We start from the raw sequence: 288,358 nt of genomic DNA, 5'->3' as shown, positions 1-288,358 counted from the left end.
AGGGTAAGAACCTCCTGGTCAGCCATGTTGGATGTGGAGTGGCGCCCCTCAAGCTATAAGCCTCTGATGACTGGTTAGCAACCTGTTCCAGGACAAAAACTGCTGTGGGTATCAGATGAAAGTCCACCTTGTGCACCACCAGATACGGGAAAGGAAGCAAAGGCTGAGATGAGGAGAAATTATTCACTCAAAGGGTTGTGATCCTTTGAAATTAGCTATTCATCAGAACCGTGCATGTTCAATTGTTGAACATGAAGTCTCCCGAACCCCAGCCAATGGGTTCAATGGTGGGTGTGGAGTGCGAATAATGCAGGGGAGACCAGAAATTGGTTCAATGTGGCATGAGTTTCCCACCGGATCTTCCGCTGGTGCTACCATGATGGTCGGAAAGCTGATCGCAGGCTGCGTGAAACACATTTGCATCCCACTAATGAGATGCAGATAAAGACTGAGTGGAATCTTCCCCCACACCCCGGTTCCACGTGACGCCAACAGGAAGACATGTTGGTGTGAACAAGGTGGCGTGCAGATGTCAGGACTCACCTGAACAATGCCTGGAGCTGCCTCTGGAGTTTGGGAGGGAGGCTGCCAGTGACCTCAGAGTCCAGAACATCAGAGCAGTGGGTAGGAAGCATCTGCAGGTGGATCTTCCAGATTAGTTGCCCTGGAAGGTGTCCATCTTCCAGACTCAGGGGGCAGGGTTTTACAGCCTTGATTGACCCGTGACTGAAAAATCCCACCCGAGGTAAACGGACATTTGTCCGCCTCTCATCCACTCCGATTCCGTGACAGACAGGGTGATAGAATTCCGGCGATGATGTTCCTGTCAATCCATCTTCTTTCTCGGGGTTTCTCTCTTCCAGTCTCTAGCACGCCCAGGAATTTTTCATCTTCAGGAAGTCCACCATCTTTCTTCCATAGTGGGTCAGCGATGCTGGGTGCCTTTTCAATATGGTGCCTGGACATGGTAGCAGACCAGGCACCATCAGGCCTGCCCCACATTGAAATACAGCACAAAACTCCTGGCTGCATAATTAATAAAGCTGGGGATGAAGAGTGTGGTGTGTTTTCACGCTGGCTTCCGCAGTAGGAAACACTCCACTTCTCCACCCTGCCCGGGGACACGGTCCCAGAACGGGAGAATTCTGCCTCGTGATTATATTGGACAGTGGAACAGTATCAAAGGGCCAAATGGCCTATTCCTCCTCCCAGTCCTGCAGCTTTTTATGTTGAATACAAGTGAGACAGAGATGATTACTTATGTGCTTAACATTAAGCCGATTGGACATCTGGAAGTTTAGTACCATCTACCTTTTTCCTGAGGGTCTTGTTCAGAATAAAACTCGTAATCCCTTAACAGTTCATTGGAGATAGTGGTTGTGACTAAAGACCAATAGAGAACTCATGCTTTGATTCAGAATTTGCAGTAAGGGTCAGGAATGAAAGGATCAGTGAAGGTTACCTCTCCACCGAGCCAGGAAGAAAGGTTCTATTGTTTATTTCTGTCGATCTATTGCTTACAAAAACATGGGGAGGAATTGGAATCTCCACAATCGAGTGAGTTTGAAGTTAAAATGTAAAACAGCTTAAACCTGACACCAACCAGCCTCCAACCAGCCCACTCTGGTTTAGATAGAGGTGGGACTGAGGGGAAGGGGGCAGAGGGGAAGGGGGCAGAGGGGGAGGGGACAGAGGGGGAGGGGACAGAGGGGGAGGGGCAGAGGAAGAGGGGGCAGGGGGGACGGGGCAGAGGGGGAGGGGACAGAGGGGGAGGGGACAGAGGGAGAGGGGGTGGAGGGGGAGGGGGCAGAGGGGGAGGGTACAGAGTGGGAGGAGGAGGGGACAGAGCGAGAGGGGGTGGAGGGGGAGGGGGCAGAGGGGGAGGGGCTGTGGGGAGGGGCAGAGGGGAAGGGGCAGTGGAGGAGGGGACAGAGGGGGGCGGGGGGGGTGGAGGGGGAGGGGGAAGAGGGGGAGGGGACAGAGAGGGAGGGGGCAGAGGGGGAGGGGGCAGAGGGGCATGGGACTGTGGGGGGGGGGCAGAGGGGAAGGGGACAGACGGGGAGGGGGCAGAGGGGAAGGGGGAAGAGGGGAGAGGCAGAGGGGAAGGGGGCAGAGGGGGAGGGGCAGAGGGGGAGGGGCAGAGGGGAAGGGGCAGAGGGGGAGGGGGCAGAGGGGGAGGGGGCAGAGGATAAGGGGACAGAGAGGGAGGGGCAGAGGGGAAAGGGACAGAGGGGGAGGGGGCAGACGGGGAGGGGACAGAGGGGAAGGTGCAGGTTGGCTGCGGGGTTGGCGTGCAATCACCATATACCCAGAAGACAACTTGTGCACTTACATATTCTAATGTGACCATGTGGTACAGACGTTAAGGCTATTTGAAATTTAATCTCGCCTGCCTCCAATCTCCTACTCCAGCCTCACCACACCAGTCACCCAATTCTGGCCTCCCCTCTACTCCTGTGGCTTTGCATTGACCCATTACCAGCCCCCAAGCTACCAACACCCCCGGCAACCAATCTCACTGAACCAACCCTTCTGATTCCACCACCCCAACCCTTAGAATCATCCCAACCGCCCCCTCACCTCCACGTGGCCACCAACCTCCCTCTCCTTCGCCTTTTCAAACTCTGGTCTGGGAAATGTTGATAAAAATTGTTAAGCGCTTCATTGGAGCTCTTTTGAATGCAAAGGTGTATCCTCATCTCCCACTCCTTACTTGCCTCCCCAAATTAACAAATAAAATGGATTAAGTTGCAAACCACGTGTGGCGTCCGATTCAGATTTCCTTCCATCAGTTTATGGGCGGAATTTTCTGGCTGTGTTCGCCCCGACACTGGAAAATCCCGTCCAAGGTCAACAGGCCTTTGCATGGTCCGTGTCCGGCCCACTACGATTCCCGTGGCGGGCGGGCCGGGAAATTTCTGCCCTATGTGTTTTGTTGGGTGGGATTTTCCTCAACTCCCATGCTGTGTTTTGCATAGGTGGCCCACCAATGGCCGATGACGGGATCTTCTGGTCCCACTGTTATCAATGGAGTTTCCCATTGTTTGGACCCTACACTGCCAGGGAACCCATGCGATGGGGGTGGGGGACTGGAAGATCCTGCTGAAGAAGCAGCTGGAGAATCCCGCCTGTTGCCTGGGAGATAGATATTGACCTGGCCACGGAAGGGTATACTCCCCCGCTCATCTGTGCATTAGGACAATGGGTTTTTTAATATTTGCCAGAGAGGACAGGCAGGTCTTGGGTTAACATCCAATCTGAAAGATGATTGCATTAAGATGGCGACCATGGAAGCTAAGACTGCAGTTATACCATCATCCTGGCCTGTGTAAAATGGTTTCAGACATGGCTCAGTGTGAAACTAGCTGTGCAGTTTGCACGTTGGATCTTGATCTGATGCACCCCCCTTCCTCCCCGCCCCCATCCCACCCCTGCCTCCCATCCTGGCCAGAAAGCTATGGTTGGTTAATTCCAGACTCTTACAAAATTGAATGCCAGGACACCAGTGACAGACTGGGAAGCAGATACAAGACAATTTCCTGCTTGTGCTAACATTGAGAAATAACAGCCTGGGGAGAGGAACTGTCTAAATGTGACAAAACACACATGAGCAGAGCTTAACTGATCTGATGGAAACTTGGACAGATGCACAGTAAAGCTCCCATTTCCTGGCTGCATATCATCCATCAAAGTCACCAACCTGAAAGCAATAGCTGGAGTCATAACTGACGTTCCGAGTTGAATTGCTGAGGTTCCCAAGGTTAACCGTTGTATTCTGACCGCCATCAAATCAATTCATTCACAATGTGAGAATTCTGTGGCCCCCCCTCCAGCCCAGTTCCCATAAAGTCATTTGAGTTGAAGGAAAAAAACAACAATTTAAAAAGAGTCTAAAAGTAATTCTGATTCTTATTAGTAATTTTATATGATCTCATTTTTTATATCACTCTTTGGGGCATAGATCAGCTAGGTAGTCAATATCTTTCCCCAGAGGTAGGGGAGTCTAAAACTAGAGGGCACAGGTTTAAGGTGAGAGGGGAATGATACAAAAGGGTCCAGAGAGGCAATTTTTTCACACAGAGGGTGGTGAGTGTCTAGAACAAGCTGCCAGAGGTAGTAGTAGAGGCGGATACAATTTTGTCTCTTAAAAAGCATTTAGACAGTTACATGGATACGATGGGTATAGAGGGATAGGGGCCAAATGCGGGCAATTGGGACTAGCTTCAGGGTTTTTTAAAAAAGGGCGGCATGGACAAGTTGGGCCGAAGGGCCTGTTCCATGCTGTAAACCTCTATCACTCTATGACTCTAGCGAGAGACTCTCTTACAGAAAGAAAATATTGAAAAAAGGAAATTGCCAGCTGGCAATCGCTACTTCTCCACTCTTAGTGCATGCTGGGAGTTTAGGTCAGGAAATGTTCTGACCGTTACTTTTAATGGGTGAGAGTGAAGTTCTGCCCTTGGGGTTGATCCCATTTTGACCGCCTGCAGGATCGGGGTGGCACTTTACAACCCGACGTCTCCGCTGTGGAAGCCACCCAGTTAAGAATGACAACCCAACCTCAATCAGAAGGGCGCCAGCTCAGATGTGCCCCCATTGCCAGTGGCCAGTGCTGAGGCTGTATGATCAGGGGGAAAGCACATTACTGAAGCACCGCACTTGAAGAAAGCTCAGTCTGCTGAGATTACAGAACTCACTGGCAGGGCAAAGTGATGATGTGGAGATGCCAGCGTTGGACTGGGGTAAGCACAGTAAGAAGTCTCACAACACCAGGTTAAAGTCCAACAGGTGTATTTGGTAGCACAAGTTTTCGGAGTCTCGCTCCTTCTTCAGGTGAGTGAGGACTTGTGTTCACAAACAGGGCATATAAAGACACAAACTCAATTTACAAGATAATGGTTGGAATGCAAGTCTTTACAGGTAATCAAGTCTTAAAGGTACAGACAATGTGAGTGGAGAGAGGGTTAAGCACAGGTTAAAGAGATGTGTATTGTCTCCAACCAGGACAGTTAGCGAGATTTTGCAAGCCCAGGCAAGTTGTGGGGGTTACAAATAGTGTGACATGAACCCAAGATCCCGGTTGAGGCCATCCTCATGTGTGTGGAACTTGGCTATCAGTTTCTGTTCAGCGATTCTTCGTTGTCGTGTGTCATAAAGGCCGCCTTGGAGAACGCTTACCCGAAGATCAGAGGCTGAATGCCCGTGACTGCTGAAGTGTTCCCCAACAGGAAAAGAACACTCCTGCCTGGTGATTGTCGAGTGGTGTTCATTCATCCGTTGTGGTAGCGTCTTCATGGTTTCCCCAATGTACCATGCCTCGGGACATCCTTTCCTGCAGGAATACGTCAGCAGTCATGGGCATTCAGCCTCTGATCTTCGGGTAAGCATTCTCCAAGGCAGCCTTCACAACACACGATAACGCAGAATCGCTGAGCAGAAATTGATAGCCAAGTTCCGCACACATGAGGATGGCCTCAACCGGGATCTTGGGTTCATGTCACACTATCTGTAACCCCCACGACTTGCCTGGGCTTGCAAAATCTCACTAACTGTCCTGTCTGGAGACAATACACATCTCTTTAACCTGTGCTGAACTCTCTCTCCACTCACATTGTCTGTACCTTTAAGACTTGATTACCTGTAAAGACTCGCATTCCAACCATTATCTTGTAAATTGAGTTTGTGTCTGTATATGCCCTGTTTGTGAACACAACTCCTCACTCACCTGAAGAAGGAGCGACACTCCAGAAGCTTGTGCTACCAAATAAACTTGTTGGACTTTAACCTGGTGTTGTGAGACTTCTTACAGAGCAAAGTGAGTCAGGCTCTTTGATTAAAGCAACTCAGTCAATGTCACAGTCCCATTAAGTGGAGATGAGTGTCAAAGTTAAGATTTGCCACATTTGGAAAGTGGGTGGCACGGTGGCACAGTGGTTAGCACTGCTGCCTCATAGCTCCAGGGGCCCAGGTTCAATTCAAGCCTCGGGTGATTGTCTGTGTGCAGTTTGCACGTTCTCCCCGTGTCTGTGTGGGTCCCCTCTGGGTGCTCTGGTTTCCTCCCACAATCCAAAGATGTGCAGGTTAGGTGGATTGGCCATGCTGAAATTGGCCCTTGGTGTCCCAAGATGTGTAGGTGGTGATGGAGTAGACCTGGATAAGATGCACTGTTGAAGAGTTGGTACAGACTTGATGGGCTGAATGGCCTCTTTCTGGACTGTTATAATTCTGATATTGAGAAGATAGAGTCAAGCTAATTAAAATGGAAGACAATCCCAAAGAGAAAAAAAACAGATAGGTTAAGTCAATGTATCTGAGAATAAATAAATTATTCTTTTCACTACTTCTTTTCAAATAATAACATTTTTATACACACATGCTGGTGTTAAGGAAAGAAGATTACATGTAACTTTCTCTGGGAATATTGGTCATGTATGTTTTGGTTGTGGTTACAATAAGTATCAGGTATCATTGATGTTGGTTTAGTCATATTGTACTCTGGGTAGCTATGCACAGGCACCACTTTACATTTCAAGATGTAAATGCCATTTTTGAAGGGGGGAGGAAATGTGCTATATTGTAATAAGAACATAACATAAGACCATCTGGCCCCTCGAGCCTGCTCCGGCATTCAATAAGATCATGGCTGATCTTTTCGTGGACTCAGCTCCACTTACCCGCCCGCTCACCACAACCCTTAATTCCTTTACTGTTCAAAAATTTATCTATCCTTGCCTTAAAAACATTCAATGAGAGAGCCTCAACTGCTTCACTGGGCAGGGAATTCCACAGATTCACGACCCTTTGTGTGAAGAAGTTCCTCCTCAACTCATTCCTAAATCTGCTTCCCCATATTTTGACATTATGCCCCCTCATTCTAGTTTCACCCGCCAGTGGAAACAACTTCCCTGCTTCTATCTTATCTATTCTCTTCATAATCTTATATGTTTCTATAAGATCTCCCCTCATTCTTCTGAATTCCAATGAGTATAGCCCCAGTCTACTCAGTCTCTCCTCATAAGCCAACCCTCTCAACTCCGGAATCAACCTAGTGAATCTCCTCTACACCCGCTTCAGTGCCAGTATATCCTTTCTCAAGTATGGAGACCAGAACTGTACACAGTACTCCAGGTGTGGCCTCACCAGCACCTTATACAGCTGCAACATAACCTCCCTCTTTTTAAACTCCATCCCTCTAGCAATGAAGGACAAAATTCCATTTGCCTTCTTAATTACCTGCTACACCTGCAAACCAACTCCTTGAGATTCCTGCACAAGGACACCCAGGTCCCTCTGCACAGCAGCATGCTGCAATTTTTTACCATTTAAATAATAGTCAATTTTGCTGTTATTCCTACCAAAATGGATGACCTCACATTTTCCAACATTGTACTCCATCTGCCAGACCCTCGCCCACTCACGTAGACTATCTATATCCCTTTGCAGACTTTCAGCGTCCTCTGCACACTTTGCTCTGCCACCCATCTTAGTGTCATCTGTGAATTTTGACACACTACACCTGGTCCTCAACTCCGAATCATCGATGTAAATCGTAAACAATTGCGGTCCCAACACTGATCTCTGAGGCACACCACTAGTCACTGATCGCCAACCAGAAAAACACCCATTTACCCCCACTCTTTGCTTTTTGTTAGTTAACCAATCCTCTATCCATGCTAATACATTACCCGTAATACTGTGCACCTTTATCTTACGTCTTTGGTGCGGCATCTTGTCAAATCCTTCTGGAAATCCAGATACACCACATCCACAGATTCCCCATTGTCCACTGCACATGTAATGTTCTTAAAGAATTCCACCAAATTCGTCAAACATGACCTGCCCTTCATGAACCCATGCTGCGTCTTCCCAGTGGGACAATTTATATCCAGATGTCTCGCTATTTCTTCTTTGATGATAGATTCAAACATTTTCCCTACTACAGAAGTTAAACTAACCGGCCTATAGTTACCTGCCTTTTTCTAGCTCCTCTTTTAAACAGTGGCGTCACATTTGCTGTTTTCCAATCTACGGGAACAACCCCAGAATCCAGCGAATTTTGGTAAATTACTGCTAGTGCATTTGCTATTTCCCCCGCCATCTCTTTTAGTCCCTGGGATGCATTCCATCAGGACCAGGAGACCTGTCTACCTTTAGCCCCATTAACTTGCCCAACACTCCCTCTTTCGTGATAATGATAGTTTCTAGGTCCTCACCTGCCATAGCCTTCCTGTCATCAATTTTTGGCATGTTATTTGTGTCTTCCACTGTGAAGACCGACACAAAATACCTGTTCAGTGCCTCAGCCATTTTCTCATTTCCAGTTATTACATCCCCCTTCTCGTCCTCTAAAGGACCAATGTTTACTTTAGCCACTCTTTTTTGGTTTATATATTTGTAATAACTGAGCATTTGATCATGTTGCCCTCCCTGCTGCAAATAAATTTGTTCAATAATGGCGGCTTGCAGTTCGTCTTACTCAATGCAATATCCAACAGTGGAGGAACAGGCCTGAGGGCAGATTGGAAACCCGGAGAGTGAACTGGTAAACAGGGACCTCCTGAACACATTGCACTGACTGAGTCTCAGAATAATGGATCCCCTCGGGTCACAGTGGAATCGGTGGGAATGCTTCATTTTCAGAATTGGCAGTTGATTGACTGTGTGGTGCTCTCTCTTGCCAATAGACTTTAGGATACGATGGAGTATAAAAACTGTGACAGTCAGTGTGATGGACACCCGCGGCTGGAATTTGTCAGACATAAATATCAGGTGTTACGGTAATTATTCTTTTATCTTTAACCATTAGCTGTTTCCTAACAGTCGCTGATGGCATCATGTTTTTTGCCCTGGGGGAAGCAGGCTCTGGAAACCAGGTGGTGAGTTGGCTACAGACCAGGTCTTGGGGAGGTAGGTGTGGGGGTGGCTGTTGACTTTGGCCTGGGTTGGACAGAAGCTGGGAGCAGTGCAAACAAGGCCAAAGGCTTCCTGCAGGGGCCTGTGGGGGGCATTTGTACTCTTTCTGCTTCAGAGTGAGTGCTCGAATGGGGCTAACCGCTCCCACCATCATTTTACCATTGGTTTTTTTTGGCGAACTCACCCAGCAAGATTTGAATTTAAATCAATCTCCCAATCACACTGTGGGAGCTGATTTAAATACAATAATGAAATATCCCATTGCTCCTGGTCGGGATACTTGCACAGCATGCTATATAATCGCTACAGAAATAGAAGGAAAGCGTGCTTGCATTGAGCTGGGATTGCAGTTCCCGTTTATTAAGATTCAGCCTCCCCTCTCGTGTCCTCCTGCCCATTGTGACGGGGTTGATATTGAGCCTATTGTCGATGTGCATGCCCCGTCCTTTCCTAACCATCCAACCAGACTGAATCTACTGCCCTCATCAGTTTAAAAATCTCGATCGTATCTCCACTTAGTCAACAATTCCCTCATGAAAATAATCCCAAATTATCCATCCCATCCCAATGCCAAAGACTGGATTTATTATTGTGCTCATCCTCCTCTGAACACCATTCAGGGCCTCAATATCCTTACCAGGGTTAAAGATCAAACATGGGGACAATATTCCAGCTCTACCAAGGCCTTGTGCCGTTATGAGGTGCGATTATCTCTGCCCGCTGTGCTGCTCGGGAAACGTCACGGGGAGGCTGAAAATAAAGATCGAGACCAGCTTCTGGTTGATCGTGATCTTCCTGGGCCATTTTTGTGGACGTAATCAGCCTCGCATCGGGGAACAGCATGAGGCTGATTACAATATGGAAATCATCATTTGCAGCTATTTAGTGAGCCCGGGACGGGTATTGTCCGAGTTCGCAAAACTTTCTGACCCCACCGATCGAGGTCCACCTCAGTGGGGTTCAGGTATGATCCCCAGTGATGGGGACCAGGAATGATGGCATCGCTGGTGGAATCAGAGGCCATTGAGCCTCCACGGGAGGTAGAAGGGATGCCCCTTGGGCAGTGGCACTGCCAGCCTGGTGCACTGGCACTGCCAAACTGGCAGTGCCAAGTGGGTGGGCCCTCGGGGGGGGGTGCAGATGGGGTGGAGCTAGACCATGGGATGTTGGAGGTAGGAATGGGGATAATGGAGAGAACTCTGCATTGAGGGGGGTAAAGACATTTGTGGATCCGATGATCAGAGACTGAGTCCGGCCAACAAGGTGCCAGCCATCGGGGGCAGGAGGATGCCTGGCAGAGCAGTGTGGGTGGGGCTCGGGGCTCACCATCAGGGGGAGTTCAGCACCTGCGATTGGGGGTGAAGGGGGTTTGGGCCCTGCAATTGGGATGGTATCTTGGCCGGTGAAGTCGGTGGGAGAGGAGGGGCATGTCATCCGATCTCCCAGTGTACTTGGAGATTGGCATGTGTGCATTGGCCTTCTGAGCAGTCTGATGCTGGCCTCTCGGGCGGGATTAGGCTCCACCCCCCATCCCCCACTGTTGTAAATCCCCTGATGGACTCTGCGATGCACAAAGTGCCAGAAATTCATTTTACTAAACTTGCCAAAAGAACGGGTGGGAAAACTCCTATTTTCCTGCTCGTTGGGCACTTAGTTTTTTTCGGGGACAATCACGTGCATGGTGTTAATGATGCTTTCATAATGGATCTGCAAAGTGAGATGGTTAAGCTTCACATTGATCCTAGGTAATACATTAGCGCAAGGCAAAGATGATACTCTTCACCCTGTTGCTATAAAAGCCATGATGTGGAGATGCCGCCTTTAGACTGGGGTAAACACAGTAAGAAGTCTCACAACACCAGGTTAAAGTCCAACAGGTTTATTTGGTAGCACAAGCCACGAGCTTTCGGAGCGCTGCTCCTTCATCAAGTGAGTGGGAGTTCTATTCACAAACAGGGCATATAAAGACACACACTCAATTTACAAAATAATGATTGGAATGCGAGTCTTTACAGGTAATCAAGTCTTAAAGGTACAGACAATGTGAGTGGAGAGAGGGTTAAGCACAGGTTAAAGAGATGTGTATTGTCTCCAGACAGGACAGTTAGTGAGATTTTGCAAGTCCAGGCAAGTCGTGGGGGCTACAGATCGTGTGACATGAACCCAAGATCCCGGTTGAGGCCGTCCTCATGTGTGCGCAACTTGGCTATCAGTCTCTGCTCAGCGGCTCTGCACTGTCGTGTGTCATGAAGGCCACCTTGGAGAACGTTTACCCGAGGATCAGAGTGAATGCCCGTAACCGCTGAAGTGTTCCCCAACAGGAAGAGAACAGTCTTGCCTGGTGATTGTCGAGCGGTGTTCATTCATCCATTGTCGTAGCGTCTGCATAGTTTCCCCAATGTACCATGCCTCGCGACATCTTTTCCTGCAGCGTATCAAGTAGATAACGTTGGCCGAGTTGCAAGTGTATGTACCGTGTACCTGGTAGATGGTGTTCTCACGTGAGATGATGGCATCCGTGTCGATGATCCGGCACGTCTTGCAGAGGTTGCTGTGGCAGGGTTGTGTGGTGCCGTGGTCACTGTTCTCCTGAAGGCTGGGTCGTTTGCTGCGGACAATGGTCTGTTTGAGGTTGTGCGGTTGTTTGAAGGCAAGAAGTGGGGGTGTGGGGATGGCCTTCGCGAGATCTTCATCTTCATCGACGACATGTTGAAGCCTCAGGAGAAGGTGTCGTATCTTCTCCGCTCTGGGGAAGTACTGAACGATGAAGGGTACTCTGTCCGCCGTGTCCCGTGTTTGTCTTCTGAGGAGGTCGGTGCGGTTTTTCGCTGTGGCGCGTCGGAACTGTCGATCGATGAGTCGAGTGCCATATCCTGTTCTTATGAGGTCATCTTTCAGCGTCTGGAGGTGCCTGTTGCGATCCTCCTCATTAGCAACCTCTGCAAGACGTGTCGGATCATCGACACGGATGCCATCATCTCACGTGAGAACACCATCTACCAGGTACACGGTACCTACTCTTGCAACTCGGCCAACGTTGTCTACCTGATACGCTGCAGGAAAGGATGTCCCGAGGCATGGTACATTGGGGAAACCATGCAGACGCTACAACAATGGATGAATGAACACCGCTCGACAATCACCAGGCAAGAGTATTCTCTTCCTGTTGGGGAGCACTTCAGCGGTCACGGGCATTCGGCCTCTGATGTTTGGGTAAGCGTTCTCCAAGGCGGCCTTCACGACACACGACAGCGCAGAGTCGCTGAGCAGAGACTGATAGCCAAGTTGCGCACACATGAGGACAGCCTCAACCGGGATCTTGGGTTCATGTCACACTATCTGTAACCCCCATGACTTGCCTGGGCTTGCAAAATCTCACTAACTGTCCTGGCTGGAGACAATACACATCTCTTTAACCTGTGCTTAACACTCTCTCCACTCACATTGTCTGTACCTTTAAGACTTGATTACCTGTGAAGACCCGCACTCCAACCATTATTTTGTAAATTGAGTTTGTGTCTTTATATGCCCTGTTTGTGAACAGAATTCCCACTCACCTGATGAAGGGGCAGCGCTCCGAAAGCTTTTGCTTGCAAATAAACCTGTTGGACTTTAACCTGGATTGTTAGACTTTTTAGTGTGTTTACCCCAGTCCAACGCCGGCATCTCCACATCATGACTCCCATCGACACCGCAAACTGCCGGCTCCAAGTGGAGAGGATCTCCAAGAAGATCGCGCATATCGACACAGACATCAAGTTTCTACAAAGATGCAAGAAAGCAGACAAGATACCGAAAGGACTACAGATCACGAACCCACTCAGGTCAACCTATAACACAGACTACGCTGAGAGACTTTGCCGTCGCACCTCTCTCACACTCCTCAAACACCTCATACACCAGTTCTACAGCAAACACCGCAGCCTGGAAATCAAGATAGAGTCCATATCCTCAACATCCAGGACGCAGACCAGCTGCAAAACTCTGCCAAGCAGACGAGACAAAGGAACTACGCCATCGACATGCACACCAAGAACAGGAAACTTGAGAAACTCGGCATCACCACCAGCAGCAACCAAGCCTCCCCCGATACCACAGTGGAAAACAATACCACTGCAGGGAAGTCCATTGTCAACTTGTCGGACTGCACACTTCAACCAGATGAAATCGAAGTTCTCAGCCGAGGGCTCAATTTCTGCCCCACCACCAAAATAGACCCCATCAGTCTCGCAGCAGACACAGAGGAATTCATCAGGCGAATGAGGCTGCGGGAGTTCTTCCACAAACTCCAAGAGGCCAACAGCAAACACAATGAGACAGCCAATGAACCGGAACAGCCGACAGAAAGATCCGCGGTGCAGGAACCGAAGAGGAAAGAGTCGAATTGGACTCCTCTGGAAGGCCGCTGCCCTCGACTTGTCATGTATGCCCAAGCCGTCAGGAGGTGCGTCAATGCCAGATTCATCAGCCGCGCTCACAAGACAGCCCCGAACATCACCCAAGCTCAACGCAACACCATCCGCGCTCTCAAGACCAACCACAACATTGTCATCAAACCAGCAGACAAAGGAGGGGCCATCGTCATACTGAACAGACCGGATTACTGCAAAGAAGTGTACGGACAACTGAACCACGAGGAACACTACAGACAGTTACCCGCAGATCCAACCAAAGAACACACCCGTCAACTCAACAGACTGATCAAGACCTTTGATCCGGACCTTCAGAGCACCCTCCGTGCTCTCATCCCATGTACTCCCTGCGATGGAGATCTCTACTGCCTCCCGAAGATACTCATGGCAAACACACCCGGCCGTCCCATCGTATCGGGCAATGGGACCCTGTGTGAGAACCTCTCCGGCTACGTCGAAGGCGTCCTGAAAGCCATTGTACAAAGAACCCCCAGCTTTTGTCGTGACACTCTGGACTTTCCTACAGAAACTCAGCACACATGGAGAAGTTGAACCAGGAGCACTCCTCGTCACAATGGATGTCTCGGCACTCTACACCAGCATCCTCCACGATGATGGCATTGCTGCAACTGCCTCAGTACTCAACGTCAACAACTGCCAATCTCCAGATGCAATTTTACAACTCATCTACTTCATCCTGGACCACAATGTCTTCACCTTCAACAACCAGTTCTTCATCCAGACACACGGAACAGCCGTGGGGACCAAATTTGCACCTCAATATGCCAACATCTTCATGCACAGGTTCGAACAAGACCTCTTCACTGCACAGGACCTTCAACCGATGCTATACACCAGATACATCGATGACATTTTCTTCCTTTGGACTCATGGTGAACAATCACTGAAACAACTATATGATGACATCAACAAGTTCCATCCCACCATCAGACTCACCATGGACTACTCTCCAGAATCGGTTGCATTTTTGGACACACGCATCTCCATCAAGGACGGTCACCTCAGCACTTCACTGTACCGCAAGCCCACGGATAACCTCATGATGCTCCACTTCCCCAGCTTCCACCCTAAACCCGTTAAAGAAGCCATCCCCAACGGACAGGATCTGCTCAGATGAGGAGGAACGCAACAGACACCCCCAGACGCTGAAAGATGCCCTCAGAAGAACAGGATATGGCACTCGACTCATCGATCAACGGTTCTGTCGCGCCACAGCGAAAAACCGCACCGACCTCCTCAGAAGACAAACATGGGACACAGTGGACAGAGTAAACTTCGTCGTCCAGTACCTTCCCGGAGCAGAGAAGCTACGACATCTCCTCTGGAGCCTTCAACATGTCATTGATGAAGATGAACATCTCGCCAAGGCCATCCCCATCCCCCACTTCTTGCCTTCAAACAACTGCACAACCTCAAACAGACCATTGTCCGCAGCAAACTACCCAGCCTTCAGGAGAACAGTGACCACGACACCACACAACCCTGCCACAGCAACCTCTGCAAGACGTGCCAGATCATTGACACGGATGCCATCATCTCACGTGAGAACACCATCTACCAGGTACACAGTACATACACTTGCAACTCGGCCAACGTTGTCTACCTGATACGCTGCAGGAAAGGATGACCCAAGGCATGGTACATTTGGGAGACCATGCAGACATTACGACAACGGATGAATGAACACCGCTCGACAATCACCAGGCAAGAGTATTCTCCTCCCATTGGGGAACACTTCAACGGTCACGGGCATTTGGCCTCTGATCTTCGGGTAAGCGTTCTCCAAGGCATGACACACGACAGCGCAGAGTCGCTGAGCAGAGACTGTTAGCCAAGTTCTGCACACATGAGGACGGCCTCAACCGAGATCTTGGGTTCATGTCACGCTATCTGTAACCCCCACGACTTGCCTGGGCTTGCAAAATCTCACTAACTGTCCCGGCTGGAGACAATACACGTCGCTTTAACCTGTGCTTAACCCCCTCTCCACTCACATTGTCTGTACCTTTAAGACTTGATTACCTGTAAAGACTCGCATTCCAATCATTATTTTGTAAATTGAGTTTGTGTCTTTATATGCCCTGTTTGTGAACAGAACTCCCACTCACCTGATGAAGGGGCAGCGCTCCGAAAGCTGTTGGCTTTTGCTACCAAATAAACCTGCTGGACTTTAACCCGGTGTTGTTAGACTATAAAAGCTACCCAGGGCCTGCCTTTGTGTCAGTGACTAATGAGAATGTCAATAGCAGCTGTGTGCGTGACTTCTCGCTGCACAGAAACAATAGTTAGTTTGAGTGAACCTGTCAGATAGTCCCCAGTCAGTTGCTAACTATGCTTCGACATTTTATGTTTCACTGACAATCCCTTTTACAAAAAGAAAGAGTGCTTGCGGTACAATATTTTCACTGAACTCCACCGAAATTGCTGGTATTTTGCCAGAACTGGAATGATCTCTAATCTCAGGGAGTCATTACTTGAAGCATAACTAACGATAGAAGGGCAAGTCATGCAAGGAATAAATTCTGCTGCAAATTCCCATAAATTGCCTGGGTCGAGATGAAGCAGCCGGACCCTAAATATTGATCATTCTTAGCTTCAGGGCTTGGTTCATTGGCTGTGCATTTTCAACACTTTGTTTCTTTTGGTGACACATTCTGATGGCCCTCTGTATCAATTTGAAGATTTCGGAGTCTGACCTTCAGTTAGGGATCTCTGCTGCTGCTGTCACCTGCACCATTCTCTATCCATTCACTTTGTTGAGCCACTGAGAGCAGCAGCAACAATTGTTGGTCAGGGCTGTTCCATTTGCCCACAAGAGGTCTTTACAGCTGCAAAGTGTATTTCCCACACTTCAGCCATGTACCGCCAGCCTGCGAATGTTGGCTGCACAGTGCAATTCCAGATGTGCAGCACCTGAGTTGTGCTGCACTCTGTGATCTTCATTCTAATGGTCAACCGAGCGTTTGGTGCAAAGCTCGGAGCCCAGCCAGTGGATTATAGATGTCATAGAATCATAGGATTGCTACAGTGCGGGAGGAGGCCATTTGGCCCATCGAGCCTGCACCGACAACAATCCCACCCAGGCCCTATGCTCGTCACCCCACGTAGTTACCCGGCTAATCCCCCTGACTAAAGGACAATTTAGCATGGCCAATCAACCTAGCCCACACATCTCATCAGGGAACAGACTGCATGGGGCCCCACAATAAAACCAAATGCAAAGGAAGGGCAGGATTTTCTGGCAGTGCTTGCCTCGAGGTCGGAAAATTCGACCAGAGGTCAATAGACCTTTGTATAGTTCGTGTCCCACCCACTGCGATTCCCATGGCAGGCAGGGCAGGATGGGAAAATTCCGCTTGTTGTTTACGTTTTCACAGTGCCCAGAATGCCTGAGAGAGAATTTGAGTGTTTTGATATACCCACTTTGAACTGGATATTTTGCAGCAGTGATTAAGTCTCCCACATGTTCTACAGTCAGGGCCTGAAGTTAATGTTCCATTTAAACATTCTGCTGATCTGGTGCCCCCAGCCACCAGCGAGATACACTGAGAAATCATGGCTGCATTCCCCAACCCTTTTGTGTGGGACTATAGAATTCTGATGTGCAGAGGAACCTAGGTGTTCTCGTGCAGGAATCACAAAAGGTTCGTATGCAGGTACAGTATGTAATCAAGAAGGCTAATGGAATGCTAATCTTTATTGTGGGAGGAATAAAACATAAAGTAAGGATGTTATGTTTGAGTTATACAGGACATTGTTGGGACCGCATCTTGAATGCTGTGTGCAGTTTGGTTCCCCTTATTTATACAAGGATGCAAATGCATTGGAGGCGGTTCAGAGGTTTACTCAATTGATGACTAGAAAGACTGGGCCGGAGGGTGAGGCTGGGCTTGTTTCCAATGGTGATTCAAAGAGTGAGGCGTGACTAAATGAAGAATTTAAGATTCCAAATGGTCTCGACAAGATAGATGTGGAAAGGGTGTTTCCCTCTGAGGGTGAATTCCAAACTATAGAAACATAGAAACATAGAAAAACAACAGCACAGAACAGGCCCTTCAGCCCCACAAGTTGTGCCAAACATATCCCTACCTTTTAGGCCTACCTATAACCCTCCATCTTATTAAGTCCCATGTACTCATCCAGGAGTCTCTCAAAAGACCCTATTGAGTTTGCCTCCACCACCACTGACGGCAGCCGATTCCACTCGCCCACCACCCTCAGTGTGAAAAACTTCCCCCTAACATTTCCCCTGTACCTACCCCCCAGCACCTTAAACCTGTGTCCTCTCGTAGCAGCCATTTCCACCCTGGGAAAAAGCCTCTGAGAGTCCACCCGATCTATGCCTCTCAACATCTTATATACCTCTATTAGGTCTCCGCTCATCCTACGTCTCTCCAAGGAGAAAAGACCGAGCTCCCTCAGCCTATCCTCATAAGGCATGCCACTCAATCCAGGCAACATCCTTGTAAATCTCCTCTGCATCCTTTCAATCTTTTCCACATCCTTCCTGTAATGAGGCGACCAGAACTGAGCACAGTACTCCAAGTGGGGTCTGACGAGGGTCTTATACAGCAACATCATTATCTCGGGACTCCTAAACTCAATCCATCGATTGATAAAGGCCAGCACACCATACACCTTCTTAACCAACTCCTCCACCTGCGGGGTCGATTTTAAAGTCCTATGGACCCGGACCCCAAGGTCCTTCTGATCCTCGACAGTACTAAGAGTCTTTCCCTTTATATTTGACAAAGTCCCACATGGCAGGTTGGTTAAGAAGGTTAAGGCTCATGGGATACAAGGAGAAGTGGCTAGATGGGTGGAGAACTGGCTTGGCCATAGGAGACAGAGGGTAGTAGTCGAAGGGTCTTTTTCCGGCTGGACGTCTGTGACCAGTGGTGTTCCGCAGGGCTCTGTACTGGGACCTCTGCTATTTGTGATATATATAAATGATTTGGAAGAAGGTGTAACTGGTGTAATCAGCAAGTTTGCGGATGACACGAAGATGGCTGGACTTGCGGATAGCGAAGAGCATTGTCGGGCAATACAGCAGGATATAGATAGGCTGGAAAATTGGGCGGAGAGGTGGCAGATGGAGTTTAATCCGGATAAATGCGAAGTGATGCATTTTGGAAGAAATAATGTAGGGAGGACTTATACAATAAATGGCAGAGTCATCAGGAGTATAGAAACACAGAGGGACCTAGGTGTGCAAGTCCACAAATCCTTGAAGGTGGCAACACAGGTGGAGAAGGTGGTGAAGAAGGCATATGGTATGCTTGCCTTTATAGGACGGGGTATAGAGTATAAAAGCTGGAGACTGATGATGCAGCTGTATAGAACGCTGGTTAGGCCACATTTGGAGTACTGCGTCCAGTTCTGGTCGCCGCACTACCAGAAGGACGTGGAGGCGTTAGAGAGAGTGCAGAGAAGGTTTATCAGGATGTTGCCTGGTATGGAGGGTCTTAGCTATGAGGAGAGATTGGGTAGACTGAAGTTGTTCTCCTTGGAAAGACGGAGAATGAGGGGAGATCTAATAGAGGTGTACAAGATTATGAAGGGTATAGATAGGGTGAACAGTGGGAAGCTTTTTCCCAGGTCGGAGGTGACGATCACGAGAGGTCACGGGCTCAAGGTGAGAGGGGCGAAGTATAACTCAGATATCAGAGGGACGTTTTTTACACAGAGGGTGGTGGGGGCCTGGAATGCGCTGCCAAGTAGGGTGGTGGAGGCAGGCACGCTGACATCGTTTAAGACTTACCTGGATAGTCACATGAGCAGCCTGGGAATGGAGGGATACAAATGATTGGTCTAGTTGGACCAAGGAGCGGCACAGGCTTGGAGGGCCGAAGGGCCTGTTTCCTGTGCTGTACTGTTCTTTGTTCTTTGTTCTTTGTACTCGTTCATCCCATTTGACCTGCCAAAATGGACCACTACGCATTTATCTGGGTTGAAGTCCATCTGCCACTTCTCCGCCCAGTCTTGCATCCTATCTATGTCCCTCTGTAACTTCTGACATCCCTCCAGACTATCCACAACCCCAACCTTTGTGTCGTCAGCAAACTTACCAACCCATCCCTCCACTTCCTCATCCAGGTCAGTTATGAAAATGACAAACAGCAAGGGTCCCAGAACAGATCCCTGGGGCACACCACTGGTGACCGACCTCCATTTAGAAAAAGACCCATCCATACCCACTCTCTGCCTCCTTTGGGCAAGCCAGTTCTGGATCCACAGGGCAGCAGCTCCTTGGATCCCACGCCCTCTCACTTTTTCTAGAACCCTTGCATGGGGGACCTTATCAAATGCCTTGCTAAAATCCATATAAACCACATCTACCGCTTTCCCTTTGTCAATGTGTTTAGTCACATTTTCGAAGAACTCCACCAGACTCGTAAGGCATGATCTGCCTTTGACAAAGCCATGCTGAGTATTCTTGAGCATACTAAACCTCTCTAAATGCTCATAAATCTTGTCCCTCAGGATCTTCTCCATCAGCTTACCAACCACTGAGGTTAGACTCACCGGTCAGTAATTTCCTGGGCTATCCCTATTCTCCTTCTTGAAAATAGGAACCACATCCGCAATCCTCCAATCCTCCGGCACCTCTCCCGTCTCCATCGACGACGCAAAGATCATCGCCAGAGGCTCCGCAATCTCTTCTCTCGCCTCCCACAGTAACCTGGGGTACATCCCATCCGGACCCGGCGACTTATCTATCTTGATGCCATTCAAAGATTCCAGCACAACCCCTTTGTTAAAGTCCACATACTCAATCTTTTCAGTCCACCGCAAGCCCGCAGTACATCCACCCATGTCCTTCTCCTCTGTGAAAACCGAGGCAAAATACTCATGAAGCACCTCTGCCATTTCTACTGGTTCCGTACAGACTTTCCCGCCTTCACCTTTTATAGGCCCTATTCCTTCACGTCTCATTATTTTACTCTTCACATATTTATAGAACGCCTTAGGGTTTTCCTTAATCCTACCTGCCAAGGCCTTCTCGTGACCCCTTCTGGCTCTCCTAATTTCCTTCTTTAGTCCCTTCCTACAAGCCGTATACTCATCTAGATCCCTATCTTCACCAAGCTCTCTGAACCTTTTGTACGCTTTCCTTTTCTTCTCGACTAGGTCCCGCACAGCTTTCGTGCACCACGGTTCCTTTAACCTACCAACTCCTCCCTGTCTGCTCGGAACGTTGTCCTGTAGAACTCTAGACAGACATTCATTGAAAAACTGCCACCTCTCTTCAGTACATTTCCCCGAGAACACCTCCTTCCAATTTACTCCTCTAATTTGCTGCCTTATGTCTTCATATTTCCCCTTACTCCATATAAACGCTTTCCTCGCTTGCCTGATCCTCTCTTTTCCCAATGCAAGCATAAAGGAGATAGAGTTCTGATCGCTATCCCCAAGATGCTCTCCCACTGAGAGATAGGGGGCAGTGTTTTAAAATTAGGGGTTGCTCTTTTAGGACAGAGATGAGGAGAATTTTTTTCTCTGAGGGTTGTGCGTTGTTTGGAACCCTCGACCTCAGAAGGCAGTGGGAATGGGATCACACTGAATATTTTCAGAAGGCAGTGGGAATGGGATCACACTGAATATTTTTAAGGCAGAGATAGATGGATTCTTTTGGGCAAAGGCATCAAAGTTTATCAGGGAACGTGGAACGCAAAACACTGAGAATTCTCAGGTCTGAGTGCAAGAGACGGTAAGAAGTCTCACAACAGCAGGTTAAAGTCCAACAGGGTTATTTGGAATCACGAACTTTCGGAGCGCTGCTCCTTCATCAGGCAGCGCTCCGAAAGCTCATGATTCCAAATAACCCTGTGGGGCTTTAACCTGGTGCTGCGGGACTTCTTACTGTGCCCACCCCAGTCCAACACCGGCAACTCCACATCATGAGTGCAAGAGAAACACTAAATCTGCTCCTTTGCTCTGCTGAGGCTGAACGGAATCTTCTCTGCCACAGAGGTTGCTTCTATCTTCATTTAATTCAAATTCCAGCCACATGGAAACTGTGTAAAGCTGACAATTTAAAGTTGAATTATAAGCAGATTTATCCCACGGATCCATGCCCAGTAAAAATCTCATGTTACAGTCAAGCAGCAGTGGGGATGATGATGTGATCAGAATGAGCCATCATGAACTCAGGAGCCACAGATCACCCCACACTTTCCATCTATTAAAATTCTGCAGACAGAATAATGAACCAATGTAACCTTGTTTCACAATTTATTGTTAAAGTCCTCACCCACTAACTTGAACACGCTTCCCTCATCCAGAAAATCACAGGCCTGTGGCGAACACACAGCTGTGGCATAAACAGGTTTGGAGAATTTGAATATGGGTCACACATCTTTCAGTTTCAGTTTCTCTGAACTCTGACACCTTTCCACACTTGCGTACACACTACACCAATTCATGAAAACATCATAGTTCTGAATACTCTCATGACTCAGGTCAGAAGCTCCAAAGTGTTTTATGAAGCCGGCCTGGATCATCTTGAATTTGGCTAGGATAAGCATGCTATGTTTCACTTCAGGTATTATCCAAATGACCCACTAGCGAGCTTTTAACAAACAAAGTTTATTTAAGAATATAGTTAACATGCATAGTAAGAAAATTAGCAAGAACTTTTATTAATTACAAACAAGAAACGAAACAATCAGTATAATGTATAATCCTTAACAAATATATCTAATGTGTTAAATCAAACAAATCCCAAAGACAAAAGACTCTTTTCACAGGTTTAACACAGCAAATTCATGTAATACTGGACTTGGGTCCTTTGGATGAAGTCTTCAGTTCTCTGGATAGACTCAGAACAGTTTGAAAGTCAGAATAGTTTCCCAAAACACCAGGGATTCTAGGCAAGCCACCAAGAGTGATATCCCCCCCGTCAGAAAGGCAAGACCTGGCTTTCAGCTAACCAGCAGAATTTCCAAAACCAGGGAGAGAGAGAGACATTTATTTCAGTCTAATGTCCACTCCCTTCTAAAACTAAAACTCAAACTGCAGCTCCAAACTGAAAATGAAAAAAACTGCTTTCACCTGACCTGCCAACCAGTTTTTCTCCCAACAATGCAAAGTCATAAATAATGCAGTAGAAATAAAGAAAGCTGAAAGGTGTTTTTCTCTGCTACGTACCTAGCTCCTCCCATTAACCACATTATCACATCACCAGGGGAATCTTCATCTATAAACAAAAATCTATTCGCTCTCTCCTGAGTGAACACCACAGAGCTACAATGAGTAATTATCGTGCGCCCCCAGCAACTAAGCTGCATTCCATCCAAACATACCAACTGCCTGTAGGAACAAACTGAACTTTAAAACTTTAAAAGTAGTCCCCTTAAATATAAATGTAAATATACGTATATATCTATAGCGGCATGCTGGCACAGTGGTTAGCACTGCTGCTTCACAGCACCAGGGACCCGGATTCGATTCCCAGCTTGGGTCACTGTCTGTGTGAAGTTTGCACGTTCTCCCCATGTCTGCATGGGTTTCCTCCGGGTGCACCGGTTTCCTCCCAGCCTGAAAGACATGCTGGTTAGGTGCATTGAACTGAACAGGAGTGTGGCGACGAGGGGTATTTCACAGTAACTTCATTGCAGTGTTAATGTAAGTCTTACTTGCGACTAATATATAAATAAACTAAACTAAGCGATAGCAAACTATCATCACAAAGGTCATAAGGTCCCTAGTTGTAAAGCTAATTAGCACCAGTTGAACTGAATTCAGATTCGACAATCTCCATTGAAGGCCATTGTGAGCTTCGATTCTTCTGGTAATTGTTTTGGTAAATGAACTGGATTAAAGAGAAGCCTTGGGAGGATGCAGTTTTATCATTCAGATATAGATACACCCCAAAACTGCACACTTCAGTAAATATTGATTTGCACATTCAGTAAAAGGTTTACTTGGGCTTGTCTTATGGTGGCCCAGGGCTTTGGAACAATGAGGTTCTCCATCATTGCAAAATTAGTGGAATGCCTGAAAATCGGAAGTCTGTCCAACCCCTTCCATTTTCACGGAGTTGGGGTGGGATGGGGTGGGGGGGGGTGGGTTGAGGGGGTGGGATGGGGTGGCGGGGTGGGTTGAGGGGGTGGGTTGAGGGGGTGGGGGGGTGGGTTGAGGGGGTGGGGGGGTGGGTTGAGGGGGTGGGATGGGGTGGCGGGGTGGGTTGAGGGGGTGGGTTGAGGGGGTGGGGGGGTGGGTTGAGGGGGTGGGGGGGTGGGTTGAGGGGGTGGGGGGGTGGGTTGAGGGGGTGGCGGGGTGGGTTGAGGGAGTGGGGGGGTGGGTTGAGGGGGTGGGGGGGTGGGTTGAGGGGGTGGGGGGGTGGGTTGAGGGGGTGGCGGGGTGGGTTGAGGGAGTGGGGGGGTGGGTTGAGGGGGTGGGGGGGTGGGTTGAGGGGGTGGCGGGATGGGTTGAGGGGGTGGCGGGGTGGGTTGAGGGAGTGGGAGGGTGGGTTGAGGGGGTGGCGGGGTGGGTTGAGGGAGTGGGGGGGTGGGTTGAGGGGGTGGGGGGGTGGGTTGAGGGGGTGGGGGGGTGCGTTGGTTGAGTGGGACATCTGTGTGCTTTACAGAGCTGACCATTTACATCAGCAGCTGCATTCACTGAGTGGGATTTTTGGAGGCACTGAGTGTGAAAGTCAGAGTGTGCAGACTAGACCGGGTAAGAGCATGGCTGAACTTTGTGGATTAATTTGGGTAGCCAGGGGATCCCTTTGGATCTGGTCCTGGGACATCTTTGGGGGCGGTAAAATGCCCTTTGGGGTAGGTCCTTTTGATGTGTTAGAGGTAGGTATGAATGTGTATAAAAAGCACAATTCCACATCGCTGCCAATATGCTTGCCAAAATCAATTAAGAATGTCAAAAGCACTATTCTTTACTTGGCAATAAAGCCTTTGTTGATTGAAGCCACATCGAATCACCCTCAATCTATTCTAGTACAGGATTCGTGGTGCCTTGGATTGGCAAGGATAGGGTGTGGGGAGTGTGGGCAGGGTGAAGGGTGAGGGCTGGAGGGAGGTTTCATGTTTTAATACTTATTTTTATTTTTCAGCACAGAGCCCGAATCCCGAGCCAAGCCTTGACTCAGCAACCTTCTCGCTAAATCTCAGCTCATCCACCCCGACTTGCATTCTAGTCTGGCACCGCTCACTGAAAATCTGACATTCAGACAGCAATTTTTAAAGGGTCACAGGGTTGAGAATTCTCCCATCTCTGAACCAACTGTGGAGCAAATAATCTGGGTCGACTGGAAATTACTGTTGAAGAGCGGGAATTATGATAGCCTCAGCCTCTCAGTGGAACTCATAAGCTACCCGTCTGCCAGTATAACTCTGACTTCTCCATATCTCTCGAACTCTTTCTAATCACACTTTCTTTTGCAATGTCTCAGGTAAAACTTTCCACTGAATCATTTACAACTGGACTTTCAAACTCCTAAATACCTGAACTATGACCTTCCATTCACCACATTCCTTCTGCAGCTGTCAATTTGCTTAATCACTTCTTCATCTCCATGATCGATGACCCTTTTCCTCAGTAAAATCTTTACTCTGTCCCATCTTGGTTCTTTCACTGCCATGTTTGACTGTGCCAAGGCAGCACAGTGCACAGTAGCACCATTGCCTCACAGCACCAGGGACCCAGGTCCGATTCTGGCCTTGGGTGACTGTCAGTGCGGAGTCCACACGTTTTCCCTGTGTCTGCGTGAGTTTCCTGTGGGTGCTCAGGTTTCCTCCCACACTCCAAAGATGTGCAAGTTCGATGGATTGGCCATGATAAATTACCCCTTAGTGCCTAAAGATGTGTAGGTTAGGTGGATTAGATGTAGCAGATGCAGGGGTTATGGGGATAGGGCATGGGTTGGGCCTGGGTGGAATGCTCCTTCAGAGAGTCAGTGCAAGCTAGATGGGCTGGATGGCTTCTTTCTGCACTGTAGGGATTTTATGGTTCTCTGAACCCCATCTTTGCTCCCTCAATGCAATATATAGAGAGAGTTTGGACTGTTGTCATGCCTGACTATCTTCGGCCAAAATTCTCCCTATTCCAAGATCACCCTGAAGACCAAAGTGAACCTCGGATTGTTTTCTCCATGACTAAACTCTCCTGCAACTCCTTCTTCCCAACAAGACCCCTTTCTAGCTTAACTTTCAACAGGTCCAATAGCTGATGGATATTTTTGCCATGAAAGTCCTGAGTATCTCTTTAGCCACCTTTGCCACGTGTTCCCTACACCCACCTCACCCCATTCTCCATTCGTCTTGCTCACAAATTAAATCCTCACCCCAGATTATCCTTCCTACCCGGTGCATAGCCTACATCTCATTCAGTATTACTTCCATCTCTGCGAATTCTCCCTCCAAGCTTACCTTTTCCATCAGTTCCATCACCGGCTGTCTTGATTATATTCCCGACTTCTTTACCTGACCTTTAGCCGACAATGCTAATGGTTTGCTTGCCTCACATTCTGTTCCCTAGATCTCAACACTAACTTTGTCTCCTCCCCTCTCAAACAAACCCCTGACCGACCCTCTGCCATTTTAACAGCATCACCACTGCACCCCCAGTTCCTCCCCTGCCAAATCCATGGCCACTTTCCCTCCTATTTCCTGTTTGAAACTTTCTAGTCAGGTTTCAGCCCTAACCAGCGAGCAGGTCCGAACCAAAATTCTCAGCAGACACCCTCTGTTGCTGCGACCACAGTGCATTATCTTGGCTGATCCTCCTCGATCTCCATCCAGCCCTTGACACAGTTGACCACACCGTCTTCCTGCAACACCTCTCCTCTGTTGCTGGACTGAGCGAGATTGGTCTCACTTGGTTCCACTTTGAACCAAATATATCCAAGTCTCCCAGCAGTGAGGTGTGGAGTAGATATTTGTCTCAGGCATTGACAGTGAATGAGTGATATTGGATCATTGCCCATTGTACACTGCATCTAACAACAAGTCCCATTGCACTTAATGATTTTTGTGATTTTTATTAATGACTTAGAGGAGGGGGCTGAAGGGTGGATCAGTAAGTTTGCTGATGACACCAAGATTGGTGGAGTAGTGGATGAGGTGGAGGGCTGTTGTAGGCTGCAAAGAGACATAGATAGGATGCAAAGCTGGGCTGAAAAATGGCAAATGGAGTTTAACCCTGATAAATGTGAGGTGATTCATTTTGGTAGGACTAATTTAAATGTGGATTACAGGGTCAAAGGTAGCGTTCTGAAGACTGTGGAGGAACAGAGAGATCTTGGGGTCCATATCCACAGACCTCTAAAGGTTGCCACTCAAGTGGATAGAACTGTGAAGAAGGCCTATAGTGTGTTAGCTTTTATTAACAGGGGGTTGGAGTTTAAGAGCCGTGGGGTTATGCTGCAACTGTACAGGACCTTGGTGAGACGACATTTGGAATATTGTGTGCAGTTCTGGTCACCTCACTATGAGAAGGATGTGGAAGCGCTGGAAAGAGTGCAGAGGAGATTTACCAGGATGCTGCCTGGTTTGGAGGGTAAGTCTTATGAGGAAAGGTTGAGGGAGCTAGGGCTGTTATCTCTGGAGCGGAGGAGGCTGAGGGGAGACTTAATAGAGGTTTATAAAATGATGAAGGGGATAGATAGAGTGAACGTTCAAAGACTATTTCCTCGGGTGGATGGAGCTATTACAAGGGAGCATAACTATAGGGTTCGTGGTGGGAGATATAGGAAGGATATCAGAGGTAGGTTCTTTACGCAGAGAGTGGTTGGGGTGTGAAATGGACTGCCTGCAGTGATAGTGGAGTCAGACACTTTAGGAACATTTAAGCGGTTATTGGATAGGCACATGGAGCACACCAGGATGATAGGGAGTGGGATAGCTTGATCTTGGTTTCAGATAAAACTCGGCACAACATCGTGGGCCGAAGGGCCTGTTCTGTGCTGTACTGTTCTATGTTCTATGTTCTATGTTAATGGATTCGAATATCAGGCGCTGCATAAAGCAGGAGAATCCAATCTGATCACACCCATTTTGTCTCTCCACCCACTTCCATTTCTACCCTTTACCTCTTGAATCCCCAAAGATTTCTTCCTCACCTGTGTACAGTTCCTTAACAACATTATCTGTTGATAATTAAAAGGAGAGTAGTGGAAGCAAATTAACTCTGCAGGAACTTTCGGAAGGTGATTGGCTATGTACCAGAAGAAGACCAATTTGCAGAGTTATGGAGAAAGTGCCGTGGTGTGAAACTAAACTGAGCAGTTCTTTCAAAGACCTAGCTCAGGCGTACTGGACTGAATGGTATTCTTCAGTGCTGCAAGGTTCTATATAGGGTTAGCATCTACATTTTGTTGCAGTTCTTCATCTCTTGACCTTTGCCTTGCCTGTATTTTGTCCTTCGTCTTGTCAAAATCCAAATCGGCTGAGACACAAACTCTTCTTGCTGAACATTAATCACCCTCAAAGCGTCATCAGCCTCTGTTCCTTTGTGATTGACTCCATTCTCCTGGCTGGTTCACTATCACAGACTGAACCAGACTGTTCACAACTTCAGCAACCTCAGTCCGCAGCTAAATTTCCATCCTCATACACTCTCCATCACAAGGAACATTTGTTTCCACTTCTGTAACGTCATTTGTCTCTCTACTTGCCTCAAAAAAATCTGTTCCTAAAACCATCAAATACGCCGTTGTCACCTCTGGACTCAACCATTCCAGTGCTCTTCGTACTGTCCTTCCAACTTTCATCCTCGGTGGACCTCAGTTCACACAAAGCTGTGCTGCTCACTCACATCCTGCAACGGCTCCTGCTCACCTATCAACCCTGTCCCACTGACTGACATGATTCTCAGTCCCCACTGATTCAAGTGTAAACTCTCATCCACATGTTTAAATTTCTTCATGGTCTTGCAATCTTTCATATCTGTAATGTCATTCAGTGTAAAATCCTACCATTGAACTCCTTGTTCCTGTCCCTCTGACTTCTGTGCATTCCTTAACTTCAACACTACCACTGGTGAGCATGACCAGAATTCTCTGATATCGGTCCCTGCTGCCAGCGAGAATGGAGAATTTGGCGCTCAGCCAAATCTCCATCCACAGCAGCGGGGCTGGTGATCCCCAGACACAGGAAAGATCAGAGAACTCCAGCCTTGGTCGTGAATGAAGCCCAATCCATCACGCAAACCAGCCTCCCATCCATTGACTCTGTCTACACTTCCAGCTGCCTCGGCAAAGCAGCCAGCATAATTAAAGACCCCACGCACCCCGGACATTCTCTCTTCCATCTTCTTCCTTCGGGAAAAAGATACAAAAGTCTGAGATCACATACCAACCGACTCAAGAACAGCTTCTTCCCTGCTGCTGTCAGACCTTTGAGTGGACTTACCTTGCATTAAGTTGATCTTTCTCTACACCCTAGCTATGACTGTAACACTACATTCTGCAATCTCTTATTTCCTTCTCTATGAATGGTATGCTTTGACTGTAAAGTGCGCAAGAAATAATACTTTTCACTATATGTTAGTACATGTAACAATAATAAATCAAATCAAATCCTGGGCCCTACGTCCTCTTTCCAAATTCCACCATTTCTCTGCCAACCTCTCTTCCTTTTAAGACCATCCTTAAAATCTTCCATTTGAACCAATCTGATTCACTGTGTTATTGATAAATGACACTGCTGTTGGTGTGGCAAAGGCTGATACAGAACAATAGTATTGGTGCTGCAGCAGACCATGTATAGTATTACAGATATACTACAGCTGATGCTCAGTCTTAGCAAGGTGCTACAGCTGCTTTTGATCTATTTTTTAAACAAGCACAGTAAATGTTTGGGTAAGTTTATGGTGATAACTCACTGGCCTTACTCAGAATGAACATTCATCAGATCCAGGTTGCAAATCATAATCTAACCAAGCAGACCAGCATGGCTTCATGACAGGCAAATTGTGTCCAACTAATTTATTAGAGTTTTTCAAGGAAGTCTTAACCAGAGTCGATAAGAGGGGAACTAGTAGATGTGTTGTATTTGGATTTTCAGAAAGTGTTCAACAAGAGATGGGATTTTCTGGTCACGCTTACCCCAAGATTGGAAAATCCCTCCCAAGGTCAAAGGATCTTTGCATGGCCTGCATCCCACCCGCTATGATTCCCATGGTGGGCAGGGCAGGAAAACTCCTCCCAAGGTACCTCACAAAAGGTTAAGTCATAAGATGGTGTTGGAGGTAGTATATTGGGATGGATAGAGAATTGGTTAATGGGCAGGAAACAGTGAGTGGGGATAATGGGTTCTCTGTCAGGTTGGCGACCTATAACCAGTGGGGTTACAGGTCGTCAATGTAGAAGAACCAGAGGTGATCTCATTGAAACATGTAAGACTCTTAAGGGGCTTGAGAGGGTAAATGCTGAGAGGATGTTTCCCCCTCATGGCAGAGTCTAGGACCAGAGGGCATAATCTCAGAATAAAGGGGTGCCAATTTAAGACTGTGATGAGGAGGAATTTCTTCTCTCAGTGGGTTGTGAAACTCCTTGTCACAGAAAGCTGTGAGGACAGATTCCACAGGGATCAGTGCTGGGACCACAACTGTTTAGAATCTATATTAATGACTTGGAGGAAGCAAGTGAATATATTGTAGCCAAATTTACACACAACACACAAGTAGCTGGAAAGGCAAGTTCCAAGTGGAGTATAAACAGTTTACAAAGAGATAGTAATAGGCTAAGCAAGTGGGCAAGAAATTGGCAAATGGAAGATAATGTGGGAAAATGTGAATTGTTCATTTTGGAAGGGAGAAGAAAAGAACAGAATATTATTTAAATGGAGAAAAACTGCAGAAAGCTGCAACACAAAGGAACTTGGGATCCTTGTGCATGAACCACAGTAAGCTAGCTCATAAGTGCATCAGGTAATCAGGAAGGCTCATGGAATGTTGGCCTTTATTTCAAGGGGGTTGGAGTAGAGGAGTGGGGAAGTCTTGCTGCAACTGTAGAAGTTGCTGGTGAAACCACATCTGGAACATTGTGAGTGGCTCTGGTCCCCTTATTTAAGGAAAGATAGTGGAGGCAGCTCAGAGAAGGTTCAATGAGATGATCCCTGGGTATGGAGGGATTGTCTTATGTGGAAAGGTTAAGCAGGTTGGGACTCTACTCATTGGAATTTAGAAGAACGAGAGGTGATCTCATTGAAACATGTAAGACCCTTAAGGGGCTTGAGAGGGTAAATGCTGAGAGGATGTTTTTCCCTCATGGGAGAGTCTGGGGGCACAGTCTCAGAATAAAGGGGTGCCAATTTCAGACTGAGATGAGGAGGAATTTCTTCCCTCAGGGGGTTGTGAGTCTTTGAACTCCTTGCCACAGGGAGCTGTGGGGGCAGAGATATTGGGCAGGATTTTCCAGACATGCCCGTCCTGAAACCATAAAATCCTACCCGAGGTCAACGGACCTTTCCATGGTCCGCCCCTCGCCCGCTCCGATTCCCGTGGCGGGAGAGGTGGTAAAATTCCAGCTATTGTGCATTAAGGCTGCGATAGATAGTTTTTTGATCAGTAAGGGAATCAAGGGTTACGGGGAAAGGGCAGGAAAGTGGACTTGAGGAATGTCGGATCAGCCATAATCCTTTTAAATGGCGGGGAAGGCTCGAGGGGCTGAACAGCCTACTCCTATTCCTATTTCTTATGGTTTCATGGGGAGGCTTTAGGGCCTGGCAAGGTTTGGCAATATCATCAAATATTTCTCCACTTGTGATGCAGACAATATAAATCATGGCAGGAGCCAGCTTCCCCATTGCTTTGGCATATTTCTTCAGAAAGTAAAAGGAACAAATGTGTCCTGATGCAAGAAATGGTCACTGGAAAATTTCAAAACCAGCAGAACGGAGACAGTGTCCTTGATATTTTATCTCCTGCAGCATACTGTCACATTGGAATTAATTAACCTGAAGGTTATACTCCTTGAGCCTTATCACTATTTTGAAAGGGTGAGGGAGGCCATATTAATATTCAAAGTTTTTTTTTACTGACCTACCTGGAGCAAACTAGCCCTGATAGATTCCACCTGAATTATTTCTTTTCCATTTCAACTTATGGCTCAGTGTGATAGAACTTGACCAGCATAAGCTTAATCTTACGGCTTCAGATTCTATTAGGGTGAGACATGGAGCTCTGTGTATTTTTATTCTGGGGTCACTGGGATGTTTGAGCGTTTATTTTGCGCTACTGTAAACAGTGCCACTTTTTTCCCCAGGATTCCACAATTGATACATTTATAATTGAAAGAAAATGATGTTGATTCTGGAGTCAGAATTTAGAATGGAGGTCAGATGGCTCGTTGCCACTTGACACGAGTGCATTGATCGGAGCTCAGCAGAGTGAACAGCCCAGAGTTTTTACTTTAGAAATGGTGCCATGGTGCACAACATGGCTCTGATTTTACCATTTTCATTCTAAGTGCTGAATCTGGGCGTAATTCAGATCCGAATTGGAAATCTGCTTTCAGGTGCCCCCCATACGCACCCGGCCTGGAAAAACAAATCTCCAGTCCCATTCGCACTGTGGGCGGGGCTTAGCACGGCCGAAACGATTGGAGTTCTGAACTGCGCACGCGCAGTTAGAAAAAAATTCAAAAAAGCGCGCCCATGTCAGATCGCTCCCGGGCCGCAGAGAGCGGAGAAAGCGGCTCGGGAGTGAAAAGTGAGAGCGATGATCCCCACATACATCACAGTCCCCCTTATCCACCCCCCCACTACCCACACACATCACTGTCCCCCTTATCCACCCCCCCACTACCTACACACATCACTGTCCCCCTTATCCACCCCCCCACTACCCACACACATCACAGTCCCCCTTATCCACCCCCCCACTACCCACACACATCACTGTCCCCCTTATCCACACCCCCACTACCCACACACATCACTGTCCCCCTTATCCACCCCCCCACTACCCACACACATCACTGTCCCCCTTATCCACACCCCCACTACCCACACACATCACTGTCCCCCTTATCCACCCCCCCACTACCCACACACATCACTGTCCCCCTTATCCACACCCCCACTACCCACACACATCACTGTCCCCCTTATCCACCCCCCCTACCCACACACATCACTGTCCCCCTTATCCACCCCCCCACTACCCACACACATCACTGTCCCCCTTATCCACCCCCCCTACCCACACACATCACTGTCCCCCTTATCCACCCCCCCACTACCCACACACATCACTGTCCCCCTTATCCACCCCCCCTACCCACACACATCACTGTCCCCCTTATCCACACCCCCACTACCCACACACATCGCTGTCCCCCTTTTCAACCCCCCCCCCACTACCCACACACATCACTGTCCCCCTTATCCACCCCCCCACTACCTACATACATCACAGTCCCCCTTATCCACCCCCCCACTACCCACACACATCACTGTCCCCCTTATCCACACCCCCACTACCCACACACATCACTGTCCCCCTTATCCACCCCCCCACTACCTACACACATCACTGTCCCCCTTATCCACCCCCCCTACCCACACACATCACTGTCCCCCTTATCCACACCCCCACTACCCACACACATCGCTGTCCCCCTTTTCAACCCCCCCCCCACTACCCACACACATCACTGTCCCCCTTATCCACCCCCCCCCACTACCCACACACATCACTGTTCCCCTTATCCACCCCACCCCGCTACCCAGACCGATCGTGACTCCCTGCCCACTTCCTCCCCCAACCCTCCCCACCGATCACCCGCAGAGTGGCAGCGGACCCCCTGCACCTCCCCCCCACCAGAGATCCATCTGCCCCCCCACCCCACCCAGTGAGTGATTGGGCCTCCCCTCCCCCCCAATCAGAGATACATTGTACCTACCTCCCTCCTCCCCTCCCCCCCTCCCCCTCCCCAGAGAATGGTCTGGCCTCACTCACCTCCTCCCCTCCGAAGAGAACGATCTGGCCTCACTCCCCCCCCCCCCCCAGAGGAACATCTGACCTGCCTCCTCCTCCCTCCCCACCAGACAACAATCGGCCTTCCCCCCCCCCCCCCCCCACCCTCCCCACCACCAAACAACGATCGGACCTCCCTCCCGCCCGTCTCCCCACCAGAAATACATCTGACCCGCCTCCTCCTCTTCCCTCCCCCAACCAGACAACGCTCTGGCCTCTCTCCCTTCCCTCCCTCCCAACCAGAGAATGACTGGACCCGCCTCCCTCCTCTTCCCCACCACCGATCAGAGTCAGGGAGCCGTTGGAAGCTCGGAACACGCTCTTCAGCAGCTGGAGCGCCCGATTCAGACTTTTATTCAGCAGGTTCATTTTGGCGCAGTTCCGGATTGGCAAACGCAGTGGTAAAGGGGAAAATGCTGATAAAGTTGGGCAGGCAGTTCATTAATTCAATTGAAATACATGCAAATACATTTAAATCGCCGTTGCACCCGTTTCGGGCGCGAAGCAGATCGCGGCCATTCCTGGGTTTCGGTAAAGTGGCAATCTGCGTGGACGCGGGCGCGGATCACGGTTATGGCCTCACACCCGACTTTACCACATTTCCGCCCCCCCGAAAACGGGCAGGACGCAATGGTAAAATCGGGCCCTATGTTTGGGTTATAATATCTGAAGGAGTACAGCCAGTGAAAGGTGCTTACATGCAAATTCCTTTTGCAGTTCGCAGGGTTAAAACTGGTGTTTAATAGCTTCAATTTTTCCAAAGGCTGCACTGAGGGAAAGAAAACATCAGGCAAAAAGCAAGGGAAGGTAAAACTAATGTGAATACATTCACTGGAGACAGAGTGGCACAGGCGCCCACTGGTTCAGTGGATGAGCTGGGTGAGATTGGCCTGGCTGGCACCACGCCATCCTCTGTATAAGCTGATAGTTCACCATCCTCAACCAATGGAATCAGCCCGTTTTAATGTTGGGTCGACTAACTGCACAAACAGGTGCTTTCAGGAATCCAGCAGAGTAAAGTTAAAGTTTATTTATTAGTCACAAGTAAGGCTTACATTAACACTGCAATGAAGTTACTGTGAAATTCCCCTAGTCGCCACACTCCAGTGCCTGTTCGGGTCAATGCAGCCAACCAGCACGTTTTTCAGACTGTGGGAGGAAACCGGAGCACCCGGAGGAAACCCATGCAGACACGGGGAGAACGTGCAAGCTCCACACAGACAGTGACCCAAGCTGGGAATCGAACCTGGGTCACTGGCGCTGTGAGGCAGCAGCGCTAACCACTGAGCTGTAAGACTATCCAGTGTGTAATATATAACATAGTCGGCCGAAATTGCTGTTATGATCAATGTTTCTGTCAACTAGTTCTACATTTAGTGTTCATCGAAACCAATACCTCACACAAACTTGCTGATCTTCTATTGGGCTTCAGGGAAACCCACAACTAGCTATTGCACACATTTAAATTGCAACTTGTCACACTCATATTCTCCAAAGGCAACATCCATCGTAACACAAACTGAATATGCTGGTTGGGTTTTACTTTGAGCGTGTGCTAGCCACAATGTTTTCCAGCTTGTGGGTACTCTTACAACAGGAGGGGAATTAATTTAAACAGCCCCGACTTCTCTCTTTATCTGCCCATAAACAGAAAGTTGTTTTTGGTTTTTGATTTCCTCTTTATAAGAGGCGGCGTACTTTCTCCAAACCTTCAGCGTGAAGTCTTCTTCGCCTTTATGAGTAAACCCACAGCAGACTCGAGATGAGCCAAAATAAAAGGCTTGCTTTAATTTACACAAAACACAGGAAAGGGGCTTTTGAAACATAAGCCCCTTTTACATTCATACAATAAAAGAGGGAGAGGGCAAGAACATGATTAAAGAAAAGAGTTATGGTTATTCGTAAGTCTAGAGTCCAGAATCAAAAGTCCAATGGCCTATTCCTTTCGGGATTAGCAAGCTGACTGTTTCAGGATGATCGGCCTTTCCAGAAGCGACAATTTCCATGATGGGAGAAGGGATGGAGATTATTCCTGAAGACACAAATATGGGAGTTTGAATGTTCCAGCCATTCACAGTGTAGATGAGGGCCAGGATAATTTTCCTGGACGGAGCTCTCTCTTCTGCTACTGACTCAATAGTAAAATGGTGGACAACCACAGGCTGCTTGCCTGGAGTCCTGTTTCTCTTCTGAGGTCAAACAGTTTAGTTCCAATTGGCAATATTACAGGTTTTAGCAGCTTGAGAGAAGTCATGTATACTGTCCAAGACCGTAAGAAACTACAAAGGGTTGTGAATGTAGCCCAGTCCATCACGCAAACCAGCCTCCCATCCATTGACTCTGTCTACACTTCCTGCTGACTGGGAAAATTAGCCAGCATAATCAAGGACCGCACGCACCCCAGACATTCTGTCTTCCACTTCCTTCCTATGGGAAAGAGATACAAAAATCTGAGGACACGTACCAACTGACTCAAGAACAGCTTCTTCTCTGCTGCCATCAAACTTTTGAAAGGTCCTACCTCGTATTAAGTTGATCTTTCTCTACACCCTAGCTATGACTGTAACACTACATTCTGCACTCTCTCGTTTCCTTCTCTATGAATGGTATGCTTTGTCTGTGTAGCGTGCAAGAAACAATACTTTTCACTGTATACTAATACATGTGACAATAATAAATCAAATCAAATTAAATACCTTTCAATTCTTCTCCTGGGTGTTGGGCAAAGAATGTACTTTCCTATGTCTGGGGTCTTGAGGTTAATATCGGGGTGGGGTATGGTTTGGTACGGTCCTGGATGAATAGTCTCGCAATAATAGCACTAGGCCATCACCTCCGCACTTTATCCTCTAGCTGACTTTGCTGTGCTAACTGGGAATTAACTGAAATTGAGGGCAGTGATGACCTTGCCAACTACAGGCAACTCTTTTTCTATGTCACAACTAGATTGTAGCTGTCTGTGCTGTTTATGGCAAAGTTTTACATCCCACTCCCTGATTTTAATTTGATTTGATTTAATTTATTATTGTCACATGTATTAACATACAGTGAAAAGTATTGTTTCTTGAACGCTATACAGACAGAGCATACCGTTCAAAGAGAAGGAAACGAGAGAGTGCAGAATGTAGTGTTACAGTCATAGCTAGGGTGTAGAGAAAGATCAACTTGGTGCAAGGTAAGTCCATTCAAAAGTCTGACAGCAGCAGGGAAGAAGCTGTTCTTGAGTCGGTTGGTACGTGACCTCAGACTTTTGTATCTTCTTCCCGAAGGAAGAAGGTGGAAGAGAGAATGTCTGGGGTGCGTGGGGTCCTTAATTATGCTGGCAGCTTTGCTGAGGTAGCGGGAAGTGTAGACAGAATCAATGGACGGGAGGCTGGTTTGCGTGATGGATTGGGCTACATTCATAACCTTTTGTAGTTTCTTGCGGTCTTGGGCAGAGCAGGAGCCATACCAAGCTGTGATACAACCAGAAAGAATGCTTTCTATGGTGCATCTGTAAAAGCTGGTGAGAGTCATAGCTGACATGCCAAATTTCCTTAGTGTTCTGAGAAAGTAGAGGCGTTGGTGAGCTTTCTTAACTATAGTGTTGGCATGGAGGGACCAGGACAGGTTGTTAGTGATCTGGACACCTAAAAACTTGAAGCTCTTGACCCTTTCTACTTCGTCCCCATTGATGTAGACAGGGGCATGTTCTCCTTTACGCTTCCTGAAGTCGATGACAATCTTCTTCATTTTGTTGACATTGAGGGAGAGATTATTGTTGCTGCACCAGTTCACCAGATTCTCTATCTCATTCCTGTACTCTGCCTCGACATTGTTTGAGAACCGACCCACTACGACGGTGTCGTCAGCAAACTTGAAAACCGGATTGGAGGGGAATTTGGCCGCACAGCCATCAGTGTATAAGGAGTGTAGTAGGGGGCTGAGAACACAGTCTTGTGGGGCACCGGTGTTGAGGATGATTGTGGAGGAGATGATGTTGCCGATCCTTACTGATTGTGGTCTGTGAGTTAGGAAGTTCAGGATCCAGTTGCAGAGGGAGGAGCCGAGCCCCAGGCCACGGAGTCTGGAGATGAGTTTCGTAACTGCTGACCCTTAAGGCAGTTAGTTGTGTTTGACAGGTGTGCAAGTATGGGCTGGTGCCTGCTGATTTCCCTCGCATACTTCCTTCCATCTTATATCAACTCTGCCATGAAGTATTGTATTTGAGACACTTGCAGTGCAAACTTATGATAATCCTTTTTGAAAAAAATGTTACTGAAAAATGAAAACAATTAGATAAGTTAAAAAATGTCTTTTAAACCAACTCATTAATAAAAAAAATCTGTAAATATTACGAAAAACAGACACATATATGATCTCCTTTAAGAACTCCAAAAGCCGTGACACCTCTTATGATTCCATTCCAAATGTGCATAGAAGAAGCAATGAGAAAATGGACCAAGTCCCACAAAGTTGTGCCTGGTTTTAAATAAATATTGCATTAAAAATTGCAGGGACAGAGGTTTAAGGTGCGTGGGGAAAAGTTTAGAGGAGATGTACGAGGCAAGTTTTTTACACAGAGGGTGGTGAATGTCTGGAACGCGCTGCCCGGGGAGGTGGTGGGAGCAGGTGCGATAGCGGCATTTAAGGGGCAACTAGACGAATACATGAATAGGATGGGAATGGAAGGATGCGGACTCTGTAAGTGCATACGGTTTTAGTTTAGACAGGCATCATGATTGGTGCAGGCTTAGAGGGCCGAAGGGCCTGTTCCTGTGCTGTACTGTTCTTTGTTCTTTGTTCTAGATTGGGGGCTTTAATCAAACTAAAGGATGATTGGGATAAAAGCACGCAACTTACAGTAACCTGCAGCATTACATCCCATTGGACGCAAGGTATATCCTCCCATCAATCCCTTGTATCTGTGCTGCTCCCCCTGCAGCTTAATGCTGCAGAATTGGCCTCCTAAGATTTTGTGTTATTATCCTGGTATAGACACTTAGCCCTGACTGAGAAAGAAACCAGATCTTCTGTCACTGAGGGCATTCTTGATTCATCTCCTGGGAGTTGCCGGGGTGTTACTCGTGACTGTTTTATTTCCCATTGCTACCATGTGCAAGAATTTCATTTCAACTTTTTATTCCCAATGCACACTATCCCAGGGTTACAGACTGTGAATAACCAGAGCTGAATATAGCAGTGGACCTATAACTCATTATCATGTGACACAGTGAAATGTGCTGTATAATGAGATGGATGAAAATGTTTCAGTTTAATGTGGGGCTTTACTGCAGTATAGGACTTGGATGAATTCGAGCAAAATCAGTGGTAAGTATATCTTCTGATGTAATTGGATATATAAGTTGCTATTGATCAATATGTGTTTTGTTGGAAAGGTCATGCACTCTGGCAATATATTCCAGTATTGAATTATTCTCATTCATATAAAAAAGGTCAAAATCAATCATTACACAATTTAATTGAGACTGTTTTACGACCTTTTCCAAGGCAATGATCGTTTATTGGAGACAAATTACATTTCCGTGGTCAAGCATCATTCCATTGGTACGTTCATTGAATTCAGTACTGAAATTCCTCATAAAACTCAGCCTAAACAGAGTAAACATTCTCGTAGAAATACAGTTAGTCGGCAGTTATAGTCGAGCCAGTATTGGAAGGTTCTTTCCAAATAGGTCAGGCTACACAACTTAATTTCACTGGAAACAACCACATGGCACAGAAAATGGCTGCCCCAGCATCAGATCAGAATAACATGCTGACTGACACTGGGCCTTGCCTGCTCCACATACATACAGTGCATTATCCCAATGCCCTCAACAAAATTGCTTCCTGCGTGAACTGTACCAGAGGTGTATGGGCAGATGGTACAGAACCAAGGGACAGGGATGTTTCACTGCAATTGTATAGGGCATTGGTGAGGCCACACCTGGAGCACTTTGGTGTCCTTATCTGAGAAGGATGTCCTTGCTATAGAGGGAGTACAGTGAAGGTTTACCAAGCTGATTCCTGGGATGGCAGGTTTGTCATAGGAGGAGAGACTAAATTGGTTAGGATTATATTCACCAGAGTTTAGAAGAGTGAGAGGGGATCTCATAGAAATTTATAAAATTCTAACAGGGTTACACAGGATAGATTGAGAAAGAATGTTCCCAATGGTGGGGGAGTCCAGAACGAAGGGTCATACTTTGAAGATAAGGGGTTGTGGTGAACCATTGTTGGTTACCACCAGGAGTGCTGAGCCATGGTCTGGCCAGTACTATGAGTCTGTAGATATGTTACTGTTGGGGTTAGGGTTGGGCTGTTCTACCTGTTAATATAATCCTATGGTACACCCCAGTTGGCTCCGCCTTCCGGGAGAGGTATAAAGGTCACTGCTCTGCCTGGTGACCCTTTAGTCTGGGATTGTATGTTGTATATAATAGCTCCGTTATTGTTGGCAATAAAAGCCTTTATTTCCCGGGTACTTCCAGCCTCCTGTGTGATTTATCGCGCATCAATTTTATTGCCAACAAGAAAATATTTTTTTTTGAACAAAAAAAACAAAAGAAAACCATGGAGCAAATGCTGAAACCCGAACGGCTTACATTGGATCCACGTGCGGCGGGAGCATCGAACACTTTCGACCACTGGTTGAAGTGTTTCCAAGATTATCTCGACGCCTCCACAGCGGTCCACAACGACGCCGACAGACTCCGGGTCCTCCACGCGAGGGTAAGCGACGCTGTATACTTAGCGATCCGTGAGGCCCCCGACTACAAAGGTGCCCTCGAGCTTCTCAAAAAGCGATACAACAAACCGCCGAATGAGATTCATGCTCGACACCTTCTAGCCACTCGACGGCGGCAGCCCGGCAAAACGACGGAACAGTACGCGTGCGAGCTTCAGCAGCTAGCCAGAGCCTGCAACTGCAAGCCAGTGTCGGCGGCCCAGTACATGAGCGACCTAGTTCGTGGTGGGAATCGGCTCGTCGTATATCTGCCTTCGGCTGCTGGAGCAAGGTAACCTCGACCTCACTAAAACCGTAGAGTTAGCTGACGCTCTAGAAACGGCCTCCAAAAGTCTGGAGATGTACCCCGACGACCGCGTGGGGACATTGTGACAGGTGCAGCCGCAGACTCCCCTTTATTCAGCGGGACCGAAAAACTGCGCGATTGCGTTTCCAGCCTCGGACCTGACGACGGCAGCAGCTCCAGGTGGCCCGCGGTGTTACTTCTGTGGGGGGGTGAAACACCCTCAGCAGCGATGTCCAGCAAAAGCGGTATTGTGCTCCGCCTGTGGCAAGAAGGGACATTATTCCAAAGTCTGCAGGACCAAACCACCCTCCAAACATAGCAGTGCGGCGTGTGATTCCCCGGAGCCGGCCTCCTTGTCTTCTGTGTCTTCGAGGTCTTCCACCACGTGCGATTCCAGAGCGTCGCCATTCCTAACGACGGAGTCGCAAGACATGTGCGACCTGCAGGGGCCGCCGGTTTTGGTGCCATTGACCACGTGCGACCTATGGGGGCTGCCATTTTGGTCGGCACCGACCGCAAATGACCAGCAGGGGCCGTCATCAACCATCTCAGCTGCCTGCAGTTGCACCCACGATCCAACGGTGGCGTCAATCATCCTGGACCAGGCCAAGCCTCATAGACCCGACAAGTCCATGATGGACATACAGGTAAACGGACTCCAGATTTATTGTTTGTTTGACAGCGGGAGCTCGGAAAGCTTCATTCACCCTGACACCGTGAAGCGGTGTGGTCTCCAGATTCGGACTGTCAAGCAGACAATTTCGATGGCGTCAAGGTCCCGGTCTGTCACCGTGCTAGGGAGTTGCGTGGTCAACCTGACGGTGCAGGGCACGGTTTACGAGAACTTCAGGCTCCTTGTATTACCGCACCTTTGCGCGCCGATACTCCTAGGACTAGATTTTATGGTCCACCTGAAGAGTGTAACCCTGCAGTACGATGGGCCACTCCCTCCGCTTTCAGTGGGAGCTCTGCAGCCTCTAAATGCCCAACGCGCTCCACATGTAGTCTCTCGACACTCAGGATTACCACACCCTCCCTATTCCAGAATCTCGTGCCAGGCTGCAAGCCCATCGCAACAAAGAGCAGGCGTTACAGCGCTGAGGATCGGATCTTCATTCGATCTGAAGTTCAGCGGCTCCTCAAGGAAGGGATCATCCAACCTAGCGCTAGTCCATGGAGAGCGCAAGTTGTGGTGGTTAAGAATGGGAACAAACCCCGGATGGTCATAGACTATAGTCAGACCATTAACAGATACACGCAGCTGGATGCGTATCCCCTCCCGCGCATATCTGACATGGTCAATCAGATTGCGCAGTACCGGGTGTTCTCCACCATCGACTTAAAGTCTGCTTACCACCAGCTCCCCATTGGCCCAGAGGACCGATAATACACGGCCTTTGAGGCGGATGGTCGCCTGTACCACTTTTTAAGGGTTCCCTTTGGTGTCACGAATGGGGTCTCGGTCTTCCAGCGTGCTATGGACCGAATGGTGGACCAGAACGGGCTGCGGGCTACCTTCCCGTACCTGGATAACGTCACCATCTGCGGCCATGACCAGCAGGACCACGATGCCAACCTTCTTAGATTCTTACGCACTGCATCTCGCCTGAATCTGACCTACAACAGGGAGAAGTGTGTATTTTGCACGCGCTGCCTAGCTATCCTCAGATACGTGGTGGAAAACGGGGTCCTTGGCCCTGATCCAGACCGTATGCGTCCCCTCCTCGAACTCCCCCTGCCCACTAGCATCAAAGCACTGAGAAGATGCTTAGGCTTCTTCTCATACTATGCACAGTGGGTTCCCAATTACGCGGACAAAGCCCGTCCGCTCATCAAGTCTACCTCCTTTCCCCTAACAACAGAGGCTCGCTTAGCCTTTGCAGGAATAAAAGCCGACATCACGAAAGCCACGATGCACGCTATTGATGAGTCCATCCCCTTCCAGGTGGAGAGTGATGCATCTGATTTCGCCCTGGCCGCCACACTCAACCAGGCGGGCAGGCCCGTCGCCTTTTTCTCTCGCACCCTCCAAGGCCCTGAAATTCGGCACTCTGCAGTGGAAAAGGAGGCCCAGGCCATTGTGGAGGCTGTTTGGCCTTGGCGCCATTACTTGGCGGGAAAATGGTTCACTCTGCTCACGGACCAGCGGTCCGTGGCGTTCATGTTCAACAACACGTTACGGGGTAAGATCAAGAATGATAAAATCTTGAGGTGGAGAATCGAACTCTCCACCTACAATTATGATATCATGTACCGTCCAGGGAAGCTCAACGAGCCCTCAGACGCCCTGTCGCGTGGAACATGCGCCAGTGTGCAGGAGAATCGATTACAGGCTCTCCACAATGACCTCTGCCATCCGGGGGTCACTCGGCTCTTCCACTTTATAAAGGCCCGGAATCTACCCTACTCAGTGGAGGATGTCAGGTCCATAACCAGAAGCTGCCAGGTATGCGCGGAATGCAAACCGCACTTCTACCGACCTGACAGAGCACACCTCATTAAGGCCACTCGTCCTTTTGAAAGACTGAGTGTAGACTTCAAGGGCCCCCTTCCCTCGACAGATCGGAACATGTACTTCCTCAATGTGATTGATGAGTACTCACGATTCCCTTTTGTCATTCCCTGTTCTGATATGACCGCTGCCATCAAGGCATTACGGGATCTTTTCACCCTGTTCGGTTACCCCTGTTATATCCACAGCGATAGGGGCTCGTCGTTCATGAGCGACAACTTGAGGCAATACCTGCTCTCATATGGGATTGCCTCTAGTAGAACCACGAGCTACAACCCAAGGGGTAACGGACAGGTTGAACGAGAGAATGCTACAGTCTGGAAGGCTGTCTTACTGGCGTTGAGGTCTAAAGGTCTTCCAGTCTCCCGTTGGCAAGAGGTACTCCCTGATGCGCTCCACTCCATACGCTCACTCCTGTGTACGGCAACCAACGCTACTCCTCATGAGAGAATGTTTTCATTCCCTAGGAAGTCTTCCTCTGGGACCTCATTACCGTCTTGGTTGACGTACTCAGGACCTGTCCTCCTGCGGCGACATGTTAGGACCCGCAAGTCCGACTCTTTGGTTGAACAGGTCCATCTCCTCCACGCCAACACTCAATATGCCTATGTGGCATATCCTGACGGGCGAGAGGACACGGTCTCGATTCGAGATCTGGCGCCAGCAGGGGGCTTGGAAACCCCAGTCGCTCCCACACCCCCAGTTAGGGACCCCCCGACCACTATCTCTTCTCCTGACACGGCGCGGGCAGTATCGGGACCACCACTTAACCCTCTTACTCCCGTGTACAGCTTGCCTGAGTCCAGGAGATTGTCGTCACCTCGAGGCGTGCTCGAGTCCAGTGGATTGTCACCACCTCGTGGTCTACCGGCCCGTGAGGAACTGGAGGAGTCACTGGACACCGCCTTGGAGAGAAGGTCACCGCGATTGCCTGAACCGGCGTCATCGCTGGTGTTGAGGAGGTCGCAGTGACGGTGCGGTCCCCCAAACCGTTTGAACTTATAGACAGATGAACAGTTGTTCTGTTTTTTTGTGCCCCGCCGGCCTTTGTTTTAAAAGGAGGGGTGAATGTGGTGAACCATTGTTGGTTACCACCAGGAGTGCTGAGCCATGGTTTGGTCAGCACTATGAGTCTGTAGATATGTTACTGTTGGGGTTAGGGTTGGGCTGTTCTACCTGTTAATATAGTCCTATGGTACACCCCAGTTGGCTCCGCCTTCCGGGAGAGGTATAAAGGTCACTGCTCTGCCTGGTGACCCTTTAGTCTGGTATTGTATATTGTATATAGTAGCTCCGTTATTGTTGGCAATAAAAGCCTTTATTTCCCGGGTAATTCCAGCCTCCCGTGTGATTTATCGCGCATCAGGGGTAAACCTTTTAGAACTGAGGTGAGGAGAAATTTCTTCACCCAGAGGATGGTGAATGTGTGGAGTTCACTACCACCGAATGTAGTTGAGGCCAAAAGATTGTCTGATTTCATGAAGAAATTAGATATACTTGGGGATAAAGGGATCAAGGGAAATGGGGGGAAGGGGGAATCAGGATATTGAATTTAATGATCAGCTATGATCATAATGAATGGTGGAGCAGGCTCGAAGGGCCGAATGGCCTCCTCCTGCTTTTAGTTCCTAGCCACATGTCTCAACATAAACTAAATTGGTGCTGTAACAGTCAGGTTACGCAGATCCAATTCAATCACACCTTCTCACACAGCAGCAAAGAACACAAGATTTAATCCAGATGGAATCAATCATGGTAATATCCTCCTGATTTGTCAGTAAAGAATTTGCAGCCTTGAATAATTGCCGGAGCAAATGACATTACGAATGTGTTATTCCTCGCTGCGTCAGAGATGTCACAGAGGCCCCGTATGGGAGGAGAGGAGAAATAATAACTGGAAAACCATTTGTAAATTGGCTAAGTTACTGGATCTGCCCAGTGCCTTCACAATGTGTCCTGACCTTACAATATAAATTTCATTTTAGTCTTTACCTAACAAGCAAATTCATTAAACAAAAGATGAACAAGTTAATATGTGACAGTAATGTATTTGCAATAGTTGTTACATGAATCAGTTCTTCAAATAAAATAAGTGAAGACCATGATCTATCTGCTGGGTTATTATTTTTGTCATTAACCTTTACTTTCCTTGTGATTTTTTTTCAAATGGACAAGCTTACTGGCCTGACCTATCTCTCTGAATTTATGCCATGATTTTTAAACTCCATTATCCTCTGACTGATTAAACAGGGCCTGTAGGTACCAGCTGCGTCTCAGCTAATCTTGCCTCGGTCTGCTGGGTTCAAGCCTCAGCTACAGCCCCAAGTACAGAATCCAGGCTGACACTCCAAGGCTGTAATGAGGGAGTACTGCACTGCTCAGGGTGCTGTCTCGAGGTGTTAAAGTGAGGTCCCATTTACCTGCTCAAGTGGACATAAATGATCCCAAAGTACTCTTTTGAAGAACAGCGAGTTCTCCTCAGACCCCAGTCACTATTTATCACTTAACGAATTTCAGTAAAAATCACAGAAACAGATTGCTGTGTGTAAAATTGAACACCGGCATTGAATCACCACCACACTTAAAAAAAAACACTTAATTGACTGTAAAACACCCTGGGACATTCCTGAGGCTTTGATGAATACTGTATAAATGCCAGTCTTTTTCTTTCAGTGCTAAGCTAAAAATACATGTTTCATTTTTGTCCGACGCATCTCATAGCTGAGTATCGGCCTGAAATTACACTCCATCTCTCGCTGCTAGCTCGGGAGCTAGCACTGAGACCAATTGAAACCCCAGCTTAAATCAGTCGGCTCAGCACTAAGAATAAACCTGAGACTTTCCTGGTCTGAATGGTTTTGTTACTTGGGGATAAAATTAATTAGCCATTACGGCAGCCCTTTGTGTTTCCACTTCAAATTTACATTTAAACTACTCTTCAAAAAGTTTTGCGCCTGTCACAATCTTGGCATTTTTGAGAGGAAGGTACTGGCCCCAAATCCCTGTTAATGGCTTATCTATTCATTGTCACTTCTGTACAAAATATCTATTTGCATTTGGCATCTAAAAACTTATCATCTAATTGATAATACTGGGGTAAACCCAAGATCTATTAAGTAATGTTCCACCCTTAATGCTTTATTTCTACCCAAGAGAGCATTTCCAATATCATTCAGAATTTTTTGAATTATTTATCATGAATGAATAACAGTTTTTACAGTCAGTGTTATACACTTTAGCCAATTCTAGCCTCTTTCCTGGTGTAAGCATAAATCTGAATGGTAATTCAATTTGAAAAACACAGCACTGTCCGAGGAACAAATATCAATTATTTCGCACGGGAAGTAGTCTCACAACGTCAGGTTAAAGTCCAACAGATTTATTTGGTAGCACGAGCTTTCGGAGCGTTGCCCCTTCATCACTCACCTGATGAAGGAGCAGCGCTCCGAAAGCTCATGCTACCAAATAAACCTGTTGGTCTTTAACCTGGTGTTGTGAGACTGCTTCCTGTGCCTACCCCAGTCCAACACCGGCATCTCCACATCAATTATTGCACCACTGAGTGAAAAAGCTTGTGTGAATATTTTGCTCCCTGACTTCATTCAAAAGTGAGAAAAAAAATTCTCATAAAATCTATCATTGGAAAGTGTTGAGAGGAAGAACCGCCCCTGACAGTAACAGCACTAAAACATCTCAAAATGGCCTATTCTGTTGTTGAAGAAGAGAAGTGCTTCCACGCAATTCCACTGCGTAATATGTCTGCGGAGAGGCGATTGGATCGCCTTATCAGATATCATATTTGTTGTGTCAGAAATTTTACTTTGTGCTCAAACTTTCAATTCTTAAATAAAATAACCGTGTGTGATTTATTAGCACTCTGAAGCTGAAGGTGATTTATTAATGTAGTTTTTTGTGGAAATGGAAACATGAATATGCTAATAAGGGAATTCAACTCATATTCAATTCATATCTGAGGAATCTTAAGCTAAATTAGACAATCTATTCAGATAGGGTTAGAAAAAAAGCGCCAGCAGTTGGCTGCTAATCCCAATGTTTTACCGCATGTAATAAAATTCACACATCACAACGCATGAAGAATACCTTTTCAATTAAATATTATAGACTGCACAAACCTAGTTTGTCAGTTTTCAGACATCCATGTAGCATCTTCCAGACCTTCTAGGTTTTATTATTCAGCCAATTATTTGTAGAGAGGGTTTGTGGCCGACACACAAACAGTAGCACAAAGGATGAAGGTTCACTTTCTCCACAGAGAATTCAAAGGATAAACAGCAGAGATTTCAAATGGGAAGGCTTTTTTTATAACCCTATCTGAATAGATTGTCTTATTTAGCTTAAGATTCCTCAGATATAAGTTGAATATGGGTTGAATTCTCTTATTAGCATATTCATGTCTCCATTTTCACTAAAAATTACATTAATAAATCACCTTCAGCTTCAGAATGCTATTAACTCACACACGGTTGTTTTATTTAAGAATTGAAGGGGTCAGTTTAGCTCAATTGGCTGGACAGGTGGTTCATGATGCAGAGCAATGCTAACAATTCCTGTATTGGCTGAGGTTATTCATGAAGGCCCTGCCTTCTCAACCTTGCCCCTCGCCTGAGATGACCCTCATCACCAGTCAGCTCTCCCCTCCCCATCTGGGACCATGGCAACTTTACCTTATTGAACTTTGAAGACATAACAGAAAACGCAGCCAAGGATACTGCAGAAAATCTTATATATTTAGATTTTCAAAAGCCAGTTCCTTAGGACTGAAGATGATTTGCTTCCACTCTGGTTTGCTGAATGCTAATGAGTTTAATGCAAGATATGCATACTCCGAGCATAGGGCGGGTGGTGCTTGACGGGCCAGGCAGATAAGGTTTGTGCCCTCTCTCCAATGCCTCGATCTCGTCACGAGGTGCTCTTATGAGGTCTCTCAATGTATTTGGTAACTTTCTGAATAAACTTGCTCCATTCTCCATTTGGGTGAATCAGTAGCTTTTTCCCAGGGTGGAAGAGTCAATTACTCGGGGGCACAGCTTTAAGGTGCAAGGGGCAAGGTTTAAAGGAGATGTACGAGGCAAGTTTTTTACACAGAGGGCAGTGGGTGCCTGGAACTCGTTGCCGGGGGGGGGCAGTGGAAGCAGATAAGATAGTGACTTTTAAGGGGCATCTTGACAAATACATGACTAGGATGGGAATAGAGGGATATGGTCCCCGGAAGAGCAGGGGGTTTTAATTATGTCCGGCAGCATGGTCGGTGCAGGCTTGGAGGGCCGAAGGGCCTGTTACTGTGCTGTAATTTTCTTTGTTCTTCTTTGTTCATTCTAGTCGGTCACAAGCCAAGTTCTTCCAGGAATTGGCAGGATGTTTCACCTTTTTGTAGTTGCTTTGACAGCATCTCTAAAGCATTTCTGTTGTCCTCCTGGGAGTATCCTGCTGCAAACGAGTTCTGAGTAAAACAGTTGCCTTGGTGTCAGGCACATGTGGGACGTACACCACGCAGCGGAGCTTGTTTTGAGTGATTAGGCCCTCAATGGTGGACATGTTGGCTTGTAAGAGGACGCTGGGACAGCCTTTCTTGCTGCCAATTTGCAGCATCTTATAAAGACACCACTGATGTTACTTCTCCAGTACTTTGAGGTGCCTGCTGTAGGTCCAAGTCTCAGAATCGTGGGTATGATTTTCCAGGCCTGCTGCATTGCTTGAGTAGCACATTGGGCTGAGAAATATCACCAGGAGGCCAAAAATGGGAATCGTGACCAGCGACTGGCCGCTCGTGTTCTTCCTGGGCCAGTTTTTGGATGTAATCAGCCTTGCACCTGGGTACAGCGTGAGGCTGATAACAATATGTAAATCAGCATTTGCATCTATTTAGCAAGCCCAAAACCGTATTGTCCGGGCTCACTAAAGTTTCTGACGCCACCAGTGGGGGTGCATGCCAGTGGGGGTCATGTATAGTCCCCAGCAACAGCGACCTAGTGTGATGGTCTCATTGGTGGAACCAGAGGCCATAAAGGCCCACTGGGAGGTTGGGGGCAGGGGGTGACCCTTGGGCACTGTCAGCTGGGCAACCTGGCACTGCCAGCTTGGCACCCAGGCACTGACCACTGTGGCGGGGCCTGACAGGGTAGGGCTGGACAGGGCGGACAGGGCGGACAGGGGAGGGAACTCTGCATTGGGGTGCAGGGGCTGATGTGGGGGCGGCAATCAGGGACTGGATCTGGCCATCAAGAGGCTGGTCACCAGGGGGTTGGAGTGTTGGGGCTGATGGTCATCAGGTTCAGGGTCAGCGATGTGGGGAGGGGGGTGGGGGTGGTGGTGTCGGGAGGGCAGAGGTCTGCAATCTCCGGGGATAGGAGCATGTCAACTGATCTCCCAGTATACTGGGATTCTGGTGCATGTGCCCTGGCCCTCTGAGCAGTCTGCTGTCTGCCTGTTTGGCAAGTTTAAGCTCCGCAACCCCCCTTACCAGTGTAAATTCCCTGATGGCCTCTGTAATGCACAGAGTGCCGTAAATTCATTTCACTGAGCTCACTGAGCACTGGGGCGGGGCCTCAGTGGGCCCTACCCTCTGAGGCCCCACCCCAGTGATAAGTGCCAGTGTGTCAAGCTGGCAGTGCCAGGGTGCCAGGCTGGCAGTGCCCAAGGAGCGCCCCCCCACCCCCACTAAAACGGCAGGAAAAATTCCCATTTTCCCACCCATTGGGCACTTAGTTTTTTGGGGAAATTGCACCCCATTCGGAGCACAGGGACCTCTTCTGCCCAGTAAACCATAACTGTAGACTCAGGTTTAAGATCTTGGTGCTCAAATCTTCTTTTCCTCCACTGAGCTGGCTCATTGGAGGCAATGATGAGTTTAGTTGTCTGCTTTCATCAAGAGAAGACTTTCAAAATACAGAAAGTAGTCCACATTTTGCAATTGATCTGAATCAATGGGAAGAAGTGCTGTGGGAGCTGGTTGAAAGAAACCCTTCTGGGTGTTTAGTGGCCTATTTTCTCATATTATGAGAAGGAGTCAAGAATAATTTGAAGCTCAGTTTCTACTTGAGCTCACTCTCAAATGTCATCTACTTGCTGAAGCATAATAAACTCACGACTGAGGCAACCTTGTGTGAGGTCAAGTTAGGTACTCTTCCTTGCTAATCTGGTTTTTGATTTGCTATAATGAATGGGTGACAGAGGTTGACTCTCAAGGCAGCAGGGTAGGTACCATTACATGCACACCATAATCTTCCCATTGCAAGAACACTGACACACCACAGACACATATGATATCAGGACAAATAAATGCATTTCACATCCTCAGGACAAGTGTCAGTGTAAGCAGAAAACACTCGGTTCAACAACAGAGGAAGTGGGAGGTTCACTTTGGAGAGAAGAAATTTCTGCTGATTTTTTTCTTACCTGGGAAGCTTCCCCTCTTTGGATTTAATGGCAATAGACAAGCAAAGAAGCCAAAGCAGGATAGGAGGAGGATTGTCCTCAGTGAGAGTTCCAGCCAAGAAGATCATCAAGAGAAGAGGATATGGTAGTTAGGGTTGCTACGGATGCAGCGATTGGAACTTCAATGGGGCTTTAGAAAACTGTCAAAATTATGCCAGAGGATAACTGATGGCTTACTCAAGAGAAACAACAGCCTAGAATGGTGGTAGGACAGTGGAAAGGCAGGGAGGCAGTCATGGCTATGGGTAGGGATTGGGGTCGGGAGAACATACCAAAAGTGGGAAGAAATGAAAGTTGAAATTGTTTCTAAAAAGTATAATGCAGCTGATTGAATGTTGGATATTTCCATATTTATGAACATCATCAACTTGCTCAGTGTAACTGCATCCCAGTCTCCATGTTTACACACCTTCTTTGTTGATGGCGAACTGTTGGGTTGGCTTCTCTTAGTGCAGCCACTGACACAGACACTGGCTGTCTCAGTCCAAACCAGACTTGGTGATGAGACGTCAAACAGGCATTAGGCATCTTATCTACAAACTCAAAGGTCCTAACACCCGCTTCTGACATGGGGGAAGTACTTCCCTCACTTATACTCATCCATTATGTCAGTTGCAAGAAGTCTCAAGTGACTCACCTGATGAAGGAACAGCGCCCCGAAAGCTTGTGATTCCAAATACACCTGTTGGACTTTAACCTGACGTTGTGAGACATCTTACTGTGCCTACCCCAGTCCAACACCGGCGTTTCCCCACCATTATGTCAGTTGATTCACTCCCAGTAAGAAGAGCATCTGTACTTCCTCCCAATATGTATTGTTGAGAAATGAGCACTGCATGATTTTTGTTCTAACACCTCAATCCAAGGATTTATTTTTGAGAGATCAACATTTTGGAAAGTGCGGATAAACTTTAGAAGTTGAAAAGCATCTCAATGTATTTTTGTAGAGCGAGATTTACTTTTCACAGCTCAAACATTCGAGGTGATGCCCAACTCTGTAAATCAGTTTTCCTTGTTGTTTTTCTGACAGTAATCTGGAAATACAATCTTCAGAGTTTGATTAGCCAGAGTTCCAAAACCCAATCGGGGATCCAAAGTTGAACAGGCTGAAGAGTACTCCGAGTGTGGTTTATTATCTATGGATATCTCTGCTGCTTCACCACCTGTACCTGTCAGCATGGGTGCTACTAGTTGCAGTAACTGGTATGCTTGATGCAGGGCCAATCACACTTTAGACAGGCTTTCTCTCCAACCTTGCAAACAGCGGAAAAGGAACAGATGTTCCAATTGTGGTTGTAAGATCTCCAAGTGTAATATCCAATGTGTGATTGACATACTCCTGTGCCTGCTCTGCAGATGACAGCTGTTAGGAACATTGCGATTTAAATTTGTATTCAATCACTGCTTTGGCTGAAATGGCTCCCCCCATCACATTCCCCCCTCCCCCCGCCCATCACAAAAGAATACAGCAGCGGCCAAGCCAGAGGCAGCCAAACATCCTTCTCCATCGCACCTCCAGCAGTACAGCTGCCTCTCAGCAATTTTGGCACCTTGAGTTAGGGCAGAGAAACTTCAGTGAAAAATTTCATAGAATCCTACAGTGCAGAAGGAGGCCATTCAGCCCATTGAGTCTGCATGGACCACAGTCCCACCCAGGCCCTATCCCCATAACCCCATGCATTTACCCTAGCTAGTCCCCCTTACACTAAGGGGCAAATTAGCATGGTCAATCCATCGAACCCACACATCTCTGGACTGTGAGAGGAAACCGGAGCACCCGGAAGAAACCCATGCAGACACGGGGAGAACATGCAGACTCTGCACAGACAGTGACCCGAGGCCGGGAATCAAACCCGGATCCCTGGCGCTGTGAGGCAGCAGCGCTAACCACTGTGCCACTGTGCCGCCCCAGGAAGGATAAAACTCCCATCTTTTACCTTTACTCCCCATTCCCAAAAATACCGTGCACTATTAAAGGAACAAATTCGTTCACATCATCTTACCCCCTTGCGGGCTTTTATAACTGCACAAAACATTGGGCAGAAATAAAACAGCTTGTCCATAATGCTGGTTCCTCCAAGTTCCCCACTGTCTCCTACTCCACCCCTCCAGCCTGGGAAAGGCAAAACAGCCCAGAAACAAAACAATGCAAATAAGGGAACAGGTACTCATTAAAATTCCTCTCTGCCTCTGTCAGGCAATCAGCATCAGTCCAGGAGCTCACACCCACTTAAAAAGACACTTGTTTCCCCAAGCTGATAGCTCCATTCATAGAAACCCTACAGTGCAGAAGGAGGCCACTCGGCCCATCCATTCTGCTGAGTGTAATGTCTGAACCATGTTAGGGGTTGTGAGTGTTAAACAAAGCAAAAAAGATGTGGTTTGCATGTGTGTATTCAAAGTTATACACATTAGGTTTATTGTCGGAGTTATTTCCTGTACAGAACAGAAGCTCAAACTAAAAGCAGCCTGTGAAACACCATAATTGATATCACCATGAAATCATGTGAGTGGATGAGGTTCTTTATGCCAGAAATCATTCCTTTATCGTTCCTCTGGACCTGATCCATTGTGTGTTGGACCTGTTGGACTTTAACCTGGTGTCCTGATCTATAGGCCAGACGCAATGTTTCTAGAATCACTCATTAAAAAATTTTTTAAATGTTAAAAAATACAAAACAGATCATAAGGGCACAAACAATTGGGTGAGGCCACACTGTCCTTAAGGCCTGCTCTGCCAGGCAATACACAATGGCTGATCTTTAACCTCAATTTCCCTATACCACCCAATCTTCAGATAGGAAGCATTCTTTCTGGTTGTGTCACAGCTTGGTGTGGCTCCTGCTCTGCCCAAGATCGCAAGGAACTACAAAAGGGTCGTGAATGTAGCCCAATCCATCACGCAAACCAGCCTCCCATCCATTGACTCTGTCTACACTTCCCGCTGCCTTGGCAAAGCAGCCAGCATAATTAAGGACCCCACACACCCCGGACATTCTCTCTTCCACCTACTTCCGTCGGGAAAAAGATACAAAAGTCTGAGGTCACGTACCAACCGACTCAAGGACAGCTTCTTCCCTGCTGCCATCAGACTTCTGAATAGACTTACCTTATATAAAGTTGATCTTTCGCCACATCCTAGCTATGACTGTAACACTACATTCTGCACTCTCTCCTTTCCTCCTCTATGAATGGTATGTTTTGTCTGCATAGTGCGCAAGAAACAATACTTCTCACTGTGACAATCATAAATCAAATCAAATCAGATAAAAATCTGAAAATCTGTCCATCTCAGCTTTGAATATCCTCAATGACTGAATCCAGAGCCCACAGGGATGGAAAATTCCAAAGGTTCACAAGCCTTTGTGTGAAGAGGTTTCTCCCCATCTCAGTCTTTAATGGGTCACCCCCTAACCCGAGTGTCGGGGCTGGATTTTGTTGCCCTGACATCAAACCACATCAGCCATCTGAACAGGCAGGTGGGAGGAATGTAAGTTTAAAGTTCCCAGCTGATTTCCACCAACTGCCATTTTGACCAGTGCAGGTCACAACCCAACATGCACGCAAATTGACGTTGGGTTCAACCTTTTAAATACGTGCCTTAATTTGAATTTTCCTAAGAAACAGGGTGGCGTGGTGACACAATGGTTAACATTGCTGCCTCACAGCGCCAGGGACCTGGGTTCAATTCCGGCTTTGGGAGACTGTCTGTGCAGAGTTTGCACATTCTCCCCATGTCAGCGTGGGTTTCCTCCGGGTGCTTCGGTTTCCTCCCACAGTCTAAAGGGTGCGGGTTAAGTTGATTGGTCATGCTACAATTGACCCTAGTGTCAGGGGGACGAGCTGGGTAAATATGTGGGGTTATGGGATTAGGACCTAGGTGGGATTGTGGTCGGTGCAGACTCGATGGGCCGAATGGCCTCCTTCTGCACTGTAGGGCTTCTATCATTCTAAGTTTGAGATTGTCCCATCCTAGGCCTGCTATGGTAAGCCCAACCCCAGCTCTCTGGGGGAAAATAATATCCGCCTGCCAGTTTATTACAGGAATTGGAATGTAACATCAGGGAATGGCCTGACTCATGATTCCCGATTTAAAAGGGGAAAATCTGGCCCCCTGCCTCCTGGTTCACCATTCCCCAGACAAGCCCCTTCAGGAAAATTTAATTTTCAATGCAATCACTTTTCATTCTTCTCAACTCCAGAGAAGTATAGGCCCATTCTACATAACCTGTCACTAATCAATCTGGCCTCAAGGCAAGCCATGTCCTTACTAAGATAAGGTGACAGAAATGATATCGGTGCTGTGAATCCACAGTGGCAGCTAATACTCTCTGTTAATAGTCTTATCAATGTGAAGGATAAACAGGTGAATGGCACTGACTGGTTACGTACCTTGAGTACATGTAAAGAGAGACCTCTGGGACACTGAGTGTTGGTTAGGGAGCAGCTATAGAGTCATAGAGGTTTACAGCATGGAAACAGGCCCTTTGGCCCAACTTATTCATGCCGCCCTTTTTTTTAAACCCCTTGGCTAGTCCCAATTGCCCGCACTTGGCCAATATCCCTCTATACCCATCTTACCCATGTAATTGTCTAATAGCTTTTTAAAAGACAAAATTATACCTGCCTCTACTACTACTTCTGGCAGCTTATTCCAGATGCTCATCACCCTTTGTGTGAAAAAATTGCCTCTCTGGACCCTTTTGTATCTGTCCCCTCTCACCTTAAACCTATGCCTTCTAGTTTTAGACTCCTCTACCTTTGGGAAAAGATATTGACTATCGAGCTGATCTATGCCCCTCATTATTTTGTAGACCTCTGTAAGATCACCCCTCAGCCTCCTACGGTCCAGAGTAAAAAGTCCCAGTCTATCCAGCCTCTCTTTATTACTCAAACCATCAAGTCCCGGGAACATCCTAGTAAGACATTTGTAATGTTGCAATCTGTAAATAAATCTAGTATTCAGTAAAAGATCGATGCCAGTTTTCTATTTCACCCTCTGAGTTTAGCGTTAATTAACTTACCCCAGGCTATCCCCGATGTAATCCATGGGTGAACACCATCAATGGGACAGCTGCAACTGGTAATCAAATAGATGGAAAACAGCAAGGCCTTTGACCCCAGTGGTATTGCAGCTGAGATCTTCAATGCCGGTGGACATTAGCTCACATCAAGAATCCATCTTATGGGCTGGAGGGGGAAACAAACTCTCCACTGACCTCAGGAATGTGATAATGGAAACTTTCTTCAAGAGGGGAGATAAATCATACTGTGGGAACTATTGAGGTACTTCACTCTCGCCCAGAGCAGATATGCATTGTCTTAAATCACCTACTTCCTGTGGCTGGGGAAATCCTTCCAGAGGCACAGTGTAACTTTGGACCTTTCAGAGAAACCTCTGGCCTGTTCTTTGGTGACACATGAATCCAAGTAAAATGTAAAGCACAAAGCAAGAACGCTTCTTTACATTTGTTCACCAAAATATTTGAGTCTGTGAATCACGCAGCTGTGTACATTGTGTCCCAAAGTCTTGAATAACCAACAAATGTCATCACAATCCTGCAATTGCTTCATCACAGTGCAACTGCAGCCATTTTGGATAGGAGAGCTGATGGCCTAGTGGTATTTACATTCGACTATTAATCCAGAAACTCAGCTCATGTTCTGGGGACCCTGGTTCAAATCTCATCCACGACAGATGGTGGAATTTGAATTCAATAAAAAATATCTAGAATTACAAAATCTACTGATGACCATGGAACCATTGTCAGAAAAACCCATCCGGTTCACTAATGTCCTTCAGGGAAGGAAATCTTTTGTCCTTACCTGGTCTGGCCTACATGTGACTCCAGAGCCACCGCAATGTGGTTGGCTCTCAACTGCCCTCCAAGGGAAAATAGGGACGGGCAATAAATGCTGGCCAGTCGGCGCCGCCCTTGTCCCACAAATGAATAAAAAAAAGAACAGAAACAGATGGCTCCAAAATCTGGAATGGGGTCAAGCAATGTGATAGCCCCACAGTATTTACAATCTACCTGACAATGGCTATTCACTCATCAAAGATAAAACTGCCCCCGATGTCAGTATTAAATATCATTTAAATTAAAAATTCTTTCATCTCATTTGCCTCTATGCTAAAACTGACCATCGTAGATTCACATTTGCAGATAGGTTGTTGCTCATTCTGTGCCAGATTTACAAGTAAGTCACTCCCAATCTCTTCGATTCTACATGAAAGAAACACAGCCTGTGCTTTAATGTTGCCAAAACAAAACTCCTATCCACCCACAGCTGGCCTTATAGGTGTTGAAGGGGAGGTTCTGAAATACATTGAACGTTGAATACATGGTTAGGTGCCAGAGTGTGGTGACTAGGGGAATTTCACAGTAACTTCATTGCAGTGTTAATGTGAGCCTTACTTGTGACTAATAAATAAACTTTAAAACATTGACACCTCTCTATAAAGGCCACAGTTGATGAGGAGATCCCAGCCTGGACCAGCTGTGCTGGGTCAGTCTTTTACAAACCACAGCAACAAGGACATGTTAACAAAATGTAAGCAAGATGTTAACAGAAGTTCTCGTGTCCAGTGTAAACCACACTCCTGTACTGCAGTGAAGCCTGGACTGTGGCTCTGGAGTCACATGTAGGCCAGACCAGGTAAGGACAAAAGATTTCCTTCCCTGAAGGACATTAGTGAACCGGATGGGTTTTTCTGACAATGGTTCCATGGTTATCAGTAGATTTTGTAATTCTAGATATTTTTTATTGAAGTAAGAGCACGAGAGAGATTCTGTCACCACATCCTGCAGATTCAAATGGAAAGGCCATTAAATAAATGCTAGTGTCTTTCTTAAAGTCAATTCACAAGGTCAACCCCAACAAAATCAACTTCAATGAACTGACATCCTCAACTGTCAAATGGTCATCATTCCAGAGAAGGGCAAAAAGCTTCAAAAACATACTAAAACTCTCCTTGAAGAAGTGTTGCAGCACTGACATAAATGACTGGGAGGCATTTGCTGCTAAATGTTCAGAATGGCAACAAATTGTCATTCAAGCTGCATCATGCTTTGAGTCACTTCAGCTTAATGTCATGGAGGATCCGAGGGCACAGACTCTTTAGGACCAAGATTTTTTGGTATTCATTCATGGGACATGGGCGTCGCTGGCTGGCCAGCATTTATTGCCCATCCCTAGTTGCCCGACTGCAGTTGAGAGTCAACCACATTGCTGTGGGTCTGGAGTCACATGAAGGCCAGACCAGGTAAGGATGGAAGATCTCCTTCCCTAAAGGGTGAAGGGGCACTCCTTTAAAACTGAGATGAGGAGGAATTTTTTCAGTCAGAGGATGGTGAATATATGGAATTCTTTGAACAAAGAACAAAGAACAGGACAGCACAGGAAACAGGCCCTTCGGCCCTCCAAACCAGTGCCGCTCATTGGTCCGACCAGTCCATTCATTTGTATCCCTCCATTCCCAGACTGCTCATGTGACTATCCAGGTAAGTCTTAAACGATGCCAGCGTGTCTGCCTCCACCAGCCTACTTGGCAGGGCATTCCAGGCCCCCACCACTCTCTGTGTAAAAAAGTCCCTCTGATGTCTGAGTTATACTTCGCCCCTCTCACCATGAGCCCGTGACCCCTCGTGATCGTCACCTCCGACCTGGGAAAAAGCTTCCCACTGTTCACCCTATCTGTCCCCTTCATAATTTTGTACACCTCTATTAGGTCTCCCCTCATTCTCCGTCTTTCCAGGGAGAACAAGCCCAGTTTACCCAATCTCTCCTCATAGCTAAGACCCTCCATACCAGGCAACATCCTGGTAAACCTTCTCTGCACTCTCTCTAAAAATGGGGAGACCGTGCAAACTCCACACAGACAGTCACCCAAGACCAGAATCGAACCCGGGTCCCTGGGTCCCTGTGAGGCAGCAGTGCTAACCACTGTGCCACCATGCTGCCACAGATGGGTATGCAGGCCGGGTCATTGAAAGTAGTTAAGACAGAGATAGATAGGTTCCTAATTGGTAAGGGGATCAATGTTAAGTGGAAAAGGCGGGAGAATGGGATTAAGAAACTTATCAGCCATGATCAAATGGCAGAGCAGACTCGATGGGCCGAATGGCCTAATTCCGCTCCTATATCTTGTCAGATGGTATTTTATCTTACAGTGGCAGCGAAGGAAAGAAAGCAAATTCTACACCCCAGATCCCACTCCCTCATGGGATGTGCTGCCTCTCATACTCAAAGAATTGCAAGTCGAGAATTGGCCTGTCCAGTCACATGAAGACAGATTGTAGGAATTAGACGTCATCTATGAATCTAGGAAAAACCAAAGAAGACAATGATGACTCCATGGACAGATACTTACAGGTGTGCCCCGCCCAGTACATTGCTCCATTGAGGGCTGTCCTCTAATCAGATTGGCTGGAAGCTGAGTAGTTCCAGAAGCTCCAGAATGTAGTCGTGACCACCACAGGGGCCACAAACAGTTCCGAGGTGGAAGACCACCATCACTACTGCAGTAAGACAAGTGCAGGAAGCTTGGTCAGCAACGGATCGGGACACTGGTGTTGCCAGAGGTGGGGGGAGTGAAAGTGGGGTTTGGAGTTTTCAGAGTTTGGAGGTCACAAAGTGGGGGTGGGGTACCCCCAATTCGCACAGGACACCCCCTCCAAAAGAAGTACACTGTTATTTCTGTATTTTCTGAGGTGATGAAGAAATAGACTGGTATCCCTCATTTCCCCTCCCCCAGCCACACCTAATATTGCTGTAGAGGCAGAAATAGATCCAGTTAACAAGCTCAATAGACCTAAGGATGGGCAGGCTGGCTGATGCTATGTTATGGGGGATAACTTGGGGCTGGATAGGAATGTTGTGAGCGATCCAACCATTCGATTTTACATGCTCTCCCTCCCTCAAATGTAGCAGCTTGGGGTGGGGGGGGGGGGGGTGGTCTGTAAGATTCACCTGGTGTGTGGTCTCACCAAAGCCTTGTACAATTATAGCCAGCACGGTGGTTAGAACTGCTGCCTCATAGCACCAGGGTAGCCGGTTCAATTCGGCATTGGGTAACTGTCTGTGTGGAGCTTACACATTCTTCCCATGTTTGTGGTGGTTTCCTCCGGGTACTTTGGTTTCCTCCGACACTCCAAAGATGTGCTGGTTAGGTGGATTAGCCATGCTAAATTGTCCCTTAGTCTCCCAGGTTGTGTAAGTAAGGTGGATTTTGGATAAGGTGGGTAGGATTTTGATTTGATTTGATTTATTATTGTCACATGTATTAGCATATAGTGAAAAGTATTGTTTCTTACGCTCTATACAGACTAAGCATACCATTCATAGAGAAGGAAAGGAGAGAGTGCAGAGTCTTACAGTCATAGCCTGGGTGTAGAGAAAGATCAACTTAATGCGAGGTAGGTCCATTCAAAAGTCCAATGGCAGTGGGAAGAAGCTGTTCTTGAGTTGGTTGGTACGTGATTTCAGACTTTTGTACCTTTTGCCCAACGGAAGAAGGTGGAAGAGGGAATGTCTGGGATGCAGATGCGGATTATGCTGGCTACTTTTCTGAGGCAGCGGGAAGTGTAGACAGAGTCAATGGATGGGAGGCTGGTTTGAGTGATGGATTGGGCTTTGTCCATGACCCTACTTAGTTTCTTGGAGCCATACCAAGCTGTTGGCCTTATTGCAAGTGGGCCAGAGTACAAGAATAAAGAAGTCATATAATCATAAAATCCCTACAGTGCAATCCCCTCCCCTGTCCTGGTCCCCCCATACCGATGCTATCGTTAAGGAAGCCCACCAATGTCTATACTTTCTCAGAAGACTAAGGAAATTTGGCACGTCGGCTACGACTCTCACCAACTTTTACAGATGCACCATAGAAAGCATTCTTTCTGGTTGTATCACAGTAAGAAAGGCTGACTGGTTTTTCTTTGATATTGGGATAATGGTCGTTTTCTTGAAGCAGATAGGGACCTCAGATGCTGATTTGGTGCAGACCTGATGGGCTGAATGACCTCCTTCTGCACTGTAGGGTTCTATGATGTAGGGTGGCACGGTAGCGCAGTGGTTAGCACTGCTGCTTCACAGCTCCAGGGTCCCGGGTTCGATTCCCAGCTCGGGTCACTGTCTGTGTGGAGTTTGCACATTCTTCTCGTGTCTGCATGGGTTTCCTCCGGGTGCTCCGGTTTCCTCCCACAGTCCAAAGATGTGTGGGTGAGGTTGATTGGCCAGGTTAGAAATTGCCCCTTAGAGTCCTGAGATGTGTAGGTTAGAGGGATTTGTGGGTAAATATGTGGGGGCAGGGCCTGGGTGGGATTGTGGTCGGTGCAGACTCGATGGGCCGAATGGCCTCCTTCTGCACTGTAGGGTTTCTATGACTTCTTTATTCTTGTACTCTGGCCCACTTGCAATAAGACCAACATGCCACTTGCCTTACTAATTTCTCCGTGTATCTGTAACATTCCAGGTTAAATTTTCAGTTTGTGGTGGGAAACAGGAGCTAGGACTGATTTTTAATTAATTATACTAATAAAACTAGTAGAATATCCAGCAACGTTCTGTGTAATTCAGAATGTGCTCTCTCTGAAGAGCCAGAGGGTCGGATTAAACATTTACAATTGACAAGTTGCTGCATGCTTGTAAACCACTTAAAAGCCGGAAATTGCGAAAACTGTTATGTTAAATATTTAAAAACCACACATTGATAGTTGGAGATTATGTAAGCGAATTAAGCCACTTTATTTTCTCCCCTTGCTAGTTATTTGCATTTGTGCCAAAACTGTTTTCATTCTGCATTATTAATAGGGAGCTTTCTGTATTACAGCTTCATGTGATTCAAGGTAAACATGGTGAATATGATTTAAAATCGACTTTGACTGAAAACTGAACCCTTTGGCTGCTTGTTCAGAGATTGGTCAAAACTCTCCGAATGCGCAGCCATAATTTCAAAAGAATGGCAGCGCCATTGTTCTGTTCGTATTGATGCCAGGACTAAGAAAAGAATGAGGTCAAAGCTTGTATTTTGGCTGGCATGACTTTCTTTGAAATGAGGATGCCCGAGAGCCCACAGGCTAGTGAGGTCAACAAAGATTCACTCCATCAGAGTAGTTATCTTCCAGAGGAGCCAGATGTTCAACGGCATTGATCGATTGGCAAGAACCGGACAAGAAAACATTTCAGTTAAAGTAAGAAGAGAATACGCTGGAAACACTCAGCTGGGCAAGCAACATCTGCAGAGAGAAGAAACAAGTTAATGGTTTGGATGTTTTCATCAAGATTGCCACGTTTTACAGACATTTGAAAAGAAGAACAAACGTCTAAACTGGGTCCTTGCATTATTTTGTCCCTTTTTCTGTTGCTCTATGGACTGCTTCACTGATGCAGACAATCCTCCAGGACCAGAACAAAATATCCATTGTTCATATTTGATCTAAGATGGTTAAGAGCTGTCCACCTACCCCCGTCATAGAAATCATCTCAGTTGAGCATTCCTTACCTGGATCTACACATGTTGATATCTGTATGGAGATTAATGGAGACCCAGAGGAATAGATTTTAAACCCCAAAAATAGGGCCAAATGTTGAATTTTTTAAAATCCTGACTTTCCTTTGCTCAGTTGCGGGTTGGATGGAAGTGGGATAAGAGGTTGGCACAAAATGCACTCCCAGAAAATGGGTTCGCAATTTATTTCTTTCACAGGGTGGCAGTCTTAAATGCAGGTTTAACAGTGAGTTTCCCAGGAAAACCTGGCCAATGGTAGGAAGGCAAGAATAGCTTCATGGGACAGTGTAAAAACCTTTGTACTGTATGTGGGACAGGCGAAGCCAGAATGTTTCCCTCCTGACCACCCCTTCCCAAAGATTCTACCCTGCATCCCCAACCCCCTCCACCTCACCCCATCAGGCACACTCGCCCAATACAAAGACCCTGTACGGTCAGGAATTAGGCCTGTTCCGTTGTTGGTGATTGTCCCCACACCCTGCCAAAGTTAGGTATTAGATTCCCCTCCTGGATCAGTCCCACCCTGTTGTCAGGGTTTGGACCTCATAGACTTATAAAATTCTAACAGGACTAGACAGGGTAGATGCAGGGAGGATGTTCCCACTGGTGGGGAGTCCAGAGCCAGGAGTCACAGTCTGAGGATTCGGGGTAGACCATTTAGGACGGAGGTGAGGAGACATCTCTTCACCCAAAGAGCGGTGAGCCTGTGGAATTCATTACCACAGGAAGTAGTTGTTGCCAAAACATTGAATGTATTCAAGAGGCAACACTTGGGGTGAATGGGATCAAATGCTGTGGGAGAAAGCAGGATTAGGCTATTGAGTTGGACGATCAGCCATGGTCTTGATAAATGGCGGAGCAAGCTTGAAGGGCTAAATGGCCTCCTCCTGCTGCTATCTTCTATGTTTCTATGACCTGTGGCCTACTCCGGAGTCTTCTCGGTCTGACTGGAGCCCTGGTTGTTAGGCTAATCTGAGCAGGAACCTGTTAAGGAGAGAAAAGGTGCACATTGTGGAGTTAGAACTTCACTGCATGGGGAACCCAGACTTCTCCCTCATCTGAAACACTGGTGTCCACCAACACCCCACACACCCCCTCCCCTCCCCTCCACTTATAGAACTCACTCCCGTTAATATCTCGGTCCATGGTTCTATTTTCCAACTGCTGTCCCAGTCAACATCAGCCGTCCCAGCAGAGTCTGAGGACTGCACTTGGCCCAAACCCATGTTGCTCAACAGTATTCTGGTGGCTGCCATTACCAAGTTTTTTAAAATTCATTTCACGGGATGCAAATGTGACTGGCTGGGTCAGCATTTATTGATTGTCCCTAACTCTGAGAGTCAACCACATCGCTGTGGCTCCAGAGTCACATGCAGGCCAGATCAGGTAAGGATGGCAGATTTCCTTCCCTAAAGCACATTGGTTATCCAGATGGGTTTTTCTGACAATCGGCAATGGTTTCATGGTCATCATTAGACTTTTAAGTCCTGATTTTTATTGAATTCAAATTTTGCCATCTGCCTTGGTGGGATTTGAACCAGGGTCCGCAGACCTTGCTCTCTGGATTACTAGTCCAGTGACAATACCACTGCGCTCTCTCCTCAATGATTGGGGGAAACTTGACCAGGACTTAAAGAAATGTGGCATTTCTCCATCGGAGCTCTCCGTGGTAGGTTTTTCACTGCTGCAGAAAGTCATTTATTCTGATTGTTAGTCATTTCGATGGATGATCAAGTTTGCAGACGGAGACAATTTCTGTGAGTCTGCAATTTCTTCCGATTGACTCAACAAATCATCAGTGCATCATAACATTTGCATTACTTGAACTAATTAGATCCTGGAGTCTGCTCTTACAGGCCGGTTTACCAAACCTCACCAAGGATTTCTGATGCTTTAATTCGAAGGGAGATAAAACTGCAGCAAGATTTTTAAAAGTCCTACTTGGTCGCATTTCGATTCATTTTTGGGAAAGCATTGTATGGGACAAGGCAGGATGGATTACAGCAGACTGTCTCAATGTAAGAACAATTTAATAAACTGTAATTATGTTTATTCTGAAGAACCTCAGGCCCAATATCAAATACTAAGATTACAGAATAGCATCAATGCACAGTTTTAGTAGCCGAGTGAATATTTAATCCAATTATCTTAAAGATTAGTCACGCAGATGCTCCAGTGTTCATTTTTTCCCTGGTTTTGTAGCTATTAATGCTATATTTCTTCAGGTTTCACTCAGAGCCATTCCCCAGCATAATAACAGCAACCAGATCTTAGCAAATGGAGATTAAAACTTGCTGGAGGAAAGTATGCAAAGTTTCTTCAAGATAATCCATTGATGTCTTTTCCTATTTGTGAGGCACTCCCCACCAACAGGGAAAAAAAAACCCAGGGACCTGTGAGCCGTTTTCCCTTTCTCTCAGCCCTGTTGGCTGGGCTGACGTTGAGGATTGTTGGGTGAATATTGTGGATGTAAATCCATAACCATAAGACCATAAGACATAGGAGCAGAATTAGGCCACTCGGCCCATCGAGTCTGCTCTGCCACTCAATCATGGCTGATATTTTTCTCATCCCCATTCTCCTGCCTTTTCCCCATAACCCCTGATCCCCTTATTAATCAAGAACCTATCTATCTCTGTCAAAGACACTCAATGACCTGGCCTCCACAGCCTTCTGCGGCAAAGAGTTCCACAGATTCACCACTCTCTGGCTGAAGAAATTCCTCCTCATCTCTGTTTTAAAGGATCGTTCCTTTAGCCTGAGGTTGTGCCCTCTGGTTCTAGTTTTTCCTACTAGTGGAAACATTCTCTCCACGTCCACTCTATCCAGGCCTCGCAATATCCTGTAAGTTTCAATAAGATCCCCCCTCATCCTTCTAAACTCCAACGAGTACAGACCCAGAGTCCTCAACCGTTCCTCATATGACAAGCTTTTCATTCCAGGGATCATTCTTGTGAAACCTCCTCTGGACCCTTTCCAAGGCCAGCACATCCTTCCTTAGATATAGGGCCCAAAATTTCTCACAATATTCCAAACGGGGTCTGACCGTGTTGAGAGAAAGCATGTCGATGTTTCGATGTAAGTTTTAATCTCCATTTGCTAAGATCTGGTTGCTGTTATTATGCTGGGGAATGGCTCTGAGTGAAACCTGAAGAAATATAGCATTAATAGCTACAAAACCAGGGAAAAAATGAACACTGGAGCATCTGCGCGACTAATCTTTAAGCTAATTGGATTAAATATTCACTCGGCCACTAAAACCGTGCATTGATGCCATTCTATAATCTTAGCATTTGATATTGGGTCTGAGGTTCTTCAGAATAAACATTAGGCACGAAGGCGTAAAATTGTAGGACTTTCACATCAACAGGAAAGAGAATTTCACCCTACTTCTGTGTCACAGAAGACCATATGAATGACTTTTGGCAATTATCATCAAGGGAACTGAAGTTTTTCACCTAACAAGTTTAAAAATGACATAATGAGAGTTCTTCAGCTCAGCTTGAAAACACTGCTGAAAGGTCTTTTGTTTCCACATATGTTTGAAAATAAAAACTTGCCCATTTGTGTTTGACAAACTTTCCAGGGGTCACTGCTGCATCAGTGAGAGTGGCACAGTGGTTAGTATTACCACCTCATAGCACCAGGGACCTGGGTTCGATTCCCGGCTTGGGTCACTGTCTGTGCAGAGTCTGCACATTCTCCCCATGTCTGCGTGGGTTTCCTCCAGGTGCTCCAGTTTCCTGCCACAGTCCGAAAGATGTGCTGGTTAGGTGGATTGGCCATGCTAAATTCTCCCTCAGTGTACCTGAACAGGCGCCAGAGTGTGGCGACTTGAGGATTTTCACAATAACTTCATTGCAGTGTTAATGTAAGCCTACTTGTGACACTAATAAATAAACTTTAAGCTTAAACTATCCCTGTAACAAACTGATATTTGTCTCCAGTACTGAAACTGGATATTTTAGTTATTAATAGCTCTGCAATGTTAAATTCAGCTGAACCTAAAGCCAGAAAGGAATTAAAACAGCTCGGCTGCAATGATAAAATCAAAAGGTCATAGGAGAAGGAGGAGGCCATTCAGCCCATTGAACCTACTCCACTCTTTGAAAAGATTGGAGCTGATTTGATTGTGGCTTTCGCTCCACTTTTCTGTCTGGCCTCCATAACCCTTGATGCCCTCAGAGTTCCCAATCTGTCTAACGCAGCCTTGAATATATCCAATGACCCAACCTCCGCTGCTCAGAGTGAAAAAGAATTACAAAGACGAATGAAAATAAATTTGCCCTCATCTTCATCTGAAGTGGGAGAGGGGCCTTTTTAAACCTCCTAGCTCTAGATTTCCCCGCAAGAGGAAACATCCTCTTAATGTCAACTCAAAACCCCTCATTACCTTATATGTTTCAATCAGGTCACCTCGCATTCTTCGTAACTCCAACGGTTTTAATGACATCAGTGAAACATTGAGCAGAAGGGATTTCGATGAGGCTTCACTTTGCTACCAATAGGCCCTCAATGTTGAGTTGGAAGATTCAGAGGACAGGCCCGACTATGTTCAACGTCACTCCCTTTGCTCCCTGTCCTGGCAAACATCACTCCTCCACATATCCACCGACTTGAAACAACACACAACATTATAGAAAACGTTTGCAATGTGTCCCCTGCCACCCCGTCACCACTCCCCACCTCACACCTGCCACTTCATGCTGATCTATTCAGTCCACCCAAACTATGACTCCCATCAGGAAGCCCGATCTGGCCAGGACTTCAACGCAAATTCCATCTGGACAAATGAATGTGAATCACTGGACACAATAAACAAGCCCTTGGTCTCAAACCCAACCCTATAGCTACCTTGTTTCAACCTTCCAAGGAAAGAATGGTTCACCCTCACCAGGTTCAGGACTGGCCACAGCTCCTACTTGGCCAACATCCACAGATGGGGCATTAGTGCCAGCTACCTATGTGTCTGTGGGAGAGAGCAAACTACGCACCACATCATAGAAAAGTGTCCAATCCACAGCCTCAGTGGAGACCTGTCCGCACTCAACACAACAGGATCAGAAGAAACAACTTGGCTTAGAGACTTTGCATTGGCTAAATAAAATGTAAAAATGGTTGTCGACCCAATCTGTTCAACATTTCCTCTCTGGACTTCTTACAATTCAAGTATCGTTTGAAGCGTTAATCACCCTCCCGACAAATTAAATAGAATTACATTGAATTTACAGCATAGAAACAGACCATTTAATCCAACCAATCTATGTATATGATCAACTTCTTCCACCCTAATTCATCAAATCCATCAGCATATTTTTCTATTGCTTTTTCATCATGGACTTGTCTAATTTTCCCCGAAGTTCATCGATACCAATCATCGCAACTAGACCGTGAAGTCGCAATGTTTCACATTTTAACCCGTCTCCTGGTAAGAAAGTTTCCCTGAATTCCCTATTGGATTTATTAGTGTCAATCTTATTCTTATCTCCCATAGTTTTGAACACTCTATCTTTGGAAACAAACTCCTCCTTAACTTTAAAAGCCTCAATGAGGTGACAATCCAGATTTTCTTCATTAGAGAAAAGAACATAAGCTTGTTCAGTTTTCCCAATACAAAAAAATCAAAACTGAAATATGTCAGCATCAATTTTACACAAAACCAACAACTTGCATTGTGCAGTACCTTTAGTGTAGGAATACGACCAAAGTATTTTACAGGAGCAATTTTAAGCAAATTTTGATACCAAGGGCCTGATTTTACCATTGAGAGACTGAGCGCTGGGTGTGGGCGCCAAACAGATCCGAGACCGGAGGCCGCGCTCCAGCGGCCCAGACACTTTTTTCCGGTGCCGGTCCAGTGGGCGGGGCTTAGCGCAGTTCGGAAAAAACCTGACAGAACGCGCCCAGGTGGGAAAAAAAAAGCAGAGAGCGGAGAGAGCCTCTCTGTCGTTCATCCTCTGGTCGGGGGGGGCGGGGGGGGCGGGGGGGGTGGTGGTGGTGGAGGGGATGGGGTGTGATTTATCATCCCCTGGGGGGGGTGGGGGGGGGTGTGTGACGTCTCATTCCCTGGGCGGGGGGGGGGGGAGAGGGGGTGTGACGTCTCATTCCCTGGGCGGGGGGGGGGAGAGGGGGTGTGACGTCTCATTCCCTGGGGGGGGGGGGGAGAGGGGGTGTGACGTATCATCCTCTGGTCGGGGGGGCGGGGGGGGGGGGGGGGGTTCTGCTGCGTGTCTGCGGCCGATCCCTCCTGGCACCATCACTGGGACACTTCCAGCCACAGATTCCTCTTCCCTGTAGGTGTGAGAGAGCGGGAGAGACGGCTGTGGCTGGTGGTGAACCAGGGAATGATCCGTCACACCCCCTCTCCTCCGCGCCCCGCCCCCCTCCCCCCCAGGGGATGATCCGTCACACCCCCTCTCCTCCCCGCCCCCCCCCCACCCCGGCCAGGGGATGATCCATCACACCTCCTCTCCCCTCCCCCCCCAGGGGATGATCCGTCACACCCCCTCCCCTCCCACCCCCCACCTCAAGAGGGCGATGTGGGCCCGCTCCCCTCTCCTCATCCCCCCCCCCCCCCCCCCCCCCCACCAGAGTTCCCACTGGGCCCCCCCCCTCCTCCTCCGGCAGACGCCAGCGGGCCTGTGTGAATCCCGGGCTCTCCAGCCATGGCTCGAAGTCAGTGCCCAGGAACGTGCGGCAGGCTGTCGAAGGACTGAAGGTGAGCGGGAAGGATGGTGGAGGGAGACCACGATCGAGGTAGGTTAGGGGTGTGCTCTGCCGGGGGCGCCTGCCTCCCAGAGGGGTCCGATGCCGGGGGGGATGGTCTGCCGGGGTGGGGAGGGGGTGTCTGCGAAGGGTGGGCCTCGGCGATTCCCCTGCCGAATAAAAGTACAAGTTGGACTTTTATTTATCAGGTCGGTAAAGGCGCCGACGCGAATTGGGCCGAACGCTGGTAAAGGGGGAATTGATGGGAAAGTTGGGCGCGTGCTTCATTAAGTCGATTTAAATGCATGCAAATGTATTTAAATCATCGTGCCGGACGATTTGGGCACGCGCCGGAACGGCGCCCGGATCGGCCGCTGGTAAAGGCGCTATCCACTCGGAATCGGGTGCGGATCGCGGCATGGGCCCGACGCCCAACTTTACCGGAAGTCTTTGGAAAATCGGGCCCCAAGTCTCATGCTTAGAGATTAGGGCAGATGTGCACATTCTTGGCCAAAAAGGCAAGTTTCAAAGAGCGTCTTAAGGTGGGAAAGTAAGCAAGGGAGGCTCAGAGAGGGAATTCCAAAAATTAGGGCTTGAGGGAGCTAAAGGCACAGCCCCCAATGGTGGAGTGATTAAAGTTGGTGAGGAATCTCATGCAGCTGGAATTAGAGGAATGCAGATATCTGTGCAGGGCTGCAGGGGGTTACAGAGATCGGGAAGCGTGAGGTCATGAAGGAATTTGCAAACAAGGAGGAGAATTTTGAAATTGAGACATTGCTCAGCCAGCAGTCACTATCGACCAATAAGCACAAGAGTGACGGGTGACGGAATTCGTTGTGAGTTAGGATATAGATTTGGATGAGTTTAAGTTTATGGAGAATAGAAAATGGGAGGCTGGCCAGGAAAGCATTGAAATAGTAAAGCCTAAAGATAACAAAGGCATGTCTGAGGGTTTAGCAACAGATTAGTTAAGGCAGTAGCAGAAACAAGCAATGTTACAGAGGTGGAAGTGACTGACCTTGCAGATGTTGGGGATATGTGCTCAGAGTTTAGTTTAACAACAATCTTGTGAACAGCCTGGCTCAAGCCCCAGGCAGTTGGCAGGGCGAAGGATAGAGTTGGTGATGAGAGGGATGGAGTTGTTGGCGAGCGATGGAGTTTATGGTGGGGACACTGGATGTGGGTCCAGGGCTTGGGTAAGGGGGTTACATCAGGATACACAAGCGCATTGGGCAGCCAGCTACACACGGCAATTTCTGCATTTAACTCCAGTGCATTAGATTGCGTGTTTGCAACACTTGGTGGTGGTAGTGGGTGGGGCAGGGACCAAGTTGATTAGCAGTAGCTCCAATAAGATCAGCAGCAGCAGAACCGAGAGCTGGAAGACTTGCACCAGAAACCATCACTGCTCAGGGACCAGTATTTCCTCAATATTCTTTCACAGGATATGGGTGTCACTGACTGGGTAAGAAGTTTATCAACACCAGGTTAAAGTCCAACAGATTTATTTGGTAGCAAAAGCCACACAAGCTTGCGGAGCCCCAAGCCCCTTCTTCAGGTGACTCAACTGAAGAAGGGGCTTGGGGCTCCGAAAGCTTGTGTGACTTTTGCTACTAAATAAACCTGTTGGACTTTAACCTGGTGTTGTTAAACGTCTTACTGTGTTTACCCCAGTCCAACGCCGGCATCTCTACATCATTGCCACTGACTGGGCCAGCATGTGTTGTTCATCCATATTTGCACTTGAAAGTGTGGTGTTGAGTTGCCTTCTTGAATCTCTGCAGTCCATGTGATGTCGGTATACCCATAGTGCTATAACAGAGGGAGTTTCAGGACTTTGATCCAGTGACAGTGAAGGAACAGCAATATATTTACAGGTCAGGATGGGGTATGGCTTTGAGGAGAATTTTGCCAGTAGTGGTGTTCCCATGCATCTGATGCCTTTGTCATTACATGGTAGCAGGTTAGTTGCTACCATCTGCAGGTTTGGAAGATGCTGTCAAAGTAGCCTCAATGAGTTCCTGAGCCACTGCTGCCACTGTGTATCACTAGTGCAGAGAGTGAATGTTGAAGATGGTGGATGGGGTGCCATTCAAGTGGGTTGCTTTGTCCCGGATGATGTCAAGTTCCTTGAGTGTTGTTGGAGGTGCACTCATCCAGGCCAGTGGAGAGTATTCCATGTCACTCCTGACTTGTATCTTGTAAATGATGGACATGGTTTGGGGAGTCAGAAGGTGAGTTACTCTATACCGAATTCCCAGCATCTACTCCTGTAGCTAGAATATTGATATGGCGAGTCCAGTTTAGTTTCTGCCCAAATGAAACCCCAGGATATGATGGTGGACGATTCAATGGTGGTAATGCCATTGAATGTCAGCAGGAGATTGTTGCATTCTTTCTTGTTGCAGATGGTCATTTCTTGGCACTTGTGTGGCATGAATGCTGATTGCCAGTTGCCAGCCCAAGCCTGAATATTGTCCACGTCTTACTGCGTGTGGGAATGAATTGCTTCAGTATCTGAGGAGTTGCGAATGGTGGTAAGCATTTTACAATCATCAGTGAACCTATTTCTGACCTTACAATGGAGGGAAGGTGATTGATGAAGCAGCTGAAGATGGTTGGGTCGAGGACACTCCCCTGAGGAACTCCTGCAGAGACGTCCTGGAGCTGAGGTGATTGACCTCCAACTGCCACAATCATCTTCGCTTGTGCCAAGTATGACTTCAACCAATGGAAAGTTTTCTCCCCGATTCCCATTGACTCCAGTTTTCCTGGGGATCGATGTCATATTCAGTAAACTGCTTCCTTGATGTCAAGGGCAGTCACTCTCACTTCCCTGCTTGATTTCAATGCTTTTGTCCATGTTTGGACCAAGGTAGTAATGAGATCAGGAGCTGAGTGACCCTGGCGGAACCCAAACTGAGCATCAGTGAGAAGGTTCTTGCTGAGTAAATGCTGCTTGATAGCACTGTTGATGACTCCTTCCACATTTAGCTAATGATTAAGAGTAGACTGAGAGCATGCTAATTGGTTGAGTTAGATTTGTCCTGCTTAGAACATAGAACAGTGCAGCGCAGAACAGGCCCTTCGGCCCTCGATGTTGTGCCGAGCTTTGTCCGAAACCAAGATCAAGCTATCCCACTCCCTATCATCCTGGTGTGCTCCATGTGCCTATCCAATAACTGCTTGAAAGTTCCTAAAGTGTCCAACTCCACTATCACAGCAGGAAGTCCATTCCACACCCCAACCAATCTCTGAGTAAAGAATCTACGTCAGACATCCCTCCTATATCTCCCACCACGAACCTTATAGTTATGCCCCCTAGTAACAGCTACATCCACCTGAGGAAATAGTCTCTGAACGTCCACTCTATCTATCCCCCTCATCATCTTATAAACCTCTATTAAGTCACCTCTCATCCTCCTCCGCTCTGAAGAGAAAAGTCCTTGCTCCCTCAACCTTTCCTCATAAGAACTACCCTCCAAACCAGGCAGCATCCTAATAAATCTCCTTTGCACTCTTTCCAATGCTTCCACGTCCTTCTTATAGTGAGGTGACCAGAACTGCACACAATATTCCAAATGTGGTCTCACCATGGTCCTGTACAGTTGCAGCATAACCCCACGGCTCTTAAACTCCAACCCCCTGTTAATAAACGCTAACACACTATAGGCCTTCTTCACGGTTCTATCCACTTGAGTGGCAACCTTCAGAGATGTGTGGATATGAACCCCAAGATCTCTCTGTTCCTCCACATTCCTCAGAACTCTGCCATTGACCCTGTAATCTGCATTTAAATTTGTCCTCCCAAAATTAATCACCTCACACTTATCAGGGTTAAACTCCATCTGCCATTTTTTGGTCCAGCTCTGCATCCTATCAATGTCTCTTTGCAGCCTACAACAGCCCTCCACCTCATCCACTACTCCACCAATCTTGGTGTCATCAGCAAATTTACTGACCCACCCTTCAGCCCCCTCCTCCAAGTCATTGATAAAAATCACAAATAGCAGAGGACCCAGCACTGATCCCTGTAGTACACCCCTGGTAACTGGTCTCCAGTCTGAAAATTTTCCATCCACCCTCTGTCTTCGATCAGATAGCCAGTTACTTATCCAATCGGCCAAATGTCCCTCTATCCCACACCTCCTTACTTTCTTCATGAGCCGACCATGGGGAACCTTATCAAACGCCTTACTAAAATCCATGTATACGACATCAACTGCTCTACCTTCATCTACACACTTAGTTACCTCCTCAAAAAATTCAATCAAATTTGTGAGGCAAGACTTCCCCTTCCCGAATCCATGTTGACTATCCCGGATTAAGCTGCATCTTTTCAAATGGTCATAAATCCTATCCCTCAGGACCTTTTCCATTAACTTACCGACCACCGAAGTAAGACTAACCTGCCTATAATTGCCAGGGTCATTCCTAGTAGTTTCTTGTAGAAAAGACATAGCTGGACAATTGTCTACATTGCCATGTAGATGCCAGTGTTGTAGCTGGACTGGAACAGCTTGGCTCTGGACACGGCTAGTTCTGGAGCACGGGTCTTCAGTAACATTGCCGGAATATTGTCAGGGCCTAAAGTCTTTGCAGCATCCAATGCCTTCAGCCGTATCTTGATATAACACGGAGTGAATCAAATTGGCTGAAGCATCGATGATGCTGGGGACCTTCAGAGGAGGCCAAGATGGAACAACCGCTTGGCACTTCTGGATGAAGGTTGTCCCTCAGTGACTTGTTTAATTGTTCACCACCATTCATGACTGGATATGGCAGGAGTACAGAGCTTAGATCCGATCATGTGATCTTTTAGCTATCCATTAGTTGCTAATGCTGTAGGCACGTTAGTAGCCCTGTGTTGTCACTTCACCAGCTTGACACTGGGCTATGAGTGGTGCTGCTGCAGGCATTTCCTCCTGTATTGCTGCTCTTATTTTCTATGTTTTTTTGCAAAACCAAAACCAAATCCCATCGAATTTAATATTTGGATTGGGATTTAAATCACAGCATGAGTGTGGTCCTCAGGCACATTGACCCTGATTGGCTGGGAAACCTGGAAGCGTGCGTTGAGTGGGTTGCATACAGGCTCTCTGCATTAACTTGCAGATTTTTTGGACTCTACTGGATCCACAGGGCTACCACTGGACAGAGAAAAATGGAATCAGGCGTGTGTATTCCGACCCAACTGGCCTTGAAAAGGAGAGGATTGAGGAAAATCGTACAGACATGTCAAAAGCTGCAGAGAGGTTGAGAAAGATAACAAGGGATAGATCACTATTCTCACAGATCATCATCTGGGGCTTCGATAAGGGCTGTCTCAGTACCGAGGCAGGGGCAGTTTGGGAGGGTTTAAATCTGGAGTTCCAGGAGAGACGGACATGCATTTGAAAGGTGACAATACGTGCAAGGACTTTACAGAGGAATGAGATGTTGGTGATGGGGCAGCAGCAAGTTTCTGAGAATGTGCAACATTGAAAAGACCCCAGAAATCAAAGCAAAATACTACGGATGCTGGAAACCTGAAATTTAAAGAAAGAGGAAGTCCTGAAGAAACTCAGCAGCCTGTAACTTCTGGCCCAAATCCCGACTTAAGTTGATTATGCACCACACATGCACATTGGTTCCGATGCATGGACATGCACACGTGAAGCGCACCAAGTTTAAACCTCTGATTTGGGTGTGTAAAACATCTGGCACTGAAGTGCTGCACTGCAATCTCTCCCTAACTTCCGTCACTTGCACTGGTTATTGGTGACTATTTGCATTAATTTATTTGCATTGTTTCTTAGGGATTAGTTGCACTGAGTAGAGGCAGCAGACATTCTTTGGATGGGTTAATTTTTTAGTAAATGTTTCAAAAAGACATAGGAGAGCTAGAAGGGGACGTGAGAAGTCCTTGGCGGGTCGGATCAAGGAAAACCACAAGGCTTTTTACTCTTATGTGAGGAATAAAAGAATGACCAGGCTGAGGTTAGGGCCGGTCAAGGACAGTAGTGGGAACTTGTGTATGGAGTCAGTAGAGATAGGCGAGGTGATGAATGAATACTTTTCTTCAATGTTCACCAAGGGGAGGGGCCATGTTTTTGAGGAAGAGAAGGTGTTACAGGCTAATAGGCTGGAGGAAATAGATGTTCGGAGGGAGGATGTACTGGCAGTTTTGAATAAACTGAAGGTCGATAAGTCCCCTGGGCCTGATGAAATGTATCCTAGGATTCTTTGGGAGGCAAGGGATGAGATTGCAGAGCCTTTGACTTTGATCTTTGGGTCCTCACTGTCCACGGGGATAGTACCAGAGGACTGGAGAGTGGCGAATGTTGTTCCTCTGTTTAAGAAAGGGAATAGAAATGACCCTGATAATCATAGACCGGTTAGTCTTACTTCGGTGGTTGGTAAATTGATGGAAAAGGTCCTTAGGGATGGAATTTACGACCATTTAGAAAGATGCGGATTAATCCGGGATAGTCAGCACGGATTCGTGAAGGGCAAGTCGTGCCTCACAAATTTGATTGAATTTTTTGAGGAGGTAATTAAGTGTGTTGATGAAGGTAGGGCAGTTGATGTCATATACATGGATTTTAGTAAGGCGTTTGATAAGGTCCCCCATGGTCGGCTTATGATGAAAGTAAGGAGGTGTGGGATAGAGGGAAAGTTGGCCAATTGGATAGGTAACTGGCTATCTGATCGAAGACAGAGGGTGGTGGTGGATGGAAAATTTTCGGACTGGAGGCAGGTTGCTAGCGGAGTGCCGCAGGGATCAGTGCTTGGTCCTCTGTTCTTTGTGATTTTTATTAATGACTTAGAGGAGGGGGCTGAAGGGTGGATCAGTAAGTTTGCTGATGACACCAAGATTGGTGGAGTAGTGGATGAGGTGGAGGGCTGTTGTAGGCTGCAAAGAGACATAGATAGGATGCAAAGCTGGGCTGAAAAATGGCAAATGGATTTTAACCCTGATAAATGTGAGGTGATTCATTTTGGTAGGACTAATTTAAATGTGGATTACAGGGTCAAAGGTAGCGTTCTGAAGACTGTGGAGGAACAGAGAGATCTTGGGGTCCATATCCACAGATCTCTAAAGGTTGCCACTCAAGTGGATGGAGCTGTGAAGAAGGCCTATAGTGTGTTAGCTTTTATTAACAGGGGGTTGGAGTTTAAGAACCGTGGGGTTATGCTGCAACTGTACAGGACCTTGGTGAGACCACATTTGGAATATTGTGTGCAGTTCTGGTCACCTCACTGTAAGAGGGATATGGAAGCGCTGGAAAGAGTGCAGAGGAGATTTACCAGGATGCTGCCTGGTTTGGAGGGTAGGTCTTATGAGGAAAGGTTGAGGGAGCTCGGGCTGTTCTCTCTGGAGCGGAGGAGGCTGAGGGGAGACTTAATAGAGGTTTATAAAATGATGAAGGGGATAGATAGAGTGAACGTTCAAAGACTATTTCCTCGGGTGGAAGGAGCTATTACAAGGGGGCATAACTATAGGGTTCAAGGTGGGAGATATAGGAGGGATATCAGAGGTAGTTTCTTTACGCAGAGAGTGGTTGGGGTGTGGAATGGACTGCCTGCAGTGATAGTGGAGTCAGACACTTTAGGAACATTTAAGCGGTTATTGGATAGGCACATGGAGCACACCAGGATGATAGGGAGTGGGATAGCTTGATCTTGGTTTCAGATAAAGCTCGGCACAACATCGTGGGCCGAAGGGCCTGTTCTGTGCTGTACTGTTCTATGTTCTATGAACATATACATAATGCACAGAAAGTGAAAGGAAGATTTTTTAATTTTTTGTACAACTTTGTCATGACAACTAATTCCAGTAAAAAGTAGGGTCATATATAACAGGTGGATGTTAGTGTCTGGAATCATAGAATCCCTACAGTGCAGAAGGAGGCCATTCAGCCCATCCAGTCTGCACTGATTTTCCAACAGAGCATCTTACCCACACCCACCCCCTGCACTGTCCCTGTAAACCCACATATTTATCCCGCTAATCCCCCTAATTTACTCATCTTTGGACACTAAAGGGGCAATTTGTCATGGCCAATCCACCTAACCTGCACATCTTTGGATTGTGGGAGGAAACAGGAGCACCCGGAGGAAACCCACGCGGACACGGGGAGAAGGTGCAAAATCCACACAGACAGTGACCTAAAGTCAGAATTGAACCCGGGTCCCTGCTGCTATGAGGCAGCAGTGCTAACCACTGTGCCATCGGCAAAAGTTCATTTGTTTATCCCACTCTTAAGAGTCTCCCTCATGCAATGTTGATCTTTTGAAGCCTCTTGGTGAAATAAGTTTTACATTTGCAGTGGAAAGTCTGCAACTTGGCTCATTCTAATGCTTCAGAAAAGTATTCCTTGATACGCAAGTCTTCTGTCGGCTGATGTGAACTCTCTCTCTGACAGGTATTGGAGGATCCAGTGCAGATTGAAAATCTGGAGTCATGTTCCACCACCGCTGGTACATTACACTTTTAGCTTGGCTTCTTAACTTTGAGGCTTCAATGTAGGTGTAGAAGAGTCAGGCTACATGCAAAATGTACAATTTTTATGTCTGAACCCTCCCTTCCTCCTTCCCTTTCCCTCACCCCCTCGCTCCACCCCCTCCCTCCACTCATATCCATCCATCCTTCCCTCACCCCCTCGCTCCACCCCCTCCCTCCACTCATATCCATCCATCCTTCCCTCACCCCCTCGCTCCACCCCCTCCCTCCACTCATATCCATCCATCCTTCCCTCACCTCCTTGCTTAGAGACAACAAGGCTGTTATGTTAATGTATAAATATATTTTGTTGATTGTTGTGTCAAAGAGAAAAACATATTTTGTAAGAAATTTGAAAAGATGAGGCAATTAAACAAAATGTCATAGTGCAGCTGTTAAAATAAAATGTTTAGTTAAATAGTCACATGGTGTCTAACTTTTGTATTCATAACATTTTTTGTTAATAAATGTTTCCCATTAAACTTTACAAAATTCTACTAATGTTTTATTGAAACATCGAAACAAAATATTTAAATATGAGAGTTATAAATGAAGTAAGCAAGGCAGAAGAATACTAACGATAAACACTATTAGATTTTCTACAGCCCAGAATGTGAACTCTCCTTTGCTCAATCTCACGCAGGTATCCAAATTATGGCTCAAGAAGCTCTGACCTCTTCTTCACAATTACATTTTTAGTTTCCATGTTCTAAATTAAAATACACAGACACTTGTAAGCATGCCACACATAAAGTTATAGAATAATATAATGCAGATTTAAACAGTAGTTTCACAGATTTAGAATGAATAACAAAACCCATATTCATTTATACACTAAATAATACTCATCTTCAATCATACACAAAATAAAAATTACATTTTAAATGAGCCAATAACAATAGGATTAACTACTTAAAATAAATAGCAGGAAAAAAATTATAAAATCTTCCACATACCTTTTATAACAGCAGGGAAATCCTTCTCTGTTTTCAATGTAAAACAGCTATTTCCAAGCTGGACCTCAATGGGCGTTCCCAGTCTGTCCACATGCGTCACTCTGTGACCTGCAGAGAAGGTTTCCCAAAGGCCGAAGACTGTTGCTCCCATCAGGAGTTCTGGCACTATTTTTAAGCTTAGGTAAGTGCGCAAAAAATTATTTTATTTCTTGCAGCCCATAGCTTTCCAACGCTGATTGGACGTTATGGGTCAGTCGATCCAGCAGTATCCGCAGGGAGAGAAACAAAGTGAGCGTCTCAAATTTAATATGACCCATGCAGGCACGATGGGCTGAATGGCCTCCTTCTGCATTGTGACAATTTTCTGATTCTGTGATATGATTCTTCTTCAGAACTGAGTTCCGAAGAAGTCATATTGGACTAAAAATGTTAACTCTGTTTCTATCTCAAAGTAAGAAGTTTAACAACACCAGGTTAAAGTCCAACAGGTTTATTTGGTAGCAAAAGCCACACAAGCTTTCGAGGCTCTAAGCCCCTTCTTCTGGGGCTTAGAGCCTCGAAAGCTTGTGTGGCTTTTGCTACCAAATAAACCTGTTGGACTTTAACCTGGTGTTGTTCAACTTCTTACTGTGTTTACCCCAGTCCAACGCCGGCATCTCCACATCATGTCTATCTCAAAGGACAAGGGTAGCAGATGCATGAGAACACCCCCACATGGAAGTTTCTTGCCAAGTCACTCACCATCCTGATTTGGAACTATATCACCATTCCTTCATTGCCATTGGGTCAAAATCCTGGATCTCCCTCTCTAACAGCACTGTGGATGTACCTACACCACATGGACCACAGCAGATCAAGAAGGCAGCTCACCACCATCTTCTCTAGGGCAATTAGGGATGGGCAATAAATGCTGCCCTAGCCAGCGACGCCCAGGTCCCTTCAGTGAATAAAATAAAAACCTCCACAGATACGGCCAACTCTGCTGAGTGTTTCTGCCACTTTCTGTTTTTACCCCAGGAAATCAACTAGTTCAAATAGGCAATCATGGACTAGCACCTTCGGTTATCAGCAAAGTTTGTTTGAAGTTTGTTTAAGTACAGTAAATGTTAGTTGCAGACCATTTAAACATTGAGAGATATGTTGTTTCCCCACATTTCTGCATTTGCTGGTTGATAGTAGCCAGCACATGCAACAAGTGGTGTATGTTACAATCTGCACGTAACACTATCATAGAATCCTACAGTGCAGAAGGAGGCCATTCAGCCCTTCAAGTCTGGACCAACCACAATCCCACCCAGGCCCTATCCCCATAACCCCATGCATTTACCCTAGCTAATCCCCCTGACACTAAGGGGAAAATTAGCATGGCCAAACAACCTAATCTGCACAATTTTGGACTGTGGGAGGAAACCGGAACACCCGGAGTTAACCCACGCAGACACGGGGAGAACGTGCAAACTCCACACAGTGACCCAAGCCAGGAATCGAACCCGGGTCCCTGATGTTGCGAGGCAGCAGTGCTAACCACTGTGCCACTGTGCCACTGTGCCACTGTGCCACCCTCATGGGTGTGATTTTCCTGCCGTGCTCGCCCCAAAACTGGAAAATCCCGCCTGAGGTCAATGGACCTTTCCATGGTCCACCCTGCACCCGCTATGATTCCCGTGGCGGGCGGAACTGGAAAATTCACTCATTGAGTAGTTGATAGGAAAGGGTGCAGTGGGACCATGGGTTCTGCTCATGGAAATTCCACTCTCACTGTGAAAACTGAAATTGCGGCTTGCTACCACAGTGCAGAAATCAGACGGGAATCTTTAGTCCCATTGTTACTTGTCTCAACTTAATCACCTATCCATTTGTTCTGGTTTATTTTACGGGATGCGGGTGTCACTGGTTGGGTCCAGCATTTATTGCCCATCCCAAGTTGCCTTTCAGAAGGTGGTGGTGTGCGACAGTGAAGGAATGGCGATATCTATGTTGACGAATCTACTTGAACAGGAAATTCTTCTCTCCCGCTAATGCATAGATGATGTGGGATTTGAGTTTTGTGAGTAGTGTCACAAGCCTCCAGCTGTCACCATTTATATTTACTCAGAACAAGATATATTGATTGCTATATAAGCATTTTTAACTCAGAGATCATCTTGAAAGAGGCAATTTTTCAGGAAGTTTATTTATTCCATTGGCCAACCATCAATTTTTTAGTTGCTAAACCAGTGACTACAGGGGTACTCAGACATGTCCGAGACAGGAGTGGTTAAATAAAATGAAAATTAAATGATGCAGTCAAGCTATACAAACGCACGGTAATGTGCTTTCTTTGTGACCAGTGTGATTTAAGCTTTTGGCTCGGAAAATGCTAATACAATGCAGCAATTTTCATATCAGCAAGAAATCAGCTATTCTTTGGGAAAATACAGGGAGAATAAAGTAATTTAATATCTTTGCGATGATCTTGATGAGTGGCTCACGGATGGCTCCTTCCCATCCCATTTCCATCCACCCAGAGCCACAGAACATCATTCTTGACAGTTTTCCAGAGGAGAATTCCGGTCCTATTTATTCTCTTTCAGGATAAAATTTTGATGTGTTCCTCCGCAAGCTCAGCGCACTCAGTTTGTGTGGAATCCAAAGGCACAGTTCATATCTCAGTTCCAGCTCTGTGATATGACAGCACCAATTATAAAAGCCTGGCAAAAGCCTTAGCCAATTTGTACATCGTTCCGAGGTCAGTGGATTTGAAAGGACAAAATAAAAGGGGGCGTTTCCAAAATGTGAGTGGAGAGAGCATCAAGACAGGCTAAATATTATCAGGCTCTCTCCACTCACATTGTTTTGTTTCTTAAAGACTTGATTAGTTGTAAGTATTCGCATTCCAACCATTATTCATGTAAATTGAGTCTGTGTCTTTATAAGCTCTGTTTGTGAACAGAATTCCCACTCACCTGAAGAAGGGGCTTAGAGCTCCGAAAGCTTGTGTGGCTTTTGCTACCAAATAAACCTGTTGGACTTTAACCTGGTGTTGTTAAACTTCTTACTGTGTTTACCCCAGTCCAACGCCGGCATCTCCACATCTTTTTGGATTGCAGAGATTCTATAGACATCAAAGGTCATTTCCTAAAGAGGCCCCTAACTCTTCCACTGCGATTAAAGATAATTTTATGGCAACTCAGTGCCCTCCATGGGATACTTAATAAATATATTTAAATATATTTAAACAAAGCTCCCTCATTCCTACACTGTATTACAGATCTCCCATAAGAGCCTATTACAAGTTGTGCAGCCTATAGAATAACTTGGACGGCATGGTGGCACAGTGGTTAGCACTGCTGCATCACAGTGCTAGGGACCCAGGTTCAATTCTGGCCTCAGGTGACTGCGTGGAGTCTGCATGTTCTCCCCATGTCTGCATGGGTTTCCTCCGGGTGTTCCAGTTTCCTCCCACACTCCAAAGATGTGCAGGTTAGTTGGATTGGCCAGGCGAAATTGTCCCTCAGGGTCCCAGGATGTGTAGGTTGGGGGGATTAGTGGGGTAAATATGTGGGGTTATGGGGATAGGGCCTGGGTATGATAGAAAAAAAAGGTTGGTGCAGACTCAGTGGGCCAAATGACCTCCTTCTGCACTGTAGGGATAAAGGAAAGAAAGACACCCACTCTGCAAACAGGCTTCACCAATAATAGTGACAGAGTGTGATTGGATGGAGACTGCATTTAAATTACTTTAAAGGACCTTATTTTTCAACCGTTTATCGATCCCATCCTTGCTGACCACCCTCTCCCTATTGCCAGAGACTGTCCCCAAGGGTCCCTGACTAGAGCCTCCTAATGCTGGTTTACCCTCTCAGCCGCTGGCCAGTATGTCAATTTGGCTTGATGACAAGCTGGTAACTGACCAAAAAGATCTGATCCTGGGGCCCAGTAACTTTGTTTAGCATGAAAAAAAAGTTTATTGGTCACAAGTAGGCTTACATTAACACTGCAATGAAGTTACTGTGTGATGCGCGATTAATTCACTCGGGAGGCTGGATCGTACCCGGGAAATAAAGGCTTTTATTAGCAACAAGAATAGAGCATACTGCTTAACAATATAATAAGAAGTCTCACAACACCAGGTTAAAGTCCAACAGGTTTATTTGGTAGCAAGTACCATAAGCTTTCGGAGCACAGCTCCTTCGTCAGATGGAGTGGTTATCTGTTCTCAAACAGTGCAAACAGATAACAGATAACCACTCCATCTGATGAAGGAGCTGTGCTCCGAAAGCTTATGGTATTTGCTACCAAATAAACCTGTTGGACTTTAACCTGGTGTTGTGAGACTTCTTACTGTGCTTACCCCAGTCCAACGCCGGCATCTCCACATCATAACAATATAATCCCAGACTAAAGGGTCACTAGGAAGTGCAGTGACCTTTATGCTCCTATAGGAAGGCGGAGCCAACCGGAGTGTACCACAGAACAATACCAACAGGTGGAACACCCCAACCCTAACCCCAACAGTAACAAGAGTAACATATGTACAAGTGCCCATAGTGATAACCATCTATGGTTCAGTACCCATAGTGGTAACCATCTATGGTTCACCACATTCACCCCTCCTTTAAAAACAAAGGCCAGTGGGGCAAAAAAAACAGTACAAACTGTCCATATATTCACAAGTTCAGTCGTATCGGAGGTCCGCACCGTCTCTGCGACCTCTGCAGCAATGGCGGTAGTGCCGGTTCTGGTGACCGTGGTGTCCCTCTCTCCAAGGTGGTGTCCAGTGACTCCTCCAGTTCCTCACGGACGGGTGGACCTCGAGGTGGCGACAATCTCCTGGACTCAGGCAAGCCTCGAGGTGGCGACAATCTCCTGGACTCAGGCAAGCTGTACATGGGAGTAAGAGGATTAAGTGGAGGTCCCGATACTGCCCGCGTCGTGTCAGGAGGGGAGATAATGGGCAAAGGAATCCTAACCAGGGGTGCGGGAGTGACGGGGGTTTCCAGGTCCCCTGCAGGTGCCAGATCTCGGATAGAGACCGTGTCCTCTCGCCCGTCAGGATATGCTATATAGGCATATTGAGGGTTGGCGTGGAGGAGATGGACCTGTTCAACCAAAGGGTCGGACTTGCGGGTCCTAACATGCCGTCGCAGGAGGACCGGTCCTGAGTACGTCAACCAAGACGGCAGTGAGGTCCCAGAGGAAGACTTCCGAGGGAAGGTAAACATCCGCTCTTGTGGGGTAGCATTGGTTGCCGTACACAGGAGGGACCGGATTGAATGGAGCGCATCAGAAAGTACCTCTTGCCAACGGGAGACTGGAAGACCCCTAGACTTCAACGCCAGTAAGACAGCCTTCCAGACTGTAGCGTTTTCTCTTTCAACCTGCCCGTTACCCCTGGGGTTGTAACTCGTAGTCCAACTTGAGGCAATTCCTTTTGAGAGCAGGTATTGCCTCAAGTCGTCGCTCATAAACGACGAACCCCTATCACTGTGGATATAACTGGGGTAGCCGAACAGGGTAAAAAGACCCCGCAGGGCTTTGATGACCGTGGCAGCGGACATGTCAGAACAGGGAATGGCAAAAGGGAATCGGGAGTACTCGTCAACCACATTGAGGAAGTACACATTCCGATCTGTCGAAGGAAGGGGGCCCTTGAAATCAACACTCAGTCGTTCAAAAGGGCGAGTGGCCTTAATGAGGTGTGCCCTGTCAGGTCGGTAGAAGTGCGGCTTGCATTCAGCACATACCTGGCAGCTTCGAGTTATCGACCTGACATCCTCTATGGAATAGGGCAGATTCCGGGCCTTTACAAAACGGAAGAGCCGAGTGATCGGCGGTTGGCAGAGATCATTGTGGAGGGCCTTTAGCCGGTCCTCCTGCACACTGGCACATGTTCCACGCGACAGGGCATCTGAGGGCTCATTGAGCTTCCCCGGACGGTACATGATATCATAGTTGTAGGTGGAGAGTTCGATTCTCCACCTCAAGATTTTATCATTCTTAATTTTTCCCCTTAACGTGTTGTTGAACATGAATGCCACGGACCGCTGGTCCGTGAGCAGGGTAAACCGTGTGCCAGCCAAATAATGGCGCCAATGCCGGACGGCCTCCACAATGGCCTGAGCCTCTTTCTCCACAGAGGAGTGCCGAATTTCAGGGCCTTGGAGGGTGCGAGAGAAAAAGGCGACGGGCCTGCCTGCCTGGTTAAGTGTGGCGGCCAGGGCGAAATCAGATGCATCACTCTCCACCTGGAAGGGGATGGACTCATCGACAGCATGCATCGTGGCTTTCGCGATGTCAGTTTTTATCCCTTCAAAGGCTAAGCGAGCCTCTGCTGCCAGGGGAAAAGAGGTAGATTTTATGAGCGGACGGGCTTTGTCCGCATAATTGGGAACCCACTGTGTATAATACGAGAAGAAGCCTTAGCATCTTCTCAGTGCTTTGATGCTAGTGGGTAGGGGAAGTTCAAGGAGGGGACGCATACGGTCTGGATCCGGGCCGTGGACCCCGTTTTCCACCACGTATCCGAGAATTGCTAGGCGGTGCTTGCTGAATACGCACTTCTCCCTGTTGTAGGTCAGATTCAGGCGAGACGCAGTGCGTAAAAATTTCAGGAGGTTGGCGTCGTGGTCCTGCTGGTCATGGCCGCAGATAGTAACGTTGTCCAGGTACGGGAAGGTAGCCCGTAGCCCGTTTTGGTCCACCATTCGGTCCATTTCACGCTGGAAGACCGAGACCCCATTAGTGACGCCAAAAGGGACCCTTAAGAAGTGGTAGCGACGGCTTCCGCCTCAAAGGCCGTGTATTTTCGGTCCTCTGGGCGAATGGGGAGCTGGTGGTAGGCTGACTTCAAGTCGATGGTGGAGAACACCCGGTACTGCGCAATCTGGTTGACCATGTCAGATATGCGCGGGAGAGGGTACGCGTCCAGCTGTGTGTACCTATTAATGGTCTGACTACAGTCTATGACCATCCGGGGCTTGTCTCCAGTCTTAACCACCACGACTTGCGCTCTCCATGAGCTAGTGCTCGGTTGAATGATCCCTTCCCTGAGGAGCCGCTGAACCTCAGATCGAATAAAGATCCGATCCTCAGCGCTGTAACGCCTGCTTTTAGTTGCGATGGGCTTGCAGCCTGGCACGAGATTTTCAAATAAAGAAGGCGGGGTGATTTTGAGTGTCGAGAGACTGCACGTGGAGCGCGCTGGGCAATTTGGAGGCTGCTGTTCTCCCACTGAAAGTGGAGGGAGTGGCCCATCGTACTGCAGGGTCACACTCTTCAGATGGCCCATAAAGTCTAGTCCCAGGAGTATCGGAGCCCAAAGGTGCGGTAACATGAGGAGCCTGAAGTTCTCATAAACTGTGCCCCGCACCATTAGAGTTACCACGCAGCTCCCAAGAACGGTAACAGATCGGGACCTCGACGCCATAGAGATTGTCTGCCTGACAGTTTGTACTCGGAGAGCGCACCGTTTCACGGTATCCTGATGAATGAAACTCTCCGTGCTCCAGCTGTCAAACAGACAATGTATCAGGCGTCCGTTTACCTCTACGTCCATCATGGACTTGTCGAGTCTGTGAGGCTTGGCCTGGTCCAGGATGATTGACGCCACTGTTGGATCCCGAGTGCAACTGCAGGCAGCTGAGATGGTTGATGATGAGGACCCCTGCTGGTCGTCTGCGGCCGGTGTCGACCAAAATGGCTGCCCCCATGGATCGCACGTGGTCGATGGCGTTGAAAGTGGCGGCAACTGCAGGTCGCACGTGTCTTGCGTCGTCGTCCTCAGGAATGGTGACGCCCGTGAATCGCACGTGGTTGAAGACCTCGACGAAGCTGGAGACGAGGAGACGGATCCTGGGGAGTCACACGCAGCACTGCTTGGCTTCGTAAGGGGTTTCGCTCGGCACACTTTAGCATAGTTCCCTTTCTTTCCACAAGCGGAGCAAAATAGCGTCCTGGCCGGACGTCTCTGGCGAGGGTGCTTCGCCAATCCACAGAAATAGCACCGTGGGCCTCGTGGAGCTGCCTCAGCCGTCAGGTCCGAGGTTGAAAGCACGATCGCGCAGTTCCTAGGAGCCGCTGGGTAGAGTTGAGTCGGTGGCTGTACTTGCCACGATGTTCCCACGTGGTCGGTGGGGTAAGTCTCAAGACTTCTGGAGGCCGTTTCCATCGCATCAGCCAATTCCACCGTCTTAGCTCGGTCCAAGTTACCTTGCTCTAGCAGCTGCAGGCGAATATAGGATGAGCCGATTCCCGCCACGAACGCATCTCGGATCAGATCGTTATTGTATTGAGTAGCCGACACAGGCTTGCAATTGCAGGCTCTGGCTAGCTGCTGAAGTTCGCGCAGGTACTGTCCCGTCGTTTCGCCGGGCTGCCGCCGTCGAGTGGCTAGTAGGTGACGAGCATGAATCTCATTTGGCGGTTTATGGTACAGCTTCTTGAGTAATTCGATGGCCTCTTTGTAGTCTTGGGAATCACGGATTGTTGCATACACAGTGTCGCTTACCCTTGCGTGGAGGACCCGCAATCTGTCGGCATAGCTTTGGACTGCTGTTGAGGCGTCGATATAATCCTGGAAACACTTCAACCAATGGTCGAAAGTGTTCGACGTTCCAGCGGCACGCGGATCTAAGGTTAGCCGATCGGGTTGTAACATCTGCTCTATGTTGGGTTTTTTTCAAAACAAAAATTGTTGCTAATAAAATTGATGCGCAATTAATTCACTCGGGAGGCTGGATCGTACCCAGGAAATAAAGGCTTTTATTAGCAACAAGAATAGAGCATACTGCTTAACAATACAATCCCAGACTAAAGGGTCACTAGGAAGTGCAGTGACCTTTATACTCCTATAGGAAGGCGGAGCCAACTGGAGTGTACCACAGAACAATGCCAACAGGTGGAACACCCCAACCCTAACCCCAACAGTAACAAGAGTAACATATGTACAAGTACCCATAGTGATAACCATCTATGGTTCAATAGTGAAAATCCCCTAGTCACCACACTCTGGCAAATGTTCAGGTGCACTGAGGGAGAATTTAGCACAGCTTATCCACCTAACCTGCGCATTTTTGGACTGTGGGAGGAAACCGGAGCACCTGGAGGAAACACACGCAGACACGGGGAGAACATGCAAACTCTGCACAGTCACCCAAGCCAGGAATCGAACCCTGGTCCCTGGTGCTGTGAGGCAGCAGTGCTAACCACTGTGCCACCATGCCGCCCTCTACATTGCCAGCTTTGTCAGGGTCTTTGACCATTTTCAGCCGGCTCCTTCCTCGGTAAACATTCTGGCCCAAATGTGCATCACTCTTGAGTGGAATGGGCTTGAACCCACAACCTGCTGACTTAGAGGCAAGAGTGCTAAGATTCAGCAAGGTTTCCATTATGCGGACACACATACAATGTACTTAAGGCAGCTGCTCCACAACCAACAAAAGGTAAAGGTACAGCATCCCATAATCTTCCCAATCTGTTTCCCACCAAAAGAGTTTACAATCTGGTGTTCCATTGTTGAACAACACCAAATAGAATCAAAGTATTGAACAATTCCAAAAAATCCTTAACCGTGAATCAGAGCAATGCTTAAGCAGGAAGGGAGCAGGATTTTGTGAGTCGCTTCGCCTGTGGGGTGTCTTCAGCGTGCTTCCTCCACTCTCCGTTTGTGGTTAAAATTAAACTCTCACTTAATCTGCTGCCAGTGGTTTCCACCTGGTATCTCACTGCTGGCAGTCCCTCCAATGTTCGGAACCATCTGCTCTCTCCATCCCCTTTGGAGACTGAGTTATTATCATAAAAGGATGAATCCTTGTCACAAAAAATTTTCTTCAGTGATCGGACATGAAGTTCTATAAAAAGAAACTAATTTGCATTTAACCTCAGCACAAGGACAATGTATATTTATATACTATATTTATAGTATATAAATTCTATAAACATGCGTTTGTCAAAGAGCACACATGTCCTTGTGGAATTATTTACATTAACCTTTCAAGGACAATTTTCTTCATAATTGGCTAATTCTTGGAAAATTACCTGAATTGTTTTGTAACGCAATCAGGAAGGGTAGGCAATGAGACCTCCTCCGTGATCATCCTCAACACCAGTGCCCCACAAGGCTGTGTCCTCAGCCCCCTACTATACTCCTCCTATGACTTTGTGGCCAAATTCCACTCCAACTCTGTTTTCAAGTTGAAGGGGATGAAGTGGAAATGATTGAGAGCTTCAAGTGTCTAGGTGACCAGACATGGTATCACAGTGGTTAGCACTGCTGCTTCACAACTCCAAGGACCTGGGTTCAATTCTCAGCTTGGGTCACTGTCTGTGTGGAGTTTGCACATTCTCCTTGTGTCTGTGTGGGTTTCCTCCGGGTGCTCCGGTTTCCTCCCACAGTCCAAAGATGTGTGGGTTAGGTTGATTGGCCATGTTAAAATTGCCCCTTAGTGTCCTGAGATGTGTAGGTTAGAGGGGTTAGCGGGTAAATATGTAGGGATATGGAGGTAGGGCCTGGGTGGGATTGTGGTCAGTGCAGACTTGATGGGCCAAATGGCCTCTTTCTGCACTGTAGGGTTTCTATGATTCTATATGTCCTGGTCCCTCCACACTGACGCTATAGTTAAGAAAGTCCACCAACATTTCTACTTTCTCAGGAGGCGAAGGAATTTCGGCATGTCCACTACAACGCTCACCAACTTTTACAAATGACCATAGAAAGAATCCTTTCCGGATGTATCATAGCTTGGTCTGGCTCCTGCTCTGTCCGAGACTGCAAGAAACTACAAAGTGTTGCGAACAAAGCCCAATCCATCTCTCAAACCAGCCTCCCATCCATTGACACCGTCGACACTTCCCGCTGCCTCGGCAAAGCAGCCAGCATAATTAAGGACCCCACGCACCCCAGACATTCTCTCTTCCACCTCTTTCCATCAGGAAAAAGATACAAAAGTCTGAGATCACATGCCAACCGATTGGAAAACAGTTTCTTCCCTGCTGCCATCAGACTTTTGAATGGACCTACCTTATATTGAGTTGATCTTTCTTTACACCCTAGCTATGACTGTAATACTATATTCTGCACCCTTCCCTTTCCTTCTCCCCTATGTACTCTATGAACGGTATGCTTTGTCTGTATAGTGTGCAAGAAACAATACTTTTCACTGTATCCCAATCCATGTAACAATAAAATCAAATCAAATCAATGGTTCGTTAATTACTGGTTCCAAAATAGTGTAAATCGCTCTCATTGATTGTTTATTTTTATTTTCCCTTTTTGTTTTGGGTGAAGGGTGGGTGTGGTGGAGAAACAGCCACATTTCCTGCAGATTGCATTTGGGGTGGAGGTTGCAAGTGATACGTTCCTCAGCAGCACACCTCCCATCCCCTCCCACAATTCTTTGTCAATTCTCCAATCACCTTTCCCCATCATAACCCCAGCCCATTCACCTTTTTCACTCTCCCTTCCCATTCACAACTTCAACTCCTTCTTTCAGCAAACCCAGCTGAGCCTGAAACCTGGCAGCCCTCTCATTCTGCAGCCGCCCGTCTCAATTTATATCACGCTCCCCATTAAATTTCCCAGAGCCATGTAGCAAGTGGCCCAAGCCTCCCTCATCATATCTACCTTTTTCCCTCCTATCTTCATTGGGGTGGCACAGTGGTTAGCACTGCTGCCTCAGTGCTGGCACCAAGGAACTGGGTTCAATTCCAGCCTCAGGTCATGTCTATGTGGAGTTTGTGCCTGTGTAGGTTTCCTCCCAGAGCCCAAAGATGTGAATCTTTGGTGGATTGGCCATGCTCAATTTCCCTTTAGTGTCAGGGGGATTAGCAGGGTAACTATGTGGGGTTACGGGGATAGGGCCTGGGTGGGATTGGTGTTGGTGCAGGCTCGATGGGCTGAATGGCCTCCTTCTGCACTGTTGGGATTCATTTCTGATTTGTTTCCTTCAGAAGTTTTGTTTGTTTTCAAACTCTATTGTATTTTTTTAAAGCAAATTAAATTGAGGAAATAAATTTTCAGTCTGGCTTTCAGTATTTGTGCCTGTTTCTTTTCTGACAAAAGCCTTTTTCAACTGTTAACAAGTCACGAGTGACATAATTAGACAACTTGAAAGCATATCTTTTGAAAACTGAATGAACATTCTTAAATCATTAATATAAACATTAGAAGCTTCAACATCTGAGACTAAGTGGTGGATAAAAGGATGTCAGAAAGCATTTTGTGGGACCCTGTTGTCAGATTGTGTAATTGCTGGGTGATACATTTGCATATGTGACACATATTGAAAATGTGCACGTAGGAATTTATAATGGAAAAACTTTGAAACTAAAATATGGCAGTAATAAGTCAATTTGTGCAGCCAGGAATTGGATACAGATAACAGTTATTTTATATGCATCGCAAACCAATATTACAGCCCAGAAGCATCCATTAAATTCAGTAGGGTGCAGGCATAGAACAAGAGTGGCCATGTGTCTGGAGCATTCATAGTTGCTGAGTATAAAATCTGGAAAGACAAAAGCTCATAAACTCACAATAAAAAGTATGTTGGAGTGGTGGCAGAAAAATTAACTCATTGTTCTCAAGGTCACAGTGAAGATATGTAGGCAGCACCACTCTGATGCTGAAAGTCAATATGCAGAAGGTGCATCAAAGGTCAAGTGGGTCTATTAGAGATGAAAGTTACCCTCAACAAAAGCACAGATTCCAGCTCTAAGGGGAGAGTCTGCGAATCAAATCAGTGCAGTCACACAACTCCATCTTCCTCTGTGCAAATGAAGACCAAGGGGGGAATTTCCCCATTCCGCCCACCACGCGAATCGTAGTTGATGGGGGGGACCCGGGCCATGCAAAGGTCCGTTGACCTCAGGCGGGATTTTCCAGTTTTGGGGTGAGCTTGGCTGGAAAATTCCGTCCCAGGTGTACTGATATTTAAGAGCACAAGTGAAGATTCGTGTGCTTTTCAGTACTGTACACATTTCTTGTGATACCCAATGACCATTGCATGAACCTCAGTGGAGAATGGCCCTCTCTACACTTGGGGGGTAAGATTTAAAACATTATGTGCAGTCACTTCTCTTTTACATACAGTGATTTATCACCCGAAGCTTCATGGACCACATCTCTTGAAGTTGGGGACAATAATTGAAGAGCAGCAAACAGACCACGAGGAGTCCAGAGAAAAATGTTCCTTTATTGTGGAGTTTTTGATGGAGTTAGTAGCCATGGTTGTCAAGGTTAGCCGAGTTCTCCAGTGACCCATTTACTGTAATTCTATATAACAAAAGCAAAATGCTATGGATGCTGGAAATCTGAAGTAAAAACAGAAAATACTGGAATAACAGCAGCTCTGGTCGCACCTGAGAGAATAGCAGAGTTAAGGGAATTTTACCGCTGTGTCCACCCCGCTTCCGGGGACGGGCGAGGCTCAGAAAACAACATTGTCCGGTAGCCTCGGGTGGGATTGTACGAACCTCGGGCGGATGTGCCGGTAAAATTCCACCCAACATTTCAAGTCCTTATGACTCATCTTCCCAGCTATTGGCTGGAATTTTCCAGCCGTTCACGCTGGTGGGATCTTCCAATCCCGTCGATGGTGTACCCTCGCCGTGGGTTTCCCAGCAGTGAGGGTACACTCAACGGAAACCCCGTTGACAATGACAGGACCAGAAGATCCTGCCACCAGCCAATGGGAGGCCACATCTACCCCTGCGAAACACATGGCAGGTTGCGTGGAAAATTCCACCCATCGTATTTCTATTTTTGCTCAATACAAACTTACCCATCTCACTCACACAGGACTGGTAAAGTCAACTTAGGCTTGATTTATTTGAAGATTCCTCGGCAATAAAGATTCAACAGCTCCTGTTAACAGGAAAGTACAGTTGAACTCCTTCACACTACATGTTGCCAGCGAAACCGAAAGCTTCACTGAACAATGACTTGTGATTGCACAACAGCAATCAAATTAATGTTAGCAAAACTGGAGACCCACCCAAAAAACAATCAAACAGCAAAATGCAGCAAATAATAGAGAGAAATACAAACATTTATTTCTAAGTCTACCTTCTGCTCAGCTTTTATGGGCAAGGATGTGGGTGGAGTTTCGCCTAAAGTCTTAATGTCTCAATCCAAGGGACTTCAATATTTAGATGAATCCATCCATACTGGGAGTGCCTAAGTCCTCTGTTAGAGAGTCACCACTCACTGCCTCTCATCAAAAGGATGTAAGGAATTGATCATGTGAGGCCAGGAGCCAAATCCTCTGACTCACGAGCTGTGTGTGCCAGGCTTACCTGTCGACAGTGGTCAGTGCATAACTTAAATTCAGTTTTGCATGGTTACATCTAAAATTCAATTGAAATGCTTAACTGATTATTGACGGTAGCTTAAAAATGTGAATTGATGCTTCACAGCTTGTTGGAATTAGCCACCATTTATGAGCATTTCTGCCCACTTACCAAGTTTTTTTTTCAACTCCATATAACCTAATTTGAAATGGTATGAGTAGTTAAAAATAATTCCTCCTCTCCTCCTTCATCTGGGTAGGTGGACAGGCACAGAGCTCCAATATGAAGTTAATGAGTTAATGTAGTTGCCGGACTGGTCACTGTTCTTGCTACTACTCCAGAATGGAGGGAGAAGGACAGGATTCCCTTTCTCAGGCAGTAGCACAGAAGCCTTATTGGCTTTGCTGCCTCTTTTGTTCTCAGTGGAGGATCAGTTCTACATAAATAGGCAAGCTTTGGAAATCTCAGGCATAAAGAAGGCAGAAACTGGTCGTGTGTCTCCCTCCATTTTCTCCTGTCTTTTGAGCCGAGCAACCGAGCATTTTATGATGCCAAGAGATTGATTTTATATCATGATTTGAGTTGTTGAGTTATGGGGCAGTATTGTCACGAGACTAATAATCTAGAGACCCAGGGTAATGCACCAGGGACCCAGGTTCAAAATTTGAATTCAATAAAAATCTGGAATTAAAAGTCGAATGACAGCCATAAAACCATTGTTGATTGTCGCAAAAACCCATCTAGTTTACTAACGTCCTTTAAGGAAAGGAAATCTGCCATCCTTACCTGGTCTGGCCTACATGTGGGTGGCTGCCTCACACTGCCAGGGACCCAGATTTGATTCCAGCCTTGGGTGGCTGTCCATGCATGTTCCCCCCGTTCTGCGTGGGTTTCCTCTGGGTGCTCTGGTTTCCTCCCACAGTCTAAAGATGTGCAGGTTAGGTGGATTGGGCATGCTAAATTGCCCCTTAGTGTCCCAAGGTGTATAGGTTAAGGGGATTAGCAGGGTAAATGCATGAAGTTACGGGAATAGGACCTGGGTGGGATGCTCTGACAGAGTCGGTGCAGATTTGATGGGCTGAATGGCCTCCTTCTGCACTGTAGGGATTCTATGATTCTTCTATGACATGTGATTCCAGACCCACAGCAATGTGGTTAACTTCTGAACTGGCCGAGCAAGCTATTCAGTTCAAGAGCAATTATGGATGGGCACCAAAAACTGGCCCAGCCGCGACATTCCACATTCCGTGAATGAATAGAAAGGAAAGATTTAACTTATCTGATGCTGGCTCACACTGACCTGATGCCATCTTCTCCACAGAAATGCACTTTTCACAAAATAATAACATTTATCTTGACTAAGCTTTTCATTTGTGAACCAGGCCAGACCAATTTTTAGTCTTTTAGTGTATCTCTTGTGAATTTGATTGTTGAGAAATGAATTTAATTTCATAACTTATTAGTCTCCACTCTGCTATAAAGTTAGACTGTTTCCTTTGTTCCATGGTAACTGTAACATTTATTGACTTGAAGTATGTGAAGCCATTGCACCTGACTGCACCTTATATCAGCTGGGACTGGGAACTGAATATCCAGGGGTATCAGACATTTAGGAAGGATAGACAGGGAGAAAACGGAGGTGGAGTAGCTCTGTTAATAAAGGATAATATCAGGACGGTAGTGAGAGACGACATAGGCTCTAAGGAGCAAAACGTGGAATCGTTGTGGGTGGAGATAAGGAATAGTAGGGGGAGAAAGACACTGGTAGGCGTGGTCTATTGGCCCCCAAAGAATAACTTAGAGGTGGGGAGGGCTATAAACAAGCAAATAATGGATGCGTGCAAAAGTAGAACGGCAATAATCATGGGGGATTTTAACCTACATATTGATTGGTCGACTCAAATTGGACGTGGAGGGCTTGAGGAAGAGTTCTTAGAATGCTGTCGGGATAGTTTCATTGAACAGTATGTTACAGAACCTACAAGAGAGCAAGTTATCTTATATCTGGTACTGTGTATTGAGTCAGGTGGAATTAAGGATCTTCTTGTGAGGGATCCTCTTGGAATGAGTGATCATAATATGGTTGAATTTCTGATACAGATGGAGGGTGAGAAAGTAGGGTCCCAAACTGTGGTGAACCATAGATGGTTACCACTATGGGTACTGAACCATAGATGGTTATCACTATGGGTACTTGTACATATGTTACTCTTGTTACTGTTGGGGTTAGGGTTGGGGTGTTCCACCTGTTGGCATTGTTCTGTACTACACTCCGGTTGGCTCCGCTTTCCTATAGGAGTATAAAGGTCACTGCATTTCCTAGTGACCCTTTAGTCTGGGATTGTATTGTTAAGCAGTATGCTCTATTCTTGTTGCTAATAAAAGCCTTTATTTCCCGGGTACGATCCAGCCTCCCGAGTGAATTAATCGCGCATCAATTTTATTAGCAACAATTTTTGTTTTGAAAAAAAAAAGCATGGAGCAATTGTTAAAACCCGATCGGCTAACCTTAGATCCGCGTGCCGCTGGAGCGTCGAACACTTTCGACCATTGGTTGAAGTGTTTCCAGGATTATATCAACGCCTCAACAGCAGTCCAAAACGACGCTGACAGATTGCGGGTCCTCCACGCAAGGGTAAGCGACACTGTGTATGCAACAATCCGCGATTCACAAGACTAAAAAGAGGCCATCGAATTACTCAAGAAGCTGTACCATAAACCGCCAAACGAGATTCATGCTCGGCACCTACTAGCCACTCGATGGCGGCAGCCCGGCGAAACGACGGGACAGTACCTGCGCGAACTTCAGCAGCTAGCCAGAGCCTGCAATTGCAAGCCACTGACGGCTACTCAATACACTAACGATCTGATCCGAGATGCGTTCGTGGCGGGAATCGGAAGTCTTGAAACTTACCCCACCGACCACGTGGGAACATCGTGGCAAGTACAGCCACCGACTCAACTCTACCCAGCGGCTCCTAGGAACTGCGCGATCGTGCTTTCAACCTCGGACCTGACAGCGGCGGCAGCTCCAGGAGGCCCACGGTGCTATTTCTGTGGATTGGCGAAGCACCCTCGTCAGCGATGTCCAGCCAGGACAGTATTTTGCTCCACTTGCGGAAAGAAAGGGCATTATGCGAAAGTGTGCCGAGCGAAGCCACATTCAAAGCCAAGCAGTGCTGCGTGTGACTCCCCAGGATCGGTCTCCTCGTCTCCAGCTTCGTCGATGTCTACAGCCACGTGCGATTCATGGGCGCCGCCATTCCTGAGGACGACGACGCCAGACACGTGCGACCTGCGAGTGCCGCCACTTTTAACGCCATCGACCATGTGCGATCCATGGGCGCAGCCATTTTGGTCGACACCGGCCGCAGACGACCAGCAGGGGTCCTCATCATCGACCATCTCATCTGCCTGCAGTTGCACTCGGGATCCAACAGTGGCGTCAATCATCCTGGACCAGGCCAAGCCTCACAGACTCGATAAGTCCATGATCGACAGAGAGGTAAATGGACGCCTGATACATTGTCTGTTTGACAGCGGAAGCACGGAGAGTTTCATTCATCTGAATACCGTGAAACGGTGCGCTCTCCGAGTACAAACTGTCAGGCAGACAATCTCTATGGCGTCGAGATCCCGATCTGTTACCGTTCTTGGGAGCTGCGTGGTAACTCTAATGGTGCGGGGCACAGTTTATGAGAACTTCAGGCTCCTTGTGTTACCGCACCTTTGCGCTCCGGTACTCCTGGGACTAGACTTTATGGTCCACCTGAGGAGTGTGACCCTGCAGTACGATGGGCCACTCCCTCCACTTTCAGTGGGAGAACAGCAGCCTCCAAATTGCCCAGCGCGCTCCATGTGCAGTCTCTCGACACTCAAAATCACCCCGCCTTCTTTATTTGAAAATCTCGTGCCAGGCTGCAAGCCCATCGCGACTAAGAGCAGGCGTTACAGCGCTGAGGATCGGATCTTTATTCGATCTGAGGTTCAGCAGCTCCTCAGGGAAGGGATCATTCAACCTAGCACTAGCCCATGGAGAGCACAAGTCGTGGTGGTTAAGACTGGAGACAAGCCCCGGAGGGTCATAGACTATAGTCAGACCATTAATAGGTACACGCAGCTGGACGCGTACCCTCTCCCGCGCATATCTGACATGGTCAACCAGATTGCGCAGTACCGGGTGTTCTCCACCATCGACTTGAAGTCAGCCTACCACCAGCTCCCCTTTCGCCCAGAGGACCGAAAATACACGGCCTTTGAGGCGGATGGCCGTTTCTACCACTTCTTAAGGATCCCTTTTGGCGTCACTAATGGGGTCTCAGTCTTCCAGTGTGAAATGGACCGAATGGTGGACCAAAATGGGCTACGGGCTACCTTCCCGTACCTGGGCAACGTCACTATCTGTGGCCATGACCAGCAGGACCACGACGCCAACCTCCTGAAGTTTTTACGCACTGCGTCTCGCCTGAATCTGACCTATAACAGGGAGAAGTGTGTATTCAGCAGGCGCCAACTAGCAATTCTCGGATACGTGGTGGAAAACGGGGTCCTCGGCCCTGATCCAGACCGTATGCGTCCCCTCCTTGAACTTCCCCTACCCACTAGCATCAAAGCACTGAGAAGATGCTGAGGCTTCTTCTCGTATTACGCACAGTGGATTCCCAATTATGCGGACAAAGCCCGTCCGCTCATAAAATCTACCTCTTTTCCCCTGGCAGCAGAGGCTCGCTTAGCCTTTGAAGGGATAAAAGCTGACATCGCGAAAGCCACGATGCACGCTGTCGATGAGTCCATCCCCTTCCAGGTGGAGAGTGATGCATCTGATTTCGCCCTGGCCGCCACACTTAACCAGGCGGGCAGGCCCGTCGCCTTTTTCTCTCGCACCCTCCAAGGCCCTGAAATTCGGCACTCCTCTGTGGAAAAAGAGGCTCAGGCCATTGTGGAGGCCGTCTGGCATTGGCGCCATTATTTGGCTGGAAAACGATTTACCCTGCTCACGGACCAGCGGTCCGTGGCATTCATGTTCAACAACACGCTAAGGGGAAAAATCAAGAATGATAAAATCTTGAGGTGGAGAATCGAACTCTCCACCTACAACTATGATATCATGTACCGTCCGGGGAAGCTCAATGAGCCCTCAGATGCCCTGTCACGTGGAACATGTGCCAGTGTGCAGGAGGACCGGCTACAGGCCCTCCACAATGATCTCTGCCATCCGGGGATCACTCGGCTCTTCCATTTTATAAAGGCCCGGAATCTGCCCTACTACATAGACGATGTCAGGTCGATAACTCGAAGCTGCCAGGTATGTGCTGAATGCAAGCCGCACTTCTACCGACCTGATAGGGCACACCTCATTAAGGCCACTCGCCCTTTTGAACGACTGAGCGTTGATTTCAAGGGCCCCCTTCCTTCGACAGATCGGAATGTGTACTTCCTCAACGTGGTTGACGAGTACTCCCGATTCCCTTTTGCCATTCCCTGTTCTGACATGTCCGCTGCCACGGTCATCAAAGCCCTGCGGAGTCTTTTTACCCTGTTCGGCTACCCCAGTTATATCCACAGTGATAGGGGTTCGTCGTTTATGAGTGACGACTTGAGGCAATACCTGCTCTCAAAAGGAATTGCCTCAAGTTGGACTACGAGTTACAACCCCAGGGGTAACGGGCAGGTCGAAAGAGAAAACGCTACAGTCTGGAAGGCTGTCTTACTGGCGTTAAGGTCTAGGGGTCTTCCAGTCTCCCATTGGCAAGAGGTACTTTCTGATGCGCTCCATTCAATCCGGCCCCTCCTGTGTACCGCAACCAACGCTACCCCACATGAGGGGATGTTTACCTTCGCTAAGAAGTCTTCCTCTGGGACCTCACTGCCGTCTTGGTTGACATACTCAGGACCAGTCCTCCTGCGGCGGCATGTTAGGACCCGCAAGTTGAACAGGTCCATCCCCTCCACGCCAACCCTCAATATGCCTATGTAGCATATCCTGACGGGCGAGAGGACACGGTCTCTATCCGAGATCTGGCGCCTGCAGGGGACCTGGAAACACCCGTCGCTCCCGCACCCCTGGTTAGGGTTCCTTTGCCCATTATCTCCCCTCCTGACATGGCGCGGGCAGTATCGGGACCTCCACTTAATCCTCTTACTCCCGTGTACAGCTTGCCTGAGTCCAGGAGATTGTCGCCACCTCGAGGCTTGCCTGAGTCCAGGAGATTGTCGCCACCTCGAGGTCCACCCGTCCGTGAGGAACTGGAGGAGTCACTGGACACCACCTTGGAGAGAGGGTCACCATGGTCACCAGAACCGGCGCTACCGCCAGTTCTGCGGAGGTCACAGAGATGGTGCGGCCCTCCGATACGACTGAACTTGTGAATATATGGACAGTTCGTACTGTTTTTTTGCCCCACCGGCCTTTGTTTTTAAAGGAGGGGTGAATGTGGTGAACGATAGATGGTTATCACTATGGGTACTTGTACATATGTGAAGTCGGAAAATATACCTCTATAGGCTGGTATGAGTCAAAATACAGTCATGCTTTATTCTCATCAGCTTATGGGAGAACTTGACCCCTTGAAAGCGGAAGCCAAAGTTCTCACTGAACACAAGAAGCGTGGATATTTATACATCAGGGTTCCCAATACAAGCCATAAAGCAAAGTCCAGTTAACAGTCCTTGATCATAAATTATAGTTCCTTTAACAGCTTCTGATAGTCTTTGGATCATGGTTAGAGACCATCTGGTATCCTTGGGTCATAAAGCACAATTCTCCTGGTCGTTGCAGTCAAGGTGTCCCCTCTGGTCCCCTGCTCTTCCCGCAGCGTTTCCTTTGAAGTGACTGAGTGACTGTCCCAGTGGGAGTCCTCCTTCAAACGGCCATTCTCGCACTCTACCATTTGGTCGCTGCTTCCTCTGCTTAAATCATAGACAAGCCCACGGGAAAGAAAGACTAAAATCTATATTCAACTGTCTGTTTTATCAGAATGATATAAACAAGCGAGGGAACCATGAACAAATGGCTTCTACTAAAAGTAAAAGATGAAAGACATGAACAAATGGCTTATGCTACTACCAGGAGCAATATAAACAAAGGGGTGACTCGCCACAAGTAAACGATATGTTTATGATACATTCCAGATACAAAGTTCAACCTTTTAGGCACAAAATACATTGAGTACAAAAAAAAACATTAACCCTTTCCCTTCTTCAATATGTTACTCTTGTTACTGTTGGGGTTAGGGTTGGCGTGTTCCACCTGTTAGCATTGTTCTGTGGTACACTCCGGTTGGCTCCGCCTTCCTATAGGAGTATAAAGGTCACTGCACTTCCTAGTGACCCTTTAGTCTGGGATTGTATTGTTAAGCAGTATGCTCTATTCTTGTTGCTAATAAAAGCCTTTATTTCCCGGGTACGATCCAGCCTCCCGAGTGAATTAATCGCGCATCACAAACCAGTGTCCCCTGCTTGAACAGAGGGGAGTACGATAGGATGAGGGCAGAATTGGCTAATGTAGACTGGGCGAGCAGACTGGTAGGTAGGACAGCTGAGGAACAGTGGAGGATTATTAAGGTGATTTTTTTAAGCACTCAGCAAAAATATATTCCGGTGATAAAGAAGGACTGTAAGAAAAGGGATAACCAGACGTGGATAACGAAGGAAATAAAGGAGAGCGTTTGATAAGGTCCCCCATGGTCGGCTTATGATGAAAGTGAGGAGGTGTGGGATAGAGGGAAAGTTGGCCGATTGGATAGGTAACTGGCTGTCTGATCGAAGACAGAGGGTGGTGGTGGATGGAAAATTTTCGGACTGGAGGCAGGTTGCTCGCGGAGTGCCACAGGGATCAGTGCTTGGTCCTCTGCTCTTTGTGATTTTTATTAATGACTTAGAGAAGGGGGCTGAAGGGTGGATCAGTAAATTTGCTGATGACACCAAGATTGGTGGAGTAGTGGATGAGGTGGAGGGCTGTTGTAGGCTGCAAAGAGACATAGATAGGATGCAAAGCTGGGCTGAAAAATGGCAAATGGAGTTTAACCCTGATAAATGTGAGGTGATTCATTTTGGTAGGACTAATTTAAATGTGGATTACAGGGTCAAAGGTAGGTTTCTGAAGACTGTGGAGGAACAGAGAGATCTTGGGGTCCATATCCACAGATCTCTAAAGGTTGCCACTCAAGTGGATAGAGCTGTGAAGAAGGCCTATAGTGTGTTAGCTTTTATTAACAGGGGGTTGGAGTTTAAGAGCCGTGGGGTTATGCTGCAACTGTACAGGACCTTGGTGAGACCGCATTTGGAATATTGTGTGCAGTTCTGGTCACCTCACTATAAGAGGGATGTGGAAGCGCTGGAAAGAATGCAGAGGAGATTTACCAGGATGCTGCCTGGTTTGGAGGGTAGGTCTTATGAGGAAAGGTTGAGGGAGCTCGGGCTGTTCTCTCTTGTGCGGAGGAGGCTGAGGGGAGACTGATAGAGGTTTATAAAATGATGAAGGGGATAGATAGAGTGAACGTTCAAAGACTATTTCCTCGGGTGGATGGAGCTATTACAAGGGGGCATAACTATAGGGTTCATGGTGGGAGATATAGGAAGGATATCAGAGGTAGGTTCTTTACGCAGAGATTGGTTGGGGTGTGGAATGGACTGCCTGCAGTGATAGTGGAGTCAGACACTTTAGGAACATTTAAGCGGTTATTGGATAGGCACATGGAGCACACCAGGATGATAGGGAGTGGGATAGCTTGATCTTGGTTTCAGATAAAGCTCGGCACAACAAATTTACTGATCCACCCTTCAGCCCCCTCCTCTAAGTCATTAATAAAAATCACAAAGAGCAGAGGACCAAGCACTGATCCCTGCGGCACTCCGCTAGCAACCTGCCTCCAATCCGAAAATTTTCCATCCACCACCACCCTCTGTCTTCGATCAGACAGCCAGTTACCTATCCAATCGGCCAACTTTCCCTCTATCCCACACCTCCTCACTTTCATCATAAGCCGACCATGGGGGACCTTATCAAACGCCTTACTAAAATCCATGTATATGACATCAACTGCCCTACCTTCATCAACACACTTAGTTACCTCCTCAAAAAATTCTATCAAATTTGTGAGGCACATTGCTGCCATTTTGATTTGTATTTTTAGCCACTGGGAATTTAAGTCCTCTTACAGGATTTGGCTGTGAAAAGTTATGAATCCTGGGAGAAGTAGTAAGGATGAATAAGATTAATATTGAGGACTGTCCAAAATAATAAGCTCAAAATTTCCAGTCTTAGAATGGTCACAGCCCGGAGGTTCCTCTCAGAATTCCCCACACACTGACTGCACGGAATTACCGGGGAAGTTTCAACTTCCTTTGGAATCTGCAACTCTGATTTAAAGTTGGAGACTTAGGATGGTTCCGATTCATTCAGCAGAATAATTTTGCTGGGAAAGTTAGAAGGATTAAAGCAAGTCTAACTCCTGGTTAAATGAACCTCCCAACTTGCCACTGGAGCTCCCCAACAACTCCTCCCGCTTTACTACCCCCCGACCAACTCACCACTCCACCTCATCCTGAAATATATCTCCAACTATCTTTCTGACCCTCAGATTAAAGTGATGACTTCCCCAACTATGCTCCCCAATCCCCAACTATCCCAAAGCCCTGGCTTCCCCCAACCAAGCCTGCTCCCTCAACCATTCACTACCTCTCTACTCCCTCACCAACTTCCTTCCACCCTACTCCCTCAGCCATCCATCTACCACCTTAGCCCCTCAGCCACTTACCTAACACACTTACCTTCTCTCCCTAGCTTGTCAAAGTGACCTATAAATTTACCGGCATATGGCAACTAGTGCTGTTAAAAGGGGGCGTAACTCATGGCTTCTCCTGTCACCCCTGGGCTATGAGGGAATGACTCCGAGAGCAAGTACACCCCACATTTCTCAGGAGGCCTGGTTCGAGAATTTGAGTGAGAAATGTGGAGCTCCAGTGTCAGGAGTGGAGAGGCAATCTGACAGTGATTGTCACTCCTTGAAAATGTTGAGCCAAAGAAATGGACATCCCCTCTCAGCTGCGCTGCCATGCAACAAACCAGAAAACTCGTGACTAAGTGCACGCATCATCATTCCAAAAACAACAGGGGATGCACTTAAACAAACCACTCACACAAGGAAAGAATTGGAAATAGCATTAATTCCCAGCGGTCTACCAAAATCACCTGTCCCAAATGCTCCAATCAAATTATAGAGGAGCTCTCAATTTAAGTCATTCAATGGGTGTTAATAACCCTGGTTACAGTTTGTACACAGGCTGCTAACATATTGCATACTGACAGACTGCATCAGAGCGTGCTTGAGGGGCAACAAGCCTCGTGCCTCTTGTGTCCAATGAACTATCTTCTACCACATTGTTGGCCCCAGTGTGGAATATTAGCAGCAGCTTGGTTGTCACATCCATGGCCGGACTTCCCTCACTCCCTTTATTTAATACAGGGAAACTAAAGGCCAATTATTGTGCCCCAGTTGCTGCTTTAGCAGAAATCAACTCAGGATATGGTCTGGGGTTTTGCTGATTTATACAGATCTGCAGCAAACTGGATATTCAATCATTCATTCAGCTGAGCCCTTCAGGAGCTAAGTTATACCTCAGTGGTTAGAATGTGCGTTTGAAATCAAACCCAGTCTCCCTGCACATTCATTAGCTTCAGAAGGAAGCAGTTGACGTCCACAACCTAGCTCCAATCTCATTGCATGACAATTACTGTGCTTGCTCAGGGTATGCTGCTGTATTTCCATCAGTTTTGATTCGAAGGGTATGTGTTGTTATGCCAACTTAAACTGATCAAAAAGCAACAAATATTGATTATTTATACATTGCTTTCACATTTGCACCAAGTAACACAGTGGGAGAGAAAATTAAACTTCACATTTTCTGAGGTAGGTTCATATTATTAAATCTTCAAATGGTTTATTTGAGGTGTCAGTTGTGGTTCAGTGCTCTCATCTCGGAGGCAAAACTTTGTGGGTGGAAGCCCCACGAACAACTTAGGCCCATCGTCCTGCTTGATATTTCAGTGTAGTCCCGGAGGAGTGCTGCACCATCAGAGATGTCCACCTTTCAGATGAAATGTCCAGCTGAAGCCCGCTCTGGGGTCTCAGATCCAGAAAGAAAATCCCATGTGGAAGAGGATGGGAATTCTCCCAGTGTCCTGACCAAAATTTACTTAACCTAGTCCATTAAAGCAAATGACCTGGTCGTTATCACATTGCCGCTTGGGGTCACTTGCTGTGTGTCAGCTGTCAGCTGCATTAAGAGCATAAGTACAAGGGGTAGGTTGGCTACTCCCATCCTTCTATCTCAATGCCACGCATTATCCCATCACAACTTAACTACACTTCAGACCTCATTGGCCATAAATTGTTTTGTGTCATTTGGAAGTCACGCATGGTATCACATAATTTAAGGCCTTCTTTCTTTCTATTTTTCAATAGCTGCAGTGAGTCAGCACTAAACGTGAGATGGATGTTACTCTCTGAGTGGCATCTAAGTGATTTGTTGAAGGATCAGCATCCTGGGATGGCCAGGGTATACGCCAGTTAGCTTATCCCAGCAGGTGCCACAATAATCTCACCTCCATTGATCTCTGATTGCCCTCAGGTAAGGGAGAGATAAATTATCCAGGCTTCAATTTCCTGATTGGTCTCCAGTGAATGCTCCTGGAATGCAGAAGTGCAAAGGTTGAAGGAAAATGGGCCCAAGCCTCGCTGTGATGCTCCGTAGAGTCAAAGAGGCCGTTAACACTCACTATATAGACTGAGTAATGAGCAGTAGGAGTTTTGGGGAAAGATGGCAGAGAGTTTACCCAATGCTCAGACCCTCATCCGTGATTATTTTACTTCAAGGCTTGAATCCTGGTTGATCCCCAATTCTACCCTCTGTTAACATGAAGCCAAGCAAAATTCTGTTGCCCATGTTCTAATCCCTCCAAGCCCAGTTCACTTATTAACCCTGTGCTCACTGACCTATAATTGCCTCCCAGTTAAATAATGTCTCAATTTTAAATTTCTTATCCTTGTTATAAAATGCTTCCATGGCCTCTTCCTATCTCCTCCAGTCCTACAACCTCCAATAAATTGCTTCAAATCTAGTGACTCAAGCATCTGATTTTAATTGCTCCATCATTGAAGTCACGCCTTCAGCTCCTGAGGGGTTAATCTCCAGAATTTATTTTTTAATCCTCTTCTCTTTCTTACTTCCTTTAACATGGTCCTTAAGACTTTAACATCTTTAACCAAGCATGTGGTCATCTGGCCTAAGATCTCCTAATGTGGTTGTGTCGATTGTTGTTTGTTAACACTCCTTCAAAGAACTTTGAGAAATGTTATTGTGTTGATGTTGTTGCTGTTGCTTGCTCAATGGCAAAATACCCCAACATCAGTCAGAATCTTTAGAACAGGAAGGAGTTGTAATAGGGTGCTGGGGTCGTTGGGGGACAGGGTAGTTGTGGCAGTAAGTTAAAAACTTACTCAGCTCCTAAGAAGGCACTTTATAAGATTTGTAAAGAGTGAGTGCCCAGTTAATGATGCAGGTAATAATTTATCAACACCATTGATGTTCCCTTTAACGGGGCTGGCACGGTGGCACAGTGGTTAGTGCTGCTGCCTCACAGCGCCAGGGACCCGGGCACGGTGGCACAGTGGTTAGTGCTGCTGCCTCACAGAGCCAGGGACCCGGGTTCGATTCCCAGCTTGGGTCACTGTCTGTGTGGAGTTTGCACATTCTCCCCGTGTCTGCGTGGGTTTCCTCCGGGTGCTCTGGTTTCCTCCCATAGTCTGGAAGATGTGCTGGTTAGGGTGCATTGACCTGGACTGTGGCGACTAGGGGAATTGCACAGTAACTTCATTGCAGTGTTAATGTAAGCCTTACTTGTGACACTAATAAATAAACATTAACATGTTCTGCTTGCTGTGCACACCTGACTTGTTGCTTGTCCTTCTAAGACTGACAAACAAGAAGGCAAGTGTGCCTCTTAAGAGGATTGTTGCTTGTGCAAGGCTTGTTTGTGCTCTGAGCTGCACATTTTGAATTGCTTCATAGCTGTGCACCTAAAGGGACCACTAACCATCCCATTCCTGATAATATCGGCTGTAAAGATTTTCGATGAACTTCAGTTCAAAGCAAATCTACGAATCAGTGAAATAAAAAAACAATTTCAGCCAGAACGCCCTGACATTGTAAAACCAGTTGTTCCTGTTCACCAATCAATGAAGGTGCCCCAAGTGTAAAGCATGGTCATTGGTACAACAGGAACTTCTATTAAGAAATTAAAATGCTGCGTGATCAAGGTGTTGTCACACAATATAAAAGCAAATTACTGCGGATGCTGGAATCTGGAAGCAAAAGAGAAAACACTGGAAAATCTCAGCGGGTCTGGTAGCATCTGTAAGGAGAGAGAGAAAAGAGCTGACGTTTCGAGTCCAGATGACCCTTTGTCAAAGCTGGCACCAAAATAGTCATCGATGTACCGGTAAAGGAGTTGTGGGAGGGGACCTGGGTCGGCCCGAAACAAGGAATGTTCCACATACCCCATAGAAAGCCAAGCGTAGCTCGGACCCATGCGGGTACCCATGGGTTCGAGCCCCACCTTGAGCGTCATTGTTTTGGGGGTGACACGGTGGCACAGTGGTTAGCACTGCTGCCTCACAGTGCCAGGGACCCAGGTTCGATTCCCGGTTTGGGTCATTACCTGTGTGGAGTCTGCACATTCTCCCCATGTCTGCGTAGGTTTCCTCCAGGTGTTCCGGTTTCCTCCCACAGTCTGAAAGGCGTGCTGGTTAGGTGCATTGACCTGAACAGGTGCCGGAGTGTGGCGACGAGGGGATTGTCACAGTAACGTTATTGCAGTGTTAATGTAAGCCTACTTGTGACACTGATAAATAAATTCTAAAATGAAGCTCACTGTTATACATGCGAGTCAAGCTGACAATTCCACAGTCATGGGTGCAAAAATGCGAAGAAACTCTGAGGCTGTAACAGCATTGAATTATTTTAATGTGGGGGAGAGGTGTGATGCCACTTGACTGAGCGAACATTGAGACAGCAATGTGGCAGCAACAGCAACAGCCCACAGTGCAATAGAAATTCAAATTTATTCTATCAAGGTGACAGATGTTAGAGAAGCATATCAGCAGAATCGTCAGCTGGAAAAAACAACCAGGGTGTAAGAAGCTTGAATTCCTGATGTGTGAAGCTCTGCGTTTAGTGTCCTTAATTCACAAAACAACAGCAACTTGCATTTATTTAACACCTTTAGAATACTAAAACCTTTCAGGGCATTTCATAGAAGAGTAAACAGACAAAAGGTGACTCCAAGCCAAAGAAAGACTTCAGAACAGGAGACAGGTCACAGAGGAGTGCCTTAAAGAGAGAGAGAGAGATGCAGAAAGGATTAATACAATTGTGCTGCTAAATTCATGTGAGCTGTGCTATGTTGTATCCTACTGTGTCCTGATGTGGAGATGCCGACGTTAGACTGGGGTGAACACAGTAAGTTGGTCTTGAGAGCGTGGATGGCGTTGCGTTGTGCTTGGGTGATGCCTTACTGTCTTACTCTGTCCACCAGAGGACAAGTTGCTTGCATGTGTGAAGCAGCTCCAATCAGCACCTTAAACCCCCCCTCCATGCCCCTCCCCACCCCCCTCATTGCCTTACTGGTAGCTGATTTTAACGTTCGGACAATGGGCAGCCATCACCATGACTCATAATGTTAACAGGGCTAAATATAGAGTATATAAAATTCCCGGGACATTTAACACTTTCACAGAAGCAGTTTTTAAAAAATCAGACTGGAGTTACACTGCATCTAGTGGAAAGTCATGAGAACATTGAGGAGAGGGTAAGCAATGTTTGGTTTTAAGCCAAGATGTAATTCTTCACACACAGGCAGTGGCAGTGAGAACTTGGCAGAGGCTGGGTCAACTTATGCTTTTAAGACTGAGATTGATTGATTTTTATTAGGTAAGAATGTCAAAGCTTCTGCAGCAAAGACTGATGTATCGGCTTGAGGTACAACAAGCCATGATTTACCTGAATGATTGAGGTGCTGAACTGTCTATTTCTATCCAGATTTTCCTCCCAATTCTGGGGTCAGATCGGGACATTGGACTACTTTCTCAGAAGACTAAGGAAATTTGGCATGTCAGCTACGACCCCCATCAACTTTTACAGATGCACCATGGAAAGCATTCTTTCTGGTTGTATCACAGCTTGGTATGGCTCCTGCTCTGACCTAGACTGCAAAAACAAAGAACAAAGAACAAAGAACAGTACAGCACAGGAAACAGGCCCTTCGGCCCTCCAAGCCTGTGCCGCTTCTTGGTCCAACTAGACCAATCGTTTGTATCCCTCCATTCCCAGGCTGTTCATGTGACTATCCAGGTAAGTCTTAAACGATGTCAGCGTGCCTGCCTCCACCACCCTACTTGGCAGCGCATTCCAGGCCCCCACCACCCTCTGTGTAAAAAACATCCCTCTGATATCTGAGTTACACTTCGCCCCTCTCACCTTGAGCCCGTGACCCCTCGTGATCGTCACCTCCGACCTAGGAAAAAGCTTCCCACTGTTCACCCTATCTATCCCCTTCATAATCTTGTACACCTCTATTAGATCTCCCCTCATTCTCCGTCTTTCCAGGGAGAACAACCCCAGTTTACCCAATCTCTCCTCATAGCCAAGACCCTCCATACCAGGCAACATCCTGGTAAACCTTCTCTGCACTCTCTCCAACACCTCCATGTCCTTCTGGTAGTGCGGCGACCAGAACTGGACGCAGTACTCCAAATGTGGCCTAACCAGCGTTCTATACAGCTGCATCATCAGACTCCAGCTTTTATACTCTATACCCCGTCCTATAAAGGCAAGCATACCATATGCCTTCTTCACCACCTTCTCCACCTGTGTTGCCACCTTCAAGGATTTGTGGACTTGCACACCTAGGTCCCTCTGTGTTTCTATACTCCTGATGACTCTGCCATTTATTGTATAACTCCTCCCTACATTATTTCTTCCAAAATGCATCACTTCGCATTTATCCAGATTAAACTCCATCTGCCACCTCTCTGCCCAATTTTCCATCCTATCTATATCCTGCTGTATTGCCCGACAATGCTCTTCGCTATCCGCAAGTCCAGCCATCTTCGTGTCATCCGCAAACTTGCTGATTTCACCAGTTACACCTTCTTCCAAATCATTTATATATATCACAAACAGCAGAGGCCCCAGTACAGTACAAAACTACAAAGGGTCCTGAATGAAGCCCAATCCATCACGCAAATCAGCCTCCCATCCATTGACACTATCTACACTGTCTACAGAAAAGCATGATGTGGAGATGCCGGCGTTGGACTGGGGTAAACACAGTAAGAAGTTTAACAACACCAGGTTAAAGTCCAACAGGTTTATTTGGTAGCAAAAGCCACACAAGCTTTCGGAGCTCTAAGCCCCTTCTTCAGGTGAGTGGGAATTCTGTTCACAAACAGAGCATATAAAGACACAGACTGTGTCTTTATAAGCTCTGTTTGTGAACAGAATTCCCACTCACCTGAAGAAGGGGCTTAGAGCTCCGAAAGCTTGTGTGGCTTTTGCTACCAAATAAACCTGTTGGACTTTAACCTGGTGTTGTTAAACTTCTTACAGAAAAGCAGCCAGCATAATTAAGGACCCCATGCACTCCGGACATTCTCTCTTCCACCTTCTTCCATTGGGAAAAAGATACAAAAGTCTGAGGTCACGTACCGACCGACTCAAGAACAGCTTCTTCCCTGCTGCTGTCAGACTTTAACTTTAACTTGTATTAAGTTGATCTTTCTCTACGCCCTAGTTATGACTGTAACACTACATTCTGCACTCTCTCCTTTCCTTCTTTATGTACGTTTTGTATGCTTTGTTTGTATAGTATTCAAGAAACAATGCTTTTCACTGTATGTTAATACATGTGACAACAATAAATCAAATCAATTCAAATCAAACATGGACCCAAATCAAGCTGGGATCAACACAAAATTAGTGGTAGAGTTTCAGCCACAATTGTTCTTCCTTTGAACTGAAATTGCATTTACAAAAGGGATCGTTGATTTTATAAATAGAGCTAAATGTAGACATGTTATGTTATTCCATTAAAAATAAAGACTGATTATGTGTGGGGTTTGCATGTTCTCGCCGTATATATGAGGGTTTCCTCCGGGTGCTCCTGTTTCCTCCCACAGCCCAAAGATGTGCAGCTAGGTGGATTGGCCATGCTAAATTGCCCCTTAGTGTCCCAAGTTGTGTAGGCTGGGTGGATTAACCATGGTAAATGCATGTGGTTACGCGGATAGGGTAAGGGGGTGGGCCTGGGTAAGATGCTCTGTCAGAGAGTCAGTGCAGGCTCAATGGGCCGAATGGCCTCTTTCTGCACTGTAGGGATTCTGTGATTCCACGTTCCAGTTGGAGTCTTGTAATCAATTCTGCACATCACGTTTTAGAGAAAATGTCAAGTTTCTTGAAAGGGTGCTGAGGAGATTTACTAGGATGGTGCAAGAGATGAGGGAGTTCAGTTATGTGGAGAGAGGAGAGAAACTGGAGCAGATAGGGTCAAGGGGATGTTTGCTGGCAGTGGTCACAATCATGAAGTATTGAGTAAGCAAAGAGACATTTTCAAAGGTGGAAAGGTCAGTAAGCAGAGGGCACAGATTTACGGTTAAAGGACTATGGTGAACCACTGTAACACTGTCTGTATATGGGATATGCCTGGGCACGCCCCTGCTGCCTCAATCCGGGGCTCCGCCCTCCTCGGGGTATAAAGGTGGCTGCTCTCCGCCCCTTTTGCCTCAGTTTGGGCTAGCCATCGGTTTGGGAGTACTTCTGTTCTTGTTAATAAAAGCCTGTTGTTTTGCAACCTCTAGTCTTTGCGTGAATCAATGGTGCATCAATTTTATTAACTAAATTTTTGAAATGGAGCAACTCCTGAAACCTGACAAATTGGATTTGGATCCACAGGCAGTCGGTGCCTCGAACTCTTGCGATCACTGGCTGCGCTGTTTTGAGACCCCTCCTCCTCCGTCGTCGTAACAGACATCGACAAACTGCATGTGCTCCACGCCCGCGTCAGCGCTCACGTCTTCGCGCTGATCCGAGACGCAGAGACTTACCAGGAGGCAATCAATCTCCTCAAGAACCAGTACAACCGGCAACCGAACGAGGTCTACCCCAGACACCTGCTGGCCACTCGCAGACAGCAGCCGGGGGAATCGACTGAGAAATTCCGGCGCGAACTGCGTGCTCTCGGCAGAGCCTGCAGCTGCAAGGCCGTTTCAGCCGCCCAAAACACCGACAACCTGATCCGAGATGCCTTTGTCGCGGGCATCAGGTCGAACTATATCCGGCAGCGCCTGCTGGAACAAGGTGGGCTGGACCTGAAGAAAACTGTGAAGCTTGCCGGCTCGCTGGAGGTGGCTTTCCGGAACCTCGAGTCCTACACCCCCGACCACGAGGGCGCACAATGGACACCGCGACCGCAGCCATCTCTGTACCCGGGAGGGCCACGAACCTACGCCACGCCCCATCCCAACACCGAACTGACCACTGCGGCAGTCCCCGGAGGCCCGAGGTGCTACTTCTGCGGCCTGGAGAAGCACCCACAACGACGCTGCCCGGCAAAAGACGCGAACTGCTCTGGCAGCGGTAAGAAGGGTCATTACCTGAAAGTTTGCAGGGCAGAATCAGCCCCCAGGCCCAGCAGCGCCGCGTGCGATCCACGGGAGGGACTGCCTTCGATGCCATCGACCAGGTGCGATCCGCGGGTGCCGCCATTTTGGACACCAGTGGTCGCATGCGACCACGGAGGCAGCCATCTTGGACGCCATCAGCCACGCGCGACCCACGGGAGTTGCCATCTTGGGTAACGTCAGCCGAGTCATGGGGGCCGCCATTTTGGGAATCGTCCACCGCATCGCCTAACCCAACAGTGGCCTCGGTCGCGTTGGACCAGTCCAGGCCTCACCAGCTCGCCTGGTCGATGATGGACATCAAGGTAAACGGCCACACTACTAACTGCTTATTTGACAGTGGGAGTACGGAGAGTTTCATCCACCCGAACACGGTGAGGCGCTACGCACTGCCAGTACTGCCAATGCAGCAATCAATCTCTATGGCTTCGACGAGCCGGTCAGTGAATGTCCTCGGCTACTGTGTACCAAATCTGACTGTACGGGTTACGGTGTACGACAAGCGCAGGCTCCTCGTGCTGCCACAGCTCTGTGCTGCCGTACTACTGGGGCTAGATTTCACGTGCCACCTTGGGAGCATCACTATGGTGTATAATGGGCCTTTTCCCCCAATCTCCGTCCAAAATCCACAGCTAACAGACCATCCACCGCGCACCACCTGTGGTCTCTTGACCCTCAAAGTCGCCCCTCCCTCGCTCTTTGAGCACCTCACCCCCGACTGCAAGCCCATTGCCACCAAAAGCAGACGGTACAGCGCTGAAGATAGAGCGTTTATTAAGTCCGAGGTGCGACGCCTCCTGGGGGAGGGGATCATTGAGGCCAGTACCAGCCCCTGGAGAGCCCAAGTGGTGGTTGTCAAGACTGGGGAGAAACTTCGCATGGTCATTGACTACAGTCAGACCATCAACCGATACATGCAGCTGGACGCGTATCCCCTTCCCTGCATATCTGACATGGTCAATCAGATTGCACAATATCGGGTGTTCTCTACCATTGATTTGAAGTCTGCATACTACCAGCTCCCTATCCGCCCGGAAGACCGCCAATACACTGCCTTCGAGGCGGATGTCCATCTCTATCACTTCCTTCGGGTCCCCTTCAGCGTCACCAATGGGGTCTCGGTTTTCCAGCATGAGATGGACCGAATGGTGGATCAGAACGGGTTGCGCACCACCTTCCCGTACCTGGATAACATCACCATCTGTGGCCACGATCAGCAGGACCACGACTCCAACCTCCAAAAATTCCTCCACACTGCGGCACTCCTCAACCTGACCTATAATAAGGCGAAGTGTGTATTCCGCACACGCCGCCTCGCCATCCTTGGTTGTGTTGTGGAGAACGGGGTCATCAGCCCCGATCCCGACCGCATGCATCCCCTCCTGGAACCTCCCCTCCCCACCACCCTCAAAGCGCTGAGAAGATGCCTGGGTTTCTTCTCGTATTACGCCCAGTGGGTCCCCAATTATGCGGACAAAGCCCGTCCGCTCATCAAATCCACATCTTTTCCCCTAGCGGTGGAGGCCCGGCTGGCCTTTGACCGCATCGAAGCGGATATCGTGAAGGCCACGATGCACGCCATAGACGCATCCACCTCATTCCAGGTGGAGAGCGATGCGTCTGATTTTGCCCTAGCCGCCACTCTTAACCAGGCGGGCAGACCCGTGGCCTTCTTCTCATGCACCCTCCAGGGCCCTGAAATTCGACACTCCTCTGTCGAAAAAGAGGCAGAAGGCATCGTGGAGGCTGTGCGACACTGGCGCCACTACTTAGCTGGTAAACGGTTCACCCTGCTCACGGACCAACGGTTCGTTGCCTTTATGTTCAGTAACGCGCAGCGGGGCAAAATCAAGAACGATAAGATTTTGAGGTGGAGGATCGCGCTCTCCACCTACAATTACGACATTTTATACCGGCCTGGGAAGCTCAATGAGCCCCCAGACGCCCTGTCCCGTGGGACCTGTACCAGCGCGAACCTAGACCGGTTACAGACCCTCTACGATGACCTCTACCACCCGGGGGTTACCAGGTTCTTCCATTTCATCAAGGCCCGGAACCTGCCATATTCCATTGAGGAAGTCAGGTCTGTAAACAGGCACTGCCAAGTCTGCGCGGGGTGCAAGTCACATTTCTACCGGCCGGACAGAGCTCACCTCATCAAACCCACCCGCCCTTTCGAACGCCTGAGCGTTGACTTCAAAGGTCCCCTCCCCTCCTCTGATCGCAACATATACTTCCTCAACATTATTGATGAGTATTCGCGGTTCCCCTTTGCTATTCCCTGCCCAGATATGACCTCGGCCATGGTCGTCAGGGCCCTGCACAGCCTCTTCACCCTGTTTGGTTTCCCCAGCTATATTCATAGCGACCGGGGTTCCTCTTTTATGAGTGACGAGCTGCGCCAGTACCTATTCTCCAAAGGCATAGCCTCAAGTAGGACCACCAGCTACAACCCCAGGGGGAATGGACAGGTGGAGAGGGAGAATGCGACAGTCTGGAATGCCGTTTTATTAGCTCTGGATGCTGGACTTGCGGATAGCGAAGAGCATTGTCGGGCAATACAGCAGGATATAGATAGGCTGGAAAATTGGGCGGAGAGGTGGCAGATGGAGTTTAATCCGGATAAATGCGAAGTGATGCATTTTGGAAGAAATAATGTTGGGAGGAGTTATACAATAAATGGCAGAGTCATCAGGAGTATAGAAACACAGAGGGACCGAGGTGTGCAAGTCCACAAATCCTTGAAGGTGGCAACACAGGTGGAGAAGGTGGTGAAGAAGGCATATGGTATGCTTGCCTTTATAGGACGGGGTATAGAGTATAAAAGCTGGAGTCTGATGATGCAGCTGTATAGAACGCTGGTTAGGCCACATTTGGAGTACTGCGTCCAGTTCTGGTCGCCGCACTACCAGAAGGACGTGGTGGCGTTAGAGAGAGTGCAGAGAAGGTTTACCAGGATGTTGCCTGGTATGGAGGGTCTTAGCTATGAGGAGTGATTGGGTAAACTGGGGTTGTTCTCCCTGGAAAGACGGAGAATGAGGGGAGATCTAATAGAGGTGTACAAGATTATGAAGGGGATAGATAGGGTGAACGGTGGGAAGCTTTTTCCCAGATCAGAAGTGACGTTCACGAGGGGTCACGGTCTCAAGGTGAGAGGGGCGAAGTATAACCCAGATATTAGAGGGATGTTTTTTACACAGAGGGTGGTGGGGGCCTGGAATGCGCTGCCAAGTAGGGTGGTGGAGGCAGGCACGCTGACATCGTTTAAGACTTACCTGGATAGTCACATGAGCAGCCTGGGAATGGAGGGATACAAACGATTGGTCTAGTTGGACCAAGGAGCGGCACAGGCTTGGAGGGCCGAAGGGCCTGTTTCCTGTGCTGTACTGTTCTTTGTTCTCTCCGGTCTAAGGGTCTTCCAGTCTCCCGCCGGCAAGAGGTCCTCCCTGATGCACTACACTCAATTAGGTCACTACTGTGCACGGCTACCAACGTCACCCCTCATGAGCAAATGTTTGTTTTCCCCAGGAAGTCCTCCTCGGGGACCTCACTACTGTCATGGCTGACGTCCCCTGGCCCTGTCCTGCTCCGGAAGCACGTGCGGACCCATCAATCGGACCCCCTGGTCGAAACGGTCTGGCACCTCCACGCCACCCCCCAATACGCCTATGTGGCGTATCACGACGGGCGGGAGGACACGGTCTCCATTCGCGATCTGGCCCCCGCAGGCACTACGTCCCACGGCCCCTCACCCCCAGCTCCCAACGTCGTCCATGATGCACCAGAGTCGCAGCACGCTCATTTAGCCCCCGTGTACGGCACGCCTGAGCCCCAGGAGCAGCCTCCACACACCCGGCAGTCTGAAGGCGCTACGGACGGCTTCACCGGTTATGGACTGGTGTCTGACCCATCACCGTGGCCTCCTGAACCGGCACCATGGCTGACATTGCGGCGGTCGCAGCGGCAGATCAAGCCCCCGGAGAGACTGAACTTGTAACTTGAATCAATAACTTGTGACTGTCGTTCCACCACCTCGCCCCCGCCGAACTCTTTTTTATACAGGGGGTGAATGTGGTGAACCACTGTAATACTGTCTGTATATGGGATATGCCTGGGCACGCCCCTGCTGTAATACTGTCTGTATATGGGATATGCCTGGACACGCCCCTGCTGTAATACTGTCTGTATATGGGATATGCCTGGGCACGCCCCTGCTGCCTCAATCCGGGGCTCCGCCCTCCTCGGGGTATAAAGGTGGCTGCTCTCCACCCCTTTTGCCTCAGTTTGGGTTAGCCATCAGTTTGGGAGTGCTTCTGTTCTTGTTAATAAAAGCCTATTGTTTTGCAACATCTAGTCTTTGCGTGAATCAATGGTGCATCAAGGACCAAAAGGTAATGTAAGGAAAAATGAATGACGCAGCGAGTTGTTATAAACTGGAGTGTACTGTCTGAAATGATGGCGGAAGCAGATTCAATAATGACCTGCAAATGAAAGTGGGATGAATACTTGAAGTAACCAACAATGCAGGAGGGAGGAGGGGAGTGGGATTAAAAGGTTACTCTTCCAAGGGGCTAGCACAGGCTCAATGGACTGAATGGTCTTTTCCATGCTGCATGATTCTATCTTGATGAAGGAGCAGCGCTCCAAAAGCTCGTGATTCCAAATAAACCCAATGGACTTTAACCTGCTGTTGTGAGACTTCTTACTGTGCCCACCCCAGTCCAATGCCGGCATCTCCACATCATGATTCTATATTGATACTGACTGCATACAGAAAGGGAAAATGTTCTAATTTGAGTGGCGATTCACAGACAAATAAGCAAAGCTGTACGCTCCCTGTCTCCACCACCGATTTGGTTAAATGGAAAACAATTGCAAATTGAAAATTACTTAACAATGCACTCTTTACCCAATACAGTCTCAAAGGACACAGAAAGCATACCAGGGGGGAAATAGACCACAGATATTTATTTTAAAGGAAATTTAAACTGCTGATAATAACTCACAGATGCACAGATTAACACAAATTAAATGAAAATCCAGTGTCATCAGATTTGCAAAATCTGATTTTTACTTTGGAGGTGGGCATGGGGGGGGAGGGAGCAGAGGATGGGAATGGGGAAACTCTACACTTCTTTCAACTGCACTGGGTTGATTTTGATGACATGTTTGTGATACGGGATACTGGTGCCCTGTCCCAGGCAGCCTGCATGATTTAGTGATAGATGGAGAGTCACTGACCCCTTTAATTACATGTAAATCAACTGTTGTGGAATAATTTAACATTTAGCTTTTGGATTGATTCAAGTCCACACTGCCTGCGTGGTGTTTGGTGCGATGCCATGGGTTGGGAAGGAACATTGCATCTTATATCCCCAATCTGTTAGGGAGGAGGGTGTAATGAACAATGTCGAGGGACAAGTGGGCTATGGGAAAAGTGGGCTATGGGAAAAGGGGGCTATGGGAAAGGTGGGATATGGGAAAGGTGGGATATGGGAAAGGTGGGATATGGGGAAAGTGGGATATGGGAAAAGTGGGATATGGGAAATGCGGACGATGGGAAATGTGGGATATGGGAAAAGTGGGAAGAAATTGCAATAATATTTTGATTGGATAGTTCAATACCAAATCAAGTGCTCCGATTGGTGGCAGGGAGAATAGTAAATGTCCTGCTTGTGGTGTTAGTGCCTCTCACTCATTTTATATCCACTGGCAGGAAGTGGATACGATGTGGAGATGCCGGCGTTGGACTGGGGTAAACACAATAAGAAGTTTAACAACACCAGGTTAAAGTCCAACAGGTTTATTTGGTAGCAAAAGCCACACAAGCTTTCGGAGCTCCAAGCCCCTTCTTCAGGTGAGTGGGAATTCTGTTCACAAACAGGTATGTACAAGAGTAGGTACCGTGTACCTGGTAGATGGTGTTCTCACGTGAGATGATGGCATCTGTGTCGATGATCCGGCACGTCTTGCAGAGGTTGCTGTGGCAGGGTTGTGTGGTGTCGTGGTCACTGTTCTCCTGAAGGCTGGGTAGTTTGCTGCAGACAATGGTCTGTTTGAGGTTGTGCGGTTGTTTGAAGGCAAGAAGTGGGGGTGTGGGGATGGCCTCTTGCAACTCGGCCAACGTTGTCTACCTGATACGCTACAGGAAAGGATGTCCCGAGGCATGGTACATTGGGGAAACCATGCAGACGCTGCGACAACGGATGAATGAACACCGCTCGGCAATCACCAGGCAAGACTGTTCTCTTCCTGTTGGGGAGCACTTCAGCGGTCACAGGCATTCGGCCTCTGATATTCGAGTAAGCGTTCTCCAAGGCGGCCTTCACGACACACGACCGCGCAGAGTCGCTGAGCAGAAACTGATAGCCAAGTTCCGCACATATGAGGACGGCCTCAACCGGGATATTGGGTTCATGTCACACTATTTGTAACCCCCACAGCTTGCCTGGACCTGCAGAGTTTCACTAGCTGTCTTGTCTGGAGACAATACACATCTCTTTAGCCTGTCTTGATGCTCTCTCCACTCACATTGTTTGTATCTTAAAGACTTGATTAGCTGTAAGTATTCGCATTCCAACCATTATTCATGTAAATTGAGTTTGTGTCTTTATATGCCCTGTTTGTGAACAGAATTACCACTCACCTGAAGAAGGGGCTTGGAGCTCCGAAAGCTTGTGTGGCTTTTGCTGCCAAATAAACCTGTTGGACTTTAAAACCTGGTGTTGTTAAACTTCTTACTAGAAAGTGGATACAACAGATGGACGAATGTTACATGGTCTGCCATCGCTTCACAATAGCTCCCTCTGCTGTATCTGTGCCACTTCTCTGTTGAAATCCCTGTTTCCCATCAATCATGAATGAACAATTTCAATGAGGTTGCTCATTCGTGGGGACTTTTTATTTGTCCGCTTTATCGCTTTGTGCTCGTTAACATCTCGTTTACATTGAAGGTAGACAAGGGCTTGGACAAAAGGGACATCAATCTTGGTCATTCCAACTTATTGCACCGCCTAGCTCCACCACTGTTTCTAACTTGAGATGAAAGGATTGACACTAACATTTTAAAACGGTTTTCTTTTGCGATACAATAAGACAGGCACAGTTTGTCCCGGCTGTTGTGTGAGAAAGAAACTAGGATTAACCTACATTGTATCTTTTCCAGCTAATATTAATTTAATCAGAACTATTAACCTTTCAGAAACACTACTGCATTCTGTAATTTTAAGTTTAAAGTTTATTTATTAGTGTCGCAAGTAGATTTACATTAACATTGCAATGAAGTTACTGTTTCCCCTAGTCAGCATACTCCAGCGCCTGTTGAGGTGCACTGAGGGAGCATTTAACATGGCCAATGCACCTAACCTTTTCGACTGTGGGAGGAAACCAGAGCACCAAAACCCACACAGACACGGGGAGAACGTGCCGACTCCACACAGTGACCCAAGCCGGGAATTGAACCCGGGTCCCCGGCGCTATGAGGCAGCAGTGCTAACCCACTGTGCCATATCATGTATTTCACTCCATCTATACATAACTAGCAGCTTTTCCAGTACACTATTGCATTCTATAATGTATTTCAGTCTAAGTGACCTTTCAAATACACTATTGCATTTATAAATAACTCGAAGAGAACCAGGAACATGTTTATCTTGTTTGTAATGTTTTGTTTTTAGATGTTTAAAATTCACTTGGCTCCAAATACTAAGTTTGGACAGTCGATGTAACTCTACCTGCCTACACTGTTCAAAATGTGTGAATACATAAACCAATAAACCTAATCTCGTGTTCCCAGAATGGATTTGTGTTTCCTATCGTTCACAGGAATGAATGCTTTCAGCACAGTTACAGGTTTGTTCTGGGCTCTAGATTATATCAACGCCACTGAAGACTAATCACTCCCAAGGGGAGTTGGAAGTGGACAAGTGCCGAGATCTCCTTTAACCTTTCAGTGCCTTTACCAAACTGCAGCCACCTGGCTGGGATTAAATGGTGAACATTGCTGTCTTAAATCACCACACACGCTCACACCCTTAAATCAAATGAATCAAACACACACTCAGATGTGCACACTCACCAACCAAACACTCACAAACACACAACTGCAAACCAAATACACACAAACTACACACAAACACTCAAAATCACACATCCGCACAAATCCTGATACACTCTCAAACCACACATACGAACACACAAATTAAAGACATTCACAAACCAATTCCTCCACTCAAACCACACACACACTTACAAACCAATTCATACACACAGGCACTCATACGCTTACAAACCAAATCATAGTCCCAAAACTCACACATATGCACAAATTCACAAATTCAAACCACCGCTTTTACAGACACAGAGTTACAAACTGTTACACGCTCAAACTGCACACACTCAAATCGCACACATACACAACCCACACATACTCAAACCATACATACTCACAAACCACACACACACACACAGACTCAGAAATACACAATTACAAACCAAACACACTGCCAAACATCATTATAAACTCAGCACACACAGAACTCACACTCACCGATTCACACACACACAACCTGCACACAGACACCGACAGACCACACACAGGTTCACATTCCGCAGACACACTGAGCACAAACCACGTTGGAAGCAAACACCGGGCAAGCGCACTCTCCGAGACTGATGAACATCGACAGGGGAGCGGAAAAGCACGGGCTTCAGCTAAACTGCTGAGACTCTGGACACAGCTCTGGACAGGTCATCATCCTGAGCCGTTAACTCTTGCCCCAGATTCTGGTGGGGCTGTGAAACATTGCCAGCGATTTCGGTTCCGTTCTGCGGGAGCCTGTCTCTGCAGGAAGAGCTTATTTCATTCTCCGATGGGAAGGTTTTCCCAATGACATCTGAATTGTAAGCGTGCCGGTGAGGAAATGAGAAGCGCTGCCAGCTTTGGCAGCGAGCTGCTGAGGGCTGCTGAGATGTCAGTGTGAAGCTGGGAACTGGCCAGTGAAACAGGAGCAGCTTCCTCACTGCCACCCCCTCCAGCAGAGGCAGAGAGCGCTCAGGGGGAGTGTGGAGGGCTTTGTGAATGCGGAGGGACCCGGGACAGGAGGGCAGCTTCACATTGACACATTGGCCCGGTGCTGGGGCGGATTCAGGATGCCAGCCACACAGGAGGAGGAAGCAGGGAGCATCTCCCCCTCTCTGGGCATCTACATCGGGATTGAGGTGCTGATCGCGGTAGCCTCGGTGCTGGGCAATGTGCTGGTGTGCTGGGCAGTCAGGATAAACCGAGCCCTCAGGGACACTACCTTCTGCTTCATCGTGTCCCTGGCCCTGGCTGACATCGCGGTAGGCTCGCTGGTCATCCCCCTGGCTATCACCATCAGCATCGGCCTGCACACCCACTTCTACAGCTGCCTGCTCTTCTCCTGTACCGTGCTGGTCCTCACCCAGAGCTCCATCCTCGCACTGCTGGCCATCGCTATAGACCGATACCTGCGAGTCAGGATCCCCACCAGGTAACCTTCACCCCTCTCTCTCTCTCTGCCCCACTCTCCCCCTCCCTCTCCCCCTCCCTCTCCCCCTCTCTCTGCCCCTCTCCCCCCTCTCCCCCTCTGCCCCTCTCTCCCCTCCCCCTTTCTCTGCCTCTCTCTCCACCTCTCTCTGCCCCTCTCTCCCCCTCTCCCCCTCTCTCCCCCTCTCTCTGCCCCACTCTCCCCCTCCCTCTGCCCCTCTCTCCCCCTCTCTCTTCCCCTCTGCCCCTCTCTCCCCCTCTCTCTTCCCCACTCTCCCCCTTCCTCTGCCCCTCTCTCCCCCTCTCTCTTCCCCTCTGCCTCTCTCCCCCTCTCTCTGCCCCACTCTCCCCCTTCCTCTGCCTCTCTCTCCCCCCTCTCTCTTCCCCTCTGCCCCTCTCTCCCCCTCTCTCTTCCCCTCTGCCTCTCTCTCCCCCCTCTCTGCCCCACTCTCCCCCTTCCTCTGCCTCTCTCTCCCCCCTCTCCCCTCTCCCCCTCTGCCCCCCTCTCCCCTCTCCCCCTCTCTGCCCCTCTCTCTGCCCCTCTCTCTCTGCCATTGCTCCGGGTTCAGTTAAACTTGAGTGAAGTAGTATGAAGTACCTGTGTGTGGCTGGGAGCCGCCAGCCTGCAGTTAACGCACCAAGTGAGACATGTCCTTCACCCGTTTACTGCAAGGGCGCGTTAGGCTGCTAGGAACAGAGGGAGAGACTCAAGCCTTTCCAGCACTCACTCCACACAGGAAACAATCTTAAAATGCTGGCGACCCCCCGGGATTCTATGTGTCTAAAGGCTTTGTTATGAATGTAGATCCCGGTGCTGTAACAGTGGACAATCTCCCGCATTAACATTCTACCATCGATAGTTCCTTGTTTTAACTTCCTCTCTCCCTCTCTTTATGGATATGAGATATCTACCTGGGGACATTCATTTCACCCTCATTCACAAAGACTCGCGCCGCAGAGCTATTTAAAAATGACACCTTGACAGTGAGTGTGTTGGACATTTTCAAGTGAGAGTTTGACAGCCCCATTAGCCTGTAGACAGCAAGGGAAACACGGGTTGCAGGGTTCGATCCCTCCCCACTTTTCACTCCAATACTTTGCCAGGTGGAGAAGAGAATGGGCTTTATATTTTTGCCTCTGTCCTTTCAGCAGACTGTGGGAAGGACGGTCTACAGAGGGTTGTCCCTGAATTCTGAGAGAGTTGGTGATTGGTTTGTGACGCTAAGCCCTGCACAAGGACTGGAACTTCAGTTTGAGCTGATCCAGGGATCATTCACAGTGGCTGAACCCTCTTATCCAGCTTGCTGCACACACTGGAACAGTACTTCAGTCAGAGTGGCAATTGCTTGCCAGCATTCTCGTTCCAAAATGTACTCCTGGCATGAGACAAAGCGACATTACCAGTCATTGTAGAGTGATAGTTACTGCTCTTTCAGGTCAGGACTAGCGCGGAGCTGGGGGAGAAATCAGGCGGGGATATAATTTGGAGGCGTTTAAAGTTGTGGAATTTCCAAATGAAAAATGTATTTTTTTAAAATTTCTCGTCGTGTTTCTGGTTTCCTTCACAATCAAATACCCCACAGGGAAATTGATGCAACTAACTCCATGAGCACCTCAGCCTGTTCCATGTAGCAATCTGTCATCTAAATATATCTAAAATAACAGCCCTTCATCACAATCTTGGCTCCATTTGAATGTGGAGGAACTAATGCAAAGTGTTGCCGTAATAATCTAGAAGGGTTTATTGGATTATAACCAAGTTTTAGATCTCCTTTCATTAAACAGTGAGGTACAATTGAACACGCCCTTTCTTAGGAAAATTAACGCATGCCTTTTCCAAAAGTCAAGTAGACTTTTTTTTGGGTTTGTCATCATTTTAGTTCCAGCAAATGATTAATAATACCAGAGTCGCGTTTCATCCCTACATCCAAACTAAAACATTATTCCCCAGAAAGTGTGCAGTAGAAACTCCCCTCATGCCTGGAGAATAAGAACAGCCATTCTTGCATAAACCACCAAGATTATTTAAATATACACAGCCTCACATATTTTGTTTACATCAAGACAGATTTGCCTTTATCTTGCCAAATATGTGCCCCTTCTAGATACCAATTCATTATTTTAGCTCTCTTTTCATATGTGTGTGTACATGTGTGTGTACATGTATGTGCAGAGTGCAAAGTGCATGTGATCTGATTTATTATTGTCTCATGTATTTACATTCAGTGAAAAGTATTGTTTCTTGCGTGCTATACAGACAAAGCATACTGTTCATAGAGAAGTGTTAGTCATAGCTCGGGTGTAGAGAAAGATTAACTTAATGCAAGGTAAGTCCATTCAAAAGTCTGACAGCAGCAGGGAAGAAGCTGTTCTTGAGTCGGTTGGTACGTGACCTCAGACTTTTGTATCTTTTTCCCAACGGAAGAAGGTGGAAGAGAGAATGTCCGGGGTGCGTGGGGTCCTTAATTATGCCTGCTTTGCCGAGGCAGCGGGAAGTGTAGACAGAGTCAATGGATGGGAGGCTGGTTTGCGTGATGGATTGGGCTACATTCACAACATTTTATAGTTCCTTGCGGGCTAGGGCAGGACAGGAGCCATACCAAGCTGTGATACAACCAGAAAGAATGCTTTCTATGGTGCAACTGTAAAAGTTGGAAAATGAGTGGAGTGGAAGGCGTGCCTGTGATTATGTGTGTGTAATGGAAATGAGTGTGTCTGTGTGTGTATATGTGTAGTGTGAAAGTTATGTATTTGGGTGTGTGTGTCTGTATGTGTGTTGAATGGAAGGTATGTATGTGGATAGGTGTGTACAGTGGAAGGTGTGTGTGAGTGTGTGTGAGGGCAATAATTATAATGACTCAATAAGCATGGGGCAGCACGGTAGCACAGTGTTTAGCACTGCTGCTTCACTGCTCCAGGGACCTGGATTCGATTCCCAGCTTGGGTCACTGTCTGTGTGGAGTTTGCACATTCTCCTTGTGTCTGCGTGGGTTTCCTCTGGGTGCTCCGGTTTCCTCCCACAGTCCAAAGATGTGATTGTTAGGTTGATTGGCCATGCTAAAATTGCCCCTTAGCGTCCTGAGATGCGTAGGTTAGGGGGATTAGCAGGGTAAATGTGTAGGGATATGGGGGTAGGGCCTGGGTGCGATTGTGGTCGGTGCAGACTCGATGGGTCGAATGGCCTCTTTCTGCGCTGTAGGGTTTCTACAATTTCATGAGTATACTTCATTCTACACCGTAGATGTCACAATTACTAGGTTCTGAGATGTCCTCCCTAAACCTTCTTTGCCTCTCCACCTCAAAATCTTTCCTCCTTTCAGATGCTCCATAAAAAATGCTTCTTTGAACAGTGAAGGGAAGCCAGCTTGCCTAATATCACCTTACGTAGCTTGGTGTTAAATTTTGCTTTACAACATTATTGTGAAGCAGCGTGGGATGTTTTATTCCATTAAAGGCACTATATAAATACAAGCTGTTGTAATTTACCAAAGATACTTTCTCCAGATAGTACGTATTGCTTTTATTTTTATTTTCCAAACTATTCCAAACTTTAGCAACCATGTATGTGTCATGTGTGTGTCTGCAATACCAGTATAACGTTCAGGACACACACACAATGCACATTGCCAGTGGAGGGGTCTGGCTGTGATTCGCACCCTGTTGCCTGTGATGCCCTTGGTGGCCATCCCCCAGGGGGACAAGACCTGGAGGACCCTGGCTGACTTGCGGATGACACTTTTTCGGTGCCACCCTGTTCATCCCGCTGGCCCTGAGATGCCCCTGTGTGAGGAAGGGAGGAATCAGAATGTCTCGGGAATGTCTGGAATCTCCTGGATGGAAGACCCCAGCATAGGCTCGAGCCTTTCCTTCTCCCTTGGGGTGCCCAGAGGCCCCAGGGACACTCCATGGGATGCCAGGGTAGCTGGACTGAGCTCCAGAAGCTCTGGCGTCACCTGGCTCTGCCAGTCCTGGAGGCCCACATGCATCTGCCCCATGGTCTGTGATCCCTCAGCCCTGGCCCCCTGAGACTGGGCCAAGCTCCGGAGCCCCTCCGCTACAGCATTCTGTGAGCGAGCCAGGCTCTGGAGCCCCTCAGCAGTAGCCCTCTGAGCCTGAGCTAAATTGTCGAGGCTCACAGCCCCTGCTGTGCCTCCAGAATGCCAACGAGAGTCCCAGCCATGGCCAGCAGTGTCTCCCACAAACCCCCGACACCCATGGCCACAAACCGATGTGCTTCCTGAATGCCAGCAACACCCTCGGCTGTGGCCCATTGTGTGTCTGCCATGACCTGTAGTGTCTCCAGGATGTCCTGGACCCTGTCACCCAAGAGGACAGACCCCTGAGCCAGACTTTCCACTGCGGTCACCACCCTTGCAGTGTTGGCCTGGGTCCCACGCTGTGTCGGCACCACCTCCTGCGACAGAAGTCTGTTGGTCTCCTCTAAACAGCCTTGCAGTCACAGCATGGTTGCTGACAACCCTTCCACAACTCCCCGGGTTTCCTGATGCACCTCCACCAGCCTTGGGAGGAACAAACCCAGTGGCCCAGCAGCTGGGTTGGGGACAGCTGAATCCTGGCCTCCGGCAGATCTCCGTGTGCCCGAGCCCTCGGATGTGCCCACCTCCACCTGATGCGCTCACCAGTGAGTGACCCAGAAGCCTCAGCACTAACGTGACCCACAGTGGTGATAGTCTCTGTGTTGGTGGGTTGTGTGGTTGATGCCTGTGCCAATTCACTGGTGCTGTCCTCGGAGGATTCTCCAGGGCCTCCCTCCGAGGTGTTGTCTGGGGTGTCCTGGGTAGTTGGTTGGGGAGCAGCAGGGTGGGCACCAATACCCGAAGGGCCTGGTTCCTCAGGGACCAGGACTGTTAAAGAGAGCACACATCAGGGGAAGGGAGGGGAAGCAGCCTGTGCACCATAGCACTCACTTCAAGGAAGGTTCAAGAAGCGGCTGCAGCTGATGCTCACTGGCATGCTGTTCCCCGACCTGGCTGTCGGTGACCATTCTGGGTGTGGAGTCTCCCCCTGCCAGCTCCAGGGCATGCTGCCCACAGACCATCAGCAGCCACAGATCAGGAACACTGCCACCAGTCTGTGCCCTCTCGGTCGTGCGCGATTATCTCCTGTGGGGACATTCAGGGGATTGAAAGCATGAAGTATGAAAGGACATGGGGTGCAATGTGTCTCTGAGTTGGGGAGCTTGTGTTGGCCGTTTCGGGGAAATTGGTCACACTGAGGGTTGCTGATTGTGGGGGAGCACAGGGTCTTGCGGGGAGGAGGGGGGCGGGGGGAAGGGGGGGGGGAAAGGGGGAGGAGGGGAGTGGGCCAGTTGTTGGAGTGCCCTTGAGGTGTCTGGGATGGTTTGACATTGTTAAGTAAAGCATGTGTACAGGTTTCAGAATTGGGATATCAACTCACCCTTGCTGCCTGAAGAAGGTCATTCAGTTTCTTGTGGCACCTGCTCTCTGGACTGAGGTGTCAGGGTCCCGACATTAACTGCGGACAATGCATTTGCTGCGTGACCATTTGGGCGATGGCCATTAGTGGGGTACAGCAGCTGGCACCTCTCCTCCACCACCTCCAGTAGGCTGGCCTGGTCAGTTTCGGTGAATCTCGGGGCAGATTTCTATGGGGCCATCTTCCTGGCGTGACTGTGTCCATCATTGCAGCTTCTATACAGCTCTGGCTTGTTCGGGGAGTCCAGCTGCAGTCAGTTTGAGCCAGTCTGGGGCCCGTTAGTTAAAATTCCTTCTGAGAAATGTACACGCAAGCTGCTTTCAATAGAGGGTAAGCCATCTCCAAAGGTGCTGATTGGGTTCAGTCAATGAGGTACTGCGTCCAGGGGGGGATGGGGTGCAACGCTCAAGACTTTCACTCAACAAGGGGGAATCCTGGCAGGCAGGGGGTGTACATGGGAGCACAGTGCTATTTGTGTGCAAGGCAGCAGTGAGGCCAGTGCTGTGTGTGTGAAGGAGGGAATGTGGGGAGGGCCAGGAGGCCAGTGATGTCTGAGTTACAGGGGGATGGGGAGGCCAGCAATGTCTGGGTCACTGGGGGATGGGGAGTACAGGAGGCCAGCGATGTCTGAGTCACTGGGGGACGTGGAGGCCAGCGATGTCCGGATCAGTGGGGGATGTGGAGGCCAGCGATGTCCGGGTCAGTGGGGGATGGGGAGGCCAGCGATGTCCGGGTCAGTGGGGGATGGGGAGTACAAGAGGCCAGCAATGTCTGAGTCACTGAGGGATGTGGAGGCCAGCGATGTGTGGGTCACTGGGGGATGGGGAAGCCAGCGATGTCCATGGGTGGGGTGGGCGGGGGGGGGGGGGGGGGGCGGCGTGGAGGTGGGTGGGGAGGGGGAGTGGGGGAGTGGGGTTGGGGGATGTGCTGAGAGGCCGCAATCAGGCTAGCAATGTCCGTCGAGTGTTGAGACGAGCAATTTCAATGCTGGGATGACTGGTTCAGTGATCTCCCAGAGATGTGTGTTTGCACGCGGGCCCGTTCAGTGCCCTGATTTCAGCCTCTTCAGCAGGAATCAGCCCTGTCCCCGGATTTTTTGCGTAATTCACATTGCTGCCCTCCACAGTACACAGAGTGTGGGAGATTGTTATTGAAACTCCCACTGAAAAAACAGTGCGATTTACTCCAGTTTTCATGCAAATTTGACATTTTGAATTTTTTTGGGAGAATCCGGCCCTTTAATCTTTGACAACATTGGAAACTAATCATGTTGCACAGATATTTTGAGTTTAGGAAACTAAATATAGATGACCCTGAGGTATTTTCATTCAATAATTTATAATATATACTTGTAAATCTTTCTTGCATTTCATACAGCTAGTCAGGTCAAAGTAGTCCTCAGGTGAAGTGTATTTCTAGCACAAGGAATACTGAGGCAAGGATGCACAAAATTATTGGCTATAGTTGAAGAGCAAAATGTGCGGTGGTTTGGGAAGAAGAGAAGTAGAGATGCTTGTCTCATAGAACCGTCTCCAGGGCCAAAGAGCTGAGAGATACAAAACCCAGCTGCTGCAGTCCCACAAGAGTGTAAATACTGTGTGACAAGATACACGGGCAGTTTCCAATATAAATGTGGAAGGGATTTATAATGACATGGGAAGTACATTCAGGTTTAATATTTTGAATGTATTATATTGGTTGATCTCTAAACTATAACACGGCACATGGTAAATCAGCACCAAGTGCCATCCTCAGGTAAGATAGGATTAGAGGCCGCAGGATATTTGGACAGGATGTATAAGTGTTAAACAGTCCCACTGCTATAGCCATGTACTCTATTCTTTATATATTTCAATGTAAACTCTTATGTTCCTCATTATAATGGAAACAGCCCACCCAAATTTGTCATATTGTAATTATAGCCTCCTTTATCAAATAACATTGCCTCCAATGGAGGGAGGGTGTAATTGCAGCTCTTCAACAAGATTTTACGTCAACCTAGAAATTCAAAATGGAAGAAAGGAATACTTCAAGTTCACTTCATGTAAGATTTTATATGTTATGGATAGATTGATAATATACATTAGTACCATAGAAATTACCGACCGGTGAGTCTAACCTCAGTGGTTGGTAAGCTGATGGAGAAGATCCTGAGGGACAAGATTTATGAGCATTTAGAGAGGTTTAGTATGCTCAAGAATACTCAGCATGGCTTTGTCAAAGGCAGATTGTGCCTTACGAGCCTGGTGGAGTTCTTCGAAAATGTGACTGAACACATTGACGAAGGGAAAGCGGTAGATGTGGTTTATATGGATTTTAGCAAGGCGTTCGATAAGGTCCCCCATGCAAGGCTTCTGGAAAAAGTGAGAAGGCATGGGATTCAAGGGGCTGCTGCCCCGTGGATCCAGAACTGGCTTGCCCAAAGGAGGCAGAGAGTGGGTATAAATGGGTCTTTTTCTAAATGGAGGTCGGTCACCAGTGGTGTGCCCCAGGGATCTGTTCTGGGACCCTTGCTGTTTGTCATTTTCATAAATGACCTGGATGAGGAAGTGGAGGGATGGGTTGGTAAGTTTGCCGACGACACAAAGGTTGGTGGGGTTGTGGATAGTCTGGAGGGATGTCAGAAGTTACAGAGGGACATAGATAGGATGCAAGACTGGGCGGAGAAGTGGCAGATGGACTTCAATCCAGATAAATGCGTAGTGGTCCATTTTGGCAGGTCAAATGGGATGAAGGAGTACAATATAAAGGGAAAGACTCTTAGTACTGCAGAGGATCAGAAGGACCTTGGGGTCCGGGTCCATAGGACTCTAAAATCGGCCCCACAGGTGGAGGAGGTGGTTAAGAAGGCGTATGGTGTGCTGGCCTTTATCAATCGAGGGATTGAGTTTAGGAGTCCGGGGATAATGATGCAGCTATATGAGACCCTCATCAGACCCCACTTAGAGTACTGTGCTCAGTTCTGGACGCCTCATTACAGGAAGGATGTGGAAAAGATTGAAAGGGTGCAGAGGAGATTTAAAAGGATGTTGCCTGGATTGAGTGGCATGCCTTATGAGGATAGGCTGAGGGAGCTCGGTCTTGTCTCCTTGGAGTAGGCTGAGAGGAGACTTAATAGAGGTATATAAGATGTTGAGAGGCATAGATCGGGTGGACTCTCAGAGGCTTTTTCCCAGGGTGGAAATGGCTGCTACGAGAGGACACAGGTTTAAGGTGCTGGGGGGTAGGTACAGGGGAAGTGTTAGGGTGAAGTTTTTCACACAGAGGGTGGTGGGCGAGTGGAATCGGTTGCCGTCAGTGGTGGTGGAGGCAAACTCAATAGGGACTTTTAAGAGACTCCTCGATGAGTACATGGGACTTAATAGGATGGAGGGTTATAGGTAGGTCTAAAAGGTAGGGATATGTTCGGCACAGCTTGTGGGGCCAAAGGGCCTGTTTTGTGCTGTAGTTTTTCTATGTTTCTATGTAGAAACATAGGGACACAGGAACTCGGAGCAGAAGTCGGCAAATTCAGCCCTTCGAGCCTGCTCCGCCATTCAATCAGATCATGGCCGATCTCCCCCTGGTCTCAAATCCACCTCCCCACCTGTTCCCCACATCCCCTTATCCCCTAATTTTTAGAAATATATCTATCTCCTTCTTGAAACCATTCAATGATTCAGACTCCACCGCGCGATGGGGCAGCGAGTTCCACAACTTCACCACCCTCTGCGAGAAGTAGTTCCTCCTCATCTCAGTTTTAAATCTATCGCCTCTCAGCCTATACCTGTGACCTCTTGTTTGAGATTGCCCCACAGGGGGAAACATTTTGTTCTACATTTACTTTATCAATCCCTTTTAAAATTTTATATTACTCGATCAGATCCCCTCATCCTTCTAAACTCCAGCGAGTCGAAGCCCAAACTGTTTAATCTCTCCTCAAACGTCAACCCTTTCATCCCCAGAATCAATCTGGTGAACCTCCTCTGAACTGCCTCCAATGCCGCAACATCCTTCCTCAAATAAGGAGACCAAAACTGGACACAAAGTCCAGATGTGGTCTCACCAACACCCTATGCCCTATATTTATAAACTACTCGGATGGACAGAACTGCAGGGTATGCAAGCTAACTCTTTTTCCATGCATTGGTTTGACCTTTCCATGACTTCAATCCTAGTGATTGCTTCTGATTTTCTAAAGTGATTTTTACAAGATGGGGGAAACAGCAGCTCCGATATAACAGAACGTAATTCTTTCATGTCCAGTATCCGGTATTCAAGACTGATGTATTGAAAGTTTTATTTTTCTTGGCAGCTGTTGAGGTTATAACTGAAATTAATTGTGACAGTTCTGATTCAGCTCAAAGTAGTTGGGAGCTCACCACACAAAATGCTTTTGATTGTATACTAATTGCAATTAAATTAGTTGCACTCAAATAGGTCACGAAGATGGGTTGTATAAGAGATGGAATTATGTACCAGTTAAGTGTGGGTGTGTTTAGTCTCTTGGGGTAAGGGATGAAACACATCGATTGGACATACAAAGGAAACCTTAACCTGGATCTAACCTATCTCAAAGCTAATCTGGAGTTCCTGATAATGCCAATGGTACGACAAAAGTAAAACAGCGCCAGTACATTGACATCTTTCACCATGATGTCCAAAGAACAATTTTATTTTCTTACAGAAAAAGTTTACACTAATTTTGTAGAAATGAATTCAGTCATTGACCTCCACCAAAGCTGCACACATGAGCAGAAATAAATAAAGTAGGGTTGGTGAGGATTCAGAGGTGACAATGTGTGAGTATTCTAGCTGTGAGACTTAGTCACCATAAACTTTCTTACGTCAGGCAGCGCTGAGTTTCAACATTTATAATGAGTGCCTGGTTAGGAAAGCGCACAAAATAGTGGTTAGCATTGCTGCGTCACAGCGCCAAGGACCCAGGTTCGATTCCCAGCTTGGGTCACTGTCTGTGTGGAGTCTGCATGTTCTCCCCTTTTCTGTGTGGGTTTCCTCCGAGTGCTCCGGTTTTCTCCCACAGCCTGAAAGACGTGCTGGTTAGGTGCATTGGCCATGCTAAATTTTCCCTCAGTGTACCCGAACAGGCCGGAGTGTGGCGACTAGGGGATTTTCACAGTAACTTCATTGCAGTGTTAATGTAAGTCTACTTGTGACACTAATAATTATTTAAGATATTTTAATACATTTGGTGAACCTGTACCTTTGCAAAGAAATGAACATTGTGTGTGACAAAGTCAATGATAGCATTTTCCCAATATTCATCAAAATGCAGATAGTTTACATGTATATAGATAGAGTCATAGAGTCAGAGAGGTTTACAGCAAGGAAACAGGCCCTTTGGCCCAACTTGTCCATGCTGCCTTTTTTAAAAATCCCCAAGCTAATCCCAATTGCCCGCATTTGGCCCATATCCCTCTATACCCATCTTACCCATGTAACTGTCTAAATGTTTTTTAAAAGACAAAATTGTACCCGCCTCTACTACTACTTCTGGCAGCTTGTTCCAGACACTCACCACCCTCTGTGTGAAGAAATTGCCGCTCTGGAACCTTTTGTATCTCTCCCCTCTCACCTTAAACCTATGCCCTCTTGTTTTAGACTCCTCTACCTTTGGGAAAAGATATTGACTATCTAGCTGATCTGTGCCCCTCATTATTTTATAGACCTCCATAAGATCACCTCTCAGCCTTCTACACTCCAGAGAAAAAAGTCCCAGTCTGTACAGCCTCTACTTCTAACTCAAACCACCAAGTCCTGGTAGCATCCTAGTAAATTTTCTCTATACTCTTTCTAGTTTAATAATATCCCTTCTATAATAGGGTGACCAGAACTGTACACAGTATTCCAAGTGTGGCCTTACCAATGTCTTGTACAACTTCAACAAGCCGTCCCAACTCCAATGCTGAATGCCTTCTTCACCACTCTGTCCATCTGTGACTCCACTTTCAAGGATCTTTGAACATGTACCCCTCGATCTCTTTGTACTGTAACTCTCCCCAACGCCCTACCATTAATTGAATAAGTCCTGCCCTGGTTCAATCTACCAAAATGCATCACCTCGCATTGAAAAATTAACATTCTTCAAAAATGACGCAGTGGTTATCTAGTATCCAGCTAATTATTTTTACAAGATTTTTTACAGGCAAATCGAGGCCAATCAATGTGAATCCTTCCTCGTAGATCAACACCTCAGAGGAAATAGCAGTGTGTATTATCAGAGGTATTTATAACCTATGGTTTAGCAATGAAACATTACATCCGTCAGACACAAGATCTAGATTGCTTTTTATTTATTCATTTGAGGGATGTGGACATTGCTTCTAGGCCAGCATTTATTGCCCATCCCGAACTGACCTTGAGAAGGTGGTGGTGAGCTGTTTTCTTGAGCCGCTGCAGTGGTTTAGGGGAAGGTTTTATTTATTATCATTCTTTCTTACGATGGGTGTCACTGTTTAGGCTAGCATTTGTTGCCCATCCAGAATTGCCCTTGGGAAGATGGTGGTGAGCCTTCCATGTGGTGAACATATCTTATTGCCCTTAGGAAGGGAGTTCCAAGATTTTGACCCAGTAACAGTGAAGGAACGATGATATATTTCCCAGTCAGTATGGCCTGTGTCTTGGAGGGGAACTTGCAGGTGGTGGTGTTTCCATGCATCTGCTATACCTGTTCTTCTAGAGGTTATGAATTTGGACGGTGTTGTCAAAGGACCTTTCCGCAATGTGTTTTGTAGATGCTATACATTGCTGCTGATATGTATGAGTGGGAGGGGGAGTGTATGTTTAAGGTGGTCATTAAGGTCCCAGTAAAGTGGGCTGCTTTGTCCTGGATGTTGTTGAGCTTTTTGAGTGCTGTTGGAGAAGCCAGTGGAGAGTAATCCTTCACACTCCTGACTTGTGCCATGTAGATGGTAAACAGGTTTTGGGGATTCAAGAGGTAAGTTACCCACTTACTAGGTGAATTCCAAGGCTCTGACCTGGTCTTGTAGCCACAGTATTTTTAAGGCTAGTCCAGTTCAGTTTTTAGTCAATGGTAATCCCCAGGATGGTGATGATGGGGGAGTCAATAATAGTAATGCCATTGGATGTCAGATTGCTGGGCACTGGTGTGGAATGAATATTCCGTGCCACGTATTAGCCCAAGCCCGAGTGATGTCCTGACAAAACTGCATGTGGACACGGACTGCAGTCAGCATCTGAGGAGTCACAAATGGTGCTGAACATTGTGCAATAATTAGTGAACATCCCCATTTCTGATCTTCTGGTAGAGGGAAGGTCATTGATGCATCAACTTAAGATGGGCCTAATCAACTATCGTTAATATCTTGTCCATTCATGGAAAAATATTTTGTGCCCACAGCAACCCCCCATGGGTCATGTGCTGTTCATAGAAATCATAGAAACCCTACAGTGCGGAAGGAGGCCATTCGGCCCATCGAGTCTGCACCGACCACAATCCCACCCAGGCCCTATCCCCACATATTTTTTTTTACTTGCTAATCCCTCTAACCTACGCATCCCAGGACTCTAAGGGGCAATTTTTAACCTGGCCAATCAACCTAACCCGCACACCTTTGGACTGTGGGAGGAAACCGGAGCACCCGGAGGAAACCCACGCAGACACGAGGAGAATGTGCAAACTCCACACAGACAGTGACCTGAGCCGGGAATCGAACCCGGGTCCCTGGAGCTGTGAAGCAGCAGTGCTAACCACTGTGCTACCGTGCCGCCGCCTACTGTTCCGGCCATCTCCCGGGCATATCTTTACAGAAGTTACAAAATGAGAAAGTAATGGATGAAACAAGCTTCAGTAGTGACTGCGGTCTTTTTGCGATTGGTTCATGTTGAAACAGTTGATCAATGATCTAATGATGGCCGCAGTAGCCATGTTTACATTGACTAATACCGTTTATATCCTGAATTTTATGAGGACACAGTCATAGTGAGAAGCCTCACCTATTGCTGCCACATAGCAAAAAGTCATTTCAGCATGTATTGAGAAAGTTAACTCCGAGATATAGTCAACGATAAAAATGGAGTTGTGTCTGGACCAGCCTGTGGCTTCTTTTCTGTCACCACGTATGTTATAATGTCACCTGGAATTTTAGAACATATTTTCTTTGTTTACTTAGAGTCTGGTGGATTTGACCCAAATGTTTATTTGGCACCAGAGAAAATTAGATTGTCATACTATCAGGCAGTATTGATCAGAAATTTGGTGTATTTAGTAGCAGGAAACTAGTCAACCTAAGAGTCAGGTTACAAATCTAAGATGGTTTTTCAATTTGGAGTAGTGTGGGTGGAATCTAATGACAGTAATGCAGTTGGTTAATGGCATGAATGTCACGATAACTAATGATGGCAGCAGCATTTAAATGCGTAAGTAGCACAGTATTTTACAAACAGCACAGGATGATGTTACTTAGATTTCATAGTTCAGAGGCAACGTAGTAGCTACAATTCCACCCAGCTCATTTCACTTTCGTTAAGGGAGGGTGGGGGGTTGGGGGGGGGGGGGGGGGGAGGGAGGGGAGGGGGGGGCAGTGCCGGGGGAGTAGCTTTCATCGTCGCTCTGCACCGTCTCGTAACAGGAACCTACAATTTTATGTGTGATGTGAATGGGATGAAATAACTCAGGAAGTAGAATGTCCCTTTCCCAGTGGGATGATGGAGCAGAGGTTTTTTAAAATTCATTCACAGGACGTGGGCATTTATTGCCCATCCCTAATTGCCCACGAAAGGGGCAATCACGAGTCACATTGCTGTGGATCACGAGTCACATGTAGGCCAGACCAGATCAGGATGGCAGATTTCCTTCTCGAAAAGAACATCAGTGAAGCAGATTGGGGAGCGGAATTTTCCAGCCGCGTGCATCCCTAGGCCAGACACTCCCGCCTGAGGTCAATGGACCTTTGCATGGTTTTCCCCACCCGCTACGATTCCTGTGACAGGAGGATGAGAGAATCTGTTGCATAGTCCGCTCCCACCCGCTACGATTCCTGTGACAGGAGGATGAGAGAATCTGTTGCATAGTCCGCTCCCACCCGCTATGATTCCTGTGACAGGCGGGATGAGAGAATTCCGCCAGGGGTGCTTTTTGATGACAACGGTTTCGTGCAGACTTTCAATTTCATCTTATTAGTGAATGCAAATTTCACCAGCTGCTGTGGTGGGATTTGAACCTAGGTCCCCAAGCATTACCCTGGGTCTCTGAATTACTAGTCCAGTGATAACACCACAGTGCCACCACCTCCCCCAATAGGTCACAGGGTTGTCCATCATGTGCTGATTCTATTTTGAAAGGTGGAAAATGCTGCACTGTCTCACTGTTGTGTTCAAGCCAAACTAATAGTTGAACATAATCACACGCCGGTTAATTACACAGAAGCAAAACACATGAGAGGAAAGCAGCAATCCGATTCGCAGTGTACTCCGCAATCTGTTACAAAAGCAGAATCGCATTCCACTGATTTTCATTTGAACCAATGCTGGAAAATTAAGTGGAGGGTCGACATACAAAACCCTTTTAGTTTTAAGTTTAAGTTGGTTTATTATTGTCACAAGTAGGCTTACATTAACATTGCAATGAAGTTACTGTGAAAATCCCCTAGTCGCCACACTCTGGCCCCTGTTCGGGTACACTGAGGGTGAATTTAGCACGGCCAATGCACCTAATCAGCACATCTTTTAGACTGTGGAAGGAAACCGGAGCACCCGGAGGAAACCCACGCAGACACAGGAAGAACGTGCAGACTCCGCACAGACAGTGACCCGAACTGGGAATTGAACCCGGGTTCCTGGCGCTGTGAGGCAGCAATGCTAACCACTGTGCCACCCAGATGTCAACAACAATCCCACTTTAACTGAAGATGGATAGGCACGCACAAGAACTTGCAGATACAGGGAAAAAGATACGTTAAATGTAATTGTGAATCTGCAAAAAAAATAGATTTCTGTATCACGGAGCAAAGATCCTATCCTCGATTCACGCAATCAGCACATTAATCATTTCCACTCTTTGTATCGATGAAGTGTGAACACATAATTCTTCATTATCTGCGGCAATCATTCTAAATACCTGACGTGAGTTTGGAAGGTCGCATGCATTAACATTTTAAAGACTGGCCTATGATACACAGCAGCCAATTTTCACACAGCCTGTTCCCACAAACAACAAAGTGATAATGTCAAAAGAATCTGCTTCAGGAATATGTATCGAGGGATAAGTATTAGTCAGGTCACCTGGGATAATGTCCCCAGCCCTTCTGCAGAAAGCTGCAGTGGGATCTTTTACATCCACCTGGGAGTATCACGGGGGCTACAGAGGGGGTGGCTCAAAAGACAGCTCCACTGACAGTGCAGCACAGCCCTCATACTGCATTGGAATATCAACCTTGATTTTTATATTTATGTCCTGCAGTGGAATTTGAAGCCAGAACTGTGAGAGTGAGGGGTGGCCACAATCTTACACCTGTAGTTTCATTGTCAGACATAGTGCGAATCAAACCTTTCTATTATCTTTCATTAACCTCATTCTCCACCATACTGACCTATATACAGTGCAAACAAGAGGAAGATAGAAAGACGAGTCCATGCAGATGTCGGTCCTGTTCAGTTACGTTACAACCAGGCAACGCAGCTCCTAAGGTTTCCAAGCATGAGCAGCCATGTGATTTGCTGGGCGAGGCAAAAAGATAGATAAAAACAAACCTCGATGAATTAGGGAAAATGAATTTTGGTAGGCTCCTCTGAAAGTGATGAAAAACAATTTTGATGAGAATGTTTTTCCCTGCAGTCTCCCTGAACTCATTCTCGAGCCAGTTATAGCTGAATTATGAAAAGTGTGAATCATGCCCTCTGAGAACGGGAGTACAAGTTCCTCTAAACCAAGAATTAAATCGAGTATGAGAAGTTAAGGATTAAGGAGTCATTTTTTGACCATTTAAGTCTCTATAAATCTCACCTCCTGAGTGCACATTTGAAGAGACAATACAGGGCATGTTTTTCATGAGACGTTTCTGTGGCGTTTTGACTGGAGTGCTTTCCTGAGAGGATGCAAAGTTTGTAAAATCACCTTTTGAGCTAAGTACGTTCTTGATTGAAGGATAACACGAGGTAGCTACAAATTTGTACGCTAAACAACATTCAGATGTTTTAGTTGTTCATTGTGTATTCTTTGCACATTTTTAGTAATTAATGCATCATTTGATGAAAGCCTGTTCCCTGAATTGCTGCTGTTGACTTTCCCAAGTGATTAACGTAGCCAACAGGCTTTTGACAATTCACCTGCATTCTGAATTGCACCCCTTGCACTTAACTGGTGCACACCGCATCGCTGGCATTTGGATTTTAACTTAGCGTTCATTCTGATGTGTGGTGTCCGGGCAATCAGAGGCCAGTGGGAGAGGAGGGGAGGTCGGGGAGGGGGGGAGGTCGGGGAGGGGGGGAGGTCGGGGAGGGGGGGAGGGGGGAGGTCGGGGAGGGGGGGGGGAGGGGGAGGGGGGGGGCATGGAATCAGAGGCCTCGTAGGGAAGGCTGAGGTGGAAAGCGGAAGCGTGGAGAGCTGCCTGATCATGTGTGCTTGCTTGATTGTGCAGGATTGGCCCAGGAAGGGACACTGAATCCAGCAGGTAATGCAAAATACACTCACGGTCTGGATCCAGCAATCCTCAACTGGCTTTAGCTGATGGCTTTCTTAAAGTTAAAGTTTATTTATTATTATCACAAGTAGGCTTACATTAACACTGCAATGAAGTTACTGTGAAAATCCCCGAGTCGCCATACTCCAGCACCTGTTCGGGTACACTGAGGGAGAATTTAGCATAGCCAATCTACCTATCCTGCACATCTTTGGACTGTGGGAGGAAACCGGAGCACCCGGAGGAAACCCACGCAGACACGAGGAGAACGTGCAGACTCCACACAGACAGTGACCCAAACCAGGAATTGAACCCGGGTCCCTGGCGCTGTGAGGCAGCAGTGCCAACCACTGTGTCACCGTGCCCGGGTCCCTGGCGCTGTGAGGCAGCAGTGCTAACCACTGTGCCACCGTGCCTGGGTCCCTGGCGCTGTGAGGCAGCAGTGCCAACCACTGTGCCACCGTGCCCGGGTCCCTGGCGCTGTGAGGCAGCAGTGCCAACCACTGTGCCACCGTGCCCGGGTCCCTGGCGCAGTGAGGCAGCAGTGCCAACCACTGTGCCACCGTGCCCGGGTCCCTGGCGCTGTGAGGCAGCAGTGCCAACCACTGTGCCACCGTGCCCGGGTCCCTGGCGCAGTGAGGCAGCAGTGCCAACCACTGTGCCACCATGCCCGGGTCCCTGGCGCTGTGAGGCAGCAGTGCCAACCACTGTGCCACCGTGCCCGGGTCCCTGGCGCTGTGAGGCAGCAGTGCTAACCACTGTGCCACCATGCCCGGGTCCCTGGCGCTGTGAGGCAGCAGTGCTAACCACTGTGCCACCGTGCCCGGGTCCCTGGCGCTGTGAGGCAGCAGTGCTAACCACTGTGCCACTGTGCCACCTCACCTGGGCATCCACAGTTCCATTTCAGAAGGGATGATAACAACGAGGCTCACAGCCTGATTATAATCTTCAAAGTGTTAACCCACCTCCTTGGAACAGGTGTTTCACCTGTAGGTGAGAGGGGAAAGATTTAAAAGGGACCTGAGGGGCAGAGGGTGGTACGTGTGTGGAATGAGTTGCCAGAGAAAGTGGTCGAGGCAGGTACAATAGCAACATTTAAAAAGCATTTTGATGAATATATGGAGAGGGAAGGATTAGAGGGATATGGGCCAAATGTGGAAAATTGGGACTAGCTGGTAGGGCACCATGGTCAGCATGGAATGGTTGTGCGGGAGGGCCTGTTTCCATGCTGTATTGCTCTATGGCTCTGAGACCTGCCCACCTTTAAACCTGAAATGTGTCTGCTAGAGGGGGAGCTTGAGTTGGGATTCAGGTTTTTAACACTTTGCCCTTCTGCTTGTCCCAAATCCATCTTTTGAGGTACAACACATATAAAAGAACAAATAAAATTACAGCACAGGAACAGGCCCTTCGGCCCTCCAAGCCTGCACCGACCGTGCTGCCCGACTGAACTAAAACCCCCTACCCTTCCGGGGACCATATCCCTCTATTCCCATCCTATTCATGTATTTGTCAAGATGCCCCCTTAAAAGTCACTATCATATCTGCTTCCACTACCTCCCCTGGCAGCGAGTTCCAGGCACCCACCACCCTCTGTGCAAAAAACTTTCCTCGTACATCTCCTTTAAACCTTGCCCCTCGCACCTTAAACCTATGCCCCCTAGTAATTGACTCTTCCACCCTGGGAAAAAGCCTCTGGCTATCCACTCTGTCCATGTCTCTCATAATCTTGTAGACTTCTATCAGGTCGCCTATCAGGCTCCCTAAAGAATACTCGTGAACCAGATAGGTTTTTGTGACAATCGATCATAGTTTGATGGTCACCTTACTGAGACTACCTTTATATTCCAGATTCTATTAATTGAACTTAAATTCCACGAGCTGCCATGGTGGGATTTGAACTCGTGTAGCAAGAGCCTTTTCCCTAACGTTTACCCCTGATATGGTTCAAATTTCAGATGTCTCCTGTCAAGGATTGAAAAGCTTATGTTTCTCCAGTCTCTCCTCATAACTTAGGCATCAAACAGTAGGGATCAACCCTTCAGTCTTGGTGATCACAGCAAGACACAAAAGTCAAAATGTCCTTTGATCAGACATGTACGTATTGGCCACCACGTCCTCGAATTGGTATTTTAAGATTTTTGCTCTATCGTTCAAGATTCTATTGACTTTGATGATTGTAGACCTATTTTGGTGAAATATGGGTGGCATGGTGGCACAGTGATTGGTACTGCTGCCTCACAGCACCTGGGGCCTGGATTCAATTCTAGCCTCAGGTCACTGTCTGTATGGAGTTTGCACATTCTTCCCATGTCTGGGTTTCCTGCTGGTGCTCCGGTTTCCTCCCACAGACCAAATTGTGCAGGCTAGGTGGATTGGCCCCAAGAGGTGTTGGTTAGGGGTAAACATGAGAGATTATGGGGATAGGGCCTGAGTAAGATGCTCTGTTGGAGAGTCGATGTAGGGATTCTATGAAATATGTCGGCCTAGATCATTCAGTCCCAATAGAACAATCGGACATCTAAAACCTTCAGGATAGAGAATTCCAAAGATTTGGAACCTTCTGAATCAGCAATTTCTTCTCGTCTCAGTTCAAAATGATCAATCCCCTATCCTGAGACTTTGCTCATGTTCTAGATTTACCAGGCACGTAAACAAGCTCTCAGTATCTATCCTGTCCAGCCTTTCTAGAATCTTGTACATTTCAATTTTATTTATTTAGCAAATGCAAAGTCCCTTAGCCAAGCAACTTCTTCCGGCCCGGCTGCGTTGAGCATGGATAGGCCTCCGCTGAGTCCGTGGATTGGACTTTCTTCTATGATGTGGTGCGTAGTTTGCTGTCTCCCACAGGCACATGGAGGGCTGGCACTAATGCCCCATCTGTGGATGTTGGCCAAGTAGGGGCTGTGGCCAGTCCTGTCCTGGTGAGGGTGAACCACTCTTTCCTTGGAAAGTTGAAACAAGGCAGCTATAGGGTTGGGTTTGAGACCAGGGGCTTGTTTATTGTGTCCAATGATTCCCATTCATTTGTCCAGATGGAATTTGCATTGAAGTCCTGTGTGGGAGGGATTTTCCAGATCGGGCTTCCTGATGGGAGTTATACTTTGGATGGGCTGAATAGATCAGCATAAAGTGACAGGCGCGGGGTGGGGGGAATGGGGGGGTGCCTTGCAAACGTTTTCCATTATTTTGTGGGTTGGCGCAAGTTGGCGGATATGTGGAGGAGTGAAGTTTACCAGGACAGGGAGCCAAAGGAGTGGAGTTGATTGCAGTGTTCCAGTGACGATACGCATGGCCACATTCAGCTGGGTGTCAACTCTTGATGATCTTGAGCAAACAGGGTTACAGTATTCAGCTACTGAGTGTGGGAGTGCGAGCGCTGAGGTTTGGAGGCCGGTGGTTGCAGAACCCCACATTGAGCCAGCCAGTTTGGCAATCAATATGTTTCAGGACTTGATCTTGGCTGCAGTTATCATAGAATCCTACAATGCAGAAGGAGGCCATTCGGCCCATCGAGTCTGCACCAACCACAATCCCACCCAGGCCCTATTCCCATAACCCCATGCATTTACCCGAGCTAGCCCCCCTTACACTAAGAGGCAATTTAGCCTGGCCAATCCACCTAACCCATGCATCTTTGGACTGTGGGAGGAAACCGGAGCACCTGGAGGAAACCCACACAGACACGGGGAGAATGTGCAAACTCCACACAGACAGTCACCCAAGCCGGGATCCAAGTTGTTTCCAGAGGGTCTGTGTCATTTTTAGGGTCATTCTGAGATAGGTTGGCGTTGGGTAATGCTGTATCCTGGAGCCATTCATTTCGATGTTGAGATCTTTATCGACTTTTTATTGTGAGGATGGAATGAGCTGGATACTGTTTTTGCAGGGCTGGAGTCACCGTGTATTTCAGTATTGTTCAGGTTTTGGTAAGTCCTTGTTTAGGATCCAGCCCAAGGTGTCAAAGTCTAGGGCTTGAATTGTGAGGCAGAATTCGTTGGTATATATGAATTTTCAGAAGGTAGTTTTGGAAAATGTTTTGTTTCATTGAGATCTCTCATACAGCACAGTGGCAGAATGGTTAGCACTACAGTGCCAGGGACCAGGGTTCGATTCCCGGCTTGGGTCACTTTCTGTGTGGAGTCTGCACGTTCTCCCCATGTCTGCGTGGGTTTCCTCTGGGTGCTTTGGTTTCCTCCCACAGTCCGAAAGACGTGCTAGTTAGGTGGATTGACCATGCTAAATTCTCCCTCAGTGTACTTCTTTGCAGTGTTAATGTAAGCCTACTTGTGACACTAATAAAATAAACTTAAACATATCTTTAAACTACAGAATATACGCCCAATTGACTTGATTCTCATCCCAGGGACCAATCTGATGAACGTTGCCTCCCTGATGCCAGAGTCAAAAATGTCACAGAACGGCTGCAGGGCATTCCTTTAGGGGAGGGTGAACAACCAGAGGCCGTGGTCCACATTTGTACCAATGACTTGGGTAGAAAGTGGGATGGGTGCTGCAATCAGAATTTAGGGAGCTAGGTAGAAAATTAGCAAGTAGAACTTCAAATGTAGTGATCTTCTGATTATTCTAAATGCCACGTTAAAGTGACTACAGAAATAGGAGGATAAGGCAGATAAGGAAGGTGCAGGAGGGAGGGCTTTAGATTCCTGGGACACTCGGATTAGTTCTGGGGGAGATGGCACCTGTACAAGATGGACAGGTTACACCTGGATAGAGCTGGGACTGAGTTCCTTGAGGGGCAATTTGCTTGTGCTTGTGGGAGGAATATAAACTAACTCGGCACGGGTGTGGGAACCAAGAGGAAATATTAGAGAGAAATACCAGAATGCACAAAATCGTGAGAGTCACAGAAAGCACTAGGATCAAAAAGAATAAGTAATTAAGTGATGTCGGAGTAAGGGAGAAAGTAATGACATGTAACTGTACATGTATGTGAATGCACGGTGTATGGTAAATAATATTGTGGAAAGTTTGTGGTGATAACAGAGATCTGACTCAAGGAAGAGCAGGACTGGATGTGAAATATTCCTGGGTGTTCAAAAAAGATAGGAAAGGAAGGAATGGGAAAGAGGGGCAGCATTAGTTAAGGAGAGTATTGCAGTGCTGGAAAAAGAGGATGTCCCAGTGGGTTCAAGAGCAGATTCAATTTGGCTGAAGCTAAGGAACAAAAAGGACGCTATTACATTGCTCGGTGTAGGTTACAGACCACCAACTAGTGAGAAAGATGTAGAGGAACAAATCTGCAGGGAAATTACAGAGAGAATTATAGAGTATTCATAATGGGGGACCTATATTACCCAAATGTAAGACTTGGTAGTGTAAAGGGCGAAGAAGGGCAAGAAGGGCAAGAGTTCCTAGATTGTGATCAGGCAACATTTCTGCAGCAGTAATTGTGCAGTCCAACAAGAAAAGATACATTGTTGACTTCCCTCATTTCCAAGAAGCAGGTCCAAGTGTCAGTGGAGGAACATTTAGGAGACAGTGATCATTGTATCATAAGGTTTGGGATAATGCTGGAAAAGGACAATAGGCAATCCATAGGAAAAATAATTCACTGGTCTAGAGCTGACTGCAAGAATGGAGCTGGGCCGGTTAGACAGGAACAAAAGGTTGGTGGGAAAAACTGTAGCTGAACAAAGAGCTACCTTCAAAAGAGAAATGGTCCAGGCATAGTCAAAGTATATTCCTGTAAAGGTAGGGCAAACAAATCTCGAGCTCCCTCAATGAAAAATGGGATAGAAGTTAAGATAGGGCTGAAATGGTTGCCAAGAGAGGACACAGGTTTAAGGTGCTGGGGAGTAGGTACAGAGGAGATGCCAGGGGTAAGTTTTTCACTCAGAGGGTGGTGGGTGTATGGAATGGGCTGCCAGCAACGGTGGTGGAGGCAGATTCGATAGGGTCTTTTAAGAAACTTTTAGATAAGCACATGGAACTTAGTAAGATAGAGGGTTATAGGTAAGCCAAGTAATCGCTAAGGGAGGGACATGTTCGGCACAACTTTGTGGGCTGAAGGGCCTGTATTGTGCTGTCGTTTTTCTATCTTTCTATAAGGAAGAAAGAGTGGTAGATGAAGCTCAATGCGGAAAACTGAGGTGATGCGTTTTGGTTGGAGGAACATGGAGAGACAATATAAAATAAGAGGTAAAATTCTTAAGGGGTGCAAGAGGAGAGCGTCCTGGATGCATATGTGTACAGATCATTGAAGGTTGCAGGACAGGTGGAGAACAGTTAATAAAGAATACAGTATCCTGGGCTTTATGAATAGGGGCATAGAGTACAAGAGCAAGGAGGTTATGCTGAACATAAACAAGGCAGTAGCTGACCTGGCTGGAATAATATACAGCTCTGGGCGCCACACTATAGGAAGGATGTGAACAAATTGGAGAGAGTGCAGAAAAGGTTTTAGGGATGAAATGTTCAGTTGTGAGGATAGATTGAAGAGGTTGGGACTGTTCCCCTTGGAGAGAAGAATGCTGAGAGGAGATTTGATAGTGATGTTCAAAATCATGAGGGGGCTGGATTGCGTAGGGAGGGAGAAACTGTTTTCTCTCATAAAAGGATCAGGAATGAGTGGACACAGATTTAAAATGATTTGCAACAGAAGCAAATGTGAAGTGAGAAAAAGCTTTTTCACACACAGAACATAGAACATAGAACAGTACAGCTCAGTACAGGCCCTTCGGCCCTCGATGTTGTGCCGAGCTTTGTCCGAAACCAAGATCAAGCTATCCCACTCCCGATCATTCTGGTGTGCTCCATGTGCCTATCCAATAACCGCTTGAAAGTTCCTAAAGTGTCTGACTCCACTATCACAGCAGGCAGTCCATTCCACACCCCAACCATTCTCTGAGTAAAGAACCTACCTCACACAGCGAGTGGTTTGAGTCTGGAATGCTCTGTGTGGAATGTGGTGGGGACAGGTTCAAACGAGCCATTCAAGAGGGCATTTTGATGATTATTTGAGTAGAAACAATGTGCAGGAGTCTGGGGAAAAGGCAGGGAAATGGTATTAAGCCATGACTTTTGTTTGGAGAGCTGGTACAGACACAATGGGCCAAATGCCTCTTTCCGCAGCATAACAATTCTGCGAATCTGAGCTCCCTTCATTGGAGCAAGGATGCTGGAGTTTCCAAATAAAGAGGGACTTGATAAGGTAGATCAGAAAGAATGACTTTCCTTTGATTGATAAGTTAGTAAGTAAAGGTAATAAATTTGGGGTAATTACCAAACAAAAAGATGAATTATTTTTCCGTTGAAGGTGATTTGGATGATGAATATCTCACCAAAAACAATGGAAGCAAAACCTTCCATTGTTTGAAAAGGAGAATAGATCAATGTTTGGAAAAAAGAAGAAAAGGGAATTGTTGGGTAAATCAGTAGCTAATTGGAACAAAATAACTTTCTTTTTCAGAGACCCACAAGGCACTGTGGCCTCCTACAGTGTTTTGAATTGCTATGTCTACATGGGGTATAAATGTTTTGATGGAGGTGGGTGGAGCTTAAACCCCTACATGGGCTTGAAGATGTCTTAAGTCTGGTATTTAAGTCAATGTGAAAATAACCAAAGCAAAATATATACTTAGTGATGTTACTAAATTAATGGAGTGTGTTCAGACACAACCTGAGTCCAGATTTAGTTGTCAAGGCACAAGGGGAACATCTGGGCATTCAAGGCAGTGAGGAGAAAACAGACTAAAACGTAGCAATAGAGGACTGAGTTGTGAAGAAAGGAATTGACTGAGAAGATACTTACATTTTACAAGCAAAAATGATATGGTACAATAAAAGTCAATCTGAGGTGGCACAGTGGTTAGCACTGCTGCCTCACAGCGCCAGGGACCCAGGTTCAATTCCGGTCTTGGGTCACTGTCTGTGTGGAGTTTGCACGTTCTCCCCGTGTCTGCGTGGGTTTCCTCCGGGTGCTCCAGTTTCCTCCCAAAGTTCAAAGATGTGCAGGTTAGGTTGATTGGCCATGTTAATTTGACCCTCGTGCCAGGGGGATTAGCAGAGTAAATATGTGGGGTTACGGGGATAGGGCCTGGGTGGGATTGTGGTCGGTGCAGACTCGATGGGCTGAATGGTCACCTTCTGTCAGGATTCTATACATCTCTCACTGATCATCCCTCCTCCCAGCTCAAAACTCTTCCACTATGTGACCAAGAAACAATTTCAGCTTTACATTGTTCTGTTTTTAAACCTGATCCATTACACTCACACCAAATTGGAAAATAAATTACTACTAGTGACTGTAAATGATAGTTTACAACTCTTCTCATTTCAAACTTGCTGGATTAAAGAGAGGATTTCCGCCTTCTATCAAAGTATGAGTTAGGTTAGTATATGCACAAATTGTGTGGCACTCACTAGTGTAGTCTTTGTATATTTAATGGGGATTCTAGTAGGCAACACTGATTATAGTACCCCTCCCTCCCACACCACTCCCTGAGTATACCAGTGTGTGTGAGAAGCATGCAGATCTAAATGCATGGATAAAATCATTGATTTCAATCACAACTTACGTGGCATGCTGTGCATAATTTACTGAGGTAGAGTACAAAAATATTGCTGGGTAAAATTGATATTTGTCAATCTCAAGGGAATAAACTGAAGTTAATGGTAAAGGAAATTGGAAGTAAAATTAATGATACATTACACAGCTGCTTACATTACTCCGAAGACCAATTTCAGCCGCCATTTGGACTGAATCTTCCAAGGAGGGGCAATCACCATCAGATTGCCATTCTGCTTCCTTTTTTTCTCCACACATGATGCCTTTCTGGACTGGACGTCCAAACTGGGCCCCTTCAGAGGGTACAGGACAAACCTTTTTGGGGGGTCCTTTCTGCTGCTGCAAGATCCATGGCCCCCTTTTTACAGCAACACCTGTAAGGGGAGGCGGTGACGTAATGGTAATGTCGCTCGACTAGTGACCCAGGGTAATGCTCTGGGGACCGGGGTTCGAATCCCACCATGGTAGATGGTGGAATTTGAAATCAATAAATATCTGGAATTAAAAGTCCAATGATAACCATGAAACCATTGTGGTTAAAAATCCATCTGGTTCACCAATGCCCTTTAGAAAAGGAAATCTCCCATCCTTACCCAGTCCGGCCAACATGTGATTCCAGACCCACAGCAATGTAGTTGACTCTAAAATGCCCTCAGGAATGGGGTGCCAAGTGGAACCCACATCCAATGGACAAATTTTAAAAAAGCTGTCTTATTTTGGCAATTCTTTATTCACTAACAGAGTGAAATGCTGTGGGCTATTTAAATAGCTTTTCAGTATGTTAGTGAATGAGTGTGAGTGAGGTGAGTGGATATATGGTTAAGGTGCATAGAGTGGGAGACTGAGTAGGGTGCCAGCTGTCTAGACTGGCAGGTTAGGGAGGGTAGGTGGCAGGGTAATAGGTAGCAGGTTGGGTAAGGTGGTGAGGTTGGGCCAGAGGGTTGGGGGGGGGGGGGCATCAGAGGGTGTCAGAATGCCACAGGTGGATTGAACAGTGGGATTCTGGGCATGGGTCAGTTTTATAGTCACCCAAGAGTTAGCTTTTCAGAGTAATAATTCCTGGGGGACAATCCAGGTGAGTGAATCAGAAGAAAACCAATTCCAAATCCAGAAACACCACCCCCAACCTGGCATGCACCATTTTTGCCAGTGGCATAATGGGCTTTGCACATCCAGGTTTTACAGAGGCAGCTGCACATTTAAACGCTCAGCTGTCTTCACTCAGAAGCAATTTTGGTCATCCAGATTTCTGAGACGTTGTTTTAGAGATTTGAGGAAAAGGTCTGAACCAACCAAAGGTCTTTGGAGAGGTAAGATATCCTTTTTGGAGAGATAAGTTACCCTTTTGGAGGATGCCCCATACTGTTTGGGAGAGCTGAGGTGCTCTTTGGAAAGGTCAGGTACCCCTGTGCTAAAGGTCATATACCTTTTGAGAGAGGTCAGGAATCCTTTGGAATTGTTAAGGGAAGACATGAATTTGTGTAAAGGTAAATAATGTCTGTGGAACTGTCAAGGTGTCAAATCATTTAAATGCCCTGCTCTTTAAAGTTTTGGATAAACAAAGCCTGAAGTTGAATAAAAAACAGATGTATGCTGTTTCACTACTGTTTGTTGAGATAAGTCTGAGGGGTACCATTATAGGATTTGTGCTGCCTGACCCCTTCCACCACCTATTATCACAGTTTGTGGGGGTGGGGGGAGGGGAGGGGGGGTTGGTGGGGGAAGAGGTGCGTAGCACAGTGGTTAGCACTGCTGCTTCATAGCTCCAGGGTCCTGGGTTCGATTCCCGGCTCGGGTCACTGTCTGTGTGGAGTTTGCACATTCTCCTCGTGTCTGCGTGGGTTTCCTCCGGGTGCTCCGGTTTCCTCCCACAGTCCAAAGATGTGCGGGTTAGATTGATTGGCCAGGTTAAAAATTGCCCCTTAGAGTCCTGAGATGTGTAGGTTAGAGGGATTAGTGGGTAAATATGTGGGGGTAGGGCCTGGGTGGGATTGTGGTCGGTGCAGACTCGATGGGCCGAATGGCCTCCTTCTGCACCGTAGGGTTTCTATGGTTTCTATGATTTCTATGTATGCTGCCAGTTTTATTGACAGCTCTGAGTGATTTTAAATAGGTAAGCTGTCTTGATGTGTTGCTATGAATGCAAATGTTTCTCTTATGTACTTGAAGATATTTAAATATATTAAATGGATTTTTATGAATGCATTTTTTTAAATATACCGTCTTTAATAGATACTGAGAACTTTATTTTATTTCATCTCAGCATGCTCCTCAGGTCTGTTGGCAGGAAGGGCGGGGTTGTGTGGGGATGAGTGAAAGTCATGGGCTGGCATGAGTTAGAGCTAAGTTGCAATTAGGCTGTAAAGAGCCATGAGCTTGGGAAGAGGGGTAGAGGTTAGCATGGAGTCCGTGTAGGTGAGTGGCATGAGATGACATATATGAGGCATGAGGAGTGCAAGGGCCATGAGAGGAGGTGAAGGGTAAAGGCTAGAGGGCTGTTTTGTTGCTTACTGGTCTGAACTTTAGTAATGTTGGTAGGACTCCTTAGTCCAATTGGTGCCAGAGACCCAATTCCAAAAGTCCCAGTACTTGCTATTTCACTGTTTGTTGACATAAGCTTGAGGATCACCATTATAGGATTAGTGTTGCTTGAGTGCTTTCACAAGCTATATTTATTACAGTGGAAGGTCTGTAAGTTCAAAGTTTGATTGGCAGTTCCAACTGGTTATGAAGATATTAGCAGTCTTGGATGTGGAGCAATGAATGAAAGTATTTGTTTTCCAAAAATAATTAAATATTAGAAGGAAATGTTTGTTTTTATAAGGGATTTGGTGCTTGATGTGATTTAAATATTATCAATGAGAGTGTTTCTGTTAAATGGAGGCTTAAAGCTTTATTTTATTTAATCTCATTATGGCTCCTGAGGTCTATACGTGGGGAGGTGAAAAATGGCAGCAGTTGCAGCTGTCTTCATATTGTTTCCCATGTCAGCGAGCCTGACTCCAGTTAGCACTACCCCCAACTCCTGCTCCACTGGAACAGCAACACTAATCCTATAATGGGAGCCCTTAGGCTTATTTCACCAAACAGTGAAATAGCAAGCATTGATTTTGCATTCCAAGAGGTTATGAAGTTTCTCTCGAGTTGGGTTTGTGGAGTCAGGAAATTTCCTTAATTTTGTGCATGTGACTCCGGAGCAAAGATTCAAGCCAGTGACTTTAAATGGAAGATGGTATAGCATGAATCTGAAATGTGGGAAGTCCTTTTATACCCTAAAGAAATGGGATACTTTGAACTGGTGCACTTTAGAATCCTCAAAAAATGCACAAGCAATGAGTTATTGGTGTTAGTTTAATCAGATGAAAGGAAATGTAAAACTCTAGCCAATTTCCTGCACAGAATTCACTTTGATTTTGGTACAAGATGAATGGCCAGCCCTGTAATTATTTATTCTGTAAGAATGTTAAATAATGTCTGGGAAATAGGCCTTAGTCCTGTCACTTGAACTGTTCCTTGTCCAGTTATCAAATGCCACAGTGTTTCTGGAGCTATCTTTCATGGATTCCTCAGTTATAGTTCCATAATTAAATTCATCCAGAATGTCACAGGACCTTGAGACCAAACATGAAATAGTATTTTCATGGAAAAATTTGATTCTATTGACCAGAATTTTCTTTGGTGCCACAGGAAGTCGGTGTCACTTCTCCCATTTAACACATAAACACACACTCCAAATGAGCAACTCTTGCAACTGCTCAAGCAACATACAGTATCATCAAAAATATACGGGCTAAAAGTTTCCCATCTCGTCTACCGCCAGAATCGTAGCAGGCAAGAGAGAAAATTTGGTGGATGATTCAAAGGTCCATTGAACTTGGGCAGGATTTTCCGGTCTTGGGGAACTTGCAGCTGGAAATTCCCACCCTCTAGCCTTTACCCTTCACCTCTCCTCATGGCCCTTGAGGGGTGATATTCCCCTGTCTTCCCCCCGTACCCCTGCACACTGTCTCTATTCAAGATAGAACACCCAAAATGAGAATCTTACCCCCAGGCCACTGAGCTGCTGTTGTAAATTGGGAGAAGTGGAAGGTTAACTGACCTGGAGCAGGGCACTTCTCCACAATTATTTTATTAATTACAAGAATCATAGATGATCAAATGGATCTCTGTGATGCTGGCATTTTATGCATTTAAAATCCACTTTGACTGGCTTCAACAACACCCCTTCATTTGATGCGATCTGATAAAAGGCACTGAGGAACATGCTGATGTCTGACTGTCGTTATCAGCACTCATTACGACAGATTTGGCTGCCTTTCTCCTCAAGTTTCTGAAAGGATAAATGAATGCCCCTTTTTTTGTAAGATTGCATTGACTAATCGGCGCGAAAGTTATGTTGAACATTGTGTCAGTCCAGCTTTGGAACAGAAGAGGTGATTGAATATGGCAATTTCGCTTTCAGTTTTTCGCCCCCCCCCCCTCCCTCCTGCGCCCCCCCCCCCCCTCCCTCCTGCGTCCCCCCCACCCACCCCCCCCCCCCTCCCCCACCCCCCCCCAAATAATGGCAGTGGTTTGGGTGAACTAAATGTGCAAATTCAGATTCATTGTCTAAGGAATCTCCATGTCTGCAAAGCCCATGTGTAAAAGGGCTGCTGACACTGCTGCTCTGCAGGAAGTGACTGTTTAAAGGAACATCCAATGTAACGTCAGACCACATTTGAAATAGTGAGAAATTTTTGGGCCCCGTATCTTAGCTGGCCCTGAAGAGGCTCCAGAGAAGGTTCACAAGAATAATCGCAAGACTGAAAAGCTTGATGCATGAGGAGCGTTTGAGGACTCTGGGTCCGTGCTCAATGGAGTTTAAAAAAAAAGATTGCAGGGAAATGGGACTGAGAAATTTATAGAATCCCTACAGTACAGAAGGAAGTTATTCGGTCCATCAAGTCTGTACCAACCACAATCCCACCTAGGCCCCATTCCCATAAACCTGCATATTTACCCTGCTAATCCCCCTGACATGAGGGTCAATTTAACATGGCCAATCAACCTAACCCCGCACATCTTTGGAGTGTGGAGGAAACCCACGCAGACACGGGGAGAAAATGCAAACTCCATACTGACCATAACCCGAGGCCAGAATTGAACCTGGGTCCCTGGCGCTGTGAAGCAGCAGTGCTAACCACTGTGCCACCCTGTGTCAACCATGATTGAATGGCAGAGAAGAATCGATGGGCCGAATGGTCTAATTCGGCTCCTGTATCTTATGGTCTTATTTTTCAATCGCTAGGACAAATTTCTAAACTGGGCATTGCGCTCAATGGTTGAGTGTTTGGGGAGCTGAAAGAAGTGAAGGAAAGGAGGAATGCGAAGGAGGTGTATCTTAATTAGAAGAGGTCTGTTTGCCATCATTGCTCAAGCATTTTTCTTCACAAATCAAGACATAGATGCTACCAAAGAATCTCAGTGGACAACTGCTTTGGCAGGCTACAGTTTATTGGTGAGGCAATGATGAAATTGACAGGAAGTGCTGCAGGAACCACCATGTCAGGGATAGTTCCAAGCTACTACACAGGTACAGCAGCAGTCAATAGTCAATGTAAAGATACATCAGACACATCACCGCTATAAGCTCAAATCCCAATGTGGGGGGGCTGGCTTAAATAAATTTGACAATGTGGGCTAGCATCAAAAAAATGATCATAAATCTGTCAACTGGAGAGAAAAACCCAAATGAATGACCACCACATGCCCAGAGGTGATTCCAATAACCGATGACAACGCATATGCCATTGTTGAAAATAAGTGCCGTTCCATCTGCTTGAATGGGATTACAATCGGTGTCACGTTTGCTGACCATTCACTGAACAAAAGAACATAAGAACTAGGAGCAGGAGTCGGCCATCTGGCCCCTCGAACCTGCTCCGCCATTCAATAAGATCATGGCTGATCTTTTTGTGGACTCAGCTCCACTTACCCGCCCGCTCACCGTAACCCTTAATTCCTTTACTGTTCAAAAATGTATCTATCCTTGCCTTAAAAACATTCAATGAGGTAGCCTCAACTGCTTCACTGGGCAGGGAATTCCACAGATTCACAACCCTTTGTGTGAAGAAGTTCCTCCTCAACTCAGTCCTAAATCTGCTTCCCCTTATTTTCAGGCCATGTCCCCAAGTTCTAGTTTCACCCGCCAGTGGAAAACAACTGGAAAAGTGAGTAAAAAAGGAGAGACATGGCTATGAGGTAGAGAGAGAGAGAGAAAACAATATTGTTTTAAGTTTGTTATTCGTGTCACAAGTGGGCTTAGTAATCCTTATGATGGAGACAGTATTGCTCGGGTTCCCTTTGATTCCCTGCTTTCTAGAAAAACAGCACTCGCTTCAGACTGGACCCATACTCCACTCTGAAAGATCAGAATGCAGCCGTTATTTTCAATATTTATTAATGTCACAAGTGGGATTACATTAACACTGCAAGGAAGTTACTGTGAAAATCCCTTACTCACCACACGAGGAAGAATTTAGCATGGCCAATACACTTAACTGAGATGCATAGGTTGGAGGGATTAGCGGGTAAATGTGTAGGGATATGGAGGTAGGGCCTGGGTGGGATTGTGGTCGGTGCAGACTCGATGGGCCGAATGGCCTCTTTCTGCACTGTAGGGTTTCTATGATTTTCTATGATTCTATGATTTTCTAACCAGCACGTCTTTCAGACTGTGGGAGGAAACCGGAGCACCCGGAGGAAACCCACGCGGACATGGGGAGAACGTGTAAACTCCACACAGGCAGTGACCCAAGTTGGGATCGAACCAGTGTCTCTGGCGCTGAGACAGCAATATTAACCACTGTTTGTTGAAAAAAGGTCATTGAATATTAAAAAAAGGAAATTAAAATAAGGGTTAACACTGGAGTCAAGATTGTGTGTAAATTCTTGATGCATTCTAAACAAAACCTGGTAGCTAGAGAATTACTCTCTACAGAGTGATATGATATAGTGATTGTGTGGATGGGGAGAGGGTGGCGTAAGAGATAATATCACTGGATGAGTAGCCCAAGCAAATGCTCTGGGGACAGGTTCAAACCCTCCATGGCAAATAATTAAATTTAAATTGAATTACTAAAAACTGAAATTGAATGCTAGTCCCAGTACTTGCGTCCGTGAAACCATCAATGATTGTCGTTTAAAAAATATCTGGAAGGACAGCTGTCCGCCTTACCTAATCTGGTTTATGTGTGACTTCAGACCCAGATTGCCCTTTGAAATGGCAAAGCAACTGTTCTGTTCAAGGGCAATTTGGAGGGGCTGAAAATGCTGGCCAGTGATGAACAGCCCACATCTCATGAAAGAATGCATTTTATAAAAGTTAACTTGGCCAGAAGGGTGGGGGAAAAAATCTAATTCTCCTCCCATACAATTAGCAACCCACAACATGTGATTTATTGTAAAATTGCAGCATTCACAAATCTGGCCTCCACTACCTCATAATTAACCTCATAACCACAAACTAATACAGGATGGTATGTACTGTGATCTATTTTGGTGATGTTGTTATCTGGTCAGCAAGATACAGATTTTTTTTTAAATGGCAAAATGACAAGTTAGAGATTAGCGATAAAAGCTTCAAAAGTCTACTTGTCGTGAGATACAGAAGCAAGCTTTTAATGTACTTCTTACAATCATCTTACTTACAAACACCGCTGTCATTTCATTAGCTTTGAGAGGGATAATGGGAGTATATTTGCCTCTGTGTTGAAGTTCAGTCAGCTGGAGTTATCATTTGATTACCCTGCTTTTTCCTGGAATTGGTATAAATCTGCCTTTAAACTTGAGGTCACCCAAAACTGTGCCGTCCAAGTCTTAATCTGCACCAAGTCATGTCCCTCTCCCCTTTGTGCTGGCTGATAAACAATGTTTTGATTTAAAACTGTTCATGCTTACTTTCAAATCCATTCATGGTTTTACCCCTCCCAATCTCTGTAATCTTTTCCAGCCACACAATCCTGTCAGGTATCTGCCCGACACTCATTTTGGTCTCTTATACATCCCCAGTTTTAATTGTTCCACCTTTAGTGGCTGTACCTTCAATTGCCCTGGAATACCCTCCTTATACCTCTCTGCCACCCTACATCACTTTATTCCTTAAAAATCCACCCTTTGACCAAGCTTTTGGTCATTAACCCAGCTTGGGTTCTGTATCATTCTTATTTTATAATGTTTCTGTTAAGCATTCTATTAAAAGGATGAAATAAATACAAGTTACTGGTGTCTCTGTCACAAAAGACTTTGGAATTTTAAGCACATTGCATCCAGAGCAACACCAGATTCCATGATTATTTGTGCGAGAACAGCAACATTGGCAGCACAGTGGTTAGCACTGCTGCTTCACAGTGCCAGGGACCTGGGGCAGCACAGTGGCACAGTGGTTAGCACTGCTCCCTCACAGCGCCAGGGACCCGGGGCAGCACGGTGACACAGTGGTTAGCACTGCTGCTTCACAGCACCAGGGACCGGGGCAGCATGGTGGCACAGTGGTTAGCACTGCTGCTTCACAGCGCCAGGGACCAGGGGCAGCATGGTGGCACAGTGGTTAGCACTGCTGCTTCACAGTGCCAGGGACCTGGGGTAGCACGGTGACAGTGGTTAGCGCTGCTCCCTCACAGCGCCAGGGACCTGGGGCAGCACGGTGACAGTGGTTAGCACTGCTGCTTCACAGTGCCAGGGACCCGGGGCAGCACGGTGGCACAGTGGGTTAGCACTGCTGCTTCACAGCGCCAGGGACCCGGGGCAGCACGGTGGCACAGTGGGTTAGCACTGCTGCTTCACAGCGCCAGGGACCCGGGGCAGCACGGTGGCACAGTGGGTTAGCACTGCTGCTTCACAGTGCCAGGGACCGGGGCAGCACGGTGGCACAGTGGGTTAGCACTGCTGCTTCACAGTGCCAGGGACCGGGGCAGCACGGTGGCACAGTGGGTTAGCACTGCTGCTTCACAGTGCCAGGGACCTGGGGCAGCACGGTGACAGTGGTTAGCACTGCTCTTTCACAGCACCAGGGACCCAGGTTCAATTCCAATCTCAGGTCACTGCCTGTGTGGAGTTTGCACTTTCCCCGTGTCTGCGTGGGTTTCCTCCGGGTGCTCCGGTTCCCTCCCACAGTCTGGTTAGGTACATTGACCCAAACAGGTGCCGGAATGTGGCGACTAGAGGAATTTCACAGTAACTGCATTGCAGTGCTTACTTGTGACTGATAAATAATAATTTAAAAAAACATCTACACTGAAAATTAATTTCAACACTAAAAGAGTTCCCTGATTGGCCCATCAATTGGATCCTTAATCAGGGAACTCTTTTTTTCCCCGACCAAATAAACAAAATCAAATTAACTCAGGGGCAACTCAAAAAGGGCAGCTCCCTAAAAGGATGGTTAAATTCACAGGATCCAGGGTGAGGTATCGAAATGGATACAAAATTGGCTTCTTGATAGAATGATGTGGAGATGCCGGCGTTGGACTGGGGTAAACACAGTAAGAAGTTTAACAACATCAGGTTAAAGTCCAACAGGTTTATTTGGTAGCAAAAGCCACACAAGCTTTATTGATAGAAGCCAGAGGGTGGTTGTAGAGAGTTGTTTTTCAAACTGGAGACCTGTGACCAGCGGTGTGTCTCAGGGATCGGTGCTGGGTCTACTGTTATTTGTCATTTATATTAATGATTTGGATGAGAATATAGGAGGCATGGTTAGTACTTTTGCAGATGACACCAAGATTGGTGGCATAGTGGACAGTGAAGAAAGTTATCTCCGATTGCAACGGGATCTTGATCAATTGGGCCAGTGGGCTGATGAATGGCAGATAGAGTTAAATTTAGACAAATGCGAGATGATGCATTTTGGTAGATTGAACCAGGGCAGGACTTACTCAGTTAATGGTAGGGCGTTGGGGAGAGTTACAGAACAAAGAGATCTAGGGGTACATGTTCATAGCTCCTTGAAAGTGGAGTCACAGGTGGATAGAGTGGTGAAGAAGGCATTCGGCATGCTTGGTTTCATCGGTCAGAACATTGAACACAGGAGTTGGGACGTCTTGTTGAAGTTGTACAAGACATTGGAAAGGCCACACTTGGAATACTGTGTACAGTTATAGTCACCCTATTATAGAAAGGATATTATTAAACTAGAAAGAGTGCAGAAAAGATTTACTAGGATGCTACCGGGACTTAATGGTTGAGTTATAAGGAGAGGCTGGATAGACTCGGACTTTTTTCTCTGCAGCGTAGGAGGCTGAGGGGTGATCTTATCGAGTTCTATAAAATAATGAGGGGTATAGATCAGGTAGATAGTCAATATCTTTTCCCAAAGGTAGGGGAGTCTAAAACTAGAGGGCATAGGTTTAAGGTGAGAGGGGAGAGATACAAAAGTGTCCAGAGGGGCAATTTTTTTACACAGAGGGGAGTAAATGTCTGGAATGAGCTGCCAGAGGTAGTAGTAGAGGTGGGTACAATTTTGTCTTTTAAAAAGCATTTAGACAGTTACATGGGTAAGATGGGTATAGTGGGATATGGGCCAAATGCGGGCAATTGGGATTAGCTTAGGGGTTTAAATAAAAGGGCAGCATGGATAAATTGGGCCGAAGGGCCTGTTTCCATGCTGTAAACCTCTGTCACACTGTGAGGGGAACCGTCCGAAACAAAAAAACAGGGGAAAGGAAACTTAAAACATCAAATTAAAATGTGATTAAAAGGGTCAATAATGCAACCCCGTCCCCGCGGTGCCCAATGGGCATGGGAGGTGTCAGCGGTCCCCTCAGACACCACATGCTTCCTTTCCAGGGATACCCTGCCGCGAATATAGCTGCGGTAGAGGGGCAAACAGTCGGGTTGGACGACGCCCTCGATCGCCCGCTGCCTGGACCTGTAGCAGGCACACCTGCCAGGCCAGGAGCAGGTTACCCTGGATATTTTGAGCACAAGGATTCTCAACAACATGTTTGTGTTAATTTATGGATAAGTTGATGTTGATGGTTTATAATTCTGTGCAGGTGGGTGGGGGAATTAACTGGAGAATCAGTGTGATTAAAGTGAATGTTAATAATTTAAAATTGGGTGATGATTCATGCCATGATGAAACTGATTATGTTTTGTGATAAACGTATTTTCATTGATTTTAATGACATTTTATTTGACTAATGAAGGGATAATTTTAAGATTAATTTACTGCTCATCTGCATTAGTTCATGGCAAATTTTGTGGTCTGTGATATGCAAATGAGGCTGAGCAGGAACTGAGGATTTGGGGTGGCTTTCAAAAGGACACAATATTGACCCAATTAGTGCAAGAATCAACAATTGCATCCAAAGCAGAAATTTGACCCCATTGTATTTAATGGTCATTATGAGCTGGAGTCTGAGCTTCGGACCCTGCGACACATCACGGAGGGGGAGAGATACCTGGACACTGTGTTCCAGGAGGCAGTCACACCCCTCAGATTAGATACCTTGAATTTGGCCAGTGGACAGGGACAGGAGGGTGTGGCTGTGAGTGAGGCAGGTAGAGGGATCCAGGAGGTAGGGTTGCAGGAGCCTCAGTCCCTGAACTTGTCCAACAAGTTCGAGATTCTTGCTCCCTGTGTGGATGGGGATGGGTACTGCAGGGAGGATGAGCAAGCTGACCTCGGCACCGTGGTACAGGGAGCCGTTCAAGTGGGGGAGAAAAAAGAATGTAGTCATAATTGGGGATAGTATAGTTAGGGGCATTGACACTGTTCTCTGTGACCAGGATCAAGAATCCCGAAGGTTGTGCTGGCTGCCTGGTGCTTGGGTTCGGGATACCACATCTGGACTGCAGAGGAACTTGGAGTGGGAGGGTAATGACCCAGTTGTCGTGGTCCACATAGTTACCAATGACATAGGTAGAACAGGAACAAAGGTTCTGCTCAGGGAGTATGAACAGCTCGGAGCGAAATTAAAAAGCAGAACCAAAAAGGTAATAATCTCTGGATTACTACCTGAGCCGCGAGCTAATTGGCACAGGGTCAATAAGATTAAGGAGGTAAATGCGTGGCTCAAGGATTGGTGTGGGAGGAATGGGTTTGAATTCATGGGACATTGGCACCAGTATTGGGGAAGAGGGGACCTGTTCCGATGGGACAGTCTTCATCTGAATCGTGCTGGGACCAGAGTCCTGGCAAATCGTATAACTAGGGTTGTAGATAGGGCTTTAAACTAAATAGGGGGGAGGGTTCAGTTGTACGGAGAATTAGAAAATCAAAGTTAAAGGAGAGGGTAGAAGTGTAGGTTAATGGAGCTGAGGGCTCAGGAGAGGTTAGTAAAGTTTCCAGACCACGTAATAGAACAGAGAGTATAGAAGGTGGCAGGAACCTAACCTCAGGCAGAGCAAAAAAGTATGAGAAGGGAGGTGATCAATGCGGGACTGAGGGTGTTGTACCTAAATACACGCAGTATACGGAACAAGGTAAATGAGCTTGTTGCACACATTGAAATTGGCCGGTACGATGTTGTGGGCATCACAGAGACGTGGCTGCAAGGGGATCAGGGCTGGGATCAAGGATATTCAAGGATATGTGTCCTATCGGAAGGACAGGCAGATGAGCAAAGGGGGCGGGGTTGCATTGTTAGTAAGGAATGAAGTTAATTCAATAGCAAGAAGTGACATAGGATCAGAAGACATAGAATCTCTGTGGGCAGAGTTGAGGAATCGCAAAGGGCCCCTACCAGTAGTCAGGATGTGGAGCAGAAAATAAATCAGGAGATAGAAAAGGCAATATAAAAAGGCAATATTACAATAATCATGGGGGACTTCAATATGCAGGTGGACAAGGAAAATCAGGTAGGTAGTGGATCCCAAGAAAAGGAATTTGTGGAATGTCTAAGAGATGTTGTTTTGGAGCAGCTTATGACAGAGCTTTCTAGGGAACAGGCTATTCTGGATTTGATGATGTGTAATGAGGCAGACTTGATTCGGGAACTTCAGGTGAAGGAACCTTTAGGGAGCAGTGACCAAAATATGATAGAATTTACCCTGCAGTTTGAGGGGGAGAAGCTGGAATCAGATGTAATGGTATTACAATTAAATAAAGGTAACTACAAAGACATGAGGGAGGAGCTGGCCAGAGTTGATTGGAAAGGGAGTCGAGCAAGGAAGACAGTGGAACAGTAATGGCAGGCATCCTTGAGAGTTATTCAGGAGGCACAACAGAAATTCATCCCAAGGAGGAGGAAACATGCTAAGGAGAGGACGGGGCATCCATGGCTGACGACGGAAATCAAGGACAGCATAAACGCAAAAGAAAAAGCATACAAAGTGGCAAGGATTAGTGGGAAGCCAGAGGATTTGGAAACCTTTAAAAGCGAGCAGAGGACAACTAAAAAAGCAATAAGGGGGGAGAAGATGAAACATGAGTGTAAGCTAGCTAGTAATATAAAAGAAGATAGGAAGAGCTTTTTTCAATGTATAAAAGGTAAGAGAGAGGCAAAAATAGCCATTGGACCACTGGAAAATGAGGCTGGAGAAGTAATAATAGGAAACAAAGCAATGGCAGAGGAACTGAACAGTTATTTTGCATCAGTCTTCACGGTGGAAGACACCAGTGGGATGCCAGAGCTCCAGGAGAATCAGGGGGCACAGGTGAGTGTAGTGGCCATCACTAAGGAGAAGGTTCTGGGGAAACTGAAAGGTCTGAAGGTGGATAAATCACCCAAACTGGATGGACTACACCCCAGGGTTCTAAAAGAGATAGCTGAGGAAATTATGGAGGCATTGGTGGTGATCTTTCAGGAATCACTGGAGGCAGGGAGGGTCCCAGAGGACTGGAAAGTAGCTAATGTAACACCGCTGTTTAAGAGGGGAGGGAGGCAGCAGACGGGAAATTATAGGCCGGTTAGCCTGACCTCAGTCATTGGCAAGATTTTAGAGTCCATTATTAAAGATGAGATCGCAGAGTACTTGGAAGTGCATGATAAAGTAGGACTGAGTCAGCACGGCTTCGTCAAGGGGAGGTCATGTCTGACAAATCTGTTAGAGTTCTTTGAGGAGGTAACAAGGAAGTTAGATAAAGGAGAACCATTGGACGTGATTTATTTAGATTTCCAGAAGGCCTTTGACAAGGTGTCGCATAGGAGACTGTTAAATAAGTAAAGAGCCCATGGTGTTAAAGATAAGATCCTGGCTTGGATAGAGGATTGGCTGATGGGAGAACACAGTAAGAAGTCTCTACTTCTTGCTGTGTTCACCCCTGTCCAACGTCGGCATGTCCACATCATGACTGGCAGAAGGCAGAGAGTGGGGATAAAGGGGTCTTTTTCAGGATGGCAGCCGGTGACTAGTGGTGTGCCTCAGGGGTCAGTGCTGGGACCACAACTTTTCACAATATACATTAACGATTTGGAAGAAGGAACTGAAGGCACTGTTGCTAAGTTTGCAGATGATACAAAGATATGTAGAGGGACAGGTAGTATTGAGGAAGCAGGGGACTGCAGAAGGACTTGGACAGGTTAGGAGAGTGGGCAAAGAAGTGGCAGATGGAATGCAATGTGGAAAAGTGTGAGGTTATGCACTTTGGAAGGAGCAATGGAGGGAGAGACTATTTTCTAAATGGGAAAATGCTCAGGAAATTAGAAACACAAAGGAACTTGGGAGTCATTGTTCAAGATTCTCTTAAGGTTAACGTGCAGGTTCAGTCGGCAGTTAGGAAGGCAAATGCAATGTTAGCATTTATGTCGAGAGGACTAGAATACAAGAGCAGGGATGTACTTCTGAGGCTGTATAAGGTTCTGGTCAGATCCCATTTGGAGTATTGTGAGCAGTTTTGGGCCCCATATCTAAGGAAGGATGTGCTGGTCTTGGAAAGGGTCCAGAGGAGGTTCACAAGAATGATCCCTGGAATGAAGAGCTTGTCGTATGAGGAAACTGGGTTTGTGCTTGTTGGAGTTTTGAAAGATGAGGGGGGATCTTATTGAAACTTACGCGACATTGCGAGGCCTGGATAGAGTGGACGTGGAAAGGATGTTTCCACTAGTAGGAAAAACTAGAACAAGAGGGCACAACCTCAGGCTAAAGGGACGATCCTTTAAAACAGAGATGAGGAGGAATTTCTTCAGTCAGAGAGTGGTGAATCTGTTGAACTCTTTGCCGCAGAAGGCTGTGGAAGCCGGGTCATTGAATGTCTTTGACAGAGATAGATAGGTTCTTGATTAATAAGGGGATCAGGGGTTATGGGGAAAAGGCAGGAGAATGGGGATGAGAAAAATATCAGCCATGATTGAGTGGCAGAGCAGACTCGATGGGCCGAGTGGCCTAATTCTGCTCCTATGTCTTATGATCTTCTGGTCTGTGCTCAGATAGGAAGTTCTCGGAGGACTAGGGCTGTGACCTTACTTGTCTTCGGCTAATATCAGGTGTTTGTGGTGGTGCAGGGGCTGGGGGAAGGGATCCAGGAGCCCTCACAAATACCTCCATTCAATGTTGTATGAAAGCAGGATCTCCGTTCTTTAAAAATTGCTAACTACTTACACTCCTCTGGAGTTTGCTTTGTCTCATTGCTGTCAACATGCTAGCTTCAAAAATAACACCATGGCGTTTCTGAGCCAGTGAAAGAACAAACCTGAATTTATCAGAGAATCCTGACAGTGCAGAAAGAGGCCATTCGGCCCATCGAGTCTGCACCGACCACAATCCCACCCAGGCCCTACCCCCATATCCTTACATATTTTACCTGCTAATCCCTCTAACCTACGCATCTCAGGACACTAAGGGGCAATTTTAACCTGGCCAATCAACCTAACCCGCACATCTTTGGACTGTGGGAGGAAACCGGAGCACCCGGCGGAAACCCACGCAGACACGAGGAGAATGTGCAAACTCCACACAGACAGTGACCCGAGCCGGGAATCGAAGCCAGGTCCCTGGAGTTGTGAGGCAGCAGTGCTACTGTGCTGCCTTTCACAACCTCAGCTCATCCCCAAGGCAGTTCACAACCCTTGGCCATGCTAAATTCTCCCTCAGTGTACCCGAACAGGCTGCGGAATGTGGGGACTGGGGGATTTTCACAGTAGCTTCATTGCAGTGTTAATGTAAACCTACATGTGACACTAATCAATAAATTTAAACCTAACCGAATAAAATACTTTTGGAATTGAAAGCAACAATGGGATAATGACCAGGTAAACCATTTTAACGGTATTGGTTGAGGGATAAACATTGGTCAGGATACGGGGAGGAACTACTCTAATCTGAACGTAGAGTGTAGATGGCCACTTGATTTAATGGCTCATCGAATAGGCAGTGCCTCTGACAGTGCAGCACCTCTCAGTAATGCAGTGTGGTGTCCACCGAGATTATGTTGTCAAATTCCTGTGCTGTGGTTTGAAGCAATGACCTTCTCACATTGTGGGGAATGCTACCATTGAATCATGGCTGACATCTTCACAACTTGCACCTTGTATATCGGCCTCGTGTATAATTTTGAAGGATTCTGTTTTGCCAAGCTGCCATTAACCTGTTCTATTTAGTGAAGCATTGATAAAACATACCTCTAAATAATTTATCTCTGGCCTAACTCTGTTGTGTAATATTGGTGTGTCAGTGTGTGTACGTTTGAATGAAGTTCCTTTGCTATTTTATCAGAGGGGTTTAACCAACAATTTCAGGATGCTAATACCTACTTTGTTCCAATTCCATTTTCTCTTCAAACATTGCATTTTAGTTAGCTTTCTCCTACACCGCCTTGGTTGTACTGCCTATTTCAGAGATGGGAGCAACTTTGCAAAGTAGCCTTTCAAATTATTGTTGCACATGCATCAACTCCAATGCTTTGTCACATGTCGAATTAAAAACCTAATGTGTTGATATGGCAACCTGGCAGTGTAGTGATTTAAATCTATCAAAAGATAGTTGATGTTATCACTATTTAATCAGTCGGGTTCGACTTGGTGAGATGTTGAGTTTAATCAGAGTTCAAGACAGGATATAATACACTCAAAGAACAAAGAACAAAGAACAACACAGCACAGGAACAGGCCCTTCGGCCCTCCAAGCCCGTGCCGCTCCCCGGTCCAGGATTGAATCCTGAATCCAGGATCCCCGCCCAATTTTCCAGCCTACCTACATACCAATATCCTATCCACCAAGCTGTCCCTCACAGCTACGATGCTTTGTTCATCACAACCTATTAACTCACCCCCACCCCCCCCCATTCCAGACCATGTGATCTCCAGGGAGAGGCGAAAACCCAGAGTGAAAACCCCAGGGCCAATATGGGGGAAAAAAAAATCTGGGAAATTCCTCTCCAACCCCCTGAGGCGATCGAAACGAGTCCAGGAGATCACACTGGCCCTGATCGGAAAATGCTTCCCAACCCTAGTCATTTCCACTTCCACGAACACCATATGAATTCCCTGCCTCCGAGACAGGTTCCCAACTATCCGCAGTCTCGCTCTGTACTGGCACCAGCAAGATGATCATAGAATGAAGCCTTGAAACGAGAAACAAGGAACAATTAGCCCGCGCCGCTCCCTGGTCCAAACTAGACCACTCTTTTGTATCCCTCCATTCCCACTCCGTTCATATAGCTGTCTAGATAAGTCTTAAACGTTCCCAGTATGTCCGCCTGCACCACCTTGCCCGGCAACACATTCCAGGCCCCCCACGACCCTCTGTGTAAAATATGTCCTTCTGATATCTGTGTTAAACCTCCCCCCCTTCACCTTGAACCTATGACCCCTCGTGAACGTCACCACCGACCCGGGGAAAAGCTTCCCACCGTTCACCCTATCTATGCCTTTCATAATTTTATACACCTCTATTAAGTCTCCCCTCATCCTCCGTCTTTCCAAGGAGAACAACCCCAGTTTCCCCAATCTCTCCTCATAACCAAGCCCCTCCATACCAGGCAACATCCTGGTAAACCTCCTCTGTACTCTCTCCAAAGCCTCCACGTCCTTCTGGTAGTGAGGTGACCAGAACTGGACACAGTATTCCAAATGCGGCCGAACCAACGTTCTATACATCTGCAACATCAGACCCCAACTTTTATACTCTATGCCCCGTCCTATAAAGGCAAGCATGCCATATGCCTTCTTCACCACCTTCTCCACCTGTGACGTCACCTTCAAAGATCTGTGGACTTGCACACCCAGGTCCCTCTGCGTCTCTACACCCTTTATGGTTCTTCCATTTATCGTGTAGCTCCTCCCTACATTATTCCCACCAAAATGCATCACTTCGCATTTATCAGGATTGAACTCCATCTGCCATTTCCTTGCCCAAATTTCCAGCCTATCTATATCCTTCTGTAGCCTCTGACAATGTTCCTCACTATCTGCAAGTCCTGCCAGTTTTGTGTCGTCCGCAAACTTACTGATCACCCCAGTTACTCCTTCTTCCAGATCATTTATATAAATCACAAACAGCAGAGGTCCCAATACAGAGCCCTGCGGTACACCACTAGTCACAGGCCTCCAGCCGGAAAAAGACCCTTCCACTACCACCCTCTGTCTTCTATGACCAAGCCAGTTCTCCACCCATCTAGCCACCTCCCCCTTTATCCCATGGGATCCAACCTTTTTCACTAGCCTACCATGAGGGACTTTGTCAAACGCTTTACTAAAGTCCATATAGACAACATCCACGGCCCTTCCTTCGTCAACCATTTTGGTCACTTCTTCAAAAAACACCACCAGGTTAGTGAGGCATGACCTCCCTCTCACAAAACCATGCTGACTATCGTTAATGAGTTTATTCCTTTCTAAATGCGCATACATCCTATCTCTAAGAATCTTCTCCAACAACTTCCCCACCACGGACGTCAAGCTCACCGGCCTATAATTACCCGGGTTATCCTTCCTACCCTTCTTAAATAACGGGACCACATTGGCTATCCTCCAATCCTCTGGGACCTCACCTGTGTCCAGTGACGAGACAAAGATTTGCGTCAGAGGCCCAACGATTTCACCTCTCGTCTCCCTGAGCAGCCTTGGATAGATTCCATCAGGCCCTGGGGATTTGTCAGTCTTTATATTCTCTAACAAACCTAACACTTCCTCCTTTGTAATGGAGATTTTCTCCAACGTTTCAACACTCCCCTCAGAGACACTCCCAGTCAACACATCCCTCTCCTTTGTGAATACCGACGCAAAGTATTCATTTAGGATCTCCCCTACTTCTTTGGGCTCCAAGCATAAGTCCCCACTTTTGTCCCTGAGAGGTCCGATTTTTTCCCTAACAACCCTTTTGTTCCTAACGTATGAATAAAATGCCTTGGGATTCTCCTTAATCCTGTCTGCCAAGGACATTTCGTGACCCCTTTTTGCTCTTCTAATTCCCCGTTTGAGTACTTTCCTACTTTCATTGTACTCCTCCAGAGCTCCCTCCATTTTTAGCTGCTTGGACCTAACATACGCCTCTCTTTTCTTTTTGACCAGTCCCTCAATTTCCCTGGTTATCCACGGTTCTCTAATCCTACCCTTCCTATCCTTCTTTTTTACAGGCACATGCTTGTCCTGTAGCCCTAACAACCGTTCCTTAAAAGACTGCCACATACCAGATGTGGATTTACCCTCAAACAGCCTCTCCCAATCAAGAGCTGCCAATTTCTGCCTGATCCCAATAAAGTTAGCCTTCCCCCAATCCAACACCTTACCCTTGGGACACCACTCATCCTTTTCCATCACTATCCTAAAGCTAACAGAATTGTGGTCACTATTTGCCACATGTTCCCCAACCAAAACTTTGAAGACCTGACCGGGCTCATTCCCCAGTACCAGGTCCAGTATAGCCCCCTCTCTAGTCGGGCTGTCCACATATTGTTCCAACGAACCCTCCTGTACACATTTTACAAATTCCTCCCCATCCAGAGTCCCTACCCTCAGCGATTTCCAGTCTATACCAGGGAAATTGAAGTCTCCCACTACAACAACCCTATATTTCCTGCACCTATCCAGTATCTCCTGACATATCCATTCTTCCACTTCCCTTGGGCTGTTGGGGGGCCTGTAGTATACCCCCAACATAGTGACTGCGCCTTTCCTGTTTCTAAGCTCCACCCAGAGTGACTCGTTACACGACTCCTCTGAATTGTCCTCCCTCTGCACCGCTGTAATATGCTCTCCAACTAATACCGCTACTCCCCCACCTCTTTTGGCCCCTCCTCTGTCTCGCCTAAAACACTTGTACCCTGGAATATTCAGCTGCCAGTCCTGTCCCTCTTTCAACCAAGTCTCTGTCACCGCAACCACATCCAAGTTCCTCGTGCGCATTAAGGCCCCAAGTTCGTCTGTCTTACCTGCTACGCTCCTTGCATTGAAGTATAAGCACTCCAGACCCCCAGGCTCAGTGAGGTCGTCCTCCCCCAGAGTGCTCTTCTTCTTTGCCAGCCTTGTCCCAGCCCCAAGCTCGTCCCCAGCCACCACACTTATAGACCTAATAGTTTGATCCCCACCCCCCTGCCATACTAGTTTAAACCCCCCCGAACTGCACTAGCAAAGCTCCCAGCCAGGATATTTGTGCCCTTCCAACTTAGTTGTGACCCCTCCCTCTTGTACAGGTGCCATCCTCTCCTGAAAACCTCCCATTGATCTATGAAAATAAAGCCCTCCCTCCTGGACCAGTCCTTTAGCCAGGCATTCATTTGTACCAACTCCCTATTCTTAGCCTCACTGGCACGAGGCATTGGGAGCAGCCCAGAGATGGCCACCCTAGTGACCCTACTTTTTAACCTATTTCCCAACTCCCTGAATTGCTCTCTTAGGACCCCCCTACTCTTCCTATCTACGTCATTTCCACCAATGTGTATAATGACATCCGTTTCTTTATCTTCCCCTTTTAATATGCCTCCTATCCGCTCGGAGACATCCGTGGCCCCAGCACCAGGTAGGCAGACTACCATCCTGGAGTCCCGTTCGCCCCCACAGAATCGCCTGTCTGTGCCTCTAACTGATGCATCCCCCACCACTATCGCTCTCCTACCCCCTCTCTTCCCTTTCCGGGCCACAGAGCCTGACTGTGTGCCAGTGACCTGGTCACTGTGTCTTACCCCTGGAGAGGCACACTCGTTATACAGAAAAACGTTCAGCTTTGACAAGTTATGAATAGTGGTCCAGATCGGGCAGGACTGCTGGAATTCTCAAATAACTATTTTTTTCTTCTTCCCCCACTTTCCTTTTCAGTGCCCCAAGTCTGGGATTTGGGAGCAAGGAGGGATCAAGGAGCCTAGCAGGTGGGTGGGTAATATGGTGGTGGTTGTGGGGGTAGTGGTGGAAGGCTTTGGGTTCTTGAGGTCTGTGAGGAGAAGCACAAAACATCTTACTGGTTCCCCCTAATGAGCATAGGGAACCCTATGTGCCCATTAGCAAAGGAGGTTACCACCCCCGCTCCCTCCCCCCACAACCCGCCCCCCACTTCCTTCCCACTTTTTAACCCCAAGTAGGGAAAGTAATTATTTGGCCACTTTCCGTTCCCTTCCTCTGTCTACCATATTATGGTGCTGGATGTGGAAATGGGCCCTTCAGTGGCCTTTACTTGGCAACTAAATAGCCATAATAGGCCTAAAGGTGGGTGGGCGGGCTGGCTGATCCCTTTGCTTACTATAGTAATGGGGCAACTTGGGGGTGGAAGGGAAGGGTCTGGGCTGGCCACCCATTTGATTTTATGTGCCTACCCCACTCTCAATGTTGCCAGCACAGGGGTCGTGAAATTCCCTCCACAATTTGTCCATCACACACGAAACAATTTACTCTTATCTTCTTATCCTTATCCATTATGGATAACACTATCCTCATTAATCATGGCATGTGGGCCTAGGCTGTCTCTTTATGCAGTAGATCATGTCAGACTCGGTACTGTTGATGATAAACAGTTAGGAGACCAACAGAGGACTTAGCTGGTATTCCAGATACTGTCAAGCTCAAAATCTCTCCAATTGCTTTGTGCTCTTGCGATCCTGGGAGAAAGGCAGCTGGAAAAATCAAATGATTTCCCTATGTCATCTCATCGCCATTCTCAATTGTGATGCAGGACTAATATGGATTCAGTACGGCACTTATCATGCCCAAAGACACGAAGAAATAAATTCCTTTGCTTGGTATGGGATCCTTGGACTGACTTGAAATTTTATCTAATCAAAGATTAATCTTGTATTGAGGACAGAGCAGAATTTAATATGTACTTTTGAAAATAAAATTTTGACGAGCACTGAACTTTAATTATTTTCCACATGCTTATAAACAATGTCTCCATACAATCACTAGTCAATGTTTACTTTATAGTCTGGAATGATAAATATCACTGAGAGTAATCCTTATGGTGGAGACCGTGCAGATAGGGATCTTCCTTTGATTCCCCACTTTGCAGAAAAACAGCACTCACTTCAGACTGGACTGATGCTTCACTCTGAAAGAGAACATCATGCAGCTGTTATTTTCTTTTTAAATTTATTTATTAGTGTCACAAGTAGGCTTCCAGTAACACTGCAATGAAATTACTGTGAAAAGTCACCACACTCTGGCACTGTTCGGGAACACTGAGGGAGAGTTTAGCATGGCCAATGCACCTGAACAGCACGTCTTTCAGACTGTGGGAGGAAACTGGAGCACCCGGAGGAAACCCACACAAACACGGGGAGAACGAGCAAACTCCACACAGACAGTGACCCAAGCCAGGAATCGAACCCAGGCGTGGACTTTGCACGCTCCCCCATGTCTGCATGGGTTTCCTCCGGGTGCTCCAAAAATGTGCAGGTTCGGTGGATTGGCCACGCTAAATTGCCCCTTAATGTCCCAAACTGGGTAGGTTAGATGGGATTAGCCATGGGAAATGTGTAGGATTACAGGGATAATGTGGGGGGAAAAGGGAGTGTGTGGGATACTCTGTCAGAGAGTCGGTGAATACTCAATGAGCTTAATGGCCTTTTCTGCATTGTTGGGATTCGACGATTCTATGAATATTCACACATGGCAAACCAGGAACTTTGCAGCACTTCAAGTCCTCCATTTTTAATTTAAATGGTAGGAACAAAATAATACACAACTGCATTAAGATAGAAGCTAAAATAAAGATAAATGGACTGTTAGGGAAATAATTTTATTTTAATTTTTAAAAATGGCATTTTTAATTCTGCTCGAAATTTGACTTTTCACAAATACAAAATTAGCTTTTCAGGGCGAATGAGGCTGTTTAACAGTAATTAAGAAGTTAGTGTTCCATTAAAGAGATGTGATGACCTCGTGATATTATCGCTAAACTATTAATCCAGAAACTCAGCTAATGTTCTGGGGACCCGGGTTTCAATCCCACCACGGCTGATGGTGGAACTTGAAATCAATTTTTTAAATCTGGGATTAAGAATCTGCTGATGACCATGAAATCATTGTCGATTGTTGGAAAAACTCATCTGGTTCACTAATGTCCTTTAGGGAGGGAAATCTGCTGTCCTTACCCAGTCTGGCCTACATGTGACTCCATAACAATGTGGTTGACTCTCAACTGCCCTCGGGCAACTAGGAATGGGCAATAAGTGCTGGCTTATTCGACGCCCAGTCCCACTTGAGTTAAAATAAAATCCAGTTGCCCCCCATTCAACAAATGTAACATTTTTCATTCCTTTTCCTACTAGAGCAACAGTGCAAGAGTAGAAGTTCTTATTAAATCAGGATCGCAACAGAGATAGTAGTCTGTGGAAAGCTCGATGACACATGGATGACAGGACATCAACTTTTGGATTTCTGTATGAGTCTGCGCATATCTAAACACCTGAAGTTGCTGTCAGTCTCGATGGTATAACGCTGACACTTTTGCCATCTTTACCCAAGAAAAATCCAGACCATTAATTGTTTTTGTTGGAAATGCTACAAGTGCTATTTGTAGAATTTGTTTTTCGACAGCAGTTGCAGACTCAGATTGTGAATCAGACCCTGTTTAGATTAGAATGTGGTTGTCATTTTGCAATTGTTGTTTCAATGAGTCAGCTCCTGGAGCCCGTCAATTAAAACATCCATGAGTTAAGTCGGTACATTCATTTGTTGGATATTTTAAGTTGATTGTGCCTGCCCAGTTCTCCGAAAGATTTCAATGCGAATCAGAAGCTTCTGCGAGGATTGTATTGCCCTATAGGGACATGGTCTGGCAGACCATTGCAATTGTCTAAAAGCGCTGGAAATAAGCAGTGAGATAGTCAGGATCAAAGCAGAGAAAAAGTAGGTTCTGTCATTTCAAGAATGTACTCTTAGTCGCAACGAGGCACTTGGAGAACATGAGCAGGCATTATGGTAAGACGGTTAAACAAAAGGAGAAAAATATGAGGAGCAGAATTGACCGATTCCTTAATCACACCAGATTAATTAGACCAGGGTGCTGTCAAGTGTTGAGCGAAACGACATGGTGCTGTTCCTGGATCATGGGAACTATTAACCAATTCTTAGAATGTAGACGTTGCTGATATAGAACAAAGAACAAAGTACATTACAGCACAGGAGCAGGCCTTTCGGCCACCAAGCCTGCACTGACACATGATGCCTTTCTAAATTAAAGACCTCTTGCTTCAACGTAGTCCATATCCCTCTATTCGCTGCCTATATATGTATCTGTCAAGGTGCCTCTTAAATGTTGCTATTGTATCTGCTTCTACCACTTCCTCTGGCAGCGCATTCCAGGCGCTAACTGCCCTCTGTGTAAAAAAACTTGCTTCTCGCATTTCCTTTAAACTTCCCCCTTTTACCTTAAACCTATGTCCCCCAGTAATTGACATTTCTATCCTGGGAAAAAGACTCTGACTATCCATTCTATTCAGGCCTCTCATAATTTTGTAAACTTCTATCAGGTTGCCCCTCAGCCTCCAACATTCAAGTGAAAACAAACCAAGTTTATCCAATCTCTCCTCACAGCTAATACCCTCCAAACCAGGCAACATCCTGGTAAACCTTTTCTGCACCCTCTCCAAAGTCTCCACATCATTCTGGTGGTGTGGCAACCAGAACATGATTTGTCCAAGGCAGACCGTGCCTTACGAGCCTAATTGAATTTTTTGAAGATGTAACTAGACACATAGATGAGGGAAGAGCAGTAGATGTAGTTTATATGGATTTCAGCAAGGCGTTTGATAAGGTGCCCCATGCAAGGCTCATTGAGAAAGTGAAGGGGCATGGGATACAAGGAGACATTGCTTTGTGGATTCAGAACTGGCTTCCCCACAGAAGGCAAAGAGTGGTTGTAGATGGGTCTTTTTCAGCATGGAGGTCGGTCACCAGTGGAGTGCCCCAGGGATCTGTTCTGGGACCTTTGCTCTTTGTGATTTTTATAAATGACCTGGATGAGGAAGTGGAAGGATGGGTTGGCAAGTTTGCCAATGACACAAAGGTTGGTGGGGTTATGGGTAGTGTAGAGGGATGTCAGCAGTTGCAACAAGACATAGATAAGATGCAAGACTGGGTGGAGAAGTGGCAGATGGACTGCAACCCAGATAAGTGTGTGGTGGTTCATTTTGGCAGGTTGAATAGGATGAAAGAATATAATATTAAGGGTAAGACGCTTGGCAGTGTGGAAGATCAGAAGGATCTTGGGGTCGGGTTCATAGGATGCTAAAAGCAGCATCACAGGTGGAGGTTGTGGTTAAGAAGGCGTATGGAATACTGGCCTTCATCAATAAAGGAATTGAGTTTAGAAATCGGGTGTTAATGCTGCAGCTGTATAGGACCCTGGTCAGACCCCACCTGGAGTACTGTGCCCAGTTCTGGTCGCCTCATTACAGAAAGGATGTGGAAGCCATAGAAAGGGTGCAGAGGAGGTTTACAAGGATGTTGCCTGGATTAGGTGGCATGCCTTATGAGGATAGGTTGAGAGAGCTAGGTCTTTTCTCCTTGGAGAGGCGAAGGATGAGAGGTAACCTGATAGAGGTGTATAAGATGTTGAGGGGTATTGATAGAGTGGATTCTCAGAGGCTTTTAGCCAGGGCTGAAATGGTTGCCACAAGAGGTCACAGGTTTAGAGTACTGGGGAGTAGGTACAGAGGAGATGTTGGGGGTAAGTTTTTCACTCAGAGGGTGGTGGGTGCGTGGAATCGGCTGCCGGTAGTGGTGGTGGAGGCGGATTCGATTGGGTCTTTTAAGACACTTTTGGATAAGTTCATGGAAGTTAGTAAGATAGAGGGTTATAGGTAAGCCTAGTAGGTAGGGACATGTTCGGCGCAACTTGTTGGCCGAAGGGCCTGTTTGTGCTGTAGCTTTTCTATGTTCTATGTTCTAACTGTACCCAATATTCCAAATGTGGCCTAATTTGTTGGGTATTTATCTCTATGGGCTGTTTTCATTCAATTGAGTGGCTTGTTGGGTCATTTCAGAGGATGTTTTTATTATTTTGTCCATTGGGAAGAGTATGTCACTGGCAAAGCCAATATTTGTTGCCCATCCTTAATCGCCCTTGAGAAGGGGTGAGGATCTGCCTTCTTGAACTGCTGCCGTCCATGTAAGTTAGGTGTACCTACAGTACTGTGAGGGAGAGAGTTCCAAGATTTATTCCAGTGGGAGTGGGACATTGTTGTAGGGAGGGAGTTCCAAAGAGACTGAAGGGACATCCTCTGATGGTTCATCTAGAGAGAGGGAGACTCTAAGCCATGAGGTAGAGTTGGAGGAGCAATGAGTATGTTTGCATTTACAGCTGGAGAAAGTTAGTATGGAAATAAAGCAAGATCATGGGGCTTAGCTGGAAACAATGGCTATAACCTTGAAGTGGATGTGCAGTATAATAGAACATGTATGATAATAACTATTCCTTGTAGCTGCTAAAGTTACTATTTATAATGCACATTTACAATCTGTTCCCCTCATCCCACCATTGGTGGCTGTGTATTCACTGCCTAAACCCTATAATCTAGAATTCCTCTCAATCTCTCCACCTCCACCTCCTCCTTAAAGATCAATCTTAAAACTCACCCACGATCAACCTTTCCGTTACCTCTCCCAATATCTCCTTCTTTAGCTCCCTGTCCATTCTCTCGATTTTGCCTCTGGAGGACACCTTGAGTTTGAGCTATTTTTCTATGTAAATGGGACTGCATAAATATAAGTTGCTGCAGTAATTATTTAAATAAATGCTTTTAACAAGTCTGTCCATGTTAGAACAAGTCTTGCTGAAGCATGAAGCATGAAGCACATATGGTATATAAACATAAAGTATAAATGTAACTAGCGAGATTAAATCAAAGCAAGGTGAGGAATGCTTATTTATTTTTCCACATTCTGCTCGCAGTGAGCATGCAAGAAATGCTGCCCCTCCAAAGAAGAATCAACAGGTGAAGAGGGCGTTCAGTTGTGCGGAAATCTTCACCATGCTGTGTTAACTCAATGTTACTACAATTACATAACTGTTCTTGGAGCCTATTTCCTGCCTGATTGATGCACTTGTTATGATCCTTGGCCAGACCCCAGGTTGTGGGGGAAGTACAGTTAGAGGTTTTGCTTCAGGAAACAAAGTTTGAGATTTAAGATACTTGCTCAGTGAATAAAGCCACAAGATTTTGTGGGTTTTGAAAAAAAAAGGATATGTTTTACTATACAAGTTCAGAAAGATAAAACATTTAAAAATATCCATCTTATACTATAACATTCAGGGTCATACGAGGTGCATATGAAATAAACAGGCAAACCTCTGTTAAACACACAAAACTACACAATAAATGGCACATGCGACCAAAACGGATTCTGTGGATTTCTCAACAGTCCACCAAGATGTTTGTCACATTGTGAACCAACCAATTGCACTGATACTTAATTTTTCTCAAAAGGGTTTCCAATCTATATGTTCAATGATCTTGCTTTGGAATTCTCTCCAGCAGTCACTCTTACTGGAATATTTTCAACAATGGCCACCTCACACAGTTTCAATCTCAACTTCCGAGATTCCTTCTCCTGGATTTCCCAAGTACGCTCAATCGTCAACCTACAAGCAGAGTTTCTGCTTTGGCCATGCCAAGCAGAACATTAATGCTCCAAAGGTCAGGTGATTTATTGTGGAATGCCATTGTCAAGTAAGTGTTTAAGGGAAGGTGACATGGGAGGGGGCCAGGGAAAAGTCCTAAACCAAGAAGGGGAATAAGGAGAGGCCCCAAGAAGTATTCCAGAGGCAAAAACAAGAGACAGAGGACAGGAACAGGTCCTAGTTGAGTTAAGAAAAGGAGAAACTGTCTCCAATTAGGAAGGAACTACAGGGAGCAGACCTTAAGTGAAATGTGCTTTGCCCCAGTGGCCTGCGACACAGTCACCAACCATCGACTACATTCTTGGATCTTCAGGGCTTTTCCTGAGCTCTCATCAGCTATCAGGGCTTCTCCCAAGCCCATTCCTCATGGCTCTTGAAGTCTGCCCATAGTGGGTACTGGGTGAATGGTTATGAGGAGGGGCATGAGGTGGCATGAAGCAGGCATGGAGAGAATGGGGGGGTATAAGTGCTACCGGGTGAGCATGGGGATTGGGTGGGGGCATGAGTTGGCATGGAGTACATGGGGATATGAGATGATATGGAGGTGGCGTGGGGGGGATCTGTTGGCTTGGAGGTGGCATGGGGAATGGATGGGTAACCGGTGGTAGGTGCCGAGGTGAGAGTTATAGAGCCGATCAGCTTCTAAAACAATTGGGGAAAAGTCTTAGAGAACTATGGTGGGCCTTCTAACCAGCCTGCTTTGGCATTTGCCTGGGGTTGACAGGCCTTACTCTAGTTTCTTCTACCTCCCCAGACCAAAAGTAGGGACAATATAAAGGCAGATCTGCCAATTTAGAAAAATTCCCTACTCAAACAACTCATCTCCGTAGCTGCAACCTAACCCGTATTGGTTGCAGATTAACAGACTATCACAGATTAAAAACACTACCTCTGCCCATCTTCAGTGGCAGAGCTAAAAACAGAGGCAGAATCTGCATTTCCTATTGAGCAAGCATTGAACTTAAGAAAGTCTTTGAAATGTTACTCAGGCTTTTGAAGTCCCCGATCAACTCAAGCCTTTAACGCAATAGCGATGAAAGTAACAACAGTTCCTATGATGTACTGTCGTCAGTGAAAGTATTTGACTGCCATTACACATTGAAGAATTGGCAGAACTTCTCAAGTAATGCAGCATGTTTCTGTAGTGGTAAAGGTTACAGTCTTTTACTTCAACTAAACAAATATTTCCCTGGATACTCCTTTGTTTAAGCTGTATATTAATGGTGAAAATGATGGACACCTGATTTATCTAATATCTTGCCATTTGTTGCTACAGAGTAGAATGGCAACTCAGGTGAATTAATAGTCCAGGCATTATTTCCCATATTTAGATGTTTTAAAATTCAAGTCATATACAAGCATACAAAAGCTGACATTTGTTCCACTCCACAGCATTTATCAGTTACTATTGGAGACTTATCCTTGAGGGGGAAAGGATGCAGGTTTGATTTTGAGCAATCCCACAAATTTCCATGTTGTCCTTAGTCTCATCAATTCTGTCCATGGCCTTCTGACCTCTCCATTTCTCTGCAACCTCCCCCAGCCGTACAAACCTCCGAGACCTCTTTGCTCCTGCAGTTCTAACCTCTTGTGCATCCCTCAAATTCATTTGTTGCATTAGTGGCAACCATACCTGCCATCATAGGCTCTGAAGTTCCTCCTCGCCATCTCTTCTCTCCTTCAAGATGCTTCTGTCTGACCAAGCTTTTGGTCAACTGTCCTAATGTCTCTGTCTTTGGCTTGGTTTTAGTTTACAGTTGATTACACTTCTCTAAAGCATCTTGGGACAGTTTCCTTTTCTATGAAAGGTGTTATGTGGATGCAATTTTTTGAACACAGCTTCTGTTCAATTAGTTTTCGACAAGCCGTGGTTGTATTTAAGAAATCAACAATGCCAAGATAGTGCTGAATGCTAATTTGCATAATCTGATCGCCAGCCAACATTAGGTAGGGAGACATACAGATGGCAATAAAATGTTATTACCGACTGACAATAATACCCAGCCCATTAACAACCACGGAATATGTTAGATTGCCTATGTACCCATAAGTCTAGCGCACATTAATTGGTGTCAACATTTGCACCATGAATCATTGACAGTCGGTTATGCCATGCTGTGTGCACATCCTTTGCAAGTTGCAAGAACACTGTCTCCTCACACCCCACATCTTTATACACCAAATTGGAAGGCTCAGCTGACCTCACAAGTAACTCTGTCTTGACCTGATGACGTAGTGCAGTCTTGCAGCCGACCAGTGCAACAAGTCAGAGCTTTTTATAACGCTTAGATTTTAAAACTTTATCATAAATTAAGATTATTCCTTTCCACAAATACGGTAAATCTTCTGCTTTTCCATTTGACTTCAGAGCATCATTTGGACACCGAAGATTATGGGGGTGATCTTGAGCCGGTGCTCACTGTCCGTGGGAATGACAGTGGGGGCTCAAGATCAGATGGAACCCAGAAGTTGCAAATCTCGCTGACGAGATTGGGATTTCTGATTTTCAACGTCCCTTGTTGGTGACATAGTCAGGGGCGTGAACCTGATTTCAATACATTTTTACACATTGCCATATTACTAAAGATTCCCTCTTCGCTGTATATTGAACCTGAGATGTATCTTCAAACCGCCCTGATGTGATGTCACATTAGTGTGGTTTACAACAGGTTCACCCAGACGTGAACTGGCCGGGAGTTCCCCCTTGGGGATGTAAAGGTAAGTACAGCCTCTGGAGGAGAGGCACATGGCTAGACAGTAGCCAGGCAATGCCCTTGGCACTGCCTCTTGGCACAGGTTGGCACTGCCAGGTTGGCAGCATGCCCATGACAAGCTGGCACTGCCAACCTGTGCCAAAGGGCAATGCCAGGGATGGACTCCAGTGGGAGTGTCATGGGAGTGTCATGGGGAGGTAGGGTTGGTGGTGGTGGTGGGAGGGGGGGGTGGGGGGGGGGGGGTGGAATAGCAGATGTGGGAGCTGGGGATGCTGATGATGTTCAGGAAGAAGTGGGTGCCAGCATTGACTGTGTGGATGGGGTGTTGGGGGGAAGGGGTTAGATACTGTGGGTGAAGGGGAGAGGGGGGGTTGCCTGCATTGACTATGTGGGTGGGAGGGTTGGGGGGAAGATATCCGATGTTTGAGGTGGTAGGGGGAGGGTGGAGTGGGGTGCTGGCACTGACTGTTGGGGGGAGACAGGGGTGGTGAATGCCAGCTCTGATCAGGGAGCGGGGTAGAGGGCGGTGGGGAATGTGATGGAGTGGAGCCCCTGTAATGGGGTGTGGAGGAGGTTACATTTTGGTCTGATTGGGGCAACCTTTAACCATAGCGCTCATATCCCAGTGCAACCAGGCTTTGTTGGCATGTTTAGGCTCCACCACTTTGCCAGTTTTTGGTAGGTTTTCACCCTGCATGTCCATCTATTGGAGAAGATGATGTTCTGCGGTGGAAGTGCAGACAGAAAATATCCCAGACAATGGGCCCGATTTTACCATACGTGGTAAAGTCGGGCATGAGGCCGTTAACGCGATCCACGCCTGCGTCCACGCAGATGCCCACTTTATCAAGGCCCGAAAATGACTGCGATCCGATTCGTGCTGAAACAGGCATGCATTTAAATTGAATTAATGGCTGCCCGCCCAACTTTACCAGCATTTCCCCCTTTACCATCGCGTTCGCGTGTCCAGATTCGGCGGGAAACAGACATGCTCTGCAAAGGCCTGTTTCGGGCACTCCAGCTGTTGAAGAGGTAAGTTCAGAGTTTCCAATGGCTCTCTGACTCAGATCGGTGGTGGGGGGGAGGCGGGTCAGATGTATCTCTGGTGGATGGGGATGAGGGAGGAGGGAGGCCCGATCTTTGTCTGGTTAGGAGGTGGGGGGGGGGAGGCGGGCCCGATCATTCTCTCGGGGGAGGGGGGAGTTAATTCTATCCCATCACATTTCTAATTCTGATCATACCTGTTATAAATGCGACTTAGATTATATTTCACTTGCCATGAATGTTGTTTTTTCCCCCTGCACCAGCAAGTTTAGAAGAAGTAGAAATTATCTTATTCCCATTTCCCAAATTATCTTCTAAACTCGGAAATGCAGCTCTTAGAATTTACTGCAAGTTTGGCTGTTGCTGAACACAATTGCAAAGGTTGTTGAATCAAGCAGCGGTTATTTATACACACACCTATATGTTTCATTACACAACTTCACTAAAGGCCTGGATATGTACCTGGGTGGGTTTTGCAAGTACAGGCAGCAGAGAGAAGGGATTCCACAGCTATAATAGTGCACGCGCAGTTAATTAGTGAAACTGTCAAAGTATTCGGCTGTGAGTATGTGAAATATACTAGAGAGGGAGGCCTGATGGATCTCTGGTGGGGGGTGGGGGAGGGGGGGATGGTGAGGGAGTGCAGGGGGGCAGGGGGACCGCTGCCACTCTGCGGGCGATCGGTGGGGGGGGGGGGCAAGGGGGCAGAGGGTCGCGATCGGTCTGGGTAGCAGGGGGGTGGGTGGATAACGGGGATAGTTTTGTTGTAGGGGTGGGGGTGATGTCGCTCCCGCTTTTCGCTCCCGGGCCACTTTATCTGCTTTTTGCAGCTCGGGAGCAATGTGACAGGGGCGCAATTTTTTCAATTTTTTTTCTAACTGCGCATGCGCAGTTCAGAGCTCCGATCGTTTCGGGCGTGCTAAGCCCCGCCCACAGCGCGATTCACACCCACAATTTTTTTGTTCAGGCTGAGTGCGTTTGGGGGCATCTGAGACCAGGTTTCCAAGTCGGATCTGAATTGTGCCCAGATTCAGCACTCAGAATGAAAATGGTAAAATCAAGCCCAAAGTATCCTTTTTTCCCCGACAATTCCCAAAGCCAATCTATGGAACAGACTCCACCGTGGATTAAGATTCATTCAGTTGCAAATTAGATAGAATTCTTACAGAGTGCAATATTTGGGGTAGAGTATTTGAGCAATTTTGACATGATGTATGTTAAGAGTTGCATGCTTAGGAGGAACAGGTGACTTTGAGCTTATGGCTCACAATGTCCTATCACAAGGTGTTTTCCACTTGTTATCTATGTGTCTGTTGTGGACTAATGATAGAGATTGATGGCCAGTTAACAACACCATTGTATCATGTGACTGGATGATAGTAGATGAACCAGATGTGTGGAGTCTTGTTTGCCTAACAATGCTTACATACCAAAGCTTTTTCTAAGGGCTCTTTGATTGTCTAGTCATTTGAAAAGGAGTAGATGACCATCTATAGTAAATGGTGAAAGCTACATGTTCAATCCCTAGATTATGCTGGATCAGGTAACCTTCATTAGTGAGCACAAACAGCCATCAATTAGGTTCAGTGTGTCTGGGAAAAAGGGCATAGTAATTACAAAGGGTTGACACTCCTCATTGTAATATCACTGTTGTGGGCTTTGATGTCGACCTTTTAATTGATCACAACTTTACCCTTCAAGTAACCAGACCAAGTCACAGAGTTCTATTAAACAACTGTTTTAATCAAGCTATGTAACAAGGTCCCTGGAAAGTCACGGGCAGTGCCGGTAACTAACCAGAGTCCAAAATTCAGGAATACACAAGCAGTTATAGTTTCAAATTCAATTGCAAGTAATTAGCACATACTAATCAAGATATAGGAGTTATCTCTACCCATTCATAGTTATTGATTAAGGTTACATCATTCATAAGGTACAGATATTAAAACCAATCACAATCACCTCACACTTGCTCAATTATAATACCCAATCAATGTGAAGATTTAATCATGTTAGCTGACCTAATTCGCCACTGTTACAAGTTATCAGTGATGTTACAGTTTGTGTCGGTCTCTGTGGATATCACTCCCTTCTCCCAGTTCCCAATTTCTGATTCAACGGATGTTCTCAGACTAAAGGCCTTGGTGCTTATCTATGAAGACTTTTATAAAGACCTTTTATTTTTTCATCGCAGCTTATGTGATTTTTTAACTTGCGTGATTATTAACCCTTTCAATCACTATGCTTATCTAGCTGGGAGAGAACTGAGCTTATTTGTGATGCCCCTTGCAATCGAATAATGCCTGTGGTTCACTCAGAAGAAGTGCCAGACTATAAGCAGTGCTGAGAACATACTCATCCACCCTCAACCCCAAATCCCAGCTAGGAGGTAACACCTTCAGGAGAGATAATGAGGAGAGAATTATCTAGGAAATGTTATTGTCAGCCTGATCAGGTGTGAGCTTTAGACACCTCTGTATTTTTCCTAACAATAAATGGAGATTATCTGGAGAATTCTGCAGCCATTCATGCCCCATCACAACTTCCAGTGAGAACAGAGAATTCGTCACTCAACCAAATCTCTGCTCACTGAAGCGGGCCAGAGAATCCCAGCTACGGATAAGATTGGAGAATCACGGCCCTATTAATCTGAATTTGATTAGACTGAATATAAAAATAAATGTAACCCATTGATTGCCAGCAAGGTCAGGAGATTCTAGTCATCCTGCACCAGTCATAGAATGGAATCATAGAATGGTATAACACAGGAAGAGGTCACTCGGCCCATTGTGCACATGCCACCATTTTGGCAATCCAATTAGCCATTTTTAGGATTTCGCTCTGACAACAAAGTGAACTTGAACATTTGGCAACAGTTTTACATAACAAAACATTCAGTGCTTTTGTGCAGGAGACCAGAACGCAGCAAACAAGACCTAAAACAAACAGTAATGAGAGATTACCATAATTGCAGTCAAAGAGGTGAATTGTAAGGAAGCTTTTGTAGGAAGGGACAGAGGTGCTAAAATGTATTGGCTTAAGGAGTGAGTTCCAGAGTGCAATGTGTGGTGGCTGTCATCTCATCCACTAAGAGTGGAGGGGACTGGAAGATAAAAGCAGTATGGAGTGGAGGAGATTACCAAAATCAGGTAGAACGCTATCATGCAGGAAGGTGGGAATGAAATCGGTAAGTCCAGGAGGGCAGGTTAGAGCTTCATGAGTACAGGCATGCTAGATGTGCAGGATGAGTTAAATATTATGTAGGGTTAAGTTCGGGTGAGCAATGAAGCAACCATACTGTGAGGTGGCACAGGCATTGATGGTGAGGTTCTATACCAATGTTGGGATATAGAAACAGTAAGAAGTTTAACAACACCAGGTTAAAGTCCAACAGGTTTATTTGGTAGCAAAAGCCACACAAGCTTTCGAGGCTCTGAGCCCCTTCTTCAGGTGAGTGGGAATTCTGTTCACAAACAGAACTTATAAGACACAGACTCAATTTACATGAATAATGGTTGGAATGCGAATACTTACAACTAATCCAGTCTTTAAGAAACAAAACAATGGGAGTGGGGAGAGCATCAAGACAGGCTAAAAAGATGTGTATTGTCTCCAGACAAGACAGCCAGTGAAACTCTGCAGGTCCACGCAACTGTGGGAGTTACAAATAGTGTGACATAAATTCTGATTCTAGGATCGCATGATAAAGACTCAGGAGGAAAAAAGCAGAAATATTTATGTGAAATAGTGTGACATAAACCCAATATCCCGGTTGAGGCCGTCCTTGTGTGTGCGGAACCTGGCTATCAGTTTCTGCTCCGCGACTCTGCGCTGTCGTGTGTCGCGAAGGCCGCCTTGGAGAACGCTTACCCGAATATCAGAGGCCGAATGCCCGTGACCGCTGAAGTGCTCCCCAACAGGAAGAGAACAGTCTTGCCTGGTGATTGTCGAGCGGTGTTCATTCATCCGTTGTCGCAGCGTCTGCATAGTTTCCCCAATGTACCATCCCTCGGGACATCCTTTCTTGCAGCGTATCAGGTAGACAACGTTGGCCGAGTTGCAAGAGTATGTACCGTGTACCTGGTGGATGGTGTTCTCACGTGAGATGATGGCATCTGTGTCGATGATCCGGCATGGGATATAGAAAATCGATGATCCGGCACGGGATATAGAAAACCAACATTGTTAAAGTGGAAAGAGCCAGTCTTCTTGTGGGGGTAGATTTGATACTGGAAGCTCAGCACAGTGTCAAATAGGACTCTTGAGACTACGTATAACCATGTTCAGTTTGAACAAGCAGTTGGGAAAGGTGATGGATTTGGCCCATGAGGGACCAACTTCCTGTCATGAATCAAACAGGATATTATGTTATATTGAAGTTACCCTAACAAATCTATACAGGTGTCACAGCAGCTTTTTATGTTATAATTTTGCTCCCAAACAACGAGGCTAAACACTGGAAAGATTACAAATAAAATGTTGAATTTTCAGCTATTTCTTTTTGTATTAGAGTTTTGCCTTTTTTTTCTATTTCTCTCCCCTTTTCCGTTACTTCTTCCATTTTTATTATTTTAACCTTACTTTGCAATTCTATGGGGGCGATTTTACCATTTTGATTCCAAGTGCTGAATCTGGGTGTAATTCAGGTCCGACTTGGAAACCTGTTCTCAGGCGCCCCCGTACGCACTTAGCCTGAAAAAAGCATTGCGAATCTGAATCGCGCTGTGGGCAGGGCGTGGTTACCATTTTCAGGCCTTGGTAAAGTGGGAATCTGCGCGGAGGTGGGCACGGATCACACTATTGGCCTCACGCCCGACTTTACCAAGTTTTCACGCCCGAAAATGGGCGCAATGCAATGGTAAAGTTGGGCCCTATATCTTTTTTCTTCAAAAACTGATTTTAACCGTTAGTTTTACTTCTGCCTCACTTCATTTTAAAGGAGTTCTCACTGAACTGCAATCAGGATGGGCCTCACTGCAATTCTACTACCCGCCCTCCTGCCACGGAACCAGAGTGGCTGAGGGGCGGACCATTGAAATGTCTGTTGACCTCGGGCGGGAATTTCCGGTCTCATTTGAGCGAGGCCATAAAATCCCAGGAATCTACCAGGGTTTTCTTGGTCTGTATGGCTCATTGAGACATTCGGCAATGCATTTACGTGGCAGTGAAGCATCTTGGAAGAAAAAATAGTCCACTTAGCTTTACAGGAGGTAGATCTTACCTGAGGAAATCTTCTAGTGGACTAATGGAATTGTTAGATTTAGTCTACCTAATACCTCAATAAAACACCTTGTAGAAAAGTATGTTTATCTAATTAATTCTTTCATGTGGATGTCGTTGCCAAGGCCAGTCTTTGTTTCCCAACCCCAATTGCCCTTGAAGTGATTGGCTTGCCATCACTATTTCAGAGGGCAGTTAAGAGTCAAACACATTGCTCTGGGCCTGGAGTCACATGTCAGCCAGACCAGGTAAGGTGGCAGATTTCCTTCCCCAAAGGGACTTAGTGAACCAGGTGTATTTTTTTTTACAACAACCAATAATGGTTTCATGGTCACCATCACTGAGACCAACTTCCAATTCCAGGTTATTAATTTAATTTCTATTCCACCAGCTGCCATGGGGGGATTTGAACCGTGTCCCCAGAGCATTAGTCTGAGCCTCTGGATTACGGGTCCAGTGACATTACCAGTATGCCACTAGGCTTTGTACCTCATGAAGACAGACTGTAGTCATACCCAAGTATTTACTTAAACCTCTGATGAAAGGTCATCCAGATTGAAACATTGGCTCTATTCTCTCTCCACAGATGCTGTCAGACCTGCTGAGATTTTCCAGCATTTTCTGTTTGTGTTTACTTAAAACTGGTTTACTTATACTATGTACAATAGCAGGGAACTCAGTATTGCTGACAGGCAGCACCTAGAGGACATATACCCACTCAATAACCCACTGTATACAACATAGACTCAATAACCCACTGTATACAACATAGACTCAATAACCCACTGTATACAAAGTGGGTTATTGAATAGGCACACGTACTCTGAGTGCTGCCTATTAGACTGTATTGGTGATAACATTGGATCTGTTGTAATGTGACCATTGGTAACAAGCTATAAGGGTCAGCTGACCCAGGAAACCATGTAACCAATGACAGAAATATGTGATGATCAGCTGACTCAATATAAATAAGAAGCTGTTGGGAATTGTTAGATTGCTTGGAATGGGTGAGGCCTCAGGTTTGGAGTAGTGAAGTTTCTTTATTAAAACATTTTCTTGTAAGTTAGAGTAAGTTTTGTGAAATGTTATTGTCTGCAATGGAAGAGTTCCTTCTGGATCAACACTGCCTGCCTGCTGTTCCAAGTCTCTAACACATGACTGCTGATACATTGTAGTCTATCTCACTCATTAGCATATCTATTCTTATTAGCTCATTATACAACACCTCCCCCAAATACGTTGTCTACTTTTACAAACTGTTAACTATTGCCAAACACATTGCAGTTATTTTAAACAGTTTACATTACATTGGTTTGCCACCCCTTGGACTTGGGCACATTCCTTGTCCTTGTTTTCAGCTTGTCGGACACCCAGGAGTTTTATAGTTAAGATGGGCAATAGGCTCATTACAGCTGAGGATAATGCTCCCTGAGAAGGAAGTGCAAAGTCCAAGGCAATAGCTTGTCCTACTGCAGCTCTGGAGAGATGCAGCCATGGGTTGTGTCTTTCCTGGAATGTAGATGGCCGTGTATTGATAATGCATCAAGCAAATGTGAAACTATTGAATGTGTAGAGTCATTTTTGATTTGATTTGATTTGATTTATTATTGTCACATGTATTAACATACAGTGAACAGTATTGTTTCTTGCGTGCTATACAGACAAAGCATACCGTTCATAGAGAAGGAAATGAGAGAGTGCGGAATGTAGTGTTACAGTCATAGCTAGGGTGTAGAGAAAGATCAACTTAATGCAAGGTAAGTCCATTCAAAAGTCTGATGACAGCAGGAAAGAAGCTGTTCTTGGGTCGGTTGGTACGTGACCTCAGACTTTTGTATCTTTTTCCCAATGGAAGAAGGTGGAAGAGAGTTAGTCCAAGGTGCATGCTGTCCTTAATTATGCTGGTTGCTTTTCTGAGGCAGCAGGAAGTGTAGACAGAGTCAATGGATGGGAGGCTGGTTTGCGTGATGGATTGGACTATGACCTTTTATCATTCCTTGCGGCCTTGGGCAGAGCAGGAGCCATACCAAGCTGTGATACAACCAGAAAGAATGCTTTCTATGGTGCATCTGTAAAAGTTGGTGAGAGTCGTAATTGACATGCCGAATTTCCTCAGTCTTAACATAGAACATAGAAAGCCACAGCACAAACAGGCCCTTCGGCCCACAAGTTGCGCCGATCACATCCCCACCTCTAGGCCGATCTATAGCCCTCAATCCCATTAAATCCCATGTACTCATCCAGAAGTCTCTTAAAAGACCCCAACGAGTTTGCCTCCACCACCACCGACGTCAGCCGATTCCACTCACCCACCACCCTCTGAGTGAAAAACTTACCCCTGACATCTCCTCTGTACCTACCCCCCAGCACCTTAAACCTGTGTCCTCTCGTAGCAACCATTTCAGCCCTTGGAAATAGCCTCTGAGAGTCTACCCTATCCAGACCTCTCAACATCTTGTAAACCTCTATCAGGTCACCTCTCATCCTTCGTCTCTCCAGGGAGAAGAGACCAAGCTCCCTCAACCTATCCTCATAAGGCATGCCCCCCAATCCAGGCAACATCCTTGTAAATCTCCTCTGCACCCTTTCAATGGCTTCAACATCTTTCCTGTAATGAGGTGACCAGAACTGCGCGCAGTACTCCAAGTGGGGTCTAACCAGGGTCCTATAAAGCTGCAGCATTATCTCCCGACTCCTAAACTCAATCCCTCGATTAATGAAGGCCAGTACGCCGTACGCCTTCTTGACCGCATCCTCCACCTGCGAGGCCGATTTAAGAGTCCTATGGACCCGGACCCCAAGGTCCTTCTGATCCTCTACACTGCTAAGAATGGTACCCTTCATATTATACTGCTGCTTCCTCCCATTGGATCTGCCAAAATGGATCACCACACACTTATCCGGGTTGAAGTCCATCTGCCACTTCTCCGCCCAGTCTTGCATTCTATCTTCTGAGAAAGTAGAGGTGTTGGTGGGCTTTCTTAACTATAGTGTCGGCGTGGGGGGACCGGGACAGGTTGTTGGTGATCTGGACACCGAAAAACATGAAGTTCTCGACCATTTTAATAATCTCCGTGGAACTCAAGTGAGGAATGAGGCTCTTATTATCTGTCTCTAAATGGAAGGACAAGCTAATCCGAGAACCTCTCGTGGAACAGCGAGTGTTTCATTCTCGATGGTGTTGGAGTGTCACTTAGTTACCATTCAGGTTCTGGGTGCAAAGAATTTTGCTTTGCTGTTGCTACAGTTCTGAAGTTGGATAAGAACAGCACCAAAGCCAGTGGATGGAGCATCAGCAGCTGCAGCTTTGGGCAATGTTAGATCATATTTTGGGAGCATATCTGGAGAGATTAGCTTGTCTTTAATAGATTGAAAGGCATTGCACTGTTCAAAACCACAGAACCGTTGCTGCTCTTCTGTAGGAGATGCTGTAGAGATTGTGCGATGGTGGTGAAGTTTGGTATAAACTTGCCCCACTTGGTTTACCATCCTTTGGAAACACTGGATGTCAGAGATACAATTCAGTTGGGGAAAGTCGATAATGACCTTTGTTTTATGAGGGCCCACCATAATTCCATGTCATTGGATGATATGGCCTCAAAGTTTTATGTTAGTTTTGGTGAATTTGCACTTATCATTCAGGTGAGACTTACTACTTGAAGAGCCTTAAGAACATTTCAGACCCTGCGGTAAACCAGCCTCCCATCCACTGACTCTGTCTACACTTCCACTGCCTCGGCAAAGCAGCCAGCATAATTAAGGACCCCACGCACCCCGGACATTCTCTCTTCCACCTTCTTCCTTCGGGACAAAGATACAAAAGTCTGAGGTCACGTACCAACCGACTCAAGAACAGCTTCTTCCCTGCTGCTGTCAGACTTTTGAATCTACTTACCTTGCATTACGTTGATCTTTCTCTGCACTGTAGCTATGACTGTAACACTACATTCTGCACCCTCTCATTTCCATCTCTATGAACGGTATGCTTTGTCTGTATAGCGCGCAGGAAACAATACTTTTCACTGTATGTTAATACATGTGACAATAATAAATCAAATCAAATCAAATCATGTTTTTTGCTTGTGGGGTTGTGGTGGAAGCATTATCCAAGTGGCAGGTGACACCTTCTAGAATCATTGGCACTGGAATTCCAGTGCACTGGAATTTATCCAGAGCTGATGAGATGCTAAAAGGAAGGTGAGTAAAATTAAACTGGCCAAATAGCGCGATAAAGATTGTCATCAGTATGGACCACTGGCAAGAGTTATTTGCCAAAACACGATGACTGTCTGGTTTGGTGAAGAGGACAGCGGTGGGGGCAGACTCTACCACCCGTCAATTCCTGATCTGAAAAAGGGGTGTTCTGATCCCAAAAGGGTGTTTGATCCTTGACCCCAGTGGGACAGTTCAATCCAGAAGTGGTGGGGGATTGGTTGGGGGGGAGGGGGGGGGGGGTGGTGGTGGGCCCTGTCAAACCCAACCCTCCCCCAGGAACATTGCTGCTTCTCCCGGCCCACAAGGAGTGCTGTAAAGGCACTGCTTCTTTTACAGAAGCCAGCGTTGATTCATGGTAAGGACTGGGTTTCCAGCAAGCCAACCGTCAGATCTGAAAAGCAGGTTCAATCTGAGCGTTCCAGTCTCAGTCACAAACTGAAACACCAACCTATCTCCAGCGAGACAATTGGCCACCCATTCCTCAGTAACGTTCTGGATCCTGGGGGTCGGGGTCAACTTTCCAATGTACTCAAACCTTTTGTACATTTAACTGTACATTTAACAGCTGCTTACCCATATTCAAATTTCCTTTCAGAATCAGAACTAGCTGAATGAATACACATGGCTGTTTCCACTCATAATTAAATTTCTGGTGCTCATCATTATTCATAGAATTCTTGGAGGACTTTTAGCTAAAGAGAATGTGATGATAATTTGGAAACTGCTGAGGTGTTCTCTGTGAGTCAGAGTCAATAACTGAGTCTCACCCACTGAGAACAGTTAAGTGAATACAGCATCATATTTTTATTTCCGATATTTTTACTGGGTCACTGAGAACTGCAGAGCAGCAAAGGGGTAACGGTAAATAAATCATTAAAAGCTCGTAAACAGCTACAAAAATAGATGGGAGCATGGAAAGTTGTTCCTTATCCTGAGGGGGAGTGAAATCAAAAGAGAGGCGGAGATGCTTTAGTTATACAGAATCCTGTCTAACTCGAAGGAGTTGTGGCAAGTTGCGGCAGTGCATCTTGTAGGTGGTACAGACTGCTGCCGCTGTGCATCAGTGGTGAAGGGAGTGAAGCTCTGAGGTGGTGGATGGGGTGCCAACTGAGCAGATTTCTTAGATTGTTGATGTCGAGCTTCTTGAGTGCTGCTGGAACCTCATGCACACAGGCAAGTGGAGAGTATTCCATCACATTCCTGACTTAGGCCGTGTAGATCCTGAATGGGCTTTGGAGAGTCAGGAGGTGAGTTACTTGCTGCAGAATTCTCAGCCTCTGACCTGCTCTTGTAGCCACAGTATTCAGATGGTTAGTCCCATTGGTTTTCTGCTCAGTAGTCAAGGGTTTTGTTGGTGGGGGATGGTAATACCATTGATTGTCAAGTGGAGATGGTTAGATTCTCTCTTGTTGGAGATGGTCACTGTTGGGTACTTGTGCAGCGTGAATGTTATTTTCAACTTGTCTGCCCAGGCCTGAATGTTGTCCAGATCAAACTTCAGTGTCTGAGGAGTTATGAATATACTGAACATTATGCAGATTTCAGTGAACATCCCCACTTCTGTCCATATGATGGAAAGAAGGTCAAGGAGCAGTGTTAATTGTTTTAAAGTGAGAGTTCTTTCTTGGGTGAAGTCCCACCATAGAGAGCTCTAAGTCCCAGCAGTGCCAGCCGGGAACAGCGCTGGAACCAAAAGCCGTCCCCAATGTTAAGGAGCCCAGACTGAAGAGTAAGTCCAGGGCTGGGGTCTTGGGTGAGAGGAATGTGCACAGATTGGATTCAAGGGGCAGGAGGCAGGGCTAAAGGAAGGAGATGTCCTGGAAGGCTGCCTTCTGATGGATTCATTGATTGAGAATATATGAAGACTTACTGACACAAGAATTAAGTGGAGTCAGGCGACAGATACCTGTGATGTTCCATCCTGTGAATAAATCTATCCCATGTAAAGACAAGCTTTGGTTTCTACTTTCACCAACTGACTGTCAGGAATATGACAGTTTAGCTTATTTATCAGTATCACAAGTAGGCTCACATTAACACTGCAATGAAGTTACTGTGAAAATCCCCCAGTCGCCACACTCTGGCGCCTGGTCGGGTACACTGAGGGAGAATTTAGCATGGCCAGTGTACCTAACCAGCATGTCTTTCAGACTATGGGAGGAAACTGGAGCACCCGGAGGAAACCCACACAGACACAGGGAGAACGTTCAGAATCCACAGAGGCAGTGACCCAAGATGGGAATTGAACCCGGGTCCTTGGCGCTATGAGGCAGCAGTGCTAACCACTGTGTCACTGTGCCGCCAACATTAGTATCTGTGGCGATGCAGTATTTAAGTAGATGATGGAAAAACATTGTGCGTCAGGTACAAAACTGAAATTCCACCTCTCAGCCTGGGATCGTAATCCATCTTAGACTGTTGGGATGAGTATCTTTCTCTCTGTTGGGTGCATGGCTTAACATGCGGAATGAGTTTGGGCAGTTAAAGTCCAGTATTAATGAGCATTGCTCAACAATAGTTTCAATTTGACTAATGGTGAATTAGCACATTGCGAATGGAACAATATGTCAGTCAGTGTGTGAACTGTGTGAACTGGAAAGCGCCCACATTGATGCTATAGAGGACACTTGGTATCCCTGACCTGGCAGCACTGCTAATGAACGCCTGAAATATTCTGTATCCGAGCACTAATATATCAGATCTTGAAGCATACAAAATTCAGAGTTGAGCAAAAGTTGCCTTTGTAACTGTTCTCAATTTAATGAGAACTAACTTATAATGAAAACATGGGTAAGCTATAAATCAATAATTTGAGTGCAAGAGTTTATTATTTTCTGCTAGAGTTCTCCACATACTTTTGTGTTGGTCAGAATTTTACAGCTCAGTTTGTGAAATCATAGAAATCATAGAATCCCTACAGTACAGAAAGAGGCCATTCGGCCCATCGAGTCTGCACCGACCACAATCCCACCCAGGCCCTACCCCCATATCACTAAATATTTTACCCACTAATCCCTCTAACCTACACATCTCAAGACACTAATGGGCAATTTTAGCATGGCCAATCAACCTAACCTGTACATCTTTGGACTGTGGGAGGAAACCGGAGCACCCGGAGGAAACCCACGCAGACACGAGGAGAATGTGCAAACTCCACACGGACAGTGACCCAAGTCAGGAATCGAACCCAGGTCCCTGGAGCTGTGAAGCAGCAGTGCTAACCACTGTGCTACCGTGCCACCCCCAGGTTAATAAGGTTAATAATAAGTTTACACTGCAATGAAAGGTGGAAACTAGAAACAGAACATGTTGTGAAAAGGAAGAATGGATTGATACTTTGTTCATTTTATATTATTCCCAATCAGTAAATATTTCAATCCTTTTTATTTCTCTCTCAACAGCCTTGCGTCTTTTTCTTTGGTGGGATATTCAGGTCGACAGACTCTTAAATGGTCCGTCAATGTTTAATTAGTGCATTTGAGCTCTGACACACAAAGAGCTGAAGACTAATTGTTCAGATGTGTTTGTCTTGTTATTGCACGGATCCATTTATGAGCCATTCTTTCACTTGTCCCAGGGAGAGGAAGGGGAGGGGGTTGTTTGTGAAAAATTGTGATACACCGTAAGAGATTACCTCACAGGCAATGAGAAATTTGTGGGATTTGTCGTAAGGTTTGTGTTGCGACAAATGACTTGCCCCAGCATTATTTAATCTAAAAGCGATCCAATATTTATTATACACTTTGTCTTCCTCGTGTCAAGTTTTTCAGTTTTTTATTTCCAGTGAAGGTGATTAGTTAACGTAATGGGGTTTCATTTCTTTGACAGATTGAATAGACTCCCAGATCTTCATTTATACATGGACATATAAAGAATGATAGACAGGAAAATTAAGACCCTCTGGTCCATCCTACCTCACTCTACAATTGTTATGTCTTGTGCATCGCGATATGCAGATCCCACCCCCTTTGTAAACCATGTGATTTATGATGTAGACAAAAACTAGGAAAACTAGACTAAAAAGCCCAGGGCAATTTAGGGGAATGAATCGTGAACTCTTGCGAATTAAAATTCTATTGATCTTTAAATAAATATGCTATAAATTCTACACAGTGAATCACAAGCAATTATTAAAAAAAGCACTGTTGATGTAACAATCACTTTGTAGGCTTACCTGATGTAAGTCCATCTTATTCCTGTAAACTTTAGCTGTTGCTGATTTTCCTATAAGTGCTGTGGTTAACACTGCTACCTCACAGCGCCAGGGACTCAGATTCAATTCCAGCCTCGGGTCACTGTCTGTGTGGAGTTTGCACGTTCTCCCCGTGTCTGCGTGGGTTTCCTCCGGGTGCTTCAGTTTCCTCCCACAGTCCAAAGATGTGCGGGTTAGGATGATGCGCCATGCTCAACTGCCCCTTCGTGGGTGATTAGCAGGGTAGACACGTGGGGTTATAAGGATAGGGCCTGGGTGGGGGAGGTATTGTTGGCGCAAGCTTGATGGGCAAATGGCTTCTTTCTGCACTGTAGGGATTCTATGAACCATGTTCTCCATAACCACTGATTGGCCAAGACGTTCTGGCCAATGCAGGTGCATGATGTGGAGATGTCATGATGGTGAATGACAGTATCACTCCAGCAGAGGAGTGTGGCTTTGTGATGAAATTCAGTGACATCACCCGCAAAGCTCACCAGCATCACCAGAACATAAATTCTCCCAGCAGCTAGTTGATTGGTATTACAGAACGTGAGTATTGCTGAGAAAAGCAACCTGTCGAAGTTTTTTATCTTACATTCATCAGGACACTTTGCATGAGTGCCTGTATGAGAGGAAAACAACAAATTATACTGCATGAGAACAGAATGCTGGCAAGTGGACTCTGGTTGGTAAAGGTGTTACTACGGAGAATGCACCAGTGATGGTGATTGACAGATAACTATCAAGCCTTGTTGCTTTCCCCTTATGCTGGCATCCTTGCAATGGGGAGTGGATTAGCTCGGTTGGCTAGAGGCTGGTTCACGATGCAGAGAGACCTCAACACTGCAGGTACAATTCCCATACTGGCTGAGGTTACTCATGAAAGCCCTGCCTTCCCAACCTTACCCCTTGCCTGAAGTGTGGTGATCCTCAGGTTAAGGTTAAATCACCACCAGCCAGCCGCCCCCCCCCCCTCTCCTGCCCCCCCACACCCCCAAAGGGATGAGCAGCCCAAGGTCGTCTGGGATTATGGCGACTTTGTTCCTGCAAAGTGTCGATGAGTGCAAGACAAAAAGCTTTGACAGATCTCTTTTCTCAGCAATCATGGAAATCCAGAAATCTTGGCTGCAGTGGACCTCAAAAGTCCAAGAGGCTTGTTTTGACACGGGCTGCGTAAATGGGAGCCGAGGGCAATTTAATAGTAGCTTTCATTTGCCTTTCCTCTATGTATTTAGGGGATTGGATCGGACGATGAAAACAGTCTCCTGGCTTTGTGTTTCCCTCCTGTATTTGTGATCAACTCGCAGGGATGTTCTTAAAAAAAAAAGTAGGAGCAAAACACAAGATGAAAGACATATTAAACCAAGCATTGTTCATGTAGAAGGTGTCCAGCATTCCTGGCTCTCATAGATAACAGAGCCTGGAGATCTGTGGCCCCATTTTAGAGTGATTACTCATGTTACCACCTCAGTGTATTAAGTGCACTGGTCACAGTGTTTGATGGGGTCCAATGTAATTTGATTTTAAATTTCATTGATATTTAAAAATCAGTGTAGAGAACCTTGATATCATCAATGGCTAAACTGCAATATTTATTGCTCATTCTCTAAGATAAATTAAAGACGCAATTTAAAAGGTTTGTAGCAGGCCTGCGGTGTACAGCATCCCAAATATCACAAACAAGTCACTGTAAGCATTAAAAAATGCAAAATACAACTCCCAACAATTATCTATAAATTAATTAAATAAAATGAAGCTATTTAAGTGAATGAGTCAAATTTATGATGAACCGTTACCTTTGAACAGCAGCGCGGGAGAAGGTAAAATTGCAGAATCTGTACGGGCAAGTGTTGCAATATTCCTTTAATCATTCCTTTTAAAATTAATATTCCACGATCACAGATTCAGTTCACTTATCTGAAATGAACTTTAGTTTACTGAATCAGCATCTAACTTTTTATAGAACGAGAAGAACGTATTATAGGGATGTGACATAAAAATGCTCCAAAAAATATTGAAATAAAATACAAAGAGACTGAAGTGAATAAACATGGGGGTAATATTGTATGGGTGAGATTTTCCAACCCTTCCTGCTGGCAGGATATTCCGATCCCACCAAAAGCGAACGGCGGCAGGGCAGGCAAACCAGAAAAAAAGCTGTAGGCATCAGCAGGACTGGAAAATCCTGCCGGTGGCCAAAGGCGAACCGTCTTCACCACCGGAAAACACGCAAAAGCATATTTCAACATTCTTTCAAATGCTTGCCGCCAAATCTCCAAGAGACATCTTCGTACCCAGTTAAATCGTTTTGAAACAAAGTATTTGTTCCAATCACAGAATCCCAAATGTGCAGGAGGAGGCCATTTGGCCCATTGAGTCTGCACTGACTCCAAAGGAGCATCTTGCCCAGATCCCCCCCCCCCACCCCCCCACCCCCAACCCTATCCCCGTAATCCTGAGAATTTACCATGGTTAATCCCCCTAACCTGCACATCTTGAGACACTAAGGGGCAATTTAGCATGGCCAATCCACCTGACCTGCACATTTTTGGACTGTGGGAGGAAACCGGAGAACCTAGAGGAAACCCATGTAGACATGGGGAGAACATACAAACTACATAAGACCATAAGATATAGGAGCAGAATTAGGCAATTTGGCCCATCGAGTCTGCTCCGCCATTCAATCATGGCTGGTAAATTTCTCAACCCCATTATTCTCCTGCTTTTTCCCCGCAACCCTTGATCCCTTTATCAATCAAGAACCTATCTGTCTTAAATGTACTCAATGACTTGGCCTCCACAACTTTCTGTGGCAATAAATTCCAGAAATTCACCACCCTCTGGCTGAAGAAATTCCTCATCATCTCAGTTTCTAAGGGTCATTCCTTTACTCTGAGGCTGCCCATGCAGTCACCCAATGCCGGAATCAAACCTGGGTACCTGGCACGGTGAGGCAGCAGTGCTAACCACTGTGCCAATGGGACACCCGAAGAATAAGTAGATTTGCTCTATAAGTATGGGAAACCTTCCACTTAAGGCTCCACTCAATCAGCGTTCTGATAGCACAGCAACTCATTGGCTTTTAATCAATCATATTCCCTGATTGTAAATGTACTCGGCGAGGGATTTTGTATTATTACCAGTGCCGGCTTCTTCTCCTTCTTCAGGCTGTTGACTAACTAATGTACTTTACAGAAAGCTGTTGATGAGCTGTCGAGTATCATTGGTGACACATTTATTAATTCCAGGTACCGGATTGTACATCTTCTCACCTGCATTCTTCATAAAACCAACTGTCAACATAAAAATATCATTGCATTGCAGACAAAAAGGTTTCTGGGCAGTGCTATTTTCATGCATACAGTAACGGATTCGAAATTTATGGATTCCAAAGGTGAATTCTCACCAATTGGATAATGCAGACATGGACAATTTATGAAGATTTCAGCCCACAGCGAAAAGAAGAATTGCTAATTTCAGAGAATTCACATTGAAATTCAAAACCATGATGGCTAAGAGTTAAGCTTATTAAACGCGAGTGCACTTACTTATTCCAACCTGCGCTTATTCAGAATTTTGCTGTAATGAACATTTCTAATGAATTGGTTCAAGGATTCAGAGCCATGGAAATGTTTGAAGGAAACTAAGATCAGAGGAAGAATGAAAGGGAAGTGATATTTCATCTGACCTGTCTCTGTTCTCACTCACGCACAGTCATGCATGTTAATATATCTGAAGACGCTTGAAGGAAGTTCCCATGTAAATGGAACTTCCACTTACCTGACAAAGGAGCAGCGCTCCAAAAGCTCGTGGCGTTTGCTACCAAATGAACCTGTTGGACTTTAACCTGGTGTTGTGAGACTACTCACTGTGTTTACCCCAGTCCAGCGCCGGCATCTCCACATCATGACTACTTTTGAGAAGCATGCCAGCCCTAATCAAACGGTCAAGGAAAGTCCAAGGAAGGCTTCTGGAATCAGAGATTGGCTTTGCAGACAATCATCAAAGCACCTCTGCGCTATCCAGTAAGAAAAGAGCAGAAGATGTGCCATGTTGCACTCACATCCACCAAACCCCAAGGGAAATATATCTTTGAGCAGCGCTTCAGCTGTTTGGGCTGAATAGTGAAATTTCACCATGGAGGACAATCCAAAACACTCAGAATATTGCTGATTTCATGTGTCATTACAAGCATCCCCACGCAATGCTCCCGAAATAGAAATCAGGGGAAGAAAGGCAGCTGGATGACAGCGGATAAGGTGATGAGAGAATTAGCTGCTGAGTAAGATAAAGAACTGCTGAAATCATTAAACAATTATGATTGTAATGATTTCCTTTGCTCACGGATACACAGCAGCCATCCCACAAATTCTGACTGATCTTATATCACTTTCTATCATTTGGATTCAGGTGTCTATTAATGAGTGTTACACAAAGTGTATGGAAGATGCTAGAAAGCATTATAAGGATGTAATTTATTATCAGTGAGAGTCGTCGACAAGAAGCGGACAGGCCCAGCATGAAATTAGGAAATAAAGTTTCTGCCTCACTGCTTCAGCCGAGATCTTTGAGCGAGTGTCTGAGTTGGTGAACGATGGCATTCTGCTGCATGTATAATCATGATTTCCAGAAGGCTGAGGTGAAATAGAGGTTTGAAGGATTGTCAGCATAATTAGTTTCCCCTCGTATTGAAGGTGGCCATTTTTTACATGTCTAGAATCATCTGCTGTGCATCCAGTGTGACTGTGGGACCTGATTGCAGACTTACTTAGCTTTTCACCATGAGGCCGGGGATAGATTGTCTGGTTTTGTTAGGAATGGTTGGCCAGTCGAGCTTGTCTTTTACATTTTGTTCTCTTCATTCTCTGCTATTTGATGGAAACAACGGCACTCCAATTGTTTGCTCCCCAGGCAGCGCTTGTGCGTTTTCTCCCAGTCTATGGTTAATATGCCACATTTCCTGAAGTTTGCATTCAGGGAATTCTTCAATCTGAATCCCAGCCTCGCTCTCAGGCAGTGTCCAAGTTTATGTTGTGAGTTGTGAATACGTGACTGCTTTAGGGATTTTATTTCCAGTCCTATCTACGGCATGTCCTCTCCACCTGAGCTGAACTTTGATGAAGAGTGATTCAATTCCACACATTTTTGCTCTTTGAAGGGCATCAGTGTTGGGCGTGCTGTCCCCCATTTAATTCCCACAATGTTCCCAGTAAATCTCGTGTGGAACCAACCCAGCTGATTAGTATGTCTGGAGCTGGTAGTCCATGTCCCACAAATGTCCCATTCACACGAGTTAGAGGTATATACTGTGAGGTATAAACTCAAAATGGACACTTCAAAACAAAGTTGAGTTGAGAGATCAGGTGACCTTTTCTTTCCTGCCAGTATACATGGAACTACAAGATCTCTGAGCTAATCTTCTTTAGGGTGGCACAGTAGTTAGCACTGTTGTGTCACAGCGCAAGAGATCCAGGTTCGATTCCAGCCTCGGGTCATTGTCTGTGTGGAGTTTGCATGTTCTCCCCGTGTCTGCATGGGTTTCCTCCGGGTGCTCCGGTTTCCTCCCACACTCCAAAGATGTGTGGGTTAGGTTGATTGGCCATGCTAAATTGCCCCTTAGTGTCAGGGGGATTAGCTAGGGTAAATACGTGGGGTTACGGGGATAGGGCCTGCGGGCGTAATGTTATCGGTGTAGACGCGATGGGCCAAATGGTCTTCTTCTGCACTGCAGGGATTCTATGATTCTATGTCTGGGCAAATATTGATAAAGTCATTAAAATGCAAATTACCTTTCTGGATATATCTTTGAGAAGTCACCAAAATGCAAAAGACCCTTCCTGTGGTTAATGGCTGTCCTTCTCCAAGTAATGGAGGAAACTGGTTTCAGAATACTGTTTGCAGACTCTTCAGGACTCAAATCTGGATAATGCCTGTGAAAACTCTAGGTTATCGTGACCATACGTGATTGGGCGATATTTGGGCTCCACTGTTTGACAATAGCCGAGCCATCAGAAAACACCTGCGAGGAAAATGTGCCAAGCTGCTTCGAGAACATGCCAGAAACTAGTGGCAGGGTCTTCCCAGCGGGATTTACCAGTGCTGCCAAAGTCAATGGACTTCAGGCTGGCTTGTCACATCAGCTGCGACGGAAGCCACCTCAGCAGGGCCAGAAAATCTCAGCCTGGATCTCTGAGGAGGAGATTTAGGACAGCACATTTTTGATATGGAGAAGAAACATCCGGATCAGCACAGGGACAAGACCCTGCCTGAGAAACACTAGTAGGTAGAGATTCGGGCTGGCCTTGACTTCTCTCAATCTGAGAAACCAGACCCAGGTTTTACTATTGGGGTTCAATATTGAACTTGGACTGAGTGGCACAAGAGACATCTGCTGCTGTAAACAACAGCAAGTCCACCTTCCTAAAGCCTCCAGGCTTATCCTCAGTAGACTAACAGAGGAATACAGACCAGCACTATTTCAAGATTTCACCCCGGGAAAAATCCAAGGAGAAGAAAGAACTCTTCTGATCCACTCATTTCTTGAGTGTATGTATATCTGCATGAGTTTTCATGTGTGTCTATTTGCCTATACACTCAGGTGTTGCATAATGAACATTTATCTATCTTTCTCACTTTGTGAGAAGATCTGTACCTGATAAGCAAAGCACTCAGAGTTTAAAAGAAAAGAACTCCAGTCACTCAAAAGGTGGGAAAATGGTGAACTATCCCTCTCATAGAATAGAATCCCTACAATGCACAAGGAGGCCATTCAGCCCATCGAGTCTGCACCGACCACAATCCCACCCAGGCCATATTCCCATAACCCCACACATTTACCCTGTTAATCCCCCTGTCACATTAGGGTCAATTTAGCATGGCCAATGCACCCAACCTGCACATCTTTGGACTGTGGGAGGAAACGGAGTACCTGGAGGAAACACATGTAGACATGGGGAGGAACATAGAACATAGAACAGTACAGCACAGAACAGGCCCTTCGGCCCACGATGTTGTGCCGAGCTTTATCTGAAACCAAGATCAAGCTATCCCACTCCCTATCATCCTGGTGTGCTCCATGTGCCTATCCAATAACCGCTTAAATGTTCCTAAAGTGTCTGACTCCACTATCACTGCAGGCAGTCCATTCCACACCCCAACCACTCTCTGCGTAAAGAACCTACCTCTGACATCCTTCCTGTATCTCCCACCACGAACCCTATAGTTATGCCCCCTTGTAATAGCTCCATACACCCGAGGAAATAGTCTTTGAATGTTCACTCTATCTATCCCCTTCATCATTTTATAAACCTCTATTAAGTCTCCCCTCAGCCTCCTCCGCTCCAGAGAGAACAGCCCTAGCTCCCGCAACCTTTCCTCATAAGACCTACCCTCCAAACCAGGGAGCATCCTGGTAAATCTCCTCTGCACTCTTTCCAGCGCTTCCACATCCTTCCTATAGTGAGGTGACCAGAACTGCACACAATACTCCAAATGTGGTCTCACCAAGGTCCTGTACAGTTGCAGCATAACCCCACGGCTCTTAAACTCCAACCCCCTGTTAATAAAAGCTAACACACTATAGGCCTTCTTCACAGCTCTATCCACTTAAGTGGAAACCTTTAGAGATCTGTGGATATGAACCCCAAGATCTCTCTGTTCCTCCACAGTCTTCAGAACCCTACCTTTGACCCTGTAATCCACATTTAAATTAGTCCTACCAAAATGAATCACCTCGCATTTGTCAGGGTTAAACTCCATTTGCCATTTTTCAGCCCAGCTTTGCATCCTATCGATGTCTCTTTGCAGCCTACAACAGCCCTCCACCTCATCCACTACTCCACCAATCTTGGTGTCATCAGCAAATTTACTGGTCCACCCTTCAGCCCCCTCCTCTAAGTCATTAATAAAAATCACAAAGAGCAGAGGACCAAGCACTGATCCCTGCGGCACTCCGCTAGCAACCTGCCTCCAATCCGAAAATTTTCCATCGACCACCACCCTCTGTCTTCGATCAGACAGCCAGTTACCTATCCAATCGGCCAACTTTCCCTCTATCCCACACCTCCTCACTTTCATCATAAGCCGACCATGGGGGACCTTATCAAACGCCTTACTAAAATCCATGTATATGACATCAACTGCCCTACCTTCATCAACACACTTAGTTACCTCCTCAAAAAATTCTATCAAATTTGTGAGGCACGACTTGCCCTTCACGAGGAGGTGCAAACTCCACACAAACAGTGACCTGAGGCAGGAATTGAACCCAGGTCCTGGTGCTGCGAGGCAGCAGTGCTAACCACTGTGCCACCGTGCTGCCCCTCTCTGAGATATCATCTCTCCCCTGTCTGTATTATAGGAACATAGGAATTAGGAGCAGAAGTAGGTTCTTCAGCCCTTTGAGCCTGCTCTGCCATTCAATCAGATCATGGCTGATCTCTAACACAGACAGATGGGAAGGTAGGTATTCCCACAACTTTATATACAATGGACGGGATTTTATGGCCTCGTTCGTCCCAAAACTGTAAAATCCCGCTCGAGATCAATGGGCCTTTCCATGGTCCGCCCCTCCCCGCTCCGATTCCTGTGGCAGGCGAGTAGAATTCCGGCCATTAGGCTTTGTTACCACAGCATTTGTACCTTGATTCCTCTACAGTCCCTTGTGTTAACGGACAAACTCTGAACCTGCTCTGGCAATTCTATTTGCCACCTCACTGTCACTGCAGACATTTCTGGAGGTTGTGTTTCTGAGATTAGTAATGTAATCTATCGCCTTCAGAGTTCAGTTTAGAAGGTCATTGTGCAAGATTTCATCAGGTGAGTCGGATATTCTGGATCGAAGGTCCAGATCACAGAGAATTTTCATCAAGATGAAAGTGTAGATCTGTAAGGGGGCCGGGTTGTCACTGATGTTCATACCAATGCTGTTCACTATTTTAATAATGGCTCAGAAAGGACACCATTTTTCACAGACGTTGAGAATCTCGATCAGATGAATAATTACTGGGTGATTTAGAGTAGTTTAGGAAGATAGGCCAATTGTAAAGTTCTTTTTCAGCGTAGTTTATTGCAGTGTTGTGCATTTAGGCACGAAAAAATTCAGACAACTGTATAAAATACAAGAGGCGCCACTAAAGAAAATGCAGTGCAAGAGAGGACAGCTCCTCAACCGTGTTCAAGATTATTGGAGAGGTGAATAAATAAAATTTTTAGTAGAATACAATAGAAAATTAAAAATGCTGCACATAGACTACACAGGGCATTGGGGCACTGGCGATTGGTGCCCATGCCCAGTGTTAGTCCCATTGAAGGCAGGGAATATTGAGGACATGGAGAAGCTGCAGTGAACAGGAATCCAGTCTAAAGGCTCTTATTTCTATGAGAGGTTCATTGTGCCAGGAGGCAGTGGCAGGTGGGGTGGATGGGGTGGGGGGAGGGGGGGGGGGGTGGTTCCTGGGGGCAAGGGGGGGTGGTTCCTCATGTCCATGGGGGATGGGTTTCCCCTGTCCATGGAGGGGGCTAGGGTTCCCAATGGGAGTGGAGGAGGGTTCTCCGTGTCAATGGGGCAGGTTCCTCACAGGGGTGGGGGAGGGTGGCCCATGTGCATGTGGGGAGGGGGGGATCAGTCCTTTTTTATTCACCAGAAATCGGGGCGCCCTTTAAAAACGGTGCCCTGATCTCCGGAAACTCAGTGTTGCCGTTTTTTGTCAGGCCCAGCCAGTGTGACAGCATGGGACATGTCTCCAGGATCTGTTCCTGCTCAGTGCTGGACAATCTGGTGGGAAAAGCCGGCTGTGCAGCCGGTGTGCTGCGTGCTGACGTTCCTGCCTGAGCCAGCACTTAGCGGAAGGAATGGAAAACTTCACCCATTAAGTGGAATCTACTTGGATTAAAGATAGATAGGCTTATGGAAGACATGGTTGAGGATTTCCAAATTATAAAGGGAGATTATAAAGATAAAAATTAATGTAGATATAACTCTAAAGAGAGGTGCAATTGTACAAGGCATTAGTGAAGCCACACCTGGAGTATTGTGTGCAGTTTTGGTGTCCTTATCTGTGAAGGGATATCCTTGCTATAGAGGGAGCACAGTGAAGGTTTACCAGGCTGATTCCTGGGATGGCAGGTCTGTCATATGGGGAGAGACTAAGTCGGTTAGGATTGTATTCATTGGAGTTTAGAAGAGTGAGAGGGGATCTCATAGAAACTTATAAAATTGTAACAGGGTTAGACAGGGTAGATTCAGAAAGAATGTTCCCGATGGTGGGGGAGTCCAGAACGAGGGGTCATAGTTTGAGGATAAGGGATAACCTTTTAGAACTGAGGTGAGGAGAAATCTCTTCACCCAGAGGGTGGTGAATATGTGAGGTCAAAATGCTTTGTGATTTCAAGAAGAAATTAGACATAGCTCTTGGAGCTAAAGGCATCAAGGGATACCATTGGATGGCACAGTGGCACAGTGGACGGCACGGTGGCACAATGGTTAGCACTGCTGCCTCACAGCGTCAGGAACCCAGGTTCGATTCCCAGCTTGGGTCATTGTCTGTGCAGAGTTTGCACATTCTCCCCGTGTGGATTTTCTCCGGGTGCTCCGGTTTCCTCCCACAGCCTGAAAGACGTGCTGGTCAGATGGATTGACCCGAACAGGCGCCAGAGTGTGGCGACTAGGGGAATTTCACAGTAACTTCATTGCAGTGTTAATGTAAGTCTACTTGCGACTAATAAATAAACTTTAAACATTATATGGAAGGAAGGCAGGATATTGAATTCGATGATCATAATGAATGGTGGAGCAGGCTCGAAGGGCTGAATGGCCTCCTCCTGCTTCTCGTTACTATGTTTCGATGGCTAATTTTAGGCAGAACAAGAAAAGAGCATGTGTATGAAATATAAAGTGAGGATTTTGACTTGATGTGACAAAGCATAACATTTTACAGGAAGTTTTGGCCTCTTGAACATATTGTCTCTACTTAGGACTGGTTTGGAATGCAATCTCCACACTCCTTTGGATAAGAACTGAACAAATTCCAAAGGCCTCTCCCAGCAAACTGAATGACTCACAGCGGAGGTGAACCGGGGGCAGAGGTGAATGCAGTATTAATGATGTTATCAACTACACCATGTGCTCCTTGCGAGTGATCTCCCAAAGGGAGGAAGAAGAGAGGGGATAACTAATATTGGCTGCAAGGGTATAAAAGTAACAAAATATTCTGTTCTGCTGGGGCTGAAAATAGCCCAGCAGGTAAGGATCCATAGATGAACTAACATCCAGCAGGAAAATTGTCTTATAGCCACTTGAGAGTGTCACAAATGTACCCTGAGGGAATATTGCATCATCATGCCAATTCCTGACAGTCCCAATCTGCTGTAGATTTTTAAAAATTCATTTTTACGGGATGTGGGCATTGCTGGCTGGGCCAGCATTCATTGCCCATCCCTGACTGCCCTCCATCCCAGAGGGCATTTGAGAGCCAATCACTTTCTGTACATCAGGAATCTGATTTCTTTCCCTAAACTACATTAGTGAACCAGATAGTTTTTCACAAATGGTTTCATAGTCATCATTAGACTTTGAATTCCAGATTTTTATTGAATTTTAACATCTGCCGCGGCTGGATTTGAACCCAGGTCCCCAGAGCATTACCTTGAGCCGCAGGATTACTAGTCCAGCGATAATTCCATTATGCCACTGCCTCTCCTTAAATCAGTGCTTGATGTTTTTTCATGCATGACTGAGAAAATTGATGCCTCGCTTAAAACTGCGACCAAGGAGTGTTCCAGTCTGAGTGAGCTCAGGAATGGGAGTGTTCCAGTCTGAGTGAGCTCAGGAATGGGAGTGTTCCAGTCTGAGTGAGCTCAGGAATGGGAGTGTTCCAGTCTGAGTGAGCTCAGGAATGGGAGTGTTCCAGTCCGAGTGAGCTCAGGAATGGGAGTGTTCCAGTCCGAGTGAGCTCAGGAATGGGAGTGTTCCAGTCCGAGTGAGCTCAGGAATGGGAGTGTTCCAGTCTGAGTGAGCTCAGGAATGGGAGTGTTCCAGTCTGAGTGAGCTCAGGAATGGGAGTGTTCCAGTCTGAGTGAGCTCAGGAATGGGAGTGTTCCAGTCTGAGTGAGCTCAGGAATGGGAGTGTTCCAGTCCGAGTGAGCTCAGGAATGGGAGTGTTCCAGTCTGAGTGAGCTCAGGAATGGGAGTGTTCCAGTCCGAGTGAGCTCAGGAATGGGAGTGTTCCAGTCTGAGTGAGCTCAGGAATGGGAGTGTTCCGAAGTAAATGTGTTCAGGAGTGACCAGCCTTATTCCTGGGCAGCCTGTGCCTGGAAAGTGTCCCGCACCATGTGGATAGATTTCTCTGCACCTGTCCACCTCCTGCACCAAGGCTGTAGTGCTGCGTTGGATATTCTTGGAGACACGCCCTCCTCTGCTCTGCACAGTCACTCTCCTTGCAGGTGAGACTTTTTCTCCCCTGCACTTCGAGAACTTTTTCTAGTCAACATGCACATCCTCATTAAGTTGTTCAGCCTCGCTTTAACTCCTGCTAGCCTCTCCAGATTTACATCCCTTCCTCAGGCATGCAGCACCTCAACAGTACACCTATCACTGGCCACATGCTACAATCATGTAAATGAGCAGTCAGCACCAAGTTAGCATGCGGTCTGCTTGAAAGCAACGGCACAGACTAATCACATATTAAAATACCCTCACTCATTTTCAGGCCTTATCAAATTTCACAAATAAAACATGTAGTAAAAGTGGCCCCTTTGAAGTAACGACAGGTTTAGAGACTGAATAACTTACCATGGAAACTCTGTGATCTGAAGTTAGGATATAAATATGGTGGGCAGGAACTGGATCCAGAAGATCCGTCGCCATTTCAGATAGATCCAACTTTTGCCAGAAGTGTGATTCACACGGGAGGAAAAACAGAACTCAACAGTACTAACTTAGCACTTAGTGCAAAGTTCAAACATAATCCATTTTGATTTGTCCAAAGGCTTTTACCGGTAATGCAGGAGTCACGGATTGATGGGGTAGACATAAACACTTGAAGGATGAATATGTTCTAAGTGTCTGTAATGACTTCAGTCAGGCCATTGAGAGGGAGAAGCTGGAATCGGATGTAATGGCATTACAATTCAATAAAGGTAACGACAAAGACATGAGGGAGGAGCTGGCCAGAGTTGATTGGAAAGGGAGTCTAGCAGGGAAGACAGTGGAACAGCAATGGCAGGAGTTTTTGGCAGTTATTTGGGAGGCACAACAGAAATTCATCCCAAGGAGGAGGAAACATGCTAAGGGGAGGATGAGGCATCCATGGCTGATGAGGGAAGTTAAGGACAGCATAAAAGCAAAAGAAGAAGCAGACAAAGTGGCGAGAATTAGTGGGAAGCCAGAGAATTGGGAAGCCTTTAAAAGTGAGCAGAGGACAACTAAAAAAGCAATAAGGGGGAGAAGATGAAATATGAGTGTAAGCGAGCTAGTAATATAAAGGAAGGTAGGAAGAGTTTTTTTCAATGTATAAAAGGTAAGAGAGAGGCAAAAATAGCCATTGGACGACTGGAAAATGAGGCTGGAGAAGTAATAATAGGAAACAAAGCAATGGCAGAGGAACTGAACAGTTACTTTGCATCAGTCTTCATGGTGGAAGACACCAGTGGGATGCCAGAGCTCCAGGAGAATCAGGGGGCACAGGTGAGTGTAGTGGCCACCACTAAGGAGAAGGTTCTGGGGAAACTGAAAGGTCTGAAGCTGGATAAATCACCAGGACCGGATGGACTACACCCCAGGGTTCTAAAACAGATAGCTGAGGAAATTGTGGAGGCATTGGTGATAATCTTGCAGGAATCACTGGAGGCAGGGAGGGTCCCAGAGGACTGGAAAGTAGCGAATGTAACACCGCTGTTTAAGAAGGGAGGGAGACAGCAGACGGGAAATTATAAGCCGGTTAGCCTGACTTCGTTCATTGGCAAGATTTTAAAGTCCATTTTAAAGATGAGATCGCAGAGTACTTGGAAGTACATGATAAAATAGGACTGAGTCAGCACGGCTTCGTCAAGGGGAGGTCATGTCTGACAAATCTGTTCATAAGAACATAAGAAATAGGAGCAGGAGTAGGCCATCTGGTCCTTCGAGCCTGCCCCGCCATTCAACAAGATCATGGCTGATCTGAAGCGAATCAGTTCCACTTACCCGCCTGCTCCCCATATCCCCTAATTCCCTTATCGATCAGAAAACTATCTACCCGTGATTTAAACATATTCAACGAGGAAGCCTCCACCACTTCAATGGGCAGAGAATTCCAGAGATTCACTACCCTCTGAGAGAAGAAGTTCCCCCTCAACTCTGTTCTGAACCGGCCCCCCCTTATTTTGAGGCTGTGCCCTCTAGTTCTGGTTTCCCTTCTAAGTGGAAAGAATCTCTCCACCTCTACCCTATCCAGCCCCTTCATTATCTTATATGTCTCTATAAGATCACCCCTCATCCTTCTAAACTCCAACGAGTACAGACCCAATCTGTTTAATCTCTCCTCATAAGCTACACCCCTCATCTCCGGTATCAACCTGGTGAACCTTCTCTGCACTCCCTCCAAGGCCAATATATCCTTTCGCAAATAAGGGGACCAAAACTGCACACAGTACTCCAGTTGTGGCCTCACCAGTGCCTTGTACAGTTGCAGCAAGACCTCCCTGCTTTTATATTCTATCCCCCTCGCGATAAAGGCCAACATTCCATTCGCCTTCTTGATCACCTGCTGCACCTGCAGACTGAGTTTTTGCGATTCGTGCACAAGGACCCCCAGGTCCCTCTGCACAGTCGCACGATGTAATTTTTCTCCATTTAAATAATATTCCAATTTACTATTATTTCTTCCAAAGTGGATAACCTCACATTTGCTAACGTTATATTCCATCTGCCAGATCCTCGCCCACTCGCTCAGCCTATCCAAATCTCTCTGCAGACTTTCCGCGTCCTCCACGCAATTCGCTTTCCCACTCACCTTCGTGTCATCAGCAAACTTGAATACCCTAGATTCAGTCCCCTCCTCCAGATCATCTATGTAAATGGTAAACAATTGAGGCCCCAGCACCGATCCCTGCGGCACGCCACAGGTCACCAACTGCCAACCACAAAAGCACCCATTTATCCCAACTCTCTGCTTCCTGTTAGATAGCCAATCCCCAATCCACGCCAACACCTTACCCCTAACTCCGTGTACCCCAATCTTCTGCAGCAACCTTTTGTGAGGCACCTTATCGAACGCCTTCTGGAAATCTAAAAACACCACATCCACCGGTTCCCCTCTGTCAACCGCACCAGTGACATCTTCATAAAAGTCCAGTAGATTCGTCAAACACGACTTTCCCTTCATGTTCGAGTTCTTTGAGGAAGTCACAAGGAAGTTAGATAAAGGAGAACCAGTGGACGTGATTTATTTAGATTTCCAGAAGGCCTTTGACAAGGTGTCGCATAGGAGACTGTTTAATAAGTTAAGAGCCCATGGTGTTAAGGATAAGATCCTGGCATGGATAGAGGATTGGCTGATGGCAAGAGGCAGAGAGTGGGGATAAAGGGGTCTTTCTCAGGATGGCAGCCGGTGACTAGTGGTGTGCCTCAGGGGTCAGTGCTGGGACCACAACTTTTCACAATATACATTAATGAATTGGAGGAAGGAACTGAAGGCACTGTTGCTAAGTTTGCAGATGATACAAAGATATGTAGAGGACAGGTAGTACTGAGGAAGCAGGGGGGCTGCAGAAGGACTTGGACAGGTTAGGAGAGTGGGCAAAGAAGTGGCAGATGGAATGCAATGTGGAAAAGTGTGAGGTTATGCACTTTGGAAGGAGGAATGGAGGCACAGACTAGTTTCTAAATGGGAAAATACATAGGAAATCAGAAACACAAAGGGACTTGGGAGTCATTGTTCAAGTTTCTCTTAAGGTTAACGTGCAGGTTCAGTCGGCAGTTAGGAAGGCAAATGCAATGTTAGCATTCATGTAGAGAGAACTAGAATACAAGAGCAGAGATGTACTTCTGAGGCTGTATAAGGCTCTGGTCAGATCCCATTTGGAGTATTGTGAGCAGTTTTGGGCCCCAAATCTAAGGAAGGATGTGCTGGCCTTGGAAATGGTCCAGAGGAGGTTCACAAGAATGATCCCTGGAATGAAGAGCTTGCCGTATGAGGAACGGTTGAGGACTCTGGGTCGTTGGAGTTTAGAGGATGAGGGGAGATCTTATTGAAACTTACAAGACATTGCAAGGCCTGGATAGAGTGGACGTGGAGAGGATGTTTCCACTAGTAGGAAAAACTAGAAGCAGAGGGCATAACCTCAGGCTAAAGGGACGATCCTTTAAAACAGAGATGAGGAGGAATTTCTTCAGCCAGAGAGTGGTGAATCTGTTGAACTCTTTGCCGCAGAAGGCGGTGGAGGCCGAGTCATTGAGTGTCTTTGACAGAGATAGATAGGTTCTTGATTAATAAGGGGATCAGGGGTTATGGGGAAAAGGCAGGAGAATGGGGATGAGAAAAATATTAGCCATAGTTGAATGGCGGAGCAGATTCGATGGGCCGAGTGGCCTAATTCTGCTCCTATGCCTTATGGTCTTATTGAGATTGGCCTATTGTAATATGGACTGCCTGATTAAGGAGTCAATTGGTGGGCCAATCAGGGAGTCTTTTCCTTGTATTTAACCGGGAGTGTCAGGTAGACTGCTGCCTGCGAGCACTCTGTGTACCGCTGTTGGAATTGTAAATACAGTGTCATGATCTGAAGTTTTCATTTGAGATTTGCTGTGCTTTCAACATCAAAATAAACAGGCTGCAGCTGTCAGTGAAAGGAGTAAAAAATGTCCACGAGACTGTATTGATTGACAGGCCCTCTGCTGTAGGTTACAAATAGCATTATCATCTGTCCCTGCAATTTCAATGGAGCTCTGAGTTGACATTTGCCAAGGGATTTTATTCTGTTATTATGACTGCTGAGAATTACCTCAGCAGGGGCATCTGAGTTCAAAGTTTTGGTGGCATCTTAAAGAGGTTATTAAAATGTCAGCTGGCTTTGATTTTGTTACATATTTTGTGTGGCCGGCATCTGGAATTACTAAGAGAGGCATCAGACTTTGTTGGAACAAAGAAGGTATTTATTGAAGAGAAGCTTAGGTACAGGAGGTTGATGTAGCATGAAGACTGCCCTGGGGCAAAGCCAGTAAGAGTTTTAACAACACCAGGTTAAAGTCCAACAGGTTTATTTGGTAGCAAATGCCAAGAATTCCACTCCATCTGACGAAGGAGCAGTGCTCCGAAAGCGAATGGCATTTGCTACCAAATAAACCTGTTGGACTTTAACCTGGTGTTGTTAAAACTCTTACTGTGTTTACCCCAGTCCAACGCCGGCATCTCCACATCTGGGGCAAAGCCCCAGTTCTCCATGCTTACTTTGTGCTTCCAGAAGATTCTGCCTGAAAGAGAACTCCACCCTCTGGTGTGAACACCTTAATCAGAAGGGGACCAATATCCTGGGGGGTAAATTTGCTAAGGCCATGCAGGGAGGTTTAAACTGATTCGGGGGGGGGGAGGGATCCTGAGTAGTGGGGCTGAAAGTGAGGGATGCATGGATGGGGACTGCAATGCAAGGCATTGCAGAGGTGGGGTGGAGCAGGGTTTGAAATGTGTATACTTCAATGCCAGGAGTATTCGCAATAAAGTGGGTGAACTTGCAGCGTGGATCAGTACCTGGGACTTCGATGTTGTGACTATTTCAGAGACATGGATAGAGCAGGGGCAGGAATGGATGCTGCAGGTCCCGGGGTTCAAATGTTTTAGTCGAAGTAGGGAAGGAGGTAGAAGAGGGGGAGGGGTAGCATTATTGGTCAGAGATTGTATCACAGTGTCAGAGAGGAGGTTTGATGAGGACTTATCTGTTGAGGTAGTATGGGCGGAGATTAGAAATAGGAGAGGAGAGGTCACCCTGTTGGGAGTCTTTTATAGACCTCCTAAAAGTTCTAGAGAGGTTGAGGAAAGGATTGCGGAGTCAATCCTGCTTAGGAGTGAAAGTAATAGGGCAATTGTTATGGGGGATTTTAACTTGACTAATATTGACTGGAATTGTTATAGCTCTAGCTCGTTAGAGGGGTCAGTTTTTGTTCAAAGCGTGCAGGAAGGTTTTTTGACTCAGTATGTAGACAGGCCAACTAGAGGTGAGGCTATATTGGATCTGGTGCTGGGAAATGAGCCAGACCAGGTGCTAGACTTGGAAGTTGGTGTGCATTTTGGTGATAGTGACCACAATTCGGTTACGTTCACCTTAGTGATGGAAAGGGATAGGCATGAACGTCAGGCCAGTGGTTTTAGCTGGGGGAAGGGTAATTATGAGGCTATTAGGAGAGAATTAGGAAACATAGGTTGGACTAGGAGATTACAGGGACTGGGAACGTCCGACATGTGGAGTTTTTTCAAGGAGCAGCTACTGCGAGTCTGTGATAGGTATGTCCCTGTCAGGCAAGGAGGAATTGGTAGGGCTAGGGAACCGTGGTGCACCAAAAACGTTTCTTTGTTGGTTAAAAAGAAAAAGGAGGCTTATGTTCGGATGAGACGTGAGCACTCGGGTAGTGCACTAGAAAGCTTTAGATTGGCTAAGAGGGAGTTGAAGAGCGAGCTTAGAAGGGCTAAAAGGGGACATGAGAAGACTTTGGCGGATAGGGTTAAAGAGAATCCTAAGGCGTTCTATAGGTATGTCAAGAACAGAAGGTTGGTTAGGGCAAGTTTAGGGCCAGTTATAGATGGCAGAGGGAAGTTATGTGTGGAACCGGAGGAGATTGGTGAAGCATTGAACCAATATTTCTCTTCGGTGTTCACGCAAGGGGACATGAATATAGCTGAGGAGGACACTGGGTTGCAAGGGAGTAGAATAGACAGTATTACAGTTGATAAGGAGGATGTGCAGGATATTCTGGAGGGTCTGAAAATAGATAAATCCCCTGGTCCGGATGGGATTTATCCAAGGATTCTCTGGGAGGCAAGAGAAGTGATTGCAGAGCCTCTGGCTCTGATCTTCAGGTCGTCGTTGGCCTCTGGTATAGTACCAGAAGATTGGAGGTTAGCGAATGTTGTCCCATTGTTTAAGAAGGGGAACAGAGACTTCCCCGGGAATTATAGACCGGTGAGTCTCACTTCTGTTGTCGGCAAGATGTTGGAAAAAATTATAAGGGATAGGATTTATAGTTATTTGGAGAGTAATGAATTGATAGGTGATAGTCAGCATGGTTTTGTGGCAGGTAGGTCGTGCCTTACTAACCTTATTGAGTTTTTTGAGAAAGTGACCAAGGAGGTGGATGGGGGCAAGGCAGTGGACGTGGTATATATGGATTTTAGTAAGGCGTTTGATAAGGTTCACCATGGTAGGCTTCTGCAGAAAATGCAGATGTATGGGATTGGGGGTGATCTAGGAAATTGGATCAGGAATTGGCTAGCGGATAGGAAACAGAGGGTGGTGGTTGATAGTAAATATTCATCATGGAGTGCGGTTACAAGTGGTGTACCTCAGGGATCTGTTTTGGGGCCACTGCTGTTTGTAATATTTATTAATGATCTGGATGAGGGTATAGTTGGGTGGATTAGCAAATTTGCTGATGACACCAAAGTCGGTGGTGTGGTAGACAGTGAGGAAGGGTGTCGTAGTTTGCAGGAAGACTTAGACAGGTTGCAAAGTTGGGCCGAGAGGTGGCGGATGGAGTTTAATGCGGAGAAGTGTGAGGTAATTCACTTTGGTAGGAATAACAGATGTGTTGAGTATAGGGCTAACGGGAGGACTTTGAATAGTGTGGAGGAGCAGAGGGATCTAGGTGTATGTGTGCATAGATCCCTGAAAGTTGGGAATCAAGTAGATAAGGTTGTTAAGAAGGCATATGGTGTCTTGGCGTTTATTGGTAGGGGGATTGAATTTAGGAGTCGTAGCGTTATGTTGCAACTGTACACAACTCTGGTGCGGCCGCACTTGGAGTACTGTGTGCAGTTCTGGTCCCCACATTACAGGAAGGATGTGGAGGCTTTGGAGAGGGTGCAGAGGAGGTTTACCAGGATGTTGCCTGGTATGGAGGGGAGATCCTATGAGGAGAGGCTGAGGGATTTGGGATTGTTTTCGCTGGAAAGGCGGCGGCTAAGAGGGGATCTTATTGAAACATATAAGATGATTAGAGGTTTAGATAGGGTGGATAGTGATAGCCTTTTTCCTCTGATGGAGAAATCCAGCACGAGGGGGCATGGCTTTAAATTGAGGGGGGGTAGTTATAGAACCGATGTCAGGGGTAGGTTCTTTACCCAGAGGGTGGTGAGGGATTGGAATGCCCTGCCAGCATCAGTAGTAAATGCGCCTAGTTTGGGGGCGTTTAAGAGATCCGTAGATAGGTTCATGGACGAAAGGAAATTGGTTTAGGTTGGAGGGTCACAGTTTTTTTTTTAACTGGTCGGTGCAACATCGTGGGCCGAAGGGCCTGTTCTGCGCTGTAATGTTCTATGTTCTAACACGCACTCTCAGTTTCCATTGGTTCCTCAAGTCAGGTGACCCTCTATTGCTGGAATGTCTTAAATAGACAGCCACTGCGTACACAACAGATTTGGGGTCTGAATACAAGTTTGTTTATTTTTGTAAGAGAAAATCACATGAGGAGATTTAAAAGCTTTGAATGGGTTTCCTGAAGGGGAGCTCTCTGGGGGGGGAGGCAGTGGTGTAGTGGTATTGTCGCTGGACTAGTAATCCAGAGACCCAGGTTAATGCTCTGGGGACCCAGGTTCAAACTGAAATTTGAATTCAATACTAAAGTCTGCAATTAAAAGTCTACTGATGACAATGAAACCATTGCTAATTGTCACAAAAGCCTTTCTGGTCCACTAATGTCCGTTAGGGAAGGAAATCTGCCATCCTTACCCGGTCTGGCCTACATGTGACCCCAGATACACTGCGGTGTGGTGGACTCTAAAATGCCCTTAAGAATTGGAAATAAATGTTGGCCCAGCCAGTGGTGCCTACACTCCATGAACAAATAAAGAATAAATTTTAAAATCCCAAGTGTTTATGGGCGGCACGGTGGCACAGTGATTAGCACGGCTGCCTCACAGCGCCAGGGACTCGGGTTCAGTTCCTGACTTGGGTCACTGTCTGTGTGGAGTTTGCACGTTCTCTCCATGTCTGCGTGGGTTTGCTCCCACAGTCCAAAGATGTGCGAGTTAGGTGGATTGGCCATGCTAAATTGTCCATTGGTGTTAGGGGCATTAGCAGGATCAATCTATGAAGTTACAGAGATAGGGCCTGGGTGGGATTGTTGTCAGTACAGGCTCGATGGCCCAAATGGCCTCCTTCTGCACTGTAGGGATTCTGTGATTCTATGAGTGAAAGCAGTGTAAGATTACTTGAAGTTTTTTTTCATATCCACATGGCTCCCATTGTGACTATGGGGTGTATGGATATGAGGGTGGCATGGGGGTGGGGGGGGGGGGTATGTGGAGGCCATCAATTGGCATTGGGGCCATGGGGAGTAGGTGGGGAGGAGGTGGAGAGCAGTGTGATGTGATGGTTCAGGGCTCTGAGGACCTAACAGCTTCCAAAACAACTGAACCGAGGCAGCCCTTTTAACCAGCTCATCTCAACACTATCACACCTCTGTGTCCACCTTTGATCTACTTCTGGGGTCAGCTGGCAAAATCCCATCCCTCCCCAGCCTTCCAGGAAACAAATAGTGTCCAACAGGGCTCGTTAAACCAAAGTGAGTCTGCCGAGTTGGGCAATTTCCAGACTCGAGCTGTCCATCTGTGTAGTGACAATCTGGCCCTATAAATCTGACCAATTCACTAGCAGAGAACTAGGTTGTGCACAGCACAGGAAAGAAAGGAGCTCTCCATCATAAACTATAGACAGCTGTTTGTGTTTGTCAATACTTTCCTGCTGCAAAAAGAATTTGCAGCACGAAGCTATTGATTGTCTTAAATCCTCAACTTCACAATTGCTGATAAGATCCAAGAACAAGCATTTCCCCATGGTTTTTATACTTCAGGCAATCTTATAGACCATTGCACATTTACAGAACTCACTGAGATATCCTTTTTGACCTCAATGCATTTGTAATGTACATGGGATCAAAATATTCCAAGCATAACTTGTCAGAGAATCATGGGAATTAACATGAGGTTTATTCCCATGTTAATTCCCACGGTGGCACAGTGGTTAGCACTACTGCCTCACAGCTCCAGAGGCTTGTGTTTGATTCCCGGCTTGGGTCACTGTCTGTGTGGAGTTTGCACGTGCCCCCCGTGTCTGCGTGGGTTTCCTCCGGGTGCTCCGGTTTCCTCCCACAGTCCAAAGATGTGTGGGTTAGGTGCATTGGCCATGCTAAATTTCCCCTTCATGTCCCAGGATGCATAGGTTAGAGGGATTAGCGGGGTAAATACGTGGGGTTTCAGGGATGGGGCCTGGGTGGGATTGTGGTCGGTGCAGACTCGATGGGCTGAATGGCCTCCTTCTGCACTGTAGGATTCTATGAAATCCATTCTCTGAATGGTCTGATCCTGGTTTCCTTCTCTGTGTGTTTGGGTGTGTGGTTAACTGGCTTCATCATTTAATAAGGATTGACTTGGAATTTACCCAGGTTCTGGTTTTAGAAATTATTCTCATTTCTTTCATAATTGAATAAAATATTAACATTTCATGTTCTGCATCAAGTCACCTTGTGGTAATTTGAAAATAATCTAGAGAGATAGCAGATGCATATCTCTACATATTTAATAATCTGTTCGAGAAAAGGTGCAGTGCCAGATGATTGGAGAATATCTAATGCAATTCCTATATTTAGAACATGTCCAGGGAATTATAGACCAGACAGCTTTACATCAAAAAAAATGGAATGCTCACTGAAGGGGACAATAGAAGACCTGGAAAATAAAATATAATAATGAATATAGAGCCAGGGAAAATCTTTACTTGACCAACCTTATCGAATTTTTTGAGAAGGCAACAGAGACAGTGAGCAAAGGTTTGGGATTTTCAAAACCTCCAAAAAGGTTCTCCAAAATAGTCTAATGAATAAGGTTAGAGAATGTGGAGTCAGGGGACAAGTGGCAGAATGAAATCCTGGCTCGATTCAAGACAGACAGCAGAGGGTGGGACGAAGGGGTACTTATTCAGAGTGCCAGAAGGTGGGACGTGCTGTTCACACAGCATCACAGAATTGATACGGTGCAGAAGGAGGCCATTTGGCCCATCATGTCTGCATCGGCCCTCCAAATGTGACTTAGTGCCATTCTCCTATTTTTTCCCAGTACCGTTGCACATTGGGTGATTATTTGAATAGAAACAATGGGGCCGATTTTACCAAATCGGGACTAAGTGCCGGGTGCGGCCGTAAATCAGACCCGCGCCCGGCAGCCGCGCTCCAGCGCCCCCATACGCCTTTTTTCGGCGTGGGTCTAGTGGGCGGGGCCGAGCGCATTTGCATCTGTCGGAGCGCCGACCTGCGCATGCGCAGTTCGGGAAGAATCTGACAGAACGTGCCCGGGCGCAAAACAAAAAGCAGAGAGCGGAGAGAGCGGAGAGAGCGGAGAGAGCCTCTCTGCCATTCATCCTCTGGTCGGGGGGTTGGGGGGCGGGGGCGGTGTGACTTACCATTCCCCGGGGGGTGGGGGGGGAGGTGGAGAGGGGGTGTGACGTCTCATCCCCTGGGGGGGGTGGTTCCGCTGCGTGTCTGCGGCCGATCCCTCCTGGCACCATCACTGGGACACTTCCAGCCACAGATTCCTCTTCCCTGCAGGTGTGAGAGAGCGGGAGAGACGGCTGTGGCTGGTGGTGTACCAGGGAATGATCCGTCACACCCCCCTCCTCCGCGCCCCGCCCCCCTCCCCCCCAGGGGATGATCCGTCACACCCCCTTTCCTCCCCCGCACCCCCCCCCCCGACCCCAGGGATGATCCGTCACACCCCCTCCCCTCCCACCCCCCACCTCAAGAGGGCAAGAGGGCGATGCGGGCCCGCTCCCCTCTCCTCATCCCTCCCGCCCCCCCCCACCAGAGTTCCCACTGGGCCCCCCCCCTCTTCCTCCGGCAGACGCCAGCGGGCCTGTGTGAATCCCGGGCACTCCAGCCGTGGCTCGAAGTCAGTGTCCAGGAACGTGCGGCAGGCTGTCGAAGGACTGAAGGTGAGCGGGAAGGATGGTGGAGGGAGACCACGATCGAGGTAGGTTAGGGGTGTGCTCTGCCGGGGGGGCCTGCCTCCCAGAGGGGTCCAATCCTGGGGGGGGGATGGTCTGCCGGGGTGGGGAGGGGGTGTCTGCGAAGGGTGGGCCTCGGCGATTCCCTGCTGAATAAAAGTACAAGTTGGACGTTTATTTATCAGGTCGGTAAAGGCGCCGACGCGAATTGGGCCGAACGCTGGTAAAGGGGGAATTGATGGGAAAGTTGGGCGCGCGCTTCATTAAGTCGATTTAAATGCATGCAAATGTATTTAAATCGGCCCGCTGTCCGATTCGGGCGAGCGCCGGATCAGCACCCGGATCGGCCATTGGTAAAGGCGCGATTGGCCTTGGGTCGGGTCTGGACCGTGTTTTAGGCCCGACGCCCAACTTTACCACGATTTCGCACCAATTTTGGTAAAATCGGGCCCAATGTCTTGGTAAATATCTCGATTGAACCGAGCTCCACTACACTTCCAGGCAGCACATTCCACTCTCGAAACACTTGTGTGAAAACTGTTTTTCTTATGTCACATTTGCTTCTTTTGCAAGTCACTTTAAATCTGTGCCCTTTTGTTCCTGATCCTTTTGAGGGGAATCAGTTTCTCCCTCGCTATTCTATCCAGTCCCTTGATGATTTTGAACATCTCTATCTTCTTTGCCTTCTCACCTTCAAGGAGACACATCCCATCCTTTCCGTTCTGAAGTTTCTCATCCCAGGAACCATTCTGGTCAACCTCTTCTGCTCTCTCTCCAATGCGTTCAAATTCTTCCTGTAATGTGGCACCAAGAACTGTACACAGTACTCCAGCTGAGGTCTAACCAGTTGGCTGAATTCTCTGACCTCACCCGTAGCTGGGATTCTCCAGTCCCGCTGCAGTGAACGGAGATTTGGCTGAGTGCCAAATTCGTCATTCTCGTTGGCAGTGGCAGCGAGTGGTGAGTTGCAGGAGAATTCCGGTCAGTTTCTTATAAAAGTTCAGCATAACTTCCTTGCTCTTGTACTTTATGCCTTTGTTAATAAAGCCCAGGGTAGTGTTCCACACGGATCAGTTTTGGGACCATCACTGTTTACAATTTCCAGAAATGATTTGGACTTTGAAACCCAAAACAATTTCTAAATTTGCAGATGATACCAAGAGATGGGGGGGGGGTGCGGCGGGGGGGGGGGTTGATGGGGGGCGCAGTCAACAATGAGGAGGACTGCAATATATTACAGAAGAACCCCAGAAGTGAGTGGCACGGTAGCGCAGTGGTTAGCACTCCTGCCTCACAGCTCCAGGGACCCGGGTTCAATTCCCGGCTTGGGTGACTATCAGTGTGGAGTTTGCACGTTCTCCCCGTGTCTGCAAGGGTTTCCACCGGGTGCTCCGGTTTCCTCTCACAGTCCAAAGATGTGCGGGTTAGGTTGATTGACCATGCTAAATTGCCCCCTAGTGTTCAAGGATGTGTAGTTTCGAGGGATTAGTGGGGTAAATATGTGGGGTTACAGGGATAGGGTCTGGGTGGGATTGTGGTCGGTGCAGACTCGATGGGCTGAATGGCCTCCTTCTGCACTGTAGGATTCTATGATTCTAACAGTAATAAACTTGCAGAATGGGAAAATGAATGGTGATTGGTGCTCAATTGTATAAGGGAAACAAACTTTGCAGTCGCGTATCATGCATTGGAGACATTGCAAGCGTCAGCACAGAGTACAATGGGATATCCTCATCCCGAGAGATCAACCTTCTTGATCATTGACTCTCCCCTGCAAAGTAAAGGAACTATAGGTGGTAACTGTACAGAATTGTAGTGAGTAGGCCTTTCCTCCTGCCCTGGCTGCAGGCTAGTGTCTCACCATGTTTAGATTCTGCCTTTAAGCTACCATCTACTGTAGGTGTATTATCAATATCTGAGCTGTGAGAGTGGGTAACAGTGTTTCTTTGACACTCTCTTCTCCAATTTCTACTTCTTGCTCCTCCTGCTGTCTGCGCGGTTTGCAGTTACTTGGTAGTCTGCAGGAAGGAAGGCAGAAGGGTGAGGTTGAAGCAGGGGTGGTGGAAGGAAGAGGCGCAAGCTTACACCATCCATACAATGAGAAAGATTGTGGGATGAGGAAGAGGGAACTACAAGAGAGAAGGAAGTGTATCTGTGAATATGGTGCGATGTATTTGCCTGATGTAGGACCATAGGAGCAGAAGTAGGCCATTCAGCCCATCAAACCTGCTCTGCCATTTAATTAGATTATGGTTGACCTACATCACGGCCAGACTCCTGCACTATCCCCACATCCCCTGATGTTATTGGAATCTAGAAATCTAGCAACCCCTGCTTTGAACACGCTCAATGACTGAACCTCCGCAGCTCTCTGGAGCAAGAATTCCAAAGATTCACCACCCTCTAACTGAAGAAGTTCCTCCTCATCTCGGTTCTAAGACCTACCGCTTTAGCACTGCTGCCTCACAGCGTCAGGGACCCGGATTCGATTCCCGGCTTGGCTCACTTGCGGAGTTCGCATGTTCTTCTTGTGCTGCATGGATTTCCTCCGGGTGCTCCGGTTTCTTCCCACAGTCCGAAAGACGTGCTGGTTAGGTGCACTGGCTGTGTTAAATTCTCCCTCAGTGTACCCGAACAGGCGTTGCAGTGTGGTGACTAGGGTATTTTCATGGTAATCTAATTGCAGTGTTAATGGAAGCCTACTTGTGACTAATAAATAAACTTAAACTTATTCTGAGACTGTGTCCCCTAGTTCTAGATCCCTCAATAAGGAGATACATTCTTCTTACATCCTCTTACATCTACCCTGTTGAGCTCTGTAAGAATGTTGTACACTTCACTGAAATCACTCATCTTCACTTCGAAACTCTACAGGCCCAGGCTCCTTAATCTTTCATCACAGAACAATCCTGCCTTGCCCGGGATTAGTCTGCTGAAATAGCATTGCACTCCCTCTATGACCAATGTATCCTTCCCTAGGTAAAGAGACCAAAACTGCACACAATACTCCATGTGTGGTCTCACCAAGGCTCAATACAATTGCAGCAAGATATTCTTCCTCATGTACTCAAATCTCCTTGAAGAAAGGTTAACATACAATTTGCCTTTAGGCTGAATTTAGGCTTTCTTGTTCTTCTACTTTCTCCTCCCACATTTAGTGGTGCAGAAAGGCAGACTTTCCCCTGTTTCTATAGTTAGTTATTCCTGGACCAGGTCACTAGTCTGTCATCAGAAACTTATAGATTGAGGAACACCACTGCACATCAAACATGGCCGACCAGGAGTCCCTCCCGCCTTTAATGCCAGCCATTGACATGTTGGAAGAATTTTGCAGGTTGACATTCAACCTGTTTGGCCACATTATGAATGCACATGGTAGCTTTCAGAGACTTAGAAACAACAAAACCCAGGTTCCTTTGAACATAATACTTCCAATCTCTCTCATAGAATCATAGAATCCTCACAGTGCAGAAGGAGGCCATTCGGCCCATGGAGCCTGCACTGACAATAATCCCATTCAGGCCCTATCCCCATAACCCCTGCTAATCCCCCTGGCACGAAGGGGAAATTTATCATGGCCAATCCACCTAACACCACATCTTTGGACTGTGGGAGGAAGCCGGAGCATCCGGAGGAAACTCACGCAGGCACGGGGAGAATGTACAAATTCCACACAGACAGTCACCCAAGGCCGGAATTGAACCCAGGTCCCTGGTGCTATGCATCAACAGTCCTAACCACTGTACCACCGTGCTGCTCCATTTAAGTAATACTCCACATTTTTGTTTTTCCAACCAAAGTGGATAACCTCACTTTTCCATCTTACATTCCATCTGTCATGTTCTTGCCCGGTTACTCTGTCCAAATGTTCCTAGATACCTCTTTGTGTCCTCCTCACAAATCATATTCCCACCAAATGTTGTGTCCTCAGCAAACTGAGAAATATTACATTTGTTTCCCACATCCAAACAACCTGTCCTGGTCCCCCCATGCTGACACTGAAAGCCCACCAATGCCTCTACTTTCTCAGAAGACTAAGGGAATTTGGCATGTCAGCTATGACTCTCACCAACTTTTACAGATGCCCCATAGAAAGCATTCTTTCTGGTTGTATCACAGCTTGGTCTGGCTCCTGCTCTGCCCAAGACTGCAAGGGACTACAAAAGGTCGTGAATGTAGCCCAATCCATCACGCAAACCAGCCTCCCATCCATTGGCTCCATCACTTCCCATTGTCTCAGCAAAGCAGCCAACATAATTAAGGACCCCACGCACCCCGGACAAACTCTCTTGAATCTTCTTCTGCCAGGAAAAAGGTACAAAAGTCTGAGGTCACGTACCAACCGACTCAAGAACAGCTTCTTCCCTGCTGCTGTCAGACTTTTGAATAGACCTACCTCGCACTAAGATGATCTTTCTCTGCACCCTAGCTATGACTGTAATATTACATTCTGCACATTCTCTCCTTTCCTTCTCTATGAATGGTATGCTTTGTCTGTACAGCATGCAAGAAACAATACTTTTCACTGTATGTTAATACATATGACAATAATAAATCAAATCAAATTAAATCAAAAATTATTGATATAGATTTTGAATAGCTGGGGTCCAAGCACTGATACTTGCAGTAACCCACTAGTCACAGCCAGCCAACCTGAAAATATCCATTTATTCCTACTCTCCGTTTTCTGTCCAATCTTCAACCCATGCAAATATATTTCCCCAACCCCATGAGCTCTTAATTTTGCTTGTTAACCCATGTGGGACCTTATCGAACACCTGCTGAAAATCCATGACCACTGGTTTGCCCTTATCGATTCTAATTTCGTCCTCAAAAATCTTTATGAAACATTTTTCTCTTTCATAAATCTATGTTGACTCTGCCTAATCCAACCATTGCTTTTTCAGTGCTCAGTTACCATGTCTTTCCGAAACGATTCCAGCATTTTCCCTACTACTGACCTCAGGCAAACAGATCTGTAGTTCCCTGTTTTCTCTCTGCTTCCTTTCTTAAATAATGGAGTTACATTTGCAACATTCCAATCTGCAGGCACTATTCTAGTATCTGTAAAATTTAGAAAGCTGATCACCAATGCATCCACTATTTCTACAGCCACCTCTTTCAACACCCTGGAATACAGAGCATCAGGTCCAAGGAACTTACTAACTTTCAGCCCCATTAATTTCAACATGTCTTTTTTTACTCAGACTAATTTATTTCAGATCCTCAATCTCACTCAGCCCTTGGCTGTCCAATATCTCAGGGATATATTTTGTTTCTTCTGAGCAGACAGACACAAAGGCTGGGATTTCCTGGTCCTGTCTACCATGGAACCAATAACTTCCGCCCAAATTCCATGAGGTTTTGGGTGGCCTATCATATTTTCCATTCTGCCCGCAGTGCTGCCTGCTGCAAGCAGCACTGGAAAATCCTGGCCGAAATATTTGTCTTGTTTCTCTGTCATTCCCTTATTGGTCATTATAATTCTCAATTCTCTCCCTGTTATTGGCTCACTTGTGTCTTTATTCATTAGCATTCATGTCGAGAGTGCTAGAATACAAGAGCAGGGATGTACTTCTGAGGCTGTATGAGGCTCTGGTCAGACCCTATTTGGAGCATTGTGAGCAGTTTTGGGCCCCGTATCTAAGGAAGGATGTACTTGCCCTGGAAAGGGTCCAGAGGAGGTTCACAAGAATGATCCTTGGAATGAAGAGCTTGTCGTATAAGGAACGGTTGAGGATTCTGGGTCTGTACTCATTGGAGTTTAGAAGGATGAGGGGGGATCTTATTGAAACTTACAAGACACTGCGAGGCCTGGATAGAGTGGACGTGGAGAGGATGTTTCCACTAGTAGGAAAAACTAGAACCAGAGGCACAACCTCAGACTAAAGGCACGATCCTTTAAAACAGAGATGAGGAGGAATTTCTTCAGCCAGAGAGTGGTGAATCTGTGGAACTCTTTGCCGCAGAAGGCTGTGGAGGCCAGGTCATTGAGTGTCTTTAAGACAGAGATAGATAGGGTTCTTGATTAATAAGGGGATCAGGGGTTATGGGGAAAAGGCAGGAGAATAGGGATGAGAAAAATATCAGCCATGATTGAATGGCGGAGCAGACTCAATGGGCCGAGTGGCCTAATTCTGCTCCTATCTCTTATGGTTTTTTGGTCTTATCAACCAATTTCCTTTTTGCATAACTATAGATACTTTTGCAGTCCATTGTGATGTCCTTGCTAGTTTAATTTCACACTCTATTTTCCCTTTATCAATTTCTTGGTTCTCATTTGTTGAATTTTAAAATGCTCCCAATCCTCTCAGGCTTAATACTTTTTAGTGACAACTTTACCTGCCTCTCCCTTTGAATGAGAGAATTTTTAACCTCTCTTGTCAGCCACAGTTGGATCACTTTTCCTGCTGCGTTTTTGTGCCTTAAAGGAATGTAAATTTGTTATCATGGTTGAATTTCCGGCCGTGTCTGTAAGCTGTGAGATGGGGTTGTGAGGTTTGCAGCCATGCTGAAGTGTGCAAGGATAAGGCGAAGCTATGAATGTGAGGTTTGTTTGTAGTTGAGTGGAAGGGTGGCAGTGAATCAAGCAGTGTGCAAGGTCAGTGTCTCATTCACAGTCCAAAGATGTGCAGGTTAGCTGGATTGATCATGCTAATTTTTATTTGTTGATGGAATATGGGCATCGCTGGCTGGGCCAGCATTTATTACCCATCCCTGAGGGCAGTTAAGAGTCAACCACATTGCTGTGGCTCTGGATTCACATATAGGCCAGACCAGGTAAGGATGGCAGATTTCATTCCCTAAAGGACATTACTGAATCGGATGGGTTTTTACGACAATTGGCAATGGCTTAATGGTCATCATTTGACTTTTGATTCAATATTGTTTTTGTTAATTTAAATTTCACCATCTGCCCATGGTGGGATTCGCACCCAGGTAGTCAGAGCATTATCCTGGGTCTCTGTCCAGTGACAATACCACTACCCACCATCTCCCCTTAATGTCCCAAGATATATCAAGGTTAGGGGGATTAGTGAGGTAAAATACATGGGATTACGGGGATGGGGGATGGGTAAGAGTTGGTGCAGACCCAATGGGCTGAATGGCCTCCTTCTGCACTGTAGGGATTTTATGATGATTCTGTGTGGCACCTGAAGATCTATTCATTCACCTTGACCAGTCATGTGAGATCATTAAACTTCTTGTTGCACTGAATCCAACACACTGGGGCTGGTCTGTTGGATTGACCATGTTGGATCTATGCTGCCACTGCCACTCCTCCTGGGCCCCTATGAATAAAGCACCTCGTGTTCACTTCCAGCAGCAAGGCCTCTAGTGCTGCGTCAGTTTGTCTGGTTGCTCCATCTTCCACCATTCTTACTGCTCAGGCATTCTTTCCCCACTACTTACAGTCGCAACTCCAGTCAAAATCCTTTGAGAAGTATCCATCTGGTTTTAAGCAGTGTAGACTACCTCAGGACCTCTCAATGGTGCTGACTTCTCGTTATTCCACAGTGGAAGAAGGAACAGTCACGCACTCCAATCACTGGACTGATTTTCAGGCCTTATCGGATTTTGCAGTCAATGTTTACAGGAGGGATGAGGAGCAGTGAAAGTTCTTGAGATTTTTTCTCAATGCGATGAGGCATTTCTTTGAAGATTGAAATTATATCATTATTGTGTCACATGACAGCTATAATTATGGCTGGCTGATATTTGAACCTGCGAACAGTAGTGGGCAGAGCAGCGTAGTTTTCACGGCTGATTTGCCTAACCTTAGGAACAATCTCTGTTACTCGGTCTGGGCAGAAATGCCAGTATGGTGTCAGGTATCCTGGAATGAAGATTACAATATCAAACCCAGCTGAGGTATCTTTGTAAGCCATGTCAATTCCACAAACGTAACTCAATCTGTGATTATGTTACTCCATTGAAATTATAAATGTGAATGGATGAAGACATTTTTAAAGTAGGTGTATTGAAGTTGCATTGCACAGACGAACTGCAAATACACCAGTAGGATTTATGCAGTAGAATTACAACTTTTACATCTTCATAAAGCCAAAGAAATAGGAACAGGAGCAGACCATTTAGCCCTTCGAGCTCCAACATTATTAAGATCATGGCTGGTCCCTACTTTCCTCTGTCACCCTTAATTCCCCCACTGATCAAAAACCTATTGATGTCAACCTTGAAAATGTTTAAGGACTCGGTCTCCACAGCTCTCCAGGTAAAGAATTCCAAAGATTCACCACACTTTGAGAGAAGAAATTCTTCCTCACATCGGTCTTCAATGAACACCCCCTTATTCTGCGACTGTGCCCTCTACTCCTACACACACCCATGAGTAGAAACATCCTCCCAATATTTACCCCTTCCAGCCCCTAAGAATCTTATATGTTTCAATAATATCACCTTTCATTCTTCTGAATACCAAAAAGTACAGACCCAGCCTGCTTAATCTTTCGTTGTGTGGCTGTCCCTCCAGAATCTGGATCATCCCGGTAAAGCTCCTCTGTACTGTCTGCAGTGATAATATATATTTCCTTCAATAAGGGGACCAAAGGGGATTTTCACAGTAACTTCATTGCAGTGTTAATGTAAGCCTATTTGTGACACTACTAAATAAACCTTAAACTTTTCCAAACTGTACACAGTGGATTGAATTCTCCGATGTTGCCATTGCTGCCAGCGAGAATGGAGAATTCAGCACTTGCCAAATCTCCATTAACAGCAGCATCAGAGAATCCCAGCCGAAGGTGAGGTCGGAGAATTCTGGCCAGTTTTTTAGTACATTGTACAGGTGCGGCAATACCTCTTTACTTTTGTGCTCCAGCCCTCTTGAAATGAAAGCCAGCATTCCATTTGCCTTCCTCATGACCTTCTGCACCTGTGTGCCAGCTTTCTGGGTTTCCTTCATGCTAGTTTTCTGCAGTCTCTCTCCATTTACCTAATAATCCATCTTCTCATTCTTTCTCCCAAAATGAACAATCTCACATTTTCCCACAGTGACCTCCATTTGCCTATTTTCTGCCCATTCCACTTAACCTGTCAATATTTCCCAGCAAGGTATTGATATTCTCCTTACAAACTGCCTTCCCTCCCACCTTTGTACCTGCAGCAATTTTAGCCACAGTACACTCTGTTCCTTCCCCCAAATCATTAATATTGCTATAATCCAGATCAGAAACTCCAAGATGTTTTATGAAGTCATCCTATAACGTAAGTCCTGCACTTTGATTTTGGAGGGTGAGCATAAGATTTCTCACGCCAGATATGATTCAAATGATCCACTAGGGAGCATTTATCAAACAAAGTTCATTTAAGAATACTGTTCAACTATAAGAAGAAAAATCAGCAATTTTACCAATTATAAAAACCACAACTACAATCTTGTATTAATCTTAACAGCTAAGAATGCTGATCCAAACCAAGCATCACTACAAACATATCGGACATTGTGGGAGGCTGGGGAGGAAATTGCGGGTCCCCTAGCCATGACATTTGAATCATCGATTGTCACGGGTGAGGTGCCTGAAGATTGAAGAGTGGCAAATGTTGTGCCTTTGTTTAAAAAGGGCTGCAGGGAAAAGCCTGAGAACTACAGGCCAGTGAGCCTCACATCTCTGGTGGGTAAATTGTTGGAAGGTATTTTGAGAGACAGGATCTACAGGCATTTAGAGACTCAAGGACTGATTAGGGAGAGTCAGCATGGCTTTGTGAGTGTAAAATCATGTCTCACAAATTTGATTGAGTTTTTTGAAGGGGCAACCAAGAAAGTAGATGAGGGCAGTGCAGTTGATGTTGTCTACATGGACTTTAGCAAGGCCTTTGACAAGGTACCGCATGGTAGGTTGTTGCATAAGGTTAAATCTCACAGGATCCAGGGTGAGGTATCTAAATGGATACAAACTTGGCTTCTTGACAGAAGCCAGAGGGTGGTTGTAGAGAGTTGTTTTTCAAACTGGAGGCCTGTGACCAGCGGTGTGCCTCAGGGATCAGTGCTGGGCCCACTGTTATTTGTCATTTAAATTAATGATTTGGATGAGAATATAGGAGGCATGGTTAGTAAGTTTGCAGATGACACAAAGATTGATGGCATAGTGGACAGTGAAGAAAGTTATCTCCAATTGCAACGGGATCTTGATCAATTGGGCCAGTGGGCTGACGAATGGCAGATGGAGTTTAATTTAGACAAATGCGAGGTGATGCATTTCGGTAGATTGAACCGGGGCAGGACTTAATTAATGGTAAGGCGTTAGGGAGAGTTACAGAACAAAGAGATCTCGGGGTACATGTTCATAGCTCCTTGAAAGTGGAGTCACAGGTGGGCAGAATGGTGAAGAAGGCATTCGGCATGCTTGGTTTCATCGGTCAGAACATTGAATACAGGAGTTGGGACGTCTTGTTGAAGTTGTACAAGACATTGGTAAGGCCACACTTGGAATACTGTATGCAATTCTTGTCACCCTATTATAGAAAGGATATTAGTAAATTAGAAAGAGTGCAGAAAAGAGCTACTAGGATGCTCCCGGGACTTGATGGTTTGGGTTATAAGGAGAGACTGGATAGACTGGGACTTTTTTCTCTGGAGCGTAGGAGGCTGAGGGGTGATCTTATAGAGGTCTATAAAATAATGAGGGGCACAGATCAGCTAGATAGTCAATATCTTTTTCCAAAGGTAGGGGAGTCTAAAACTAGAGGGCACAGGTTTAAGGTGAGAGGGGAGAGATACAAAAGTGTTCAGAGGGGCAATTTTTTCACACAGCGGGTGGTGAGTGTCTGGAACAACTTCCAGAGGTATTGGTAGAGGCGGGTAAAATTTTGTCTTTTAAAAAGCATTTAGATAGTTACATGGGTAAGATGGGTATAGAGGGATATGGGCCAAATGCGGGCAATTGGGATTAGCTTAGGGGTTTTAAAAAAGAAAGGGCAGCATGGACAAGTTGGGCCGAAGGGCCTGTTTCCATGCTGTAAACCTCTATGACTGTATGACTAGCTCTAGGTTTAGTGCAGGAAGTAAGTGTGCTCACATGATGCTGGATCATGCAGCTTTGCAACACCTGCTGTGAATTAATCCTTTGGATGTGGAATTGAAACGCTGAGCTTTCCTCCCCTGGAACTTTCAGCACACTTTGAGACAGAGACCCCACTTGCTTCTAACTAGCCAGCCACTGAGAGCGGAATTTCCAATACCAGGGAGAGACTACTCCCAGCCTGCATTCCAAAAAGCTTCTAACAAACTGAAACTAAAACACTTGCAAAAAGGGTAGCTACGACAACAAATTCATCGAGTGCATTCGGGATAGTTTCCTGGAGCAAATGGCATGGAGCTAAGCAGGGAACAGGCTATTTCGGATCTGGTAATGAGGCAGGTTTAATAATGACCTCAGAGACACAGAATCACAGAATCTTACAGTGCAGAAGGGGCCCTTTGATCATAGAAGATCATAGAAACCCTACAGTGCAGAAGGTGGCCATTCGGCCCATCGAGTCTGCACCGACCACAATCCCACCCAGGCCCTACCCCCATATCCCTACATATTTTACCCGCTAATCCCTCTAATCTACGCATCCCAGGACACTAAGGGGCAATTTTAGCATGGCCAATCAACCTAACCCGCACATCTTTGGACTGTGGGAGGAAACCGGAGCACCCGGAGGAAAACCATGCAGACACGAGGAGAATGTGCAAACTCCACACAGACAGTGACCCAAGCCGGGAATCGAACCCAGGTCCCTGGAGGTGTGAAGCAGCAGTGCTAACGACTGTGCTACCGTGCCGCCCATCGAATCTGCACTGACACATGAAATGCACTGAGCTGCCCACCTAATCCCACTTGCCAGCACTTGGCCCACCGCCTTGAATGTTATGGCAGTGCCAAGTACTCGTCCAGGTATTTTTTAAAGGGCATGTAAAAGATCCCCGAGGTAGTAGTGATCAGAACATGATCGAATTTAATATTCAGTTTGAGAGTGAGAAACTTGGGTCGGAAATAACTGTTTCTAACATAAAAGAAAAGATGATCAGTGAAATAAGGATAGAGTTAGCTAAAGTGGACTGGGAAGATGGATTAGCAGCAAACAATGACAAGCATTTCAGGAGGTAATTCATGATTCTCAGCAAAAATATCATCCAGTAAGGAGGTAATATTCTAAGAGAGAGATGAACCAGCTACGGCTAACAAAGGAAGTTAAGGAGAGTATTAAATTGAAAGAAAAGCATGTAAAGAGGCAAAGGTCAGTGATAGCCCCAAAGACTGGGATAGATTCAGAATCCAGCAAAGGACGACTAAAGAGATAATAAAGAGGGAGCAAATAAAGTACAAAGGACAAACCGGCGAGGAGTTTAAAAACTGACAATAAGAGCTTCTTTAATTATTTAAAAAGAAAAAGAGAGTCAAAGTAAACACACACCTCTTTGAAAATGAATCAGGGAGATAGTTCTGGGGGGACAAAGACATGGCAGAGGAGTTCAACAGATATTTTGCATCAGTTTTTAGGGGGAAAATACTTGGAACATTCCATTAATGCGGAAGAATATGGAGGAGGAGTTAACTACCATCACCATCACTAGAGACGTAGTATTAGACAAACTAATGGGGTGAAAAACAGATAAGCCCCCTGGCCCTGATGGCTTATATCTTAGGATTGTTGTGGGAAAATCACCACTCTGAGTCAGACTTAAAGATTCAACACGCAGTTTTATTGGACAAAGCTTTGGGAGAAACGCTGGGCTCTCCGCAGTGCGCGCAGTCACCTTCTCAACTTTACAATGGCAGTTGAGCATCTGTTATACATTTTCAAATAATAGACAAGTACGGACATTAGCCATTAGCACATCATTATACATCGAGTCGACAAGTACGGACATTAGCAGTTAACACTTCGTTATACATAGAGTAGATACATTTATTCATTTATTTCCCCCATCAATGACTGATCTCTTTACCAAAACTCATTGTTTTGGTTCTGCTTTATCTCGAGCTAAGGTGCCTCAAGATCTGATCTATTTCCTGCAGTAATTTAGACACTAACAGGTTTTAACTCGCTGTGCACTGCCTGTGCCCAAGTCAACGCATCTAAATGTCTTTTCCCAGAGTCCATTTTGTGCCAGGTAACCATCTTGTGTCCTTTAATTTTGAGTTTACTCCAACAGGATCATAAAAACATCAAAAATAGCAGCAGGAGGAGGCCATTCGGCCCTTCGAGCCTGCTCTGCCATTCATTACGATCATGGCTGATCATCCAACTCAATAGCCTAATCCTGCTTTCTCCCCATAACCTTTGATCCCATTCGCCCCAAGTGCTATATCCAGCCGCCTCTTGAATACGTTCAGTGTTTTGGCATCAACTACTTCCTGTGGTAATGAATTCCACAGGCTCACCACTCTTTGGGTGAAGAAATGTCTCCTCACCTCCGTCCTAAATGGTCGACCCCGAATCCTCAGACTGTGACCCCTGGTTCTGGACTCCCCCCACCATTGGGAACATCCTCCCTGCATCTACCCTGTCTAGTCCAGTTAGAACTTTATAAGTCTCTATGAGATCCTCCCCTCATTCGTCTGAACTCCAGTGAAAACAATCCTAACCTAGTCAATCTCTCCTCATAAATCTGACCCGCCATCCCGGGAATCAGCCTGGTAAACCTTTGCTGCACTCCCTTGAGAGCAAGAACATCCTTCCTCAGAAAAGGAGACTAAAACCGCACACAATACTCTAGGTGTAGCCTCACCAAGGCCCCGAATAATTGCAATGACACAACCCTGCTCCTATACTCAAAACCTCTCGCAATGAAGGTCAACATGCCATTTGCTTTCTTTACCGCCTGCTGCATCTGCACGCTTACCTTCAGCGACTGGTGCACAAGGACACCCAGGTCCCGCTGCACACTCCCCTCTCCATAGCCACTAAAAGAAGTGGCTATGGAGATAGCGGATGCATTGGCATTGGATTCTGGAGAAGTACCAGGGGATTGGAAAACTGCCATGTGAAACCCTGTTCAAGAAGGGAGGGAGGGAAAAACCAGGGAACTATAGGCGATTAGCCTAACATCTATTGTTGGAAAAATACGTCCTTGTGTGTATGTAAGGCTGAGATAGATAGTTTTTTGGTCAGTAAGGGAATCAAGGGTTACAGGGAAAGGCAGGATGTGAGGAATCCCAGATGCGCCATGATTCTATTGAATGGCGGAGCAGGCTTGATGGGCTGAATGACCTACTCCTGTTCAAATTTCTTATTGTCTAATGAGGAGAAATGTATTTTTACAGAGGGTGTGGATGTTTGGAATGCTCTACTCCAGAGGGCTGTGGAAACTCAGTCATTGAGTATATTTAAGTTGGAGATTGATAGATTTCTGAATCACATAAAGGATTATGGAGATCAGAGGTGGGATTTTCCAGATACACTCACCCCGAAACTGGAAAATTCTGCCTGAGGTCAATGGATCTTTCCATGGTCTGCCCCTCGCCTGCCCCGATTCCCGTGGCAGGGGGAATGGGAAACTTCGCCCCCAGTGTGTGTAAGAAGCAGTGAAGTGTCCAATCAGCCAGCTCGATGGGCTGAATGGCCTACTCCTGTTCCTATGTACAGCAAGAAGTCTCACAACACCAGGTTAAAATCCAACAGGTTTATTTGGTAGCAAAAGCGACTCGCTTTCAGAGTGCTGCTCCTTCGTCAGGGAAGTGGGAGTTCTATGTACAGCACTAGAGATCAGCACCAGAGTGGAATCTGGGAGGCAGATAAATGGGTGGACATTAAGTTACAAAAGTAAATTAGATTGAGCTGGCAAAGGCAATGCATTCCACAAAGTATTTGAAGTGATTTGTACCCATTGCTGTGTTTGACAAAGTCTGGGATTCAGCCAATTGCAAATGTCAATGTTGTCTGATTTAGTGAACAGTTTTTTCTGAAACACAGTTTCTGCTGCACAAAATTGACAATCAGTGTTCAGTTTGTGAGACTCTTGTTACTAATCCAGTTGGTATTATTATGCTCTGACCTCGCCTGAGCTAAATATCCTGGGGGAGGTTGGATTAACCCAAATATCCTGGGGGAGGTTGGATTAACCCAATGTCGGGAACACATACTTCACAGGCCAGCATCAAACACATTGCTGACTGGTCGCATGCTCAGCAGGGGACACAATTGCTTGTGTGGCCCACAGCGAGCCTGGTCCTCTGAAAGACAGGAGACCTAACAGACACTGGAGAGTCTTCCATCGCAACCCTGACTTGTGCCTCTGTCGGCGTAGACAGGCTTTTTGGGAGTTAGGTGGTGCAATATTCACCAGAGAATCCCCAGACACTGACTTGGTTTTGTAACCACAGTATTTATGTGGCTGCTACTCTTATGTTTCTGCTCAACATTGTCCCCGGATATTGATGGTGGGCGTTCAGTGACAGTAATGCCAAATGTCAAGGGGAGGTGGTTAGACTTGATATGGCCATTGCCTGACTCTTGTATGAATTATAGAATCTCTACAGTGCAGTAGGAGGCCATTCAGCCCATCAAGTCTGCACCAGCCCTCCAAAGAGCATCCCACCCAGGCCCCCCCCCCGCCCCCCCGCCCCCGGCCAGAATCGAACCCAGGTCCCTGGCACTGTGAGGCAGCAGTGCTAATCACAGTGCTGCAGTGCTGCCCTTCACACCTATGGTGTGAATATTGTCTACCAATAGGCAACAAGGGATGGCCAATAAATGCTGGCCTTGTGAGTAAGACCCATAGCCTATGAACAAATAAAAATGTTTTCCACTAACTCTGCATCTGCAAAAGAGAGTCAAAAAGAACCTTGCATGATTATTGTATGACTAATCCTTTAACTATAAGCAGTTGGGGCTGTAGGGGTGAAGGCAAGGTTGGGGGTAGGATTAGGGTCTCTTGTGCAGCTAAAAGCATGTTCAGCTGGAAATAATTAAGAAAGAAAAAGGAAGAGTTGCATTTAAATAGATTTTTCATGACCACAGACGTCTCAATGAAGCCGATTCAATGTTGTAGGAAACATAGCAGCCAATATAAGCCTTGCTTTCACGTTTGACCTGAAAGATTGCAACTCTGACAGTGTAACACTTTCTCTGTATCTCACTGCAATGTCAGACTTGGATTTTGTGCTCAAGCTCTGAAGTGGGACTTGAACTCAGGTGATAAGTGGGCCTGCCCCTTCCAAAAGGGAAGGCCGAGTGGTATTATCGCTAGAACCATTAATCCAGAAACTCAGCTAATGTTCTGGGGACCTGGGTTCGAATCCCGTCACGGCAGATGGTGGAATTTGAATTCAATAAAAAAAATCTGGAATTAAGAATCTACTGATGACCATGAAACCATTGTCGATTGTCGGGAAAAAAATCATCTGGTTCACTAGTGTCCTTCAGGGAAGGAAATCTGCCGTCCTTACCCGGTCTGGCCTACATGTGACTCCAGAGCCATAGCAATGTGGTTGACTGTCATCTGTCCTGGGGTAACTAGGGAGGGGCAGTAAATGTTGGCCAGCCAGCGAATCCAATGTCCCATGAATGAAAGAAAATGGCAGATGGTGTGCTAATTCTGTGTCGCAATTTGACATCACAATCTTTCGACAACACACCCATGTTAGTGCGCTGGAACACAGAGCATGGACTGTGCTGGAAATGGCTGGAAGAGTCTTGGCCCGCATTTATTTGTGGATTTAGTCTTCCATGTCACCAGCACCAGTGGTGCTGCGGAATCTAATTTTGCGACTGCAAATGACTGTGAAATCTTACACGGCCGTGCCTTGCACTTCCTGGAACTTATTACAGCAAAGCACCAAAGCAAATAAAATATTGTCAGACTGAAACTGTCACGAACACTGGCAGCATTTCTGTATTTCTCAATTGATCAATCCAATCATTGTTTCCTAATTAAATGCATGTTTCTCACAGATGCAACATGCTTGAATCCAGAACAGTTCCTTTCCTGTCTGATTCTGCTGTGTGAAAGTTGCTGTGTGAACGTCTAAAAGTTTATTGGCAAGCCCTTGTTAGAAACCAATTATTTTCCACCAATCAGCTGAGTCTTTCTTGCGCTGTGTTCCATAGCTTCAATTGAGCTGCTTCAGGCTCCATTTTTGAAGTAATTTGAATCTCAAAGGCCACCATCTGTTGCTTGTTTGTGATAAGGGAAGTAAAGTTTTGGACATTCTGGATTAAACTGAAGGTTTTTGCTGGCAATTCTTCCCAAAGATTTCATCGCCCACATCTCCCTTTGCCAGAGAGTTCCAGAGAGATACTTTTTTTAATTCATTCATGGGACATAGGCGTGGCGTCGCTGGCTGGCCAGCATTTATTGCCCACACATAGTTGCCTGAGGGCAGTTGTGAGTCAACCACATTGCTGCGGCTCCGGAGTCATATGTAGGCCAGACCAGGTAAAGATGGCAGATTTCTTCCCTAAAGGACATTAATGAACCAAATGGGTTTTTAACAACAATTGACAATGGGTTCATGGTCATCAGTAGATTCTGAATTTCAGATTTTTTTATTGAATTCAAATTCTACCATCTGCTGTGGCGGGATTCGAACCCGGGTCCCCAGAACATTAACTGAGTTTCTGGATTAATAGTCTGGCAATGCTGCCACTAAGGCACCGCCTTCCCTAAAATTAGCCAAGAGTGATTGGACTTTTGTTTCTTCCTCATTTTCTAGGGACTAAGCATTTGCTTTTGATTGGCACCACCTAAAGGAGAAATGGCTAAGAAAGTTGGAGGACTATCAGTCCATGGTTGTGCCGTGTTGCTCAAGCATTGAGTCCTCGTTTAGACATCGCAGCAGAATTATTTTTGAAGGAAAATTGTTATGGTGAGCTGAAAAGAGCGGCAATGTGGCAGAGCGGTTAGCACCGCTGCCTCACAATGCTAGGGACTCGGGTTCAATTCTGGACTCACGTGCCTGTCTGTGTGGAGTTTGCGCGTTTTCCCCATGACTGCATGGGTTTCCTCCGGTTGCTCCGGTTTCCTCCCACACTCCAAAGATGTGCAAGTTAGATGGATTGGCCATGCTAAATTGCCCCTGAGTGTCAGGGGGACTAGCTGGGTAAATAGGTGGGGTTAGGGGGATAGGGCCTGGGTGGGATTGTGGTCGGTGCAGGCTCGATGGGCCAAATGGCCTCCTTCTGCACTGTAGGGATTCTATGATTCTATGAAAAGTGAAGTTGACAATCTAACCTGGTGTTTTTACTTCTGTCCCACAGCTACAAGAGTACCGTTACTCAGAGGCGAGCTGGGGCTGCCGTGATTCTCTGCTGGGTCATATCGATGATTGTTGGCATGATCCCAATGTTCGGCTGGAACAATTACACTGAAGCCACTCAGGGTGGGATGAACTCGAGCCTGGTGAACAACATCATTGTGTGCCAGTTTGAGACAGTGATCAGCATGGACTACATGGTCTACTTCAACTTCTTTGGATCAGTGCTGCCGCCTCTGGTGTTGATCTTTGTGATCTACGTGGAAATATTTAACCTTATCCGCAAGCACCTGAATCAAAAGGCGGTGTCAGTCAACAATGCTGACCCAAGCAGGTACTTTGGGAAGGAGCTGAAACTTGCCAAGTCGCTGGCTCTAGTCCTGCTTTTGTTTGCGATATGTTGGCTTCCTCTACACATCATCAACTGCATCACACTGTTTTGTCCATTCTGCGAAAAACCAAATATAGTGATGTATATTGCCATCTTTCTGACCCACGCAAACTCCGCTGTGAACCCCATTGTGTATGCCTTCAGGATAACCAAGTTCCGGGTAACGTTTCTCCAGATTTGGAGCCAGTACATCTGGTGTAATAAAAATCACAACTCAAATAATTTAAGCAGAGAACACTTAAGGGCTATAAGAGAACAGAAGAGTATTATGTAATTTATTCACTTCCTAAGCTGAAGCAACTGGCCTGGATAATCAAGTGCACAATCATTAACGCAGCTGATTTTGATACATTGCCATCGAGCTTATCGACTATTCAAAAATGCTGTGCGCTGCTATGGTAAATCTTCAAAATGAATCCTCAGCTGTCACCTGACGTCCAAGCGAAGAATGTTTCTTTTACGATTTGAACCATAGCTGGCAAAGCTTTGCTGGGCCTTTACTTTTCCACTGTTTTGCTCTGTTTTTCTCTCTCCTTGTCATGTTTACACGTTCTCAGATTTTAACAACAGGGTCAGTACGGGGGTTAGATATCTGGATGCCAGAGTGAGGAGGATCAGAGATACTGTGCAGGTGGCACAGTGCGGAGAGCGGCTTTAGCTTCCCAGACCCCGACCTCACCAATCACATCTACAAGGAGAAGGTGTTCCGGCTCCCAAATAAACAACAAACCCTCTGCCAGAGCCACACCATTGCTAAAGTGCCAAGATGCCACTTTCCACGTGTACAGTGAAGTTTCCTCGAAGGATTCAATTATTTTAACAGACTGGAATTAACTTTGATCAAGAGGTTGATGTACTCAAATAGACAAGACCATCGCTGTGCATCATCTGAAGGAATATGGTGGCCTGATCAAATGCTTTACCAGAGTGTGGATTTATCAAATCACGATGTACTTTTGCTGATACAGGTGGTTCATTTTGCTGCATTACTCTGTGGATAGAGCCAGCAGGCCTTACGTTTCACTGCAAACTGTTGTTGTGGTATTTTTAAACGACATTTGAATCTTTAGCAGTTAATTAGAAGACAGAAATAATTGTTACTGACCTAAAATTTGCACTAAGACATTGGCGAAGTCTCCCTGTGTTGATTGTCCATGTTTATTTCATGTAGCTTAATACAGGGTTTGTAAAGAGCAGGATGTATGAGATGTTCTTCTGTATTTAACCTGGACATTTACCTGCTTTCAGATGCTGTGAGCCAATGGTGCAATTGAATCATTTCTACATGTGAAGTACATGTCCATGTGATGGTCATCATTGATACCACTTTTGTCATGCAGACCAACCCAATGCAATCAATGATTCACATTTATGCACAGTATGGCTCGCGATGTCTGTCTAATATCACAAATCAATATTATTCAGCCTGATACTATTGATATGCATTCAGCTTCATCACCAGCTCATATTTACCATGAGTGTCTCGTTGATGGTAAATCATTTCCTTTTAGTTTCAGGTCTTCATTGAATCCCTACAGTGCAGAAGGAGGCCATTCGGTCCATCGAGTCTGCACCGACTCTCTGACAAAGCATCCCACCTAGGCCCTTTCCCATAACTTATTTATCCCGCTAATTCCCCAAACCTACTTATCTTTTCACAGTAACTTCATTGTGGTGTTAATGTAAGCTTACTTGTGACACTAAAGATGGCATAGTGGCACAGTGGTTAGCACTGTTGCCTCACAGCACCAGGTACCCGGGTTCGATTCCTGGTTTGGCTGACTGTCCGTGCAGAGTCTGAACGTTCTCCCGATGTCTGCGTGGGTTTCCTCCGGGTGGTCGGATTTCCTCCCGCGGTCCGAAAGACGTGCTGGTTAGGTGCATTGGTCATGCTAAATTCTCCCTCAGTGTACCTGAACAGGCACTGGAGTGTGGCGACTGGGGGATTCTCACAGTAACTTCATTGCGGTGTTAATGTAAGCCTACTTGTGACACTAATAAGTAAACTTTAAACTTAATAAACTTTGAACTTATCTTGGGACAATTTAAGGGCAATTTAGCATGACCAATCCATCTAACCTGCACACCTTTGGATTCAAATTCACAATAGAATTTATCTTAGGTAATGCACTAAGTTGGATATGCTGGAATAATGCCTTCCCCAATGCCTTTAGCAGGAGCTCTGAATATGGTGGCACCAGTAAGAGTCCTCAAGACAAGTAGTTATCAATGCTACTTCTTACTCGGGCGTTCCAGTCTAAAACTGGAGCAGTTTGGTAAAGGAATGCATTACCAATCAAATGGAGATTTTTTTTGCTGTTGGCTTTGGAATTCTGTGAGCAGGATTGAACATTCTTTAGATGCAGCCCCCACTCAGTTCATTGTAGAAAGTGTGATGTCAGATGTTCTCCAGTCTACTTTGCACTAATTATTGTGATACGCATCCAGTGTTACCAAATGATGATAATGATGGAGTCAGTGAAGCAGGTTTCTTGGTGACACAGCAGTTGCTTCAGCAGACAGACTATGATGAGCACCAAACCTCTCATGAATCATGAACTTGTATCTTCCACTCCCATTTCTTCAGAACAAAAACAAAAGTAAGATTACATTTTCCTGCCCATCCAGTGACTTGCTCACGTCAGAGCACCTTCCACTCGACATTCTACCACTTGACATGTTGCTTTTAACGATGATTGAAAATTCTTCTTTGCTTTGCAAAAATAATGTTGTTTGCTTTACATTATTCACTGGAAAATAAAGTATTTACCTCAGTCCTACTGGAAATGCAGCCCCATCTTAAACTCCTTGGCTGACACATAGATAACCTTTGAAGCATTTTTGCTCCCTCATCAGTTTCTGAAAAACATGTTTGTTTTTTACAGGGCTGATTTCAAACCGGATCTTGTTCCAGATGATACTAAACACTGGGTAGTATCATAGAATCCTACAGTGCAGAAGGAGGCCATACAGCTGGCCTTACACTTACACACTTAGCTTCAGCGCAATACAGAAGAAAGTTCAGCCACAATTTTTGTATCTGCTTATTATCCATGCATTAATGGTGGATGGTGGGCATTGGTGGGTGCTGGGAGACAGCAAAACTGGGCTTGGTTGTGATCTCTCCCTCAATGAAATAACATTCCATTACTCACCTTCTAGACTATTCACATAGGACAAATGACCATTGTTGTGAGGCACGATTTCATTGCTGGTGAACTATACCTCAGCACAATTCATTGCCTTCAGAATGGAGGCTGTACCCTTCAAGCACTGTGCATCCTCCCCAGGGCTAGGATAATGTACTTCACTGTTACTGAAGGAATCTTTAGGAATGCACCTAAGAGGTTAAGGTGCTTCAGAGAGCGTTCTGGTGAGGAGTTACTTACTTTAATGCAGAGGGTGGATGGGATTTACTGGTTCCACCTGCGGCCAATGGAGATTGTGACTCCCCATTGGCTGCCGGCAGCATCTTCTGGTCCCGCCAATGTCTAGGGCATTCGGCGCGGTTTGCCCATCCTGCTGCAGGAGTCGTGAAGGGCTGGAAAATCACCCAAAACCTTTCAACCACTCAGTAACTTATAACATCCTAATAACTCTTATGATGCTTAATCACTAAATCAGTTAGTCTGTGCAATTTAAGGATTATTACATATGTAATCATAAATTTCCCAAATGCACTTTATTCCAATTAGTAATTTGGAATGGACACTCCTTTGTAACTTTGTGGCAGCATTGGAAACTTATGAATAGAGAAGTCAAAATGAGAAATGAAATGATAACAAAGTTATTATAATGAGCTGCTTCTATTCGCCTGGACTTTATTGGCAGGACATTTCTTTCACGATGTGGGTCTGATTGATTTCCAATATCTTGGATTCCTTCCATGGTGGTAACCAGATAAATAGACCACTTTCATTTTATTGAAACAATTGAACAAGTATTGATTGTAACAACTTTCCAAGTTTCAAATCAGAGTCTTCGTGATACCTGGGACTAATGAAAAATAAGACTTCTTGCTAACCTATTTGCCTTTTTATATCTGTACTTAAAAAAAAGATCTGGTAGCACCATTTAAAGTTTGTTGGAATGACATTTGTATGGTCAATGCAGAGGACGGTTGACTTTGTGCGGGCAATACCATTATACGTGAAAAATGACCAGTTGATACACACATTTCCTCAAAAATGCTTTGCGTAAGCGTTTCTCCTACTCCATTGCAAGATGTTTGCTCGATTTTCTTCTCTGAATCAAGAAGTAGCTTTGCTATATTGTAAGACAATTGAGGAAAAAATGTTTAATCCATCATATATAAACCAACTCTAGACCAACTTGAGATGACATTCCTGTTTCCAATGTACCCCAAGATATGTATTCTCATATACTCACTGGAAACCCGTAACAATGATGGTCTTACATTGAAAAAAAAAACTCTTTGTGAGACATTGGTAGAATCACAGAGTCGTCCAATGTTGCAATTTGTAATGAAATGACTTAATAAGGTGTGCAGGGAAATGATATCAGTTGTTCAGACCTGAATTCATGAAGAGTCTTTGTGTATTTTTACGCACATACATTCTTCCTCATGCTAATCTTTTGAATCAGAATGATTGGACAGGTCAAGATTGATTAGGGAATAAATGACTGAAATTTGGAAATGTTACTTCATAGTTGGGCCTGTTAAGTGACAACGGAAACCACCTTCAGGTGATAAATCTTGCTGTGTTATGTGACTTACGATTTTGGGGGTACAACATCTGGAATCAGAAGAAGGCAGGGAAAATAAATGTGATTATTCTGCAGTAGGTCACAATTGCTTATAAACTTAGACAGGAAATGGGACAGAGCCATTCGACCGCTTTGGAAAAAGTAGCAAAAAGTAAATCAACCCATGCAAGGCCTTTCAACTGAATCATCCCACATTCCATGGCATACCGTACTTGAATGAATTATTTATGAATAAAAATTAACATTTTGGTGCAGTAGGTATGAAATGAGCCGTCATATTTTTGGCATTGTTGTTAAACAATCTCATGCTTTTCCCCTGATCTGTTAAAGTTTTTTTCTCATCAGTAAGGGAGCTGAGCTCTCGATTTCCAACTGTTTTTGAATCTGTCTAGATTTTTCATCGGAACTCACAGTTGAACCTCTCACTTTCTCACAGTTGTTCATCTGAGTGTCTGTTTACTGCAGCCCAACATTTTCCGTCAGACATGGTTTTGTGAAAGTGAAAGGAATTTCAGAATAGCACAAAAGACAAAGTGGCTCTGTACATATGGAAAGTATTATATAAATTAATTGGTGAATGTGAATGTCATGGTTAGATGTAATAAAATTGCTGTGTTCACATAATAGGTGAATATGTAAATAAAATATATATTTCCAGAAGTATTAGAATAAAAAAGACAACTAATCATACTGGCTGTACATTTTGTTGTTTTTCTTCTCGTTTTTCAGGTTTATTTTTCTGACCTGTGATTCCTCCCCATCACCCTGGGACTAGGTGGGCAGACAAACAGCCTTACCAAATAGTGGCACGGTGGCACAGTGGTTAGTATTGCTTCCTCACACCACCACCAGGGACCCAGATTCAATTCCGGAACTGGGTCACTATCTGTGTGGAGTTTGCACATTCTCCCCGTGTCTGCGTGGGTTTCCTCCGGGTGCTCCGGTTTCCTCCCACTGTCCAAAGATGTGCAGGCTATGTGGATTGGCCATGCAAAATTGCCCCTTAGTGTCCAAAGGTCTGTAGGTTAGATGGATTAGCCATGGTAAATGCACAGGGTTACAGGAATGGGGGGCCTGGGTGGGATACTCTTTCCGAGAAATAGTGTAGACTCGATGGGCCAAATGGCCCCTTTCTGCACTGTAGGGATTCTGTGGTGATCTTCATAGAACCATAGAAAAGTAATGCTGCAGAAAAAGGCGAATCAGCCCATCAGGTCTGTGCCTGCTAAAAAAGAGAGAAAGGAAACTAGCCGTTCATTTTAATCCCTTTTTCCAACACCTGGCCCATAGCCCTGCAGGTTACAGCACTTCAGGTGCAGATCCAGATAGCGTTTTAAATGAGTGTTTCAGTCTTAGCCAGTGAATTCCTGACACCCACTACCCTCTTGGTGAATAAGTTTTCCCTATGTCACCACTCGTCCTTCATCAATCACCTGAAATCCATGCCCCCGGTAATTCACCCCTCAACTTGGGGAAACAAATCTTTCTAGGCCCATGATAATTTTGTACACCTCCATTTGGTCACCTCAATGTTGCTCAATTAGCCTCCTCTGTTCTAAGAAAAACAACCCTTGCCTATCCAATCTCACCTCATAACTGCATATTTTCAAGTCCTCACAACGTAATTTCCTCTCCAGGGTAATTATGACCTTTCTGTAAAACTACACAAAGCCCCAGGCTGACCAGCACTTTATACAGTTCCATCATCACATCCAATATGCAATACCTTGCCCATTTAGGAAAGCATTCCATATGCTTTCTTGACAACTTTGTCCACCTGTCCTGCCACCTTCAAGGACCTATGGAATGCACTCCAAGGTCTCTCACTTCCTCTCCCCTCTCAATATCTTCCTGTTTATTCAATATTCCCTTGCTTTGTTTGGCCTTTCCAAATGCATTACTTCACACTTTTCCAGATTGAATTTCATTTGCCATTTTTCTGCCCACCCAACCAAAGCATTGATATCTTTCTGGAGTCGGCAGCTATCTTCCTCACTATCAACTACATGGCTAATTTTTATGTCATCTGCAAATTTCCCAATCATGCCACCCACATCTAAGTCTAAATCATTAATACATGAGAATAAACAGCAAGAGCCCCATCACTGACCCCTGTGGAACATTACTGGAAACTGCTTTCCATTTGATGGTAGGGTGTTGATGGGTAGGGTGTTGGGGAGAGTGACAGAACAAAGAGATCTAGGGGTACATGTTCATAGCTCCTTGAAAGTGGAGTCACAGGTGGACAGAGTGGTGAAGAAGACATTCAGCATGCTTGGTTTCATTGGTCAGAACATTGAATACAAGAATTGGGACATTTTGTTGAAGTTGTACAAGACATTGGTAAGGCCACACTTGGAATACTGTGTACAGTTCTGGTCACCCTATTATAGGAAGGATATTATTAAACTAGAAAGAGTGAGAAAAGATTTACTAGGATGCCACTGGGACTTGATGGTTTGAGTTATAAGGAGAGGCTGGATAGACTGGGACTTTTTTCTCTGGAGCGTAGGAGGCTGAGGGGTGACCTTATAGAGGTCTATAAAATAATGAGGGGCACAGATCAGCTAGATAGTCAATATCTTTTCCCAAAGGTAGGGGAGTCTAAAACTAGAGGGCACAGGTTTAAGGTGAGAGGAGAGAGATACAAAAGTGTCCAGAGGGGCAATTTTTTCACACAGTGGGTGATGAGTGTCTGGAACAAGCTGCCAGAGGTAGTAGTAGAGGCGGGTAGAATTTTGACTTTTAAAAAGCATTTCGACAGTTACATGGGTAAGATGGGTATAGAGGGATATGGACCAAATGCAGGCAATTGGGATTAGCTTAGGGGTTTAAAAAAAAATGGCGGCATGGACAAGTTGGGCCGAAGGGCCTGTTCCATGCTGTAAACCTCTATGACTTTATGACTCTATTAGCAAAAGCATCCATCAACCATTACCCTTTGATTCCTGTCACTGACCCAATTTTGGATCCAACCTGTCACCTTCCCCTGTATCCCATAGGATCTCACTTTACTGACCAAGCTGTCAACTTTGGCACCTCGCTCTACACCTTACTGAAATGCATTGTAGACACTATCCACTGCATTACCCTCATCAATCCTCCTTGTTACTTCCTCAAACAATTGTATGAAGGTAGTAAGAGTAATGTTTTACTATGTTAGGGGTTGTGGGATTTGCAAACATAGATTCAAAATAATAAGAAATCTATTGAAGGAGCTGTTGCCTGTACAGAGTGGAAAGTGAAACTAAGGCAGGAGCCTATGAAATACCCCAAAAACATCATCAGCAGATGATGGCTGGGATTTTCCCAAGAAATTAGCCGTGCGCCCCAAGATCAGAAATTCCCACCTGAGGTCAATGGACCTTTGAATGGTCCGCCAAATTTTCTGTCCGCTACAATTCCTGAGGTGGGTGGGACTGGAAAATTTATCCCCAACTGACTGGCTTTTGAAGCAGTCAATGCAACTCCTTTAATGTGTAACATCCCTCCCATTTTATTTCTGTGGCGATGGCAACACATTATTATGATGTTCTACAAAGGATCAGTAATATTCTAGACACACTACTGTGCACTGCTAACCTTTATACACAATAAGAAAATCGATCATGAGGATGTATATTCTTCTTTAGTTAGATATGATGTTCTGGAATTTGACCCTAGAAGTGTGATTTGGAACTTCAGTAGACACTTCTTCGACACAGGTGAGGTCCCAGAGGATTGGAGGATAGCAAATGTGGTCCCGTTATTTAAGAAGGGTAGCAAGGATAACCCGAGTAATTATAGGCCAGTGAGCTTGACGTCCATGGTAGGGAAATTGTTGGAGAAGATTCTTAGAGATAGGATCTATACACATTTAGAACTGAATAGTCAATAGCGATAGACAACATGGTTTTGTACGAGGGAGGTCATGCCTCACAAATTTGGTTGAGTTTTTTGAGGAGGTGACAAAAATGATTGACGAGGGAAGGGCCGTGGATGTCGTCTACATGGATTTTAGTAAAGCGTTTGACAAGGTCCCTCATGGCAGGCTGGTGCAAAAGGTTAAATCTCACGGGAGAAAAGGTGAGCTAACTAGATGGGTACAGAACTGGGTACAGAATTCATCAGGCGAATGAGGCTGAGGGAGTTCTTCCACAAACCCCAAGAGGCCAACAACGAACACAATGAGACAGCCAATGAACCGGAACAGCCGACAGAGAGATCCGCAGTGCATCCGAAGAGGAAAGAGTCGAATTGGACTCCTCCGGAAGGCCGCTGCCCTCGACTTGACATGTATGCCCAAGCCGTCAGGAGGTGCGTCAACACCAAATTCATCAGCCGCACTCACAAGACAGCCCCGAACATCACCCAAGCACAACGTAACGCCATCCACGCTCTCAAGACCAACCGCAACATTGTCATCAAACCAGCAGACAAAGGAGGGGCCATCGTCATACTGAACAGAACGGATTACTGCAAAGAAGTCTACCGACAACTCAACAACGAGGAACACTACAGACAGTTACCTGCAGATCCGACCAAAGAACACACCCGTCAACTCAACACTCTGATCAAGACCTTTGATCCGGACCTTCAGAACACCCTCCATGCTCTCATCCCACGTACTCCCCGCGTTGAAGATCTCTACTGCCTCCCGAAGATACACAAGGCAAACACACCCGGCCGTCCCATCGTATCGGGCAATGGGACCCTGTGCGAGAACCTCTCCGGCTATGTCGAGGGCATCCTGAAACCCATTGTACAAAGAACCCCCAGCTTTTGTCGCGACACGACGGACTTCCTACAGAAACTCGGCACACATGGAGCAGTTGAACCAGGAGCGCTCCTCGTCACAATGGATGTCTCAGCACTCTACACCAGCATCCCCCATGACGATGGCATTGCTGCAACGACCTCAGTGCTCAGCGCCAACAACTGCCAGTTTCCAGGTGCAATTTTACATCTCATCCGCTTCATCCTGGACCACAATATCTTCACCTTCAACATCCAGTTCTTCATCCAGACACACGGAACAGCCATGGGGACCAAATTCGCACCTCAATATGCCAACATCTTCATGCACAGGTTCGAACAAGACTTCTTCACCGCACGGGACCTTCAACCGATGCTATACACTAGATACATCGATGACATTTTCTTCCTTTGGACTCATGGTGAACAATCACTGAAACAACTCTATGATAACATCAACAAGTTCCATCCCACCATCAGGCTCACCATAGACTACTCTCCAGAATCGGTTGCATTCTTGGACACACGCATCTCCATTAAGGACAGTCACCTCAGCACCTCACTGTACCGCAAGCCCACGGATAACCTCACGATGCTCCACTTCTCCAGCTTCCACCCTAAACACGTTAAAGAAGCCATCCCCTACGGACAAGCCCTCCGTATACACAGGATCTGCTCGGATGAGGAGGATCGCAACAGACACCTCCAGACGCTGAAAGATGCCCTCATAAGAACAGGATATGGCGCTAGACTCATTGATCAACAGTTCCAACGTGCCACAGCGAAAAACCGCACTGACCTCCTCAGAAGACAAACACGGGACACAGTGGACAGAGTACCCTTCGTTGTCCAGTACTTCCCCGGAGCGGAGAAGCTACGGCATCTCCTCCGGAGCCTTCAACATGTCATTGATGAAGACGAACATCTCGCCAAGGCCATCCCCACACCCCCACTTCTTGCCTTCAAACAACCACGCAACCTCAAACAGACCATTGTCCACAGCAAACTACCCAGCCTTCAGGAGAACAGTGACCATGACACCACACAACCCTGCCACAGCAACCTCTGCAAGACGTGCCGGATCATCGACACAGATGCCATCATCTCACGTGAGAACACCATCCACCAGGTACACGGTACATACTCTTGCAATTCGGCCAACATTGTCTACCTGATACGCTGCAAGAAAGGATGTCCCGAGGCATGGTACATTGGGGAAACTATGCAGACGCTGCGACAACGGATGAATGAACACCGCTCGACAATCACCAGGCAAGACTGTTCTCTTCCTGTTGGGGAGCACTTCAGCGGTCACGGGCATTCGGCCTCTGATATTCGGGTAAGCGTTCTCCAAGGCGGTCTTCGCGACACACGACAGCGCAGAGTCGCTGAGCAGAAACTGATAGCCAAGTTCCGCACACATGAGGACGGCCTCAACCGGGATATTGGGTTCATGTCACACTATTTGTAACTCCCACAGTTGCGTGGACCTGCAGAGTTTCACTGGCTGTCTTGTCTGGAGACAATACACATCTTTTTAGCCTGTCTTGATACTCTCTCCACTCACATTGTTTCGTTTCTTAAAGACTTGATTAGTTGTAAGTATTCGCATTCCAACCATTATTCATGTAAATTGAGTCTGTGTCTTTATAAGCTCTGTTTGTGAACAGAATTCCCACTCACCTGAAGAAGGGGCTAAGAGCTCCGAAAGCTTGTGTGGCTTTTGCTACCAAATAAACCTGCTGGACTTTAACCTGGTGTTGTTAAACTTCTTACTGTGTTTACCCCAGTCCAACGCCGGCATCTCCACATCTTGGCCATAGAAGACAGAGGGTAACAGTGGAGGGGTCTTTTTCTGATTGGACGTCTGTGACTAGTGGTGTTCCACAGGGCTCTGTACTGGGACCTCTGCTGTGTGTGATATATATAAATGATTTGGAAGAAGATGTAGCTGGTGTGATCAGTAAGTTTGCGGACGACACAAAGATTGCTGGAGTTGCCGATAGTGATGAACATTGTCAGAGAATACAGCAGGATATAGATAGGCTGGAAAATTGGGCGGAGAAATTGCAGATGGCATTTAATCCAGATAAATGTGAAGTGATGCATTTTGGTAGATCTAATGCAGGGGGGAGCTATACAAGAAATGGCAGAACCATCAGGAGTATAGACACACACAGGGATCTGGGTGTACAAGTCCACAGATCCTTAAAGGTGGCAGCACAGGTGAAAAAGGTGGTGAAGAAGGCATATGGCATGCTTGCCTTTATTGGACGGGGCATAGAGTATAAAAGTTGGCATATAATGTTGTAATTATATAGAACGTTGGTTAGGCCACATTTGGAATACTGCGTCCAGTTCTGGTCGCCACACTACCAGAAGGATGTGGAGGCTTTGGAGAGAGTGCAGAAAAGGTTTACCAGGTATAGAGGGTATTAGCTATGAGGTGAGATTGAGTAAACTAGGGTTGTTCTCCCTGGAAAGATGGAGGTTGAGGGGCGACCTGATAGAAGTTTATAAAATTATGAAGGGCATAGATAGGGTGAACAGTTGGAAGCTTTTTCCCAGGTCAGAAATGACAAACACAAGGGGTCACAAGCTCAAGGTAAGGGGGGCAAGGTTCAATGCAGATATGCAGGGGGACGTATTTTACACAGAGGGTGGTGGGGGCCTGGAATGCACTGCCAAGCAAGGTGATTGAGGCGGACACGCTAGGATCATTTAAGACTTATCTAGATAGCCACATGAACAGACTGGGAATAGAGGGATACAAACGGATGGTCTAGTTAGGAACACATGGTCGGTGCAGGCTTGGAGGGCCGAAGGGCCTGCTCCTGTGCTGTATTGTTCTTTGCTCTTTTCTTTGTTCTTCTCTGGGAACTGTATCATTCTCAGTCGGTATAGTAGCACAGACAGATTCATCAAAGGAAATTTTATTTATTAGTCACAAGTAAGGCTTACATTAACACAGCAATGAAGTTACTGTGAAAATCCTCCAGTCGCCACATTCTGGCGCCTGTTCGGGTACACTGAGGGAGAAATTAGCATGGCCAAAGCACCTAACCAGCATGCCTTTCAGACTGTGGGAGGAAACCGGAGAACCTGGAGGAAACCCACGCAGACACGGGGAGAACATGCAGACTCTGCATCGACAACGACCCAAGCCAGGAATCGAACCCGGGTCCCTGGTGCTGTGAAGCAAGCAGTGCTAACCATTGTGCTACCGTGCCGCCCCCACACAACTCAGATTCAACTAAGTCTTCTGTGATAGTATTCACAATACTAGGGATTGAAGAAGTTGGTACTTCTGGAGGTGACACTGAAACATCATTTTAGAGTGACAATAATTGGTCAGGATGACATTGCCAAACTAGTTCACCTTTAGTTTGAATCGTGTAAGAAATCTGACCCTAGTTTTTTGCTAAAACTATGACTGGTACCCGTTTCTCACTCATGGCATAATTATGCACTAACACTCGATCTCCTTGTTGAAATAAATGTTGTTTTGCCCTTACTTCTTGTCTAGCAACTTGAGACTATCTCTGAAATTCTGGAGGTAACAGCAAATCAAATATAGGTCTCAACTTTCTCTTTAAGATAGGAATGCAGGTGATCTTTGAGTCACATCATTAATGTTTCTGCAAAATTCCAAAAAGCTATTGACATGACACGATAATGAACCTTGCTCTCTTAAAGAATGTTTGAGGGATTGTACACATCTTTCAGCTATTCCATTGTAGATTTGTAGATATCATATGCTGAGTACCATTGACTTTGAAACAATCCTCAAATTCTTGTGAAGTAAATTCTGAACCACTCGTGCCAACAATCTGTTCCTGTTGACCACAGCTTGCAAACATTTCATCAAGTTTTTGAATAGTTTGCTTAGTTGTAGTAGATCTCATTGCAGCAACTTCCGGCCAGTTTGAATGATGCATCAATTATGACTAAAACATGTATCTCTCAAACGGATCAGTAAAATCTGCATGTAATCATTGCCACAGCATTTTAGACCACGCCCAAACGTGTAAAGGAGACAAATGATCTATTTCTTATTTGTGCACAGGATTGACACTGTCCCACTTTCTCTTCATTCCAGACATACAGGCTCAGCCAACAAAAATAACTATGTACTAATTCCTTCATCATGATGTCCTTCATGTAGCTGTTCAAGAATTCTTCCACACAGGCTGGGAGGAATAATCACTTACCTTCCCCACAATAGACCCCCATCCTGGACAGTGAACTCAAGCTTTCTTGACACATCTGGTTTAAAATAAGGATGCATACAATGCATTCCAGCAATTGTTCCTTTCAATACCATATCCATCAACTTCTGTACAGTAGCGTACTGTAGTGTGATGTCCTGTAGGGATTCTACCTTCCTCATCACAGAATCATTTCCGGCATGTCTCTGAACTTGAGAAGCCATCCCAGGCAAATGATCTACTCGTGGAAAATAAAGAATGTTAGCAAAATAAGTTGGTGGCTTCTGCTCTATAGGTAAAGGCAAGTGTGATAATGCATCAGCATTAGCATGGCACCTCTATCATAGGAGTGTACAGATAAGATCAGTGACCATCTTTACAATCGTGATGTGGAGATGCCGGCGTTGGACTGGGGTGGGCACAGTAAGAAGTCTCACAACACCAGGTTAAAGCCCCACAGATTCATTTGGTATCACAAGCTTTCGAAGTGCTGGTGAGTGATGAAGGAGTAGCGCTCCGAAAGCTCGTGATACCAAATGAACATGTTGAACTTTAACCTGGTGCATGAGATTGCTTCCTGTGCCCATCTTTGCAATCGGTTCACAGCTAACAAAGCTATGCCTTTCGACAGCCCAGAAATGGGAAAGGGTCAATGATCAGTCAATAATGTGAAAGGATGACCAGCCTGACAAAGCAGGGGTGACTACAAATAGCAGAGGCTGTGAGCAGCAGGGATCTGGTTCCCAGGAGTTGGGTCCAATACTAGAGAAGGTTTAGAGACCTGGTAGGCCTGACAAGGTGAGTGTCCTGAAACTCATCTGGCAGCCATCGGTGTCTCACTACCAACACCCTGCACCCCCATCCTCCCTACCCCAACACTCCCCCTTATCATTCTCCTGCACAGCACTCCTCTGATTGACAGACCTTACTGTCACACACAATTAAATCCTCAAATCTCCATGTCAACCTCAGCCTGTTCAGACTCACTCTCTGGCACCACCCCTCCCCTTCCCCCCCCCACCCTCCCGTCCCCCTCACAATCCTTCTGAAATGTTCAGTGTCCACTCCTCAACACTCATCCCAACTCTTGCAGCCCCCACGCTCTGCCTTTGCTTACAGCAGAAGAGAGGCCACATCGCCAGGAAGAGGCAGAGATGCTGGGGGTAGGGGGGGGAGAGGGGGGGGGGGTGGAGGGTGCAGCTACAGCTACTGCCAACTTGACTGGGATGAGGAAGAAGTCCTGGAGTTCAGCAGGGTGGTACAAAATGACCAATGGAGTGTTGGGGGCACCCCGAGACCTGGTGATCACATCATTGTCACCCTCTCAGAGGGCACTTAGCTATCATTTATATTGAATTATGCTTTGGACTCTATTTCACTTCCTTTCAGCACTAACTCATGCGCTTCATCCGCAATTGAACTTTGGTTGGTCCCGATGAGGAGATAGGGCAGGAATGTGAGGCATTACGTTAGAGGGGGACCAGCGCTCTGAGGGTGCACCCATCACATGACACCTTCCAAGCATGAGGGAAGGTGGAGAAAGTGCACATGGCAGTGGGAGCGCTTCTCGAGTTGTCCCTACTTCTTGATCCATGCCCTCCACTGCCCCGGCCCAATCAGAGTCACCCCTGCTACCTCCTTTCTCAATGATTGAGTCTGCCCCTGCACACTCCCCAAGAGGACACCCGCCACCGGAATCCTATGTGTCAGAGCTCAGCTGCGATCACAGAGAAATCTCGCAATTTTCGGGTCTTGCCAGATCTTAAGCCCCCGCAGCCAATCCTGCGACAGAGGGTGCAGGTTCAAAATCACCTCCATAATAAATGGGATGACCCTGAGAAGCGTGGATGAGCAGAGTGATCTTGGAGTTCATGTCCACGGATAACTGAAGGATGGACAGGCAGACCAAAGGTTCAGAAGGTGTTTGGGACACTTGCCTTCTTGGGCCTAGTATATGGGGGGAAGATCATGCGAGAATTGTATAAAACACTAGTTAGAGCACAACTAGAGTACTGTGTTCAGCTCTGATCACCACATTAATCAACTGTGAGTAAAACCAGATTCAATTAGTGTAGAACTAAAACCTATTTGATAATTTGGGGGACTTTAACATTACAAATATTGACTGGAAAAGCTATAGTTCGAGTACTTTAGAGGGGTCGGTTTTTGTCCAATGTGTGCAGGAAGGCTTCCTGACACAGTATGTAGATAGACCAACAAGAGGCGAGGCCACATTGGATTTGGTACTGGGTAATGAACCAGGCCAGGTGTTAGATTTGGAGGTAGGTGAGCACTTTGGTGACAGTGACCACAATTCGATTACGTTTACTTTAGCAATGGAAAAGGATAGGTATATACCAAAGGGCAAGAGTTATAGCTGGGGGAAAGGAAATTATGATGCAATTAGGCGAGATTTAGCTGGCATAGGTTGGGGAAGGAAACTGCAGGGGATGGGCACAATTGTAATGTGGAACTTGTTCAAGGAACAGCTACTACACGTCCTTGATAAATATGTACCTGTCAGGCAGGGAGGACTGATGTGGAGATGCCGGCGTTGGACTGGGGTAAACACAGTAAGAAGTTTAACAACACCAGGTTAAAGTCCAACAGGTTTATTTGGTAGCAAAAGCCACACAAGCTTTCGAGGCTCTGAGCCCCTTCTTCAGGTGAGTGGGAATTCTGTTCACAAACAGAACTTATAAGACACAGACTCAATTTACATGAATAATGGTTGGAATGCGAATACTTACAACTAATCCAGTCTTTAAGAAACAAAACAATGGGAGTGGAGAGAGCATCAAGACAGGCTAAAAAGATGTGTATTGTCTCCAGACAAGATAAATATTTCTGCTTTTTTCCTCCTGAGTCTTTATCATGCGATCCTAGAATCAGAATTTATGTCACACTATTTGTAACTCCCACAGTTGCGTGGACCTGCAGAGTTTCACTGGCTGTCTTGTCTGGAGACAATACACATCTTTTTAGCCTGTCTTGATGCTCTCTCCACTCCCATTGTTTTGTTTCTTAAAGACTGGATTAGTTGTAAGTATTCGCATTCCAACCATTATTCATGTAAATTGAGTCTGTGTCTTATAAGTTCTGTTTGTGAACAGAATTCCCACTCACCTGAAGAAGGGGCTCAGAGCCTCGAAAGCTTGTGTGGCTTTTGCTACCAAATAAACCTGTTGGACTTTAACCTGGTGTTGTTAAACTTCTTACAGGCAGGGAGGAAGCAGACGTGTGAGGGAACCGTGGTTTACTAAGGAGGTTGAATCTCTTGTGAAGAGGAAGAAGGAGATTTATGTTAAGATGAGACGTGAAGGCTCAGTTAGGGCACTTGAGAGTTACAAGTTAGCCAGGAAGGACTGAAAGAAAGAGTCAAGAGGAGCCAGGAGGGGACATGAGAAGTCTTTGGCAGGTAGGATCAAGGAAAACCCTAAAGCTTTCTATAGGTATGTCAGGAGTAAAAGAATGACTAGGGTAAGATTAGGGCCAGTCAAGGACAGTAGTGGGAAGTTGTGCGTGGAGTCTGAAGAGATAGGAGAGGCACTAAATGAATATTTTTTGTCGGTATTCACACTGGAGAGGGACAGTGTTGTCGAGGGGAGTATTGAGATGCAGGCTGTTGGACTGGATGGGATTGATGTTCATAAGGAGGAGGTGTTAGCAATTCTGGAAAAGGTAAAAATAGATAAGTCCCCTGGGCCGGATGGGATTTATCCTAGGATTCTCTGGGAGGCTAGAGAGGAGATTGCAGAACCTTTGGCTTTGATCTTTGTGTCGTCATTGTCTACAGGAACAGTGCCAGAAGACTGGAGGATAGCCAATGTTGTCCCCTTGTTCAAGAAGGGGAGTAGGATCAACCCTGGTAATTATAGACCGGTGAGCCTTACTTCTGTTGTGGGCAAAGTGTTGGAAAGGATTATAAGAGATAGGATTTATAATCACCTGGAAAGGAATAATTTGATTAGGGATAGTCAGCACGGTTTTGTGAAGGGTAGGTCGTGCCTCACAAACCTTATTGAGTTCTTTGAGAAGGTGACCAAAGAGGTGGATGAGGATAAAGCAGTTGATGTGGTGTATATGGATTTCAGCAAAGCATTTGATAAGGTTCCCCATGGTAAGCTTTTGCAGAAAATACGGACACATGGGATTGAGGGTGATTTAGTGGTTTGGATCAGGAATTGGCTAGCTGTAAGAAAACAGAGGGTGGTGGTTGATGGGAAATATTCATCCTGGAGTTCAGTTACTAGTGGTGTACCGCAAGGATCTGTTTTGGGACCACTGCTGTTTGTCATTTTTATTATTGACCTGGATGAGGGCATAGAAGGATGGGTTAGTAAATTTGCGGATGACACTAAAGTCGGTGGAGTTGTAGACAGTGTGGAGGGAAGTGGCAGGTTACAGAGGGACATAGATAAGCTTCAGAGCTGGGCTGAGAGGTGGCAAATGGAGTTTAATGCGGAAAAGTGTGAGGTGATTCACTTTGGAAGGAGTAACAGGAATACAGAGTACTGGGCTAATGGAAAGATACTTAGTAGTGTGGATGAACAGAGGGATCTGGGTGTCCATGTGCATAGATCCCTGAAAGTTGGCACCCAGGTTGATAGGGTTGTTAAGAAGGCGCACGGTGTGTTAGCTTTTATTGGTAGAGGGATTGAGTTTCGGAGCCAGGAGGTCATGCTGCAACTGTACAAAATTCTGGTGCGGCTGCATTTGGAGTATTGCGTACAGTTCTGGTCGCCGCATTATAGGAAAGATGTGGAAGTGTTGGAAAGGGTGCAGAGGAGATTTACCAGGATGTTGCCTGGTATGGTGGGAAAATCGTATGAGGAAAGGCTGAGGGACTTGAGGTTGTTTTCGTTCGAGAGAAGAAGGTTAAGAGGTTACTTAATAGAGGCATACTAGATGATCAGAGGATTAGATAGGGTGGATAGTGAGGGCCTTTTTCCTCGGATGGTGATGGCTAGCATGAGGGGACATAGCTTTAAATTGAGGGGTGATAGATATAGGACAGATGTTAGAGGTAGATTCTTTACTCAGAGAGTAGTAAGGGCGTGGAATGCCCTGCCTGCAGCAGTAGTGGACTCGTCAACATTAAGAGCATTCAAATGGTTATTGGATAAACATATGGATGATATTGGAATAGTGTAGATTAGAGGGGCTTTAGATTGGTTCCACTGGTTCGGCACAACATTGAGGGCCGAAGGGCCTGTACTGTGCTGTAATGTTCTTTGTTCTATGTTCTATTTATCATATAATTACAGTAAGAGTGCACTTATCAAATCTAGGGAATAAAGATAAAGCTAACTAACAAAGGCTGTAATAGTTCAGAAAAGGATAGACAGATTTTTGTTGTACATAGAACATAGAACATAGAAAGCCACAGCACAAACAGGCCCTTCGGCCCACAAGTTGCGCCGATCACATCCCCACCTCTAGGCCTATCTATAGCCCTCAATCCCATTAAATCTCATGTACTCATCCAGAAGTCTCTTAAAAGACCCCAACGAGTTTGCCTCCACCACCACCGACGTCAGCCGATTCCACTCACCCACCACCCTCTGAGTGAAAAACTTACCCCTGACATCTCCTCTGTACCTACCCCCCAGCACCTTAAACCTGTGTCCTCTCGTAGCAACCATTTCAGCCCTTGGAAATAGCCTCTGAGAGTCTACCCTATCCAGACCTCTCAACATCTTGTAAACCTCTATCAGGTCACCTCTCATCCTTCGTCTCTCCAGGGAGAAGAGACCAAGCTCCCTCAACCTATCCTCATAAGGCATGCCCCCCAATCCAGGCAACATCCTTGTAAATCTCCTCTGCACCCTTTCAATGGCTTCAACATCTTTCCTGTAATGAGGTGACCAGAACTGCGCGCAGTACTCCAAGTGGGGTCTAACCAGGGTCCTATAAAGCTGCAGCATTATCTCCCGACTCCTAAACTCAATCCCTCGATTAATGAAGGCCAGTACGCCGTACGCCTTCTTGACCGCATCCTCCACCTGCGAGGCCGATTTAAGAGTCCTATGGACCCGGACCCCAAGGTCCTTCTGATCCTCTACACTGCTAAGAATGGTACCCTTCATATTATACGGCATGCCCCCCAATCCAGGCAACATCCTTTGGGAATTAAGGTAAATTGGGAGCGAGTTGGGAAATGAAGTTGACGTTCGGGCCCAGCCATGGCTGAGCAGACATGAGGGACAGTCGGGTTTATTCCTGCTCCTAATTGTTGTGTCTTGTAAAGGGTGTGCATGTGATGGTTGGCTGGGTGACTATGGGAAGAAGGTGTTAATGTTGTGGGGTTGAACAGGGTCTAGATGGAAAGCATAGAAGGTTACAAACAGAATTTTTAAGTGAAGCGGCCTGGGTGAGAATGTTACAGACTGACCCAACAATCAACTTTCTAGCTGGAGACATCAAGGGCAGCAGGATGTCCCTCCTCTGAGGATTCCAGATCCGCATGTAACACCTTCCTTGTGCAGTAACTCCAGTCCTCTCTGCAACATGGTGTTGTTCAGAGCACAGCAAACCGCAGCGATCCTGGAGATGCTTGCTGGGCCATGTAGATGGGAGCCTCCTGATTTGGCAGTGCAGAGATTTATCCTGAGCAAGCCAATGGCTCGACCTATTACCACTCGGGTCGTGACATGGTTCCTGTTGTGTTTCTCCTGTGCCCCTGTGGTAGGGTTCCGCAGTAGGTCAGTGGCTAAGTATTGAGTGGGTATCCCCTGTCTCCCAGGAGTCAAATTCTGAGACTATTTTGTGGAGAGAAAATAGACAGTACCTGAGATTGCCAAAGGATGCAGGAGTCATGGTACCTGGCACAAGTATGTACGATGTTCTGGCAGTGGTCATTTAGTGATTAAGGGAGTGGAAATCCTTCAGATAAACAAAGATGTCTGACTGATCTGGTGGAATCTGGATTGCCACATGGATGCAGTCAATCACTGCTTGCACCCATGGAAATCCCAGGAAAAAAGTACCTGACCCCTGGGCTTGATTCATCTTGTCTATCAGAAAGCACAGTTGGAGATCTGGGCAAGGATGACATTGATGACTGAGGTAATGCATTTGTGGGCTGCAGATTGTGAAATCCTACGGATCTTTACAGCGTATTCCCGACAAAGAGCTGGACACAAAGAAATGGGAACCATGATGACCTTGAGTGCCACGGCCTATTTGTGGCCATCTGCTCCTCTGGCGTGGGTCTTCCAGAAGGCCACAGATGTCTGCAGGCACCTGCTGCAAGAACCTGAGCTCTCTGAGGAACTGTTGTTTGGGCTATTGAGGAACCTGATCTTTTTCCTGTAGATCCTGTGTTGAGTGTATCATCTGTGTCTGAACTGTTCACTACAGCTGTATGCAATTCATGGAGACGGTGGTGCGCTGTTCATGTCGCTGCAATAACAATCCAGAAGTATGGGCATCGATTGTTGGATCTTGCCCGTGATGCCAAAATCCCATGAAAGAATAAATTTTTAAAAAGAAGGCGGCTGTTTCTATAGCTGTTTCTGTTGATTTGGCTGCTGGACTATATCAAGGCACCTCCTCCTCAGATTTAACCTCCTGTGACAAATGGAGTTTCTATGTTGCATCGAAGGTGAGATTGAGGTCAATGGTTTCCAAGGCACATGGAACTTACTGGACAAGCTTGTTTTTCCCAAAGGAAGTTGTGAGTTCAGGCTGAGGGAACTATTCCTGTCAATCCCTAGCCTTTTTGAATTTGGTTAACTCCAGGTTTATCAATTTCAATCTTGTGAAGAAGTCTTCATTAATCTTGTGAAGAAGCCTTCATTAATCGAGGGATTGAGTTTAGGAGTCGGGAGATAATGCTGCAGCTTTATAGGACCCTGGTTAGACCCCACTTGGAGTACTGCGCGCAGTTCTGGTCACCTCATTACAGGAAAGATGTTGAAGCCATTGAAAGGGTGCAGAGGAGATTTACAAGGATGTTGCCTGGATTGGGGGGCATGCCTTATGAGGATAGGTTGAGGGAGCTTGGTCTCTTCTCCCTGGAGAGACGAAGGATGAGAGGTGACCTGATAGAGGTTTACAAGATGTTGAGAGGTCTGGATAGGGTAGACTCTCAGAGGCTATTTCCAAGGGCTGAAATGGTTGCTACGAGAGGACACAGGTTTAAGGTGCTGGGGGGTAGGTACAGAGGAGATGTCAGGGGTAAGTTTTTCACTCAGAGGGTGGTGGGTGAGTGGAATCGGCTGACGTCGGTGGTGGTGGAGGCAAACTCGTTGGGGTCTTTTAAGAGACTTCTGGATGAGTACATGGGATTTAATGGGATTGAGGGCTATAGATAGGCCTAGAGGTAGGGATATGATCAGCGCAACTTGTGGGCCGAAGGGCCTGTTTGTGCTGTGGCTTTCTATGTTCTATGTTAAGTCAACAATGGATTCTTGCTGTGCACTTGCCTGCTCCCTGACCAGGTGTAGACAAGACGGACTGCCTACAGAAACTCAGCACACATGGAGCAGTTGAACCAGGAGCACTCCTCGTCACAATGGATGTCTCGGCACTCTACACCAGCATCCCCCACGATGATGGCATTGCTGCAACGGCCTCAGTGCTCAGCGCCAACAACTGCCAGTTTCCAGATGCAATTTTACAACTCATCCACTTCATCCTGGACCACAATGTCTTCACCTTCAACAACCAGTTCTTCATCCAGAAACACGGAACAGCCATGGGAACCAAATTCGCACCTCAATATGCCAACATCTTCACGCACAGGTTCGAACAAGACTTCTTCACCGCACAGGACCTTCAACCGATGCAATACACTAGATACATCGATGACATTTTCTTCCTTTGGACTCATGGTGAACAATCACTGAAACAACTCTATGATGACATCAACAAGTTCCATCCCACCATCAGGCTCACCATAGACTACTCTCCGGAATCGGTTGCATTCTTGGACACACGCATCTCCATTAAGGACGGTCACCTCAGCACCTCACTGTACCGCAAGCCCACGGATAACCTCACGATGCTCCACTTCTCCAGCTTCCACCCTAAACACGTTAAAGAAGCCGTCCCCTACGGACAAGCCCTCCGAATACACAGGATCTGCTCGGATGAGGAGGATCGCAACAGACACCTCCAGACGCTGAAAGATGCCCTCATAAGAACAGGATATGGCGCTCGACTCATCAATCGACAGTTCCGACGCACCACAGCGAAAAACCGCACCGACCTCCTCAGAAGACAAACACGGGACACAGTGGACAGAGTACCCTTCGTTGTCCAGTACTTCCCCGGAGCGGAGAAGCTACGACATCTCCTCCGGAGCCTTCAACATGTCATTGATGAAGATGAACATCTCGCTAAGGCCATCCCCACACCCCCACTTCTTGCCTTCAAACACCGCACAACCTCAAACAGACCATTGTCCGCAGCAAACTACCCAGCCTTCAGGAGAACAGTGACCACGACACCACACAACCCTGCCACAGCAACCTCTGCAAGACGTGCCGGATCATCGACACGGATGCCATCACCTCATGTGAGAACACCATCCACCAGGTACACGGTACATACTCTTGCAACTCGGCCAACGTTGTCTACATGATACGCTGCAGGAAAGGATGTCCCGAGGCATGGTACATTGGGGAAACCATGCAGACGCTGCGACAACGGATGAATGAACACCGCTCGACAATCACCAGGCAAGACTATTCTCTTCCTGTTGGGGAGCACTTCAGCGGTCACGGGCATTCGGCCTCTGATATTTGGGTAAGCGTTCTCCAAGGCGGCCTTCATGACACACGACAGCACAGAGTTGCTGAGCAGAGACTGATAGCCAAGTTCCACACACATGAGGACGGCCTCAACCGGGATATTGGGTTCATGTCACACTATCTGTAATCCCCACAGCTTGCCTGGACTTGCAAAATTTCACTGGCTGTCCTGTCTGGAGACAATACACATCACTTTAACCTGTCTTAATGCTCTCTCCACTTACATTGTTTGTACCTTTAAGACTTAATTAGCTGTAAGTATTCGCATTCTAACCATTATTCTGTAAATTGAGTTTGTGTCTTTATATGCCCTGTTTGTGAACAGAATTCCCACTCACCTGAAGAAGGAGCTTAAGGCTCCGAAAGCTTGTGGCTTTTGCTACCAGATAAACCTGTTGGACTTTAACCTGGTGTTGTTAAACTTCTTAAGGTGTCGACAAAGCATGGAACATGCACTGGCAGGTACAGAGTTAACAAATGACTCAATTCCCTTTAAGTGTCCTTTTAGTTTTCCCGATAGATCCAATGAGTTCGCAGCTGGCTTCATACCCGCCAAAGGAAAGCCAGAAGAGGGTGGGATGTTCGGGTTCCCAACCTGGCATCCCTTCCAAGAGATTTATCATTCTACACACACACACGCACACACACACACATACACAGACACACACATACACACGCACACAGATACACATCCAAACACACACAAGCACACACACACACACACACAGACACACATACATACACGCACACATACACACACACACACGCACGCATACACGCACACGCACACACACACACAAGGCTGCATTTCCTCTTCTTGACTGGGAAATGCCACACATGATGGAGTTTCCTCCACCATCCTGTTCAAAATGATACAGAGAAGCGGCAGAAATTGTTACTATCAAATGCTAGTATATGTGGAGGAGATTATCTTTTACCTTCAGCAAGTTTATTCTGCATACAGCTCAGCAGAGATACAAACTCCTTATGGTTCCCCCACATCAACTGTTCCCTCTGTGTCCATTTATGCTCTTTTGGAGTATTTTTAAAAATTTTGGTACCTTTTGGTACTTTATTTCTAATCAAAAAAGTCAATTTAAATTAAGTCCAATCATGGTCCACATATGAGGACAAGCAAAATCCAAGCTGACAAGATGAGACATTGCATCCCATCTTGGGTTCGATCAAACAAGATCCAAGCTGACAGGATGAGGCCTTGCACCCGTTCCCGCGCTTGACCTAACGCTTCATCTTTGATTTGATTTGATTTATTATTGTCACATGTATTAACATACAATGAAAAGTATTGTTTCTTGCATGCTATACAAAGCATACTGTTCATAGAGAAAGAAAGTAGAGAGTGCAGAATGTAGTGTTACAGTCATAGCTAGGGTGTAGAGAAAGATCAACTTAATGCAAGGTAAGTCCATTCAAAAGTCTGACAGCAGCAGGGAAGAAGCTGTTCTTGAGTCGGTTGGTACGTGACCTCAGACTTTTGTATCTTTTTCCCGACGAAAGAAGGTGGAAGAGAGAATGTCTGGAGTGTGTGGGGTCCTTAATAATGCTGGCTGTTTTTCCCCGAGGCAGCAGGAAGTGTAGACAGAGTCAATGGATGGGAGGCTGGTTTGCGTGATGGATTGGGCTACATTCACAACCCTTTGTAGTTCCTTGCGGTCTTGGGCAGAGCAGGAGCCCAGACCAAGCAAAGGCTGAGGTAAAGCCTGGGTTTAACCTCATTGGCCATCCTTATCCTTTACTGTACCCTCGCTCCAAGTGCAGGCATCAGCACACCCCACTGCAATGGGCCAGCCTCTTCCCCTGCCTGATCATGTTTTCACCCCTGCCAGGTCGAGCCAATGATCATCACTCATGTTTATTAAGGCAATTAGCTTAACAATGTAATTGCCAATGCCTGCACTTGCTGATACATTGACACATTGACAGAAAACCTCAGGGGAGTGGGACTGGCTCATCTCTTCTTGCAAAGAGCAAGCATTGACACAAAGGACAGAGTGGCCTCCTGCTGTCTGTAATGATTCTTTGATTCTATTTCATAAGACTATGACAGTTCACCCTTCTCCATCAGAAGGGATGGGGGTAGATTTCCAATGGATTCTCCTGTCACTCTCCCAGAGAACAATATCCAGAGAAACTGGGCAGTGGGTCTGGAGAAGTGTTCTCTCACTGTTTGAGCAGAAGAGGTCTCAGTAGAAACTTCCGCTCCCTTCAATTCAACCATCAGCACGAGCCTTTAAAAGTCTTGGTCTCAACCAAGGTCCAAAAGAACTGTGCGTCACTTGTTGTTCGGTGCTCTTGTGGCCCTTTAACTGTCCGTGCCTTCTCTTCAGATGCTAAACAATCATCAAACTGTGCAGCCAATGGATTCTCCCCGTTGCCCTGCCTCTGATCCTGATCCACTGAGGGCTTAATCGTCACGCACTATTCTGACGTTATTCTGTATGAAACAAAAGAATTTTGTCCAATAAATCAAATTGCTTTATTTTTATTGTGTGGGCTCCAAGGAACTTTACAATGTTTTGGGGTCACAGTCTGAGATTTCATTGGTTTATGAGAACTCAATCAGTTAAATTCCATTTTTATTACATGGAGTTACAGAATGTTACCAATATTTTGCTGGTGTTTTGAAGATCAGACTCAACGATCCTATAAAAAATGATAGGATCCCTACAGTGCAGAAAGAGGCCATTCAGCCCATCGAACCTGGACTGCCAACAATCCCATCTAGGCCCTATCCCCGTAACCCCACATATTTACCCTATTAATCCCCCTGACACTAAGGGACAATTTAGCATGGCCAATCAACCTAACCCGCACACCTTTGAACTGTGGAAGGAAACCGGAGCACCCGGAGGAAACCCACACAGACACGGGGAGAACGTGCAGACTCCACACAGACAGTGACCCAAGGCCGGAATTGAATTCAGGTCCCTGGCGTGCGATCCACTGCGCCACTGATTCTTTTCCTTGTGAAGCAGTTTTGATGGACCAGCTGTTTTATTTTCCTGCTGGTAATTTTCATACGATCATGTGATTGCTAAAACACTTGCTTTCACTTTGATGAATATGAAGCGTGATAACAGCTTCACATCACAAATAAAAATTGCATCCTGCGAGATCAGCACAGCTCTTGTTTCGATCAGCTTTGTCCAATCAATTTCCTTTAGCCCATATGACAAGGGTTCAGTTCAGAGTGAGACCTGCTTCAAGCTGAAATCATTGCCCAGCTCTGCAGAAGATAAAAATGTGGAATTACCTTCACCGTTCCTCCCAATTCCCAGATAAACATTACTGTCTGCAATTGTCTTCAGACTTGCAGCTGACTCAGATGTTTTGCCTGTCAGAATCAGTCCCTTGGATCAGTTTGTGAGGCAGTTTGATGTGTTGACATTCTGTCACCGTGTAATCTGGTGCCATTACATTATCTTCAGAAAATGAGGGGGCATTTTAAGCATTTACTTTTACAGATTATTATTGAGGTAAACTGTTTTTCACAGGTTCAAGAATGAGTGGGAGACTCATTCATTAAAATAGGTTTAGTGAAATAATTGAGGTACGCAGCACAGTGGCAAAGAGGTCAGCACTGCTGCCTAACAGCGCCAGGGACCTGGGTCCAATCCTGACCTCGGGTGACTGTGTGAAGTTTGTACATTCTCCCCATGGCTGCGTGGGTTCCCTCTGGGTGTTCCAGTTTTCTTCCAGACTCCAAAGGTGTGCGGGTTAGGTGGCTTGGCCATGCTAAGCAGGATTAGCAGGGTACATACATGGGGTTATGGGGACAGGGCCTGGGTGGGATTGGGGCCGGTACAGACTCAATGCATCACACTCTTCATGACAATCAGTAGTTCTACTTCTTTCTTTTTGTTTCAAATAATTTTCTTTTGTCAATTTGTATTTTACAAGAAAACCCATGAGATACAGAATCTAAGCTGAATTTTAAAGCTTGCATTCCTTATGTTATTCTGAATGCTTCAGTGCAGAAATTAAATTAATTTTTTTAATGAATCTGAATGGAGATATTAACTCCCTCACTTAGTGCCCCATGGAGTTTCATGCAAATACTTTTTGCATGTTGCTATTGCACTCCACGTCTCCATGCCAAAGGAGAAACACAGACAGAGAAATAACGAGTTGTTTTAAATTTCATGATATTGATTTAAGAAAATGGTGGGCAGGGTCTGGAAAAAGAATGCTCTGTACCCTTGTAGAAATACTTTTCAGATAGTACTTTGCAGAATTATAATCAAACCACTACCACATTTTTTTAATCCACTCTTGGGAGTTGAGTCGCTGGCTAGGCTAACACTTTTTTGTTCCTCAGAAGGGGGTGGTGACCTTCCTTCTTGAGCCACTGCAGTGGAACGTTGTTAGGGAGGGAGTTCCAGGATTTTGTCCCAGCGACTGTGAAAGAATGGCAATAGGGTTCTGACTCAGAATGATTTGTGACTTGGAGGGGAACTTGCAAGCGGTATGGTATTCCCATGCGCCTGCTGTTCTAGCCCTATGCAGTGGAGATCATGGTGTTGGAATGTATTATCAAAGGAGCCTTGTAAAATGTCCTTGGGAAGTTGCAACTTTCTCTACTGCTACAGCATAAAATGCAGGAATATGGAATTGAATTCATTCAATGCAGAAGGGGGTCATTTGGCCCATGGAGTCTGCACTGATCACATTCCCATCCAGGCCCTATCCCCATAACCCCTCGTATCTACCCTGTTAATCCCCCTCATTGTGACATGAGAATTCCTCGGGGAATTTCACAGTAACTTCATTGCAGTGTGAAAGTAAGCTTCACTTGTAACTAATAAATAAACAACTTTTAAAATCTCCCTCATACTTTAACATGGCCAATCAACCTAACCTGCACATATTTCGGACTGTGGGAGGAAACCCACACAGACATAGGGAGAATGTGCAAACTCCACACAGACAGTGACCCGAGGCCAGAATTGAACCCGGGTCCCTGGCGCTGTGAGGCAGCAGTGCTAATCACTGTGCCACCCTCAGTGTATTATTTATCATAGATATCATAGAATCCCTACAGTTGCTACTGTCTCTACTATTTGCCAGCACTAGTCAATGAATCATCATAACTCCTCTGAATGGATTATTGGGTATTCAGGTCAGGCACAAGCTGTTATCTAGCTCTGCATATTTGGTTTGGTGTAGTTTGTTTAATTAAATACATTTTTAATTTGAAATGTTGAGTATTGAATATAATTATGCATGCATAGATTACCCAATTCTTCAAACAACAATCGTGTATTTGTAAAACAACAGGATATGCCAGGCTGCTATGTTTGCTAATAAAAAGACATATTACCGATCTCCTGTTTCAAGGACTCTAAGATAGCACCTTTCAATTATTCTTCAGCTACTAATTGTTTTATTCACCATATTCAACACATGGAAGTATTCCAGACCCATTGATTTCCTTATCCTTCAGCATATTTATCATGTCGGTTCAATTTTCTATGTAATTGTCAGTCAATCGTTTTCAAGAATCAGTTCACCCAATCAAAAGGAAACATTAATACATCAAATGCACAGTATTCCCAATTTCTGGATCTATATTGGGTCATATTTCAGTACTGACTCTTAGAATCACTGAGAAGGTCGCCGCCACGACTGAGAGGCCAATCACTTCGTGCTGGCCATTAAATCTGGAATAACATCTGTAGTTATAAATGTGACAAATACATGGCCGAGAATTTTACGTGACATGGGACTAGAAGCAACCACATTTTCCAGTCTCGAGATCCTCGGAAGACTACACTGTTACTGTGGCTGGGATATGACGGGTCAGTGAAATATGTCTGGATAGGGTTAATGGGGTTGGTGGGAGGAGGAGTGGGAGTGTGGCGGGCACGCGTCCCATTGTGATCCAGTGGGACATTTAAAGATGATTGCCCAATACCGCTGAAGACATCAGTGGAGGCAGAGGAAGGTCTGCATCATAGCGACAACACCCAGCAAGCACTCCAGGTGGGAGGTCATTTCAGGTGGGTGTCAAGCCCTCCATTTCTTGGATGACTGCTTCTGCTCTTGTGGAGCTGGTGAGTGCCAGGTGAGACATATTGATGCCGCAAGAAGGCAAGAGTAGGCCACCCCACCTCACCAAGAAAGCGTGGGCAGAGGCGGCTGCCCCAGCCAGTGAACACGATTTGGTCCACTGCACATGGATTCAGTGCTGATAAAGGTCCGATGATCTTCTAAGCTTGGCAAGGGTGAGCAGAGTTGGCACAGTGAAGAAGTGTGGAAGAAGATGTTGAAGGGTGCCCATGATTAGTTGTGCACATGGGTGGAGGAATCAGGATCTCAGAACACGGCACGATGGTTAGCACTGCTGCCTCACAGCGCCAGGGACCCGGGTTCAATTCCGGCCTCGGGTCACTGTCTGTGTGGGGTTTGCACATTCTCCCCATGTCAGCGTGGGTTTCCTCCGGATGCTCCGGTTTCCTCCCAAACTCCAAAGATGTGCAGGTTATGTGCATTGGCCAGGCTAAATTGCCCCGTTTTGTCCTGGGATGTGTAGGTTAGAGGAATTAGCGAGGTAACTATGTGGGGTCATGGGGATAGGGCTTGGGTAGGATTGTTGTCGGTGCAGACTCGATGGGCCGAATGGCCTCCTTCTGCACTGTAGGGATTCTAAGATTCTATTCTATGATTCTGGATAATAAATCAACAAAAACAGGTTTGCCATCTGCCCTTCTTGCCTGTGACAGACCTAAAAATCATGCAGGCAACATGAAATCCCAATTAATTGGTGTTTAAGCCATTTAAATTGTTGGTGACGAGCGCAAGTCGAATGTGCATCTGCTGACTGAAATATCGTGCGAGTGCGCGATGACATCATGATGCATGCCCGATTTTTGCTTGCGAGATTTCACACGCTTCCACCGCCAGAATGCAGAAGAGGCCATTCGGCCTATCGAGTCTGCACTGAATCTCCGACAGAGCATCCTACCCAGGCCCTATCCCCGTAACCCCATGTATTTACTCTGCTAATCCACCTAACCTACAGGTCTTTGGACACCAAGGGTCAATTTAACACAGCCAATACACCTAACCTGTTTGGACTGTGGGAGGAAACCAGAGCACCTGGACGCAGACACGGGGAGAATTCCACACAGACTGTCACCCATGGCTGGAATCAAACTCAGGTTTCTGACCTCTGTGCCACCGTGCCGCCAGCATCTTATCCTAATGTTGACACATTTAACAAACTTTCTTCTGTCTTTGGAGAGAGATGGAAACCTGGTGTAATGGCAATTTACAAGTGAAGCAATAATACATTCTAACGCGATTTGGGCCAAAAGGTAACAAAGTTTGCCAAGTGCTTGATGACAGTGCGCGTCCTTTTATTACTTTCCAGCAGAGCTTTACTGAGTTACACTGCCAATAATGTTAAATCTTAGCACAGATTTAACACTTCATATTGCAGCTAATTTACTTTCCTACTCTGAAAGAACTGGAGTGATTAATCCCTGAAGGTGATATTAGCTGGAGAGAACAGGTGTTTTATATCAAAGCTAAGATCCTTAAAGTGAACCCAATTGCCATGTTTTCAAAGCTGCATCATAATCCTGGAAGAGGGACAAAAAACTGAACAAAGAGCGTGGCTGCATCTCACATTTTTATTGCCACATTCATCTACCCTAGTATAAGTCAACGTGAATATCCCAGCAATAAGATCTGATAAGAATCGGCCTTCGGTTCACAACTTTTCACTAAGTCGAAACATCTCCCTGAATAATATTACTTTGTGAAGGTTTAAAATGCAAGCAATTACATTTCAACCACTTACTTCAGAGAACAATGCACTGAGTTATAGAATGATAGCACATAAAGCTACTCCTGTCTCAGCAACATTTCATAACATCATAGAATCCCTACAGTGCAGAAAGAGGCCATTCAACCCATCGAGTCTGTACTGACAACAACCCCACCCAGGCCCTATCCCCATAACCCCACGTATTTACCCTGCTAATTTCACTGACACTAAGAGACAATTTAGCATGGTCAATCAACCCGACCTGCACATCTTTGGGCTGTAGGAGGAAACCGGAGCACCGGAAGGAAACCCACGCAGATACGGGGAGAATGTACAGACTCCACACGGACAGTGACCCGGGGCTGGAATTGAACCCAGGCCCCTGGTACTTTGAGGCAGCAGCGCTAACCACTGTACCATGTGGAGGTGTAACTCATAATGTTTGTGATTGATGCAATATATTACTCTTGGATGGGGCTGGGATATTTGTGTTAGAAACGCGGATTCAAATGTCTGATTTCAGGGTTTTTAAAAATCAGAATAAGATGGTGGATCTGTCTAATTAGCTCGTTAGTTGTGGAGCTGATCTCATTAAAGCAGGCCACATTTTTTTGTACAATTAGGAGCTGCCAGCAATAAATTGATCCCAAGAGTTAGCACCGACAGTCCAATTTTTTGTGAAATGTGGCAAGAGCATGGTAATGTGAATTTTGCTGTGGCTGTTAACATCCTGTCAGATAAGCAGCAGAATGAATGGGAGAGGAACGTGCACAGGAGCAGAAATCTCAAATGAAGCCCGGAACAAGGGATTTTTTAACCTTTCTGGTTCCCTCATCAAGGGGTTAGCAAACTGCAATTATCAAACTTCAGTTTTTTTAAACAGCAACAACACTCCCGAACGATGGCGAGTCAGTGTGAGAAATGTTTCAGATGTCCATCGTGAGATGTCCCCAGCTTTCCATTAAGTGCAAACATGCCATATAACAGATCAAAAAGGATAGACTATCTCCAAATCACCTTGTTTAGGTAAATGCTGATGACCAGCTCCTTATGACTGCTGCTGATTCTTTCTGAAAGGGTTAACAATCACACGAGTTTAAAAATCACACAAGCTGAACCTCGGTCACACAGGGAAAGCTATGTACAAACAACAGGTCTTTATTAAAGCAGACCCAGATAAGAGTCAAAGTCCACTGAACTGAACGATGGGTATCTGGAACTCATGTTTGCTCAATAGAACAAGGGACAATGGAAAGGGAGGTTGAGATACCATTGGTCAGAGATATTGCTATCATCTATTGATGAAACAACTTGCACAAGTTTTAAATGGACACTAAACGCTTACAGATGTATGATGTAACCTTAGTCAGTAACTATGATTGGATAGAGATAACTCTGAAAACATGATTGGTATATGTTAATTACTAGTAATTGAATTTGAAACTCTAATTGCTGATATATCTCTGAATCCTGCACTCTGGCAGGCCATACAATGTCAGCTGCAACTTACCAGGGTCCTCGCTATGTAGCTTGCAATTAAAACAGCTGTTTAAGACAACTCTGTGACTTGGTCTGGTTACTTGAAGGGTAAAGTTGTGATCAATTAAAAGGCTGCCATCAAAGCCAACAACATTCCCTATTCATTTGGAATTGAAGCTAAGCTGCTCTCTGCCATTGCTATTGTATCTATTTGAAGCTAGCAATGAAAATACCTCCAATCACTGACTGACCTGAACCATTTTAAACCTTCTAATGTCACTCCGTTTGGTGAATACTCTTCAGTTGATTTCTGAGTCAGTATTTGTGCATTACCTTATTGTTCTCTCACTCACAGAGTGGCCCAATGGGTGCAGAGAGTCATAGAATCCCCACAGAGCAGAAGGAGACTATTCAGCCCATCAAGCCTGCACTGAATCTCTGGATTCTTTGGGAGGCAAGGGATGAGATTGCAGAGCCTTTGGCTTTGATCTTTGGGTCCTCGCTGTCCACGGGGATGGTGCCAGAGGACTGGAGAATGGCGAATGTTGTTCCTCTGTTTAAGAAAGGAATAGAAATGACCCTGGTAATTATAGACCGGTTAGTCTTACTTCGGTGGTTGGTAAATTGATGGAAAAGGTCCTGAGGGATGGGATTTATGACCATTTAGAAAGATAGAACATAGAACAGTACAGCACAGAACAGGTCCTTCGGCCCACGATGTTGTGCCGAGCTTTGTCTGAAACCCAGATCAAGCTATTTCCTCCCTATCATCCCGAAGCACTCCATGTGCCTATCCAATAGCTTCTTAAATGTTCCTAAAGTTTCTGACTCCACTATCACTGCAGGCAGTGCATTCCACACCCCAACCACTCTCTGCGTAAAGAACCTACTTCTGATATCCTTCCTATATCTCCCACCATGAACCCTATAGTTATGCCCCCTAGTTACCACTCCATTCACCCGAGGAAATAGTCTTTGAACGTTCACTCTATCTATCCCCCTCATCATCTTATAAACCTCTATCAAGTCTCCTCTCAACCTCCTCCACTCCAAAGAGAAAAGCCCAAGTTCCCTCAACCTTTCCTCATAAGACCTACCCTCCAAACCAGGCAGCATCCTGGTAAATCTCCTTTGCACTCTTTCCAGTGTCTCCACATCCTTCTTGTAGTGAGGTGACCAGAACTGCACACAATATTCCAAATGTGGTCTTACCAAGGTCCTGTACAGTTGCAGCATAACCCCACGGCTCTTAAACTCCAACCCCCTGTTAATGAACGCCAACACACTATAGGCCTTCTTCACAGCTCTATCCACTTGAGTGGCAACCTTCAGAGATCAATGGATATGAACCCCAAGATCTCTCTGTTCCTCCACATTCCTCAGAACCCTACCTTTGACCCCGTAATCCACATTTAAATTTGTCCGACCAAAATGAATCACCTCGCATTTGTCAGGGTTAAACTCCATTTGCCATTTTTCAGCCCAGCTCTGGATCCTATCTATATCTCTTTGCAGCCTACAACAGCCCTCCACCTCATCCACTACTCCACCAATCTTGGTGTCATCAGCAAATTTACTGATCCACCCTTCAGCCCCCTCCTCCAAGTCATTTATAAAAATGACAAATAGCAGAGGACCAAGCACTGATCCCTGTGGCACTCCGCTGGTAACCGGTTTCCAGTCCAAAAATTTTCCATCCACCACCACCCTCTGTCTTCTGTTAGATAGCCAGTTACCTATCCAATCGGCCAAACTTCCCTCTATCCCACACATCCTTACTTTCTTCATAAGCCGACCGTGGGGGACTTTATCAAACGCCTTACTAAAATCCATGTATATGACATCAACTGCACTACCTTCATCTACATACTTAGTTACCTCCTCAAAAAATTCTATCAAATTTGTGAGGCAAGACTTGCCCTTCACAAATCCGTGCTGACAAATCCGTGCGGATTAATCCGGGATAGTCAGCACGGATTCGTGAAGGGCAAGTCGTGCCTCACAAATTTGATTGAATTTTTTGAGGAGGTAACTAAGTGTGTTGATGAAGGTAGGGCAGTTGATGTCATATACATGGATTTTAGTAAGGCATTTGATAAGGTCCCCCATGGTCGGCTTATGATGAAAGTGAGGAGGTGTGGGATGGAGGGAAAGTTGGCCGATTGGATAGGTAACTGGCTATCTGATCGAAGACAGAGGGTGGTGGTGGATGGAAAAATTTTTTTCGGACTGGAGGCAGGTTGCTAGCGGAGTGCCACAGGGATCAGTGCTTGGTCCTCTGCTCTTTGTGGTTTTTTATTAATGACTTAGAGGAGGGGGCTGAAGGGTGGATCAGTAAATTTGCTGATGACAAGATTGGTGGAGTAGTGGATGAGGTGGAGGGCTGTTGTAGGCTGCAAAGAGACATCGATAGGATGCAAAGCTGGGCTGAAAAAAGGCAAACGGAGTTTAACCCTGATAAATGTGAGGTGATTCATTTTGGTAGGACTAATTTAAATGTGGATTACAGGGTCAAAGGTAGGGTTCTGAAGATTGTGGAGGAACAGAGAGATCTTGGGGTCCATATCCACAGATCTCTAAAGGTTGCCAGTCAAGTGGATAGAGCTGTGAAGAAGGCCTATAGTGTGTTAGCTTTTATTAACAGGGGGTTGGAGTTTAAGAGCCGTGGGGTTATGCTGCAACTGTACAGGACCTTGGTGAGACCACATTTGGAATATTGTGTGCAGTTCTGGTCACCTCACTATAAGAAGGATGTGGAAGCGCTGGAAAGAGTGCAGAGGCGATTTACCAGGATGCTGCCTGGTTTGGAGGATAGGTCTTATGAGGAAAGGTTGAGGGAGCTAGGGCTGTTCTCTCTGGAGCGGAGGAGGCTGAGGGGAGACTTGATAGAGGTTTATAAAATGATGAAGGGGATAGATAGAGTGAACGTTCAAAGACTATTTCCTCGGGTGGATGGAGCTATTACAAGGGGGCATAACTATAGGGTTCATGGTGGGAGATATAGGAAGGATATCAGAGGTAGGTTCTTTACGCAGAGAGTGGTTGGGTGTGGAATGGACTGCCTGCAGTGATAGTAGAGTCAGACACTTTAGGAACATTTAAGCGGTTATTGGATAAGCACATGGAGCACACCAGGATGATAGGGAGTGGGATAGCTTGATCTTGGTTTCAGGTGAAGCTCGGCACAACATCGTGGGCCGAAGGGCCTGTTCTGTGCTGTACTGTTCTATGTTCTATGTTTAGAGCATCCTACCCAGGTGTGGTGAACCATCGTTGGTTCACCACTGGGGTTTGTTACTATGTTACTGTTGGGCTCGGGTGTTGTTACTGTGGGGGTTGTACTATGTTGTTGGGTTAGGGTGTTTACCTGTTATAAGAGTTATCATGGCACATTCCAGTGGGGTCCCACCTCCGGTGGCGAGGTATAAGACCCCCTGCTCCGGCAGGACCCCTTCAGTCTGAACTGGTGTATTCGTGTTAGTAGTTCCATTGTTACTTTATTAAAGCCTTCAATACCGAAGCCTTGGTTCCATGTGCTTATTGACGCGCATCAATTTAATAAAGTAAACAGAAAACTCACAACTGTGCAACAAGAAGAAAAAAACAGAGAGTATGGAACAGATTCTAAAACCGGATCGTCTGACACTGGACCCACGTGCGGTCGGTGCAGCTAACACATTCGACCATTGGTGGAAGTGCTTTGAGGACTACCTGGCAGCCTCGGTAGCTATCACTACGGACAGTGATAGACTCCAGGTCCTCCACGCAAGGGTAAGCGACACGATTTACCTAGCCATTCGCGCAGCTCCCACTTACCTGGGTGCCGTCGAGCTCCTAAAGAAAAGATACACTATGCCACCCAACGAGATACACGCTCGTTACCTCCTCGCTACACGACGTCGGCAGTCGGGCGAAACCATGGAGGATTATGCCAATGAGCTCCTGCAGCTTGCCAGGGGTTGCGACTGTAAGGACGTCTCCGCAGATCAGTATATGTACGACCTCGCCCGAGACGCGTTCGTAGCAGGGGTAGGGTCCTCGTACATCAGGCTTAAATTGCTAGAAAAGGGGAAACTCAACTTGACCCAGGCAATGGAGATGGCCGTGAGGTTGGAGGCGGCGTCGAAGAGCTTGGCGCTGTACCCCGAGGACCACGTGCAGTCAACGTGGTTGGAGCAAGCTCAGCTCCCTCCTCGCCCCGCGAACCCGCGCTCCCAGATCGATTCGACGATGGCGGCAGCTCCAGGTGGCCAGCGATGCTATTTTTGTGCAGGGGCCAAGCATCCACGGCAACAGTGTCCGGCAAGAACGGCAATCTGCAGCCAGTGCGGTAAAAAAGGCCACTACGGCAAAGTCTGCAGGTCCAAACCTAAAAACGGCAGTGCAGCTTGTAACCCTCCAGAACGGAGACCATCTCTTTCGGCGTCGCAGTACCCACGAGGTCCGACCACGTGCGATCTCAGGACGGCGCCATCGTGGCAGACAGAGGAGGAGGAAGACCACCAGGAGTCGCTGCGCTTGGCGCCCTCGCCCACGTGCGATTCATGGGGGCGGCCATCATGGTCCACGACGACTAGGAGCGACCAGCAGGGGTCCTCAGCATCCACATCGGCAGCATGCAGTGATGCCCAGGGGCCAACGGTGGCGTCAATCTCCCTGGATCAGACCAGGCATTACAGACTGGAACATTCTATGATGGAGGTAAAGGTTAGTGGCAGAACTGTGAATTGTCTGTTTGACAGTGGAAGCACCGAAAGTTTCATACACCCTGAAACTGCTAAAAGGTGTGGACTCCGGATTCTCCCTGCCAAACAGACAATTTCCATGGCATCACGGTCCCGGTCTGTACCGATCCAAGGACGATGTATGGTAACTCTTGAGGTACAGGGCACAATTTACGAGCAATACGGGCTCCTTGTGCTACCTCACCTTTGCGCGCCAATTCTCCTCGGACTAAACTTTATGGTCCACATGAAGAGTGTGATCCTACAGTACGGTGGGCCACTCCCTTCACTGGCAGTAGGGAATCAGCCGCAGCCTCCAAATTGCCCAAAGCGCCCCGCGTGCAATTTATCCACCCTGAAGATCACGACACCATCCCTTTTTAAAAATCTGGTACCTGGCTGCAAGCCCATCGCTACTAAAAGTAGGCGTTACAGCGCTGAGGACCGGATCTTTATTAGATCTGAGGTTCAGCGGTTCCTCAAGGAAGGGATCATACAGGCCAGTGCTAGTCCGTGGAGAGCGCAGGTCGTGGTAGTCAAAAGCGGGAACAAACCTCGGATGGTCATCGACTATAGTCAGACCATTAATAGATACACGCAGCTGGATGCGTATCCTCTCCCACGCATTTCTGATATGGTCAATCAGATTGCGCAGTACCGAGTGTTTTCTACCATAGACCTTAAGTCCGCCTACCATCAACTCCCCATCCGCCCAGAGGACCGACAATATACGGCTTTTGAGGCGGATGGTCGTCTATACCAATTCCTCAGGGTTCCATTTGGTGTCACCAATGGGGTCTCGGTCTTCCAGCGTGCTATGGACCGAATGGTGGACCAGAACGGGTTGCGGGCTACCTTCCCGTACCTGGATAACGTCACCATCTGCGGCCATGACCAGCAGGACCACGACACGAATCTCCAACACTTTCTGCGCACTGCATCTCGCCTGAATCTGACCTATAACAGGGAGAAGTGCGTATTCCGTACGCGTAGGTTAGCCATCCTCGGATACGTGGTGGAAAACGGGGTCATTGGCCCTGATCCAGACCGTATGCGCCCACTCACTGAACTTCCCTTGCCCGCTAGCACGAAAGCACTGAGGAGATGCCTCGGGTTTTTTTCATATTATGCACAGTGGGTCCCCAACTACGCGGACAAAGCTCGTCCGCTCATTAAGTCCACGACCTTTCCACTTACGCCGGAGGCCCAATTGGCCTTCAAGGTTTTGAAGAGCGACATCTCGAAAGCCACGATGCACGCGGTGGATGAATCCATCCCTTTCCAGGTGGAGAGTGATGCATCTGACTTCGCCCTAGCCGCCACACTAAACCAGGCAGGCAGGCCCGTCGCGTTCTTTTCCCGCACCCTTCAAGGCCCAGAAATTCGGCATTCAGCGGTGGAAAAGGAGGCTCAGGCCATTGTGGAGGCAGTCAGACACTGGCGCCATTACCTGGCAGGTAAGCGGTTCACCCTGATCACGGATCAACGATCCGTGGCGTTTATGTTCAGTAACACGCAGAGGGGCAAGATCAAGAACGATAAGATCTTGCGGTGGAGAATTGAGCTCTCCACCTATAATTACGATATTATGTATCGTCCAGGGAAGCTCAATGAGCCCTCGGATGCCCTCTCGCGCGCCATCATGCAGGAGGACCGCTTGAAGGCTCTCCACAATGATCTGTGTCATCCTGGAGTCACCAGACTCTACCACTTCATCAAAGCCCGCAACCTGCCTTACTCGGTGGAGGATGTCAGGTCAGTGACGAGAAGCTGTCGGATTTGCGCAGAATGCAAACCACACTTTTATCGACCAGACCGGGCACAATTGGTCAAGGCCACTCGCCCTTTTGAGAGGCTGAGTGTGGATTTTAAGGGCCCCCTTCCCTCAACGGACCGGAATGTCTATTTTCTCAACATAATAGACGAGTATTCCCGGTTTCCGTTTGTTTTCCCCTGTGCGGACACGTCAACTGCCACCGTCATTAAGGTTTTCAGTGAACTTTTTACCCTGTTCGGGTACCCCTGCTACATTCATAGCGACAGGGGCTCGTCGTTCATGAGCAACGACTTGAGGCAATTCCTGCTCTCATTCGGGATTGCCTCTAGTAGAACCACGAGCTACAACCCTAGGGGTAACGGACAGGTGGAAAGGGAGAATGCTACAGTCTGGAAGGCTGTCCTACTGGCACTGAAATCCAGGGGCCTTCCAGTCTCCCGTTGGCAGGAGGTCCTTCCAAATGCGCTCCATTCTATCCGCTCCCTCCTGTGTACGGCAACCAATGCTACTCCCCACGAGAGGATGTTCTCATTCCCTCGGAAGTCGTCCTCGGGGACCTCATTGCCAGCCTGGTTGACGTACCCAGGACCCGTCCTTCTGCGGCGCCATGTGAGGGCTCGCAAGTCCGACCCCTTGGTCGAACCGGTCCAACTCCTCCACGCCAACCCTCAGTATGCCTATGTGGCATATCCTGACGGGCGAGAGGACACTGTCTCCATTAGAGACCTGGCGCCCACAGGGGATGTAGCAACTCCTGTCGCTCCTATTCCCCCAGTCACGGATCCACTACCCCTCATTACTTCCCCAGACGTGGCGCGGTCAGCACCGGGACCAGTGCATAACACTTTTACTCCCATGTACAGCTTGCCTGAGACTCGGAGATCGGCGCCACCATCATCATCACCACCACCACTACCACCAAACGTTCCAGGATCCCCTGCACCATCGCCTCACCAGGGCCGGCCGGCCCGGGAGTCCTTGAGGGGACAGCCAGACGTTGCTTTGGAAAGAGCGCCACCACAAGCACCTGCTCCGGTTTCGCAACCGGTGTTGAGGAGATCGGCACCTGCTCCGGTTTCGCAACCGGTGTTGAGGAGATCGCAGCGTCGGTGCGGTCCTCCAGACCGTCTGGACTTGTGAATCCTGTGATTTTTCTGTTATTGTCTGTTTATATGACCTGTTTTTCGTCCACCCCGCCACCTTTTGTTCTTAAAGGAGGGGTGAATGTGGTGAACCATCGTTGGTTCACCACTGGGATTTGTTACTATGTTACTGTTGGGCTAGGGTGTTGTTACTGTGGGGGTTGTACAATGTTGTTGGGTTAGGGTGTTTACCTGTTATAAGAGTTATCATGGCACATTCCAGTGGGGTCCCGCCTCCGGTGGCGAGGTATAAGACCCCCTGCTCCGGCAGGACCCCTTCAGTCTGAACTGGTGTATTCGTGTTAGTAGTTCCATTGTTACTTTATTAAAGCCTTCAATACCGAAGCCTTGGTTCCATGTGCTTATTGACGCGCATCACCAGGCACCCTGCCTTATCAACGTAACCCCACACATTTATCCTGCTAATCCCCCTAATCTGCACATCTTTGGACTATAAATATGAAAAGAAGATTGAATAGAAATGTTCAAAATCATGAAGGGATTGAATAAGTTAACAAGTTTTGTAAAATGTACCTTTCTTAGTTATTTCGCTTTTCTGTATTTTATGAATCTATTTAGGATCCCTCATTATTATATTGTTAGGATGTACAAAAGCTCTAAAACATTTCCATTGGTGCTCACTGAGATTTTCTGAAGTGTTATCTCATGGTTAATTTGTTTCAGATCATTTATCAGTGCCTTCAACATGGGTCTTCATTCAAGATTATAAACTCGAGTGTTGGTTTGCAAAGACTGTGGGCAGAATCTTCTGCTTCCCCAGATGGTGAGTTTGGAGGTGGGAAGGCCATTTAATTGGTTGGAAGGGTGGCATCCACAAATTCAGCTGCCTTCCCGCCTAGGCCAGAATTAAATTCTTGGCAGGAAGGCCCATGGTCAACCTTCCTGCCTCACTGCCAAATGAGGCCCTTATTTGGCCAGTTAATGATCACTCAATGGCCTCCTTCTGGCATTGTCGGTGTTAACTGAGCTATCGGCCTATTGCAAGAAAGCTACAACCCTGGGAGGCAGTGGAGGAGGTCCCTAGATCAAAGGCACTCAGTGCTTGGTTGAGGGACTTGACATTGGGGAACAGGTGGACCTACTTCCCTGCCCTCACTGCCAACTCTGCTGTATCCTTCTCCCCGCAATCTCTATCCCGCAAACCCTCCACACCTTGCTTCTCCATGGTTTGGATTGCTCTACATTCCTGGGATTCCGGTGTAAGTCCTTCTGGCAGCAGCCAGGGCATCCCCAGTGATCCTGCTGAGCATGAGAGTTGCTGTCCTCTGATGGGTGGCAGCTTTTGGTGGGCATGACTTCTGCCACGTGGTCTTGATTTCAAGGAAAGCCCATCACTGGCCTCACCACTGCCTGATTGTCTCAGGGTCTGGCGCGCTTTCCCGAAAAGAATCAGTGGGGTCTCTCCAGCCAGCAAACGAGACTCTTCAACACCTCAACAATGAGTCTGACAATGGGCGCATTGTCAAATTTGATGACATTATGGTCAATGTTATCCGTCAGTACTGCCATTAAGCTATCTGGGACTTTTTGGACACCAACTGGTCAACCCTGAAAAAAGTCAGATGGTTCATATGTCTGATCTTCTGTTGGTTATATATACTGAATATCAAGATCGAGTGAGCTTTTATCATGTTGGAATTAAAAGATTGCTTAAACAGCTGCTTATGGAACCCTGTTTTGCGCCACAATGTCACCACATTTCTTTTTTTGGATTCATTCATGGGACATGGGCGTCGCTGGCTGGCCAGCATTTATTGCCCATTCCTAGTTGCCTTTGGAGGGCAGTTGAGAGCCAACCACATTGCTGTGGCTCTGGAGTCCATGAAGGACATTAGTGAACCGGATGGGGTTTTTCTGACAATCGACAATGGTTTCATGGTCATCAGTAGATTCTTAATTCCAGATATGTGAAGTAATTTATTGTCTCTGAAGCATTTTGAGATGTTTCCCAAGTGTGTGGAGGAGGTTGTCAGGAAGCCAAAGTCTGTTTTCATTTTCTCTTCTGGCACAGCCGCAGAAACCGCCATTCTGTCTGCTGCTCGATGTCACTGCCTGCCCAGCAAACACCACACCACACTCGGGATTGAAATCTGAAAAACACTCTGGTTGAAGCCACAAGTAAATTAACAACTTAGCCGGTTCTAAAATAAGGCAATCACTGAACAATGGCCTTCGGAAGCAATCTCTAATCCATCCTGTCAGCCACTAAGGCTGTGTGGCAGGAGGCAAGTAAAGGAGAGAGAATATAATTTCCTTTACTTTACATTCACCTGGGTAAGATGCACAGCCAAAGTATGTCCTAACCATGCAGCTGTTGATTGATCTATTCAGGTTCAATTTGGGTAACTGTCTGAGAGTTACCCGAGGAGTCTGCACATTCTCCCTGTATCTGCGTGGGCTTCCTCCAGGTGTTCCAGTTTCCTCTCACAGTCCAATGATGTGCAGATGATTGGCCATGCTAAATTGCCCCCTATTGTCAGGGAGATTAGCGGGGTAAATTGGCGGGGTTACGGGGATAGGACCTGGGTAGGATTATTGTCAGTGTAGGCTTGATGGGCTGAATGGCCTCTTTCTGCCTTGTAGAGATTCTGTTTGATAGGGTAGCTGGAGAGAAACTATTTCTCCAGGTGTAGCAGTCAGAACAAGTGGGCATGATGATAATATTAAAGCTAGGCTGCCCGCTGCAGGCATCACCAATAACGGGATGGGAAATTTGATGGGCGATTTAAAGATTTGTTGACCTCAGGTTGGAGTTTGTGATGTCTGGGAGGTGTGACTGAAAAATCCCACCCAGAGTCAGGAAGCACTTCACACAAAGCTGTAAGGGTTGAGGCTTCGGGTCACTTGAAAATGTCAAAGCTGATCTTAATCTATTTTATTTAGAGAAGGTTTTAAGGGTTGCAGTCAAGGCAGATTGATAATTATTATACGGATTTGCCAGGATTTAACTGAATGATGGAAAAGTGGGCTGATTGGTCTGTTTATGTTCCTATGTTTCAGTTAATGCTTTGAGAAAATACTTAGCATGTTCCATCATCACCTGTTCACAAAGGCAAGAATGACATTAGCCTAATAACCGTAACCATCTTCTACCTCGGGCAGGCCAGAGTAAAAAGACACAAAAATCTGATTCACAAGATCAAAAGAGGTCATTTGATGATTTATTTTTGGCATAGTCCACGGCACATTACAAAAACGTTTTAAAGTTTATTTATTAGTGTCACAAGTAGGCTTACATTAACACTGCAATGAAATTATTGTGAAAATTCCCTTGTCACCACACTCCTGTGTCTGTTCGGGTGAGGGAGAATTTAGCACGGCCAATGCACCTAACCAACACGTCTTTCGGACTGTTCAGAGGAAATCTGAGCACCCGGAGGAAACCCACGCAGACATGGGGAGAACGTGCTTACTTCACACAGATAGTGACCCAAGCCAGGAATTGAACCTGTGTCCCTGGACCGAACCAGTCCGTCTCTCAGACTGTGGGAGGAAACCGGAGCACCCGGAGGAAACCCACGCAGACACGGGGAGAACGTGCAAACCCCACACAGAAAGTGACCCAAGCCGGGAATCAAACCCGGGTCCCAGGTTCTGTGAGGCTGCAGTGCTAACCACTGTGCCACTGTGCTGCCAATGTAACTCGGAGGGAGAGCATCAGCAGCTCTTCAGTTTAATGATGCAGAGAGAACAATGCTGTCTTGGGGCTTTTGTTTGTGTGTGTTACACACAGGAAGTGAATGAAACCAGAGGTGACAATCAGCCTGTGGCCTTAGCCAACAGCTGAACCCATAACATTGACCATCAGTAATTATAGAGAACCAGGTTTCTTTACTTTGCCGTATCTCAGTAAGCACATCTAATTAAGAGGCTGAGCTTGTTTAAATTTAACTTTGGTAGGTTTATTTTCTGCAGTAGTTTATTTTCAGAAACAGGATTAAAGAAAATTAGGGAGCGTATTTGCATTTCTGTGCAGACGCAGTGGTGTTTTTAAAGAAACACAACAGCAGATTCTATCATGTCAATGCAAAATGGGTTCCAGTGGCACAGTAGTTAGCACTGCTGCCTCACAGCACCAGGGACCCGGGTTCAATTCCTTGGGTCACTGTCTGTCTGTCGGGTCACTGTCTCCCTGTGTCTGCGTGGGTTTCCTCCGGGTGCTCGGTTTCCTCCCACATTCCAAAGATGTGTGGGCTCAGTGGATTGGCCCCTTAGTGTCAGGGGGACTAGCGTGGGTGGAACTGTTGTTGATGCAGGCTCAATGGGCCGAATGGCCTTGTTCTCCACTGTAGGGATTGTATGAATTTATTTGTAAGTTTCTCATTTTGGATTGGTTTGTGTTTACAGGAAAATCCATTCAATGCGATTGAGTTCCACTGCATTTTGTTTCAGTTGTGATGCATGCCTTTTGAAGGCAGTCGTACCTCACACTGCTGTGAATGCTTTATTTGACAGGGGGTGTGACTCTGGTGTATGGCCCAATAATGATGTGCAAATGTATTTTAATGATATTCCCAAGGTTGAACAGTGGGAAATGTGGCGTCCCACCACTGCTGGGTGGAGGGGGCGATCACGTTGCACATTAATGGGCTGGGAAACGGGTCGAAGACCTTTTTGAGATATCTTCCACTCACTTCATCAAACCTGCTCACCGCGAATGGGAGTGGAAATTCCTGGCTTCAGACTTCACCCTTTATAAACTGCAAAACTCTACCTTTCAGATCTTATCGAGTGCTATTCTGCACTTCCATCCTCACAAGTTGATCCCCTTAAAAGTCCAATTGCATAAACCCATCCATGATCAGAGTAACCTGTCTGAGTAACCTCCTCAAACCCTCCCCCAATCCAGACCTCCCACCCCCACCACCTCCTTCCATATTTTGCCTACCTCTGACTCTGGCCTCTTGTATCCCTTGGCAATCTTACACTCAGCCATCAAGGCCCTAAAATTTGGAATTCTTTCCCTTGGTCTATCTGCTTTCAGACTTCTCTCTGCTCCTTCAACAGTCGAAAAACTCATTTCCTTGACTAAGCTTTACCTTGCTCCTTCTGTGGATTAGTTTCTGTTTTCCTCACATGGAAACATAGAAACTAGAAGCAGGAGAAGGCCATTCGGCCCTTCGAGCCTGCTCCACCATTTATCTTGATCATGGCTGATCATTGAATTCAATATCCTGATTCCACCCTTCCCCCATATCCCTTGATCCCTTTAGCCCCAAGAGCGAAATCTAATTTCTTCTTGAAATCAGACAACGTTTTGGCCTCAACTACATTCTATGGTAGTGAATTCCACACATTCTGGTGAAGAAATTTCTCCTCACCTCTGTTCTAAAAGGTTTACCCCTTATCTTCAAACTATAACCCTCTAGTTCTGGACTCCCTCAAAATTGGGAACATTCTTTCTGAAACCACCGTGTCCAACACTGTTAGAATTTTATAAGTTTTTATGAGATTCCCTCTCACTCTTCTAAGCCCAGCGATTATAATCCCAACTGACTTAGTTTCTCCTCATGTGACAGACCTGCCTTCCCAGGAATCAGCCTGGTAAACCTTCGCTGCACTCCCTCTATAGCAAGGACATCCTTCCTTAGATAAGGACGCCAAAACTGCACACAATACTCCAGTTGTGGCCTCACCCAAGAGGTGCCTTGGGATATTGCTCTGAATTAAGGATGCTATGTAAATCCAAGTTGTTGTTTAAAAACAATGAACAAGCTCCCCATCTGGATAAAAATACTTTTACCTTATGTGAAAGAGTATGCAGCGTTTAAATATTCAACGAAAGGTTTCTGCTCTCACCTGTCGAGTCTTTCAAAGATCTACCCCTTGAGCCCTCTATCACTCATCTACATGCAGCCACTCAGTGGCATCATCGGTAAATGATGTAAGCTGCTGACACCTGGCCCTAACGCATCACCACCGCTTGTAACCCCTCCAATACCTCTCATCTTGTCACAAAACTTGTTTGACATCCAGTATTGGATGAGCAGAAATTTCCAGCAACTATTGGGAAGAACTATTGAGAATTACTGTGGGCGGCAAGGTGGCAGCGTTGTTAGCACTGCTGCCTCACAGCGCCAGGGACCCAGGTTCGATTCGCGGCTTGGGTCACTGTCTGTGCGCAGTTTGCACATTCTCTCCGCGTCTGCGTGGGTTTCTTCCGGGTGCTCCATTTTCCTCCCACATTCTGAAAGACGTACTGGTTAGGTGCATTGACCCAAACAGGTGCCGGAGTGTGGCCACTAGGGGAATTTCACAGTAACTTCATTGCAGTGTTAATGTAAGCCTACTTGTGACACTAATAAATAAACATTAAGACTGAAGTCACTGTCTGGAGTCATTGCTACAAACTTCTATCCATTAACTCCATCCTTCTCCATTGCCATTATCGGAAAGAGACTGTATACAACCTTGATGTCCTATTTGACCCAGAACTGACCACATACCCTTTCCATCAGCACCTCCATAACATTTGCTTGTCTTCACTCCGACCTCAGCTTTTCTGCAGCCTCATGCCGGTCTTTGTTACCTCCAGACTTAGATATTCCAATTCTTTCCTAGTCAGTCTCCCATCTTGCATTCTCCATAAACTAGGACTCAGCCAGACCTCTGCTGCCTCTACCCTAACTTACAACAACTCTTGTTTATCATTCACCCCATTATTCCTCATCTCGCCTCAATGTTAAATGTTTGTTTTCAATTCCCTCCAGGCCTCCTTATCTCTGTCGGATTCTCCAGTCCTGAAACACTCTCAAATGTTTTGCACTTCTCCAATTCTGGCTTGTTGTGTGTAGTAGAATCATAGAATCCCTACAGTACAGAAGGAGACCATTCGGCCCATCGAGTTTGTACCGACCACAATCCCACCCAGGCCCTATTCCTGCAACCCCACGCATTTACCCTGTTAATCCTCCTGACACGAGGGGACAATTTAGCACGGCCAATCCACTTAACCCGCACATCTTTGGAGCGTGGGAGGGAACTGGAGCAGCTGGAGGAAACCCACGCAGACACGGGGAGAATGTGCACACTCCACACAGACAGTGACCCGAGGCTGGAATTGAACTTGGGGCCTTTGCTCTGTGAGACAGCAATGAGGCAGTGTGGCCTGTCAAGGGGGCATTACCTGAGGACCACGTGATTGGGCCAGACCCTATGAATTGTCTAGACGGGAAGCTGAGCCAACCAGGAGCGAGGGCACATACCCCGGGTCGAGGAGGTCCTGTATTTGGAGCCAGCAGCTCGGAGGAGAGTTGTCCAGTTGCGTTGTTACTTCAGTCTAATCTTTTGTATATATATTTATTCATCATTGGCAGTCAAACCTTTGTTCATTCAAGCCACATAGAGCTAGCTGCCCTCGATTGATCACACTATGCATTCCTGATTTTCATTGGTGGTCCTACCTTCAGCTGTCTCTCTTCTTAGTTCTGGAATCTTTCCCTAAACCTCTCCTCCTCTCTTTCTCCTCCTCTGTTTCGCTGTTACAATGATTCTGTGCTTGTTTGAAAAGCATTGATCACACGATCTTATAGCCCTTTGTCTAACTCATTGCCAACTTTTGTTTGACAGCCTTGCCTGCGAAATGCCTTGGAATGTATTGTCCTGTTCAAAGAAGTATCCATTTTGTTGTCAGGGTGGGCGATCCAGCTGCCTCCAGCGCGCTCGCAATGCCCGGAAGATTATGGTGCAAAGCTGTGTTTACTGGCTATAAACGAGGCCTTCGAAACCAAAGAGAGCACACTGCTCTCCTCAAGATTGAGGGTGTTTATTGCCGCATTGAAACAGAATTTTACCTGGGCAAGAGATGTGCTTACGTCTACAAAGCAAAGAACAATATTGTCACTCCTGGCGGTAAACCAAACAAGACTCGTGTCATTTGGGGTAAAGTGACCCGTGCTCATGGAAACAGTGGCATGGTGCGTGCCAAGTTCAGGAGTAACCTGCCCGCTAAGGCTATTGGGCACAGGATTCGTGTGATGCTGTATCCATCAAGGATTTAAAGCACAGATGTACATAAATTGACAATAAATAGTAAAATGATCTAAAAAAAAAGAAGTATGTAACTCAAGTTGTCCTTATTCTTGCTGTTATGATCATCCAATTCCATGTGCTTCCATAAGATGGAGCTTTGTCTTGGAGGTAATAATGCCACCATTCAGTTGGCAAATCCGTAGCTCAGAAGAGATGCTAACAAGTTTGAACATGTCCAGCTGAATGACTGTGTTAAATGAGGGTTTTGTGTTGCCTGAACCCAGTTCTACATACAAATAGTATGCAGCTACATGTTTTGTGGGTTAGAGAAGGGCGAATCAAGTCCCAGGACGTGATTTCTCTACAGAATGAATTCAATTCCCATAGATAATGTTAATCAACCTTATTAACCTTGGATCTACAGCAGGCTCAGGGCACAGTTATATTCATTGAAATGAGACAGCACGAGGCTGCTTGTAACGATCGGGACTCTTTCTGTCTACCTCAGCGATTGGGCATTTTTCTTAGCTAATGAAGGATGCAAGATCTCAGCTGTATGATCAGACAACCCTCTGTTATCCAATTCACTCGATGGATACATGAACTGGCAATTAATTCCTCCATCCACTGAGGGTGCAATTCACTGGGAATTTAAAGAAAGCATGCATTATTCCATGTTTTAAATAAACGATAAACAACATGACAGGAAAATTTCAGCTAAACCGACACAAAATTATAGACAGCAATTTTAAAAGCTTCAATCATTTTCATCTTTAACAATCAGTTGCACGATGCTTGTGTTTAAACCAGTATAATAACATGTTACATCAGAGGAAAGTAAGAATATATAAGATTTTATTTTTATGCAGTACTTGAAGGAATCTGCTATTTTTTAAGTCTCAGCAAAACACAACCTAGAATTATTTGGCATTCTTTTCATGTTGTCAATTTGACACAATATTAATTTCCAACATGAAGAAGATTCCCATTAAAAGAATGTTTGAAATTTTTTTGCAGACTAAATCAAGACAATTTTTACCCCCGAAGCCTTTATGTTTAATGCGCTACATGAAGGCACATTGGTATTGTCGACTTGACCAGTAATCCAGAGACCCGGGGTAATGTTCTGGGGTCCCAGGTTTGAATCCCACCAGGAGATGGTGGAATTTAAAAACTCAATAAAATACCTGGAGTTAAAAGTTTAAGACCGGCCGTAACATTCTGGTTTTAAGCTTTTGATACCATCCAGCTGCAGCGAACAGAGATTTTTCTGACCTCACTGCAGTGGGAGTGTGGCGTGAGCGGCAGGTAAGAGTACTCCCTTAAGATGATCATGAAACCATCAACTATTATCATAAAAACCCCTCTGGTTTATTAATGAGCTTCAGGGATGGAAATCTGCCATCCTTACCTGGTCTCCAGACCCACAGCCATAAACTCCTAACTGCACAATGAAATGGCCGAGCAAGCCACTCAGTTGGAATCATACCTTGCAGATATAGGGGGCGACCTTGAGCCCACATTCTCCATCCGTGGGATTGGTGGAAGAGGCTTAAGATCCAGCAAAACCTGGAAGTTATGAACCTTGATGGCGAGATCACGATTTCCGTTCCCCCCCGCCCCCGCAATCGCTGGTGATGTAATCAGGTTCACATTCCTAATGGGTGAGAGCCTGAATTACATTCATTTTAATGTCATTAAAGCTGAAGACTGCTTTGATCTGATGCTGCAGCGATAACATGAACCCTTTGATAAGCACTGGTGGCCAGTGAGATTCCTTATCATAGAATCATCATAGAATCCTACAGTACAGAAAGAGGTCATTCGGACCATCGAGTCTGCACCAACCACAATCCCACCCAGGCCCTATCCACACATCCCTACATATTTACCCACTAACCCCTCTAACCTATGCATCCCAGGACAATAAGGGGCAATTTAGGATGGCCAATCAACCTAGCCCGCACATCTTTGACTGTGGGAGGAAACCGGAGCACCCGGAGGAAACCCACGCAGACACGAGGAGAATGTGCAAACTCCACACAGACAGTGACCCAAGCCGGGAACCGAACCCAGGTCCCTGGAGCTGTGAAGCAGCAGTGCTAACCACTGTGCTACCGTGCCGCCCGTTAACGTTTATCGTTGTGTACCTGCGAAAATGTTCCCGATTAACTAACTAATTGATTGAAGCCAGTTATTAACACACATAAGGGGCTATCTGAGTGCAAGCACACCCTTACAGAAAATCAGATAGTGTCAGACATGCCAGAGCAGGTAGGCCCAAGGCCCAACTAATATTGGATCCAGGCCTCATTTAAATTGTCTTTTTAATTCAAGGCTTTTTTTAAAAAATCAACATTTTTTTTCTGAGGAAATGAGGCTCTGTACTTTTAAACTTACTTTTACAGGACAAGCGAGATTGTTCATTAATAATTATCACATTGTATCATTAAAAAGTCAAATCTTCTTGGCTGTACAGGGTCCAATGTAATTTGAATGAGAATACTTCACACCCTCACAGTGATATCTGTGCACATTTCATCCTCAGGGGAGACTGCAACCCAGTGGAGAAGCAGGGTATTACTGACAACAAGTTCCAGATTTGTGGCTTCAACTGCCTGGAAACAATCTTACCAAAAACTGACAGGGTGGCAGTGCCAACCTGTGCCAAGGGGCATTGCCAGGGTACTGCCTGGCGATGTCCTCCTCCTCCGGGGGCTATACGTACCTTTACGCTCTTGGGGAAACCCCCAGGACAGGGTCATGTCTGTGTGAACCTGTTGTGAACTGCGTGGGCGCAGTGTCAAAATACGGCGGGGTTCAAGATATGGCGAGGGGTGGGGCGCGTTAATAGTATTGAAATGTATGCTAATGCATGCGAAGCAGGTTCATGCCCGCTCCAAGCGTGAACCTGATGACGTTGTCAGCAAGGGGTGGGGAAGATCCAAAGTCACATTCTTACCGGCAAGAACCGAGACTTCTGGATCTTGAGCCCCCGCTGGCAACCTCGCAGACAGTGAACGTGGGCTCAAGATTTCCCTCATTATGTGTGAACACTAAAAGTTGTCAATTTATGCAGTAATAATTGAGTGCTGCCAGCCTCACTGTTATTGTCGTCGCAGATTCCAAGCCAATATAAAAAGAGTTTGGGTACAGGTCATCCCATTCCCATTTCACACTGAAAATCTACCCCCATTTCACCTTTGCACCAAAAGTGCAACGAGTTGTGAAACTGTGATTGATTAAGTTTGGTACAAAGGAGGTGGAAGGAAATTCTCATTCCATCTACTCAGGGAAACGTCTGTCTGTGCAACTTACCAAAGTGAAAGGTTCACAAGTTGCTGCAGAAACAAGCTGAAGCTTTCAAATATCTGGAGTAAACCCCATTTGCCTCTTGGAGAGGCAAGTGATCCTGGAGTCTGGGATAAGAAAGAGGGTAAGAAGTTTAACAACACCAGGTTAAAGTCCAACAGGTTTATTTGGTAGCAAAAGCCACACAAGCTTTCGAGGCTCTGAGCCCCTTCTTCAGGTGAGTGGGAATTCTGTTCACAAACAGAACTTATAAGACACAGACTCAATTTACATGAATAATGGTTGGAATGCGAATACTTACAACTAATCCAGTCTTTAAGAAACAAAACAATGGGAGTGGAGAGAGCATCAAGACAGGCTAAAAAGATGTGTATTGTCTCCAGACAAGACAGCCAGTGAAACTCTGCAGGTCCACGCAACTGTGGGAGTTACAAATAGTGTGACATAAATTCTGATTCTAGGATCGCATGATAAAGACTCAGGAGGAAAAAAGCAGAAATATTTATGTGAAATAGTGTGACATAAACCCAATATCCCGGTTGAGGCCGTCCTTGTGTGTGCGGAACCTGGCTATCAGTTTCTGCTCCGCGACCAGGCAAGACTGTTCTCTTCCTGTTGGGGAGCACTTCAGCGGTCACGGGCATTCGGCCTCTGATATTCGGGTAAGCGTTCTCCAAGGCGGCCTTCGCGACACACGACAGCGCAGAGTCGCGGAGCAGAAACTGATAGCCAGGTTCCGCACACACAAGGACGGCCTCAACCGGGATATTGGGTTTATGTCACACTATTTCACATAAATATTTCTGCTTTTTTCCTCCTGAGTCTTTATCATGCGATCCTAGAATCAGAATTTATGTCACACTATTTGTAACTCCCACAGTTGCGTGGACCTGCAGAGTTTCACTGGCTGTCTTGTCTGGAGACAATACACATCTTTTTAGCCTGTCTTGATGCTCTCTCCACTCCCATTGTTTTGTTTCTTAAAGACTGGATTAGTTGTAAGTATTCGCATTCCAACCATTATTCATGTAAATTGAGTCTGTGTCTTATAAGTTCTGTTTGTGAACAGAATTCCCACTCACCTGAAGAAGGGGCTCAGAGCCTCGAAAGCTTGTGTGGCTTTTGCTACCAAATAAACCTGTTGGACTTTAACCTGGTGTTGTTAAACTTCTTACTGTGTTTACCCCAGTCCAACGCCGGCATCTCCACATCATAAGAAAGAGGGCCATGAATAGAACAAACAGTTAGATAAAAGGCAACTGTTAAAGCCTCAGGGAAATTGAAATGTAGTCAGGCCTCTCTTTTGTGTTTCCTGTGCTTTTGTTTTGGATGTTCAAATGCATTCAGATACTTTAGTTCCACAGGAACTGCAATAAAAATTCAAACAAGGATAATTGAAAGCAAATAACAAAGGGCTTTGCTTCTCTTTGTTTAACAACAGATCTGAACATCTGGTGGTTTTCTGAGATAAAGTGACTGTCAGACAGGCAGAGTGCAGTTTGTACTGTACTATGACACTTTCTATTTCCACCTCCCTCTCAAAGAGTCACTGTCAAAGTGTCAAATTAGCAAAATGAACGTTAATTAAACTCTGACAAGTTTTTTGAGATTTCATATAATTGCATTGTTATGATTTGGAAGGAAGAGTTGAGATGTCAGGCAATGTGGAGTTGGGGTGGGGGGGGGAGGAATAATCACACCTTGGATTACAATTACCCATGCACCATATCAATAAGAATTACAGAATTGTTACGGCGCGGAAGGCGGCCATTCGGCCCAGCGTGTCTGCACCAGCTCTCCAAATGGGCATTTTGACCTCGTGCTTTTTCCCCGTACCCTTGCACGTTATTTCTCTTCAAATAATCATCTATGCTGGAATTTTATCGGCACGTCTCCCCGGAATCGGGATGGGCGAGGCTCGCAGAACAGCATTGGCCTCGGGTGGGATCTTGGGCGGGCGGGATAGTGAAATTCCAGCACTAATGTCCTTTTGAATGCCTCACTTCCAGCCAGTGCTTTCCAGACCCAGCCACTCGCTGTGTGAATTTGTTTTTCACATTGCATTTGCTTCTTTTACAAATTGCTTCAAATTTATGTCCGCTCGTTCTCAATCCTTTTAGGCACAGACATAAGCACACACATGCAGGAGTTAATGGGGTGAGGAAGCTGAGGCACCTTAAGGCATTTGGCAGTTAAATGCAGCAATTTTGAGTAAATGCACTCGATCTTCAGCAAAGATGGAGGCCATTTAGCCCATTGCTGGAGGAAGAACAGGAAAATCAGACCCTCCTGTAGGAGAAGTTGTGCCCAGCCCCACCATAAGGGGTCATGAATCAATCGGTGCTCTGTGCTTTAATATTTCAGATATAGTATGTGATTGCATTGCAAACATTCAGAAACGTCACAGCAGAGAGTTCCACCAAACCTCAGTTTTGCTCATCAACATCCACACGCAATTGGGTTTACCAGCTCTCTGGTATTTTAGCAGATTCAGAGATGTTAAGATTGAACTACATG

At 46.5% G+C, this 288,358-nt stretch overlaps 1 protein-coding gene and 1 pseudogene across 2 annotated transcripts; both read left to right on the top strand.

The window, feature by feature from the left end:
- The first annotated feature begins 115,984 nt into the window (after positions 1–115,984).
- On the top strand, positions 115,985–239,607 carry LOC144479201 (adenosine receptor A1-like). Its single transcript, XM_078197863.1, has 2 exons — positions 115,985–120,439; positions 233,809–239,607. Exons 1-2 carry the CDS (start codon positions 120,078–120,080, stop codon positions 234,467–234,469), a joined length of 1,023 nt encoding a protein of 340 aa, XP_078053989.1. The 5' UTR covers positions 115,985–120,077; the 3' UTR covers positions 234,470–239,607.
- Positions 239,608–282,181: 42,574 nt separating this feature from the next.
- LOC144479205 (large ribosomal subunit protein eL33 pseudogene) lies at positions 282,182–282,613 on the top strand (annotated as a pseudogene). Its single transcript, XR_013495483.1, has one exon. The product of XR_013495483.1 is annotated as a large ribosomal subunit protein eL33 pseudogene (transcript).
- Positions 282,614–288,358: the final 5,745 nt, after the last annotated feature.

Source organism: Mustelus asterias, chromosome 25 (assembly GCF_964213995.1).
Source record: "Mustelus asterias chromosome 25, sMusAst1.hap1.1, whole genome shotgun sequence".
NCBI classification, from domain to species: Eukaryota; Metazoa; Chordata; class Chondrichthyes; order Carcharhiniformes; family Triakidae; genus Mustelus; species Mustelus asterias.
This window is presented reverse-complemented; position numbering and strand designations above follow the sequence as displayed.

Excerpts from the sequence above, each read along its gene's own strand:
- LOC144479201 (XM_078197863.1), top strand. The coding sequence starts at position 120,078 with ATGCCAGCCACACAGGAGGAGGAAGCAGGGAGCATCTCCCCCTCTCTG. Across the intron at positions 120,440-233,808 it reads CGAGTCAGGATCCCCACCAG|CTACAAGAGTACCGTTACTC; the intron begins GTAACCTTCACC and ends TCTGTCCCACAG.